At 44.4% G+C, this 254,944-nt stretch overlaps 25 protein-coding genes and 2 long non-coding RNA genes across 44 annotated transcripts in view; 19 read left to right on the forward strand and 8 right to left on the reverse strand.

Moving 5' to 3' along the window:
* Positions 1-3,090, reverse strand: part of ccdc66 (coiled-coil domain containing 66) — a 10,080-nt gene extending 6,990 nt beyond the window's left edge. Inside the window, exons 1-9 of one of the 2 annotated variants that reach the window (XM_086041385.1) lie at positions 2,524-3,090; positions 2,319-2,377; positions 2,219-2,241; positions 1,567-1,797; positions 1,208-1,394; positions 998-1,100; positions 541-635; positions 351-421; positions 23-115 (exon numbers count right to left, since the gene is read on the reverse strand). In XM_086041385.1, coding sequence (XP_085897511.1) covers positions 23-115; positions 351-421; positions 541-635; positions 998-1,100; positions 1,208-1,394; positions 1,567-1,797; positions 2,219-2,241; positions 2,319-2,377; positions 2,524-2,534 — 873 coding nt within the window. In that variant the 5' untranslated portion in view covers positions 2,535-3,090. The remainder of the gene's footprint in view (positions 1-22; positions 116-350; positions 422-540; positions 636-997; positions 1,101-1,207; positions 1,395-1,566; positions 1,798-2,218; positions 2,242-2,318; positions 2,378-2,523) is intronic. The other variant, XM_086041384.1, reaches the window with a different exon arrangement.
* Positions 33-18,344, forward strand: ip6k1 (inositol hexakisphosphate kinase 1). 4 transcript variants are annotated; one of them, XM_086041394.1, is made up of 11 exons: positions 33-242; positions 327-1,770; positions 8,115-8,222; positions 10,017-10,211; positions 10,280-10,425; positions 11,211-11,337; positions 13,304-13,529; positions 14,185-14,369; positions 15,180-15,355; positions 15,494-15,727; positions 15,831-18,344. In XM_086041394.1, exons 5-11 carry the CDS (start codon positions 10,309-10,311, stop codon positions 16,173-16,175), a joined length of 1,410 nt encoding a protein of 469 aa, XP_085897520.1. In that variant the 5' UTR covers positions 33-242; positions 327-1,770; positions 8,115-8,222; positions 10,017-10,211; positions 10,280-10,308; the 3' UTR covers positions 16,176-18,344. The 4 variants fall into 4 exon arrangements, with proteins under 4 accessions (XP_085897520.1, XP_085897521.1, XP_085897517.1 ...); XM_086041395.1 differs by having other exon boundaries at positions 33-210; XM_086041393.1 differs by lacking the exons at positions 33-242; positions 327-1,770 and adding an exon at positions 3,253-3,417.
* On the reverse strand, positions 18,214-25,054 carry asb14a (ankyrin repeat and SOCS box containing 14a). 5 transcript variants are annotated; one of them, XM_086041389.1, is made up of 12 exons: positions 24,217-25,054; positions 23,445-23,580; positions 23,319-23,365; positions 22,966-23,100; positions 22,749-22,907; positions 22,439-22,684; positions 21,243-21,414; positions 20,809-21,172; positions 20,283-20,411; positions 20,075-20,203; positions 19,820-19,973; positions 18,214-19,619 (listed from the first exon to the last, which is right to left on the reverse strand). In XM_086041389.1, exons 2-12 carry the CDS (start codon positions 23,561-23,563, stop codon positions 19,447-19,449), a joined length of 1,827 nt encoding a protein of 608 aa, XP_085897515.1. In that variant the 5' UTR covers positions 23,564-23,580; positions 24,217-25,054; the 3' UTR covers positions 18,214-19,446. The 5 variants fall into 5 exon arrangements, with proteins under 5 accessions (XP_085897515.1, XP_085897514.1, XP_085897516.1 ...); XM_086041388.1 differs by having other exon boundaries at positions 23,445-23,585; XM_086041390.1 differs by having other exon boundaries at positions 20,809-20,988; positions 21,067-21,172; positions 23,445-25,054.
* A 158-nt stretch (positions 25,055-25,212) lies between these two features.
* On the reverse strand, positions 25,213-27,104 carry rps23 (ribosomal protein S23). The gene is made up of 4 exons (XM_086041396.1): positions 26,996-27,104; positions 25,716-25,875; positions 25,478-25,598; positions 25,213-25,394 (listed from the first exon to the last, which is right to left on the reverse strand). Exons 1-4 carry the CDS (start codon positions 26,997-26,999, stop codon positions 25,248-25,250), a joined length of 432 nt encoding a protein of 143 aa, XP_085897522.1. The 5' UTR covers positions 27,000-27,104; the 3' UTR covers positions 25,213-25,247.
* A 695-nt stretch (positions 27,105-27,799) lies between these two features.
* On the forward strand, positions 27,800-32,290 carry atp6ap1la (ATPase H+ transporting accessory protein 1 like a). The gene is made up of 7 exons (XM_086041095.1): positions 27,800-28,059; positions 29,704-29,726; positions 30,047-30,180; positions 30,816-30,970; positions 31,109-31,159; positions 31,605-31,842; positions 31,932-32,290. The coding sequence occupies exons 1-7, from the start codon at positions 27,929-27,931 to the stop codon at positions 32,187-32,189; spliced, it is 990 nt and encodes a 329-aa protein (XP_085897221.1). The 5' UTR covers positions 27,800-27,928; the 3' UTR covers positions 32,190-32,290.
* Positions 32,291-32,913: 623 nt separating this feature from the next.
* pde12 (phosphodiesterase 12) lies at positions 32,914-39,420 on the forward strand. The gene is made up of 7 exons (XM_086041093.1): positions 32,914-33,785; positions 36,281-36,711; positions 37,284-37,389; positions 37,572-37,716; positions 37,791-37,869; positions 38,344-38,466; positions 38,887-39,420. The coding sequence occupies exons 1-7, from the start codon at positions 33,205-33,207 to the stop codon at positions 39,228-39,230; spliced, it is 1,809 nt and encodes a 602-aa protein (XP_085897219.1). The 5' UTR covers positions 32,914-33,204; the 3' UTR covers positions 39,231-39,420.
* Positions 39,421-40,010: 590 nt separating this feature from the next.
* gmppb (GDP-mannose pyrophosphorylase B) lies at positions 40,011-47,539 on the forward strand. 2 transcript variants are annotated; one of them, XM_086041131.1, is made up of 11 exons: positions 40,011-40,188; positions 40,387-40,509; positions 41,614-41,844; positions 42,284-42,364; positions 43,464-43,512; positions 43,852-43,994; positions 44,224-44,382; positions 44,459-44,537; positions 45,656-45,783; positions 45,860-46,042; positions 46,151-47,539. In XM_086041131.1, the coding sequence occupies exons 3-11, from the start codon at positions 41,716-41,718 to the stop codon at positions 46,280-46,282; spliced, it is 1,083 nt and encodes a 360-aa protein (XP_085897257.1). In that variant the 5' UTR covers positions 40,011-40,188; positions 40,387-40,509; positions 41,614-41,715; the 3' UTR covers positions 46,283-47,539. The 2 variants fall into 2 exon arrangements, with proteins under 2 accessions (XP_085897257.1, XP_085897258.1); XM_086041132.1 differs by lacking the exon at positions 40,011-40,188 and having other exon boundaries at positions 40,372-40,509.
* Positions 47,540-48,135: 596 nt separating this feature from the next.
* On the forward strand, positions 48,136-59,755 carry lmcd1 (LIM and cysteine-rich domains 1). 2 transcript variants are annotated; one of them, XM_086041133.1, is made up of 9 exons: positions 48,136-48,634; positions 48,749-48,795; positions 48,909-49,062; positions 53,565-53,650; positions 54,805-55,060; positions 56,269-56,418; positions 57,707-57,910; positions 58,056-58,274; positions 58,854-59,755. In XM_086041133.1, exons 3-9 carry the CDS (start codon positions 49,045-49,047, stop codon positions 58,962-58,964), a joined length of 1,044 nt encoding a protein of 347 aa, XP_085897259.1. In that variant the 5' UTR covers positions 48,136-48,634; positions 48,749-48,795; positions 48,909-49,044; the 3' UTR covers positions 58,965-59,755. The 2 variants fall into 2 exon arrangements, with proteins under 2 accessions (XP_085897259.1, XP_085897260.1); XM_086041134.1 differs by lacking the exons at positions 48,136-48,634; positions 48,749-48,795 and having other exon boundaries at positions 49,013-49,062; positions 54,783-55,060.
* A 1,216-nt stretch (positions 59,756-60,971) lies between these two features.
* Positions 60,972-66,720, forward strand: LOC147142709 (monoacylglycerol lipase abhd6-B-like). The gene is made up of 9 exons (XM_086040705.1): positions 60,972-61,229; positions 62,383-62,508; positions 64,080-64,239; positions 64,732-64,845; positions 65,189-65,321; positions 65,538-65,695; positions 65,763-65,817; positions 65,934-66,034; positions 66,154-66,720. Exons 2-9 carry the CDS (start codon positions 62,390-62,392, stop codon positions 66,334-66,336), a joined length of 1,023 nt encoding a protein of 340 aa, XP_085896831.1. The 5' UTR covers positions 60,972-61,229; positions 62,383-62,389; the 3' UTR covers positions 66,337-66,720.
* A 63-nt stretch (positions 66,721-66,783) lies between these two features.
* On the forward strand, positions 66,784-69,021 carry rpp14 (ribonuclease P/MRP 14 subunit). 2 transcript variants are annotated; one of them, XM_086040788.1, is made up of 6 exons: positions 66,784-66,920; positions 67,603-67,715; positions 67,786-67,870; positions 68,235-68,311; positions 68,390-68,468; positions 68,872-69,021. In XM_086040788.1, the coding sequence occupies exons 2-6, from the start codon at positions 67,627-67,629 to the stop codon at positions 68,926-68,928; spliced, it is 387 nt and encodes a 128-aa protein (XP_085896914.1). In that variant the 5' UTR covers positions 66,784-66,920; positions 67,603-67,626; the 3' UTR covers positions 68,929-69,021. The 2 variants fall into 2 exon arrangements, with proteins under 2 accessions (XP_085896914.1, XP_085896915.1); XM_086040789.1 differs by lacking the exon at positions 66,784-66,920 and adding an exon at positions 66,938-67,090.
* LOC147142711 (hydroxyacyl-thioester dehydratase type 2, mitochondrial-like) lies at positions 68,953-69,537 on the forward strand. The gene has a single exon (XM_086040787.1). The coding sequence runs from the start codon at positions 68,953-68,955 to the stop codon at positions 69,409-69,411; it is 459 nt and encodes a 152-aa protein (XP_085896913.1). The 3' UTR covers positions 69,412-69,537.
* A 608-nt stretch (positions 69,538-70,145) lies between these two features.
* pxk (PX domain containing serine/threonine kinase) lies at positions 70,146-83,522 on the forward strand. Of its 2 annotated transcripts, XM_086039552.1 has the most exons (19): positions 70,146-70,406; positions 71,937-71,987; positions 72,137-72,184; positions 73,073-73,259; positions 73,738-73,815; positions 73,896-73,969; positions 74,682-74,756; positions 74,846-74,950; positions 75,036-75,137; positions 75,217-75,378; positions 76,098-76,215; positions 76,293-76,371; positions 77,030-77,078; positions 77,162-77,239; positions 77,435-77,521; positions 77,615-77,678; positions 78,394-78,453; positions 79,811-79,840; positions 81,927-82,076. In XM_086039552.1, exons 1-18 carry the CDS (start codon positions 70,305-70,307, stop codon positions 79,825-79,827), a joined length of 1,536 nt encoding a protein of 511 aa, XP_085895678.1. In that variant the 5' UTR covers positions 70,146-70,304; the 3' UTR covers positions 79,828-79,840; positions 81,927-82,076. The 2 variants fall into 2 exon arrangements, with proteins under 2 accessions (XP_085895678.1, XP_085895677.1); XM_086039551.1 differs by lacking the exon at positions 79,811-79,840 and having other exon boundaries at positions 81,927-83,522.
* Positions 83,523-84,055: 533 nt separating this feature from the next.
* Positions 84,056-90,626, forward strand: pdhb (pyruvate dehydrogenase E1 subunit beta). The gene is made up of 11 exons (XM_086039554.1): positions 84,056-84,175; positions 84,256-84,315; positions 85,924-86,031; positions 86,966-87,028; positions 87,124-87,159; positions 87,275-87,465; positions 87,734-87,828; positions 87,919-88,029; positions 88,916-89,007; positions 89,130-89,271; positions 90,109-90,626. Exons 1-11 carry the CDS (start codon positions 84,137-84,139, stop codon positions 90,252-90,254), a joined length of 1,083 nt encoding a protein of 360 aa, XP_085895680.1. The 5' UTR covers positions 84,056-84,136; the 3' UTR covers positions 90,255-90,626.
* Positions 90,627-94,352: 3,726 nt separating this feature from the next.
* On the reverse strand, positions 94,353-99,148 carry LOC147142714 (uncharacterized). Its single transcript, XM_086039553.1, has 5 exons — positions 98,571-99,148; positions 97,767-97,978; positions 97,079-97,422; positions 96,308-96,569; positions 94,353-95,091 (listed from the first exon to the last, which is right to left on the reverse strand). Exons 1-5 carry the CDS (start codon positions 98,848-98,850, stop codon positions 94,732-94,734), a joined length of 1,458 nt encoding a protein of 485 aa, XP_085895679.1. The 5' UTR covers positions 98,851-99,148; the 3' UTR covers positions 94,353-94,731.
* Positions 98,593-104,127, forward strand: kctd6a (potassium channel tetramerization domain containing 6a). Of its 3 annotated transcripts, none has more exons than XM_086039556.1 (6): positions 98,596-99,586; positions 100,261-100,333; positions 100,421-100,590; positions 101,498-101,780; positions 101,957-102,115; positions 102,666-104,120. In XM_086039556.1, the coding sequence occupies exons 2-6, from the start codon at positions 100,331-100,333 to the stop codon at positions 102,777-102,779; spliced, it is 729 nt and encodes a 242-aa protein (XP_085895682.1). In that variant the 5' UTR covers positions 98,596-99,586; positions 100,261-100,330; the 3' UTR covers positions 102,780-104,120. The 3 variants fall into 3 exon arrangements, with proteins under 3 accessions (XP_085895684.1, XP_085895682.1, XP_085895683.1); XM_086039557.1 differs by lacking the exon at positions 98,596-99,586 and adding an exon at positions 99,609-100,155 and having other exon boundaries at positions 102,666-104,123; XM_086039558.1 differs by lacking the exon at positions 100,261-100,333 and having other exon boundaries at positions 98,593-99,586; positions 102,666-104,127.
* A 2,601-nt stretch (positions 104,128-106,728) lies between these two features.
* Positions 106,729-114,202, forward strand: ccdc71 (coiled-coil domain containing 71). The gene is made up of 2 exons (XM_086041895.1): positions 106,729-106,893; positions 112,172-114,202. The coding sequence occupies exon 2, from the start codon at positions 112,182-112,184 to the stop codon at positions 113,250-113,252; it is 1,071 nt and encodes a 356-aa protein (XP_085898021.1). The 5' UTR covers positions 106,729-106,893; positions 112,172-112,181; the 3' UTR covers positions 113,253-114,202.
* Positions 114,203-126,118: 11,916 nt separating this feature from the next.
* Positions 126,119-162,027, reverse strand: stab1 (stabilin 1). 3 transcript variants are annotated; one of them, XM_086041892.1, is made up of 69 exons: positions 161,694-162,020; positions 160,257-160,500; positions 159,977-160,062; positions 159,263-159,332; positions 159,037-159,132; positions 157,910-158,023; positions 157,396-157,583; positions 157,190-157,326; positions 156,917-157,044; positions 156,345-156,421; positions 156,123-156,242; positions 155,530-155,682; positions 155,385-155,456; positions 154,358-154,471; positions 154,186-154,239; positions 153,714-153,794; positions 153,479-153,637; positions 153,197-153,259; positions 153,036-153,128; positions 152,825-152,911; positions 151,849-151,960; positions 151,578-151,764; positions 150,865-150,958; positions 150,441-150,599; positions 149,804-149,899; positions 149,325-149,420; positions 148,861-148,908; positions 148,631-148,764; positions 148,413-148,524; positions 148,206-148,283; positions 147,950-148,051; positions 147,459-147,563; positions 147,235-147,369; positions 147,022-147,150; positions 146,187-146,240; positions 145,890-146,003; positions 145,290-145,485; positions 144,842-144,937; positions 144,709-144,754; positions 143,929-144,008; positions 143,193-143,318; positions 142,992-143,065; positions 142,191-142,262; positions 141,944-142,063; positions 141,814-141,861; positions 141,633-141,713; positions 140,776-140,922; positions 139,684-139,812; positions 139,054-139,113; positions 138,605-138,781; positions 138,409-138,498; positions 138,056-138,202; positions 137,901-137,957; positions 137,649-137,826; positions 137,045-137,194; positions 135,944-136,048; positions 135,678-135,794; positions 135,155-135,287; positions 134,587-134,647; positions 133,888-134,032; positions 132,616-132,749; positions 131,754-131,919; positions 131,040-131,146; positions 130,827-130,946; positions 130,060-130,194; positions 129,860-129,964; positions 128,689-128,838; positions 127,311-127,415; positions 126,119-126,318 (listed from the first exon to the last, which is right to left on the reverse strand). In XM_086041892.1, the coding sequence occupies exons 1-69, from the start codon at positions 161,748-161,750 to the stop codon at positions 126,250-126,252; spliced, it is 7,674 nt and encodes a 2,557-aa protein (XP_085898018.1). In that variant the 5' UTR covers positions 161,751-162,020; the 3' UTR covers positions 126,119-126,249. The 3 variants fall into 3 exon arrangements, with proteins under 3 accessions (XP_085898018.1, XP_085898019.1, XP_085898020.1); XM_086041893.1 differs by lacking the exons at positions 126,119-126,318; positions 127,311-127,415; positions 128,689-128,838; ... (6 more) ...; positions 133,888-134,032; positions 134,587-134,647 and having other exon boundaries at positions 135,254-135,431; positions 161,694-162,027; XM_086041894.1 differs by lacking the exons at positions 126,119-126,318; positions 127,311-127,415; positions 128,689-128,838; ... (6 more) ...; positions 133,888-134,032; positions 134,587-134,647 and having other exon boundaries at positions 135,286-135,577; positions 161,694-162,027.
* Positions 137,233-141,241, forward strand: LOC147142718 (uncharacterized). Its single transcript, XR_015088239.1, has 3 exons — positions 137,233-137,540; positions 140,431-140,546; positions 140,685-141,241. It is a non-coding gene; the product is annotated as an uncharacterized LOC147142718 (long non-coding RNA).
* A 4,303-nt stretch (positions 162,028-166,330) lies between the features above and the next one.
* Positions 166,331-183,609, reverse strand: nisch (nischarin). Of its 2 annotated transcripts, none has more exons than XM_086041157.1 (26): positions 183,388-183,609; positions 181,897-181,980; positions 181,422-181,604; positions 179,780-179,828; positions 178,951-179,114; positions 178,782-178,877; positions 178,205-178,300; positions 177,507-177,659; positions 177,357-177,425; positions 177,037-177,222; positions 176,763-176,891; positions 176,564-176,677; positions 175,863-176,046; positions 174,715-174,809; positions 174,543-174,607; positions 173,903-174,465; positions 172,505-173,129; positions 172,068-172,252; positions 171,443-171,509; positions 170,725-170,857; positions 170,210-170,360; positions 169,766-169,885; positions 169,094-169,255; positions 168,679-168,875; positions 168,429-168,574; positions 166,331-168,358 (listed from the first exon to the last, which is right to left on the reverse strand). In XM_086041157.1, exons 1-26 carry the CDS (start codon positions 183,466-183,468, stop codon positions 168,034-168,036), a joined length of 4,422 nt encoding a protein of 1,473 aa, XP_085897283.1. In that variant the 5' UTR covers positions 183,469-183,609; the 3' UTR covers positions 166,331-168,033. The 2 variants fall into 2 exon arrangements, with proteins under 2 accessions (XP_085897283.1, XP_085897284.1); XM_086041158.1 differs by having other exon boundaries at positions 173,903-174,426; positions 183,388-183,608.
* Positions 183,610-185,133: 1,524 nt separating this feature from the next.
* On the forward strand, positions 185,134-186,593 carry LOC147142720 (uncharacterized). The gene has a single exon (XM_086040876.1). It carries the CDS (start codon positions 185,884-185,886, stop codon positions 186,472-186,474), a length of 591 nt encoding a protein of 196 aa, XP_085897002.1. The 5' UTR covers positions 185,134-185,883; the 3' UTR covers positions 186,475-186,593.
* Positions 186,594-188,932: 2,339 nt separating this feature from the next.
* Positions 188,933-199,564, reverse strand: hgh1 (HGH1 cochaperone). The gene is made up of 10 exons (XM_086040874.1): positions 199,394-199,564; positions 198,677-198,786; positions 198,423-198,561; positions 197,935-198,072; positions 197,280-197,431; positions 196,960-197,060; positions 196,752-196,850; positions 196,597-196,688; positions 196,290-196,412; positions 188,933-195,385 (listed from the first exon to the last, which is right to left on the reverse strand). The coding sequence occupies exons 2-10, from the start codon at positions 198,784-198,786 to the stop codon at positions 195,206-195,208; spliced, it is 1,134 nt and encodes a 377-aa protein (XP_085897000.1). The 5' UTR covers positions 199,394-199,564; the 3' UTR covers positions 188,933-195,205.
* LOC147142722 (uncharacterized) lies at positions 193,531-198,570 on the forward strand. The gene is made up of 5 exons (XR_015088137.1): positions 193,531-194,016; positions 195,275-195,411; positions 196,383-196,427; positions 196,666-197,347; positions 198,393-198,570. It is a non-coding gene; the product is annotated as an uncharacterized LOC147142722 (long non-coding RNA).
* Positions 199,565-200,090: 526 nt separating the features above from the next.
* rbm12 (RNA binding motif protein 12) lies at positions 200,091-209,973 on the forward strand. The gene is made up of 2 exons (XM_086041703.1): positions 200,091-200,268; positions 205,031-209,973. Exon 2 carries the CDS (start codon positions 205,059-205,061, stop codon positions 207,768-207,770), a length of 2,712 nt encoding a protein of 903 aa, XP_085897829.1. The 5' UTR covers positions 200,091-200,268; positions 205,031-205,058; the 3' UTR covers positions 207,771-209,973.
* A 1,632-nt stretch (positions 209,974-211,605) lies between these two features.
* cpne1 (copine I) lies at positions 211,606-219,499 on the forward strand. The gene is made up of 16 exons (XM_086041704.1): positions 211,606-211,757; positions 212,403-212,531; positions 213,547-213,726; positions 213,838-213,912; positions 213,989-214,060; positions 214,409-214,492; positions 214,624-214,713; positions 214,797-214,895; positions 214,982-215,065; positions 215,316-215,375; positions 215,448-215,581; positions 215,806-215,860; positions 215,968-216,022; positions 216,598-216,731; positions 216,803-217,039; positions 217,450-219,499. Exons 1-16 carry the CDS (start codon positions 211,740-211,742, stop codon positions 217,570-217,572), a joined length of 1,629 nt encoding a protein of 542 aa, XP_085897830.1. The 5' UTR covers positions 211,606-211,739; the 3' UTR covers positions 217,573-219,499.
* Positions 219,500-221,022: 1,523 nt separating this feature from the next.
* Positions 221,023-239,157, forward strand: rims4 (regulating synaptic membrane exocytosis 4). The gene is made up of 7 exons (XM_086041706.1): positions 221,023-221,157; positions 224,853-225,684; positions 228,427-228,571; positions 232,624-232,736; positions 233,698-233,799; positions 234,923-235,062; positions 236,051-239,157. The coding sequence occupies exons 2-7, from the start codon at positions 225,588-225,590 to the stop codon at positions 236,267-236,269; spliced, it is 816 nt and encodes a 271-aa protein (XP_085897832.1). The 5' UTR covers positions 221,023-221,157; positions 224,853-225,587; the 3' UTR covers positions 236,270-239,157.
* A 108-nt stretch (positions 239,158-239,265) lies between these two features.
* Positions 239,266-242,862, reverse strand: abraa (actin binding Rho activating protein a). Its single transcript, XM_086041705.1, has 2 exons — positions 242,106-242,862; positions 239,266-240,419 (listed from the first exon to the last, which is right to left on the reverse strand). The coding sequence occupies exons 1-2, from the start codon at positions 242,706-242,708 to the stop codon at positions 239,982-239,984; spliced, it is 1,041 nt and encodes a 346-aa protein (XP_085897831.1). The 5' UTR covers positions 242,709-242,862; the 3' UTR covers positions 239,266-239,981.
* Positions 242,863-247,798: 4,936 nt separating this feature from the next.
* lsm3 (LSM3 homolog, U6 small nuclear RNA and mRNA degradation associated) lies at positions 247,799-249,961 on the forward strand. Its single transcript, XM_086040765.1, has 4 exons — positions 247,799-247,878; positions 248,500-248,610; positions 249,158-249,253; positions 249,643-249,961. The coding sequence occupies exons 1-4, from the start codon at positions 247,858-247,860 to the stop codon at positions 249,721-249,723; spliced, it is 309 nt and encodes a 102-aa protein (XP_085896891.1). The 5' UTR covers positions 247,799-247,857; the 3' UTR covers positions 249,724-249,961.
* Positions 249,962-254,944: the final 4,983 nt, after the last annotated feature.

Here is a 254,944-nt window from a genome sequence, read left to right on the forward strand (position 1 = left end):
GTGATATTTTAGTTTTGTTTACCCCGAGCCTGAGGCTGGACCTGATGGCCGCCGGCTGCTCTCTGCGGCAGCCCGTCGGCTGACCTGAACGCACACTTGCTGCTTCCTCCTCTGCCTACGTCAACGCAATCAAGGCGGGAAACGTTGGATGCAAGCAGACCGGGGGCGGCCCTGCTATTTCCCTGAGGAACTCAAGATTCAAACCAAAAGGTAGTGGGACGCGCTGACTCAGCGAATGAGAGGTGCGACTCAAATTTAGAGTTTGCGTGTCCCTTTGTGGGATATTTTTGGACATTAGTATTTTTTTTTTTTTTTTTTTTCCCCAGATTGGTGTGAAGAGCTTGGCCTACCTGTCGTCTGAGTGACGTTGAACAACGTTGCTGCTGCTGCTGCTGCTGCTGCTTCAGGGCCACCTGCTGGTCTGCAACGCGCATTCACAGCAAGGGGAGTACATTGTGTGTGCGTTTGTGTTGGACTGTGTGTCACATGGAAAAGATAAATCATTCAAAGTCAATGTAGCAAATAGAGAAGGAAACGTACTGAGTTGCTGCCTCCACTGCGCCTTCTTGGCCTCCACGGATGCTGTGGCGTCGACGTGGCGCTGCTCCAGCCAGCCCAACAGGCCGCCGCCACACCTACGCCGCCGACATCGTTAGCGCCGTTAGCATCATTTTTGCCGCCTTAGCCCCATCGCAAGCATGTCCCGTTTGTACTTTTTTGTCTTTTGGCGAACGCAGTCGTTGCGTGAGGCCCAGCCCTGAACGCAAATACCAAAACTATGCAAGTCAACTGACGCCGTCTAACCCCCCCCCCCCCCACAAAAGATTTTCAATTGTCTATAGGTCTATGGCGGCAAAGCACTCCTTTTGCCAAGACGGAGCTCCTCAACTCACTTCAACAAGAGTTGGTGACACTGCACGGCAGTTATCTATTGATTGGCGTAACATGAACTCCTTCCCATGGTAAAAAAGTGAGAAGGAAGACAGAAAGACGTTACCTGTTGTCTTTCAGTGGGGTGATTTCACTTGTTGCTGTTGTTTTATCACATCCTACTCTGTCCTCCTCCATCTCTCCTCCTCCGACGACGACGACTTCTTCCTCTACCGCGTGACGTAGTGAAAGTGAATTTCGCGAGCAACAAAATGGCTCCTCCAAGTGTCATCAATGTGATTTTTTATTTTTTTCGGTCACCGGCGTCATGGCTCACCGCGCTGCTGACCGGACACTCCGGAGGCCTGCACGTCGCTCAAACACGCCGCCGCGTCCGTCGGCCCTTCGTCGCCGAGCGAGTCCTTCGGTCTGGACTTTGCATCCGACGCCTCAGCCCATCTTTCGGACGGTGCGGGTGCGCCTTTGGCTGAGGCGGCGCTGCTTTTCCGGCACTCGGACTTCACCTGGATGCATGTCACTTGTTGCTAGGCAGAACTCGTCGTCAAATACAAATAGATTTCAAGGCAGAGGGCTAGGGCTAAGTGCACGCTAAAGCATTGCCTGTGAAGGTCTCCCTCTCTCTCTCTCTTGTGATGTCACTTGTCGCTAGGCGGAACGTTGAAAAGCTGGACTCACCTTGGGTGCGGCTTCAGTACGACGCCGGCGTGTTTCGGAGGCCGTCTGACTGCCTCGCACTCTGTCCGCCGACCTGCCGGACCCAAAGGAGGCTCCGCTCTCTGCCGCCGGTGTATTGGCACCTCTGGTAGCCGCCGGGCGCCGCCCCGCCGGACGCGGTGCCCGCACATCCGCCGCACGGGACGGCTGCCCCGAGTTCAGAACGTAAGTTGGGCGAGGCCTGAGGGAATTCTGCACAAAAAAAGATTGCACATCAAGCCATTCCTATTGCCTTTCCAATACATCCTTGTCAAGCACCAACAAAGGGTGACAAGTTTGACTTAAAGTGGATGACTTATTTTTACACTTGACAGTTGTTTAAAAGTTAAGTGGCTCTGCGTTCCATCGTTGGCGGTTCCACTGTGTTTAAAAATCTGACAATCACAACATATAGCTATGCTCATAACACCAGGCTCCTTAGTGTCTGTGAGATGTATAAATATATATGATCACCTAGCGACCTTTCTCTTTCTCATTTCTTTACTGTAGGTTTTTTGTTCTAACACTACAGAAGGTTAAAAAAATATATATGATAAGCTTTGTTCAGCCGTCCTTGCAGCTCAGTACAAAATGGTTCAAGCGACAAGTGATCAAATGCTATGGGGGTCCCGACCTTGACAAGATTCCTCTCGACACCTGTGGTGGACAAAAGAAGAAAATGTTAAAGTTGGTCCAAAAGAAAATAGAGGATTGGGGAGAATGCGCTTGCTTACCGTGGTTGAGCACAATTAACTTGGGTTTTCCATTTTGAAGTTCAAAGAGCAGCCCGTCTCTGTTCACAAAGATACAGTATTAGCAAATATCGCTTTTTGCCATAAATGATTTTGTTATGAGGCAGTAATAAATTCCCTGTGCGCATTCCACCGCGACATGCATTTAACGCGATAGCCGAGCAAGCTAATCTCAAAATAGACTTACCCGAGATACATGGCAACATACGATGATCACGACAAAAGTTATTTGATGACAAAAAAAAATAATAGGGGGGTGTTCCGTTAACATGAACAAATAAAATAGTAATAGATGTTTGCTTTCGCCTTCAAGTTGCTTTTGGCCGTGCTTCCTGGTTGCTGACAACGACCAGAACCGTGCTTGCTGATTGGCTGATTTGCTCATCGTCGTTTAAATAAACAGCCAATCACGCATATTTGCGTCGGGAGGTTTAGCCGTTAATGCGAGGTTGCCTTTGAGGAAAACTCGGAATTTTGTCAAATCCAATACGTTTGATGGAATAACCGCATGTCCTCGGCAAAATAAAAAGTATAAAACGAGGCTGCTCCAGTAGCCATACCCGATATATTTTTGTTTTTAAAATAAAGATGTATTAATTAAATGGACAACACTTCCGTCTAAAGTGGGTGAAAAAAAAAATCCCGTGCATATGCTGGCTTTTATAACACGGTCCGTGAAGGTATCCGTTGATATGTAAAACACCCCAAGGAGAACTAGAAATGCGAAACGATCGCGAACCAATTTAAAATAAAACGTACATGTGTACATTAAAACGCGTATTCTACACAATTACATGTAATGGACAAAGAATCATGACTTAATGGGTGAATAGAAGCCGCCGAGAGAGCGTTTCGACATGTCACTACCAAAACGAGCAGTAGGTGGCGCCAAATCCCCACACGAATGCATAACAAGTGTAAAAAGCCAAACAAGTCTGCGTTAGCTTGGCTGTCATGACGTTAGCCTGATGCTGGATGTTTTTCAACCCAGCCGCATCGCTCTCGGAGCTTGAGCGAGGCAACATCCGGCTGACACGTCTTCCCCAGTCCGCCGAGCACCTTCGCCGCTCACGGTTGTCGGGTGAGTTGAATGTTGCTGTCGCTGCTGTCGCTGCTGTCGGCTCGACCGGCGGAGGCGAACGTTAACCGTTTAACGGTTTGACGTGAGCGTTGTGCCTCCTCCGGTTGAGCGGTTAGCCACCTAGCCTGGCGTTAGCACGGCGCGGGCTCCGTTGAAAGCAAGTCAACCCAAACCGAAATAACGTCACCCCGTCGGATGTGCAGAGTTGAGTCATCACCGCGCGGATTAGAAGGAGTGAACGCCAATTACCTTTATTTTATTTTTTTTTAAACAATGTGATTTGATTTTAAATAACGGAACACATCCGACACGGCTAGCTGGCTAATTAACCAGCTAAGCTAGTACGTTGCCAGGCTAAGGTCAACAAGCTTGGCCGGTCTTGACAGAGAACTTAATGTAACACGCTAACCCGAGGAAAGTGTCGTCTGGTGGACGTGGACATTTGGGGTTTTGTGTCCAAAGAGAAGTTTGGGAAGCAAAACGGGGACATTGTAAGGTGAGGATGTTGAAAACTTTGCAGGGGACAGCACGGCGGAACACAAGTGCATCAACACTCCACCATCGATTTTTGTGAGTGTTGGGACACAAATAGAGAGAAAAAACAACAGTTTTTGCAATTTGACCAGATTTCTCACAAATTAGTGTTTGTTAATAATGTGGGGCCTGATAGGAATGCTCACTTCAATCTGAGACAAAGCAACAACAATTTTGGAAATCCAAATTCCAAAAGAGAGGAAAAAAAGCCCTTTTGGGTATTGCTTTTGTGTGATGTTTCTTATTCAAAAATACCACAGTATAGCTTCTTTATTTCTCAATTTAAATCCTCAACCCTTTCGTTTGGCAATTACTTGGGGAATCACTTCTCCGATTGACTGACAAATGTCAGTTAAAATGATCCATCCATAAACTCGTTCAGGCCAAAATTCAGAGTGCAACATTGATATGGAGCATAATTCGTGTGAAAAGCAAGAGTAGAATAACTCATTTACAGAATTCATCAGTTTTGCAATTTTATTTGTGATGGTAAGGTGTTTGAAGTGCTCATTTCATGTTTATTTTTCTCTATTCTCTATTATTTTTGAATGTATTTTTTGCTTTGAGTTTTGATTGAAAACCCAAGATGCGGACCTTTCAGGACAAGATAAAACACATCAGGAACAGGAACTAATTGAGTAGCAAAATAATCGTCAGCTATCCATTAATCGTCTCGAGTCGTCCTCTGCTTTCCTTTCAGCCTCTGAATGTAAATATTCACTGATGTCTGTAGTCCTCCATTAAAGCAGACCGACTATCTTTGCGTTGAATCAAAAGACATTTGCAAACATCAGCTTTTACTTGGCAACGCAGCGATCAACATTTGTTGCCTTTTTTCTGACATGTTAAAGAGCAAAGCAGTAACTGAATCATCATCAGTTTATTTGTGTATATTATGCACTGTCAATTGGAGCTGGCTTGTTTTTTTTTTTTTAAATAAGGGATGGACATTTAAAAAACTTCTGTCAAATTCAGATTAATTGAACTCATTCAGTAGCAGGCATTTTCAGACCCTCTTTCCCCCTAATGTTTGGAAAAAAAAAATATATATATATATAAAAATACATTGCAATTTTTTATTTGTGAAAAACAGGGGGGCTGGAATGCGATAATGGCATTTCAAGTGGGAATTTGAAAGATGAGAATTGTATCTGCTGTAGTGTACTGTGTGATTGCCCAAATTCTCCGTTTGTTGAAAACAAACCATTTCGAGGAGCACATGGAGAGGAGCGAGCGCGTCCCTAATGAAGTGTCCGGCCCGGCGAGCGTGCGACCGGGCTAACCTTGTCAAATAAACAAGATTGCAACGGAGATTGCTCGTCTGTTTTCGCAGCTGTGAGCGGGCGCCAGCGGGGGTCCGCCCCGTTGCCACGTTCAATATTTCGTCCGCATTTCAGCCGGCGTCAAGGGATCAAGTGCAATTTCTTTGCCTGCTCACGTTGTGTGAAAGGAAGTTCTTCAAATCTGAATATTTTTAGAATTGATTATTGCACCACTTATACCATCGGTTAAGTTGATCGAGAAATCGTTTGGTTTTAATGAACCAGATTAGGGTTTATGAAGTGATTATTGTTGTTTGTTTGGTATTGAGTACTTTTCAAACAAAACTAAATGGTCAATAGTGAGGCTACTTCCGGGCCAATTACGCGTTATTCAGACGACAGCTGCAAATAACGATGACCTCTCTTACCGGTTAAACTGACTTATTGCATAAACTGATTATAAATCAGGAACTGCTTCGGTCCAAACATGGCTCCCACCCTTCGAAACAATTGTAACCCTTAATACATGTAACTTTTCAAATTCAAAGCATGACAGAAATCAGAGAATACTTTTGAGAGGCGGAAATTGTAGGATTTGGGCAATTGGAAAGTAAACAGTGGCCGCAAACGATTAATCGGTCGTCAAAATAGTTGTGGATTTATTTGACAATCGATGATTTGTCAAATAAGTGAATTGTCTGTACTTGTTCAGGAAATGGGTAGCCAGGTAGCCAGCCTTCCAAGAAACGATGAGTCATCACAATTTGGATGTCATATTTTTTTTCCTTCCTGACACCTTCAAGACGTTTTTTTTTTTTTTTCCCCTGCTGCGTCCGGTGGCAGGCCCGTTCCAGACGCGGACTGCGCATCGTCGCCGCCTCGGTTCGGGTCACTCGAAGGAAGGCGTCCTTCATGTTCATGTTCGCTCTGGATGTTTTCAAAGACGACAGGATATTATCCAGAGGCCGCAGTGACGAACGAGAGCTGAGGCCAGCCAGGAAGTCCCCCCCAAGCCAAATGTCCCCCCCCCCCCCCGCCCCTCCCATTCTCTCTCATTTAATGCTTTCACATAATTAGAACGGGAACACGACTGGCACTTCTCAGATGAATGTCTCGTTATGAGAGCTTTTCCGTCCGCGTACGTAGCGCAATCGGTGAGAATCGAGCCGCCGTCCGAAACGTAACAACAAGAAAAGTTTTTGTATGGCAGATAAACAACTTTTTGTCTTGTCAACTTTATGCCAAGAATATTACAATTTGACAAATGAGGATTTTTTTTTTTTTTTTTTTTTTTTTTTACATCACCTTTCGTGTTTACTCGTCATGAGACTTTTCCGATTCCAATTAATTGACAACATTATCCTAGTCGTTGCAATTTATCTTGTCACTTTTCCGACTTTATTTGCGGTAAATGACACCTCTCTGTGCTTTCTGGCCTCTCTTGAGTAAGCTTGTCAAATTCCGAGCTTCATTGGCCTAATTCCAACTCGATTCTTTCATGTCTGTCTTTGCGCTTCGTCGTTAATCGTTGCTTGGCGCGCTCGTCACTCGTTCCTTCGTTTCACGTGCACATCCTGAACGGCCGATCAGCTGCGCCCCCCGCCCCCTTTCCCCCCACCTCAATGACATGCAAATTGCGGTTGCCATGGTGACCCCCGTTTTGTGGCGAGATGACAGACGGCTGTTTTGACTGACCTGAAGTGTCTCTGCGACAATGTTACTGATTGCACCGCGTGTGAGCAGCTGTTGTGGTGTCTCAGGGGATGTGTGGAACAGCTGTTTATATATATATATATATATATATATATATATATATATATATATATATATATTTTTTTTTTGTGTCCCTCGGGGGGGGGGGTTCATGAGAACAAGGCTGAGCTGCTCTTGTCCACCGCGCCAGCCGTCGCCCGGGCAGCTTCTGTCCAAACGTCCGACTCGATGATGTTCCCATCGAGCTTGATAACGCGCCGCCGTCGCCCTCAGCAATCACGCGAGACGTGACCGTGATGACGAATGTCGCATCCCTGAAGCCGATTTGGGCTTGCTTTTGTTCAATTCCAATTTCTTGAGGCAAATGGTTCAAATTGAAGCATTTTGTTGAGTGAAAAACATGGCAACACTCATAAATATGTCATTGCTCTGCCATTTTTTCCAATTTCAAACAATATTAATTCCATTTTTTCCTTTTGTTACAATTGCCAGATGGGATTAACTCTCACTCACCACAGTTGCATATCGTATGTTTAAACAACATGAAGTAAATAGAAATCAATTATTTTTGTATAAATTATTATGATATACCAGTAATAGCAATAATACCTAGTGTAATAATAGTATCATAATTTATTTTTTCAATTGTCCAATAATGAATTAAATTGTAAAGTAAAATTATGGAACTTTATGTATTTTTATTTTGTTTGTAGCCAATTTTTTAAAAAAGCATGATGAAAATATCAACCAAATGTTTATAATGAATGTATAAAAATGTCCAATAATGAAATCATTTGTGAAACTAATTTTGTGACCTTTTTATGGATTGTATATTAATTTCATTATAAGACAACTTAAAAAAGTGAAGCATTGCTCATGTGATGAGAATCTTGATAATGATTTATTGTATTGTGTAATAGTAGTATTTTTTTTTTTTTATTATTGTCTAAAATGGGTCTCTAATCTGAACGGATCAATCTAATTGGTTGCATTTGCAGTTCAACCAATCACGTCATGGATCCTGACAGGCATCAATTTTCCCGGCGCTTTGCAGTGTGCCGCAGCCTCATTAAAGAAATGCAAAAGTCAATCAATAATAAAAAAAGAAAAGTAAATTGATGTTTGAATAGAATCGGAAGCCAGGCTGGCTGATCAATAGCCAATCAGCGTCTTTCCTTTGCCAACTAGATGCAAGCGCGCACGTCCTGACCGATGAGGCGGGGCGAGAGGAGAGAACGCCTCGGCCGACGTGACTCCGCCGCACCTGCGAGCGGCGCGGCGCGGCGCGCCGCCCATGTAAGTCCGGCTGACAGCTTCCGGGCGCCGCCTCAAAGCAATCGCACCGATTGATCGCTCCCGTTCCGTGTCGTTCAGTCGGATAATTGCGCAAGCGCGTTGAGGGAGGTTGCCGGGCGCCGAAAAGTTGAGACGCAGTCCAATCGCCGTGACAGGTGGAGCTGAAGAAATTCCATTTTCCTTCAAGTCGGGGTTCTGAATTCGACTTTCAAACCGGGGTTAAGGCTTCAAATGATGCTTTCAAGCCTGCATTGGGGGTTTTAAGACACATTAAGATTACAAGTCAGGGTTACGGTCTCAAGCTAAGGTTGTAAAACGGAGTTAGGTGTCCAAGCTGGGGTTAGGGTTTCAAATCAAGGTTAGGGCTTTCAAGCCATGGTAAACTTTGAAGGCAAAGTTTAGAGGTTTCAAGCAAGTGGTAAGGTTTCAAAAGCTCTGTTGGGGTTTTAAACAAGAGCGAGGGTTTCAAGTACAGGCTTGGGTGTTTAAAAGTAGGGTTTCAATTCAGGATTAAGGTTTTTGCTTAGGTTCAAATTCAATTGCTGTTGTTGCAATTTCAAGTCAGGGTTAGGGTTGTAAATTAGGATTTCAAGTTTGGGTTCGCGTTTTTCACAAGGGTTAGGCTTTCAAATGAGGTTTCCAGACAGGGTTAGGGTCTCAAATCACGGTCAGGGCTTCAAGTAAGTGCTGGCCTTTCAGATTAGGGTTTCAAGACGGACGCTGTCGGCAACGTTCACTTCCTGTTCAACTTTGACACGCGAGCCTGAGGCGGCAAACAAGCGGAAGGCCAATAAATTGCGGCGGCGGCGGCGGCGCCTAATCGGCTCCGTGTCGGCTTACTGGAGTCCCGAATAGACACTTAAGCGGGCGCGCGCCAAAGCTGATTGGCTGCCGCCTTGCTCCGTTCACATCACGCACACACCGGCGGAGAAGAGGTTGAGCAAGCGCAAAGGGCGTCCCGACCACGCCAGCCGCCGTTGGGCTCGCGACTCTCCGTCAGGTCTTCCAATCGCCTTTCAAGGCCTGCTTGGGTTTTTTTTTTCTTGGCTTGCTTGCTGTCGTTTGTGAATCAGCACCCAAGTGGCTGGCTCCAACTTCAACAAGGACAACAAAAGCGGCCTTTTCCTGTCATTAGTGGCAGTAAAACCGAACTCATTGAATGACTCGCCGTCTTTTTCCACGCTCATCAGCACATTTGGGCAAAAGTGCGCATTGGCGTGCGTTGATTTTTTTCAACTTCAATTCAACTCACCAGTCGCATTTATTTTAAGATATTTTTGAATGAAGTTGCTAGAGTGCTCAGAAAAGTTGCTTGATATATTGCTTCATTGAGATGTTCCAGAAACGGTGCCCCCCCCCCCCCTCGCCCCCCACTGACAATCCGCCTACAATTGACACACACTTTGTAAATGCTTTGATTTTATTTTTGAAGCCCCCAAAATCTTGAAAAATGCTCTTTAACCTCCAATAACATTTCTTCACAAAAGAAGCTTCGCGCTGTTCATTGTCAATCCGAGTTGAATTTTACTGTTTAAAAAAGACATAAAACAAAGAGAATGACAGTGTTTTGAAATGGTCTTTTGCTAAAGTCTGCCTAGCTTCGCGTCTTGACCAGAAGGTGCAGCAGGAAATTGAAGCAAAACTTGTGGCACAAGCTCATTTTCACAGTACAATATTTTAGCGTGCGGTTTGACTTAAATGTGTCTTTTTTTTTTGTTTTGTTTGTTTTTCTTGGTTTCTTTTTCCGTTTGCGCAAAACCGAACCCAAGTTAGCGCGCTTTCCTTTGCGGGCAGGAAGCGCCGCTGACCCCCGCGCAGTCCTGAGCGGGGCCACCTGTGCCGAGCGGGCGGCGGAGCGGATCGGCGGACTCGCCAGGTGGTTTTTCGGTCTGGCGCCGCCTCCCCCCGGGGCCGGCGTGCGCTCCCAGCAGCCCGTGGTGCCCTGCGCCCCGCCCTCGCCGTCACTGCCCGCCAGAGTCCATGTGCCGGGTAAGCCCGGCGCCCGCTCCCAAGTCTTGTTCTGCGGCCGCCTCCTCAAAAAGCCCGTCCGTCCGCAGGAGGAGGCGCGGTTCGTCCGCCAGGAGCCATGTGCCTCCCGCACACCAACAGCATGGACGGCAAGCTGCAGGGGGCGGGGCCAGGGGGCGGCACACCACTTCGAGCCCGAGGAGGAGGCGTTCCGCTGGAGCCTTTTATGCACCAGGTGAGGGGGTGGGGGGGGGCAGAAAGAGTTTGCTTCCAGAGGGCAACTTCATCTGTTGGCCTTGCCAATAGAAAAAAATACATACATAAATACATTTTAAAAAAGTCCGACAGCGATGCAGTGGCTTTGTGGAATACAAAGAACACCCGTTGGCTGTGGGGGAGACATTTCAGACCCACCCACTGTAAGATACAATATGGTAACCTTTTATTAGTCCCACAGTGAGGAGGTTAAAATCCCCCAAAAAGTGTTTGCTAGGTTGACCCCCCCCCACTCAACATTTTGAAGACACAGAGTCAAAAGTCGTATAAAAGACAGTTTGTAGATATTTGTATCACTCAGTATACAAATTCACATTAGTCAAAATACATGATTTGGACACGTTTGTCTCAACCAGAAACGTCAAGCGGAGCGCTTGCGTGCCTTTTTCACTTGACGCGTTATTCAAAAACAGAACATGAGTTCCAATGGAACGCCACGGACGTTTCAACACAAAAGGTGCAGCAACACACTTAGACAATTTAGCAATTGCCACATGCATACGTTCTCGATCCTCTGCAAAAAAAAAAAAACGACAGCTGGCCGAGTGGCTTTGTTGTGCAACTCCTCTTTGTTTGTGTCTGTACTAGACTGCTCCCCAGTGGCCAAGGCGTGCACAATCCTGGAAAATTGCCAGGGAAAGACTGAAATGTTGCTGGCGTCTGATTTTTTTGGAAAAACTGAAATGTTGCTGGCGTCTGATTTCCCCCCCCCCCCCCCATGGGGGTGTGTGTGCGCGTTTTTAGGTGGGGGGTCACACCAGCATGATGCGCTACGACGACCACACGGTGTGCAAGCCTCTGATCAGCAGGGAGCAGCGCTTCTATGAATCTCTGCCTCCCGAGATGAAGGAGTTCACCCCCGAGTACAAAGGTAGACGCCCGCCCGCCCGCCCGACGCACACCCTCGCTGATGACTTTTTGTTTTTCAGACACGGCAACCAACCATTTGTCGTTAATGATCCAATTGGCTTTTCTTTAAACTAACATTTGTAGCCGTCGGACAAAAAGAAGTTTTCTACTTTGACTGCAAGTCAATCTGTGACAATGGCGGACAGACAGCAACAGGAAGGTCTTTGCTAAGCCATACCGCCATCTAGTGGACTTTTGCTTATTTGCTGGAAGTGGCGCGTGGAGTCAAAGTTCTTCCTGGCGGTGAACGCAGCTCAGCACTTTTGGCATCGTTAAAAATGCTTACAAAAAAAAGAAGCTTCGAGCTTTTTCAATGCAGACAATGACGCATGTAGTCGACCAAATAGCTTTGCCTTCAAGTCCGCCCACTTGATTTAAAAAAAAATGTGAATGCATCAAATCGCTCCACTTAAAAAATTGTTCTTTTTTTTTTTTAAATGTCAAGCTACATCTCAAAACATCTTTTATTGGAGAGATGCATTTATGAAGGAAATGACACATTTGCAGTAACCAACCGCATGGAAGGAACAGAGCCACTTTAAAACAAAACTCTTCTTGAATCAATTCGTCTTCGTGGCAATGTTTTAACTGAGTCGCAATCAATTAATCAGGATGCACAATCTGGCCGTGCAATTCATCGAAATCCAATTACGATTATTACACTTCACTATTACAAAATCGGCGTAATTGTAAAAAATGATATACGAAGCTACATGTTTGTTTGCACAAGGAAATCATACTTAGTTGTACAATTGCACTTTTAAAAACGTTTTTTTTTTACAATTTTAATAACTAATTTTATTAATTTCCTCTGGTCGAAAAGGAGCATACTCACATTTGTCTTTATATTTTTTTGCGTTGAAACATTTTCTTGTTTTGTACCAAAAAATAAATAATTATTACCAAAATAATCATGATTATTTTTTTCATACTGGAACAACCCTAATGCACAAGCTGTTTAAGTCTTTCCATTCTGTTCAATTCTGTTCTTACTTTGTTTTTATAAAGTGCAATATTATGGAGTGCTGTTTTTCCTTTAAAAAAAAAAAAAAAAAAAAAGCAAAACAATTTGTAGTGTGGCGGCAATAAATAAATGGCATTTGCGTTCATGTCATTATGTCACGTGGAATCGTTCTCCAAAAAGTGTCCGCTTGTCCTGGCGGCGTAAGAAGGGGCTCCCACAGCAGCGCCTAGCTTACGGCACGGTGGTCCCGCGGGTGCCATGACAACAGCGGGCCTTCAAGTGTCTATATTTAGCCGCTTGAAGACGTCTGACAAAATAGCAGCAGACAGGCCGGCGCTTCCACCGCATCGTTGCGCGTCCTTTCACCTTTGCTTGCGGATGCTGATCGAGTCCAGCGCGCCGGCGCAGACACGAGCAGCTACAGTTCGCCATTTCGTCAAATTAGCTCCAATGGTCCAATTTGTTTCATTTTAGTGAGCAATTCTTTAAAAAAAAAAAAAATAAAATCAAGCTCTACAGTGCCGCTCACAGGTGAATTACACTAATTACAACAACCACGTAGCTTTGCCTCGGTCGAGTCTGTTGATCGTAATGCCGGCCAACCACCGTTGACGGACTCACAAATGCGTGGCGGCGGGAAAAAACCCTCCAAATCGTGGAAAGTTGAACGCAGTGGTGGAGCAACACTTGTAGACTGATAATCGAACAGCCCTCACAGGCGTGCGTTCTTCATCCTCTGCAAAGAGTCGCTCATTTACTGCAGCTTACTGAGGCGTGACCATGTTTCTTGATGTGTGGATTTGTGTTATACCGCCCTCAGGTGGCCAAGATGTCCTCACCGGAACAAGCCGCACCATGCGCTTTGAATTGAAGCGAGAAATCGGCCAAGCGCCGTTGAACTTCATGATGTCATTGCGGCGCGTTTTTTCGAAATGACGAGAAAAAGTTTTGTTTTGCCCGCCAGGCGTGGTGCTGGTGTGCTTCGAGGGCGACTCTGACGGCTACATCAACCTGGTGGCGTACCCGTACGGCGAGAGCCACAACGCCGAGGCGGGGGCCGGCGAGCACGAGGAGCGCGAGCCGGCCGAGCGCGAGCAGCCGCGGCGCAAGCACTCGCGCCGCAGCCTCCGCCGCTCGTCCTCGTCCTCCGAGCGCCGCGAGGCGCCGCGCGACGCCGATCCCGCTGACAGGTACGCACGAAGTGGGGAATGTGGATGATTACAGTTGTAGCTGCCTTTGGGCAATGTTCGGGGGGGAAAAAAAAAAAAAATCCCCTTCGGCTTTTGCTTCCCTCGTGACGTTTGTGAATGACAAGTTGTTGATTGGCTGTCTCTTGTCACGTGACAGCAAACGCACTCAAACGCCTCGTTATGGGCACAGCGGGCAGCTGCGCGTTTGCAACAGTATTGCCTTTTCGGAGTTGGAAATACACAAAAAAAGATACTACAAGTACGGAATAGTCCTACCCTCACAGTAAAAAATGTTACTCAAGTTGATTAGTCTTTTATTATATATGTACATCGCCTTTGTGTCGTCTTGCTAACACTCGCGTATTCAAATGTGAAAAAGGTAAACGGTTGAGAGCATGTCTTCAAAGTCAATGAACTCCTTCGCTGCCAGACCTTTTTCCACCCTCTTTTCGGGCAGTGTTTGAAAAAAATGTGAAATCGGTTGCTGGGATCGAATGGCCGTGCTGTGAAAAGACAACGAAACACGTCGATGGCAGCGAATGAGTTCAAGTCATCCGAGCGAACGGGTTGTTTTGCCGACATTGTCCGCAAGCGAAGTGCGGCCGATGCGTCTTTTGAAAGTCACGCGCCCCGCTTTGCACTCGATCCACGTCAGCAACCCGGCCGAGCTGAAGAGTCCGCGCTTGGAGCCCAAGATCCACCTGGACCGGCCCTTCCAGATGCTGGACTGGAACAGCGACCTGAGCTCGGAGAAGATCGGCCACAACCCCTGGAGCCTCCGCTGCCACAAGCAGCAGCTCAGCCGCATGCGCTCCGAGTCCAAAGACCGCAAGCTCTTCAGTATCCTCCTCCGCAAATCTTGTTTCCGCTGACAATCGGGCGGGGGCGGGAGGGGGGGCGAGCGGGGGCGTCGCCGCTCCCCGGGAAACCGGAGCACTTTTGGGCTCGTTTCGGAAGAAACTCGTCCTATAAGCGGATGGACTTTGATTTTCTTGTGAGGATTTTTTGTTGTTGTTGTTGTCGTTTCGACGCGGGGGCGGAGCCGAGCTGCCAATTTTGTCGTGAGCACTTTGGCTCGAGCAGCATTTTAGAGTCAAAGTAATGATATCCCATTCGTTTGGTGGCAGACCCACCAAAACGTCTCGCGACGCCATGCCTGAAGAGTCTGCCATTTTGGTTTCGAGCCGTCATTTAGGCCCTCTTGAAATGGTTTCCAGACCCACAAAAATGTCACGGCTCACCCGACAACGAGTGCGCCGTTTTGGTTGACCCGCAGTTGGGCAATTTCGGTGGGTCTCTGAGTAAGAAGCTTCTCTGAATCATTTTGTTCAACTGCCACCAAAATTGAAGCCAACGCTGGATCGGCACGTTGTTTTCTCACCTGATGCCCGTGTGACGCAACAATGCTGAGCAGGCGCGGGATGTGAATGTGGGCGGGCGGGACTTGGCGAAACGGAGGCGGGGTTATGGGCTCGCTTTTTGATCTCCAGCTTCAAAGAGCTTGCCGTTGCTCTCGGCCGACGCGCGACACGTGGCTCCAAAAAGACGGACGGCAGCAAGACGCTCGAGGCACGAATGACATCAAATGAGCGCGCGCTTTGTTTTCAGCCCTTTTCCGTCGTAGCTCCTTAACGGCGGCGTCCCACCCAGAGTTCCTGTTGCTGGAGAACGTGGTCCACCACTTCTCGTACCCGTGCATCCTGGACCTGAAGATGGGCACCCGGCAGCACGGCGACGACGCCTCCGAGGAGAAGGCGGCCAGGCAGATGAAGAAGTGCGAGCAGAGCACCTCGGCGACGCTGGGGGTGCGCCTGTGCGGCATGCAGGTAAGACGCGCGTCCCTTGCGTCAACTCACCTTTCCCGCCCAGTTGTCATTGCCAGACATTTCTTGTTTTGTTTTTTCTTTTAAGCAAATATCACTGAACAACTTTTTTTTTTTTTTTTTTTCTCCCCCCCCCGGCAGGTGTACCAGCTGAACACGGGCCACTACCTCTGCAGGAACAAGTACTACGGGCGCGGGCTGTCCGCCGAGGGCTTCGGCCAGGCCCTGCAGCAGTACATGCACAATGGGCGGGGCCTGAGGCGGGACCTCTTTGAGCCCGTCCTCCGCAAGCTGCGCAGCCTCAAGGCGGTGCTGGAGCGCCAGGCGTCCTACCGCTTCTACTCGTCCTCGCTGCTCATCATCTACGAGGGCGAGGTGAGTGCCCGAGCGCCGCGGGAGCGTTGACCTTTGTCGGCCAAATGTCGATTATCGTTTCGGCGGATGAATCACGCGCGCCCTTTGTTGCGTTGACTCGCAGAAGCCCGAAGCCGCCGCGGCGGGTTTCAACTCCGGCCAGCTGCTCAGCTCGGCCGGCGACGCCCCCCACGCCGGGGACCCTCCGTCCCATCCGGACTCGTCTACCTGCCCTGCGCCCGCCTTCACCCCCCTCCCGTCGCCCCCCTCGGCCCCTTCGCCCCAGCAGCAGCAGCAGCAGCAGCGCCCCCCCTTGGTGGACGTTCGCATGATCGACTTTGCCCACTCCACCTTCAAAGGTTTCCGCGGCGACACGGCCGTCCACGACGGCCCCGACCGAGGTTACGTGCTGGGCCTGGAGAGCCTGATCCGGATCCTGGAGGATCTGCGGGCCGAAAGCCACCAGTGAACGCTCCAGTGTAAATACGCAAGTTCAAGTATTCCCTCACACATTCCCTCCCTTTGCAGTGTCGCCACGGCGACGCCCGCTCTCCAGCAAAAGAGCCCGGAGGCGGGACACAAACTGTTGAGGCTCAACGCACATTCATAGACGCTCGAGCCTGTAAAAGCAGACCCAAGCGATTCTGTTCTGTATTAAAAAAAACAACAACAACAAAAAAAAACAACCTCGGTTGGGAATTTTCCGCTTTTGGGGAAAGCATCGGAGGCGCCCGTGGAAAAGGGAATGTCGGAAAGAGAAGTTTCACACCCGACTCGCTCGCGGCCGAGGTCCCGCTTGGCCAATTTCTGCGCACGCCGACGTCGTGGATCTCCGATGCGACACTTTTGTGGCGCGTCAGCGTGAAAGGACACAACATTTTTCTGCATGTTTTGCTAAAAAAAACCAAACAAAAACAAAAACGGTACCAGCCTGGCAATTTTCCGCCTTCAGGGTTAGTAGCAAATCTGCGTAAACGGGAAGGAAGTGTCAAGTTTAACAAGCGACATATTTTCCCGAGAGGCCCTGTTTTGCTTTTGAGTGCGGATACATTCGGGATGGTCGGTTGTTGGCTCGGCCGTTTCTGCGTGAAAAAGGCGACTCGGCAATTTCCTGTCGTTCACCGTCGTACCAGAGGCAAAAGGGCAGCTATGTGGGAGCGACTAGCAGAAACGCCACAACGGGCCTGTCAAATGTGACTCTAATCATCTGATTACGGGTCACCGTTTCATGCCGTCACGTTCATCCCACTTTGGAATTTTGAAGGGCGGCCATTTTGTTGGCACCTTTTTCTCGCCGACCCACTCGGATGGGCCAAGCGGACACAGAATATGGCGACCCGCAAATGTTCCGTCTTTCGGGGTTGTACCAAAGGTAGAGCTGCCAATTCGTGTACTTCGCGTCACGACAATATCTCACCTTGGCTGAGTTCTGTGTGAAAGCCGCACGCAGATACGGTGTTGAATATTTTCTTGCCACCTCGAAACATTGCGGAGGCATCTTTTCAAGCAATAGACTTTTTTTTTGTGTGTGTGTGTGTTTTTGTCTCCTTGCTTTTCCCCCAGCAGGGAAGGAGGGCAACGTCGCCCCCTGTGGACAACAATGCGCAGGTGCACCGACCTCATGGGCAGTTTCTGTGCTTTGAGCGCAATTTCACCTCTGAATAATGTCACTAGTTTGTCTCCTTGAGAAACATTATGCTCACAATTCTTCCTCCGGTCCCCTTTTCCATCTCGCATGGACGAAAGTGCACTAGTGTCGTGTTCCCTTCTGCCGGATGTCATTTCATTGACAGTGCAGCGATTGACCTTTGCCATTTGCTCCTTTTGCAAGCCTCTTTAAAATGCCACCCAAATATGTCACGTTATCGTTAGCCGCTCTTGTCTGACGTTTCGGTTGTCTCGGTCACGTTAGCCCCCCGCTTGAAACGACGCACTTCCTGGTCTCGTGACATCACCACGTACTGGTCTGCGGGACCAATCAGATGTGAGCGTTTGAGGCCGTACAAGCACTTGGTGGTCGGCAAAAAGAGAGAGAGAGACGGGTAATGTTTTATTTTTGGGGGGTTTAATGAGGTGATAATTTATTTTTTTATTGTACCTTTTACCTGCCCGGGTAAATGTCTTTTATGTGTCTCTCCCAGAGTGTAAAAAAAAAAATATATATATATATATATATAAATGCTCACAGAGTGACATTTCAGGGGAATATAAAGCAGTATTACTTTTGTTAGTAATCGTCTGACACTCCAGCCAAACGCTGACTGTGTGAGTGTTTTGTAGTCTCGCATCTCCTTTTTCACGCAGGGGTGGGCAACCTGTGGTCCGCCGCAGCATTTGATGCACTTGTAAAAAAGAAATTTAAAAAAAAAAAAAAAAAAAGCAAAGTACATATGTGTATTTTAGCCCTCAGAGGACCTTTTGAAAGGAACAAGGTTCCCCACCCCTGCTTTCAGGCATCGCATGCACACAGTCCGACATGATAGACCCCCCCTTCACCACCGCCCCCCCCCCCCCCCCCCAACTTTACTCACACAAACGTTATGAGTCATGACTATTACTTGCATTTATTTTCTACAGCCGTCACAATCCCAAACTGTTTGGTAGAACAGTGACAGTGAGATTAAAACGTTCCAGATGGTTTTGGTGTTGCTTTTTTTTTTTTTTTGAGAGTAAAAAGACATGTTTGTGTCAAGATGTCAATTGTGCATCATATATGACATATTGCGGGGCGGGGGGGGGGGGTTCTTCCCCAATGAGTCAGTTTGAGGAAAAAAACGTTTGCGTCATTAGTGCATCATATGGAAATATTGACAACAAACTAGCAGCAATGGAAAGCTTTCATCCTGGCATTTCACGTAAGGTCTCACTCGATGTGTTTTGTTGCAAATTGTTGTTGAGCCCCACTACGGCTCAAATTTGACACCAAAAGCCTTTTTCCCTTCTCTCATCAGGGTATACTGTATTGACAACATATTTTATAGTTCTGCAAAGCTCTTAAGAACCTTTAAAGTACAACTGTTGATGCAAAATAATTATAACTGTTTTACCTGTCAAATTTGGCACCAAAATACGTGGTAATGTGGAGCCCCCATTAGACCTTTCATTTGAGCTATCATTCTCCACTTTATTGCAAATACTTTTTTTTTGACCTGCTACCAGTCAGATTTGCCACAAACAAAACTTTTGGGGGGTCAGTAATGGCACTTTGACAAAATATAGAAGTATAGATCTTGAAAACCCCGACTATGATTTTCCATTTTGAGTTGTCACTTTCTGTAGCCGTAAATTGTTTTTTCACCTGTTTGCTCAACAGATTTGACGCAAAAACGGTTTTTTGCCATTATGTTACGGTATCAGGACATATTGGCCAAATAGTTAGAGATCTGGAAAGCCCCCACTATGACCTTTCATTTGAGATATCACTCGCTGTGCTGATATTTGACCTGGTTACTAGTCAAAACTAGACGCAAAAACAGATTTGTGCTCATTACTTGATCGCATGAGGGGGGTTATTGACAAAATATCTGGAAAGGCCTTTAACTCATTCACTGCCAGATATTTTCAGACCCTCTTTTACCTTAGCGTTTGAAAAAAAAAAAAAAAAAAAAAAACAAAGTTTAAGTTCCTGGGATTGAATGTCTGGACTGCGAAAAGACTAATAAATTCGTCAATGGCAGAGAATGAGTGAAATCGACACGTGACTCAATGTGGTTTAGTGCAAATGGATGAATCACGCGTGTTCATTGTTGATTGTTGAGTTGGCCGTGCAGGTCGTACTCGCGATACAGGACGTAGTCCTTGAGTGGCGGCGGCAGTGGCAGGAAGCTCATGAAGACGGGCGAGCGCAGGCGCAGGCGGCCCAGGCAGCTGCGGATGCGCAGGCGGCACAAATGCTGCAGGCGGCGAGCGTTCTCTGAGGGAGGAGCACACGCTTGACCACTTTGGTAGGTACACCTGTGCACTCTTACCACACCCAATATGCACAAAGATGACCAGTTAAAGAAAAAAAAAAAATCACCCCATGCTTCCAGAAAATTAGCCATCCTGCATTATCTTGTATGAAACTACAAAAAGTGATCCTGTGTGTATGTGCATGTCAATGTTGTAGTTCACCTTGCAGCCTGCAGATGTCGCCCCACTGCTGCTGCTCCATGACGGCCGCCTTCAGTTTGCTGCACAGGGTCACGTGGTCCACGTAGTCCAGCAGAACCCGGACCAAGTGACCAGACAGGTGCTTCAGCCACGACACCGTGATCACTTCGCAGAACTGACGAGCGCGCACGCGTTTTTATCTGCGTATGCCAATGCGCTGTGTGGGTGTGTGTGCGCGCGTGAGTGTGTTAGTCGGGTGGTCACCTAGCAACCCACCATGGTGTCTTTGATGACGGTGTTGGTCCAGCCCTCGTAGTCCTCGGGGACGTGCGACCCGTTGCCATAGGGACAGTCGAAGCAACGCTCCACGTGGTAACCGTAGTTACACAGCATCCTGACGACCACCTGACTCACACGCAGACGCGCGTACGTCACAATCTCAGCCCGCCGCCGCCGAAGAAGCAAAGACGCGGCGAGTCCAAACCTCGTCGTTGAGCGCGTACTGCAGGGCCGAGGGGAAGTGCGTGGTGTTGATTCTGGAGTAAAAGTTGACGTTGGCGCCGTACCGCAGCAGCATTTTGATCAACTCGTAGTTGCCAAGACGCAGAGCCACCTAAACGCAGAAGAGACATAACGATTGATTTTTTTTTTTTTAATTTTTTTTCCCCCATAGGAAATGACTCACAAAAGACATTTCTTGCTCATTGGTCGATCAGATGAAGTGATACTGACAAAATAATTCTAGATCTGGAAAGTGCTCATCGTGGCCTTTAAATTGAGGTATCGTTCCATGTGCTTCACTGCAAACCAATTTGTTAACCTCATTACTATGACACAAGACAACCGTTTTTGGTCTCGACTTTATCACATGAGGGTTATAGCCACAAAAAAATAAGAGATGCGGAAAGGTCTTATCGCGGCCTTTCATTTGAGGTCTCACTCCGTGTACTTTGCTGCACATTGGCGGTCCCGCCCCCGAAGCTACTTCCTTTCCACCCGCCCCGGGGTACCTGCAGACACTTGACGGGGTCCTGGTTGGTCATGGCGCCGGCCTCCAGAAGGAGGCGCGCTGACGGGACGTCGTTATTGGACACGGCGAAGAAAAGTGCCGACTTCCTCTCGTCGTCGTAGCCGCGACGCACGCACGGATGCAACATGAAGTTGGGGTCGAAACCGGCGTCCAGCAGGGCCTGGTGGGAGGCGCGGTCAGCAGGTAGGTGCGCGCGCGCACAAAAAAAACTCTCACAGGCATCCTCGCACACTCGCACCTTGATGCAGTGTGCATGTCCCCCAGCAGCTGCACAGTGTAGCGGACTCATTCCACTGTTGTGAATATCCTCCATGGACGTGACTGGAATCAGCAGCATCAGCGCCCTGCGCAACGCACACGCGCACATCCCCGGTGTGACGATACAATGACACTCCGCCCGGCGTTTTGTCTTACTGCAGGTGTCCCCTGTGCGCGGCGCGGTGCACGGGCAGGTGGCCGCTCTGCTTGGCCACGTTGGCGTCGGCGCCGTATTCCAGCAGCAGCGCCAGCACCGCCGCGTCGCCGCTGGCGCACGCCTCGTACAGCACCGACGCCTCGTCCTGAGCCTGAGCCAGCGCGTCTGCTCCTGGGACAACAACAACAACAACAACAACAACAACAGTGAGTAGCGCCTGCAGTCGTAGCAATAGTCATGCTAGTGACAGTGATGATGATCGTGTTTCGTATTGGTAGTTGTCAATATTAATAACAGCAGTAGTAGAAACAGTTACTAGTGTTAGTAGTTCTTAGTTAGTGGTAGTAATAGTATTTGTTGCAACAACAGAGAACCGATGAAGTGGTCGGAGTAATTAATAGTGGTAGTGGTCGTAATAATTCAAAAAGTAGTATTGATGGTGGTAGCATTACAAACAACTGATGTAATGGCAGTCGTAATTAATAGTGTGGTAATAGTTATTATTAGTCGTAGTAGTTATACTTAAGAATGGTGGTAGTAGTCATACTTAGTAGTAGTGGTAGTTAGTAGTAGTAGTAGTTCTTTGTAGTGTTAATAGTATTATTTGTTATTCATTGTGGTAGTTATTAGCAGTAGATATTATTAGTAGTAGCAATTGTTAGAAGTATTAGTGGTATTAGTACTGTAGTAGTAATAGTAGCAGCCATTAGGTACCATTGTAATAGTTGTTCATAGAAGTAGTAATAGATGATTAGTAGTGGTGGTAGTAGTCGTCATTATTATTGCTAGTAGTGGTAGTTATAACTTATAAATATGAAGTAGTTCTAGATTAGTATCTAATCTATTATTTTTGTTAGTAGTAGTGGTAGCTATTACTATTAGTAGTTAATAATGGTCATAGCATTCATTATTAGTTGTAGTGTACTATAAATCACCGAATGGTTTAGGTCCTGAATACATGAAAGAAAAGCTAATGGGATATAAACCGGGTCAGGCTCTGAGGTCCGCAGACTCGGATTAGTGGAGCCCAGCTTTCGAAGCAAACATGGTGAAGCAGCATTTAGCTGTTACGCTGCACACAAATGCAATAAGCTGCCGACAGAAATCCAGTTAGCCCCATAAATGCTTTGTTTTTTTTACCCCATGCCTATGGTTGAGGGCCAGTTTGATGCACGGCCAGTTTCTTTGTTGTCACCTTTCCTGAGGAGGAGCTCCAGCACCTGCAGGTGTCCCGCCTGAGCCGCCAGGGCCAGCGGCGTCAGCCCGAAGCGGCTGCGCGCGTCGGGCGCCGCCCCGGACTCCAGCAGCAGGCCGGCCATCTCCGCCTCGCCCAGCCGCGAGGCCTCGTGGAGGGGGCGCCGGTCGCGCCCGCCCGCCTGGTTGACGGCCGCGCCGCCGCGCAGAAGCAGCCGGCCCAGCCGCACGCAACCCGAGCGCGCCGCTGCATCGACGTCACTTCGGATCAGAGACGGGACCAGAAAAACGGAGCTTGGGGTCGGGCCTACCTACGAGCAGCGGCGTGTCCTGGTCCTGGTTCTGCGTGTCGGGCCGGGCCCCGCGTCCTAGGAGGAAGCGGGCGTTGTCCGCGAGGCCTCGCTCCACGGCCAGGAAGAGCGGCGTCTCGCCACGCGCTGTCCGGTGATTCACCGCGTCGTCAGCTGAAGCTGGAGAAAGCTTCGGGTTGGACGAAAAAGGGCCCGGTTGTAATTTGTGACGGCGGACCTGCGTAAGTGAGCTCCAGGATGGTCTGGTTGCTCTGAACAGAAGCCTCGTGGAGGGCCGTCCATCCTCGGCTGTCCGTCTGCAGGAAAACCTCTTTGTGGCGGACGCTCAGATCCTCCACCAGCTTCTCGCGGCCTGAGTGGTAACACGGCAAATATCCAAACCGTATCGCTTTATCGGTTGATTGATACTTAATAATCCTGCCGGATAAATCAATACAACTCAATGAAATATCAATATTGTTGCCGATTTTTTGGGGGGTCTTTCTCGCTCGCAGTCATCCTCTACTCTAATATCGATGATCGTGCAAAGCTGTATCGTGATACAGCTAACATTTGTTGATATCGCCTCACCTTGCCTTATTGCAGTGAATATGGAGAGGCCGTCTGCACCCTTAGAGCTGCAAAATAAGGAGATTTAACAACGATTAGAATAACGGCGCTAACCGTCGGTATGCTAACGTGTAGCGTTGTAGCAACCTGTGTGTTGTTGCGGGACTTGTGCCGACTTGCTTGCATTTGTTGGCGTCCTGCAGACTTTGTTGGATCACATACTGCATGGCCGCGTCGTCTTCATCCTCATCCTCCTGATCCTTCATCGCGAACAATTTCAAGTCTACGCTAACAGACGCAAAGTACATGAAGAGCGACCGCGCACAATTGCGCGCTTGTATGGAGCGTGCACTTTTGGCGCGATTCCAGCGTAGTGGCGCAAACTGCAACCTTCTGTGGAGTTTGTTTTTAAAATTTACATTTGCAAAAATCTGACGAAAAATCACTCGTTTTATTATGTCAATTTTATGTTTTTAATAATAGTACTAATACTGGGGGACAAAAACACAAATACTATATAACTCCAAATTCAGCCACTTATTTTATTTTTTCAGATAAAAACAGTGATTCGGATTTTTTAAAAAAAGAACAAACTAGTACGTAGTATCTGTACTTTATCTGATTAAAAAAATGTGCTTGCTTTGGATGAAATAAAGCAAGTATCTCCATGTTTTTCCTAATTTCTGTGTATCACCAGTTTGTTTTTTTTTTAACCAAAACGCATACAAATACACTGTATGTGTATATTTTAAGTCTTCAATACAAACGTAGCTCGCCATTTTTATTTTTTGTCGTTGACATTGAAAATCTGCTTTGATTGTTACAGCTGGCTTGGCAAATTCATTTTCTGGTTTCAGTGTAAATCTAAATGCTCGTTTACCACAAACAATTGAGCTGAATAATTATACTGTATTATTACCTTTTGTTGCCTCTTGTCGTCTGCTTGTGTCCGTTTGCAGATGAAAGTAGCTGAGATGTTTTTGCGAGCGACCTGGCTCGTCCTAGTATTGCTCTGTACTCTTTTCGATATAAAAATATATGCCAGTAAAATCCCTTTAAAGGTTCAGCGCGGCCATGTTGGCGCCTTGTTGTTGTGTTGAGATGAGCGTGCGCGCGCGCGCGCTGTTACTATTTTTAAGTGAGCAGTGACTGGTCACATTACTCAAAGTACAACCAGGTCAACTCCACTTGAATTTATTTTGGGTGGAAAAAAAGAACAACAACCTCATGCAGCATCTTATTTGCTTCATTTTATACACCTTGACGCTTGCAAGAATTCCAACCTTTTAATTACCCAGTTTATCTCATATAGCTTCTTTAGAAAACTTGCAGTAAAGTTTGAAAAAATTGGAAAATATAACTTCCTGGGTTTGTATGGCTGGACTGTGAAAAATGTCAATTCGCCAAAGGCAGTGAATGAGTTAAAGTATGCATCGAGTTTTAAATTGTATCCATAGCCAAAAAGAGATTTGTACGGGACTTTTTTTTTTTTAATCTCCAAATTGAGTTGTTTCATTCACAGGAAAAAAAAAAAAATGTTTCAGATAGAGAATGCATCTCCAAATTTTGGTATTTAGATCCCAAAACAGTGATACATCTAATTACATGTACCGGTAGTTGCATAGATTGATCTGCAAACATAGGCTTTTCATGTGTTTAACTGAGAAACATGTTTCAGATAAAGAATGCATCCTTTGTCAAAAATCCCCAAAGTAAAATTGCATAATTTGTTGGCTATGGACCGCAGTAAGCAGAATGAAAAGGCTGTATGCAACTTCAGCCATTATCTCGCTTGCGTTCAATTTCAATGTCTCGTTTTAAATTTTGTCAAAGACATTACAATGTGTTTTCTCAGTTTTTCAATATGGAAAAGTCCTCAAAAGTAAAAAAAAAAACAGAACATCAAACGTGCAAATATGAACTGAAAATCTTTATTTGCATGTCTCACTTTTATGACCTTGGTCTCTCCTTCTTGCCTTTGTAGAGCGCCAGCAGAGACACGTTGGCCACTTTGACCACCTTGAAGCGAACTCCGGGGATATCTCCCACAGCGTGCCCCTTACGACCAAAACCCGCCACCAGGACTTCGTCGTTCTCCTGCGGGGATGACCGCACCGGGGAAATTAGGGGCCGAGACTTCAAAACAAAAAAGGGGACCAATTGCCTTGACGACGGGTCACCTCGATGAAGTTGAGGCAGCCGTCGTTGGGGACGAAGGCGGTGATCTTCTTGCCGTTCTTGATGAGCTGCACCCTCACGCACTTCCTGATGGCCGAGTTGGGCTGCTTAGCCTCCACACCGCTGCACACAAATCAGTAAGGACACACTTCAAAACTCCAAAAGAACATGTTCTTTTAATATACCGTACATGACCGATGTTCACCAACTGCGGGTGGATTTGTCTATTTTGGGACGTACACTTTCTCCAGCACGATGCCTTTGGCGTGAGAAGCCCCTCCGAAGGGGTTGGCCTTGAGGGCGGTGCCCAGGTGGGCCTTCTTGTACTGCTTGTCGTGCCATTTCTGCTCGCGGCGGTGATTGCGGAGCTTCCTGGCTGTGCGCAGACCACGACACTTTCCTGCAAGAGGTAACAGGAGACGCAAGGCCAAGTCAGATCATCGCAACATCAAATTCATCCTCGGGTGCCTTGAGAAATGCTACAGCAATTCTAATTAGTATTACTCCGAAGGTTTTTTTCCCCTTGAATTATGCATATTAAAATGTGTCAACAATAAAGAAAACAAAAATCGATGCAATACATGCTTTTAATTGGATATTACAGATGCATTTAAGTGGTGTTAAGCTTTTTTAGACAAAAATTTTGTGATTTATTTTTAGTTTGCTAAAATAATTTGCAATTTGGATAAAGACATTTTTCTGATGAAAAAATGTATAGATAAAAATAAACAATTGGAGCATGCCCCTCTCCCACAAAAATAGTTATAACTGAAAACTAATTAAGGCGTGCATGTAGAATGTGGATTTGGCAATTTTATTTTTGTGCAGTCGTGATTTCTCACTTGCAAAATGCAAACATTCATACATAGCCTACTGTAGGAAATATATACGTCTGACTAAAAATCATACAATTATACTTTCCCCAAAAATACAAATATGGGACATTTGTATTATTTACGATTTTCATTTATATACTGTATATGGTCCACTACTACACATTGACAACGGATCATTCTAAGGAATAATTTGCACCGTGGTTTTGGTAAAATCTATCAGAATAAACCAACAAGTCATATGAGACAAATATCCAGTAGACATACAATTATTCTGCACGTTTAATTACACAGACTTAATGTCAGTTAGAAACCCGACTGTCGCGACGTCATCATTGGCAAACAACAACACCGCGTGTACATCAAGCTAAGACGCCACCAAGAAGACTTTTTGTGAAGGTTTAAACATCTCAATTTTGTCTCATTTGTTACATTGAACGCTCCTTATTTGAGCCGGCCGTGCTAAGCTACATGGTGCTAACGAGCCGAGCGGCCGCGTCATGGCCGCCCCACGTTGCGGAGCCGCAAGACGAGGAAAATGTTCCGTTTTCAGGCCACGTTAAGACATTTGTTTCCCGTTAAAATAACCAAAAGGTCGACATAAGTCGATGAGGTAGAGCGTGGTGCCGGTAAACGGACAAAGTGGCGAGGATTTGCGGGTGAAAAAAGGAAAAGTTCGCGGCGTACCCATGATTGCAGATGCGAGTCTGGGATGGAAAGGAAAGACCCAGCCTGCACCGCGGCAAAATGTCCACTCTGAGGACCCCGGAACAGGCGTCCGCGCAGAACGCCTGATTCAAATGATTACATCTACGGTGCGGTACTTTTTTTGTCTTTACTTATTTAAAATCGTGTTATTCCAGGCAGTTTAAGTCTGTGTGTAGTTGTTTGATACGTATAAATCAATCATACGTTATCGTTTTTTTAACGTCCTACCTAGTTGAGTACATATTTAAAATTTAAGACTCGATGTGATGACTACATTTTTATATTTTATTATATTTATTTTATGTAAAGAAATGTGCTTTTCCCCCCCTGAACTTTCTCATACTGAAAAATATTAAATGAATTTACATTTTCAATCCAAACACATTATCATGTCTTCTGGTAAACTAGAATACAATTGTAAATGAATATAGTTTTTAGAGCTTTACTCATAAAAAATTTCGGGGTTTTTTTTCATGATAACTGTATTCATTTGATTTAATGTGTTATATTTTACTGCCTATATTTCCTCGGGGGGAAATTCAATTTAAACTCTGCTCTATATTAGGCTGCACGCAGGACCCCATTAACGCACATGTATTTACAAAGACACATATATACATAGGCAACATGTTAATATTAAGTATTGTGCATTCTTTGTTTGCGTTACAGTCTACATGCAGCAACTAATTCTGTGAGCCAATGCAATGGAGATGCTGCTGTCTTGACATCTGTTTTCCGATTGGCCGCTTCCTTAGTCTTTGGGGGGGGGGGGGTAACCGGAGTGGGCTGATTAAAGTAGATTAGTGGTGGGGGGAGAGAAGCTCGAGAGGGAATGTGCGCGTTGGCATCACAGCACAGCACAGCGCCACAGCACAGCACAGCACAGCACAGCACAGCACGTACAGAACAGCGATGGCTCCCAAATCTCCAGAAGCCTCCTGCACCAGCATCCTCCTCCTCCTCCTCCTCCCCCTGCTCGTCGCTGTTCTCCATTTTCAGCCGTCATCGTCGTCTTCCTGCCGTGACCCACATCCATCTGACAGGTAGGCGACAACACGCAACACGTAGACTGACACTAATCTAATCTTTGAGCTTTGACACAGCAAGGAGCAAGCGGCATGGTCCTTCTGCTTTGTGCATCTTTAGGATAGCTTGCAGCTTCTTCTTTAACGGTGGAAGTGCATCTGCTAACTGATTACGTTCCAAAAGGCTTCAAATGCAGGAAAGAAGATTGCAATTGTCATCGTTTTGTTTCAAATAGCCCCCAAAACACACATTAGTCTTGAGAGTCAGTCTTGACATTTCGCTAGATTCGTTGTATTTTCCCAATAATATATGCATTTATTTATTTATTACAGCACTTTAGTTTCACAAATGCATTTACACTTATAGTTAATATTTTTGATGGGGTCTCAGTTCTAATGAATATTTGGCATCTACAACCGTAAAATGGCAATGAATGAGTTAAAAATCATTGTCCTCCATAAATTATATTCATAAAAATAAAACATATTACACTTTTACACTGTGTGTGTGTGTGTTCACATTTTGAGTTTTTCCATGCAGTACTGAAGATCTCAATTACTGTATTCAATATTTCATTTTCTACATTATTTTGATTAAATATTTTCTTTATTATCTGTATTGGAAATTGCCTTATAAACCCTATGTGTATTGTTCATTTCTATACACATGTTTTGGGTCCAAAACATTTGATTGATCAATTGATTCTTCGACTTTTTTATTTAAAATATGCTGTACAAAAAACCCCCAAAGAAATTAAAAATGTACAAGATAAATATCACTGTGTATTGTCAGTCTGAAAAGACATTAAAAGGTATTAAGACGTCTTTACTACAAATGACACGTATTTGTTCATCTATCTATGCCTGTGATGTATAGTGACATACAGAACAATAACATTTTCTTCCACTCGATGACAGAAGGTACAATTCATTTGTGTATCAGGCAAAGATTTCAGACTAAGTCGATTAGTAACTCAATTGAGACAAGATCCTTATTATTTCAGTTTCTATACTTTTTGTAAAATTTTTCTTTGGTGGTGTGCCATGAGATTTTTTTTATATGTCAAATATGTGGTAATAACACTACATTAGAGCACCATTATTTGAGTGAATAGGGCATTTATATCAGAATCCAGTTTAGTGGCTGTGCAGAAGGTAGTGAGTCAAAGCAATACATTAGATTTGATTGCAGGAGATCATTTTAATGTGGCATCTTGTGCATTACCATGATTGTTTTGTCCACAAAAACAGATTAATTGATTCAGTGTTGTGACAAACAAATGCTGACATTGTGGACTGGCTGGCGTTCACCTTACGGAGCAGTCAGCGGAAGATGATACAAAATCTCCTCTTGCCTCAGAGCCTCCAGCCTGTGTCTGTTTGTATGATTATGTAATCCCCCCCCCCCCCCCAATCCACAGTGAATTGACCCATTACTCCACAGGAGTCCGATTTGGTTTTTTTTGCAGAGAGATTGAATCAGGCAGAATTTCACCACAATCAATTGCTACTTGCATGCGTGAAAAAAAACACATCGATTAATACTGTACACGGATGCATTGTGGGTGATGAACTAAATAGCACAGTTCCTGTGGTGTATTTTTTCTTTCAAGGGCATTCATTGTTGAAAATGTTTTAAAATGCTTTTACTTCTTTTTACAGTGCTGCTGCGTCTCCAGTCCATGGTGAGTATAAGCGGTTGGTTACAAAGCATCCAAGGTACTGATAAAGAAGCAGAAGCAGGGATGGCTTCCGACTATGCTTTAGTCTGTCCATTTAAAAATTTTACCCGTCATTCGTCAAGCGTCAGCAAAACGGGCGACCGTCATAGGCGGGTAGACGGACCGGTCCGTCACATAGACGGAATGCCCACCTCTGGTAGTATTTCACTTTGAAGTGCATTACATTTGCATTTGACCTTTTAGAAATATATGTTTTCAAACATTTCAGTTGGTCCATTTTCTATTCTGTGTAAAAAATGTTGATGACACCATTACTTGGGTAGGTGCAGATGAAGTGGCGATGGTGGAAGTGGATGGACGAATGAGGACAGAAGAGAGTTTAACTCTACATGATGTCACAAAAGGAAGGAAGTTACTGCAGACGCCAGGAGCCGCACTTCCTTTCCCTCCCGTCAAGGTGGCGCACACACAAATGAACACGTGAATAATTACCTTCATTAAGATAGAGCACCTTTGAGTCTTTGCTTGCTAGTAGTGTTAGCAGTAACTTCATGCAGATCCAGATAAAGGAATTGATTTCCGCCTTTAGCCGAAACAGTCCGCTTGCATCGGGGCCCAGTGGGGCAGTGAGTGAACCACATTGGTTGTAAATTGCATTAGCACCACCTACTGGCCTGGAGTGGAACAGTATTTGCAACAGCAACATCACCATCCCCTTCCATATGAAGTTTAGCCTTGGTGGAAGGCTCGCATCTATAATTACACATCATGTAGTCCAATTTGGCATGAACATCGACTTAAAATGACATGTAAACCTATCCTTCCTTTAATTAATCATTGCCTTAACATGGTAATTTAAACTTTAAGTGAAGCATCCTGTCATGTAATTTAGCTTTCAAATACCATGCATGCGCTTTGCATCCTACCTTAGCATTTACGTTGCTAAAGTGTTTTACGTAACGTAGCTTAGCATTAACATGTAAACATATCTTAAGTGTAGCATGATGCAACGGTTCTTGACGCAGGGCTCAACAACGTGGTGCCTCAATGTACCTTCAGTACGCTTCCTGAGCTGTCCAATGTGTCTATCAGGTGTTTTCCAACGGGAGGCCGTGCGTGATGTTCCAGGCCAGGAGGTTGTATCTGCGTTACGAGAGGCAGAAGCAAGTGGATCTGACCGAGCGAGCCTTCTCCCCACTCAAGTCTGTGGACACCAGCCAGTCGGTGTGCCGCCAGGACAGAGCCACGTACGTACTGTCCTTCGCATTACATTGCACGTCATCTGTTTTGATACGCCCGTGGATTATTGTCCACTACTCACAAAAAAAAAATGAAAGATATTGGGTGTGCAATCAGTTGATTAACTAATTATTTGTCCTCACCAGGCTAGTGATGAGGTTTGGAGATGTGGACGATTTGAGAGGCCTCTCCATCAGGTAACAAGTTATCTGTCAATCTTGCGCTAATATGTTAACTATGTCATAACGCAACGTAGCTTACCATTAAACACGTAAACACACATTGTGCCATATGATATAGCACATAAACACACCGTAAAGTCCCTGTAAAGTGAAAATCAATGTCTCATAAATTGGACACAGCACAGAGAAGAGCGTTGTTAACAACCTTGAATGATGCAAAACTAATGGCAAGTATATGAAATGAGGCTTTGAAAACCAAAAAAACTTGATGCTAAAAAAAAAATATGCTATTTTGTCTAGTACCTTTCTTATGCTTAGCTACATCTTTGACAGACTTTAGGGCGGAAAAAAAGTCTGTGTGATGTGTTTTCAGGGTGTAGGCTTAGCTAGCTAGTTAACCACACGCTGCAGTTGATGGATAGCACCGTAACCGCGAGCACTTTCTTCTTCTTCCCTGCAGGCTGCAGCTGTCCAACACCTTCTACGAGGCTTCGAACCAGTGGTGGTTCTCTTTGGACAGCGTCTCGGTGGTCTACAACACGTCGCAGGAAGCCGTGTTTAATGCCAGCGACGTGTACGCGCCGTCCTCGCTCTCGTACCACTGCTCGCACGTCAGCAGCCTGGAACGCCACAGCGCCCTCCTGAGGCCTGGCAGCGACAACGCTCGGCGCTGGACGCTCACCTTCACAGACTTCCAGGTGATCACTCAACTATTACATTTCTGTCAGGTACAACAGTGGTCCCCAACCAAAATGGTGAAAACGATCCCCATTGCGGCCCTCGTCAGATCCAGGCCTTCAACGTGACGTCAGGCAGGTTTTCGCCAGTGAGCGACTGCACCACCTTCCTGACGCCGGCCATCCTGATGGGTCTGGTGACGTCGCTTATCCTGCTGCTGGTCCTGGCCTACGCGCTGCACCTGCTCGTCCACCTCAACCGCATCGAGAACGACTGCGAGCGCAAGGCACATGGTGACTTCCTCCGCAACCCAGAACAAATGGAACGATGCTGTGCCGAAAATGTAGCGGATAAAGATGTTCCCTAACGCTATACGGACTTTTAATGGAAACAAGTTTTGCCGTTGTATTATTTGATAGGAATCAATTTGTCTTTATAACAAATGTAATAAAAATATTTTTACCTACACTGGAGCAGCATTTGTTTTCCCCCACATAACTTTTATTAGGTTTATGAACGCAGTTGTTTTTAATTGCACCATTTCTCTGGAAGAATGAAGCTTTTTTGTTGGCAAATATTTTTTTAAAATTTAACTTGTTTTAGTGCACAATAAGCGGTACAAATAATGGATGGATGGATGCATTTTAACTTTTTTTTCTTGAAAAATTACATTTTTTAAATACAAATTTCATTGTGGCATATTTGGACTTTTTTTCACAATATTATTACTGTTTTCTGTACTACAAACTGTACTTGTAATTTTTAAAAAATGTGGAGCTTTTTCTTTAAAATTACACTTTTTTAATTTAAAACGAAATCAATTTAGTGTGAAAGACAACACATTTCTTGAAAATTTAGAACTTGGAGAAAAAGATTGTGACTTTTTTTTTTAAATAAAATGTTTACTGCGGCATATTTTGAAATTCTTGAAAAATCATGTCTTGTCTTGAAAAAGTAAACCACTTTGTTTCCACAAATTTGCTGTTTATGTCACAGGAGGAGGAAAACACCTAGATACCTTTGAGGCATTTGTGTAGTTTTCCCCCCGACCAGTAGAGGGCAATGCAGATGTTTTAAGAGCTGGTCACGTTACAGAATCCGTAGAAGAGTACAAGCGTTATAACAACTTTGACGATCGCGTAACGGCAATTTATGTGATTTCGCTACGTTAACTGGTTATACTTGTCACTTTAAACAGTAGTTGTAAAGTGAGTATATCACTTTCAATGTTGTGTTAAATCGCTGCAAAACAACCGAAATCCGCACTTTCGCTTAATGGTGACACCAGGAAGTAGACACCCCCCATTGCAGTCGTCTCTAGCTAGTTCCGGGGCGTTTGAGTCGTGTTTAGCCCGACCTCGGAAGTCACCACGTCTGGCTTCATGTTCAACAAGCTCGCCTGTGCCCTCCTTCCATTTCACCGTCGCCTCCTCTCCGCCTCGTCGCCTGCGCCTTTGACCCGGGCGCGCCGCCTCTTCGGCAGCATGGAGCCGGCCGCGGTGAGATGCGTCGCCGGGGAGTCCAAGATGACCATCTCGTTCCGCGTGGACGGCAGCCAGAAGCACATGCAGCGGGAGCAGGACGAGCCGCTGGGGAAGCTCCTGTCCCGCATCGCCTGTACCCTCGCGAAGGGGGGCAAAACAAAGGCGAAGAAGGCGAAAAGGAACGCGGGGCAGCAGTCGGCGGCGGGGGACACTCCGGAGCCCGTCGTGGTGAAGCTATACGTGGACGGCGGCGAGGTGCCGGAGACCGTGCTCAACGCGGAGGCGTGGCGGGACGGGGCCGTGCTGCAGGTGGGCGACGTCCGGTACTCTGTCCGCCGGAACGAGCCGACCTTCACCACCGCCGAGCTGCCGGCCTCGCTGCTGGCCGGCTTCCCCGTTTGTCCCAAGCTGGAAATGGAATTCGGAGAGCTGGACCACTGCGACTTTACGTGGTACAAGGAAAAAAGGCCAAACTCGAGGTAACTGACGCAGAATTCGACCGAGGCCAAACCATTTCAGTTTCGATAAGAACCCAAAGATCCCAGAAGAGAAAATTGTATTGCACGTAAAAGTTAAACAAAGTTGGACATGAATATTTTTTAAAAATGCAAATGTATTGTACAAAAGTTAAATACAACCGAACTACACTTAAAAAAGAACTGAAGTAATGGCAAAGTAAAAAAAAAAAAATCCGGTGAGTGTTTTTTGCAGTCTTTGATAAGAATGAAAAATACACATTTTGCATAATTGCATGAGTAGTCACTCCACCTAACTTTTTCCATATTATGGTTGGCTGCAGCCAAGGAAGTTCCTTGAAAACTTGAATTTTGCCCAAATGTAAAAAAATATAGTAATACTATTCTGTACATAATGCCTTATAATTTCATTTTTTTAAAGGTTTATACAAATAAAAAAACCTCAAACTTAAAACATAAGCATATCTACTCATCCTGTCTAACCTTTTTCACATTGTGTTATGCTGAAGCTGTATTTCCTAAATTGAGAAAAATATTTTTAAAATCCCATAAAATTCTGCACATAATTACAATGTGAAATACATTTTAGGGCAATTGTGCAAATGTATTCAAAATCAAAACAAATTTTCACATAATCTTGAGTATTCATCCCTCTTCACCGTTTGCGTATATGTTGTCGCTACAGCTGTACTGCCAAAATTGATCACAGTATAAAAAGAAATTCCATAAAATTTTTGACACAATATCCCAAGACACTTTTTCAATGTTTTGCTAATGTATTCACAACTAGCCGAACTTGAAGCGATGTGCACTTCATTTTATCCGTCATTGCAACCACTCCCTAAAAAACATGACATGCTTCAGGGGCAAACCTTTTTTGCGATGATGTCACATAGAATAAAGCCAAAAGGTCTGAGATGGTGCTCTCAAGACACTTGGCCAACATGAGCTTGTAAAGCAAGGAAACAAAAAACACAATCTTAAGAAGATGTTTACGAAGGATCAAAGGTACTACTCTCACTTTTGTACTTGTATTTGTGTTCACCGTTTCTTCATGAGTCTTTGAGTGTGAGCTACAAAAAGAAGAAACAAAGGCAAGATCTCCAATCTTATAAAAGACGCAGTTGTATGCTTTCTTTAATCTGGGTTCCATTGTACTTAGGTTTCACATTGATGACTGCGCATTACAACTGCCATTAAAGTTCTGAGAACGTCTCACCTGTTGATTTGGCTGAGGGGCAGCGAAGTGACTTACTAAGCTGTTGTAATATTTTAGTAATGTTTAGTATTTTTAAGCATTGACTGTTTACATGTATTGCTGCACTGTTTGACCTATCCGTTGTTTAAAGGATTATAACAGCTCAATCTCGTTTCATCAGCGCTTCTATGGCATTTTGCATCGTGTGTTAGCACTAAGCTAGCGGACTTAGCGTTATGTGTTTTGGTTGAATACAACATTTGTAATTTATATACAAACTTAAAATTTCAAATGGCAATTTACAGCTTAAAGTGGACACTTGGCCTTTTTTTTTTTTTTTTTTTTTTAAGAATTGCTCTTAGTCTAATTGCTTGTGAGGTTCATATAGTGCTTTGACCTCAAATTTTGGCTCGCATTGAAATTGAATTGGATCAGTATAGTATTTTCAGGGCCGAGACTGATTATTAGTCGTCAGAAGGTAGAACTATTTGTTTTCCATAAAAGGGAAAATCTTGGCGTCAAAAAAAAAAAAATACAAGCCACAACTCTTTCAACTTTGTTAAAATGTCTTTGGTCATGTTTATTGGAACAGCTATACAGATTTGCAAAATGTAGAAGTTACTTTTTAAAAAATCTTAAGACAATAAACAGCTTTGCTTTAAAGACCTCCCGCTAAATGATAAGCAACACATTTTTATTCTTTGGCTTTCAACTCAGCATGAGATTCGTTGTTGTTTTATTGTGTCTGCTGTTTCTTTTTTGGTATTAATTTATTGTTTTAACTTTTTTCATGTCTGATTTTTACTCAATGTACAGCACTTTGTAGGCACTCTCTCTTATACTCTATAAATAAAGTCGAGTTGATTCAAAAATCTAACAAAAAGTTCAGGAAGCACCCAAGGTCATGAGCTTTTCCAAAAACTTAAATGAACGTTTATACAAGAAAATACCTCCCTACAGTTTGTATTTTGTACTGTAAATAATTTTCAAAAATTTCAAAACAACTGAAATGTTAAACGTTCTTTCAATGTCAAAAAGAAGCAAATGATGCAAATACTTTCCAGCGTCAGCGCCATTGCTTATAAAATGACCTGAATATCTCTTATCTGCCGTCAGATATATATTTTTTAAGTCCAATGCTAATACGCTTCAAAATGCCAAATACCGGCACTGATAACCTGTCTATTTCTCGAGGGGAAAAAAATCCGCTGAGTCATAGTTTGTCTCCAGACAAAAAAAATTGTTACATTTGAAAGCCAAATGACTCGTGTCTTTCATCTCATCTTTGTTGCAATCCCAGCGCAAACGCCGCCGGCAAAGCGAGCGCCGAGGACGTGGCCTGGACCGAAGCGGGCCGCACCCGAGTCTACGTCCCGTCCAATCAGGACATCGGCTGCCGGCTCAAACTGCGCTGCGCGCCCAAAGACGGCGGCGGGCGCCACGGGCGACCCGGCGAGCTGCTTTCCGCCGGCGCCGTGGAGGCGGGGCCGGGCGCGTGCACCTTCGACGAGCGCCACGCGTACACGGCCAAGGAGGCGGCGTGGCCGTCGCTGCGCGTGGTCTCCTACAACATCCTGGCCGACGTCTACGCGCAGACGGAGCTGTCCAAGACGGTGCTGTACCCCTACTGCGCCCCGTACGCCCTGCAGCTGGATTACAGGCAGAACCTGATCAAGAAGGAGCTGGCGGGGTACCGCGCCGATGTCGTCTGTCTGCAGGAGGTGGACAAAGGTGATGAACCTCATTTCAGAATTGCGGCTTATTAATCGTGTCACCGCTATGTCACAGATTTTGAAGTGATTGTTTTTTCATTCTTTTTTTTTGTAGTAGTAGTCATCCCTCGCTATATTGCCGTTCACTTATTGCAGGTTCATTGCATTGCAGATTTTTTTTTTTGTTGTATAATATAGTTTCTCAACTGCAAGTTTGTGTTAAATAGACATTGTTAGCCAAGTTGCTACCAGCCTCAGTTTGACCAATTTGTAATCCATAACCGGCGGTCTAGAGGCAAGATGGAAACAGGCGCTGGTGCTCTTTCAATGACTTTTTTGAACAAACGGTGACACAGTAGAGTCATCTAGGCACACTCAAATGTGACCTACATGTTCTCGTTTTGCTCATGTTTTCATTTCTCTCTCAGTGGCTGCTTTTGGGAGACTTTTTGCTTCTTTTCACTTTTAGACAGATGTTTTTAGGTATGCTTTGCTTTTCGTGTCGGCGAATCTTTGACTATGTAAATTCTTGTCCATTCAGTGGTTTTTTTTTTTCTTCTCCTCCCCGTTTTTTTTTCTTGACATTTTCAGGGGTGTTTTCGGACAGTCTGACTCCAGCTCTCGATGCCTTTGGCCTGGACGGCGTTTTTAAGATTAAAGAAAAGCAACACGAAGGATTGGCGACCTTTTACCGCAGGTGTGTTTTATCGGACATGAAATTTAAAAAAAAGCTTCTGGCTTCAGCTTTCCTGTGTGGAGTTTGTCTGTTTTCTCCGCTTGCATGGATAGAAACATTCACGTTAGCCGCATTTAAGTGGGGCACCAGTGACCCTCATGAGGTCAAGCGCGATAGAATTTATTTATTTTTTTCTCCTTTAGGACAAGATTCAAGCTGCTGAGTTGCCACGACATCACGCTGAGCGAGGCGCTGACGTCGGACCCGGCCCACGCCGAGCTGCTGGAGAGGGTCTCGGCCGACGACGCCCTGAGAGACAAGATCGTCAAGCGCTCCACCGCCTTGCAGGTATGGAACCGGCACCCGCCACGTCTTCTGGACACGCTCCCCTCGCTCTCTTTGACGCTGTCTTGTCTCCGCAGGTCAGCGTGCTGGAGGACCTCCACCAAGCGGGCAGGAAAGTGTGCGTGGCCAACACACACCTGTACTGGCACCCTCAAGGTACAGTTGCTGACCAAAACAGCAGCACATATTGACACACGTAAACAGATTCATCCACTTCCCTTGAACCATGATGAAAACCAAAGTGGCAACTGTAAATCTCACTTAGATGCTCTTTTTTACACAAAGCATGCGACGTGTCATTTGAGCACCAAAACAGCAGCACTCAGCGAGGCAGTCAAACGGTTTCTAAGATGCCTCCCTTAAACCTTCAAGGGGGGGAAACGGGTATAAAGTGGAACTCTTTTTCAGTTCATGAACACTTTTGTTCACACGTGGACATTTAACAGTGAAGCCCATTTCAACTCTGTTGCTAACCAAAACAGCAGCAACGACAGAGGCCCGTAAAGTGTCTTACAGGCAAAAATGGGTAGTAAGTGTAAGTCATTTTCTGTTTGGACGTTCAACTGATGTGCCCATTTGAACTTTGTTGCATAACAAAACAGCGGCGACCGCCGTCTTTTTCTTTTGAAGGCGGTAACGTCCGCTTGGTCCAGATGGCCGTGGCTCTGCGGCACCTGAGCCACGTGATCAGCGAGGTGGCCCCGGGATCTCCGTTGGTCTTCTGCGGCGACTTCAACTCCTCACCGAGCTCAGGTCACTCCCACGCCAACACGGGTATCAGGGGTGGCTGTCAGTCTGCTAGCTTCATGCTAACACATGAAGCGAAACGCCATAAATGGGCTAATGGAAATTAGCATGGACGTTAAGCATAAACCTTCAAAAAACTTTAACACACATGAGCTGCAACACACAGACACAGCATACAACAATGCTCACTATTACTGGAGCTTAGTTGGGGACCTTTTCTGCCTCTTCTTCTTGCTGTTGATTGCACTGCATAGACATCGGTGCTTTTACAGTTAAGTGTGAAAGGGGCTACTCAAAATAACCCAGTTTGTGTGCAGCCAAATGAGCTGTTCTTCCCAAACAAGCCGACGGAACCGGTTGAGCATTAAACTTCCCGCTCAAGTCGCCGTGTTCTGAGTGCCACCGCTTCTTCGTGTCCCGTCTCAGGCGTTCTCCAGCTGCTCACCGAGGCCCTGCTTTCCCGGCAGCACGCCGACTGGAGCGGCTGGAGTCCCCAGGAGGAGGATTCGCCGTCGTCTTTGTTGGCAATGGACTTGGTGTCCCCGTTCCCGCCCCTGCTGAGCGCCTGCGGCCCGCTGGCCTACACCAACTACGTGGGCGGTTTCCAAGGCTGCCTGGACTACATCTTCATCCAGCCGCACAGGATGCGCGTGGAGCAGGTCATCCCCATGCCGGCACATCACCTGGTCACCACCTACACGGCGCTGCCCAGCGTGGCCCACCCGTCGGACCACATCGCGCTGGTCTGTGACCTGCGCTGGGACCCCTGAATGCAAGAGACAGTTCTTAAAATTACAATGACTGGAATGTCTGGTTTTATTTAAAGTCAAGTTATTTTAATCGCTGCTATTCAGTTTTTGGCTGCTTGGGTTATGGAGCCATAAAGTATTGCTCCTTTTTTTTTTTTTTCAAGAAAAAATACTTGAATAGAACTGAAAATAAATATCACAGTTTGTTTCATCCATGCGTTTCGTTTTATTTTTAAATACTTTTAATTAATCTTTTTTTTTTTTTTTTTTCAAAAAACTGTTTTTAAAAAATGACTAAAAAATAAATACTAACATACCAGTAGTTATCGATTATTATGTGTATACAAATGGAGCATCGCATCCCTGCCGATGAACCCGTTTTCCTGTTTTTTTAATCAATATTTTTTGTGGGTAGGGCGGTGGCTTTCCGTTTTTCGAGTGCTTATTGGTGGTTCATCCTCCCATTCCCCACGCAAGAATTTTGTATATTGGTAAAATGCTCCGGTAGTAATTTCCACATAGTTGTATCACATAAATTAGATACAATTCAAATCTCTCAAAGACAAGAATATTATAAATACATTTTTATTGTGTTGTGTTGCATTTTTGACAGCGGTATCCCGAGGCGTGAAGTAGTCACGTGGTTACTATCGGCTATTCGTCGCCACGCTGTTTTGATCCCATTGGTCGAAAGTGGTGAAGGGGCGGGGTCATTTTACCATTGGCTCATTGAGAGGGTGAGTGGTGAAAAGGTTTTTTAAATCACAACTCATGCTCTCCGTGTGGTAGTTTTGACTCTTCAATTATATTTTAGTCCACGCAAATATATAGTATCGATCAATGTCTTTTGTCTGGGTAATTAACGAGCAAAGGTGGCCGATTCCTGCCATCCCACACGACACACCCCCAAGTCAATGACTCCATCTCCAGTGCATTGTTACATCTGACATGGTTACCGGAAGCTGAGTAAAAACTCTCTGTAAGATAAAAAAGAACCTCGTGAATGCCTAAACGATGAATAAGTACAGAATTATGTGTAGTTGTTTTTCTTTGAGGTTAAGTTTTTTTTAACATTCTTTCGATTTCTGCTCGTAATTTGAGTTAAGTGTCAAGTTTATGAACATTTTTATTTTACTTTGAAATCAAAAACAGAATAAACCAGTTCTGATATTCCCAGACTTGACGTCGAGTGGACATTCCGGAAGGCAAACAACGAGCTGGGATTTGAACACTCTTACGTGTCACTCCGGAGTTCAAGCCGCTGTGGAAGTCTCCCTAAAGAAGCCGTGGACCTGAAAGCGTGAGTTTCTAGTACCTCTTTGCATGTCACCCCACGAACTGTAGCAGCGTGAGGGCGACTATAATCACTCGGCCACAACGAGAAAAGCGTGTTAGTTAGCCACCGTAGCTAACATCGGCTGCCTTCAATCACTGGGGGGCTTCTTTAAATGGACCGTATGAGCAACTGGAGTCCGCATTTAAACTTGTTTTATTTATAGTTGTCTTAGAGAAACAACATACACAATATAATGATCGTTAACCTTTTGTGCCGCTTCTTTGTTTTGTTTCTCGCTGGTAATAAAGGAAGTAATACAGTTCGGGAGTCAAAACTGTTGTATTAAATCCCAAAGGAGGGACATGACATGATGGATTCTTGTAATGCCCTCGTATGTGGTCAAGGATGACACAGTCCCTGATGCACTTCACTCGCTTTATTGCCACAAGCAGTAAGAGAATTCGCATGAATTCCAGAGATGTTATCAGCTACAACTTGACTGGCGCAGTCCATGTGGAAAACAAGTGAGCGCCCAAGAAGACATCCATAATGATAGCATTTGTTTGTTTGTTTGTTATTACTTTTACATTCATAAACATTAAAGCGGAAGTCAACCCAAACCTATTTTTTTTTCAAGGATATGTTCCCAGCACGCCCACTCGTTGAAACACTGCATTCTGATTAATTTTGAGTTTGTGGAATATAAGTTAAGCAGCAAAATGCACTCGTTTTTAGCCATCTGTGGGGGCGGCCACTTTGTCTTCTGTCGACTGAAAATGACATCGCAACTGCTCACGACGACCAATCACGGCTGACCTGTTTTCTGAATCTGAACAGCGATTGGTCGTCGTGAGCAGTTGCGATGTCATTTTCAGTCGACAGAAGCCAAAATGGCCGCCCCCACAGATGGCTAAAAACGAGTGCATTTTGCTGCTCAACTTATATTGACTTTTGCTTTAAGTGAAACTGCTGCATTATAGCTAACTAAGTAACCTAAAAAAACGCAAAACTGCTCACCCAACCGTGATTCAAACTCAGTCAGTAAAAATGGATCTTGGGCGTCTGCAGTCGTCGATTACAGTGTTTGAGTGTTAAGGAAGTGGATTTTTATTATTTTTTTTTTTGTAGAAAAACACAAAGAAAACGCGAGACGTGGTACAAGTCGCTGCGACAGTTGTGGTTGATGAGCCCCGGTTGCCGCGGTAACGGTCGCTGAAGACGACGGCGAGGATGAAGGCTTTGATCCTAGTGGGCGGCTACGGCACCCGCTTACGACCGCTCACTTTGAGCGTGCCCAAGCCGCTGGTGGAGTTTTGCAACAAGCCCATCCTCATGCACCAGGTGGAGGCCTTGGTCAAGGTAGGATGCAATGCTGGCTTCATTTAACCAGCAGGGGGAGCCAGCGAGCCTTCATGTTTTGAGCGTGTGTGTGTGCGTGTGAATGTTGGTCTATGTGTGCGTATGTATCTGTCTGTTCGTGTGCGTGTCTTGTTTTTTTCTTGTCTGTGTGCGTGTGTTGGTCTGTGTCGTTTAGTGTCTGTGTGTGCGTGCCCTTTGTGGTCTAAATATGTTCATCAGTGTGTTTGTGTCTATGTGTTTAAAACACATTTTGATTCGATTCTATGTGACTCTGCATTGTTTTCATGTTTTATGGTGTTAGCCGAATTTGTGCTCCTTGTGGTTTCTCTCTTTGTTACTGTATGACTACTTTTTCCTCCACGAACAGCAGTTTGTATGCCGCGATGGTTGTTTTAAAGTGCTCCATAAATAAAGTTGAGTTGAATTTGTGTGCGTCCAGGCCGGGGTGAAGCACGTGGTCTTGGCGGTGAGCTACATGTCTGAGCTGCTGGAGCGAGAAATGAGGGTCCAGGAGCAGAGAGTAGGTCCCAACACATTATTACCACACACTAATATTAAACAGCGCCAGCAATAAAGCCCAATTAATGAGTGGAGCTTAAAACAAATGAAATTGATTATTATGGGAAAATGCAGCAAAATATCAGATAACGAAGACCTGATAAGAAACGTAACCATGAAAAGTGACCACGTCTACTGGACTGTATTTGCTAATCGTCGCTAAATACGGCGTCTTTATTCTTGCGTATGCTGAGACTCAATGTATTGTGTGTGAGACTGTTTAAATGCTTAGGTGCTGCTGTTTTGGTTAGCTATGAAAAAGTGAATTCTTGTTTCTGGAGCCAAAATGACATATTGTCTGGTCAATATGTACAACCTTTGAGTCTTCAACTTTCTCCTTGTTGTGTTTGCTTACCCTCTTTCAGCAAATAGTGGCAGTGGGTGTCTATTTACTCTTTTGCTGCCACTACTTTACTCCACCTGCTTCCCATTCACTCCTGAGACTTTGTAACACTAACGAGTCACTTGACACCTGGGACCAAAAATGGCTACCTGTGCCCAATTTGGACAGTTTCATGTCGGGGTGTACTCACTTTTGTTACCGGCGTTTTGTTTTTTTTGTGTGGTTTTTTTTCAGGACACAGTAAAATTACATTGTAATTCGAAGTATGGTCCCATGAAAAGAAGCAAAAGAATATCTACAATGTTGTAAATGGCAAGAAATGAGGTAAAAACATGGATGCTGAGAACATTTGTGAAGTCGATTGGAAGGCTAAGCACGCCGACGTCACATTTAATATTTGCTCACAACATGGAATAAAGCCCCACACTAAAATGCATCTGCGAGATTATACGCATGCTTTGGTAGGTACCGCTGCTTTTGGTTAGCAATGTAAAAAGTCAAGTCTTGTTTCTGGCTACAATAATGCCAAATGATCTTTTCCAACAAGTACAAACTTTGAGCTCTTTAGCGTTCTCAGATACAGATTTATTTGCCTATTTCCGCAAATAGTGGCAGAGGGCCTTTATTTACTTCGAACTCAGATGGGTGACACGTCTATTAAGCCACCTATTTCTGATCCTAAGACGAACATTTGTTTTGTTCTTCTTCTCCTCCTCAGCTTGGAATTCGTATCTCGCTCTCACATGAGAAGGAGCCTCTTGGAACGGGTGAGTGTTCACAAGGAGGCTTTGAGAAAAACAACACTTATCATATAATTTGGGGACATTTCTTTAATAGAAAATAGGAGAAATTATCCATTTGTCAAATTTTTTCCTATAGTGTTTATGGGTTTTTCTCGTTGTTGTTAAATATTTTATGCAGTGTTAGTGTAAGTCTAAACAAAAAGGGGTATGGAATTGAGCCTAGAGGAACTCCACCATCCTTTGAGAGTTGACGGCCCAAAGTATTTTGACACCTGCTGATAATATCTAGTATTCTTTTGTCCAACCTGCGATCCGTTTCTTGATTAAAATCAAATGTAACGCATTCTTCCCCTGGCCAATTAGCCGGTCCACTGGCGCTGGCCCGCAAGCTGCTGGACGTGGACAACGAGCCCTTCTTTGTCCTCAACTCGGACGTCATCTGTGACTTTCCCTTCCAAGATATGCTGAAATTCCACTGCGACCACGGCAAGGAGGGCACCATTGTGGTGAGAGGGAGTCATTTCATGTTATGTTATTCCGTGTTCTCCCGCTAGATCCCGTTTCGCCTGCAGCGGCCCGCTACATCGTACATTTTTGGGGGGTGGAACCTATCTACTTGTCCGTCAAGAAAATGTGCGATTGTTTTTATTGGATTAGGACAGTACAGTGAATCCCCGAATATTAGCGGTTTGGCATTTGATTTTAAGATGGATGCTGACAGACGTTTGTGTGAAGGTGACCCGCGTGGAGGAGCCGTCCAAGTACGGCGTGGTGGTGTTTGAGGCGGAAAGCGGCAGGATTCATCGCTTCGTGGAGAAGCCGCAGGTGTTTGTGTCCAACAAGATCAACGCCGGCATGTACATCTTTAATGCCAGCATGCTTGGCAGAATCCAGGTCGGGAAAACCGTGCGCCAACGTTAATGTGGATCTCTTGTTCCGTAAAGTGTAACGGACGGCCTTTTGTGTGCAGCTGAGACCGACCTCCATAGAGAAAGAGATTTTTCCTGTCATGGCTGAAGAGGGACAGCTGTATGCCATGGAGCTGCAGGGTAACTACGACTAGCCTAGCCTAGCCTAGCCTAGCCTAGCTTCGCCCGCCTACTGTTCAGCGTCTTGTTGGAGAAGAGCAAGTTGTGCAAGCAGTAGTGAAACATTGAAGAGTTGGTTTCGCATTCAAAAGTTCAGAGAACATTTAGGTTCATCCTGAAATTTCACTCAAAAGACCACATCCAAACCTTTTTGTGAGTACTGTATTTCTCTTGTATTGATGGTCTCTCTGGTCTCCTCAGCTCACAGCGCCACCAGACGTAAGTTTGTGTTTCTAAAATCCCACCCGAAGCCAGTGACGCAAACCGCTGGTATCAGAAAATAAAAGCAGAGGTTTGCACTGGATCGGAACCGGGGTTTTCTGTGCTACTCTAGATCACGGCCACCCCTCTTCTAGTTTGAACTAGAACCTTCTTGTAGTTTGCCATCCCTAGCCAAAGACCTACAGAATCACACTTTTCCCTCGAGTTGAAGAACCGGACAAAGTTCTGACATCTGCACCAGAGTCAGAGACTTAAATAGGAGTAATAGACTTTTATCAGAGACTTAGACCAGAGGCTAAGATTCTGACCAGATTCACACATCTGGACCAGAGTCAAAGACTGAGATTGTCGAAAAAGACCTAGACCAGAGACTGATACTTGCGCTGGAGTCAAAGTCCTGGTCCAAGTTCATAAACCGGGTCCTGTGTAAAAGAGTCAGAGATCGGGTATTTGACTTGGGCCCGGGTCTTTCACTCCAGTCTAAATATCTGACCCAGGTTCAGGCAAGTCCTTGACTTTATTTGACTTGACTGCAGACTTTGTCAAAGTCTTTGACTTGGAAGAGTCCAAGTGTCTAACTCTTGTTCCTTACACACAGCAAATAAGCCAAATTCCAGAATCAGGTTTCTGACTCTTGTGTATGTCTTTGGAGCAAACCCTGGCTTCTGTGCAGGTCTTGGAGCGCTGCCCATGTCTCCGATTGTAGTGATTCAGTGATTGCCTTAAAATCATTGATTGACTGTCTAACACAGTCCAGTCAGGCCATCCCGATGATCACATGACCCTGAGGTTCCAAAGGTTTGACATCTCGTCTCTCTTGTTCCGCGGCAACCCTTGTGCATGGCGCTTGGGCGCAGGTTTCTGGATGGACATCGGCCAGCCCAAAGACTTCCTCACGGGAATGTGCATGTACCTGCAGTCGCTACGGCAACACGCCCCCGAGAGGCTGCGCACCGGGCCCGGTTTCCTTGGCAACGTTCTGGTGGTGAGACTGTTGTCTGTCGTGATCCCGAATTGAGCCGCGTGTGATCCCGACGGCTGCTGGCTTTCCGCCCCCGCAGGACCCGACGGCTCAGATCGGCGAGAACTGCACCATCGGGCCCAACGTGACCATCGGCGCCGGCGTGGTGGTGGAGGACGGCGTGCGAGTCAAGCGCTGCACGGTTCTGAAGGGGGCCCGGGTCCGCTCGCACTCCTGGCTGGAGAGCTGCATCGTGGGCTGGAGCTCCTCGGTGGGCCAGTGGGTGAGTCGAGCCTTTTTGTTTTTTTTTGTTTTTTTTCCTTGAATAAATTTGGCTTTATCACATTCGTGTCAAAACCCAAATCCCGTGCTCCGCGTCCTCTCCCTGCAGGTCCGCATGGAGAACGTGACAGTTCTGGGCGAGGACGTGCTTGTCAACGACGAGCTCTACCTGAACGGCGCCAACGTCCTGCCGCACAAGTCCATCAGCGAGTCGGTTCCGGAACCGCGTATCATCATGTAGCCCCCCCCCAAAACCCCATCGACCGAACTGCCAAACTGTACCACAAAGTCCAAAGTCGGCGGTAGCGCCGAGTAACAACCAGACTAACCTTCCCTTTTGTAATTTTTTGTTTTGGACTTTAGCTCTGCTTGACTGCACCTTCACTGATCGGCTAAGGCCGATGTCATGTGGCGGAGGTGGCAGGAAGGAGCTGGAAGGACTGCACTTCATCGCCACGCACTGAGAACGGTTCAGATTGACCACTAGGGGGCAGCGGCGCAACCGCTACGCAGGAACCTCTGAAGTCCAACGCGCTGATCTAGCATTTGTTCAACTTTCAAAGCAATTACGGAAATGGAGATCACATTTCATAAAATGCTGCGTTTTCTGGGTAACATTTTGCAGACAAGTGTACAAAGGAAGTCCACCATCGTTTCTAGTCCAAGAGTCAAGTTTAACTTTGAGAACAAGCGTTTGGTGATTCTGGAGTCTTCCTGCTTCGATAGCCTGCGTGTCGTCGTCTTCTCTCATGATGTCACTGTGACCGCTTGTGTATCCTTTGCCTTTACTGCTTTTCATGTAATTTATTGTGTGTCATCTTGATTACTGCTTTGACATCACGTGACTTCCCGTGCATCTTTGCTACGTTGATGTTGACGAAAAACCCCGGAAAAAAGACAAGGGATTAATTCTTTGATGCTCGCTGAATTGAGGTGCTGTGTGACATCATAGCAAGTTTGAATGCTTCGTTTTTCTCCTGAAAACTTCTGAATTGTTCGATTTTTGTGGATGTTGGACTTAAGAGGTTTCTTTGTAGTTGGGTTGTTGGGAAAAAAAAAAGGTGCAAATTAGCATAGTGAATCATGTCTAACGCAAATTGATGGTTTCATGAATTGCCTTTTGGGATTAAGCACGCTTAATTCCACATTGCTCATGCTCAAACTCATCAAGTGCAGTGGCCACTGGCCAGACAGCAAGGTCCCAAGTGAAGCGCTTTTAAATGTGACCAGAAGGTGGTGCTCGAGTCAAAGGAGCCCCTTTTTCTGTTGCGTTAAACAAGTGTTTATCATGTTTATGAAATATGATCAGGTTAACACTCGATTTGATTTGTGACGTCTTTTATTACTTTTTTTTTTTTTAACAAACAGAAAACCAAAAGAAATGTATTAGTTGAAGAAGCAAAAAATATTTTCGCTATTACTGTATTATATGAGGAAGATTTGATGAAGTTGATGTAGAGGGCTGTTTGTGTCGAGATTAAATGTATATAAAAGCCTATTCAATGAATGAAGTGGAATAGAAAATTAATTGAACTGCCCAGTCATTGAAATGTGAAAATATTTTAATTTCTAATTAAACTCCCTGATTAAAAAAAAATCAAGAGCTTTTTAAAAATGTTATCTGAAAATATTACGTTTTAACGGAACTATATGTTTACTGACATTTGTATTTCTTTGGTGGCAGCTTTATTGACTGTTCGCTATGTGACGAGCGCAGTAAAAATACCTGGAATTTCATTAAATAAGTAACAATGCCATTAGTACATAAAAATAGCATTAGTTCTAAAGATCATGAAATGAATCAACAGCAAATTATTAAAAAGTCCAAATGGTAACGAAATACTGAAGATTAATTCAAATCCATCCATGCATTTTCTGAATCGCTTATCTTAAGTTGTTAATATGATTGTTCTCCACTGATATTGATCTAGTTAATTGCTTTTATGATTGTTTCACTTGGAAGACACACGCGAAAACATCCTCAATACTCTGCAGGTCACGCTGTTGCATTGAATTCACCTTAACAGGAAGTGACATCATAACCTCACCCAACAACGCTCCGACAGTCGTTTCTAAACAAAAACAAAAAACTACAGTCGTTGCTCTCATTTCCTAGGGTACCGTAGTGAGCAGTTGTTGGTCTTTTTCCTCCGTGTGTCTGTGTGCACGCGCTTGTGCACGCGTGTCCGTGCGTGTTTGTCTATTTGTTTGCGCGTGCGGGTCCGCGTGCAACTGTGCGAGTGTGTGTCTGTGACTACCTATGCGAGTGAGTGTGTTAGTGTCTTCGTTTGCCCTTTTCCATGTAAGTGTGTGTGTCCACCCACGTGGGTCTTTAGTGCAGCGCGGTGAACCGCACGCACGTCATATTATTGGTCAGGCTTGTTTGTGCTGAGCAAGCCATTCCACCTCGAGTCTCGAAGTTTCTCTTTTGGCATACAATCGACTTTTTTTTTTTTTTTCTGCTTCCTGCGCTTATATTCTCGTGCACACAAATTATTGTCCAATTTGCATCCATGTCTATAGTGCAGGTGTGCCTAATGTTGTGGCCAATGGTGAGCTCACTTAAGTTCAGCACACAAACTGAGAGAAGAAGGTGAGTAAGCAGACAATTGCTATTACCTCCACCAAGGAGGAGGAGGGCGATTTTTGCAACATTTTCATTGGCGAACTGTTTTTATTCCCCCCCACTCACACCGCCGAGCGGCAGCCAACTTTTTTTGTGCGGAGCAACACGTTGGAAGGCCAGCGTCCATTGTGAGTTGCTAGGAAACGCATTCCTGCAGCACCAGGCGGGCTGGGACACAGTCAGGAGGTGAGGAGACCTGCCCACTGGTGTTGGGTTTTTTTTAGTTTTTTTTTTGGGGAAGGGTGGGCAGAGGAGGAGGACGGAGAGGGAAGCAAGAGTGACGGTGGGCGGGGTGGACAGGAAGCGTGCCTGACAAGCGAGGAATTTCAAGTCTCAGTGTGGGTCGGGAGACGAGACGAGACGAGACGGACGCCAGCATGGACGCCGCGGCCAAGGTAGGACTTTTTTTTTCTTCCTTAAATAATAATAGAGTACAAGTGGAAAATGTACAAGCTCGGGCAATGAGAGCAGTGTGAGGCAACTCCACATGAATAATGCAGCGCTCCCAAAAAGTTTGGGGTGAAAATTCCAGATGAAGCTAAAATGTAGGGCCTGACTGATGTGATTTTTTTTTTTTAGGCTGATATCAATCTCGATATTTGTCCGAAAAAAAAAATCGATGGCCGATCTTAAAAATGTATGACTAAAATACTTGAACTTGTTCTTTGGCCCTAAAGCTCAAAACAAACATGAATTGCAGGAAGAACAGTTGATGGTTTTACCAGACGTTGTTCTTTAGTGTTGAACTTTACAATTTCGATTTAAATCGTTAGATTTCGGCCAGAAATGTATGCAGTAAAGCAACACTGGCATATCGTGATTCATGCATGATGTCCTCTAACATGAAATCACATTTCTTCCACACCGTTATTTTTCTTTGCCACCAAGTGATGACTTCATAATAAAAACCTTTCCCACACGTCAAAACATCTTTGACGGGATTTTTTTCTTATTCGTTTTGAACAAGTTTCCCAGATTCCATAAATTCATGACCATTTGATGTGTAAGCCTTTCTGTGATGCTTCCAGTCTCTGTGTTGCTCCGACAACACCGTCCTGTTTGAAGCTTTGCGGCTGCACAAAAATTGACACAAGGTCAAATTAGGTTGACGCCGAAAGGGGTCAAAGTGCATTTTAGGTTCATCCTGAATTTCTTCCCAAAGCCCGGCAATCTTGATGCGACAAAATGCCGCACGGCTCCCGTGCAGTGAGGAAGAGGCAGAGTTTTACCACACTGGTCAAACAGTTCAAGTGTCTGAGAGACTTTGTTAATTTCAATATTAATAATGCGTAAAAATAACAAAAAAAGAACACTGACTACATTTTTTCCTCAGCGATGCAAGTAAACTTTTCAAGATGATTTTTTTTTTGCGCTGATTACAAATCTGCCCTCGTTTTTTTTCTGTAGCACATCAGGTTTTCATAATAATGATCATCATCATCATCATAAGAATAATACAATATGTCATATATTTCATAATATTTCCGATTTACGGGTGAGGTTCAGCAACAGGTGTATTTTGTTTTTCCCGAAACGTCTTGAAAATTCTAAAAACCGGATGTGCTTGAAAAAGTCAATAATATTTCTTTTTTAAATCAGCATCCAAAATACACGTAAAGCAGTCTCAGATGAACATTTTCTCTTGACCAGTGCCAGTGCCAACTAGAAATACTGTCAATCATACCTAAACAATACTTTACTTTGAGTATCACATTTACAGATGTGAATGTGAACAAAAGCAGCAAGAATACTTAGCAGCGGTGTACTGTGTATCGTCGGGAAAAAAAACCGCATCCTTTTTAAGCAGTTGAGAATGAAGGAAACTGGCAGCAATGGAGTACTGACTGACAACTGTACACAAATGGTGACGTTCATCTGTGATCACCTGAGGGATCAGTATCACCTGTCAGGGGCTTAAACTACTCCCCCTTTGTATCCAAGAGACTCACAACACACACACACACACACGTACATACACAGACGCAGGTTTGTTGCGGGGAGCCGAGACGTAACAATGACAAATTTAGCCTCCACTGAGCCAGATGTGCTTTTCATATTGCCGGCTATTTTTATAGCTCCACAAATATGAGGTGACACTTTCAGTCGAGCTCACGAGTGGCCTAACATTCTTGTTGTCGAGACCGTTTCAAGTCTTGGGGAAAGGGTGGAAGATAAACTCGTTTTTTTTTGTTGTTTGTTTTTTTTAGTCCAAAATTACAGCAAGCCGGCATGTGACCCGGTGACCTTGGACTTCTTCTTATCTCATTAGCATTTCCTGCTCGTTTCCGTCACATAGTCGGCGTGCTTGGAATGAGTTGGCCAAGCCAAACTTTTCTTATCGCACTTTCTAAATATAGACGTCGTTCCCTCGTCGCCTTTCTGAATTAGATGAAATTGGCGGCCGATCCTCCTCGTTCTTGGCGGCTTGAAATAACTCAGGAGTGGTTCAAAGGTGACCAGAGAGGCAAGGTAATTATAGTTAACGGAAGCCAACAAAATAACTTAAACTAAAATGGAAAAAAACAATTTTCTCGAACGAAATAAAATACAAAGGAAAATGCTTTTTGAAAAATTAACTAACTGAAACTACATATTAGGTTTATGAAGCTAACTACAATTATAATGAAAATGTCCTTTGCCAATTTGTATTTTTTTATGAGCTTTTCGGGATTCGTTGATGTTTTTTTGGATTGGTCAATATGTCTGTGCGTCCGTACAGAAAATGGAAGGTCAGTTGTTTGAGAATCGTAGCACTTTTATTAAACAACACGTGACCTTATTTTTGTCTTGAAGTCAAAAAACTAAAACTAATAAAAAAAAAACAAGCTAAAACCAAATATTTAAAAAACTAGTAAAAACCAACAAACCTACTCGGAAAACGATTTAAAACTAAATGAATTAAAAAAAAAGTCAAAACAAAATAAAAACATACTAAAATGAAAAATCCGAAACTGTTATAACCCTGCATGGAGGATCTCAAAGGCAATTTCCAGTTATCATTGGCTCAAATGTACCAAACCTCAAAGACAATTTCAAGTCCTTAAGATCATTTCCAGTCTTCACTGAACTTTACATCAAAGAAGAGTTAGTCTTGACATACTTGTTTTCATCAACATCAATTAGACTCATCAACAACCCGCACAGACTTGTTTTGTAAACATTCAAGACCATTTCAAGTCTTCAGCAGACCAGCATTTTTTTTAAACATCAAAGGCAATTTGAAGTCTCCAAAAAACCCAAAACAATTTAAGAATCTTTATCAAACCCAACTTGTTTTCAAAGAAAACTTTGAATCAAACGTTTCCTAGCGTCAAAGACAATGTCAAGTCTTCAAGAGACTGTTTTTTTTTGGAAACATCAAAGATGATCTAAGAACCTCCAACAGTCCTTAATGTACTGCTTTTTACAAATACATGTACAGTATACCTGTTTTGAGTCTTCAATGCACACGGCATCCATGTTTTTTCAAATATCAAATGACAATTTTTGCCTTCAGTGAATACTTGCTTTGATGAAACATCAAAGACCATTTCAAGTCTTCCGAGGACCTGAGGTGCATTTTTTTTTTTTTTTGGTCAACATCAACGACAATTTCAAGAAAATGCTGCCCGCGTACGAGGTCGTGGTCAGACAGAATTTTAAGTACCGGGTGTGACGCGAGCGACTCCGGTGTTCTTCAAACGTTACACAATCAAATCTTTTGGAGTTTTTATCCGCTTTAAGTTCCTATTCCTGAGTCAACATGACACTGGCCCTGAGCCCTGACCTAAAGCCCGTCAGCCTCCCCTGGGATCGACCCAAGCGCCAGTCTACTTGCTAATACCCGGTGACAGACAAGCAGGCGGCCGGACGCGCTGTCCAATGTCACAACTTCAGCCAAAAGGTTTCAATCAAGCAATGTCCGACAAGGCCCATTTTTTTTTTTTATCAGCCTGCAACATACTCTAAAAGTAAAATTAAACATCAGCGTCAACTCGCCCTGCCCTTGGGACTTGAAAAGGAAAAAGCAATGCGGGCATTTCTGCACAGCAATCTCACCAGATGCAATTCGATTTCAAGAGTCCGTTTTGTAAACATCAAATAGAGGTTAAAGCATTCAACCAACCTAAAATGGTTTACGCAAACATCAAAGACCATTTCAAGTCTTCCAAGGACCTAACATTGTTTTCGCCAATATCAAAGACCATTTGGCCTTGAACAAACCTACCATAAGACAATTAAATGATGTGTCTTACACACATCTCAAAAACAATTTAAAACTTGAAAAACTAAACATCAAAGACCATTTAGGGTCTTCATTGAAAGGTTTTTGCTCATATCAAAGGCAATTCGTCTTCCAAAAAAATGCTCATTGTTTTTGCATATTTCAAAGGGCACGGTCGTGAACGAACCTCGCATATCGGTTTTCGCAAACAACAAAGACAGTTTCGAGTCCGGAACAAAACGAATGCACCAATTTTCATTAACGTCAAAGACCATTTAGTATCAAATGAACCAAACATACTTGTTTTCGGACAAACACGAAAAACAATTTACTCCTAACTGCACCTGTTGTTTTGTAGAATCAAAGACACTTTGCAAAAACATAACAGCCAAACAATCTTGTATCAAAGACACTTTACCGTCTTCAATGAAAGTGCGCTGTACTTGTTTTCAAAAAGACAATTGGGATGTCAATGGACTTGACATGAATCATCAAAGCCACTTAAAGTCTTCAACAGAGCCGACCAAACAGCCTGCCTAGCAACAGGTGACATCACGCCAATTGCGTCCGTCCAGCTAGCTGATAAGTGGCGCTGCTGTTTTTGTGTAGCGACGTCGTTGCAATGTGCTCATTGACAACATTGAGAAGTGAGCAGCACGAGTGATTTATTTTTGTGTTTTCTTCTCCCCTCAGATGTCAGGAGAGGCGAGCGCATCAAATCCAGCTGTGTGTCTCGTTTGTAAGGACGGCTGCTCTGGTTTGCGGCCACATTCTTGGAGGTGACGTCACGCTTTTGTTCACAGTCAACTCTGCTTTATCGTGTTTTATACTGCGAGTGGTGAAAATCCACAATAGGGAGAGACCAAATAAAAACACATTCTTGCAACTAGCTTCAGCCCTGGTTTAAAGGCACATTTTGAAGTATTCATTAGCGGCGCGCCTGTTCTCCTTCTCGCGCTGTCAAGAAATGGGAGACTATCAACGTGACTTGTGCGTGCTACTTTCAGCCCACTGTAAAACTGGCACATAAAACAAAAGAGAAAGAAACATTGCCTTTGAGCACCAATGAGTTCAGCCAAACCATCCAATTTTGTCTGGCGAAATTCCGATAGCTTAATGCTAACATACAATGTGAAACGCTATAGATGGGTTCACAGAAATGAGCATCAAAGCTGCAGTAATTCTAGCTGCTACTTGAACACACACACACACAGAATAACAACACCTTTGGAGTAATGAACATAGAAAATGTTCTAATCACCAAACTATAGATGATGTTTCATCTAACGAACGTTGGCTAGCTTAATGCTAGCATATAATGCAAAACACCATAGTCAGGCAAAGGGAGATAAGCAGAGATGTTTTGGTACTGCAACTTCAACATCCGAACAGCAACACGTTCAAACTTCTTCTTCTTCTTCTTATTTGTTTTCTTATTTGCTGCGGGTCTGCCACCAGAGCTCAGTGCTGCCTGGCATGTTGTGGTGCAAATTGGTACTACACTGAAGTGCGCTACTCCATAGTCAATCAATCAATCAATCACATTTTATTTATATAGCACTTTTCATACACAAAAATGCAACTCAAAGTGCTTTAAAACATTCAAAGCAAAACATAGAATTATCTTCAATCAAAAGAAAAGATAAATTATTTAAAAGTTGTTGAAAGCCAAACTAAAAAGGTGTGTCTTGAGCTTCCCCTTAAAAACATCAACAGCCAGATGTATGGAAGTATTAAAAAAAAAAAAAAGTATGTTCATACAGTAGGCGAGTGCCTGTAGACTCTAACCCCGCCCCCCCAAAAACATAATTGCTTTAGATGCCGCAAAATAGCAGGGGGCGCTAATAACGGCCTTCGATATATCGAGGCAACACTGCAATGAGCATGGAACGTGTCACTGAGCCCAATCAGGGCTTTGATGTTTCTTTGTCAGGAAAGCGTGCGTGGCGTGCGGCTGCAGCACGCTGGACCACGCCCCCGGCAACCACGCCGACGACGACCGGCGAATGGGCCGCCTCCTGGCCGACTCGCCCTGCGCCCACCTGACGGCCAAGGTGAAAGGGGGCGGCGGCCTTCGCCTATACAAGAGGAACCGCATGATCGTGACCAATCCGGTGGTGTCGCGCAAGGACCCCACGTTCAGCACCACCACCTACGATTGGGCGCCCGCCGGCCTCAACCAGAAACTGGTGAGGAAACCAGACCCATTTTGTATTTTTAGGACGCATTGTTTGCTGACATGTCCTTAAATGACCACGTTAAGTTTGACATTGAAGGGTTTATTGACAAGGAAGTAAACATCAAAGACAATGTCAAGTCTTCATTGAGCGTATATTTCTCATCACAAACCTCAAAGACAATTTAGAGTCTCCCACGAAGCTGACGGGCGTGCTTGTTAACATACAAGACAATTTCAAGTCTTCGATGGATCCAACGTAACGTTATTCACACACATCAACGACAACTTTGAGCCCCATAAACATCAAAAATCGTTTAAAGACTTCAACAGAGTTATACTTGTTTTCGCAAATGTCAGACTATTTACTAACACATTTTTATTTGTAGGTGTTTTCAAAAACATCAAAGGCGGTTTTGTGACAAACTCATTTTTTGTAAACCTCAGAGGCAATTTTGAGTCGTCAATACGTTTTGTGAACTTTGACGTCAATTTTCAGTCTTTGGGGAACCTGGCATACACAAACATCAAAGACAGTTTGGAATCCTCAACGAACTGAACACGTCTTTGGAAAGGTCAAAGAGAGACGTCGGATGTAAATGCGATGTAAAAAAAAAAAAGGAAGCTACAAGTGTAAGCTTGACGCAGTAACTTAGCAGCGCTGCATGATTTTAGCGTCTGCTTCCCATTAAAAAGCCGCACGTCTGTTTCGGGTTTCACAGGCTGCGACTGCAATGGTGAACGTGATTGTCGGAGAAGGAGGGGCCGGGGTCCGCCTTTTGAGGCGGTGGGGGCCCAGCATCGTTGCGGTGCAACATGTCCAGTCAAATGTGTTACTCGTTGAAAAATTAAAACGCCTTCCAAGTGCAACTTTGGACTATTAGTCACGACTGCGCCGCTGTCATCCGATAACCTCATAGATCGCGAAGGGAGTCAGACTGTGGGTGGACACAGCGAATGGGGGCGAAGGAAATGAGCACTACGTATAGTTATGAATATCTATAAAGCACTCTGACCACGAGTCTTTCGAAGAGCAAGTATTTCACAGTAACGCTCAAATAACACTTGATCAACAACAGATCCCTGTGGAACGCCAAGTCATGGCTACCAAAGGACATCAAATCTGTCTTGACACAAATGGATTCAGGCAAAATGAGTCCCTGTTGAGTTTGTAGATTTGAAAGAACTGAGCAGAATGGTAGCGAGTTTGACAATTGACAGGCCAAGAAGTACATGGAGCTGATCCCGGAGAGCCAGCGTCCCGTCTCGGGGACCGGGGGGGCCGTGCTGCGTCGCAGGCTTCTCCTCAGCCAGCTCCCCGCCTACGACCAGGACCCCATGGCCTGTCAGAGCCTGGCCAGCGACAATGAGGTGAGCTGACAAACAGTCGCAAGCCTTCCCCAAGGTACAAAGCACTCCAATTACAACGAAATCCGCATCTTAACCCGATAGCGCTAAAGACATATCCTCAACCCTAAACCGAGCACGAACCTTAATTCCTAACCGCTATCCCCCTAAACCTAAACCCCAACACCATCCCCTAACCCAGTGGTCCCCAAACCTTTTTTTTTTTTTTTTTTGCCAGGGACCGGTTCACGGTAGGACAGATATTTATTGATGTATGTATAAATATACCTGTGTGGCCCGGTACTAAAATGGCCCGTCGTGGTTAGTGGTCCAAACATTATTCACTAACCTAAACCTTAACCTATCCCTAGACCTAATTCCTGAACCCTCACCCCAATCACTAATTCTTACTCTATGTCCTATCCTACCGGTAAATCCTAAAGCATGAACCCAACTCTTTACCTCAAACCTTTAACACCCTGCGACTCAATACCCAATCCCAAAAGCCTGATTTCCTACTCAAACTCCAAGCTCTGCACCCTAACCCCAACTTCAAACCTGCACCCTTCTTCAACTACAGCCATATCCCAAACTGAGCACCAAAACGGATCCCTGAGCCCAAGCTTTAAGCATAACTCCCAAGACCAACACCTAAATCCTAAACGGAACTGCTAAGCATAAACTCCAATCGTAGCGATAACCCAATCCAACTTTTAGTTCTGCACTAGAGATGGACCGATATGCTTTTTTCAGGGCCGATACCGATTATGAGTAGTCAGGGAGGCCGAAAACCGATATTTGGAGCCGATATTCATTTTCAGTAAAAAGGAAAAGATTGGCGGCAACTCTTTTTACTTGGGTTGAAAAGTCTTTAAGCATATGTTTATTGAACGTTTTTTCAGATTTACATAATGTTAATTTCTTAAATTATTATAACAAGAAATTTTCGACAATATACAATACATTTTTGTTATAAAATTCAAACAAAAAGTTCAGGGCGCTAGCTCCATGTAGTTTTCTACAGTAAATTAAGTTCTTTAAAATTTGACAAATGTTAAACCTTCGCGTACCTTTGTTTTGATTTCAACTTAGTTTTAAATTGATTTATATCGGCCATCAGATTAAAAATAAATAAATAAATACAAATTTAAATTAAAAAAAGGGCAGATGCCAATATTCATCAAAACGCCAAATATGGGTGCTGATAATCGGCCAACCCCTAACCCCCCCCAAAAAAACAACCCCTGATGTCTAAACCCGCCCCTTAAACCTCAACCCCAGGCTTCCAAGTGATATGCCTTCACTGTTGCAGGTTTCCGCCATGTTGCTTTTTGTGAAGCGCTACAAAATGGAGGTGCTGGGCGTGGGCGAGGTGGCACTGCCCGGTGACGGTCAAGCCCTGAGGGAAGCCAAGGAGCAAAACCACGCTGACAAGGATGCTGCAGACCATCACCGGGATCACAGCACCGTCGCCCCCCAAGAGCCCAGCAACGGCACAGAGAACAACACGCAATGCGTAAGATGCCCGTCCGTTAGAGAAATACGACTGAGATTCGCCGCCGCTTGCGTGGAATAAAAAAAAAAAAAAAAAAAAAGACAAATCAAAGTATCATTGTATTTTTTATTTTTTTTTTAATATCGTCACCCCTCTGTGTTTTCAGCGTTGCTCCGGCTGCGGCAGCGACATCGCATCGGACAGCCCGGCGGTTTTTGCAGAGCGCGCCGGTTACCGTGCCGCCCCGTGGCATCCCGCCTGCTTCACGTGCGCCGAGTGCGGCCAGGGATTAGCGGACCTGGTCTACTTCTGGTCCGACGGGAGCCTGCTGTGCGGACGACATTACTGCCAGAGCGTCAGGCCGCGCTGCTCCGGCTGCGACGAGGTGACGAATCGGCAATCCGGACGCAAACACGCATAGCAAACAAATCAATTGGAGTCCCCGCGAAAATGCAACGAAGTCCAACAATGACTGGGATTAAGCAAGTCAGAAGTCGGACAATCTTGCTCAGTCGCAGCTAATCGATTGATGTGATTCAATATATAGTTTTAATAAGCGCTGTTACTTTATTTTATTTGAATGCCTTGTTAAAAATATTTTGCTTATATTGTTTCAATAAGTTATTTATATAATATATAATAATATATAATATAATATTATATTATTTATACTATTATACTGTTATTTAAAAGGAAATAATCAAAATGTTTGATATAATTTAACACCATTTGTTTCAATTTACATAGCTTTTTTGTAAATGATGCATTATCTATCTTTATTTGCGTTCATTTTGATTTTTGGTGTTTATTCAATTTATATATTTGTATTGTTAATATGTTATGAATGCATTTTTAACCTTAAGTTTTTATTTATGATATTTAGATAAGCATGTGTTTTATTTTCATGACCTATTTTTTATTTTTTTCCAGCCAACCTTGTATTTTTCTATTGTTATTTCTTCAGCTGATCTTTGGCGAGTCTTTCCACGTGGCACAAGATGGCCGCGCGTGGCATCATCATCATTACTGCTGCTGGAGGTGCGGACAAAGCCTGGATATGCCCTGCCACCACTGACACACACACACACACTTGCAGAGTACAGCGGTACCTTGACTTGCATGACACTTTATGAAACCAATTTATTTCTTTACGTTCTCTTCTATGATGTTGTTCTACATGGCAGTGCTGTTTTTTTCTGGATCAAGCTGCACTGGTTTAAAAATGCCTTTCAGTTCATTTCCAGGAGAAAAGTTGATTTGGTCAGTCAAGGTACCACAGAACAGAGTACACACACTTGAAGCATGTTGCTGAGCACGAGTGGACTCTTTCAAGTGTCCAAGAGTGTCGTTTGGAGCGCTTAACAGGACTTTTATTGCGGAGTGGACACGTTGGGCTTATTTATCGACTCGTAAATTGCCGGCCGAGTGACGTGATCCAGATGTGAACGCTCGCTTGCGAGGCCTTTGGAGATTGTTTAAATGAGCTCATATTTGACATTCAGGCTTGCCGGACTGGACAGGCTTATACATATACATATATACATACATATGACAACTGCGCTTTAAATAATGTCAAAATAGCAAATTTCCCCAAACCGTGGCTCGCAACACACACTAACTGCATAGCAGACGTGCCATCTGTAAAGCTGACGTTTACAAAGTTAGAACATGAAAGCATTTTATTTTCATCTGTTTTTGTTGATGCTTAACTATTACATTTTAATCAACAAATCTAAATATAGTTATGTTGTGAAAGTATTTTAATAAATTATTGCGCTAATTGGCTCCAAATTCCTTACCGCAAAACACTGCTTGCATCTTTTCCCGTTTTGCTGTTTTCGTCAAAATAAAAAGACTTGAAATGTTTGTTGTTCTCATGATTCAATCCAAATGCTGTCAAATCTCTCTTTTCAAAGGAGCAAGTGCGCATTTAAAATGTGGGCAAAGAGGTGAGGTACTCCATCATGTCTTTAAAAACAATCATTAAAAAAAAAAAAAAAAAAAGTGTGTTAGAATGACATACTCCCGGCAGGAATGTCAGCTTTTCACGGCGTTTCTGGGCAGTTACGTCACCAGCCAAAGAAAGCACTATTTAAGGATATTTTTAGCTCCTAAATGAAACGTTGACTTGTATTTTCACGCACTGGCATCCGAGAATGCTCGCTGAGGTCATGCACTTCACTTGACTGAATCTGTCAAGTCAGTCAACACTAATTCTGAGGTTGGTGGCGCCATCGGGTGGAGGAAAGCGGTTTTTTGTGTGTTTGTGTCAGTGTGTTTTTAAAAAGTCACTGAATGGAACACGCCTTGTTTGTCATTCTTTCTAAGAAGTGTTGATTTAAAGTCCTTTCTAAATGTATAGCTCTCAGTGATCTCTTAATACCAACATTTTCCGCAGCCATTGTCCGTCGTATTTATGGATACTGTATATTTGTCATCGACAACATTTGCCGTTGTCATTGAATGCAGCACGCTCTGTTCAATGCGCTAAATTCCAATGAACGCCTCCGTCACCAAAACTCCCGTCGTCCTTGAATGCAGCACAGCCAGTCCAAAGTCCGTCAGGAAAAGCCTTCTGGCGTAACCTATTTCTTTTTGTAACATGTTATTTTGAAAAAAATCTTGTGTTGTTTTAGAAGAGCGCAATTTTTTGTTTTGTTGGGGAAAAAAATGAGAGAACATCAGATGTATATTTTATTAATTCACTTGTAATAATGTCTAAATTCCGTTTACACAAATGTAAGTTTATGGGGAGGACTCCATGCTTTGTTTTTCGCAATTCACGGTTCAAAACACATTTTTCCAATCAGGCATTCTTAGAAACAGAAAGTCAAAGCGCTTTATAAATACAGTTGAGTTGAGGTGAGAAAGCAATTAAAACAATTTCTGCTTATGTTGAGTCCTATACTCCAATGTTTTTAAATAAATGTATTTTTAATGTATATAATATTTGTTTTCAGCCCCATGGCGTTATGTTCTTTGGATTTGTTAAATAAAGCTTTAAAGTAAAAATGGCATGAATGCAGACGGAAGATTTGCTTTCAGTATTTCCGGTATTCCATGAACGCAACACTGTCTGCAAAGGGTCGTACTGTACTTGCCCTTTTCATGTTGTCTCTAACATTTCCTCTGGCCCATGAACGGAGCGCGCTTTGTCCATTGTACTTGCCCTTTAAATGCGGTCTGATGAAAGGCGATTGAGTAATTTGGCGAAAGAGGAAGAGGCTGAAACGGAGGAAGAGGAGGAGAGATAGCCGACCGAATGGAGGAGGAAGAGGAGATCATTTCCATTCCTGTTGACATTTACCGGTGACTCGGTCGTCCAAGCGGACTCGGCCAGGTTAGCGCCTTACGTAACATTGGCATGTCATATTTACATTTAAACGCGTCAAACAACGGATAGTTTGCAAATATTTGACGGCCTACAATCACTTGTTCTATCTGTGTAATGTTTACGTATCAAAGTGACAGGAAGCATATTCTTCATTTTTCTGTCAGTTGCTATTACACGCCTTTTATTGGATTGCATCGTAAATGTAAAACAATCTTTTCATGCTAATTTCGCATTTCATAACATAATTTCCCACAAGTTTTACGCATCTGATGACGTAAGCACGTCGTAGCACCTTTGTCCTGGTAACGAAAACGTTCAGGAGACCCGCGGCCACGTACATGCATGAGGCCAGAGTATAAAGGAAAAAACATGACCAAACTGATAAATAATTAACATCAAAAACAATTGCAAAATACGAAACTAAGTGAAGTAAAAAAACGAATACTTGGGTGGAGTACAAGACTGACAATATACAAGATAGTCCCTAAAATAAACAAAGTTTTGAAGTGTCAATTTTGAGCACTTTCCAGGGGTTTCATTTTTATGGACTCTTTGGGGAATGATTGGATTAGTAGCAAATGTAATTACACCTTAGTAGACCGATGGAGGATGTTGAATTTTAAAGCTTTTGCGTAAACGTGGGGGAGTCGGCGGGCGACGTTTGAAGTTATCTAAGATGCAAGTTCCTAAAATATATATTTGTGGAGTACGTTTTTTGGTCAGCTAGACGTTGAAGAGGGTCTTGTCCAGTTTGTCTGTTGAAATGAAAGTTTCGAAACCACTGTAATGACCAACGGATCCCTGTAGATGGCGGCATTGCATCGCTTCGGATTTGAGAGCTGCACAGCTTTTGAGTAGAAGATAAAAATTAGGCAGTGAATCTTGGCTTGTCATGTGTATTACGAGGGAGAGAAATGGCAAGGCGTTGGAAGTCGGACAAGTTTTGCCAGCAAATGAGTTAATGGACACTCCTTAAGGGAATGATCCAATCAGGACCAAATTTGATAGCAGTGTAGTAGACAAGTGATTTTGTGTTCATAAATTTGTGTTGAATAAGGCATACAATTTTGATGAATTGGTTTACCCCAGTTTGTGCACATTCCTGCTAGGCAACAGAAACCACTGTTTGATAATAGTAACGCGTTGATTATTTTTGCAGGGCAGCAATGGATGAGAGCGTCGCCGTGACGATGGCGCTTGTCGGGACCGTTGTGGCGCTTCCCGTTTTGGCTTTCTTCTCGACCATGTGGCTCTGGCCCGGCATGATCATCCAAGCTTATAACTGGTGAGCACGTGAAGAACTAACTTACTTAAGGTCCATTTTGAGCAGAAAATATGCAATTAGTTGCAAAATATTTCTAACCTTTCATATGACACGCTGTCATAAAATAGGCTCTTATTGAAAGGGAGCCTTAAATTGCCCTGAAAAGTGGACTTGGCCCCCAGCCCCACCCCCACACAGTGCCAAGTCACTGTCCCGTAATAGCCTGGAGGGATGAATACCGTGTTGTTGATTTAAAAACCGTAGAGAACAAAATAAGTAATGTTATGAATTGTCATTGACTTCTCAGGGCATTGATCAATCGCAACTGGACTGTTGGTGTTGTTGACATTTCCACTCTCAAGTGTCAAAAAGGCTTAGGAGAGTACTATAGCCTTAGTTGGGGTGGGAAAAAAACACAACAAATTATTTATGCCCCGTGTTGGAGGCACGTCCCAACCACAAGTGCTATCATTCTTTTGGAATGCAAAACGACAGCGCTCAAAGGGGGAAATCAACCCAAAGCCATTTTTCTCAAGACTATGTTCCCAGCAGGCCCACCACTTGAAACAGGGCATTCTGATAAATATTGCGTTTGTGGAATAAGAGCTAATCCACCCGTGGTTTTTATCCATCTCAGGGGGCGGCCATTTTCTCACTTCTGTCGACTGAAAATGACATCACAACTGCTCAGGGCTCAGCTAACGACCAATCTCGGCTGACCTGTTTTCTGAAGCCGAGCCGTGATTGGTCATTGCCTGAGCAGTTGTGATGTCATTTTCAGTCGACACAAGTGACAAAATGGCCGCCCCCTGAGCTGGCTAAAAATGAGTGGATTTTGCTGCTTAATTCATATTCCACGAACGCAATATTCATCAGAATCAGAATGTCGTGTTTCAACTAGTGGGCCTGCTGGGAACATATTCTTGAAAAAAATGTGTTTGGGTTGGTTTCCGCTTTAAGATGCCTCGCGGAGACACCTGTGTTCGTCAGCAAGAGTCGTCGGGTGGAAACTGCCTCATTACGATTCCGATCAGTTGTAAAACCGGAGCCGCCTCAAAGAGCCAAAAGAGGCCGTGATTTTTGTTATTTGTTTGTTTGATCGCTGGTGTCGTAAGCCCCCTCCTCTGTTTGGAGTTGGTCTTTCCACCTTCACGTAGATATCAAGACGATGGACTTAGCTCGTCTGTGTTGCGCCATGCGCCTGCTCAGCGCTCGCTTGCTTGCTTGGTTTCACCGATAAACGTATCTGTCCTTTTGACCGCAGACACCGGATTGCTTTTCTGGGTGTGCAGTCTTTGGGGTGCAGCAGCCTTGGTCTCAGGCAATTCCTCCCTGTTTGAGGTCCCTGCCCCTCATTGTAGAAAGCACTGAACATCAAGATTTAAGTTGGCGGTGCTCAAAATTGTTTTTGCCTGAGGGGCACCATCTTGTAGAGCACAAAAAAACACGAGTGGTTGAGTTTTTCAGCAAATATCTGGGAATAAGTTCTGCCTCCAAAAATAATCACAGATACATTTGTAAATGGTAAAGGCCAAATATTGGAATTCGGAACTAAGATGAGTGTAAGTGACAATGTGGTCCATATTCTGCAGGTTCATGCGTCTCAAACTAGGCCTGGTGGTCCGCTACTCGTACAGCGGCAGCTACCGCTTCTGCTATTTCAGCCGCGGGACGCCAGGGGGCGCCACGCCGTCTTTACTGCTCCTGCATGGCTTCTCCGCCTCCAAAGACATGTGGTTGCCCTTCGTCAAGGTAACACAGACCATTAACTCAGTGGTTTGCTTTTAAAGAAAAAAAAAAAAACACATTTCAGATGTATACATGCAAATGAGCGCCTCGTTGTCGGCTATGAGTGCTCGCATGCCACTCAGAGAAACGTGTATATGCGTGATGATTTTTTTTAATCATTCAAATTTGCCAGGGTCGTAAAGAACACTCCTCGAGGTGTCGAATTTACAAAATATATTTAGTTTGACTTTACGAGGACTTCAAGAAATGCTGATATCCTCTGCTGTAGAAAGACTATCCCATTATAGGGGGGGGGAAAGTGGCATGGAGAATATATACAAATTTCATTACTGAGGTTCATTTACAACCTACGCTTTGTGCAACCAAACTGTAATTTGAAGGGATGGAACAAATTCAAATGAATTGATGTTTTATACTAACGACAAGAAGTGATGTATGTACGTATGTTTGTACGAGCTGAAAATGTTTGATGGTGCGTTTGTTTTCTTCAACCAGTACGTCCCCGTAGAGCAGCACATTCTGTGCGTGGACATGCCGGGACATGAGGGGACCAGCCGCACCGGGTCCGAGGACTACAGCATTCAGGGTCAGGTTGCCCGAATCCATCAGGTACGTGCGCGTGTGTGAGATTGCGTGCAATACTACAATTCTCAAGAAGCTGACCTTCCTTCTTCTGTAGCTCGATTTACAACAATACCCAAATAAATACATTTGAAAGTAACCCCTGGAAAGCGCATGTATGATATTAATTCAAGACGAAAACAAAGGACATTTTTGGTGTAATTATAGTTTGTTTTTTAGTTTGTTTTGTAAACGTACGATTTCAGTTGGTTTTGTTTTTTTAAAAAAAAGCACTTTCATTTTTATTTCGGCACCGGAAATGTATTTGTACTGTTCAGATCGCCTCTAATGCAAAGTTTGAACGTAAAATTGTGTCTGTCTCTGTGTTCAGTTTGTGCAGAGCGTTGGTCTGGACAAAAGACCCTTTCACCTGCTGGGAACATCCATGGGGGGCAACGTAGCGGGGGTGTACGCCGCCGTCTACCCAACGTACCTGTCTGGCGTGACCTTGATGTGCCCCTCAGGTAAAACGGCCACGAGGCACACCATCCTTCCGACTAGTCAATGAATAAACTCGTTTTACAGGCTCGGAAACACTACACCGCGGCTTTCATACTCTGATTCTGCCTCAGAATACTCAGATACTACCGCGGAAGTGTGTGAAAAACAATTGGCGGTGTAACGTTTGACAGTGTTTGACATGTCAGCGATGATGAAGATGACGGTTCTTCCTCCTCTAGGTTTGGTGTATCCCACCGAGTCCAACTTCATCACCCGTCTGAGGGAGATGGAGAAGAACCCCGAGGGTTCCTCCATCCCTCTGATTCCGTCCAGTCCGCAGGAGCTGGAGGACATGTTGCGCCTCTGTTGCCATAAGCCCATCAAGATGCCGCGGCAGGTAAAGGACTACAAACATGGTCGCCGGCAAACATGCCTAGTGACCCTGGCTGGGTTTTTGTTACAAGGTGCTGCGCGGCCTCCTGGACAACAGGATCCACCACAACCACTTTTACCGAGAACGTGCGTCTACCGGCACGTCTGCGACCTTCACATGCTTGTAGATGCTACGCTGCTAACTGCTAACTGTGTGTGTTTTTTGTGTTTATGTGCCTTTGTGTGCGCGCGTCTTTTTAAAGTGTTCATGGAGCTGGTTGAAGAGAAATCTCGCCACTCTCTGCAAGAAAATCTACATTTGATAACTTCACCCCTGCAAGTGCTTTGGGGGAAGCATGACCAGGTAATAACACTGACGGGGCGCATCATCTTTAGTGACAATTCAGTAGGTTCTGTCATATAGTCGCCGTGGCACGTTCCTTTTTTGTGACTTGACATTTGTTGGTGGTGGTGTTGTTGCAGGTTCTGGATATTTCCGGGGCGTCTGCGCTGCAGGCGGCGGTGCCCCACAGTCAGCTGTTTCTTTTGGACGACTGCGGCCACACCATAGCGCTGGAGAGGCCCAAGAAGGCGGCACAGCTTGTCATGGACTTCCTGTCTGTGCAGGAAGTCCACAACAAAGACGCAGAGAAAAAAGTTTCCTGAATTGGAGATTGATTACTGTAAAATACAAATTATATAACTGATATAATTTGTTATAGATATGTGATTGTAATGAAATAATTGTTTACGTGCATGATACTCGACAAATGTATTAGGAATATTCATTATGTTTTAACATTTTGGTGGTTTTAATGCATTTCTTGCTGTGTTTGTTGCAATTTTTGAGTTTAGTTTCTGGATGCGGAAGCAGACTTTTAAACCTCAACAAAGAATTTAGGATGATCAAGCTATATTTGTGTCACTGTACTGTTTGGTTTAAATGCAGCTATTGAAGTAGTGTAATGAATTTTACAACAGTGTCTCTTAACATCAAATACATGTCACGAGTTTATGATTGCATTAAAGGACTATAATTTCAATTCTTTACCCTGTGGCGCATGTCGACTTTTTTCTTTTTTAGTTTGTCACTCGGCACAAGTCACTGTTATTTGAGACCAGGCACGATAGAGGGCAGTGGTTAACGCTTCTAACCACAATTAGATTACACAAAGAAGAACGGGGTCGCGCAGGCGCAGGTTGAAACCAAATATGAAAATCTGAAGTGTTTTGTAAACTACCAAAACTAGGTAGGTTTCTCCAAATAAAACACATTTTATTAGCCAGAAATTGCCATACCCGGATCCTCGGGGTTTTGTTTTAGGTTAACTTTCGCGTTCACCCTCCGTTTGACCTCGCTGTTAGCTTGCTCTTGCTTGTTTGCGAAAAAATGTGTCACTTCTCAGCTTTACTCATTCAGGTAGTTATTTCTCTTATCTATCGTTCAAATAGTTGCAGGAAGAGAGTGCACGAAGGAATCACAGAACAGTCACGGTGCAACGTTTCATGCTCGAGTTTTTAACCGCAAATGCTTTTAGGCAATGGACGCTAAACTGCACTTTCGTATGCTAAATGAAGGTACTCGTGGCTGCTCGTAAAACACAGAAGAGCACAAGCAATCGAATGTATATTAATATTTTGCAATTACTGTATGTAGGCGATGCGAACAATATAAAGGTTATAATACATATTTTTTCCCAGTGGGGTACTGGTGTAAAACAGTGACGAATCTACGTAGCAAATCGTCAATCTGCTAGACGTCCTGAGCTCAACTCTTTCATTTATGATAATAATAATAATAATGATAATAATAATAATAATAATAATAATAATAATAATAATAATACATCTTGGGTTATGTGGTATTTATGATTTGTGTCGATTTTGTATTGAAGCATTTTTAAAAATCCATATATTTAATGCTTGTTTTAGCTCAGCCGCTGAGGCTCGAATAGGATGAATCCCGAGAGCAAGGACGAACCTGTTGTTTACCAAAACATCGTGTTGAAGAACGCCGCACCATATCAGTACATGAAAGTCTGCCTGTAAGTCACAACGCTCTTGTGTCTGAATGTGACTACTTCATGATGACTACATTTCGTGCCATTCTTCAAGTGTGCTGCAGGACAAGTCGACCAAAGTGAGTGCGGTTGACCTGAAGCAGTTCATCATCACTGGCTTGAAGAGTCTACATGGAGAGGTAATAAGTGCTGTTAACTTTGCTGCAATGGAAAAACGGCGAGAGTTTTGATGTTCCACATTCAATATATTGGGTATTCGTTTTTTATTGAACCGCAAAGACATGCTGTGATTGTCAAGAAACAATCGGATTGACACAAGTAATTGGCGAGAATAAGGAGAGACTGTGAATATTTTGAGAGGCCGTTGGGGGGGGTCATCGATCGCCCCATTCACTGATTGCACTCTGGCGTTTCGACGACGGAGACTCCCCTCCTTTGCTTTCTTGAAAAGACCTAAGAGGAACAACAAGACAACATGAGTAATAAAAGGGCCGATTGTACACTGCAAAATCAGCTGCGTTGATGTGCATTTCTGTGCTACAGGTGGGTGCTGCGTTAAACTTTGATGTGCTGAAGTACGACGAAGACACCCTCACTGCTTTCCTGCGCGTAGCCAAAAGGTGCAGGAGTTAAAGTGGAAAAAGGTCAAAGTGGAAAGAATGTGTGTTTTGTTGACTTATATTTCGTTTTTTTTTTAGTGGTTTGGTGAAGCTGTGGAGCTCGTTGACACTGCTGGGCTTCTACAACAAGCAGAGCTGCGCCTTTCGAGTGCTGCAAGTACGTCAACTGCTTTCTTGCTTTTCTTGCTCTGTTTGTATGTGTTGTTGCTCCTCCTGTGTTTCAGTAGCAGTTGTTGAACATTGGTGACATTTCTGTGAACCTGTCTAGAGTGTTTTGCATCATAGCGTCAAGCTGGTTGACTTTTGTTAGACAATTTGAATTGAAATATTAAAATGCTTTTGTCGTATGCGCGTTGCTACCCCTTTTGTGTTCTTGTAGCAGTTGTTTCAAGGTTTATAATTACCCTAGCACCTATGCTCATTTGTTAGCCCGTCTATGACGTTCCGCATTGTATGTTAGCATCAAGCTAGCAGACTTTTGTCAAGACAAACTGCTTTGGTTTGGTTGAATGTTTTGGTGTTTGCATATAGAATGTTGACTTCTCTTCTGTTTGTCTCAGGTGTCACCGTTCCTGCTGTCTCTGTTGGGAAACAGTCGCGAGCTGGAGCTGGATTGAAGCCTCAGACGACGCACGAGGACAATGTGGAGTCAAGTCAGAACTTTGCTGTCCTCCTCCGTCTTGACGGCGGCGACGGCGCGGCTCCACGTGGGCCAGCGCGCCTCCCTCACCAAAGTCTTCTCGGCCCGCCACGTGGAGCTGTTCGCCGAGCTGACGGGCGACACCAACCCGCTCCACCTGGACGCCGCCTACGCCGCCTCCACCGCCTTCGAGGCCCCCGTGGTCCACGGCGTCCTCATCAACGGGCTGATCTCAGCCGTGTTGGGTACAAGGATGCCGGGCCCCGGCTGCGTCTTCCTCTACCAGGAGATCCGCTTCCCGGCGCCGCTCTTCATCGGCGAGGAAGTGCTGGCCGAAGCCGAAGTGCGCAAGATCAAGATGTCGTTCGCATTCATCGGCGTGATGTGTTCGGTCAAGGACAAGGTGGTGATGGAAGGGGAGGTGATGGTTATGATGCCGGAGGAGCAGCAAGTAAAGTGATGCTTTTTAGGCACGTTTATTTCTGTTAAAATGTACCTTTTTGTTGTTGATTTTTTTTTTTTAAAGTTGGCCTTTTGCATCGTCTTATGTTGCCCACTTAGGTGAATAAAGCGTGTCTCATTCGTGTTTCTTGCTGTATGGATTTGTTTTTTTCATCTTTGTGGGAAATCTCTACAGAAATTGCAATTTCACATTTTTTCCACAAACAACAATTTTGGTTGGTCCATGTGTATGTGTCACTGTTTTTTTAAACAGATGATTGACCGATCAAAAGTGTTGATAATGGCTTTCTCTCTTTGCCAATGTAAACCACTCAGCAAACATGCCTTTTTTTTGGGGGGGGGGTCTCCTGAAAAGTGATGATTTTGTCACAATGAGGATTCCGCCTGGTGCCAGCGGTACTTTAGCATTTAACTGTTGCTTTTCTATTTTCACCAGCTAATGGAATACATGTAACTCCAAATTTTGTGATTTTTGACAGATGATGTACTTTAATACAGTGCATTTATTAAATGTACAAATGATGACTGTGTACACGAATTATAGTTTTTATTTGTACGAAGTACACATGTTTTAAAATTGAATTCAATTCAACGTTTTTTAAGTCATTTAATGTCCACCATGTGCCTGCTTATTTTGATTTGTTTTGTTCCCCTTCTCGCTTTAAAATGGATTCTGCCTCCCTCCTACAGGTGGCGGTAGAGCGTCCGTCCTACGATTGCTCAACCTCTGGCCAGGTCTCATTTCAGCCGACGAAGCAGCGTTGATTTTTCATTACGCTGAAGCGAAACTACTCGGTCCAGACTCCAGCGTCTTCCTTTCGGCCACGACACGTTGACAGCCGCGGGCTCTAGATCGGACTTTCGCCGGTTACCTTCCTCCTGAGGTCCGGGATGTCTTTCTTGGCGAAGCCGAGCCCCGGTCGGTTACTCCTGGACGACACCGTCCCGCTGACGGCGGCGATCGAAACCAGCCAGAACCTCCAGTCCCACACGGTGAGCGTTCACTTTTTTTTTACCGGTGCGAGAGTCAGTCGAGTGTCCGTATCTTGTGCAACACAACTGGGCGATTGGCTCTGGCGAACGTCCGGGGACCAAACAGTTTGTCCGCTAGTCACCGGTTTCATTATCGGACAGGTTCGTGGTTCAGGTACCGCGGAAAGCGACGTTGTTTGGCGTGATACCTGGTTCTGTTATTGGACACGTTGTTCTTATGCAGTACTGTGAAATGTCCCTGGTTGACCTGGTTCCATTACCGGACACGTTCGTCGTCTTTAATGCCGTGAAAAGTGGCGTTATTCCAGTTGGACAATCTTATATTAGCTGAAAAAATAACGTTAACCACTGCATGAGGAATTTTTTTTTGTGTTTGTTTTGCGGTTGAAATACTGCCACCGCGATGAAGCAATTTCCTGGAAGCTTCTGTAGCAATGTGAAAAGAAGTGGTTTGCTGACTGTGACTCAGGGCCCATTGATTTTTATTGCTGCAATGCCTCGAGTTTTCCTCGATTACGTAGCACATATCAAACGAGCCGCGCTATTAAAAAGAAAACATCTATTGCGTTAATTCGCAACGGGTTAGTTCCCGTGTCCGATAATGGACGCACACGCTGGCTGCTTGTTGTTGACGAGATTCCGGCTGGGATCAGCTGAGGCTGACAGTTAGCTTAGCATGCTAACGCCAAATGCCAACCAAACCTCGCACTGGTGGCCGATGTTTGTTTTTCTCATCTGAACGTGCAGCGGATGGCTTTCACCAACGTTTTCATGGTCACCAACACGTGAGGAAGGCAAAACAGCTGCTGCTTATTGATACGGTGGTGACGTGTTCCGATGATTTTTTGGGGGGGTAAACGCCGGAAGGCCACTTCATTAGGTACACCAACTAATGGCAGCCAATAGGAACACTGCGTGGAAGGGCTACGCGAGATGGAAAAAAAATCAATTGTCACACACACAGTTCGTTAAAACATAAGGAAAATTACAGGAAGTTAATTCAACGCAAGTTTTGCTTCGTTATTTTCTGTTCTGGGATTTGCTTTATTACTCCTCATACTAAACAACTTCAGAAACATTTTTCCCCCTGCAAGTTTGTTTTCCCCAGCATTAACGTCCACAGAAATAATAGAACTATTTTGTTTTAACAGATTGTCAATCTTTTAATCTTATTACCCTCAGTCAAATTTTCTCCAAGAGACAAATAAAGTAATGTTGTGCAGAGCTGGTTGCTCTGCCTAAGTGAAAGTTTAGTCGGAATCGCCGAGGACCGGCGGTCTATATTAAATTATATACCCAGCTCTGCTGTTGTGTTTGTCCCTTTGAACACATCCATAACGCAAAATATTCCACACCATATGTTACAAAAGACTAGCAAAATGATAACTCACAATGCAAAATGCCATCGAGGGGCTAACAAAACTAGCATCAATTGTTGCAGTGTTATACGTATAGAGTAACGTATGTCTGTCATGTGAAAACAAGCCTCTCCTCTTTGACAATGTCCCTTTTTGCTTTGCGTGCAAATAGGAATATATCATTCGAGTCCAGAGGGGAGTGTCTTCGGAGAACAGCTGGCAGGTAAGACCATCCATCAAAAACGACAGAAAATTGTGTTTTCCATTCATTTGGAGGAAACGAACCAATCACAGCCCCTCTTCCACTTCCACTAAGTGCGTGTGTGTGTGTGGGTGTGTGTGTGGGTGTGTTTGTTTGTTTTTGTGTCGCAGGTCATCCGGCGCTACAGTGATTTTGATGTTCTCAACAACAGCCTGTTGGTGAGTTTTTCTATGCTTTGTGAGTCACAGTTTGATGACTTGTTTTTGTGCTGTGTACTGGTCATAACATTAGGTACACTTACTTTCACAGTGTCTGAAGCGATTGGGGAGAAAAGCTCTGCTTATTTTATTTTATTTTGCTTGTAATATAGAAATACTATTTCTAGTACAACAAAATAAAATATGCGTAAACAATTATGCTAAATAAATACACAATATAAACTGAAAACATTGTTTTTTTTCTAATGAATAAATACTTGTAATGTTTAATGTGCCATGTAATGTTTACTTTTTAAAAAAAAATATATGCAACAATGAAGCTAAGTAGATATTTAGGCCTAGTTGTTTTTTTATGTTTAAGTATTTTTCAACTATTCAATATTGTGTAATATTGAACAAATGCATTCAAATAAACAATCAAGCAAAATTTATTTTTTTCATTTTATTTTAATGTTCATAAATTCATATTAAAAATTGTGCTGAATTTGGATTATTTAATCAATACGCAAAAATAATGCACATAAACATATGAAGCTGAATAGGTTTTTATGCTTCCCGTGAGGGAAATTTGGTGTCACTCTGTACATACACAGATAATATTTTGTACATATTCTGTACATTATTATTTTTTCCATGAATCAGCTGCAAGAGAGAAAAAAAAAACATGTCAAGGCAGTAGTAAATCTGATGAGCATGGGAACTGGACGAGCCTTTCTAAAGAGGTCGTACCTTTGACCTTAGCAGTGATCTCATAACAGGATACCACGAGGTTTTCTGCTGAGGTTTTTCCCACCCACTTCCCGTTTCTCGTGGAAATGCTGCCAATAGCACGATTTAAAAAAAAAAAAAAGAAAAAAAAAACCCTGAGAATGTGCTTGCGCCCCTCAGGTGTGCGGCATCAGCCTTCCTCTCCCGCCCAAGAAGCTGATCGGCAACATGGACCGCGAGTTCATCGCCGAGCGGCAGCGCGGCCTGCAGGCCTATCTGGACGCCGTTACCCAGCATCCTTTGCTGTGCGCCACCCTGCCCGTCAAGAAATTCCTGGACCCCAACAACTATGCTGCCAACTACACAGGTGCGTCCCTGCCAATTTTTCCTTTTCATTTCATTTTCCCAGAGAAAGTACAGGGGCACCATGACTTAGCTTAAGGCTAATGCACAATGCAAAATGCCATAGGCGGGCTAACGAAACTAGCATCAATGTTGCAGCCGTTGTAACTGCTGAAGCAATGGATCTTTGAACACAAATGGTGGAGCAACACGTGTACACAGACGAATGTAACAACTCACTGGCATATATCATTAGCCTAATATAATTGTTTCCCAAGTTATATTTAAAAGATTTTGGAGGAAAAAACAAAACAAAACACCCAATCCAACAAACAAGAAAAATCCAGTTAGATGGATTGAGACATGACTTCGATGACTGACAATTGCTAGTTTAAGTGCAATTTTTCGGATTAAAAAAAACCAAAAAACACACACACTGTCAAAATGTAAAAGCACACAAAAAAGTCACATCCAATGTTGTTTTGTGTGTGTTTGTCTTTCAGAGATCGCCCTGCAGCAAGTGTCCATGTTCTTCCGCTCAGACCCCAAGTGGGTGGTGATGGAGCCCCTCCGAGATGTCGGTATGCCGCTGCCATAGTCGCAAAGTGCTCGCCAAGCTGGGTAGAAGCACTCCGATAACACAATCTTCTCTTTTTTGCAGGCTGGAGGATCAGGAAGAAGTATTTCCTGGTCAAAAACAAAGAAGAAGCCAAGGAGAGGTACCTGCTCAGCTGGGTGAGTGCCACGCCACAACTACACACTTTTGTTCATTTGAAAGATGATGTGCAGTATCATATATGAATACAGTGGTGCCTCGAGATACAAGTTGAATTCGTTCCTGACCACACTTATAACCCAAATCACACACATCTCAATTCATCTTTTGCCATTGAAATCAATGTAAATGCCATTAATCCGCCCCCCCAATTGTAGTCATTCTGTTTTTTGTTAACACTACAATATTGTATTTTATAAAAACATAGACTAATGAGATATGATGTAAAAATGACACCATTTTGCCGCTTTTTAAAACAATTTTTTTTTTACTACAATTCAATAGTGTGCTGCTCCTTCTGGTGAGCTCCTTGGCCACCTGGGGGCAGTGTAATACATGGAGACGGTCAAATACAATACGATACAATTTTCTTTACTGTATATCGCGCATAGAGCTGTAACAAAGCACTTTACAAACAGTAGACAATAAATAAAGATAAAATAAAAGGCCGTAATACGCGAGTATGAATAAATATAGATATAAATAATGTATCAGATGTAAATAAAAAATATAAACAAATAAAGCCAATGAATTAACATAAAACACAATTGAGACCTGGAGAAGAGCCGACAATTTCAGGTCTTAGCAGCCACTATTCTGTCAGTCGGCTGAACTTCAGCTCAGAATTTGTCAAACTGGAAAAGAATGAAACAAGTTTGAATGCGCGCGTAGGTGGACTTGGGCCCCGACAAGTTCCTGTCCGACAAAGACTTGCAGTCGACCATGAAGCTCCTCACCAGCCTCTCGGTACGTCCGCCTCATATTATGGGATGCCGGCAGTCCCCCGCCTGGGCCGGCTTGCGCGCCAACGTGAACGCCTCGCGCCTTCTTTGCAGAGTCCCTACGTGTGCCCGCTGTTGTTCTCCAGCACCGGCGAGTCCTCGGCGCTTCTCATCCGACCTTTCGGCGAGGCCGGCTCCCTGCGAGACCACCTGTGCAAGGTAAGAAGCTTCACGATTCCCACGTCACCCGAAGGCAGCATAACCTAGCGTGTTTGTCACGTATTTGCCAATGTTTGTGTGCCAGGTGAAGCCCAGGGAGAACTACCTGAAGAAGTACGGCAACCCCAAGAAGAGTCAGCCTCTCGAACTGGCGCACATCAAACTCTACGGCCGACAGATACTGGAGGTGCGCGTGCGTGCGCACCTCCAGTATCTGTCGACACTGACTTGTAAAAAAAAAACCCCCGATTTGCCTGTGCGCTCAGGGCCTCCGGCTCCTCCACGAGGGCGGGCTTTTTTTCGGCCACCTGCACGCCTCCAACGTGATGCTGGAGCAGGGCGTGTGTCGCCTGACGGACGTGGAGAACGGCATGCTGGGAGTTGCCGCGGCCCTGCGACCCGCCGTCGCCCACCTCAGGAAGATTAACGTACGTATTTGCAGGGCGGCCATTTTTTAATACTACTGACAAACATGGACTGTGGGCACATCTGAGACGACGGAATATGTTCCTTCCACGTGAGTTGGAATTTTTGTCTTTGGTCATCTCCTGCAAGTGTGAACTCAGAGTTGTGCGAAGACAAATGCGGTGTAATGAGAGGGGGGGTTAAAGTAGCAGCTGTCTTGACAGTTCGTATCATCTCGGCTCATTTCATTAGCCCGTCTGTGGCATTTTGCAACCAAGACTTTGCTTAGACATCATCATCTGGCCGGTTGAACATTTTGGTGCTTGAATGTGCAATGTTTAATTGTCTTTTGTTTTTACTTGTCAGCTTTACGGAAACATTCAAGAGTGACAAATGAACAGCTTGAAAGCAGACAGCTGGGCCTCTTTTTTTGGGCCAAACTATTGGTCGACGCTCGACAGCCTCCGTCCGATTTTGGAAACGATGGCTGCAATATGTAACTTGCGAGACAGTCAGAACAGGTGTTAAGGCATAGCAAAAATAGTTTTGTTTGTGTTTTAATAGGTTTACAGTAAACGTATTCAAGGTGCGTGGGAGCCAGGTGTACCACTATAATTGAAAACGTTTTCTTTTTGTGGTCGTCATCTCAAATTTTCACCCATCACGGGATGAATCGTTCACTGCGCAGATGTATGCAGCGTACGGAAACATTTGCGAAGTGGAAATGTGTGTTTTTGCGCAGACGATCGAAAGCATGGACGTCTTCTGCTTTGGACATTTACTCTACGAGATCACTTACGGCCGACCGCCTGACAACGTCCCCGTGGACAATTATCCCGACATCCCCTACACCGCTGTGGGTGAGTGCACGCACACGCGCATATTTTGAATTTGTCCCCGCTCTGATGTGTGTGTGTGTGTGTGTGTGTGTGTGTAGTGTCGGTGCTGCAGTCCATCTTGTCGACCGAGGCCTGCAAGTCAGGCATGCCAAGCGTGTCGCAGCTCATTCAGACGCCGTAAGTTTTCTTTTTCTTTTTGTCTTGAATGTAACGCGTTTAGAACCCGATGTTTTTGTCTACAATGTTCTGTTCTACGTACAGCCTGTAACATTTTTCAAGTAGAAGTGCTTTTTCCCGTCTCCTGTATCACGTACACAACACACACAACACCTTTGGTCATGTGTTTCGTGTACTGTATGCAGCATGTTTACGTAGAGTATTCGATATGAATCAGATGCCGATTTGGTCCGTGACTTGCCCGAAAATAGGCAAACATTAATCAATGTTTTCCAAAGCGTGCGCAGATGTTTGCAAATGTGAATTTTCAGCTTTCTTGGGGAACTGCAGAAAATTGGACAATATTTACTGTTGAGTGGCTGAAATTCGGAGGATTTGGACAATAAAGTTAGTCAAAGAAAGTCTCTAAATAATTTAATCACTTTGGAAAAAAAAAAAAAGAGTCGGCGATTAGTTTGATATGGACTAGTTGTCGATTTTAATTGATGAACTTTTGCACCTCTAGTACAGTATGCGACAAATGTGCGGTGTCTAACCTGCCCCTGTACAGCGTGGTGCTCATTTCATTTCCGGAACGTAGCTAGCTTATGTCGCGTCTATAACAATGTTGTCGTTAACGTATATCAGAGAGCGTAAGGTTTTTCCCTGTTTGCTGCAGGCTCTTCAGTGACGTTCCACTAGCGCACTCGGAGAAAGCGCAGATCCGGGTAAAAGACTTTTGGACTGTATATTAAATTGAATAATTCCCTTCATCTTTGCGTACGATGTTGCATCTCATGCTTCCATCCAGGTGCCGAGCAGGCTGAAGGAAGCTTTGAGGGCGGCCAAAGAGCGTGTGGAGAAACGTCTGCAGGAGGAGCAGAAAGTGGTGAGTTGATCTTCAAATGGAAGCAAAAATCCATCTCGCCGCCTCCCACAACCTTTTCACCCTGGTGACGTCCGCGGGTCGTTATCCCCAGCTCAATCCCCCCCCCCCCCCCCCCGCTCGGACGCATTTGAGCGGCAAGATTGGTACGAATCAAGTGGTTTGACGTCTTTGTTTGTTTGTTTGTTTTGCTGACAGCTGCACCAGCACAAGAGGCTGAGCAGAGCGCGATCCCATCACGGCTCCGAGGAGGAGAGGAAGAGGAGGAAGATTCTGGCCAGGAAGGTACGGCCGCCGTCATTGCGCCTTACTTGAAGCAACGCGACGGCAACATGGCCGCTCGCTGGTTACGCAACCTCGCGGCTCCCTCCTTTGCAGAAGTGCAGGCAGCCCACGTGTGAAAACGACGACGACGTCTCTGTCCGAAACAACAATAACTCTGGTGGGTAACTCTTCTTTTTGGCTGAGGAGAAATAATTAACATTTCAAATAACTACATTTCAATTTCTTGTCATTTTAAATGTTTTCCCCTGCCAGGATTCTATTAGTTAGTTATTCTTAGGAATTATAATTAGGTTAAAATAGGTCATTGAAATCATTTAAATTCATTTTTTTTAAGTCAATAAAATTATAGCTAAATATCATTAGTTATAGAACATAAATCAAAATAAGTTATTTGAAATAGTCAATTTTCATAACTAACAAACCTGCAATTGAGTTCTGCCCAACTGATTTTCATAAAAATTATTTTTATTCAAAGGCAAATGTAAGAATTTTTTTTTTTTAAATAAATTAAATTAATAAAATAGATCAAGTAATACAATGAAACATTTTTTAGCTGCTGTAGCTAAATATTTTTGCTCTTTCAAACATCTAAATGGTCACATTTTTACAGAGTGCATTTGTGTGTGGCAAAATATTTTTAGAAAGGCTGTAAAAATCATTACAATTAATGTAATTATAAATGAATACAATTGCGATTTTTGTGCCCAAATTAATCTAATCAAAATACAGAATGAAATCAATCACAAATTTTAATTCAATAAGGATTTATGAAATGGTCCACAAATGATTTAGAATGTGAACTAAAATCTGCAAAAAGTGCATTGAATAAACCTTTTTTTTTTATCTTATTTTTTTTATTGTTGTGTCTTCAGGGTCGGGCGCCAGTTCCCCTCCCACGTGTCCCTCGTCGCCCACGCCGCCGCCCACCACAGGTCGGTTCGTTCGTCCACCTTGTCCCGCCGTCTGACTTGTTGTCCGTCCTCTTCCTCCTTTTATCAAGTATTTTTGTCCTTCATGAGTGAGCAGACGCCGAATACGTCTGACACTTTGAATTTCATCTCGGCCTCTCTCGAAAAGTCCACTTGAAGTCTTTAGCAGCTGAGTCCTTTTTTTATCATCCCTAGCTGTCATATAAGTGCAAAGATAGTTCATAAGTAAAAAAAAACTAACAAAAAAAAGTGTACATATACAGTGGTGCCTTGATTTCAGTTTAATTCATTTTGTGACTACACTCGCTGCGTTACCCCTGAAATGAATTGAAATGGCATGAATCCATTTCAGTCCCCCAAAAAACACCAACAAAATTTTATGCAATGTGTTTTGATAAAAAACACTCTAAAGATTTGTACAATAAAATACAGTAATAACAAATCCATTGTGCGGCTCTTTCTGGTGTGCATGCCTTGGCCACCAGGGGGTAGTATAATACAGACATGCAGTACACAAAGACGTTTTTCGTAATGACTCTGTAAACTGCAGAAATATTCCACATTTTTCTCAGAGGATAATGAATATATGCTTGTTAATATTGTTACATTGTCTGTCTGCATGTGTTGCTGCACTATTTATGTTCAAAATAGTTTTTTTTTTTTTTTTTTTTTTTTTTTATGCCGCAACGTTGATGCTAGTTTTGTTAGCCCGCCTGTACCGTTTTGCATTGTGTTAGCATTGAGCTGGCACACTTGAGCAAATTATGTGGTTTGATTAACTCCACATTGTTTTACGCTTAATATTCAAATCGCAATAGCAATAAACGGCTTGAAGCAAGCAAGTAGTCTCTTTTTTCTTTTATTTTTTTTAAACATATGTCCACTACCTGCTGCATGTTGTGAAGCACTCGCAGTTTAAATTCGACCCAAAAAAGAAAACCGCCGAGCGATAGCTTGTGTTGCAAAAAGACTCAGACATCAGGCCCGCTTGTAAATTAAGGTGCCACTGTATGTATTTTCAAACTAAACTAAAGTAAAACGACTCACCCTGACAGACACGTAATAGGAAAAAGCCAAAGAAAAATCAAAACACCTGCCGATTGAATCCTTTTTGTCTGAGTGAACTAAGGTCTTGTGAAGTCAGCTTTGTGACATCATCCAAGATGACGGTCCAGTTTTTTTTTTTTTTAATGTCTCCCACTGCCCAAAAAAACCCATAAAAAAATGCCAAAGAACAAGCAAAATGTACCTAGCAGTTGATCTTGTCATGGTGTCTCCTGTCTTCCTCTTGTTGCTGTCTCAATGCCGATTGGTCGTTTAATTGTGGTCTCTCTCTCTATCCCGTGCGTCTCCACCGTAGAGCATGCTCCATTCTGACCGTGTCGTTGGGGTAAAGTACACGTTTTTTTCCCACACCTTGATGATGATGATGATGATGATGATGATGATGGCGGCGGTGGGGGGTTTCACTGGTGGCTTTTAAAAAAAAAAAAAAAAAAAAGCTGTCGTACTTGCGAGCTTCCCAGCAAGAGCTGTTAGCACAAATGAAGCTAAAGGATGCTAATGAGAACTCGGTGGCTGCGTTCGGAGGGGCCTGTAAAGTGCGGTCGCCATTTTGTAGCGCTGCTTGAATGCGTACCGAGTAAAGTTACTTTATGTTGGACTGAAATGATCAGTCGAGTAACTTCTTCGCAGAGTGCGCACCGCTCTGTGAAGAAAGAAGGTGACGCAATGGTGGTGAGGAAACAGTCCATCAAAGACAGAATATCCAAAGTTTGGGATTATTTCACACGACCGAAGTGCAATTAGCTAATTGCTACCACTTAGCCAACCATTGTAATACAATCAATTGCTTTATTGAACAAGCTCCAACTCACAAAACAAAGCATATTCATACATGAGCGACTGTGTCACAGCACTCAGCTAGTCACACAACAGACAACACAAAAGGTGCTATGCTATGTTTCCTACTCCCTAATCACGATGTAGCGATTTGTAGTGTCCGTTTTGGTTGACTGGGCTGTGGACTACACGCGCCATAAATTTCACAGTATCGTCATTGAGAAGTAGGGAATGAATGAATGAATGAATCCCAACGCAGCCAATGAGAGCTGGAAAAAATCTTTGGATGAGAGTGCGAGAGCAGCTTGCTCGGAAGCCGCCGCCGTATGCACACCTTTTGTCGAAAAGACTCACAATCTGCAATGAAGCAACACGACGTCACACAAAGCCATTCTTGTCATTGGAGATTGTGACCTACAATGTCTTGTCTGTCTGCTTGGGCTCTTGGCATGCTGCCTTCTTCCCCTCGTTATTATTATTATTATTATTATGTATTTATTTTTTTCATGCTCTTTTGTGGCGTGAGCTTTTGCCGCCACATTAGTGAACAATCAGTGGATTGTTCCACAAAAAGGTAAATGATGTCGAATGTGTTTCACCTTTTCAATTCAAAAGACAATTTATAGCGCAAAAACGTCAAAGGTTAGTCTAAATCAGCTTTCTTTTTGCTCCACGGAGGTAAAGAATAGCAACAGTTAAACCCAAAAGTTTACATGTACTATTTTTTTTCCCTCTCCGTCTGAAAGGAAATCAGACTAAACGTTTGTGTTTTCGGTTATCGGACTACCAAAATGATTTCTATTTAGTGCCAGAAAATGTGAGGATTTTTTTTTTTTTTTTTTTAAATATGATTTTTCATGACTTTCTTCAAAGTCGTAAGTTTACATACACTGCCTGTAAACAATGTGTGGAAGAAACAGATGATCATGTCTGTCTTTGGAAGCGGCCGAGAAGTTTATTGGCAACATTTGCAGTATGGTGTGGCTGAAATACACCGCTTCTTTCTTTCACATCATGGGAAAGTCAAACGAACTCAGCCAAGATGCCAGGAAGACAATTGTGGACTTGCGCAAGTCTGGTGCAATTTGCAGACGTCTGAAGGTGCCGCGATCGGCCGTTCGAGCAATTGTACACAAGTATAAGCACTATGGCAATGTCCGGCCATCGTAACACGCAGGAAGGCCGCCGCCGATTGTGTGTCCCAGAGATGAACGCTCTTTGCTCCCAAATGTGCATATCATCCCAAGAACAAAGCAAAAGATCTTGTGAAGATGTTGCCAAGAGTGCGTCGATTTCAAAGGCAAATGCTAACAAAATGCGAGTAAACGTCGGACTTGAAAGAAAGTCTGGACAAACTGTCTTCTCGTTATCCTGGCTTTTAGCAATTAGAAATAATTGTGCTCATCCTAGTTGACAGACAACAGGGAAAGTTGAGCCTGATTTCATGTCAGTGAAAACAACTTTTGGTTTCAAGTGGACAATGGAGCTAAATGTTGACGGATGGTGTGAAAGGAGCTGATGCTGATGTTTGGGTCCATCTTTGTGCAATCGCCTCTTGCACAAAGTCAACATTCTTGGCACGGTTGTTCATTTCTCTTATCTGCCCGTCTTTTGGTTGTCTCCTTTGGGTCCAGGTGGTCCTCCTCCGCCTCCGCCCCCTCCCCCGCTGGACTCCTCCTCCTCCCCCTCCTCGTCCTCGTCCTCCTGCTCCTCCTCCATGGCCGCCCCCCTTCCCGGAGGTCGCGCCGCCTTGCTGAGCTCCATCCAGGCCTTCAGCAAAGGCTGCCTGAAGAAGGCCCAGACCGAAGACCGCAGCCGGCCCGTCTTCTGACCGCCGCCGTCCTCCAACGCTCCCTGACATGTGAAGACAAATCCCGTACAAAACAATCGACGTGTTTAGTTTAACATCCCTGCCCGGGTTTGTTTTGTTTTTTGACATTGGGAACGGAGCTCAAAGGAGCTCCCACCCGACCAATGCTGGAAATGTGAATGTTGACCTTGTGTGGTGAAGATAACATCCAGCTGCTTTCTTGTTCTGGATCCAAACGTGTGTTGTTATGGCGCCTTCCCCATTCCCAGCCTGCAACTAGAACATCATCTTCCCTCTGACCCACACGTGTCATCCAGAGGAATCGTTTCCCAAAGTTCGATATGTTTGTATGCTTGAAAATACTATTTTCGGAAGAAAAAAAAAATATTTGGGGTTTCGAGAGGGGAAATGACAAAAACACACACGTTGATTTGGCCATTAAGATATTTTTTCCAAGTAAATTGAGGACAGAATTACAATTGTCCTTTTATATACTTTGCAATTCTCCATTCAAAAAAATAACACTTTGCTTTGGAAAGTGTCCAATGAGAGCATGTATCTCCGATTTCAGTTTTTCAACCAAAATAAAAGGAAAAACAGCTTTTCTTGAGATTTTATTTTTTAAAATCCCACAAATTTGGAGATGCATGTTTTTGTTGGCGTTTCCTCGCAACATTTCCAAAAACAAAGGAGAGAATATTGCCCTAAAAAGGAGTGAAAAGAATTTACATTTTATTTATTTGTACAATGCAGTAATATCCAGTTGAAAACATTTATCACCATATTTTTAAACCGGAAAAAAACAAATTTTAGGCTAAAAAGAAAAAGATTTGGGGAGATTGTTGGCAAAAATAATAATTTGGGGGAAAAACATTTTCGCCGTATATTTTGGTGAGGTTTTGTATCTTCTTTTTGTTTGAACTGCAAAACAAGCACAAAAAGTTGTTTTGGCTACAAAGAGTATATTTGTTGAACCCATTAAAGAGCGCATAAAGACGAATTGAACTAAACCACATCAACTGTTTGCTCGCTCATAATGTCAATTGCAAGACTTCCAATGCCTTCCCTGTGCAAGTTTTTTTTTTTTTTTAATTATTATTATTACAATGTCATGTGAATAAGTTGCACCTCCAGAGCTTCTATTATTCTTTTATTGTGCCATATATGTATGATATGATCCTTGTGCCTATAGAAGAATGTATGAATGTGTATGGGATTACAGATTGGATTTGGGAGGGCATTTTTGTGCAAAACGTCGGCGATTGTTTGAATGTTTGTGGCTTTGTTTTTACGCCCTGTTGCATTCCACTTGAATTGTGGCCGAATGTTCCTCTGCAGCACTTTACCCTTTAAAAGCAAATTTGTGACATCAATATAAACAATAAAGTCCCAGATAGTGTTTGATGCTTTGATCATATAACACACTGTCTTTGCATTTTTTTTCACCCCCGCATTTTGAAATCTAGTAAGAAAATATCATCTTAATTTTGATGTGCACTTTTCAGTGTTTTGGCAAACCTTTGTTCTCAATGGCCACATTCGAGTTTTCAAACAAACCGGTGGGCTGGTAGGTGAGGTTTATAAAAGATAATATATGTAGTTAAATTGATATAAAAATGTGTATGTAAACTATATAAAATAAGTATTTTATTCATGCACATTTTTCGTGTATAATTTCTAATTGTAATTAGTTACATCAATCAAATGTTTAAGTGACGTATGAATGAATAGTCGGACATTTCTAAAAATGGAGTAAATGCATTTTGATGAATAAAACGTTAAACGAATGCGTCAAATGGTACAGGCCTCTGACACCAGTGCGCTTGCGCATGCGCACTCTGGCTGCGGCGTTGACGTGCCCTTGGATCCTGTGAATAACACCGCGCCCCCGTTTAATATTTACGCCGCTGTGATTGGCTCTCTCGGACCCGACTCGCTTGTCACCGCAGGAAAAGCCTATCTTGGATTGGTGGAAATCTCATCTCCCTGCTCCTGGCCCCGCCCTCCGATCGGCAAAAGAAGGACAGGTTCAAGATGGCGCTGTCCGTGAAGTCCGTTCTCCGCTCCGGAAGGGTACGAAAACATCTAAAACACGTCAGATGTGTCATTATGTTGACGTTTAAGGTGAATAGCGTCTCTCTGACGTCCCACAGAATGCCGTGTCGGTGCTGCGGCGACGGGCCTTTCACAGGAGCGTCCCGAGCGCGGTTCAGGTCAGTGGTAGCGACTGTCAGGCGGACTTCACCGCGGCTCAACTAACATCTGGCTCGAGCTAATGGCACATTTGCATCACTTTTCACGTCCAGTGTGGTTTGAAATCCTTGGCGTATGCCGCCTCTCCACTGACGCGTTGCTGTTGGCCTTTCTGTAATATTGTAGAGTTTTTTTCCCCTTGCCCTGCTGGAGGTTAATATTTGGGGAGGCCGTAAATATTTGTGAACTGTCGACACTCAACCCCTGAAACATTTCTGTGATTAAGGCCTATATAGATAAATCGGACTTGACTGGACTTTACTTGATTTGACTTGACTTAAAAGGGTCTGTTTCCAGCTACAGTATTTTAAGCTTTTCACAGTCAACTATATGCATTATTCATTCACTCCAGGTTAATATTACCATCGTCATACAGAGGCGAGACAGGTGAAAGCACGACAGACAGATTAGCAATTGTGACACCCAAATTAGCAAATTTGACACACCCAAAGAGAGAAAAAATATAGAATTTTGATTTGATTTGATTTTTATATGGAGAGTATTACAGAAAGCAATTGGCACTGCTTTGCTGGAATGATACATATAATATAAATATATATAACAACATATATATATATATTCATTCATTCATTCATTCATCCATTATCCATACCGCTTCTCCTCACAAGGGTCGCGGGCGTGCTGGAGCCTATCCCAGCTGTCTTTGGGCAGTAGGCGGGGGACATCCTGACCTCTGAACTGTGAGGCGGACGTGCTAACCAGTATCGGCAGATACTTAAAACCAAACACCCGGACTCGGGTGCCAAAAAAGCATGATCGGGACATCCCTAAGAAATAAAGATACTGTATATTGTGGAGCCTTATGTTTACGAACCAGTCAAGAGGCAATCTTTATATAGCAGTGATATATTATTCATCAATAATCATGGTAATGTATGCAACAAGTTTTTTTTGTTTTTTTTAATACAACTAACTATATCTGACATATCATGCTTGACAACAAAGCTAACGTTAGCGCATTAATGCTAATTGCTAATATTACGTCATCATTTAGCCAGCCATTTGTTTTGCTTACAGTACTGGCCTCTTGATTGTTGTAATTGCGCCAGTTGTAAAGTTTAATCTCCGCAACCAATCCACTTTTGGACTGGCCAAGGTTCACCAGGCAGTCCTCTGACAAATGCCGATCACAGCTGCTGGATGGTCTGTCGCCGGGGAGGCCGGCACCTCGGCCGAGGTGACCGCTCACAGTGCCTCTTTCCCGGATGCGCCGGCTGCTTGAGAAAGTGGCCGTGTGTCTAGTCTGCACGGGTGCTACCTCACTTTGTGTCGTCGAAAAGTGAGGGCCCAGTGGTTTATTTAGATTGGGAGGGGCTGCTGCTTAGAGAGCAGCAATGCTCCGGGATTCGTGAGCGGAGGAGTAAAATCCCACTTTACTGTGTGGGGGGGTTGATGAAGAGTTATCATTTCAACCAGGCTCAAAGCTCCTAAAAGTTGCATGGTTTGGCCTCCTTGTATTGTTTCTTTTCCAAACCTTTTACCTTTTTAGTCACATGTCTGTTTTATTTTGAAATTCTCTGGTGTAAGATGGCTTGTGGTGTCGTTAGGTGACGGTGCGAGACGCCTTGAACCAGGCCTTGGACGAAGAGCTGGAGAGGGATGAGCGCGTCTTCCTGCTGGGCGAGGAAGTGGCCCAGTATGACGGCGCCTACAAGGTGTGCAAACGTCCTCTTCCAAAGCCTCATCTTCAAGAGACGGGGGGGGGGGGAAGGCTCATTCTCAAGAAAAAAGATGTGTTTTCAAGAATAGTCTGTTTTTTTTAGGGGGTTGGAGGGCGGGGATTACTAAACTCTCCCAGTCCCCAAAATCAAACATTTTTTAGAAAAAAAATTGTAAATAAATATTTTTGAGGAAAATGTCAACATAAAATGATAATTGTACTTTTGAGATTAAGAATTGCAATCATACGAGAATTCAGTTTTGAAGGAAACAACTTTCAAGAAAAGTTGTCTATTTTTGAGGAGGGCAAAGCTAATATTTGCAAGAAGGTGGACATTTACGACAAAAAAGAATGTTAGTGTCAAGAAAAGAAAAGATACATTTTAAAATCATTTCTGAGAAAAAGAATCATTTTACAAAAAAAAAAATCATACCTTGTTTTTGTTTAATATTGTTGCCACTTTTCCCAAAATATTTTGTAAATGCGTATTTTTCTTCTTTTTTTTAAAACTTTAAACTTTTAAAATATTTTAACATTTTGTTCTGTTTCTGTATTCTTAAAAATTTTTGGTCATGTAATATTTTTGCATTTTTTTACAAAGGTTTTGCAATATTTTTTACATGTTTTTTTAATTGGTTATTTTTTATCTTTCTTTCAGTTTCATATTTTGGTATTTTTCTAATATTTGAGTTTTTTTTTTTTTTTGTCTTGCATTTTTATTTATTCCATAGTTTTCCAGTTTTCTTTCATTTTTGCCTGGTTTGTATTTGCCGTCTAATATCCGCCCCCATTATGTCTGTGTAGCTATTGGAGGAAAATTGTAGTATTTTATATCTACTATTTTTGCATACAGCAGCGGTGCCGTTATACGTTGAGTGGTTGTCACGTATCGATGGGACTGAACGCTTGTTTGTGTGCGTCGTCGGTAGGTGAGTCGCGGCCTGTGGAAGAAATACGGCGACAAGCGTATCATCGACACTCCCATTTCTGAGGTAAGCCGCCCAAACCAACAGCACATTCAATTGACTGTCATAGAATTACATTTGGAATTCAAGGATAGATTTGAGAATTTTGTGGTCCGTTCCAGATGGGATTCACCGGCATCGCGGTGGGAGCGGCCATGGTGAGCGTCTCTCCGTGCCCGATGACTTTCCCTCCAAGTAAAGGATTCAGCTCAAAGAGAAAGTCAAAGTGGTTTTTCCATTAGATTTTTTGTTGTTGTTTTTTTTCCCTTCCAGGCTGGCCTGAGGCCCATCTGCGAGTTCATGACCTTCAACTTCTCCATGCAAGCCATCGACCAGGTCATCAACTCTGCGGCCAAGACGTACTACATGTCGGCGGGGCTGCAGTCGGTGCCCATCGTCTTCCGCGGGCCCAACGGCGCCTCGGCCGGCGTGGCCGCGCAGCACTCGCAGTGCTTCGCCGCCTGGTGCGTTGATACTTCCCGTCCGCCCGCCCGCCGCATTTGACACGCGGGATGAAGCGACAAAGGCTTCGCTCATCGCTTGCCGAGGACCGGAGGTTTACTCGCGCTACTATTCGATCCGAGGAGCCCTTTTCTGAATGGCTGAAAAACAAAAGTGGTTTTTTTTTTTTTTTTCCTGGTGTTAAAAATATTTTCTAAAAAAAACAAACGAAATATTCCTCTTAAAAGACTCAAGTGGAGAATGATTGTGTTGCGTTTGTGGCGTCCTCAGGTACGCTCACTGTCCGGGTCTGAAAGTGGTGAGTCCGTGGAACTCTGAGGACGCCAAAGGCCTCCTCAAGTCGGCCATCAGGGACGACAACCCAGGCGAGTCCCGCAGTCAACAAAGAATTCTTTTTTTTTTTTTTTTTTTTTTTTAAATCCTGTTAATGATGAAACGTCCGGCGGCCGGCGCAGTGGTGTTCCTGGAGAACGAGCTGATGTACGGCGTCCCCTTCGAGATGTCCGACGAGGCCCAGTCCAAAGACTTCACCGTGCCCATCGGCAAGGCCAAGGTGGAGCGGCAAGGTGAGACTCGGCCGGTCGCGGCGTCATGTCGTAGCCGCGCTGCTCAGGCGACACTTTTTGCAAAATGCTGACGTGGAGCCGTCAAAAAGGCGCACGCTTCGTCCGACTGTTCCAACGCTTGATTTCGCAGCGCTCTGAAAAGTTTTCGTCTTTGGGCGGCTGCTTCTCGGCAAAGTGTCGGACTCGTATCGTTTTCCTCACAGTGCACATACTTGCCTAAGTCAAATTTCAACTTTTTCAAAATAATAAAAAAAAAAACAATGATTTTTTTTTTTTTTTTTTTTTGGGGGTGGGGTTGGATTTTTGTCAAATTTGAGCAATTTAATTTTTGTTAGATTTTTTTTGTTTGTTTGTGCATTGTTTTTTTTTGTTTACTTTTCAACTTTGTAGTAGTTTGTTTACATTTAAGTTTTGTAACTGCAGTTTTCCTGAAATTTGATTTTTTTTTTTAAATTCAAATTTATACATTTTTCTACAAAGATGTCTTTGAGATTGGTGCACTTTTAAAATTATTTTTAATCCTATTTCTTTATTTCTCCTCTACTTAGATTATTTTCAGCTTTATATATTTTTAAAATGTTTTTATTAAAAATTGTACATTTTGTTGATATTCAAGTTTGTATATTTTTATAATAGATTTGTCTGCTTAAAATATTCAAATTGTATATGTATTTTTCATCTTTGTCATATCTTTGTACAATGTTTTTCTGATGTTTTGAACCCATATTTTTATTTTCAGATTTTTTTTGTAATTATCTAATTTAGTGTTTGTATCTATTATTTTAGCTTTGTTCCCTTTTTTATTTTTTTACTAATATTCTTAATTACCCTTTGACATCGAAGGTCCTTCACGCTGATCCTGATGCGGTTTTGTGGTGTCGTTCAGGTTCTCACGTGACTTTGGTGTCGCACTCTCGCTACGTCAGCCATTGCCTCGACGCCGCCGCTGTCCTCGCCAAGGAGGGAATCGAGTGTGAGGTACGGAAGCAAACGCGTCTTGCTTGCAGCACTCGCTCTCTCTCTCTCTCTTTTTTTTTTTTTTTTTTTTAAATGCTCTTTTTTGGAAAAACGTAATATTTGTTGGGTGTGCAATGAACAAGGTGATCAACCTGCGAACCATCCGGCCCATGGACGTGGAGAGCATCGAGGCCAGCGTGATGAAGACCAACCACTTGGTGACGGTGGAAGGCGGCTGGCCGCAATTTGGCGTCGGAGCCGAGATCTGCGCCAGGATCATGGAGGGTGCGTAATGTCGAAAAAAATATATATTATAAAAAAATGAATGAAATAAAGACCTGTCGCAAAAGACAAGTAAAAATTACCCATCAAAAACAAAAGTTAGTTATCACGACACAAAGTAAAGGTCACCTTTAAAACCCCCCAAAAAAAGAATTATTTCTCAATAAATAAAACAAATGAAAGATCCCCAGAAAAAAACAAAATTGAACAAACGTGATTAGGGAAATGTTTTTGTCAGGATTTTGTTCACTTAGTCTTTTAAGGATTTAATTTATCTTGTGTTTATTTATTTTACAAGAAAAGCTATGTAGGAAAAAAATCGTATTTTTTAGAAGTTATTTTTATTTTAGTTATTTTATTCTACGACTCATTTCAAGAAAAAAGGTTTTTGAGGATCATTGTGGCTATTCCTAAATTTTTACAAAAAAAAAAACAATTCTTCACTGAATAAGTCCAATAAAACCTTTGAATTTAATTTTTAATGAGTATTTTTTTTTTCTGAGAAAAAAATATTTTTTAGAAGAGTAGCGGTAAGTTCTTTTTGATGAGGTTGTTTATAGTTCATTTTTTTCACTCCCCCGCCCCCAAAAATGTAGGCTTTTGAAAGAGGGGAAATAAGTAAAAAGTCAAAATCCTTCCAGAATAAGAATAATAGTATAAATCCTAATTTTCAAGTGTAAAAGTCGCATTGACATCCTTACCAGTTGTGCAATTTAAGAACGGAGTTCCTCAAGTAAATGTTTAAGGTCCCTGCAGTTTTTGTGAAAGGAAAAACCATCGCTCTTTCTGTTTGAGTGATGTGTTTTGTGGTTTTTGTTTTTCTTTTTTGTCTGTGTTCAGGGCCGGCCTTCAACTACCTGGACGCCCCGGCCACCAGGGTGACGGGCGTGGACATCCCCATGCCGTATGCCAAGATCCTGGAGGACAACAGTGTGCCGCAGATCAAAGACATCATCTTCTCCATCAAAAAGACCCTCAACGTGTGAAGCCAAGGAAACGTGTTTTTAAAAGGAAAAAAAAGAATCACGTTGTAAATAGAGTCCCAATTTTTTTGGAACCTACGACTTCCGCTACAGTCGTCACCTCCTTCTTCCTCCAATTCAAAATAAAATCAATAATCCCACTTTGGAGCTGTCTTGTTGGTATAGCAAAGGAATTATCTATGTACTGTATTTATTCGGTAACAAACAGTTTGGACCGCCCCGCCCCCCACCCCCCCCCCCCTCCCTGAAAAAATGTTTGGCTGAGGCAGTGGGAGGTGAAGTTGTTAAGCGGGCCAGACTATTTTCTGGCGCTCCGTATATGTCACTGTAAATGACTGTTACAACAATTAAACAAAAAAACACTTCCATCCGTTATTTGTGTTTCCAGTGGAATTTTTTGAAGTTGGAGTCCTTGTTAACATGGAGGAATGCATGAAAATGAGCAACAAAGACGCTGCCCGTGGTCAAGTCGTAACAATCAGGTACCCGTTCAAAAGATTCCACAAAAACAAGGAAACTGTTTTGAAAACTTTTTATTACCCTTAACAATTATGCATTTGGAGGGTTCAATCTAAAAATGTTCTCCAAAAGTAGCTTTTGAACTGAATTGAGGGGCGTCACAGCTCAGTGGTAGCGTGGTCGTCTCTAACCCAAAGGTTGTGGGTTCGATCCCCTGCCATTGAGACCATGTCAACGTATCCTTGAGCAAGATGGGTTTGGCTTTCCAACTAGGGTAAGGGTTTCCAATTATGCTTACAAACTAGTGTTAGGGTTTCAAAGTACGGTTTCGAACCTGTGTTTTCAACTAGGGTTAGGGTTTAAATCTTAGGTTAGAGTTTCAATGTAAGTATATATTATATAATATATAAAAAAATGCCTTACTATACGTGGTTGTTAAAAAAAACGCTTTAGTGTACATGGATGTTAAAATAAAAGCCTTACATGGTCATTTAAAAAAAAAAAAACGTCTTACTATACGTAGTCGTTTAAGATCACTTGGTAGCGCCGCTTGGCCCTCGGGTTAAAGCCTTTGTGTTTGGTGGGTCAAAGTCCGACCGCATATTCCTTTTATGTACACGAACAAGGATCTAAATATTGAAAGTTTGACCACTATGACAAAATCTAATTCCGTCTCACTTCCTTCTGATGCTTTCCACAATTGGAAGTCAGATGATGCGAACACTTTGTTTCTGCTCTGAGATTGAGACAGCAATAAGTTAACCGTAGTTGAGTGGTGAGAGCAGAGGACTGCAACATGTGAGACTGGGGTTCGATTCCAGCCTCAGACAGCGCCTTATTGAACTTTTTGTTCATCTCGTATTATTCGGTTGCATTTAGGAATGGATCATGTTTCCACATAATATGATAATGATTTATTATGTCATATCATTGGACTGCACAACATAGTTTTCAATACCATTAGCCTTTTTTTCGGAGTTCGAGTGTTCAAGTGGAACTTCAGCTCACTTGATAGACAGTTGCGCAATATGTGGAAGACTCAGGTTGGAGACAGACCTGGGACTTCTTTTTTTCTATCCAACTTCTATTTCATTGAATATTGTACTTTGAAACCCTAACCCTAAATGGAAACCCTAACTCTAGTTTGAAACCCTAACCCTAGTTTGAAACCCTAAATGGAAACCCTAACCCTAGTTTGAGACCCTAATTGGAAACCCTAACTCTAGTTTGAAACCCTACTTTGAAACCCTAACTCTAGTTTGAAACCCTACTTTGAAACCCTAACCCTGGTTTGAAACCCTAACTCGTTTGAAACCCTAACCCTAGTTTGAAACCCTAATTGGAAACCCTAACTCTAGTTTGAAACCCTAAATGGAAACCCTAACCCTAGTTTGAAACCCCAATTGGAAACCCTAACTCTAGTTTGAAACCCTACTTTGAAACCCTAACCCTGGTTTGAAACCCCAACTTGTTTGAAACCCTACTTTGAAACCCTAACCCTAGTTTTAAACCCTAAATGGAAACCCTAACCCCAGTTTGAAACCCTAATTGGAAACCCTAACTCTAGTTTGAAACCCTAAATGGAAACCCTAACCCTAGTTTGAAACCCCAATTGGAAACCCTAACTCTAGTTTGAAACCCTACTTTGAAACCCTAACCCTGGTTTGAAACCCTAACTCGTTTGAAACCCTAACCCTAGTTTTGAACCCTACTTTGAAACCCTAACCCTAGTTTGAGACCCTAATTGGAAACCCTAACTCTAGTTTGAAACCCTACTTTGAAACCCTAACCCTAGTTTGAAACCCTAAATGGAAACCCTAACCCTAGTTTGAAACCCTACTTTGTAACCCTAACCCTGGTTTGAAACCCTAACCCTAGTTTGAAACCCTAAATGGAAACCCTAACCCTAGTTTGAGACCCTAATTGGAAACCCTAACTCTAGTTTGAAACCCTACTTTGAAACCCTAACCATGGTTTGAAACCCTAACTTGTTTGAAACCCTACTTTGAAACCCTAACCCTAGTATTAAACCCTAAATGGAAACCCTAACCCTAGTTTGAAACCCTAATTGGAAACCCTAACTCTAGTTTGAAACCCTAAACGGAAACCCTAACCCTAGTTTGAAACCCCAATTGGAAACCCTAACTCTAGTTTGAAACCCTACTTTGAAACCCTAACCCTGGTTTGAAACCCTAACTCGTTTGAAACCCTAACCCTAGTTTTGAACCCTACTTTGAAACCCTAACCCTAGTTTGAGACCCTAATTGGAAACCCTAACTCTAGTTTGAAACCCTACTTTGAAACCCTAACCCTAGTTTGAAACCCTAAATGGAAACCCTAACCCTAGTTTGAAACCCTAAATGGAAACCCTAACCCTAGTTTGAAACCCTAATTGGAAACCCTAACTCTAGTTTGAAACCCTACTTTGAAACCCTAACCCTGGTTTGAAACCCTAACTCGTTTGAAACCCTACTTTGAAACCCTAACCCGAGTTTGAAACCCTACTTTGAAACCCTAACCCGAGTTTGAAACCCTAAATGGAAACCCTAACCCTAGTTTGAGACCCTAATTGGAAACCCTAACTCTAGTTTGAAACCCTACTTTGAAACCCTAACCCTAGTTTGAAACCCTAAATGGAAACCCTAACCCTAGTTTGAGACCCTAATTGGAAACCCTAACTCTAGTTTGAAACCCTACTTTGAAACCCTAACCCTAGTTTTAAACCCTAAATGGAAACCCTAACCCTATTTGAGACCCTAATTGGAAACCCTTACTCTAGTTTGAAACCCTACTTTGAAACCCTAACCCTAGTTTTAAACTCTAACCCTAGTTTTAAACCCTAATTGGAAACCCTAACTCTAGTTTGAAACCCTGCTTTGAAACCCTAACCCTGGTTTGAAACCCTAACTCGTTTGAAACCCTACTTTGAAACCCTAACCCTAGTTTGAGACCCTAATTGGAAACCCTAACTCTAGCTTGAAACCCTACTTTGAAACCCTAACCCTAGTTTGAAACCCTAAATGGAAACCCTAACCCTAGTTTGAAACCCTAATTGGAAACCCTAACTATAGTTTGAAACCCTAACTCGTTTTAAACCCTACTTTGAAAGCCTAACCCTAATTTTAAACCCTAAATGGAAACCCTGACCCTACTTTAAAACCCTAACCCTAGTTTGTGACATAATTAGAAACCCTAACCCTACTTTGAAACCCCAGTTTTAAACCCTAAATGGAAATCTTAACCCTCTTCTGTGCCCCGACTCTCCTATGCGTGCAACACTCAATAGCGTCCATGTGAAAACTCGCCTATTCGCGCGTGAAGATGCCGCAAAATGCGCTTGGGTCTGACTGGGTTTCGATGTGGAGGACGACAATTCAAATTTCACGTTACACAAATTGCAGAGTAGAAATTAAAGCAAACTTTTAAAGGGTTTGCACGAAATGATTTGAGAAAACGTTTTGCCGATATGCAGATTGGGGTGTGGAAAATTTAACATGCAAAATTAAACTACGGGTATATAAAAAAGATATGAAAGCAACATCTTAAAAAAGATCAAGGAAATGAGGCATGTTCAAATTAAACTGGACTAGCAGTAAATGTAAAATTGTGATTTATGTGAAAAGAAATCAAATCTCAATCAAATGCAGGAATTGTGTTGTGTTTATTCGGTCAAAACAAAAATGTGTGCATTAGTGTGGAAATGTCAGCCAACTAAACAAGCATTGAAACTTCTTGTTGACGTCAGCAAGCACTTCAAGTCAGCCGCCGTTCAAATTGGCTTTTATTGTTGCTATTTACAAGCTTGTGTGTCCTGAAATCGTGTTTTTTTTTTTTCCTTATCTTGGGAAGAAAGTCAAAGTTCCTCATCTCAGTTTTAACTTTTACCGGTTGAACGTGACACTTCTGCATTGTGTCAAAACGCATGAGAGGCTTTGAAATTCCACTCCTGGTGTTGGTGTGTGCTTCCTGGGATCACATCACCCCCCCCCCCCCCCCCCCACACACACACACAACCGAACGTTCAAGGGGCCGACAGGTCGGCCCGCCCCACCTCCGAGTGTCCCTTGAGCAGGCCCAGACGCACCACCACCACCTTCCTCTTCCTCTCCTCCTCCTCTTCTTCTTCTTCTTCCTCCTCCTCGTCGTCGTCGTCATCCTCCTTCTCCTCCTCTTCCTGGCGCTCCCGCTTCCTCTTCTTCTTCCTCCTCCTCCTCTTCTCCAACTCCTCTCGCACCCGCTCACGCTCTTCCTCCTCCTCCTCCTCCTCCTCTTCTTCTTCTTCCTCATCCTCCTCCTCCTCGTCATCTTCTACCTCTTCCTCGTCATCCTCCACGTCGTCTTCCTCCATGTCGATCATGTGATCTTGACTCCCTCCTCCGTTCTGGCCGGAAAAAAAAAAAGCAAATGGGTCTTGGTCATTGTCAAAAGTTACGGTTTATCTGCACAAATGTGTTGGGCGTGAAAAAGTAATCATAGATGCTCTGTTGCAGCTTTTGACTGTGACAAATTCACTTGTGCGATGATGAATCAATTTCAATTTCATTCTTTACATGTTTTCATCCATCTGCATTTTTTTAAATCATTTTTCTGATGAGTCACCCACTTTTCTATTTAAAATATTTGAAACCTGACTATGTGACGGTTTCTCATTTTGTTTGAAAAATATTTTACATTTCATGTCACAAAATCTTTACTTATTTTTACATTTCGTAAACTTATATATCACTTATATAACTTATAAACTTATATAAGCATACAGCAGTTATGTTTTAAAACAAATTATTTGACTTAAAAAAAAAAAATTTGCTTCTATTGTAAATCTTTGATTTTTGAAAAAAAATATGAATTTTTTTTTTTATATCAAACAGTATTATTTGACTTTGTTTCACCAAAAAGCAGAATTCAACGTTTTAAAATGTATTTTTTTTAATTCTCAAGTTTTTTTTATGTAAATCAGAATTATGTGATGATTTACTTTGTTGATATTTATATAAAACAAAGTAGTAAACATAGTTGTTTTTTTTTTTTTTTTTTGGTAAAGCAGATTTATGTGGCACGTTTGTTTTTAAAATGTCTTGAAAGCAGGATCTCATAACTCCTGTCAACACCAAATTTTAATCAGGGATGGCTTGATGTGTAAATGCATATTGACGCCAATTTAAGAAATGTCTTTACTTTTTTTTTTTTCCCCAACCACATCAAGTTTTTGAGATATTTTCATCTTGGGGTTTTAAGTTTGACCCGTAAAAGCATGCTCAATACAGATTCCACCAAAAATTCCACCTATTGCTGAACCTAACCCTTAAGTCATGACTATTACTAAATAGATTACTACATTTTACATATTACATTATTGTTATGAAAATCTGATGTGCTAGAGAAAAATTGGAGTCAGATTCGGAATGAGCGCAAAAACTAATGATAACCCCCATTTGTTTTTTGTAGTACGTATGGCAGAATGATTTTTTCCATAAAGCAGAATTATGTGCAATTTCTGTAAAAGGTGCAGCAGGCAAGTCAAGCCATAGAGGTCCGATGCAGGAATTTGCCGGAATGAGAGCGGCCCCCACTTTGCCTCTGGAAATGTGGCGACTCACCGCCTTGTTGTTGTGGCTGGCGGCGGGGGCGGCGCCGCCCAGCCGATGCAGGCGCAGGCGCACCGTGTCCTTGTTCTGGCACAGGCCCAGGCTGTTGAGGGTGTCCAGGGCGGGTCCGGAGCAGCCCTGCAGACGCAGCTTGGCCCCCAGCGCCGCCTGCAGGAAGTTGTTGGTCCAGATGTTCCTGGTGAACAGCGGCACGGCCAGCGTCAGCACGCTGCGGCGCTGCACCTGAAGCTCCGCCTCCGACGCTGACAGCTGACTAAGCGCGTGCACACACAACAACTCGTTAGTTTGGCGTCTGGTTGTTTTCCATATTTTTTTTTTTTTTTTTTTTTACATAAATCAGAATTATGTGACTGCTTTTTGGGGGGTTTACATAAAACAGATTTTGTGACTTGTTTTCAGAAAGCAGAATTTGGGTTGATTTCTGATTTGGAATTTTGGGTTAAATAAAGGATGAGATCATTTTTATCGACATATTTTAGGTCACACAGAATGATTTGATAATTTGAGCTTGTCTTTTTTTTTATATTCAACAACTGCGCGAGAATGTATGATTTTAATAACAAAGCAGAATGATATGACATTTCATTCATAAAGACGAGTTAATGTGATTTTTGTGTCACATTCAATAGGATTTTTTTTTTTTTAAATGTATATTTTGTTAAATAAAAGGAACGAGCTTTGCGACGGCAACAGACAGGATTTTTCTTTTTGCCACTCCCTCCTCGCTGGGCTTGAATTTGCGGCGGCCGCGAGCGCACTTACTGCCTGCTCTTGACGAGGGCGTTGACGGTGGGGAAGAGCGAGCGCAGGCAGGTGGTGACGAGCGGCGCGTGCTCCTGCGCCCAGCTGAGGCAGCGCGCCCACGGGAAGAAAGAGAGCAGCTTCTTGCTGGACACCTTCTGGTGGAAGGGGCTGTCGGCGTGACGCGATAGCGTCTTCATCTCCTCGCGCAGCTCGCGGCTCAGGAAGTCCATCATGGGCTTGCGAGCGCCCTTGGCCGACCAGAGCGTGCGGAAGGCCGAGCGGTAGCACGACTTGCTCACCAACAGCGCCGCGCGGCTCTTCTTGCCCATGCGCTGGCCCTTCGTCCTGTGGCGGCCGCTCGCCTGCGCCCACAAATGACAATTCTTCAAAGGGAATTCATGGCAAAAAAAAAAAAAAAGGACTCAAAACAATCATCTTTGCAATAATATGTTCCGTATGTACCGGTAAGTGATGTCAAAGGCTCGCATCGTGAACGTCACGTGACCAAAACCGGAAAAGAGGCGTGACATTCGCAATGCGAGCCCGAGGGCACTTTGACGTCATTTTCAGTTGACGGCAGGACAAAATGGCTTTTTGCACCCTGATATTCAACACCAATTGCAAAGCACATGAACTCATCCATTGTCCGTTTTTTTTTTTTGTTTGAGTTGGGAGGGGGGCGTTGTCATGCTTATTCTTGCCTCACCGGTTTGGCCGCGGCAGGTTTTAGCCACAAGACCCTCTTCCCGTTGTTCTTGCGCCAGCATTTTGTCCTGATGACCTGCGCGCACGTTTCGCACACAAACGACTTTTTGCCGATGGCGCCGGCGCCGGGGAAGACCCACTGGGCGGCCTCCGGCGTGGTGAAGGTGAACACGGCCCTCCGGTTGAAGCCTCGGCCCTGACGCTCAAACTGACCTGTCGAGGGGTACGAAAAGGACTCATGATTACGAGAAGACTCGGAAGAAATCTCTGACGAAAAACTAACAAACACAAACTAACTTGGGGAGTTCATTATCTAGACATTGTGAGATCTCTCCCCTGAAGAAGAGCGGCCACGTCACACAGAAGTAGGGTCGTTCCATATGCCAAATCACCCAGTGGGTTTATCCAAGCAGATTTAGATTTTAATGAAAGTTGGTGGACTTGTTGATAGTGATGGAACAACACAAAATCTTAGGTTTTAGGCCAATCGGAGCAGGGGTTTGGTAACTGCAGCCTGCCAAATGTTCCTATTTTGGCTCCCTTTGAACCCTTATATCTCAGGAACTACAAGGTCAATCTTGACAAAATAGGTTTAGTTGGAAAGGGAATCCAACTTGTGCCACACCTAAATTGGTCAAAACAAAGAAAAAGAATTGGGATGAACACACCGGCCGACGTATGTCTAGTCAGACATACTGGAAATTGTTCTCCTGTGATTTAAATGGCTCAAGTGCTACATTGCAAGACCCAAGAATACAGTGAAATAAGCTAAGACTACAAAAGTCGAACATTTTCCATGACACACCCTTGCAGCAGCAGCATGTCTTGTCCTCCTGGGCCTTGGCCCGCCGACGGCCACGATGCACGGCCGCTTTCGGGCGCTCGTCCACCTCCTCCTCTTGGTCATCCTCCTCATCAGCCCCGGCGCACGCTGCAAGTTCGGCGACGTTGTTGGTGTCGGCGAAGTCGGTGTCGGCATAATCGTGCTCGTTGGACTCGGACGGAGGAGCGGAGACGGCGTCATCGTCGTCGTCGTCGTCGTCTTCGTTGAGCGCCGCCGCGCTCTTGACTTCCTCGCTCGTCATCTCGACCCGACTCGGAACTTGTCAGCGAGTTTGCAAGAAAACTATCTCGGCGGCCATCACTCGGCTCACGCTAGCCGCGAGCTAACACGTCAAGACCGACGCGGCGGCCGCGCAAACGCCCCGAGGCGTCGCTCGTGCCCTCCAACTCTATGACCGCGTTCAGAATATGATAAAAGCAATAATTAGCTCAAGAAAACGTTTCCCAAGAGTCAAGTAGCACAGGACAGTTTGAAAACAGTACAAATGTGGCAAACCGGAAGTGGCTTCAGACCAACAATTTAACTTCCGCGTTTGCGTGCGCCTCAAACTGGTTTTAGCGCCCCTACATGGAGGGAGGTGGTACTGCAACTTCTTTCAATTTACTGTACAGTATTTCTATTGTCAATTGTGTCAGGCGGTTATTCATGAATAACTGGCAACATGACTCATGTATTGTTTTTTAAACGGAATAGTTTCCCTTTTCATCTAAAAAAATGAAAATATGTCTACCCACTGATTTTATTTATATTTCTTCCCCTTTCTTTTTCACGGAAATATTTGTTGATGCGCTTACTGTCTTGATTCAAATCATTGTAACTTCACAAGGTCATCATAGCGTCTTATTTTGAAGCGTCTTGCCGGAAGTGGGTCGCTAGAAGGCGCTGGGTGATAATAAAAAGACGCAACCACTGACAGCCGCAAATGCATTTTTGCCTGTTAAGCGGCTCATGGCGTCGTTACCGGAAGAGGCGCATTGGTAATGTTTGTCAACATTTTCCAACCCTCTTTAACGTGCTAACTTGTTAACGTAGTAGAGAATCACAGATGCTGTCTACCCTCGGTTGTTACGGAGGGCTTTAATTCCGCGTGCGTATTTCCTCGCAGCATTTTCGACACAACACATTTCATTTAAGGGTGACGGACAAATCACTTGTAATGTACACGCCACTGGTAGGGCTTCAAAGTAGAGTTTCAAACCAGGGTTAGCGTTCTAAATACAATACAATAGAATACAATATAATATAATACAACACAATACAAAAAAATTAGGGGTTGAAATAAGAGATACGGTTTCAAGTCCAGCTGTCAAGACAGGCTTAGTGTTTCAAAGTAGGGTTTCAGGCCAAGGTTATGGTTTTTAAAAAGCAGTATGGTTTCAAATTGTATGAAATGTTGCGGGGATCGCTTGTGGCAGCACAGCTAGCGACGACTAGCGAAAGGGAAATGGCAACAGCGAACTGAGCAGCAGTGTTGTTGTCTGCGAGAGAGCCCAATATGGCCGCTGAACTCTGTGATGGGTCATCGCGGTAAAGGAGAAAAATACAAGTGTGTGTCATCTCCCACGCTCGCAAGTCAACTGCACAAAAATTTGGTGGGGTGGTGCTGTCGGTCTCCATGGCAACCCCGTGACAAGCTGCCCCCCTTGCCCAGGTTGCAGGTGGTGATGCAAGTGATTGGAACAGCTTGACTGCTACGCAGGGACAACTCACACCCGGGACACATGGTGTGTGTGTTTGTGTGTGTAGGCGTGTGTGCATGGGTGTGTGTGTGTGTGTGCGTGCGTTTTTTAAACTGTGTCTCTCGTGTGTAGATGGGCGAGCAGGTGACCCTGAACGTGGGCGGCTGCCTGTACAGCACGTCGTTGACCACACTAAGGCGCTACCCGGACTCCATGCTGGGGGCCATGTTTCGAGGGGACGTGCCTTCCCTGAGGGACGCCGGCGGGAACTACTTCATAGACCGCGACGGGACGCTCTTTCAGTACGCAGTTGGTCAAGCCAGGGTCAGGGTTTCAAAGCAGGGTTTCCAGCTAGAGTTAGGGTTTCAAAACAGAATTAGGGTTTAAAACTAGGGTTAGTGTTTCAAAGTAGGGTTTCCGGCTATGGTATCAAACCAGAATTAGGGTTTAATTAGAGTTAGTGTTTCAAAGTAGGGTTTCAAATTATGATTTTAAACTGGGGTTAGGGTTTAAACGTAGGGTTTCCAGCTAGGGTATCAAACCAGAATTAGGGTTTAATTAGGGTTAGTGTTTCAAAGAAGGGTTTCAAATTATGGTTTTAAACTGGGGTGAGGGTTTAAAAGTAGGGTTTCCAGCTAGGTTTTGGGGTTACAAACCAGAGTTAGGATTTCTGATTAAGGTCTCAAACTAGGGTTGGGTCACAATTTTTAACAGGGTTAGGGTCTGAATTATGGATGATGAAGGCAGCTGTCAGAATGTGTGACCTCAGGTTTCAAAGTAGGGTTCATGTTTCAAAGTAGGGTTTCTAGCTAGGGTAAAGGTTTCAAACTTGGGTTAGGCTTTCAAGTAGGGTTTCCAACTAGGGTTTGGGTTTCAAAGTAGGGATTGCAGCTAGGGCTATGGTTTCAAAGTAGGGTTTCCAGCGAGGTTTAGGGTTTCAAACTAGGGTTTTAAACTAGAGTTAGTGTTTCAAAGTAGGGATAGGCTTTCAAATGAGGGTTTCAAACTAGGGTTAGGGCTTCAAAATAGAGTTAGGCTTTGAAATTAAGGTTAGGGTTTCAAAGCAGGGTTTAAAAGTAGAATTCGGGTTTTTGAGTAGTACTGTATTTCAAATCAGGGCTGGGGTAGATGATTAAGATTGGGTTTGGATTTCAAGGTAGTGTTTCAAGCCAGCGTTAGTCTCAAGTTAGGGTGTTGATTTGTCTGCAGGTACATCCTGAACTTCCTGCGCTCGTCTGAGCTGAGGCTGCCGTGCGACTTCAAGGAGGTGGAGCTTCTGCGCAAGGAGGCGGACTTCTACCAGCTGGAGCCCCTGCTGCTGCGGTTGGGAGGCCCCAGGGCGCCGTTGCCGCGGCCACCGCCGCCGTGGCAGCGGCCGCCGCCTTCACCCTGCTCGCACCAGCAGCTGCTGGAGCTGTGCAGCACCAGGAAGCTCTCCAAGTACTCCAACCCGGTGGCCGTCATCATCACGCAGCTCACCGTCACCACCAAGGCGCGCCCTCGCCCTATCCTGCCTTCACACCCTAACTTGTAACCCTACTTTGAGACCTAATCCATAGCTTCACACCCGAACTTGAAATCCTATCCCTGACTTGACATCCGGAGCACAACCCCTTGCTTGAAACCTTAGCGCTGGCTTTCAACCCTACTTTGTGTACGTGTGCGTAGGTCCACAGCGTGTTGTCGTCCATCTCGCGCAGCTTCAGCAAGTGGGCCAAGCACATGATGAACGCTGGCGACTACCAGGTGTCCTTCACCTTCGGCCCTTGTGACCACCAACAGGAAGTCAGCCTACGCGTACACTTGCTGGACTTCATCGCCAAAGCGGTATGCACCGACGCACGCCCGCCTCCCTTACTCACCGCAAGCCGTATTCGCTCCCCGTTCCATTCTATGGTTATCGTCAAACCCTAACCCTGACTTGAAATCGTCATTCGAAACCCTAATCCTGGCTTCAAACCCGACTTTAAATCCCAAACCCTTCCTTAAATCCCTACTTTGAAACAACCCCGACCCTGTCTAAAAACCGTACTTCTAAACCCTAATCCTCTTTTGCAACTCCACTTTAAAACCGTAACCCTCCCTTCTATGAAACCCTAACCTTAGCTTAAACCTGGAATGTGAAACCCGAGACCCTCCTCTAAATCTCAAAACATTCCTTCAATCCCAATTTCGAAACCCTAACCCTAGCGTCAATCCCTAATTTGAAACCCCAATTCAAAACCCCAACCCTTTCTTGGAACCCTATTCCTTTTTTAAAACCCTACTTTGAAACACTAGCCCTGAGCCTATGTTTGCCGACAGCTTTGAACATTTCATTGCATTCCACTGTATTTTTTTTAAACGTGTGCCGTGTTTTACTTGTATTTTTTTTCAGGGTTTCAGCATGCGCAACACGCGCGTTCACCACATGAGCGAGCGGTCCAACGAAAACACGGTGGAGCACCACTGGACCTTCTGCAGACGCGTAGGCAAAGCTGACGCCTGCTGACGCCTTTCAAACTAACAACAAAACATTCCACGTCTATTCGTGGCTCCACCGACACCATCGCCGACGCCCAGCCACCAAAACACTCAACTCAAAGAAATAAAGCCCGTCAAAAAAAAAAAAAAACAACAACACTGTTTTGTATCTCAAGCCTCATTCCAAAAATAAGATCAAGAAAAAAACACACTTAACACACCTAATCAGGTTAATCCTCACAGAGCTGAAATGCTACCTTGAAGCCCAAACCCTGATTTAAAACCCTACTTTGGAACTCTTAACACTGGCTTGAAACCCTGCTTTGAAAAGCCTGCACAAAAATGACTTAAAACCCTACATTGAATTCCAATCTCTATCTCTGATTCCTTACCCAAACTTAAAACCCAACTTTGAAGCCTTATCTATGACTTAAAACCCTACATTGAATTCCAATCTCCATCTCTGAACCCTTACCAAAACTTAAAACCCAACTTTGAACCCTCATCTATGGCTTGAAACCCTACTTTGAAACCCGAACACTGGCTTGAAACCCTCCATGAAGCCTCACCCTGACATGACACTGACTTGAAATGCTCCTTTGAAAAGCCCAACCCTGGCTTTTATCCAAACCACAAGCTTAGCTTGAAGCCCAACCTCAGGAAGCTGGACTTGGGTTGGAACCCTCAGTGCATTGTGAGGCGCTTTCTGGTCTCAATGTCTTCCAGTGGCCATGGTATGACGCCAGCAGGCTAAGTGATGACTGGCACACTGGCGTACGTATTAAAGGCGCCTGAATCTTATTCTTGCTATTCGTCTGGCTCTTCCAGATCCGTCTCCCCCCCCCCCCTTTGGATATTTGGCTGCGGCTGCCCTTCGAGTTACCATTTGCCTTTTGGGGTTCTTTGTAGCTGTCGTGCACATCTGTTATGTTGCCGGCAGATAGTTGAGTCCCCCTCGCTTGTGATCGTTGTCCCTCGTCCAGATATCATTAGCCCAACTATGGAGTCCGCACGACACTCCAAAGTCGTTGCTGTCTGCCCTTGTGAGGTGAACGAGGTCGACGATGTGACGCTTGTGGCTGATGGTTGTTGCGCTTGTGAACCGATACACGAAGCCACTCTTGGCTATGATCAGACTGAAGGGGTTCAGGTCTATGCAGCCTTGGAATAGGCCACATTTGATGGTGTCCTGTGCACGTGGCTTTGAGTCAGCCTCCACAGTTGTTACAGCTGTAGCTGTTATGAAATGCGCTATATAAATAGTTGTATTGTATTGTATTGTATGTGCCTTCACAAGTCTTCATGGCGTTCTGATTGTTATTGCCTTTGTGGAATATGAGTTAAGAAGCAAAATCCACTCGTTTTTAGACATCTCAGGCGGCGGCCATTTTGTCACTCCTGTCGCCTGAAAATGACATCACAACTACCTCCACATCTTGGCCGCCTGAGGACAGGACGCTGCTAAAGAACAGCTAAATGCTAAGTGACCCTTGGCATCATGGGACATTTAAGGACACTTCAGGTAACGACCAATCACGGCTGACCTGTTTTCTCAAGCTGAGCCGTGATTGGTCGTTATCTGAGCCCTGAGCAGTTGTGATGTCATTTTCAGTCGACAGAAGTGACAAAATGGCCGCCCCCCGAGATGGCTAAAAACGTGGATTTTGCTGCTTAACTCATATTCCACAAATGTGTTATTAATCCGAATGCCATGTTCAGACTAGTGAAGGCACATTTTTGGGTGTTTGGCTTCCTGTTTAAACAGCACAACAGTATCTGGCATGAGTTGGCCCCTCACACATTAGATAAAAACTGAGCGCCTTTGTTCGCATCGGTGGCTATCCGGCGCAATTGCGAGTTATTGGGTTAGAATTACTTGGTCCATTTCTATTAATCCAGTGCGGTTAGCTGGCTCGCTATCTATGCCGACATCCAAAATGCATCCTTCCTGCATCCAACCTGGAAATTTATAGAACAGCTCGGTGTCACTACGTACATTCACAACTCTTAGTTATTGTTACTCCTATTGCGGACCAAGGTTTTTCTTTCTTTCTTTCACGTTGAAATTAATCTAAATGCATTTCATGATTCATTCCAGCCCAAGAACAAAGTTATTGTTACTATATTTTTAACAGTGTTTGTGGTTTAAAATAAATACTGTATTACGTACAAATAATAATAAGAAATAACACGGTGTGTTCGCAAATCACTGTTTTCACATACAGATTGGGAACACCGATGCAATATGGGATACGGTGGCCATTTTGGGCCATCGGTATCCATGGTGAATGTAAACAAAGTTGTGTTGTTGCGCAGGGAAATCTTTTTACATTCTGTGGAAAAAGTCAAGGTAAGGTGGAACCGAGGGCAGACACTTGCTGGTTTGGACCGACGCCACCATGAGCTTTCTTGCTAGCATCCCTAGCTGAGTTCGGAGCCAACATGCTTACGCGGCATGAGAAAAAGCAGCACAACTGAGCCTTCTGCAGCCACTGTTTGTTCACCAAAAATTGTGTTTGAACCAATGTCATTTTTTCGTTGAAGATTCAGTTTGTAAAATGATTATTTGTAAGCCGGGTCATTCGGAAACCGAAGTTCCACTGCTGCGTTAACATGACAAAATACTCTAACAGTAGCTGTGAGGCTTGTTTTCAGGTCTTCTGGCTACAAATATAAAAGTAACCTAAGCCCACGCCCAGTGCACAAGATGTCACTGCTCAATCTTGGTGTCATACATCCTAATTTTTTTTTTAATGTGTTTACGCACACTATGGTTTTGCCAGCAGAGTTTCGTTGTATTATTGTAGGTGATTATTTTGCGTCATCCCGCAAATTTGGTCGGCTCGTTTCCCACCCCCAAAATAAATCCCAAGAATTCTCACTTCCATTGTAAGATAAACCTTTCTGTAAAAGTTCAAGATTCAAGAGGAGGGCGTGGGTGTAATGTTGCAAATGTTAACAAAGGTACAGGAAACGAAGAAGTCTTTTACATATGACACCAATTTTACGAAAGAGATATGAAAATGAAAATAACTCATGTCCTGCCACTGCACATGACATCATGGCTCAACCTTGGTGTCATATTTCGAGACTCTGGGCAGTTTTGCCGGTGCAGAAGAGATTATTTTGGTGTATATCAGCCACATTTGGTCAGGTCATTTCCCCAGCCTCACTATGGCTTTGTGCGTTCTGCCCCACAAAATCTACAAAAACAAGCTCCATTGACTGGGTGTGGCGGGGCACTGCCCGAGCAGCCCGGCTTCCCCCAACAAGTATGGACATTTTTATTGAGTTATTTATTTTTAGTGTGAAAATACTTGGTGATTTCTTTTCCTTCTTGCTTTCTTGCTTTCTTTCTTTCTAACTATCTGCTATGTAAAAGGAATCTAAAAGGAAACGTCGTCTACTTGATGTGGTGGGGCACTGCCTGATTTGCCCAAAAGCGCATTTTTTTTCTTTTTTGTTTAAAAAATGCCCTTTGATTTAAAAAACAACTATCCATTGTATTAAAATAACAGATAATGGATGAATGGATAGATGGATGGATGGATGGTTGATAGAATATTGATGATAAAACTAGCTGTGATTTTTGTTCATAAGCTTGGATGTGGTGGGGCACTGCCCCAACTTGATCCAAGAAGTATGAACATTTTCTTTCTTTTTTCTGATAAGTTGTAGACTTCCATCATGAGAACACGTCTCTCTTTCTGCTATGTTAAAATGATAAAATATTACTGCTGAAAGTAGAGGTGAAGCTTGTTTTCAAGGCTTTCGGCTACAAATACGAAAATACCTTAAGCCCCGCCCTCTGATTATGACGCCAAGCCTCAACCTTGGTGTCAAATTTCTAGACTTTTTTTTTTTTTTTTTTTTTTTTTTAACTTTTACGTGTTTGTGTACACTATTGTTTCGTCAAGGCCGTCACTGTGTTTGGTCGTATTATCAGAGGGGATTATTTTGGAGAAATTACCCACATTTGTCGGGCCGGTTCCCCACCCCCACCCTTCTTTGGCCTCGTGTCCCGCCCCCTCTTCTTTCTCCCCGGCTGCCTCCGTCAGCCGCTGCGCTCTCGTCGCAGCCATTTTACGGTGGAGCGTCAGCGCGGCGGCGACCGGAGGATGCCGAGACAGCGCGGTTGAGAGGTAATTCCGACTCGGGCCCTCTCTTTTGACCGTCGTTTGGTCGACCTTCATACGTCCCGCTAGCTACGTCGGCCGTAGCGAGCGGAAGGCCGGGGCTGAGCTGACCGGGCTGGTGAGGCTGTCTGGCCGGCCGGAGCCACACCACCGCCGCGGCCGCGGAAGCTTGACGCCCGCAAGTCCGTAAAAAAAAAAGAAAAGAAAAGCGACGCCCCTCGCCCAAGCCGTCAAAGTTGTTTGCGAGGCTTCCCGCGTGGAGCGCGTGAGCCTAAAGCGAACACTTTTGTTAAAAATAATAATGGAGTCTGGTTTTGCCGGCGCCATTCCGATAGGGGGCCCCCGAGAGCAAGCTTACCCGACGAAGCGACGGCTAGCTAGTTTCTTGAAGTTTTACGCTTAGAGACAAGCATTATTCACAGTAAGGGTTTTCTGAGATGAAAACTGAATGTAAATTAATGGCATTGTGCCTTAAAGTGTTTTAGACCTTACTATAGCTGTCTATTACGTAGAACAGCCGCGTTGTCGCTAACCTAAATAGCAGAACAAAATGGCTACCTGTGGTGCGTCTGTGTTGGGTTTTTATTTTCCGCAACACTTGTGTCCATTTTTTTTTATTTAAAAAAATGTTTTTACATTAACTCATTCACTGCCAGACATTTTCAGACCCTCATTTTCCCAAACATTTAAAAAATAAAATTTTATATATATATATATATATATATATATATATATATATATATATATATAAAAATTCCTGGGATTGAATGGCTGGACTGTGAAAAGACAAATAAATTCGTCAATGGCAAATGAGTTAAAGAGGGAATTCAACCCAAACATATTTTTTTCAAGAATATGCTCTATGCAGGCCCACTGGTAATATGATTAATAGGGGTGTAACGGTACGCTAAATCACATTTCGGTTCGGTTTCTTGGAAACTTCGGTTCGGTATATCCATCCAATATCGATACCGCTTATACTCTCAAGGGTCGCGGGCGTGCTGGAGCCTATCCCAGCTGTCATCGGGCAGTAGGCAGGGGACACCCTTAATTGGTTGCCAGCCAATCACAGGGCACACAGAGACAAACATCCGCACTCACAATCACACCTAGGGGCAATTTAGACAGTCCAATCAACTTACCGTGCATGCTTTTGGAATGTGGGAGGAAACCGGAATACCCGGAGAAAACCCACGCAGGCACGGGGACAACATGCAAACTCCACACAGGGAGGCCGGAGCCGGGATCGAACCCACCACCTCTGAACTGTGAGGCGGACGCGCTAACCAGTTGACTACCGTGCCGCCCCTGGTTCGGTATATTTTCGGTAAAAAAAAAAAAAAAAGATTTGAAAAAAATAGATATGTTTATTTTGAAAAGATGACAAGTAAACGGTATGTTCTTTAGAAAAAATAAAATAAAAGTGAACTATTCGGGTGATATTATAAGAAATGACACCAGAATAAAAAATACACTAACAATAAAGACCTCTCAATTTTGTAAATTATTAAGACACTGAAATCTTTAAACACTCAGCAGCAACAGCCTATTACTATGACACATCTAAGTATTCAGGTTAAAGACACGTTGTCATTACAGTACATATATACACTTTTTGTGATGAAAAAAATACAGTAACAGTTACAATTATTGCTAACTATATTAAAACTCTTTTTATAATGAAATATAGTAACTTTAAAGTCTTTATGAAATCATTTACACTTTTTAGGCATTCAAATCTTTGAATGTGCAACAGCATATTGTAACGAATTGGCTTATCTGTGTTGTGGTCGGATTTGTGTTTTGCTGAGTTGTGATGTTTCCGAGGTTCATGAATGCATCGTACGGCTAGTGAGAGGAGCAGCGGAGAACGAAGGAGAGTGCTGTTGTACTTTGTTTTTGGCTTGAAAGACTGCTTGCTTCCCCGTCTAAGAAACATTCGAAGTCGGATGATGTTGTTTTAAGTGTTATGTTAGACGTGCTACCCACAGCATAGCCGCCGATCTCATGGAGCAATGTTGGCACACAACTTGGGGCTTATACACGTACCTTTCCCCATCTGCGATTTTAACAGGACAGCCAGAATGTTCCCAAACAGGAGACCGCAGTGTACGGGGGGACCTTCGAGCTCTGGCTTGTTTGCGTATTCGTTTGCTCCTCTTTAATGCCGCCGCCCTCCTCTCCCGTGTGCAACTGTCAATAGCGCCCGTGCGTAATCTCGCGCTAATAAGTGCACCGAACCGAACGTGCCATACCGAAACGTATTAATACACACACGTGTACCGTTACAGCCCTAATGATTAATATAAAATATGAGTTAAGCAGCAAAATGCACCTCTTTTTAGCCATCTCAGGGGGCGGCCAATTTGTCACTTCTGTCGACTGAAAATGACGTCACAGACCCTCCGGGACCAACCACGGCTCACCTGTTTTCTGAAGCTGAGCTATGATTGGTCGTTCTCCGAGCCCTGAGGGTGTGTGATGTCATTTTCAGTCGACAGAAGTGACAAAATGGCCACCCCCAGAAATGGCTAAAAAAATATATGTTTGGGTTGGGCGGCACGGTGGTCGACAGGTTAGCACGTCTGCCTCACAGTTCAGAGCTAGTAGACGCTAACACTGGCAACGCCATATGTCAATGTCAACGTAGTTAAGTTTTTTTTTTTTTTTTTCAAGCCTCCTTAATTAGAGATTGAATATGATTACAGGATGATGTGTTGATATTGGTGGCAACAGTTTGTGACAACAATATGAACCGTCTCCAACCATAGTCGGGAAGACAAGTCAAGACCGACGTTACGCTACCACATGCTGCCGGGAACAACTTCAAAATAAAAGCCTACAAGGGCGTTGATGTCCATATATTCTTTGGAAAGCTAAGGTTTATTTTGAAGTTGGCCATCTCAACACACGCTGCAGTCATGTGTTGCTGCGGCTGGTCTTCCTGATCGTGCACACCAAATAAAGGAGTACTCAAGGCAGAAAAATGTTCCTCGAGCATTTTTATTATTTATTTATTTATTTTTAAATAGATGTACTTGAATTACTCGAGGACTCGTTTCACCCCTGGACTGAATGCTAAAACGGTTCAGATGTTTTTTGTTGTTTTTTTTAACTGATATTGTATGCATTTTTATTTGATAAACCAATTTTAAATGCTAGAACAAACGCGAGTGGTAGTTTGTCGAAGTTGGTAGTCGAAAACGCTAATGGCAGCCCGTTTAAAATGTTAGGCGGACCGGCCTAAAAGGCGATTATTACTTTTTTCGGCCGGACAAAAAGGCGGATAGACGGACGGCGGAAGGGTACCCCGGTGATAAATGGCCCGCAAATTTTTAGTAAAATGCCCAGCTCTGGTAATAGTGCTTCTCTTGCACTGACGCTTTATTTGTACTTTTCATTTTTGATTGCAACAGTAAATATCAAACTCAGGCCTTTGTGAAAGCCACGTCTAAGCTCTTTTGGAATTTTGTTTCGATCAGCTACAGGTGCTGAGGTATCAATTATTTTGTAGGTGTTGAATTTCTGGGAAAATGTAATTTTAGAGGGTGATTCTGAAGTCGCCGAGAGGTTTTAGAGTAAACGTTCTCCCGGCTTTAAGGGTAGAAAGACGCAACAGCGCTCTCTGCTTTAATGGTAGAAACGCGGTTATGTGCTCTCGTCCTTAATGGGTTAAAGGCATACACACTCAACGGTCGGATTATACAGTGTAGAATGCGTTGATGGTGACCGCAAGTGGACATGAATAAGACCTGCACCTCACATGCACATTTTGTTGTTGAGTAATGCAAAGTCAAATTTGAATCAGATTAGTCAATGGGGAAATCCATCCATCAATCCATTATCCAGACTACTTAATAATCGATGGTAAAAATATTCAGTAGTTGTAGCCCTACCTCTGATTCTACAGATTCACGGGTCAACTTCAACCATCCACTATCTGCTATTGCTCCAAGGTGGTTTTGGAGCTAGAGACAACATTAGCTTCCAGGTGTTATGCATGAAGCGCTCTAGTCACATGCTTCTTTTTTGCTAATAGATACTTGGAGAAACTGAAGTTTCATTAGTTTACCTCTGCTTTGGTATCATTTGACTCTCTTCAATATCCTCAGTTTTAGATGATCTTTTTGGAGGACAATGCTATCAAGTCGATGCCGACTAATTTGAGGTTCATTGGATCATCTGTGGCCAGGTGGTTGTCTGCTTGGGAAGAAAGAGCAAGCTATCCTTTTCAGGGCTACTTAGAAGATATCATGTCTGAATTTGGGCAAAAGGTAGGCCACACCTTGGACTAGTCAACAGTCTATCGCAGGGCAGCAATAAAGAAAAAGCGCTCGAATCTTCTTCGATAACTTCTAGCAAAAAGATTCAACTGTTTTGCTTGTTGGCATACTACAGTTGTAGGTCGACTGAACATAGACATTTTTACTTGAACAATCTGTGTAGTGTTGGTTTCAAGTGTAACTCAAATTCCCTTAACAAGAATTTGTCGTCTACGATCGTTTGATCCTGGACATTCGAGACCATGGCTGCCTTAGGAACCATATCGGACAGTACGTGTTGACCATGTGTTTCTTTATACGGCTAAGATTAGTTTTAAACCAGAAAGACATTCCAAAATGTTACGCGCCTATGCATCTATCATGTGTACTCTGTGTAAGTAAATGACAATCTTGTATCTGGTCTATGAGTACAGTAGCACCAGTATTTTGACAGAGCACCCCAGTAGACTGACAAAACCCACGAGTGAAATATGAACGCAGGTAATCTTTCGTTGTGTCTACGGTCAGGTTGTCAAATATCTGAACTGAACTGATAAAAATGCAGAAAGTACTATAGAAATGCTATATTTAAACACATGATTAGAAAACCCTACTTGGACCAAATCCCTTGGTTCAGTTCGTCTCAGTACACGTTGGCTTTTTTTCGTCAGAGTCATTTTGACACGGACCTCTGCATGTGGCTTTGGATTAGGGTTAGGGTTATACCGGTTTCTCCCTGATCTGGTCCAGCGGTTGTCGTCTTTGTCATAACTTGACACGTTTGTATAGTACCCACTTGTGCAAGCATGATACTTTCTCAAGCTGGGTAGACTGTTGTTCGTACAGGTCATGGTCAGGAGCTGTCAATCCGTGCTCACTTCCCCTCGACCTGTCTTTAAATTGGGCTCCTGGTTGACAGTATATTTTTGGAGTCGTGTCTTTGGGTGACCGACGGAGTCAATCTATGCAGGAAGGTCATTTGTGTTGTGTTGAGTGATTTTTGTTTTCCTTTTCTTGGCTAGGATTGCTAACATGGCTGATGCAGTGCGAGGTCCCGCGGTCGGCCGGCCGTTGGAATTTACCAACGAGGAGCAGCGGGCAGTTCACTCCTGGTGCAGAATTGGGTCAGCCGGCCACAGTGTCCTCCTGGAAGCGGTAAAGATCCTTAGCCCCATGTCCCGGGATCTCTCCAGCACAGAAGAGCTGGTCACCTTCTTGCAGGAGCTGAGCGAGGAGGGCCACAAGCCCACCGTGCTGCGTAGCAAGGACGTCTATGGCTACCGCTCATCTACAAACCAGCCCCTGACTGTGGACATGATCAAGCCGCCCAGCCGGAATGTCAGGCCGACGGTCAAGAAGCGGCGAAGGGTTCGAGTTAAGAAAAGGGAGGTGCACCCTTCCTGGAATGTCTTTGGAAGGGGAAACCCCAGAATCCAGGGGGTTCGACCTTCGGAGCAACTGATGGACCAACACACTATTGTCTACAATAAGGCCCCCGTTCGGACTCCAGAGATCTCAGAGGCGCCCCCGGTGCAGTCGTGCCTCAGACTGACTAATATCAAAGGTTTGTCTGGTTGCCACACGGCCAGACTCCAGATCCAAACCACGTGGGACGTCCCCTGTAAGACGCCCCCACCTGTCTTCTTGCAGAAGAAGCCCCCTCCAGCACTTTCAGGAATACCGTTGCAGCCTTCCCAGAATGGTGGTGGGGCATCCACCAGAGCCGTGGCCTTGTTTAGCCAGAAGAGCCTGTCTTGCCCCATCCGACTGGATGGCGCCCTCATCGGCGACTCTGCACCGGTATTCTACGCCAACGGCCGAGCTTTCCCACAGACTGACACGGAGCTTACCAGCAATGGCTGGGGCGGCAACATCCTCTGCCAGAATGGACTGAGCCCAAAAGGACTGACACATCCGACACAGCAGAGAAACCGCTGGCGAGACAAGAAGCGCTTGCGGTCGAAGGTCGTGAAGGTGGACGACTCTCGCTCGGTGGACGAAGCCAGATTTAAAGCCCAGAAAATTCTGCAGGTCAACCTGTCTCCCGTGATCCAAATCCGCCCGCTCAACCACGTTCTGAGAGACTTCCGATATCAGAACTGAAACGGACAGTCCCTCCGAGCTTACGCATTGTTTTGTTAGTTCTTGTCTTTACACATCTGTCAGTTTCAACCTGAATACCCATTTGCAGCAAAATTCTGTCATGGTTTTCGTTTTTGGTATTTGAGGTGTGGCAGGTCGGGTCTGAAAGTTGGGATTCCTTGAAAGGTCTTAGAAGTAGGGAGTTGCTTTTCCTAGCAGGCTGGGAAGTTACTTTCCGCTGAATGCTGGTACATTTTCACCCTCCGCGCTATTCTGTATTTCCAAGGGAGTTTTCACTTTGCCATTTCTCTTGGTCTTGGTCTGAATATTTTTCAAGCGCCGTTATTTGGAAAGTATTCCCATACCGAGTTGAAGAATACCACCGTTTGGTTTAAGGATGGAAGTCAACACTGTGCTTCCGTAAAGACTTGAGAACAAAGAGGAAGTGGCGGGCCTCCAATAAAATGTGAGTTGGTCTTCCTTTTTTGTAGAGTTGTTGCTGGGCGGTAAAGGAAGGCATTGGGATCCACTTGAGCGTCAGTTTGCCTCCTGATCGGGTCCAAGTGTCTGTGTTCCTTCACAAAGTGTTCCTTTTTAGTTCCACACGGAAACGTACACTGTAGGTAGTGTTTTGGACTGTATGAGGCGCAAAATCTCTAAAAATGTTTGCAAAATCCGGAGATACCGTTTTTGTAAAAAATCATAAAATCTGTATGCTATAATTGATCAGAGATAGTTTCCTCTTGTCCAAACTAATATGATGACAGCATTTCCCCCTTTTTTTGCCATCAAAGTTGGCAGAGTCTTGTGCTTAAGAGTCTGCTTTCCGCTGCCCACCCAAAATTTGATTTTACATTTTTTTATATATATATATAATTCTTTGTTCATCCTGTTTGTGAGACATGTGTAAAACAAATTTCCTACGTGAGCTTTCAACAAGTTTTTGTTCAATAAAACTGTTCTTAAAACCAGTCAGACATTTTTTTAATTGGGGATGAGCCCCTTCTTATGCTATGTTCCAGTATTGGAACATCGGAAATATCGTGGTGTCCCTCAGGGTTCAGTCCTAGACACATTGTTCTTTTTTTTCTGGACATGAAAACTACTTATGTTATCTTTGCAAGTTTATTCCATTACTGATTACATTGTAGTTTTGCTTCTGACACAAATTGAGATTAAGTTTGCAGGATTACAATTTCCACATGGAAAGAGAGATTCCCATGGCCCATTTTTTTTTTAAATTGAACCCTCAGCGCAAAATGTGGATAAATTGTCACAATTGTGGTGGAGGGCCGCCTGACTACACTCATGCGGTCGTTGTGGGCAAAGGGGGTTGGTTGACTGTCAAGTGGAGGCGGCGGAACCTGCTGTGATGTGTCCTCCAAACGTGGCCAATTTAAAATATCGAGCTACAGTACATACCAAATCGTCTCTTATTGGAGAGAGTTATCTTAGAAGGAAATGGCACATTTACAGTTCTGACAAGTTCATTCAAATGTGTGTAAAATGACCAAAAAAATGTCCTTTCAAACTGAACCGTACCATCATATCCGTAAATATCTCGAATCGTCTTTAGTGGAGAGATGCACAGCCCTAGTAATTAGTAGTAGTCGTATCGGATTACATTTTAAAAGTAAATCAAACCTGACCATATGTAAATGTGGATTCAAGAAGTTTAACTAGTTTTTCTGTTCAGGAGTGATCAAGAAATAATTTGCTTCTCAATTTTGTCATGTCTTTTAGTTTTTTGTAAAATGTTGACGAAAACACGATTGAAAGTTTGTCAAAAGACGGGGCCTGGAATTTGCTCAAAATGGCTGACTTCCTATTCAGACTGTGGTGGGCTCTTGAGGCTTTCGTGCGTCCTGCTTTGATAGGCGTATTCACCTCATTTTGTGTCAAGTGGTAAAACTGGTGTCGGGGCTGATTGGTTTGGTTTGGTTTCCAATTGTGCTAAAGCACGGACGGCACTGAACAACCAGCGCAGTGTAAGTGCGTCGTGCTATAATTGGCTCCCATGTCGCATAAGCGACGGAACAAGTTTGTATGTAAATGGCAAAGGAAAACGTTTTGTGGAGCTGACATGGTTTGCTTTGAAGCCATTTTTTTTTTTTTTTTTGCTTTGGTTTTTGCCATTTTCCACTTGTTCTAACCAGATCGATGGATCGATGGATACCTGCTTCTGATTGGGGCTCATTTGGGTGAATTTTCCTAGAAGAGGTTTGTCAATTACAAGCCCAAAATGGCCGCTTCAAACCAAGCCGGTTGGCTTCCTGTTCAATTTCGAGCATAGGTTCTTGAGACTTTTTCTTGCATCCTGTAACCATAGAGACACTGACCCGATTTTGAATTGAATAATGGAGCTGATTTTTTTTCTGGTGGAGTCCACGTCTTCGAGAAGTCGTGTTTATCATTGGATTTTTGTCAAAGCCAAAATGGATGACTTCCTGTTGAATTTGGGGCATGGGTCCACGAGACTTTTGCACATGTTCTGTAGTGAAACTGGTGGTGTCAGGGGCTCTTTTTGATGGAGAGGTTTGATTTGAAACGTCGTGTTGATTGTTGGATTTTGGCCAAAACCAAAATGGCAGACTTAATTTCGGGCATAGGTTCTGGAGAATTTTTGCTGCATCCTCTCAAGAATGATATTGACCCAATGTTGAATCCGTCGGTAAAACTGGAAACGGGCTCAGTCCAACAATTTTGCTTTGAGAAAAAGTCATGCAGTATTGGATTTTTTCCAAAACCAAAATGGCTGACTTCTCATTCAGCTTGGGGCATGGGTCTTGGAAACGTTTTCATTGCGCTCTCCTCCAGAGATGGGCATTCCGTCCCAGGGACGGAACGGTCCGTGATGGAAGGACGCCCATTTTGGGGATGGAGGATGATTCGTTTTCAAAGGACCGACTAAGCATGGACGGGAGTGGGTTTTCGTCCATCCCTGTAATTGTCCCTAAATGGGTCGAGTACTGACTGACGCGTTGTGTTGGGTTCTTTTAAAAAGAAAGACCGCTGTTCCGTTCTGCGATACCACACTCACAGGCATAGTCATTTTGCTTTGTTAACTAACTGTTAACGTTTAACCTTTACACGTAAAGTATGTCCTTGTCTGGGACATCCCTTGAGCAGAAAAATCTCTCCAAACTGTCATTCACGCTCATGCCGGCGCTGCCGTCTACGTAAAGACCCAAGTGTGAAGTAAACTTGGCCAACCGTCTTTTGAGTATTACGCACGGCTCAAACTATTTTAAGCATACTTTCATTAGTTGTTATGACGCAACCCACCCAGATTCATAATTCGACCCATAGCAACGTGCTTAACAAGGAAAATGCAAATGTTCGTCAATCTCCGCTGATGTTCGGCCAGTGACGTCATTTGAAGAGATCGAGTTGTGCCGCGTTGTTGATTGTCCCGTTAACTACTCGTTGTTTGCCGTTGACGGCGCATTTTTCCGCCAAACGCTTCGGCGCTGTGTGGCGATGCATCGTTCACATTCGGGCCGACAGTTGTTTGAGTGGCCAAAAGATAAGAACGGGGTACGTGCATGGACCGGTTTGTGTTACAGTTCAACTACCTTCCAGGATGCCAGTCCAAGTCATTTTGTTTTCCCTGTTTGCAGATTCGTCACAAGCAACATCAAAACTGTTCAATTGCGGAGCTGGGCATTTGACTAAAAATTGAGCCACGGTAGCCTTCCGTCGTCCGTCATCCCCTCATTTTTCCCAGGGTGGAAAAAAAAAAAAATAGTATCCATCTATAGGCCGGTCCGCTTCTATTTTTAAACGGCCGTCCGTCGGCGAGTCGGACTAAACTTTCACTCGCGACCCCCCCCCCCCCCCGGGCTTCTGTCAGTGTTTCTAAACTAGAAAAAAAAAACACACACACACTGCACACTGATTGGATGGCGCAGTCAGACGAGCGGAGCGGTCATTGAAGACGCACTACAACGGGTGACGAGGGACACCCTTTTCTTGTGTTGGGGGGGCGAGTGGACTGTGAAAATACAAATAAATTCATCAATGGCAGTGAATGAGTTCAAAAGATGAGGACGGACGGGGTCGGAGGACGATTATTTTTATGAATCAAAAGTAACCAGAGCTGGGCATTTGACTGAAAATTGAGCGTCCGTTATTTGTCATCCGTCTGCAGCGTGGTCGTCTGTCATTCGCTGTTTTTTCTGGGGGGTGGGGGGTTGTACCCGCCTATAGGCTGGCCTGTCTCTGATTTTCAACGCAACGGGCTTCCATCAGCGATTCCAACTGCAAACTTCAATAGAGAGAGATGCTAACAGCAGAGATGCTAATGGCAGAGGTTTACTTAAAGCTCATTAGCTGACTAATTTACTATTCAAACCCGCCGTGGACACGCTTCAAACTCACCACTAGTAGTTACGACCACTGCGCAAACTTAATTCCGTTGGGAGCCACGACGGTTGTGCACTGCACACGTTCGGTCTGCACGAAGGGGAGCGTCGGCCACTTGATTGCGACGCCGAAACCTTTTTTGTTTGGGTTTGTTTTGCCAGTCGTCGTTTCCTACCAAGCAAAAGCTCTCCCTCGCCAATGTGCGCCAACGAAGCGGCTGCGGCATTCAGGTTTCAAATTTCCAATGACCCCTTCTTCATCTCATTCTTCTTCCTTTTCTTCTCCCCTCCGCCGGGGCTCCCAATGCAAGTGTAACATATGATTAGGTTGCCAATTGATATTTTCATGATTGTATATTCATTCTGGGATTGCATATTATTTTTCTAACATGCTGCAATATTGTGTCGTGAGTATAGATTTCTTTTTATCCTGCTTAAGTATTTGTCCCTGTCCTGCCGCGTCGGTTGTTTTAGTAGGGAAGACGCCAAAAGAAGTGCATGAACCCTCTCCTCCGTGGCAAGAAATTGCCGGGCCGAGCCGAGGGAAACCGTACGTCATCGCAACTAACGGACCGATCACGAGAGAAAATGCATTGCGCGGCGTCGTATACCCGGCAACAATTTCTGACGTGTGCGCAAGCATGTGTTGCCAACATGTCTCACAGCGCATGCGTCGGTCACGTGATGCAATGCGGCAGACGGCGCCGGCGCGGGACTAAAAAAGAAGCCTTCCGCCGAGTTGGCGAATGAACTCTGGCCGCCTCGCGACTACGTCACACGCACGAGGGCCGATTAGTGGGCCGGACTTAAATCAAAAATGGCGTCCGTCCGGGACGGACCATTCCGCCCCCGGGACGGACTGCCCAGCTCTGCCGATGTCTATGCTTAAATAACGGCCGCCGTTTTAAACGGTATCGTTTCAAGATTGCCGCGTCCGTGGTGTCCAATCTACGGCGTTATTGGCTTCTCTATGAAACGCGGAACCGACACTGACCAGCGATTGGTGAGCTAAACTGTCGCGCTAACCTAGCTAGCTTAGGCTCACGGCAACAGAAGGGTGCCCAGGTCGCGGACGGAGGACAGAGGACGGACCGGCAAAATAGGGTAAAGTGCCCATCTCTGGACACCTCCACCCACTATCACGTCCATCAGTGAAACTGGTGTCCGGATCAGATTTTTTTTTTCTTATGGAGTCCAGAAAGATTACTTTGAAAAGTCGTGTTTATGGTAGGATTTTTGCCTAAAGCAAAATGGTGGACTTCCTGTTCGGTTTGGGTTCTTGGGGCCTTTTTTGCACATCTTGTCAACGGTACGTCCACCCAATTTTGTGTCCATTGGCCAAACTGTTGTCCTGGACCGATTTATTTCGAACGGTGTTCAAATGTGAATGGCAAAGGAAACTCCACAAGGTTTGCGCTGCAAAGTCATGTGTATCATCTCATTTCTTTCCAAAATCAAAATGGCTGACTTCTATTTCAATTTCGGGAACCTTCTTGAGGCTTTTTCCTGCGTCACGCCATGACAGACACATCGACCCGATTTCATAACGATCAGGAAATTTGCTAATGGGCCCGATTTTTTTCAAAAAGTCATGTTTATCATTTTTTCAGTTTTGACTTTCAAGCAGCTCGCCGCCGCGCGGTAGAAGAGGTCAGTCAACGTCTTTCGTCTTCACTTCCTTCCTTCCCGTTTCCTCCCCCCCCTGCCGCCGCCGCCAACGCCACAGCGTCACTTCTCAGGCAAAACCAATTGCAGTCGTTTGTGCAGGCGCTCGCTCTTTGTGTGGTGGGGGAAGGGAGGCCGGCGGGCGGGAGGAGCGCCGAGCGGCGGCGGCGGCGACAGGCGCACTCAGATGAAAACACACCACCACTACGCTGCTTTGATGTTTTCCCGCTCAACTGCTTCCTCTCCCTCTCCACTACATAGCGAGGTCGTCATTTTGTAGGGCTGTTGGGACATCGCCCTCATTTAACCCACAATGCGTTTTGCAAAGCGAGCAACCGACGGTCACTAGAAAATCGACAGAGGCCGTGATGCCATTTTTGCATCAATTTAGAAAAAGAATTTTCAGTTTCTTGGGTACAAAGGCTTTGGTGGGAATTATTCACTGGTTCGCTAATTCGCCAGGGCTGTGCACGAATCGGTGCAACGTGACTCGAATATAGAAGCAAATGGGGCATTAATAACGAATCTCAAATCAAGTTTTAAGATTCAAAGCAGAACGGGCCAAGGAAAAACAATAACGCTAACCAGTGCGTAGCTTGCAGTGTCACTTCTCCCGCTTTGAGCTTTTCAGTATAATCGAGTGTATAAAAATCCCTATTTAGCGATGAGGGATTCAGGGAATGAGCGAATGAGTCCCTACACAACCTTGGTTTTAGCCTCCAGCGTTGAGGGAGGGGGAAAGGGTGGAAGCCACTTTACAAGAAAGAAAAAATAAACATTAGCAAGGTGAAAAAGAGGAAGGGGAAACCATGGGTCGTAAACGACATGGCTGCTCTGCTCGCGCGTGACGATTGCCGCCAACCTTCTCCCCCCCCCACACACGCAACAAAAGCAACAAAGGGGCTAGCGGTTAGCAGCAAGCAGCTAGCTTCCCGCCTTTCATCTAGCGCTACGCTGAGATAATGTTTTGTCGCATTACGTGTTCTCTGTTTTCAGAACTTGCCAGGCTGTCCATTCAAATACGTACTTAACATGTTAGCGTTTTGAGGCTCAAAGCTGCCGTTGTGTTGGATCAGATAACATGTTAGTGGTCTCCACAGTTTCATGTTTGTACACTTTGAAGCGTTCACTCACAAATGCTAACATTGATGTTAGCATTTTCAGACTTCCAGCTGTTTGTCATGTCCTCTTTTAGTCTATGCACACATGCTAACTACGTTAGCATTTTCAGACTTTAAAATGCCGTTGTCGTCTACATTTTCTCTGTTGTCAAAGACAAACGTTTACAGTGTTAAAATGCTAACCATGTCAACGTTAACAATGTTAAAGCGCCTGTGGTTTGTTTGTTGTCAGGATGGAAACCACTGACATCTTATTCCGATTCCGCAAAATGGCAGAGCTGGGCATTCAGTCTATGTGACGGACCGCTCCGTCCGTCCACTGACACGGGCGAGGCTGTTTGCGTATAAAGAGACAAGGCAGTAGTGTGCGTTCAAGCGCGCCTGTATTTCCTCATTCTGACTTCACGTACGGCGCCGCTCCCTCCTACAGCTGGGGCATTACCATTTCAAGAGGGGGAGGGCAATACAGTACCACAATCCCTATAACAGAGGCTTCCGTTTTCCCTTGGCCGACACCGAGGCTTGCAGCTTCAGGGTCCTAAAAGGAGACGCGTTCAGTCCGGCCGGACGTGGCGCACGGCGGCTTCCAATGCCACCCTGCAGTGATCATTTTTGTCGTGGTGAGTCTTTCGCCTCGTTTCGTTTCAAACGTCGCTCAGCCGGGCGCTAGCCGACAGACGGCCGTTTAAAATTAGAGGCGACAATTTTTTCCCCCCTGGAAAAAAAGGCCAATGACGGAAGTGGACCCACGCCGCAGACGGACGACGAATAACGGCCCTGTCGCACGCTACTGCCCCCAACTTTGCCCATTTGTTCCACGCCTAAAATGGCTTCTGGGGATTTTGAGTTCTGACCCTGGATCTATTTATTTTGGATCAGGCCACCGACCGTGCTCGTGTGCGCACGTCTGCATCATGTTTGCATGTTTGTGCGGACATGTCGTTGTGTCACGCACGTCCGTTAAACGGCGGTCGCTCTTTAGTGACGAGCTCAGCACATTTGCAGTGCTGACATTCGACGCCATCAATGATTCATGACACGGCGCAACACGCACACACACAACCGCCTTGCACGTGTTTGCGTATGTGTGTCTTGTGTTTGATCTGGTGTGTGTGTCTTTGTGTTGTTGTGGTTTTTTTTTTGCGTGTGCGTGTATTTTTTTTGATTTCGTGTGAGATTGCGTGTGTATATGAGGCTTTCCGTTTTTTTGTGTTTGTTTGAATTCATGTTGATTGAAGCCACCCACTTTTCAAGTGAGCAAAAGTATTGGAACGTGACTGCTGGGTGTTTCTAGTTGCTGAGGTGCGTTGCCTTTTCGACTGATTGCTTAAACATTAGATAGTGCTTGTTTTTGGCCTCGGGTTTCACTTGTGAAAACTGCATTTGCTGTTAACCCATTTCGGCGTCTTTCTACCTTTACAGCCAGGAGAGCGTTTTCGTCATGTTCTTTTTCAAAATCCAAATCTCGGTGCAAATGCATCAGAATATACACGTGACGGCCTCCCGAGCCCTCGGAGGATGTCCCGTAATTTTTTCGGGCAATAATGGTGGACGCAGACGATCGCGGGTGCTCTGAAATAAGTGACGGCAGTGACATAGACGACGCGCTTGTGAAGCAGTGCAAGCGGTCGAACGTGATACGATATGACGATATGGACGGCTTTGTAACAGAATCGGGGATGGTAATGAATTGCCACTCGATTTTTCTTCTCTTGCACCGACACTTTATTTTTACAACTTTGATTGAAACAGTAAATAATAATAAACCGGCGGCGGTGTGAAAGCCACACGTCTAAGCTCTCAAATTCCTTTGGAATGATGTTTCTATCTGCTACAGGGGCCGAGGTATCCATTCTTGTGGACGTGTTGAATTTCCGGGCAACGCTCAGCTCGTCGAGGGCGATTCTAAAGGCGCCCTTTCAAATCGTTTTCGAGAGATGTTGAGCCAGGCGCTTTGGGCCTTCGCGGGTTAAGCAAAACGTGAAGACCAGAGAGAAACGAAAAGCATTCGGACGCCGAGAGAAGCGGGAAAAACATTCCACGGACATCGGGCATGGTCATAACAACAATTTGGAATGTCCCGAAGACAAAAGAAAGTCCTGAGGGAAAAGACGGGTCGGCCAAGGGTGTCGACAGCAGAAACATTGCGACGAATAAGACAAAAGGACAAACGGTCAGTGACGTCACGGCCGACCTCCGCCGGCCAGTGCCGAAGGCATCGCAATTTCACTCTTCGCAGAAGACTTGGACAGAAGAAACATACAGGCCGCACCGTGCGCAAGATTCAAACCACTCGTCAGCGACAAGACTTGCACGGCCGGATTGGATTTCGAAAAGAGTCAGCCACAAATGTTTTCGGGAGCGATGAGAGCGAGACCGAGCGCTCCCAACGTGACCAAAGAAGGGATGAAAGAAAGGATGGGCTTAGGATGATCCAAAAGCCGCTAGCTCATGCGCGAAGCATCGTGCTCCGTGGAGCTCAGGCCATGGCTTGGACTTCAGAAAAGTGCGTCCAAACTCGTTGTCAGAAGCGTCTTCGCGCAACAGGTCAATCACCCAAAACACACAACAAAGGACTTCATCGGGGCGGAAAAGGTCTTTTTCCAAGGTCAAGTCAATCACCGGACTGGAACCCAGTAGAGCAAGACTGAAGGGGGGAACCCCCCGGAAACAAAAAAGAACGGAAAGATGCAAGGAAGCCCGATGCCAACAAATGTCGTTCGCTTGAAGGTCATCCAATGAAGCCCGTTCCGATACTTTTGCTCAGCGGACGAGTGGGTGGCTGGGATTTGCCTTGCACACAAATGGAAAAAAAGCCGCCCAACGGACGTCGAGTCAGCCCCGAGCGAAAAGCATTTTCAAAATCAATTTTGACAAAATCTTGTCTTTGCGCTCTACGTTCTTTTGGGAAGTTTAAAGCGCAAATCAACCCAAAGATTTGGGGATTTTTTTCCAAGAATATGTTCCCCGCAGGCCCACTCGTTGAAACACGGCATTCGGATTAATATTGTGTTTGTGGAATAGGAGTTAAGAAGCAAAATCCAGCCCTTTTTCGCCATCTGTGGGGGCGGCCATTTTGTCTTGTGTCGACTGCCAATGACATCACAACTGCTCACAACGACCAATCGCGGCTGACCTGCTTTCTGAATCTGAGCCATGATTGGTCGTTGTGAGCAGTTGTGATGTCATTTTCAGTCGACAAGACACAATGGCCGCCCCTGGAGATGGCTAAAAACGAGTGGATTAGCACTTATTCCACAAACGAAAATGTGTTTGCGTTGACTTAACTTTTTATTTCTTGCCTTTGCTTTTAAATGTCAAAGTCTTTAGTTTTAAAAATGCTTTTCAATGTGGTATTTTTAATTATATAGAGCACACTGAGTTGCTTATTTGCATGGGTTTGTTTCATTTAGTGTCTGCGTGATCTTGTTTGCGTGTGTTTGAATTTTGTGTGTGTGTGTGTGTTGAGAACAATAACAAAACAACTAGGGGCCTATTTTCACACGCGTAAAGTTGCACAGGTTCCATTTTGGCACCGTTTTCACACACACGCTATGACACATCATTCAAGCAGCCGTTTGAAATGCCAGCAGACTTCTTACTAGTTGGAGAGGAAAGCATAGCGTGTGTGCATGTGTGTGTGTGTGTGTGCGTGCGTGCGTGGGCATGTGTGTGTGCCAAAAAGGAAACAATCAGGAGGGCTTTTAAGTTGTGAGGTCAAACCAGTCGCACGCACGCCGCCCATTTTGTCACTCTTGTTGTATGCGCAAACATGTACGACGCACGCACGCACGCACGCACACTAGCACGCCAATTGTTCCAGTTGTCCTGACTTTCTGGGCGTGGCTAAAACGGCGCAGCGTGACACACTTTGGAGTCCGGCCTGAGTCACCCTTCCCCCACTCTGACCACTTGAGCGTCTTTGTTTGCTTCAGCAACTGCCGAGCGCGTGAAGCTAGCTAGCTAGCTTTGCCGACGCCTCGGAAATGCATCTCGACTTCGTCCGGTTCGAGTGGCCGCTTTAGAGCGCCTCATTGTCAACCGCGAGAAAGACGGAAGACTGAGGATTCCAAAGACTTTTCTTTCTTCCATCTTGTCTCGTCAAACCGTTATCCCGGACGTGGGTGCCCATAAGGTAAACGGATTTGAATAGTAAATTAGCAGGCTAATCAGCTTTAGATCCACCTCTGCCGTTAGCATCTCTCCTGCGGCGTCATGCACGGACGCTTGTTTTTTTCCCTGCTGGGTGGGGACGGACGTAAGGACGGAAGCGCTTTAAAAGGACGAGGACGGACGAGGTCGGAGGACGATCATTTTTATGAATAAGTACAGAGGGACAGGGAAGGAAGCGTACCCGGGTCGCGGACGGAGGACCCAGTGGCAAAAAAAGGCTCAAGTGGCCAGCTCTGATTGTGTGTGTGATGACCATGTCATGTCGTCACATAACTGCGTAACCCGATGACTGTCAGAACAACATATGGCTAACATATTGATTTTTGGTTAACATATTGGCTAGTATAAAGTCATCCATATCCTTCACCACAGCGAATAGACAATGGCTTGACTTTCCACAAGTTTCAAGCCTCATTTGATGTGTTTTTCATCATTCACACATGGAAAGGTTGCCACAAACTCACAAGACATTTTTACTTGACAGGGATCTGAAAGGTGTGCGCGTGTTGACAACAGTGAGGAAACAACCAGGAGACATTTTCACAGAGAATTTGTTAGCCGCACACACACATCCGCACGTACCAGGAAGTGATCCACATTCAGCACCTTATGTGGAAATACCCGCTTTGCTTATAAGGGGTTTGCGCAGGGCATTTTTTGCAAGTGCAAAACAAAATTTGAAGTGATGGAATGGGAAGTGTTAGTTGAAGACAAACATAGTACTGAGTTAAGAAAATATCTAAAAAAAAATAAAATCTACCATCCCGCATATAAATTGCATTAAAAACTTCTGTGGGAGAGGCCAGCATCAATTTTCGCAGTGCACAAAAATAACCCGAGTTGGGAGGATTTTTTGGGAGTGTCATTCTCCATATGGCACGACTCCTTCTTGTGACTGGTGCAGATGTCAATCAATCCTTAGATTATTCAGAAGCTCCAAAATGACATTGCGGAATAGACCATAACGTCGCAATATTTGTTTCTGGCATTTCAAAATTTTTTTTACATGAGTGGATAACGAACTGTGGCAATTGTTGATGTACTCAAAGGTTAAAGTTTTGCATGTTGTTTCCTTTTCCGAGTAACACAGCACTTCTGCAAATACGCAAAATGTCTCTGTAGTTCCCAGCGTAGTTGTACGGCCTTTTTTTTTTTTGGTGTTATTTTGCAATGTGGTCGTGCTGCTATCAAGATGTGGATTAGGTCATTTAAGACCAGGTTGGCAACTCACCGCCCGCCATTCGTTTACATTTTCATTCAGTTTGGCCATCGAACCCGACTCTAATGGAATACAAGACTACGTGTAAACCAGGCTAATGTTTTGCAACAAGATTTTTTGATCTTCAACAGCCAATCCCCAGTGGGTTTTTTTTTTTTTTTTTGGGCGTGTTTGTTTCCTTTGTTAAGTCAAGTGTTTCCCCAAAATACGCATACAGACAACATCAAGACTCAACACTTCAGTTGAGCTATTCATCATCAGTAGTTGCTGTTTTGGTTAGCAAACGGGTTGAAAAGGGGTTAGCGAAGTGAGATGATTAGCGACAAAGTGTCATGTGACGCGTGGTTGGTAGAAAACGATTAGTGCAAAACTTTATTGACAATCACTTTGTCTTCCTGTTGCGCGACAGCTTTGATTTTGGGATACACGAAAAACAGCCCGTTAAGAAAAGTCAACCGGCGAGCATACAAGCACTTTTACTGGTCCAGGTCCAGGATCTTTGGAGGTTCCTCAGGTTCTGCCGGCTCCGCCCCCTGACTGGTCTCCTGCCATATGGAGGGAAAGTCACCGTCAAGAGGAAGGAGTCACGTGACCGACCGATCATTGGTGATGCGAGTCATGATCAGAGCTGGGCATCCCGCCTAGCCGAGGAACCGGACGCCCATTTTGCCGGCGACGAACGGGATATTTTTGAAAAAAGACGGATTAAGCATAAGCGCTACGGGAAATTTGGGGAAAAAGACGGATCAAGCATAAGCGGAAGTGGATTTTGGCCCTTCTATGGAATCGTCTATAACCTGACATTGATTATTATCGTTTGGTTGGATGCAGGTACGTTTGCTGCCTGATTCGTGTATTTGACATCAGGCATGTTTTTGCTCGGCTAACAGCGTGCCGCCAGGGTCACGCCGTAGACTCTTGGCAATAATGGCAGACGCTTGCGTTCTGCCCGATCATCTCAGAAGGAAAAAGATGGCGAGTAAACACTGCTGCTAGCTTGCAGAAATAACTCCAGACGCTACGACCGTCCACATATCAAGGATGTCTTCTTTATTTGTTTGCCGAAGCCAAAAGCTCAGAGAGAAATGTCAACGATGGGTCAACCTTTTACCTTCATGTCGTCAACATTTGGTTGGGGGCTGTTACAGATGACAATCCGTTTTCTGTGCATGTGAGGCTTTGTCAAGCTCTTTGGGCAGAATGAGGTAGATACGCAAACTAACCGCGTAATTGTGCACTATCTGTTTGAATATGAGGTGGGATTTTTTTTTCAGGGGGGATTAGCCGGATAGACGGATCAAAATTTAGCGGCAGTTGGTCGCAGTTTGTAGTCGGAAATGCTAACGGTAGCCTGTTTAAAATCATAGGCAGGTACTCTTTTTTTCCGGGCCGGAAAAAAATGTCGGATAAACGGACGGCGGAAGGGCGCTCCGGCTGTAGGTGGTAAACCGACCGCACATGTTGAGTACAATGCCCAGCTCTGGTAATGATTGACACGGGCCGGCTAATGCCGGTGCGGCGCGTCGAGCCGACTCACCCCAAAAGGCTCGGCGAAGGCTCTGGAGCCGCTGTACAAAGGATTGGGGATGGAGACCAGGGCGGGTTTGGACGGGCCGCCTGCCGGATTGTCCTCGTCGTCATTCTGATACGCAAGAGGACCGGTCGTTAGCTGTTAGCGGCGCTGGGCGCTCAACGACCTCCTTGTACAAGTTCAATTTGAATACTTCTTCCGTGAAGTTGTATTCCTTGATTCGCAAGAGTCCAAAGAAGGAGGTGCGGTCAGCACGTGACGAATATGACTCCTTTGGGAAAGAATGAACTAACAATTTCTTACAAGTATCGTTCTCACCAAGGGGTAACGAGGAGTCATCGGAGAGGCCGTGCTAATTGCTAAGCTAACCTAATGTCAACGTGAAACAGCGGAATGAAGTTTCTTGGGTGACGGAGGACACGTTTCACAGAAGTCTGGCTGGAACCGCGTAAAAGCGGAGCGTTTTCAGCTATGGACAGCAAAATAGCAGGCAATTTTTGGAAGTGTCTGCTGAAATGGATTCATTTACTGAGTACATCAGCAGGGAGGAGTGGCCAAGAGGATTAAAAGTATACTAAGAAGGTATATTGAATATCACAAATGTGATTTGTTTCCACAATACAGTCCTGGTTTTCATTGTGACCTTTGAGACGATGTTCTCAAAATGACATTACAGTTGATTTTTTTTTGGATCAATATCTGTCTGAAACTTTATTATGCCTCTTATTTGGGTATCTATATTTTTGCAAAAATATGCAGGTGCCTCTCCTGTTTACATTTGATCATTTGACATAGCAGCACTGGATGGATTTCTCATTTGAGACGGATCTGTTTAATGTCACTTCTAAATAAAGTGAGAACAGGAAAGCAGTCACAGTGTCATATTTTTTTAAGAACTCATTTTAGAATAAAAATTGTGGTATATCATTATCATGATATAAAATGGCCTATAGCGTGACAGATTTTCTTTTTCTCCACGTCACCCAGCTCTACACCATTTCTATTGGTTGGATTTTTTTGCTCTAATCCGATTTTAGTCTCAGTGTTGCCATTTCAATGTAATCTGCCCTCAAACCTCAGAGTCAGCAATGCCGGCCCATGTAAAGTGATCTTTTGCGTAGTGCGGGAGGCTGGTCCGCCCTGACATCCACTTGGCCCGACTCTGACCCCAAGCACAGCACAAATGATAAAATCAGACACAAATCCACACGACTGCTAAGTTTCCTTCATTACAATTACGCTGCTCAAATGCTAATGAGTAAATCCTTACTGACGGGTTAGCCACCAAATGCCTGCCACAGGCCGTTAGCCGCCATTAGCATCCGAGCTCCCCACCGCCCCTCCCCCTTGTGTGTGTGTGTGTGTGGGTGTGCGTGTGCCTCACTTTGAAGTACTGAAATCTGAAGGCGTCCGTCTTGTGTTTGAAGACGTAGTATCCGATCCCTGCCGCCACGCCGGTCAGCAGCAGCGACACCAAGATGGCCGACACGGTGCCGCTGGAGTGGGCGTGGCCGCGCGAAGAGTAATGGGGGACCTGTTATGGCCGCCGGACAAAAATGCGCGCACAACATCAATCAACCGGATAACGGCGCTTCTGCAAAATGAGCTGGTAACCATGACGACCATGAGGGACGGACTGGAATGATTGCAAGCAGTGGTTCAACGGATCCCAAAAATACCATTATGACCAACAAAAACAAAACAACGATTTATTCCCCAAATATATATTTACGATTATTCTAAGCCGCTTTAAAAATTTCCACATGTGCTTGAATATAAACACACGTGAATTCATAACGATTCGATTAAAATGCATTGCGCATAAGTTACAATTGTACCTAAATAAAGGTTTAAAAACAAATTTGAAGAAAAAACATGTAAATGCATTGAACTTAAAGGTTAAATATGACTGAACTGTAGTGAGGCAGTGCCTTGAGTTGTACATTTCCTTCGTTCGAATCATCTTTCCGCAATGAAATGATTGGAAAGGCCATTATTCAGTTTGAGCCTCTCAAAGAAAGTTTGCAATGTGTTTATTTAATAAGAACTTTGTAATGTTTGCTCCACTATTTGCTTCAATAGAAAAATGGACATTCTGCTGCTCCTTCGCAAACACAGAGTTCCACAACTGACGCCATAAGATGCAGTAATGCTAATTGTTCTTTGCAGAGGATAAATAATATATGCCCGTGAAGACATATTGGCTATGTACGTGTTCAAATTTCCGCTGGGCAATGCAATACGCCACCGCTACTCTAGATGCTATTCATTAGCCTCTCGATGGCGTTTTGCATTGTTTGTTAGCCTTAAGCTAGAATGACTTTAAGGCAAAGCTATGAGGTTGTTTTCAAGGCACAATGTGTATTTCTCTTTGTTTTGTTTTAACAGTAAACTTCAACTGGGAGTGGCCATAAACAAAGCTGACTCGTATGTCAAGGCAGCACAGTATCTTAGCATTGTGTTTCATGTTTATATAGCTCTAAAGTATATTATTGAGTGTCCGAACACCTGAAATGTAGCATGTTTCCATCCTAATGAATATATATGCAGCTCACTTGAGGCGGTGGAGCCGTGAGCGGAGCCTCGATAACGTGAACGATGCCGTTGACCGCCGGGATGTCCCAGGCCAGCAGGAGGCGCTGGTTCACCAGTTTACGACTCTGAGGGGAAAAGTGGTCAAAAAAAAAAAAAAAGACGGAAAATGAAATCGCGTTGTGCTTAGCGGTGCGTGCGCGTGCGCTTCAATGGGTCCAACCTCGTTGTTGCCGTGGGTAACAGACAGGTCCAAGCCAAGCCTGGACGGGATGACTTCCTGGTGTCGCAGCTCCTTAAATGGTCGTCTGACGTGATTGGTGGAGATGTGATACTCCACATCTCGACCCGAGAGCACCTGACACGGGCGGCGAAACAACACAAGGACTTCAAATCATACAGAGAGGAGAAATTACTCACGCCGATCACCACCGTGCACAAAAGAAATAAACAGAACGACTAGAAATAATCCATTGTCAAAATTGTCGACCATCGCCACCGCGCGCAATAGAAAGACATGAAAAATTCATCCACAGATGAAAAAAATATTTTGGATCATTGCTACCATGCGCGATACAAAAAAACAGAAATAATCCACGGAATAAAACTTCATGCACGATCGCCATCCATCGCTGTGCACAAGAGAATTGAACAGGAAGACTAAACCGGGGCGTAAAAATGATCACAATCACGCCACATTGCACGACAGCAATAAACACGACTGCAAATAATTCAAGGGGTAAAAAGTACTCATGACCAACACCTTCTTGCACAACACAAATATGACTAGAAATAATCTAGAGACTCAAAATGATTCATGATCTAAATTGAGTAGAAATAAACAGGACTAGAATAAAAATGATTCACGATCGATACCGTCCTGCACAATAGAAATGAATCCACGGAGGTGATTCAAAATCAGCGCCGCTGTGCACAATCCAAGTGAACATGGCCCCAAGCGGAGTCAGAAAAGGTGGCGGGTGGGCTCACTTGGCCGGGACTGAATCCGTCATCGTGGGGGACAAACAGCGTCACCTCCGACTGCCGCTGAGACAAAAAGTCGACCAGACGCTGGCCCTCCGCGGACAAACCGCCGTAGTCCAACAAGGACTGAAATGGAAGAAGAAGAAAAAAAAAAAAAAGAAAAGAAAATTGAGATTGGACGAAGGCGCTTTCAGGATTGAAGCGTGTCCGGCGCTTGACCTTGTAAAAGAGGGTGAAGTTGCTGTAGGACGCCAGGACGTTAATCAGGACGCCGTTGCAGAAGATGCCGTCCCCATCGAAGCCGTCCACGCACTTGCATTCAACGTCTGCGGTTTCAGTTTCAAAACGCTCAATTTGTGACATATGTCTACTTTAAATCAGATTGAAGTCCAAATTTCGGAACCTAATCAAACCATTCCGACTTGAATTTTTGTATTTTTAAGGGAGTATTTTCTTAAAATTCCTTCATTTTTCAGCATTTGACAATCTCCATCACAGAAATTCTCCAATTTGACAACTTTCATCTTTTCACATTTGTCCACCGATTCAAAGCACTCCAACCTTGAAATGTGGGCTCATTTGTGACATTTGAAAACAAACCATAATCAACCCTTTCATGCAAAGTGGTCACAACAGCGGACAGCTATTTAAAAGTTGCTAATGACACTAAAAAAAATATATTTAGATTTGAAATAATAACATGAAATCATAATTAACGCACGAAAGGGTTACAAATATTTTTTTTTAATTTAGATGAATTAACATTGGCGAAAGCCACTTTTAAATAGCTGTCCACTGTGGTGGGCACAAAAGGGTTCCGAAATATTTTCCCGTTGTCCAAATGTGCCCATTTTTCAGTATTTGACATTTTTCCATGGCAGAAGTCTAAAACGAATGGAGAGATTTTGGAACTTTTGTCAAGATGAGCGGCACCTGAGAGTCTGTAGCAGTAGGCGTCGTACGTGCTTTTCTGGTCCACGGGATCCTTGTAGAGGACCACGCCCACGTGGTTTTCCCCGCAATTCATGCTGGGGTATTGCGTGGGGTAGCCCACCGCGCCGCCCTCCATCCAGCCGGCCACGCACAGATGCATCCCCAGCTGCAAGCGCAAGTGGCTACGTCAACAAACGCAAGCGCTGGACACGACAGCGAGAAGAGGCTTGTGGAGAAATTGTTCCGTGGAAGGAACGCAACGCTTTGACTGCTTCCTTCCATACTCCTCTTTCACTAATTCACACATTTTTAGCAAGACAAACTTTTTCAACCGCAAAAAAATCGTCAAAAAGGGCTGATAAACGTTCACTATGCATTTACCACGACAAATGGGAGGGAGGAAAAAAACATTTGAAAAAAAAAAATCTCGAAGATTGCAAATCCGCAGGTGCCCGAGTGCGTCCGTTATACACGAATTTCAATGTGATTTCATCATTCAAATAATTCCCACTTGACACTGATCACTCGGAACATTTATTTTTCACATTGGCCCGATTGCCCCCATTTTTGTCCGTGACAAACAAATGAATGCAGGTATTTGATATTTGTCTTGACCTGCTTCATTTCTCGAGTGGTTTACATCTTCCCATAATCAAACTCTAAATAAAAACATCTGTTTGTATTTGCTGTCAAGGTAAATTGCTCACCAAAGCTAAAGTAATGAAAATAAAAATGTCAAGTTGGAACTAAATCGTAAATGTAATCGGAGAGCGACCGATTAATTAAGCCGCAACGAAGACCGTGTTGACGCACGTGAGGTCTCCATGGAAACCACCCATGCAATATGTGTGTATGCGTGTACCTGTTGCGCGTCGCCCAGCTGCTTGAGGTTGGCCAGCGCGGCCCCCTCGGCTTGGCACGCGGCGTCCGCCTGACTGAAATTCATCTTGTACTTGCCTTCCGGCGAGCGCAGGTGGAACACTCCCGCAGTATTGGCTGGGAACACAAGCGCCGCGTTGGAGACCGGCCTAAGTGCGCTAACGTAACCGCGTCTCCACGCCGTCGGTTACCATGGCAACCCTGTGACCGCTAAGGCGCCAGTAACCGACCGCAACCAACCCCCCCCCCCCCCCCACCCCGCACCCTCTTTATTCTCACGGCTTTCCCTTGTTACAATGTTGCCATGGTAACTACACTCATTCGGGTTATGCGCGAGTCCGAGTTACTAGGGTAACAGAATATGCCCGTGGATGTGTTACCATGGAAACAAGTGACCACGTTACTGGTGTGGGATGGTAAAAACGCATGCATGTGCTGTACTGTTACCGTGGTAACACATCCATGGGGATATTCTGTTACAGTAGTAACAGCGGGTGCCGGACCGTATTAGATAAGCAGTTCGCGGGTAACAAAAGTCATCAGATGTCTGTTACCATGGTAACAGAAAGGTTTGACCTTTTCCTGAATAAGCCTGCTGGGTGTCTTTTACGATGGTAGTAATGTGTTAAATAATTCAAATGTAGCCCACTGGTTGAACAGGTTGAAAAAAAAAAAACATGACAAGATGTTTGCTACGTGGTAACATTTTCGAATGAAACGTTACCACGGTAACCGGAGAATGTGTCAAATAATTCAAATGAACCCCGCAGCTTTGATAACCGCTGGCAAAAATGACTACTGCGACTCTGGTAACAAAATGACCATGGTAACACAGGGCAATTTGTAGGTAACAAGTCAAAACAGAGACGATGAGAGATAAAAGGGTCACAGAACTACTGTCACCATGGTAACAGATATCGAGGTTAGGAGGATAACATTTCCGTTTGCGCGGTAACAGATTCCGTGTTACGGCGTTAAAAGCGGGTGTCAAGTCATTCATATGTAGCGCAGGTTTTCGCCGCTATGTTGCCATGGTAACAGACGCCTTGTGAAAAGGTTACCAGCGTGAGAGATTTGTCGCCATGGTGACAGACATCTCGTGAAGACGGTAACGGGCTCCAGGTTGCAATGGAGGCTCTTAAAGTTATTCAAGTCATCGCGCCCAAAGATCGCGAGTTGTCTGTTGCCATGGTAACGGAGAGAGAGGTGTCACATGGAAGAGGTCCGTTTCCGTCGTACGCAATGTCGCCGTTACCGTGGTAATGCAAGTCCTTGCAGGAGGCCAGGGGACTGCAGCCGCCGTTGTCCTCCAGGCAGCGGTCAACAGGGGGCAGCACTTTCTCCAGGCACTGAACGCCGTTGCCCACGTAGCCCGCCAAGCACTCGCACTCGCGCTCGTTCTGGAGGCGAGACCATGAGCAATGCGAGTAGTGAAGTGCAGTAAAGCCGGATAATGACGCCGAGGCTGGTGTGTGGCGCTGATCTTCGTTAGAGGGAATGTTGGGTACCAACTTCAAAAGCTAATGTCATTAGCCGCTCCGCATTTGATTTTAAACGGGCTTCCGTCAGCGATTCCGATGGCAAACTTCTTTCGTAAGTACCCGCCGTTCCGTCAGCGTTTCGAAACTATTGAAAATAAATAAATAACCCCCCACTGAAAGCTAATATCGAAACTAACTTTGGAAGCTAATATCGGAGCTAACGTCAGAAGCTAACAAGATAGGAAAAGTTGGAGCTAACAGTCTATGTCATGCCGTTATATGTTGGACGTTAACTTGGGAATCTAATATCGGAAGCCGCCGACATTGGAAGTTAACGTTGCAATGTCTTTAAAAAAAAACGTTTTTTTTTTTCCCCAGTCGAAAGCATGCGGAGGGCTATTTGCAAGGCTCAAAAGTGCAAACAAACCCCCAAAAGTGAATAGTGAGGGTTAACTGTGTACATTTGCACCCACCGGGCCCGTGAACTTGCAGGATGCAAAGTCGCTGCAGCCGCCGTTTGTCTCTTCCACACACCTGGAAAACACATTCATCATTTTGTATTTTTTTTTTTTTACTAGTGGCTGGCCTAAACACGATCAGAATCACTGACCCGGCCTAAGTTGGAATATTTTTGCCATGAAACTATCAATGTATTTGTAATCACTTACTGTACTCTCTTCGTTTGACTTGGCTGCACTGCTTCAACAATATTTCCTCTCTTCGACCAATCACATGTCAACCTCATGAGTCTAGGGCCTTTGCAATCAGCTGCGCTGGCCCGTGTTCAACAACGTTAGCGACGCAATGTTTCTTTCACCAATCGCATTTCAGCTCGCTCAGCATTTTCCGTCCTCTGACTGGTTGTTCGGAACTAAACTTGTTAAGCCCAAAAGTCTGGAGCCATCTGTGCACATGAGTGCATCTCTGCTGAGTACAGCTTGATCTAACTTCTTTCATCTGATTGCCAACAGATTTCTAGCGACAGGGGACCAAATACGTACCGCAAAACATAGCATCAAAACATCCTTTTCCCCCGTTCACCTGTTAATGGCGTCGCAGGTGTGGCCGTCACCCCGGTAACCGCTGCCACAGGTGCAGTTGACCCGCAGTCCCGTCTGGCTGCAGTTGGCGTCCTGGTGACAGCCGCCGTTGTACTCGGCGCACAGATCCGGAGCTGCCAGGCGTTTGGAAGCGGTCAAATGAGCAGCCGTAGCAGCGTTAGCCTGCCTATTTGCCGCTAAGAGCTCCTTTGTGAAGGCGACGGAGGGCAGCGGCGTGGCTTGGATTTGTTGTCAAGTGTAATGCTGGTCATTGGTTGCTAGGCAGAATGTGGGAAGCCGTTTGAGTTTGAACGTATATCCGCTGTCCTGGATATCCGGCGTAGTCGACACTCTTTGGCCCCGCGACTTACAATCGCTCGTCATCACGCAACTGGGACTTAGACACGTTGCTAGTGAGTCAAATCTGTGCAATAATCGACATGCGCCTGTGACAAAGTGCCACTAGTGAAGGCGGAGTCGAATTGCATCGCAGTACATGGAGCTTAACTAACGGTGACACTCACGTGGCTCGGGAGCACAGAAAGTGCCGTTGCCCTGAAAACCGGATTTGCACTGGCAGCCCACCACTGGCAAACAATCGGCCTGAGCGTGACACGGATGGCACTCCTCGGGGATGGAACCTACACACGCACAAATACAAAGAATAATATGTGCCCACATCTACAAATTTGGCTCTGGCCAACAACATTGACAACCAAACGCTTGCTCTGTATTGAATCTAAAATGGAGGAAAGCGTCAATCAGAGCACCACCTGGTGGCGTCACTCACCCAAGTCGATCTGGCAGCGGTCGCCCTTCCAGCCGGGCCTACACACGCACTGGCCCGATCCGTCCGAGCCCTCGTCGCACCTTCCCTGCTTGCCGCACTCGCACGCTGGCACGCACACGACACAAAGACGCGTACGCAACACAAAGGCAGACATGCGCACACGCGTTTTGAACAGATGCAAAAACATACGCAAACAAGTACACCCCGACACACACGCACAATTACTAAGCGAACTACGCATTTTGCCGTTTATTGTCCGCGCAGCCAATCAACTTTGCGTTTGCGAAGTCATTGCATCGTATAGTCTGGCATTGCGCAACGTCGCGCTCGACTTGACTTCCAACGCAATTCCCTCCAGTGGCTACGGTGGAAACCAACGATCGATTCAATTGTTCCTGTCCTTCTTCGGACAGCAAACGATGGCGCCTCATATGCTTTGCACTCAACTATTCAATTCACACAATCAATCTAGCGGAAAAAAACAATTAAGAGTAATCCCACCCCGCCCCATGCACAACGCTATCAATACTCCAAACCAGCAGGGGGCAGTATATTACTGGCTTAGCCTCATTCAGCCCTTAAAACTAAATAAAACATTGAAAAGAAATCATTTTAAAATACAACAATTATCGCAGGGTCTTATTTTACTCCCCATAAATTAACCTCGAGTTAAATAAATGTGCTACCGTGACAGTATTATTAAATTTAATATTATTGTTATTTTACCAGCAGATAATTATTTTATATACACACACACTGTGTTTTTTTTTTTTGTAACTGTGTTTTATTGCGCTTTTTTATTTGAAATAAAATCTCAAATAAATGGTCCTTTATTTAATAATAATTGTGCTTTTATTTCTTATTAGAATTTTTTCTATCTCTCCATCTATTTATCCATCACAAATCAATTCAATAACCTGAACTTAAATATGATCGAATAAATTACATTTAAAATAAAGTAAAACAGACACAAATGCAATATAAGAGAAGGGATTCATTTGGCCCCCGACTCACCCACCCCAACGCCTGCCAAAAAAGTAACTTTTTGCAAAAAATGGAGACGCTCGAAATGCACGGCGGCGTGCGGCGCGAAATTCAAACCTGTGCAGTTGTTGCCGTAATGTTCGGGCGCGCACGTCTCGCACGCGTCGCCTTGGAAGCCGACGGGACAGTTGCACTTTCCCGTCCCGCGCAAGCCGTCGTTGCACTGGCCGTGGCCGCCGCACGGTGACTCCACGCCGCCTGGACACACTGCGCGGACAGAGATGGAGACAAATACGTCATTTCAAAACTTTGACCTCCATTAATGTGCCCGATAACCGCATCGATTCACTTGCAAAACGTATTTTTGGAGCGGGGAAGTAAGAATAAAATGTGGTTTCACAAGTGTGCATCCCCTCTTCTCACCAGGGTTGTGGCTGCGTTCGGACTAAACCGATGGGAGTCAGCACACAGATTAAACCCACGTGAAGTTCAGGTGGTCAAGTAGGCTTTCTAGCACAAGCCAGCCGAAGCACTTTAAAAACAACCGCAACCGCAGCCGCAGGCCAACAGAAACTTTGGAGGAGACGAAGGGATTTCTGGCAAGTACCGGCTGGTAAGTTAGTACGGGTGACAGCATCTTCGCATGTCCGTCCTGATTCGGTAGTCGGAGGCACTTGAAATGGTGGCAGCTGTCGAGTCGGTATGTTGAGTGGCGGCTCACCCTGACAGTCTCTGCCGTAGTGGTTTTTGCAGCACTTCTGGATCCAGCCCGGGTAGAGGCACACTCGCTTGCAGCCGAAGCTCCTGAGCGGGCTGAGCGGGCTGTCCAAGTCGGCCGACCAGCGCATGTAGCCCAGCGAGTACTTGCTGCGGCTTCGGAAGCAGCTCTCCACGCGGCCCTGAAAGGCCACGCGCTTGACGTCCTCCATTTTGGGCGTGGGCGCTTTCAACGGAGAAAGGGGCGGGGCCTTACCGTGTCCCGGTGACGGATGGGGCAGGGCGGAGGGAAGAGACAGCGGCCACAGCGGCCCTGTACGGACGCACGCAATTCACAATTGACATTCCGCCAGCCGTGATCATGCAAGCCAAGCAATCCCGTGACGGCGCCGATGCGTTTGCAATACTGACAAAGGTGGTTCTGTTCTCGAGGCTGTCGCAGTGCGCCCCCAAGCCGGGGGGCTCCAGGAGTCGGTCGATGCCGTAGGCCACGCCCCCGTCGAAGCTCATGTAGCGCTCCACCACCCTGGCCGCGTTTTCGTTGATCAATATGTCGCCCTGCGTCGGCACAAGCGCGCAACGATGCCATAACGCCACGCCGGCCCCGTTTTTGCCAAATTTCTGTTGGTCTAATTATGGCTCCAAACATAGTGAGGGCAGATTGCCACGATAAGGCTCCTCGTGCAAAATACCATCACCATGGCAATGCCAGACAACAATCATTACCATAGCAACAGTGTGTGTGTGTGTGTGTGTGTCCTCACCACCAGGGTTTTGTCACAGCTATACTTGATTCTTGATCCGTGCATGGTGCGGAAGGACGAGTATTTACTCGGCTGACTGACACCCAGAACCTACGCACACACGCACGCACGCATGCACAAATGTGTTGTGGCGCCCAAGGCGGCCATTTTAGCGGAAAAGCAGTGGAGCCATTTTAGCGGAAAAGCAGCGTTTTACCCTGGCGCTGCGTATGATGTGCGCCTTGACGGTGGCGGCCAGCTCCTCCTGGTGGTCGGGACTGGAGAGCCAGCGCTGCCTTTCGGGGGGCAGCGAGCTGAGCGCCCGCTCGCTGGGCCAGAACATCGTGAACGGACGGTGGATGGGCGACTGCAGCACCGGGAGCAGGCCGGCCCGCTGCACCCACAAAAAAAAAAAAAAAAAAAAGACATCAATGCCAACAAACGCGCGAGGGGTGGGGGGAGGGTTGAAGTAAGGGAGGATCAGAAGTAGAAAGACAAGTAGGGACGCGAGATGGTTGGATGACAGATGGATGGAAAAATGAACAAGCTCGCATGATAAACGTGTAGGCGGAGGAATGAATGATTGAAAGGATGCATGATGGATAATGGTTGGATGGATGGATGGCATCGAGCTGATACGAAAGGGTGATGTCGTCACAGCTTTACCTCCACTAACTGGTAGAAACTGCTGTAGCCGTAGAATTGAGCAGCCGCCGTGAAGTTCATCTGAAAAAGGGGAAGAAAGAAAAAAAGGAAAGAAGGTAGGAAAGAAAAAAAAAAAAAAAAGGTCAGGCTTCTTGCGCTACTTGATATTGGTATCGAAAGCCGCTTGAGCATTTATTCCATTTCCATCTTCAGGTCCATGTACTAGTACACTCTTTGTCTTCACAAGTAAAACATTGTAACGCAATAGTAGAAAAACGATCCCCCCCCCCACCTCCGTACGACATTTCTGCACACTTCAGGACAACTTTGGCTTACTAGTAAGACTGTACTTGTTACTGCACCTGTACTTGTTACTAGTGAGGCACACAAAAAAATAAAATAAAAATCAACTAGTATGCTTTGTATCCTCACTCGTAAGCACACATGCCCGCTAGTCGCACAACACAGCCGTTTACTAGCCGGGTGAAACAAAAGTGGCACTCGTGGAGAAAGATAAACATGGCGACGAGTAAGACACGCTGGCTCCAGCGGTGTGCTAAATCGGACAAAGGGCATACTAGCAGGTGGACTTGAAGCCGCTACGGAAGGAAGGCACGCCGGGCTTTCGTTAGCGGCGTTGAGTAGCGCCACCTTGTCGACGCGCCGTTTGCTGCTCAGCTGGTAGGGAGCGAGCATGGCGCTCAGGTGGTGGATGACGCCGTTGGATGTGGTGTAGTCGCTCTTGACGATCCGAGAGGCGTTGTTGACCCACACCGAGCCCTGACGCACACACACGCACGCACAATAAGTCCACGCCGTTAGCTGGGCGCTCACTAAGGCTAGTTTGGAATCAGCGGCCCGCCGCTTCCTCCTCTGCTGAACGACAGAGCCAAAAGAACGTGTGTGCGCGCTGGTGTGATTGTCAATGTCGCGGTGCCTCTTTTTATTTCTCGGAATCGCTTACCCGAGCTCTAAAGCGGTCACTCTGGCTGCATGCTAAAACTGGGCTGAGCTGAGCGCTACGGCTAAAAGCGGACACGCTGGGAATATCGGGACGTCATGATCGACGGGCACTCAGGGGCCCCAATGTCGTTCTGCCAGGGGCCTTGATGTTATTATGCTAGGAAATGCCTTTGGACTTTGGAGACGCAGGCCGTCGTGCAGCCTAAAGTCGAGGCCGCTGCATTTCTGCAGAAACAAAGTCGGCGCCAAATGACATGTTCAAACCCAATGCCAAAAGGGAACCATTCTCATGACGTGATGACATCGCACGGCTCTTGAAATGGGAACCGAGACAGCAGTAGCGTTTCGCTTTAGCCACAGTCTTAGCACAAACACCGGCCACCTGACCCACGAGCGATGTTCATACATGATTTCCTTTATTTTTTTCTCTGTCAGAGGAGAAGGACGACGGAAGCAACCTTCCCTTCTCTGCTGTTGCCCGGCACACATGAAGCGGCTACGTTCACCATTTGTGTCAAAGCGGCAACAAACTCAAGCACGGGGGACAACAGGTTCATATTCAGGCTGATAAAATGGCATTTGTGCGTCACACGAAACGAACAAATGGTGATCTTAGTTTTGACCAACCAGAGGAAGGGGTTTGACTAGACTACTCAGACTCAGCTTGCCTGCCTTCTGTCTTCCAAAAGGTCTTCCGAGACTTTGCGCATCCTTCCAAGCTACAATGTGCGTTTATGGAAGTGTGAGGTGCGTGCGCGTGTGTGCTCGTCGGACAGAGACCTGCCGCAGACTGAATTTCAGCGTGTAGCCGGACGTGGAGACGGCCTGTTGGGTGCTTTGGAGGTCGTTCAAAGTCAACTTCTCACAGGAAACGACGTGGTAACACACCAGATCGTTCAGACGCCCGTACAGCTTCCACTCATTAACCTGCGCGCGCGCGCACACGCACACACAAACACACACATGAATCCAAACACAATAACAGTCGGACCAAAAAAGACACAGAGAAAATACACACACACACACAAATATACACACACACACGCGCGCACCAAACATTGAAGAATAATCATTTGGATTTGAAGTCCAAATGAAAGTGGTGCCTTCAAGTTTCAGTGCCTTAAAGGGTGTCAAATTGGAACTTAAAGTGGAAGTCAATTCAAAAATGTTCTTGACAGTGTTCCATGCAGGCTCACTAGTTGAAACGCGGCACTCTGATCAATATTGTGTTTGTGGAACAAGAGTTAATCCGCCTGTTTGAAGCCATCCCGGGGGGCGGCCATTTTGTGGCGTCTCTCGACTGAAAATGACATCACGGTTGCTCTGGGCTCAGATAACGACCAATCGTGACCCAGCTTCAGAAAACGGGTGAGCCGTGATTGGTCGTTACCTGAGCCCTGCGCAGTTGTGATGTCATTTTCAGTCGACAGAAGTGACAAAATGGCCGCCCCCGGAGATGGGCTAAAAACGGGCGCATTTAACTCTTATTCCACAAACGCAAGATTGATCAGAATGCCGCGTGTAGACTAGTGGGCCTGCGTAGCACATATTCATCTTCTCTTAGCCGCGGACGACCGCAGACCTCGGAGGGAACCACGAGAAAGGACAGAGTAAAGATGGCGGCCGCTATTACACACAGTGGAATACGAATGGTTGTCGTCGACGGGGACGAAGACGGTGAAGGGCCCGTCGCCGTAAAGGCTCCGAGCGTCTGACTTCTAGACAAAACAACGACAAAAACAAAAGATGTTGGTCAACTTGTGTGTGTAGGTAGCGCAGAATCTGTTGACGTATTTATTTTTTTCGTATCCAACTCACTGAGAGCATGTAACGGAACAAAGCGTTCTCTGGGTTTCGGAACACCTCCTGTGCGACGACAAGAACGACAAGCAAATGTTGTGATGGCGGCGGTGTCGGCTTGGGCGGCGTTGCGGGTCTTGTGACTCACAGCGTTGGTGCTGCCGCGGCAATCGATGCCGTCGCCCACGTGGTCCCGCAGGCACGAGCAGTTCCTCTGGCCCAGACCCAAATACTCACAGCGGGCGTATTTGCTGCAGCCGCCGTTATTCTGCACGCACGCAAACAAGACACACGCGGCAATGATTTAAAAAAAAAAAAAAAAAAAAAAAAAAAAAAGACACGCACACACAAAGAAGTGTGGCGGTAGCATGAAGGTTAAGCGACGGCAGACGTACGGTTCTGCAGGGGTTGCTGGGGAAACAGAACCTGCCGTTGCCTTGGAAGCCCACCTGACACCTGCACGCCACCTGGGGAAGCCCAGCCCACAATGCCAATCGTGTCAAGTCAGGCTGACCCAGATTTTGAAGTCGACATCCGACGACATCCTTCAACTCTACACTTGTTGTCACACGTTGCGCTGCTCCTTTCTCATTTGCACACCTTGGCCACCTGGGGGCAGTGTAAGACGGGCATGCGGACATCGCGGACTCTCAGCCCCTTTCTCGGCTTCTCAGTACGCCAGTGAGATGAGTCGTTCTCCGCAGAGGATAAAGAATATGCCTGCGGATGTTGTTATATGATCTATCTACCTTTGTGTTCTGCTATTCATTGCTTAAAGGGTAACGACACTGCCGCAGGGATGCTAATTGTTAGCCCGTGTGCCTGTGGGGTTTCCTATTAGCATTAAGCTAGCGGTGGCTATGTGCTTGTTTGCCACTAACCTTCAGCCTCTTTATTTCACAACATCTTTTAATTATACTGATTAACAGCCGCTTGTTGTGAGTTGAGCTTGCGCTCCAAATTGAAGCTCATAAGCCCAAGCCAAAAAATCGGCCGGAAAAAAAAATTCATAGGTCGGGTCACTCATATTTCATTGTGCCACTGTAAACGTTTTTGGAAGCATCAAGTCGGACAAGTTAGTCTGGAAAGGTCAAGCGTGCCTCCCCGCCGCAGTCCAGCCTGCGATGGGCCGATTCATCGATCGGCAAACGAGCCCCGCCAAGACATGACATCGTGAAAACGAGCCGCGGCCTTACGGTGTCGGGTCCCGTTCGGATGCAGTCGGCCGACTTGTGGCAGCCGCCGTTGTTGACCAGGCAGCCGTCCAACTCTGAAAAAGGTCAAGCAGAGTTGACCCGTAAAGATTAGGGAGCATTTGAGGTTCACCCGAAAAAAACGTTTTGTGAGCGGCGTAGGTGTAGCGAGCGTGTATGTTTAACAACGGCGGCGTGGCCTACCCAGGCACACCACGCCGTCGCCCGTGTAGCCTATGTTGCAGGTGCAGGTGCGCACGCCCGCCGACACTTTGGCACAGGCGGCGAACGGCGAGCAGCCGCCGTTGGACAGGCTGCACAGCTCCACCTCTGAGGGACGCGCACGCTCGTCAGTAGGAGGAGGGAAAAAGTACAAGGAGAAGCCGTAGACGTAGAAATAAGAGCAGAAGCACAAGTTGAAGAAGGAGTCAAAAAACAAGTACGTACAATAGAAGTGTAATCAACATAATCAATAGAAGTAGTGGAAGTAGAGGAAGTAAAGCGGAAATTGACGCAGGAGAAGAAAAAGTCAATGGAGTACAAGTAGTAGAAAAAGAAATAGCAAAGTAGAGGAAGTGGTACATGAAGTAGTACAAGTTAAAAAAAAAAAAAAAAAAGTAGAAGTTGTAGTATGGGTAAAAGAAGTAGAAGTATCAATAAAAGTAGTAGGTATAGTAGTACGTGCAAAAGTAGAGGAAGTAAAAGTATTGTTAGTAGTAGAAGTAGGAGTAAAAGAAGTAGAATTAGCAATAGAAGTACATGAGGTAGAGCAAGTAAGACGTACTAGGAGTAGTCGACGATGAAAAAGCAGAAGTACAAGGTAGTAGAAGCGCAAGTAGCAGACGTCAACAAATGAAGTACAAGTATGACGTAAAAGAGTAGAAGTACAAGTAGCGCAACAAGTTGCGGGAGTGCAAGTGGGCCAAGAAGATTTTGTGACCTTTGCAGACGCTGCCGTTGCCTTTGTAGCCGGCCACGCACACGCAGGCGGCCGCGCTCCCCTGCGGCCCCGTGATGCAGCTGCAACGACGGGCGGCGCACAGTCATCGTCATCATCGTCATCATCATCATCATCATCGTCATCATCGTCATCATTGTCATCATCATCATCATCCTCGTCATCATCGTCATCATCATCCTCGTCATCGTCGTCGTCATCATCATCATCCTCGTCATCATCGTCATCATCCTCGTCATCATCATCATCATCGTGATCATTGTCATCGTCGTCGTCATCATCATTGTCGTCGTCGTCGTCGTCATCATCATCATCGTCGTCATCATCGTCATCGTCATCATCGTCGTCATCATCATCATCATCGTCGTCATCATCATCATCATCGTCGTCATCATCGTCATCCTCGTCATCCCTCCATTCTCAGCCAATCACAGGGCACCTGTGCATGGCTTTTGTGCCGTTCCTGTGGCCCACATGGCAACTCCACACAAGGAGGCCTCAGGCCACATTTGAACCCCGACCTCAGAAGTGTGAGGCGGACGGGCCAACCACTCAACCACCGTGCCGCTGCTTTTTAAAATCAATTCGACTTACTGATGCATTTGACCGCCCGTAAGACGCGTGTCCAACTTATGACTTTGCTACCAGTCGGCACTTGCTTGTTTAGTGTTTTTCCCCCCCCCCAAAAAACTCTGATGCCAGATCACTGAGACTATTGACCGGAAATATCCCAGGCGGCGCACACACATCAATAGAACCTACTTGGCGTTTTCGTCACACATTCCTCCGCAGGCGTCGTCCTTGATCTCTGCCACACACACACGCAGGCACACAAATGGATGATGGGCGGGTACACGCATTTGAGTCGTCGTGTGCGCGCGTACGCGCAACTCACCGATGGCGCACGAGGCTCCCTTCCAGCCTTTGTGACACTCACACTTGCCGCTTCCTGACAAACCGTCGTCGCACTTCCCGTGGTCGCACGCGCACTCTGGGATGCACACAAACAAGTAGTGACACACGTGCACGGAACACACGCAAAGGTACGCGCCAGGAAAGACCGACGCATACGCACACAAACGCCAATATGCGCGCGCACACACTGAAACGACACAAAGGCAGACATTCATTTCACCTTGTGACAGTGCTTCACTTATTTTTACACTTGCGTGAGAGTTGTTAAAGTCTGTGCGTTTCTATGAGTGTGTTTGCAGGGTCAAGTACACGCGTAAGAGCACTCGCCTTGCCTACGCGTCTCGATGTGTGCGCATGAGGCGCGCGTTTGCCACTATACAAGTGTGTGTGTGTGTGTGTGTGTTTGTGTTGATGTCCGCGTGTCTCACTGGAAGTGCAGTTGAGGCCGTAACGTCCCGGCTCGCAGTCCTCGCAAGCGGTGCCATGGAAACCCTCGTAGCAGCGGCACTCCCCGTTGCCAGGGAGGCCGTCCTGACACTGGCCGTGATTGGAGCACCAGCTGCCCACGTCTCCCGGGCATTTGAAGCACTCGTGGCCGTAGTAACCGGGGCAACATGACTGATGCTGCGGGGGGGGGGGGGGGGGGGGCACACGTCACCAGGCTTCAGCGTCACAAGCGCTAGGCTGTGACGGCAAAGCCTTAGCCAGCGAATGTTAACGTGTTAGCATTCCGTCAGTTGTCATTTAAAACGAAATGGCGTACAAACCTTCGGGTTTCCTCAGCGCTTACCCGGGTTGCTATCTCGCTACGTGTTAGCGTTTGAACCATTCTCATGTGAAATATGAGCCAACTCGGGGGCATGATGCGAAATTTGGTTGTTTTCAGGTTGCTATCTTAGCATCCCATCTGATAGCACGTTAGCATGTGCCTCATCCCACAAAGGCACCAGAAGCTCCGGAGTTGACGCGAGAGATGCAGCTCAGGCGGTTAGCATGCTAGCTGCTAGCATTGAGAAAGGGGGGGCTACCTTGGCAATCTGCAGACATTTTATCACGCAGCCCATCACGGACTTCCTGCGGGATCCCACGCGCTTTCTGTAACGACAGTTGGGCTTCATGTTCTCCGGGAACTGCATTACGGTCTGGGGCAGAACAAAGACGCACAAGAATTACAATCGGAATTTCAAACAGGCACGCTTGTTGAAAGTTGACTTTGGAACAAAGAAGATTTCCGCTATTGTGCTCTTATGCTCTTAATCTTATCCCGACAGGGCCAGTGGGTTGATTCAGATTGTGATTCTGATCCACATGAGTGACAGACTCACCGGCTGGTATCTGTTTTGGCAGCGGGGGGATCCGTCGCAGGCGGTACATCGGCCCTAATGAAGTGCAACCACACAGAGAGAAAGCGCCGTGACAAGACAAAACCGGAAGAGCGACACAGAGATAGCTTGAAAATCCGCTTGGCATTTCGTCCACTGTCACGCGAAATCGTTTAACCCGGGGACGAAGGCAAATGGCTAACTAAAAATCCTGGAAGAATCCAAAATATGAAAAAAAGAAAATTGGTGAATATATGCAGGACTCATGTGTAGTTGTAAGTTGCAATATCGTCATCCACCACCAGATGGCAGACATGTTTTAGTTGCGCTTACACTGGGTCTTATACTGGCCTATACTTCAATGTGAGTAGGCCAATTTTTTTTCCAGATTTGGAATGATGTACAAGGCAAACATAGTACCTGAATAATAATTCACATTTTGAGTGAGTTGATTTTTGCGAAAAATGTACAAAACGAGTTCTTGCACTGAATTTTGCTTTCTAGTTCAGTAGTTTTGTGCCGCCCTTGAATGGTCACTTTTAGGCAAGAGAGCCCTTTGCAACTTGGGAAAAAAAACCCATTTCATTTTGTTGTTGGCTTCGAATTTTGAAAAATGAGATAAGAAAGAAAAACGAAATACATGAACAGCACACATTTTGTCTGAATTTGCAACAGCCTTTTTGTCATCCATCTGTTTCGGTTAATGCTTGCCCCCCCCCGCCCCCTCACCCGGTGGCACAGATGAAAAACGGCGCCCCCCCCCCCATCTCCCGCCTTGAAGTGGCCCACCCCTGATTGAGGCCGACTCTGGGCCAAATATTTGCAGACTGGCGCTTACGTTGACTTGCACCATGATCTCCTGGCTGCATCTGTTGCGGCGCACGGTGAGGACGCGCGGCAGGATCATGATGACGCCGTACTGCGTCTCGGTGAAGGTGCCGTCCAGCGGCACGTCGTTCACCCACGTCTGGAGGGGCAACCAAAGTGCCAATCAGAGTCAGCGCCGCAGGAAAGAACAAGGAACTCACTGGTGATTATTTGGAGTGGTTACCCGGTTGTCGGAGTCCAGGTGGAACTGGACCTGGTAGTCGTTGCCCAGCACGGTGCTCTTGAGCAAACCGTCATACAGGCGCTCGGGGAAGAGCAGCTGGTGGCGAATCACGTGGTACTTGAACGCGTCGGCGTCCTGCGGATGCTAGCGCGTTAGCGGCCGTCCTCGCACTGTAGCGTTTGCGCAAGGTGCCGCGGGCGTGGCGGGCGTGGCGGGCGACCTACCAGCCGGGTGGAGTTGCTGTCGCTGAGGTACTGGCGGATGGCGTCGTCGGTGGGCAGCAGAAGGGTGAACTCCGTCTGCTTGACTTCCTTCGACAGGTTGTACGTCTGACGACGACCGCGTACGCCGAGGATGCCCACGCATGCAAATCACGCACACGCACGGTCACACGCAAACACGTACATGAGACATAAGCACAAATTTGCGCGACAGAACAATTCAACACTCAGCCGCAACGCACACAACAGACAAAAATGCACACACAGTACACACGTTCCTCAAACAAACAACATCACCACGCACATAAACAACACACACACACAAATGCATGACAGGACATCCATGCGCACACACGAAATGCACACAACACACATGCGCTCACCAGCTAACACACGGCATGTACATGCAGACAATCATGCAACATACAAAGACGATCCACACAAAGACAGAACACACAAAGACACACACGGCGCGTGCGCATTGCGTCACCCACTAAAGCGTATTGACGAAACAGACTGAAGTTTGGCGCCGACTCCAGGAAGGCCGTCAGGGTGGGCGGCTCGGGCGGGAGGTCCGAACGGGACGGGAACAAAACCTGAAGGCGCACACACGCGCATGCCAATGGAGTGCGCCACCGCGGTTTTTCCCCGCTCGGGCCGCAATCTGGCTTTCGCATACTCTCCGGTTGCCGGTTAGCACGTTAGCATCGGAATCCGCTTTCAAGCGCGGGATCGGCCGGGTCCTCTCACCTTGTCGATGACGTGGAAGTAGCCGTTGATGGCCGGCTGGTTCCGGGTGACGACGGCGGCGCCGCCGATGAGAATTCCCTGCAATCGCACCACAGCAGACTCCAGCACGCCGCAAACAGGGCAGGCGCAGACTTTCAACCGGGAGGCGCCCGTGCCGACCGGCCAGCGTTCCGACCATAACGACAACTACGAAGGCTAGCGTGCTACCTTGCTGCTGTTGGTGAGCTCCCATTGGGTGGCCGCGTTCATGGAGGCCAGCTTGCGGCCAATCATGCCCTCCATGTCTTCCACGGAGTAAATGCCTGGCAGGAAATGAGCCCTGGAAGCCACACGGGAAGTGAGCCAGCTGCGCGCGCCTGCGCGAGCGCGAGCGAGCGTTTAAGATTGTGCGTTCTCGTGTTGAGAACGAGCGCGAGCTGGCCCACCGCAGGATGTGCGGGAGGTGGTGTCTCATGTTCCAGAATGTGAAGTCGTCGTCACTCATGTTCCGCAGGACCGCTCTGGTGGGGACCAGCACGGTCAGGTTAGCGCTCAGGTCCTCGGCGGCCTGAGGGTACTTCTGGAAGTTGCACAAGCACACACACACACCGACGTCTGACTAATCCTGAGGTCAAATGCCAGCATGGTGTCATTTGAAGATTGCGTTTTTACGCACATGCATCATGAAGTACAGGCTGCCCAGCAACGGGTTCATGTCCAGCTCCTACGCAGAGAAACACATGCACACACACACACACACACACCATTTCCAGGCATTGTTTCACAGGTTACATTTTTAATCTCGGTCTGAACGCTTGTGCAAGTTTAAAAAAAAAAAAAAAAAAAAGGCCAATGACTCACATTTGATGGCGTAATGGTCACGCAAGTGTCAAATGAAGTCAACCACCCGTTTAATAAACTAAATTAAAGTCAAACGGCTGCTCGGCAGTTTGCTGACATAACGGTCCGGCGTGAAACCAAGTCGACTCCGGTATAATAAAAGCAAATACGGTAAAACGACAACGGATACGATGGGTTAGTAAGTGCTAGGGTAGATACTGTACGAGAGTGGGCGGGCGGGCGGGATGACTCGTTGGCTGGCCGGACGGATGAATAAAATCGGAATGGGCAAGTTCTCACCTCCATTAAGGTTCCATAGCAGACGCTTCCGTCTCCCTCGTAGCCGTCAGGACACGTGCATGTGCGGTTGCCGTCCTCCGTCTGCTCACACCGAGCCTGAACGGCAATTTTCAACAAAAGTCAGAGGTCGTATCAGAGGACTCGGTGAGGGCTTTTCACAAGCGCTGATGCGCTGCCAATACCCCTTCACACGGCCCCCAAAACATGCTTTTGATCAAAATCCATGGAGTCAAATGGATGTTTAAAAAAAAAAAAAAAAAAAGCCTCGGTGAGGGCATTCCAGATATGCCACTACGTTGTCAATATATCGTCATTTTGATGAGGTAACGGCCCCAAAACATCTTTTTAATCTTGCAGGAGATGCGAAAAATCCGTTTGCAACAAACCACACCGAGTCTCACGTCCGATGAAAGGCCTATTCCAGAAACGTACGTCGACAAAATCAGCGTGCAAAATGCGGCGCATGTGTGCGTGATTACCAGGTCATGGCAGCCTCCGTTTTTGCTGAAGCAGGGATTCACGACGTCGCAATCCACGCCGTTCCCCATGTAACCTGCTTTACACACGCACTCACTCTGCACGGGCGCGCGCACACACCCAACGCGCAGGTTCAGATAACAGAGATATTCACTTTTTCATATAGAAAATTCCTAAAATATCATTTGGAGCTTGAGGTTGTTGAAGATTTGTATCGGGAGTACAGCCTTTGTGTCAAAAGTTGGGGGGCAAAAAAGTTTTGAAAAAATGTAGGCGGGGAAAAATATGACAAACAATTCATTTTGAAAAACAAAAAGGGCTTTTGTAGTTTTTTCTAGTCAGTGAGGAGGGACATTTTTATGCAAAAAAATGCAACAAAAAAAAGGGATAATGTATATATATTTCTTTATATGTTTTATATACATTTTGTACATGCAATAAAATACAAAATTGTGTAAATATAAAAATGCATTATTATTTTATTATAATATAGAAAACATTTATATATGATATACTGTGCATTTATATTCTCTACGGTATATATTTTCAATTAGTGAGAATAGACATGTTGCCTGTATGGGGAAAAAAAACCAACAAAAAAAACGGATGGACAAAAACCACAATATATTAAGCTCTAACCTGTCCGGGTCCGATGTGGTTGCAGTCTGCATTTGGGCTGCAGCCTCCTCGCGCGTCCGTCTGGCAGTTGTTGACCTCCACACACACGCGCCCGTCGCCCGTCCAACCTTCCACGCACACGCACGACACGTTGCCCGGAGACAGGTACACGCACTCGGCCTAGCGGCAGCACAACCGGCAACAAACGGCAGAAATTCAAAAATGGCAACAGTACATATGGAGTCATACGGCAAAACCGACACCAAAAGTATTATAGAAATTCAATACAAAGTTTACAAAGCTGTGGTTTGGAAGAATAATTGCTCAAGTTAAGTACAGGAACTTCAAAAATCGACTTTAGTGCAGTAACGCCAAATCTGTACTTTGTGACTCCCTGCCACTGCATGTTATTGACTTGCTGTGGAAGGTTGTGGCGAAATCTTACACTGGCGTGGCAGCCTCCTCTGTTGCTCTTCAGACAGCGGTTGATGGCAGCGCACGAGTGGCCGTCGCCCTCGTAGCCGTACCGACAAACACACCTGGTGCCAAAGGCAAAAGCACTTGGGTAAGGACTCAAGCAAAAAGGTGGCACACTTTTACAAAACAAGTCAGATGTGAAATCATGAGGGGGGGGGGGGGGGGGGGGGGGCGGAATCTTAGGAAGTATAAAATAGTTTTGAGAACTATTTTACTAAACATACATATTCTTCTCACAAATAAAAAAAAAACAGTAAAAAATGATGTACAAAATGAGACGATTCTCAGCAGATTTTGAATTCTCCAAAATATCAAACTTTTTATCCCTCAATTATTGACAATTTTGGGGACTTTCTGGAAACTTTAATAAGGTATAATATAAAGGAAAAAGTTGTCTCCAAGTAAAAAAAAAGTTGTGTATTTTCCAGAGGTATTTTTGGAGGGAAAAAAGGATCATTAAAAGTAATCTTACGAATTAAGGTTAAAAAAGCAAATTCACTTATATTTTCTGATAAATTCTCAAAAAGCCGCAAGTTTGATACTTTGACAAAATATGAGGAACCCTAAAAAATAGGGTGACGCCCCCCCCCGGGGTCCGCTGTAGCCTGGAGCTCAACACTGCTCCGTGTGGTTTCCGCTGGTAGCGGAGCATTTGGTGCACTCGGGCCGAGTGAGCCTTACGTGCTTTGCAGGCCGTTGTGCGTGCAGTACGCGTTGATGTGGCAGTGTTCCATCAGGCCGTCGGCGTTGCACGGCGTGGCCGCTTTATCGCAACGCTCCCCGGAGAAACCCTCCAGACAGGAGCCGGGCCGACACACGCCGGCGCTGCCCGGTCGGTTGTCGCACACGCCGTGGACGCAGTGACACTCTGTCAGCGCACACACGCGAGCGACACGCTGAAAAGGAGCGTCCGAGGCAGACGGCCGCCCTCGACCGGCGGGGCGCGCGTCACCTTTGTCGCAGTCCTCTCCGTGTTTGGCCGGGTCGGAGCAGATGTGGCAGGCCATGCCTTCAAAGGGCGATTGACAGCTGCAAGAGCCGTTGCCGCGGATACCGTCGAAGCACTGTAGGAAATGAAAATAATCGTGACCAAAGAAACTATGTCATGGATAGTAACCGATAATGCAAAAACAATACTCATGAATAAAATAAAAATAAATAACCAGTGTAAAATTATTTGGCAACAATCTTAAAAAAGTCATGCAAAAATATGGATAAAAAAAAAAATGCTACAAAAAAAAAAAATAGAAAATACAAAAATAGTCAATCAAAATCCCAAAAGGAAAACAACGGTAAGTCTCAAAAATACCAAAATGACGCTAAAATGACGGCCGTCACTATGAAATCTATTTAAAATCAATTGCTCTATCCATTATTCCATCAAATAATGGAGTAAATGGGATGGATTTCAAGTGACTTATCGCATCGCTTGCCTGCATCAACTTTCCACCAATAGCGAAACAGCAATGTGGATGCAATGACGAAACGACCACATTACAAATCTGCTGGAAATGTAAAACGGTGTTGGCCAAGCTACGGGGCAAAAAGTTTGTGTTGACCAATTTTTGTGGTCGACCTCCCCCAGCCCTAATTAAAATGAATGAAAAAAATACTACAAATCAAATGACTCATTTCAAAACCTACAAAATGACTTGAAAACAAATGAAATGATCAAAAATATACAAAACGCAAACTATCATCAGAAAAAATACAAAATCAATAATGCAGAAAATGAAAAAAAAAAAAAAAAAAATCCACAAAAAGGTGGATCTTGGAAAGAATTGAAGACTAAATTGAAAAAAAACCCCAAAATCAGCCCAGCACAAAATAACACAAGCAAACAAAAACCAAAAACTCAAAGAAGATGACATTGTAAGTGATAGATAACAACACTGATGGTGATGCGAGTTACTGTTGTTGTTGCTGACCGTTCCTTTGTCGTAACAAGGATGCTGGAAGCCACCGATGCACGGCTTGCAGTCGGGCCCGAAGAAACCTTTGCAGCACTCGGCCGTCTGATGGGGAACACAACAAAACGTATGCTTCCTCCTTCTCGCATCCGCTTCGAGAGCCGACTTTGACTCGCATGTTGCCTTTCGAGTATTTTTGAAGGATTCAAACGTGCGACTACGCTCTGACCCGCGTGGTGACGTTGCAGTGCTTGGCGCAGCCTTTGCTCCCCGACCGATGCAGAGGGGACGGCGCGTAGTCGCAGCCGATCAGGTGGCTCTCCTGAAGCACACGCCATTTAGTCGGTCGGTCGGTCGGTCCGACGGACGGACGGACGCGTGCGTTTTTACCAGCTCGGTGCTGCCGACCGGACAAGACGTCTCGTACAGGTAACTGCAGTGAACGCACGGACCCTGAAAGAACACAAAGAAGCGATGCCTTTTTCGACGCAAATCAAGCTGGCTATGTTGATGGCAGTGAGTGCGTTTGCATGTCTTTGCAAAGCATAAGGGGAGGGAGAGAGAGAGAAAGAGAGAGAAAGAGAACACGAGAGAGAAAGAGAGAGCGTTTGTGGCTATGTGAGTGTGTTTCTGTTGCGTGCGTTTCGTTTTTGTGTGCGGCGCCTGACTGACTTGTATGATTTTGCTTGCGACGTCGTCGCATCTGTGCGGCATGATGGGCAGGATGGTGGGCGGGTAGAGGAGGCCGTCAATCAAGTGGATGATGCCGTTGAGCACTCGGTTGTTGGGCGACACCACGCGCACGCCCTTGTCGCCCAGCACGATGTCACCCTGAGAGAGGCGGGCGGCGCGTCAGCGCGGGCTCCGACCCACTCAACGGAAGGCGGCCAATCAAAGAGCGGCTTACCTCCGCGGAGGCGGAGATGGTCAGCAGCTGATTGGCCGTCGTCTCGACGTGAGGAAGGGACGTCAGGTCGTCCGACGTCAGCTAAGGACGCGCAAAACATCTCAGAAAGTGCATTTTGAAAAATGAAATGAAGACTCAAATGTGTGTGTTTTTATTTGTGTGTCATCTTCAAAACCAAACGACACCAAAATAGAAATGGACTGTACGGTACTTTGAGGTATTTTATATTTGAAATGGGGAAAAAATCATTTCATAGATCGATATTGTATTTTAACATAAAAAAAAAAAGAAAAAAAAAAATGCTGACACTTTGTTTTGTTAAATACAATTTAAAATTAAGCTGAAGAAAAGGTGCGTAGTAATTACATGAATATATATTCATGTAATTCTTTTTTTCTTTGTGTTTCAGTTTAAAAATATGACATTTTGTGCAAGCGTGCGTGTGTGTGTGTGTGCGCGCATGCGTCCTTACGCTGCCCTTGGTATAAATGTGGTTCCGGAGAAGTTCTTGAAGTTTGGGTCTGGCCTGAGGACAAAAAGAAAGATCGGTTGGTACTCGGTTGACTGATGACTGAGCGAAGTTAAAGTTGTTGTTGTTTTTTTTTTTTTTTTTGTTGCCGTTTGTTTGTTTTTCGGGCGCGTACGTGGTTGAGCATGTAGAGGATGCTGCCGTCTCTGGCGTTGTCCACGGCCTGGTTGCTGGGGATGAAGACGGTCAGAGGGCCCGGCCCGTTCAGCGGCAGCACCGCGCCGCAATTCTGCACAAACACACATACAGTCAAGCTCAAAACAAGTCTTGCGATGGCTTCCGAATCTTCCAACGTACCGAGATGTTGTTTTCAAAAACAACATTTTTACCAATGCTTGACCGACAGTTGAAATTGCGAATCATTGTTTTAAACGGCATGCAGTGGAGCCCACCCGGCCAGCCTGCGAATGGTGAAACGCTGCCAATAACTGACACGCATTATGAATGCATTGACAAAAAAGAAAAAAACACCTTTCAAAGATTGAAAAAACATTCCATTGTGCAGGTGTTGCAGCAAGGGTTTCGCTTTGTATGCAAAAACCGTCCCAAATATTATATTTAGAACAAAAACGATTCATGTTCTGTGTAACAATTTTGAAAATGAAAATGGTCTTTTCAAGCAGCAAAAAACGTTGTCTTCAAACGGCCTTGGCTTTCAACTCCGCATGAGACTCAGCATTGTTTTCGTGTTTTATTGTGTTTACCGTTTTTACGATATGCATTTTCTCGTGTCAGATTTTTACTTTACGCACCACACGTTGTGTGCAGCTGTGTGTGTGTTTTTTAAGTGCTCTACAAATAATTGAGAGTTAGGTTGGATAGTATAGAAAAAAAAAACTTCCAAAATGCGGCGCCCACCTTATTATCCAGCAATCTTGCTTTTTGACAACAAAAACATTATTCTTCATGTCAGATAAGATAAAACACGACTACAATTTGCACCTCAAAAAAAGCAATGAAAATATCAAATCAAAACATACAAAACAAAGCCTATTTGTATTTTTTTCTAAACAACTAAAATATTTTTCCTTTCTCTTTGACAATAAAAATAGCATTTATTTATTTTTTTTTAATTAGAACATGAAAATCGAAAAAAATAAAATGAAATCAGCATGTGATATTTTGAAATCAAATGGACTCACATCGACAAGTGACAGGAAGCGGTTGAAGGCGGGCTCTTTTCTCACAACCTCCCCGACGTTCATTGCTGCAGACTGGAGCCCCAAAAATATCAAGATGATGTTTCATATTTCTATTGTCATCGTGGATGGTACACACTGTACTGACTTCTGCAGAAATAGGAAGAGGAGCAGGAGCGGGCGTGTCGTCAGGGGGTCCCGTGATTGGCCGGTCGATGATGTGGATGACGCCGTTGGCCGCTGGCAGGTCGGCCTGGACGACGACGTACGTCCGCGTGGGGTCGTGCAGCATGATGAAACGCTAGCGCAAAAAATCCAACCACGTCAACGATCGGCAGAGTCGGTCTGTTATCGCGCTTCTTTCGCTTACGCCATTCATTTCAATTCTCTTCCTGAGCAAATCGTACAACAGTTTGGAGTGATTCAAATCAAAAAAAAAAAAAAGGGGGGTACAATATTTTGAGCATTTCATCATCTCTTGAGGAACTACATCAAAACAAAATTTGTATTGTTTCAGGGGATGTTTTGTACTCACAATATGTGATGATGTACTTTTCATTTTTTATTTCAAAAAGATACCAATTTGGAGATATTCTATTTAGACGAACATAACATATCCCACCGAGGAAATCTCTGAATGATTTTCCCAGAGTGTCGGAAATAATGTCAGAGGAACTCAATAGCTGGAAGTTTTCCAAGGGTGGCGTATTTGCGCCATTTTGTTTGCTGCCCCGTCGGTACCTTGTTGTCCTTGCACCTCATTTTGGCGCCTCCGTACATGTTGAAGTGTCGGCCGTCCGTCATGTCCCGCAGGATGTGCTGACCCAGGATCAGGTGGTCGCGACAAAACATGTTCGCGGACTGCAAGAGCAAAGCAGAAACGGCGTTTCATGTCTCGGCAGCGGTAACCTCATAGTATTGATTTTTTGGGGGGGGGCGCTAAGAAGAGCCCGATCCTCGTACGGTCGCAGACGTTTGGAGCTGCGGCACGAAAGCCGTGAACGGTCCGTTGTGAATCATCAGCGATAAACAACCTTTGGCTGAAACACAAAACGGAAATACAATTGCAATAACGTACAATCATCACCAGTCACACGCTGCAGTAAGCACAGTATTGATGTATATCCTTACGTACTCTATATATGCATACATCACATATTAATCATGTTATTATTAGTACTATTCATTTTTTGGTGTAATGAAAATATTCAGTCTGGATGCATTCTCATTATTATTGTCATTATGTGCTCTACATTTACAGTATATCAGGGGTGTAACAAAAATATTTGGGGGATTTAACCGAACTGAATGGAAACAATTGAAAATGCACCGCCTTTAAATCATATCGCACCCCATATACCAAGATACGTGTCCAATGTATATCCAAGTTCCAAAGTGTGAAGTTGTTGTTGTTTTTAAAAGTATGGCAAAGAAGCAGAGCAACAGTCGTGATGTTTATCCATTTCGACTCGGTAGCTTGATATCCATTTTGCATAAAACAGGTGTGTGTAGTGTACGGAGCATAAAGTTGATACCGAACAAGTTGAGGGCCCCCCTGAGTTTGTCTTTCTGGACTCCGTTTCGGTTCAGGTCCTGCAGACGCGAAATCAGGTTGCCGTAGCAACGCCGCCCGTCGCCGATCTCGCCCAGCATACACACACACCTGACCAAAAAAAAAAAAAAAAAAAAAAAAAAAGCACACACAACACTTTAAGCTTGTAATCCTTCACAGAAAAATCTCAGGCTTTTTTCCTTCTTTGACTCTGCATGACGCGTTGGACTCAGTTCGTTTCCTGTCATTTTCTGACCTGGCTTTTCCATCCAGTCCCGTTTGACAGACGGCCGACGAGTGGCAGGTGTCCGCCGAGCAGTCCGAAAGCAGCCGGCAGCCCGACTCGGCGCCGCCCCCCGCCGGAGTCATGCCGGACATGCACTCGCAGGCCGCCTGGGAGACAAAATCAGACGTCACGCTCGTTCGTCATCAACTTGGACGGGCGGCGCTCATCGACCGCACCTTGTTGGGCCCCTTGAAGACGCAGACGGTGGTGTTGAGGGGGCAGCCGCCGTTGTTGACCGTGCAAGGGTTTCTGGGTACGCACACCTGGCCGTTGCCCTCAAAGTCAGCCTTGCAGGCGCAGCTGACCTTTGACCCCTGCGTGGAGCACTGAGCGTTGACGTCGCAGCTGCTCGACACGCACACGCCTAAAAAAAAAAAGTGGAACACAATTGGGTTGCGTTGGGTTACCATGCACAATTTTTAGCCCTTGAGTTGCTTCGCTTCTTTTAAAACATTTTTTTAAAGAATTTAGCAGGGTTGATTTTTGGTGTCCACTTTTGGCCAATTGAAACGCATGAAAATGACATTTTGTAATTCTTTGTTCCTTCTTTTCCTACAGTTTAGGTAAAATGGTGAGCAATTTTGAGTGACCACATGAACATTCGATTTTTGGACGTTTTCATCAATTATCCATTTTTGGACAAGAGAGCAGCAATTTGATGTCAACGAAAGCGTCGGGCGCCATGTTTACTTGCGCATTTGTTCTTCGGCGACTTCCTGTATCCTGGCAAACATTGGCACGTGGCGGCGTCTCCTTCTCCTGAGCAGTACGAATACGCGGCGCATGTGCTGCACCGGGTGCTCACTGAATACACAAAAGAACACACACACACACACACACACACACAATAAGCACACGGGATGACTGTGTGAGACGTTTGCAAGCATGTGGAGTCAGATGAGGACGCAGTTGTGTGCTTATGCTAAAAACTGCAAAGATGGCCACGCTAGCTTGACCTTGCTCATGGATGGCCTCTTGTGGTGACATGAAAAATGACAAGCGCTGGAATTATTTGGTCAACTTTATCAGAACATTTCATTGTATTTCCACATTTTTGATGACATCATTATTTTATATTAGAATGACCTTTATATATGTTAATGATATATTTTATTAGATTTCAATGTTTAAAGCATAATGGTCATCATTTACGTTTTATTAAATTTGAATAACTACATTATGTATATATTTTCCTTATTGTTGTATTTAGTCGACGATGCTTTATTCTTATGTTAGTGTATTTGTTCATTTTAATCACATTCAGTGAAATTATTCATACTAGAATTATTAGGATGTTATTCTATTTTTTTTTAGAATATTTGTACTTTTTATGAAGCGGTTGTTTTCATTTCTATTTTACTAAATTAACATATATATATACATATATATATATATATACATATATATATATATATATAGATATATATATATATATATAGATATATATAGATATATATATAGATATATATATATATATATAGATATATAGATATATATATAGATATATATAGATATTAGTTTTAACAGTAACGTGATTTTTCAATCAATGTCTAGTCCAAGCATAATTGTAATTATTGTGCTGAAATGACATGTATGTATTTTGTTAATTTTTTTTAATCATACCACTGTTGTGTAATTACTGTCCATGCAAATGTTCTTTGACGTGGAAATGAATTATGACGTGCTATCTTAAATGGGCTTGATTTTGAATGAGGTTCTAAAAATAATGATCTTGCCTGCAAGCCGCAAGATGTATTTTTTTTTTTTTTTTTACTGTACGTCATGAGTGAAGCGAATGAGCGAGTGCGGCGTGTCACCTTGGTCACATCGCTTCCCCGCGTACGGCGGCTGACAGAAGCACTGGCCGCTGCCCTCGGGGCCTTCGTCGCACGCGCCGTGCTCGCAGTCGCACCCTAGCACGCAACATGCGACAACACAACACAACACGTGTAGCAATGCATACATGTCAGGTAGACACACAGGATAACGCTGCATAATCTCCTGTCATTTCTCATGTAGACCAGTGCATATGTGACCTCTGACCTTTGTCACAGTTGCTGCCAAAAGTGTTCTCCTTGCTGCACTTCTGGCACGCAAACCCGCTGAAGCCTTCCTGGAAACGCGAGGCGGCAGGAGCAGGCATTACACAACAGTAGGAAAAGGCACGGGAAATGGCGGTGCTCGGGGCAGCAGGAACAGGTAGTCGTAACAGCGGCGGCAGAAACATGATGATGTAGCGGGATGAGTGAAATAAACTGTAACAGGGTCAGTGGGAGCAGCTGGAACAGGCAGCAGAAGCAACAGAGTCAAAGCGGCAGGAACAGGCAGTGAAGCAGGAGCGGGAGCTGGAACGAAGGAGCAACAGGAACAGACTTGAGAAGCAGCATCAACAGGCTTTAGAAGCAACAGGAGTAGGCAAAAGCAGCAGGAGGAGGCAGAAGAAGTAGCATGAATCGGTGTGGGGGTCAGCAGGAACAGGAATAAAAAGCAACAAGAAGAGGCATAAAAAGCAGTAGTAACAGGCTTTAGGAGCAGGAACAGACACAAGTAGCAGCATGAACAGGCATGCGAAGCAGCAGGAACAGGAATCAAAAGCAGCAAGAACGGGCATAAGTAGCAGGAATCGGCACGAAAAGCAGCAGGAACAGGAATAAGAAGTTGCACAAACGGGCAGTAGAGGCAGCAGGAACGGGCAGTAGTGGCAGCAGGAACAGGCATGAGAAGCTGTTGCGACAGGCGGGCAGGAACGGCACTGACGTCACAGCTGCAGGTCCCATTGCCGAGGTCTCCGTCCATGCAAGTTCCGTGGAAGTTGCAAGTCTTTCCCGACCAGCTGGGACAGGCTGCAGGCCACATCAGCAACATTGGGGTTACCTTCAGCCATTTTGCCCTTCAGGCCGACATTTGTTTACTTCAAACTTTGGCCACTAATTAATTACCCGAGTCTTCCAATTTTATTTGTTTTTTTTAAATTAAAAAAATTAATAAATTGGACCATAAATCTGGGTGGCAATCACTTGTTTTGCCAGTGACTCACGGAGACAAAGCGGCCCCCAGAACTGCGGGCAACATCGCGGCTGCATGAAGTTCTTAACGCAAAGACGGTGGCATCCATCCAGCGAGACATCCTTGGCGCCGATCTGGACCACGTAGCTGCAGTTGCTGACGCCGCTGTTGGTGAAGCCGCGCGGGCACAGGCTGCTGGTCACCGCCGCGCAGGACGTGCACGCCGTGTACATGTCCAGCCTCTGCGGGATGTCGCAGCGCCCGGGCAGCGGCGCCTATTGCAGGAACAGGGTCGAAATCAACAAGAGCGTTCGCGGGGTCAGCAGAAGGCATTAGGAGAAAGAGTAACGGGAGCTGGATCAGGCAATAGGGGGAGCAGGAACAGGATAAGGGACATGCTTAGAAGAGGCAGCAATGCTAGTAGCAAGCAGGAAGGCACAGGATCAGCAGAATCAACTGAGACAGGCAGGAGAAGTAGTTGTAACAAGTTCAGAGGGAGAAAGTACTAACAGACATTAAAATGTAACAGCGACAGCTCAGAAGACGTAACAATACCATTAGGCAGCAGGAAGACTAACACTGTAGCTACAGCAAGCAAGAACAAGCTCAGTAGAAGCAACAGTAACAGGCAGGACATGTCGCAGTAACAGGCTGGTTAAGACCAAAATACAATTAAAAAAAAACCAGACTTCTTTTAATACAATTTTTATGTATAAAACAAACAGATTTAACCAACCGTAACAGCATTATTCTTTTGATATCACGTTTTGTAGAAACAAAACAAACCAAAAAAAACATTCTATTATCCTCAAATTTCAGTCCTTGAGAATTTGAACTAATCTTCTGGTTATCTAATATAGTACTCATTTTAATCTATGCAAAAAAATCCAATCTCATAATAGTATGACTTCATTTTTGTAATATCAAATCAATACCATTTTTGTAACATTTTCTCAAAACTATATTTATATTAATAATTTTAATTACTCAGTTCTTGAAAAATATGATATACAAGATATTTTTAATAGAATTTTAAAAATCCAATATGAATCTGTCAATCAATATGGGAGGACTCTGATATTAGAAGATTCTCTAAAAGGGCAAAATATTTTTTAAATATATTCAGTCATAATATTTTGAATTTTTCCTTCATTTAGAGAAACATTCTAAAATAATTTCATGGAAAAATACTGTACATACATAGAACAACTAAACGTAATAGAACTTTATCTATAAAAAAAACAACTTTACTTTTAATATTTTATTTTTGTATTATTTTTCCTCTAAAGATGACTTTGTCATTCTTTTTCTTTTGAATACACTAAAATGTTATTCAGAATTTTGTGCAATTCTTGACTAGATATTGTAATGATGACCTTTTTATCTCTCAAAAATACAACTTTAAACTCATGTTATCACAGTATTTTTCTTTTAGAAAATTAGATGATTAAAAATGTGTGTGTGTCACCTGTTGTTGTAGTGAAGTTTGTGGTTGTAGTATTTGTAGTAGCAGCAGTAGCAGCATGGTTGAGTGTCCCGATTAAAAAAAAAAAAAAAAAAGGCAAACCAATGATCCTGACAGAGTCCAAAAAAAAAAATCATACACCACAATGAGGCACAAGTTGAGGCACAAGTTTAAAAAAAAAAAAAAAAAGTCTGCTGTGGGATCTCTAGAAGTTTTCCGATAAAAGTGACAAAGTGAGCACAAGAGACGAGAGAGAAGCCGCGGCCGTCATGTCGTGTCGACCGTGTCGTCCCTCCCTCTCCTTTCTAATCAAGGAAGAGGCGGGAGGGCAAACGAAAAAGCACAACACAACCCAGTGACACATTTCCTCCTGCCTGCTACTGTACTCTGTTTATGGACCACTTTCATAGGAGGTGATCAAGAATGCTAAAAGACAGCCCGACCAATTTCATTTTTGGACAATCAATTCATTTGACTGTTGTCAGTTTTTAATTTATTGGCAGGTGCAATCATTCCAAAGCTAATGATTGTTTCCCCCCAAAAAAGTGAGAAAGTGAGATTTAAAAAAATATATATTTTAAATATGCCAAAGTGTTTTTATGATTTGAATCATGTTTCTTGAAGATGCTAATTAAATTTGGGGGTAGAAGTAGTTCAAATAGAATCATTCTTTTGTCTCATGAAGTACTGTGTTGCTTTATTGTAAATATTAAAACAAAAATTTTGCACATTCGCATTTATCATAATTCGTAAAAATTAAATAAAAATGACGACATTTGTTGTGTTCATTTAGATGATCTTCCCTAAGATGTGTTCATTAAGATATATTTACATTCATTTATGGTTTATGAAACGAGAAAAAGTGTCTAACAACTTTTTGCATATTTTTTTTATTGCCTTAAGAAATTGGTCCAAATTAAGTACATTAATAGCAAATTTGAAAAACGGAAAGTAGCCATGAATGACTTTATGAAACAATCCTAAAATAAATCATGGTCAATAACTTTTTTTTTTTTTTTTTCACAAATCAAATCAAATCAAGTTATCACTGTTAAATAAAAAGAAATCACATTTAAATGCATTTTTTTGGAGCCACTCTTGGCCCATCTGTCCATTAAGACATAAAAAAAAAAAAAGTAATACAAAATTGTCCCTTGCGCTAATCCTGCCATGCATGACCTGCTTAAACTTCCTTTTCCACCATTCCTTTTTTTTTTTTCTGTAACATTTGGAGCGTTTTCAGCTACTTTGTGAAGTCAAGTGAGCAGAGAAGGTGGCGGGCCTCCGTTATGTCGATTGCAAGGAATCCTTCTTTCCTGACAGGAAGTTTAGGGCGGATTTCCCTTCCCTCGGCAGTGGCTGCGGTCCCCGAGGGCCGCCGCGATTGGGACGGATTTCCTCATACGAGCTGACACCACGGCTGCGCAAAAAGAAAGAAAGGAACGCGAAAGCACTTTCTTTCCTGGCTTTAACGCCGACGTCGGGAACAAGCGGGCAAGAGGTCAAAGTTCACGCAGCCAGGAACAATAGTAGGAAGTGCACGGACGCTCCAATGCTGACAATTTAAATAGTTTTCCCACCTACTAGAATGCAAGACAGCAAGCCAAATCATCACTTTTGGACTTTTATGACGAGTCATCAAACTTAGCGCCGCCCAAAATTACAAAAACTCTAATCTTTCCGCATTTACTGTCATCCATCTGACAAGTTAGTATATGTGATTTAGATTTGGTAGCATTTGGGCAAAATCTCGTGGGAAAGTTTGTCTATGAAGGATACCTGGAAGCAGCCAACATGATTTGAAAATGTCTGCCTCTAAGCCCAGTGAAAGACTTCCTCTGACTTTTCAGATATGACTTCTTGAGACTTTTTTGTGGCTCTATTCGATGTTAGACATATCTACCAAATTCAATTATGCTATGTGGACCTGGTGTTAGGGGCTTTCATTTTTTTTTTTTTAAATGGATGGATCACTGGAAATGAGGAAAATGACTCCAAAATCGCAGCCTTAGAGCAAAATGAACTTCCTGTGTCTTTTCAGACATGGCTTCCTGAGACTTTTTTGTGGCTCTAAAATGTCATAGTGCCAAGTGACACCGGTGTTGTTGGCAGAATTTTCAAAAAGAAAAAAAAAAAAAGGATCCAAAATGAGTGTCTTCAAACCAAAATGGCAGCCTTCCTGCATCTTTTCAGGAATGCCTTCTTGCAACTTTTTTTGTGGGTCTGCTAATGATAGACATGTTCATTTTTCTACGTGAAACTGGTTTCAGGGGCAGAATTTTCCTTAAGTCTGGCGAACCACCGGAAATGGTGAAAATGAGCACCCCCACCAAAAAACACTAAAATTGTAAATGCAAAAAAAAAAAAAAAAAAGAAACCCCAACCCCTGTATGAAATATTGAAAATTAATTAAAAAAATTTCTAAAAAGTGGTTCAACTCATTTCTGTGGCTTTCACAACCATTTCTAATAGTTCCTTGATGCAATCTCCCAGCTGTGCTTCAGACCCACAAAAAGTCTGTCAGGCGCCTTCAAGCAAGGCAGCAAGGACAGTAAAGGCAACCGCGCACCAATTTTCTTCTCGTAAGAACATCTGAGGGTCAAAAGGTGAACGACAAGCAGCAGATTAGGGGAGCCAAACGCGGGGACATGCTGACATTTCCTTATAGCGGACGCCTTAAAGCTGCCTGCTGCCTTCTGGGTTGAAAGTTAAGATGGCAAGACGGACTTGGGACAGATTGGAGGCTTTGATTCCAGGCCAACCTTGGTATAAGCGTGTCTTTTCCACTTATCTGACCCGGCGCTGCTGCGGCAGCCTGATAAAGTTCATCGGCTTTGCCTCGAGGTTGCCCCATCTGCCGCGAGAAACCACACGCACACGACGGGACGGACGCCTCGATAAGGTTGCCGCGGGCCTGTTGTGTAAGAGCACGCGCATGGGCGCGCGAGCCACGATAAAGTTATGAAAACACGAGGTGTGAGAGGCAGGGGGATCCGAGCGAGAGTCTTAACCTTGCAAACGTCTCCATCAGCTAATAAACGGCTGACGTGCACAATAACAAGACGGTGAAAAGCGACAAGACTATTTACAAGCGTGGCCGCAAGCCGCCGAAAAGCGCACGTCATCAAACTCAGCAGATTCCTACAGTAGAGCACGAGACCTCTGCCGAGGCCCAACTAACTGGTTTAAAAAAAAAAAAAAAAAACTAAAAGTGATCCCGGGTCATGGAGGACAATGAACAGACGGGCAGTACCATTTATGATCGAAAGGAGGCAGACGCTTCAATGGATTTCAAACTGTGGAAACAAACAGTCAGATTTCGTTTGAGGAAAAAAAGGCAGAAACATTTGGTATAATTTATGGATTTTAGTCTTAAAAAAAAAAAAGTTTCAACATTGACAAGATTATAGGGACACTTTACTCATTTTGAGCAGTCAAAAGTTAATATTTTGTCTATAAAGAATTTGATACCGTCATTATTTTTCATGTACAATGAACACCTTTAAAAATGTGTTCGCATGTGTTGAGGGCACAGCTGGCAACCAATCTTAGCGTGTTAATTGTATATGAAAAATAATGAAGGTGCCAAAACCATTGCAGACAAAATATTAACTTTTGTCTGCTGAAATCGCAAAATTTGGTGTGCCTTTAAAGTCCAAATTTAACAGGAAAATTTGATGATTTATTATTCTGTGCGAGCTACAACTTGAATCCGGTAATATTCCAAATTTCCATCTAAAAAAAAGATAAATCTGTGAAAAAAAAAATGATGGGGACGGATCAAAATTTTGCAGTAGTTGGTCGCAGTTTGTAGTCAGAAAAGCTAATGGGAGCCCATTTACAGACGCGTACTATTTTTTCCAGCCGGGCAAAATGGCGGATAAATGGACGGCGGAAGGGTACCCCGACTGTAGGCGGAAGGAAGGCGATAAACGGACGGTGAATTTTTAGTAAAATGCCCAGCTCTGCTGATTTCTGATTGGCCGCTTGCGCTGGTCGATAAGCAGACGGTTTGACTTTTGCTGAGCGGACACTTCCCGTACAGTACAGCGAGTGTCCCTCAGAGCGGAAACAGACCAAGCGCTTCACGGCTGGACCGAAAGGAAGCGAGAAAAAGTGGACAGGGTAGAAAGGCGGCAACGCTGCACAGTCATCAAGATCGCGGCGGCGAGGGCAACTTTTGGGGGGTTTTTTTCGGATGTTTTTGTCTCAGGACAAAGACAAGACAAGTCAGCATTTTAGCAACAGACACGTCCTCTGACAACAACATATTGACAAGGTTTTATTGAATTGGTTTGAATAAAGAGTCTTCAAACCGAAGGATGGGTGTGGGATAGCAGACTGAAAAATGACTTTTTAATGAAATCTGCTTCATATACATTTTTTTTCTCAAAGTGCTATGATGTTAAACTCCTAATATAAACATTTATTTTTGAAAAAAAACAAAACTTTTTTTGCCTGCAAATTCTACCATTTCAACCTTCAAGTCTGAATTTTCCGAATTTAATTTTGATTTTTCCAAAATCAACGCAAGAACAACTTTTCAGATGATATACTATACGACATGATGTACTTTTTTTTTTCCATGAGTAAATTTGCCTGTCAACTAACAGTAAATATGATGACAATCACCACGAAGATCTGATGGTATTTTACTTTAATTCATTTGCATTCTCCTTGAACAAGGAACACAAGTTCCAACCGGTTAAACGTAAAACATAAAAATAATACATAATAACCACAACAAATAAGATTTTTTTAAAAACGCTTAATGATAATACACAATATATGTTCATGTAGTAAATAATACTTACACCCACTGGACATTTCATTAGGTACACAGTCTAAGGTGATCCAACAGAAAAAAAAAATCTGCCTTAGGGTAATGAATAAAAGCAGGCCTTTTTTTTTTGTAAAGGTAGATTTTTTTTTGGTGCGGGTGAATAACTCAGTGTCAGTGTACCTAATAATGTGGCCTGTACCTGTACCAGTTACACCAATAAAAAGCTTCTCTACTTTGTTCGGCAAATCTCGGAAAGTGCAAAAAACTAAAATGCTTGGTGAGTGTTTTTGTGTTTGTGCATATACTGGCTGTAGATGTAAATATTCAGCAGTGTAAAAGGTTTTTTTTTTTTTTTTTGGTTGAAACTTACTTAATATGTAAACTGTTCAGCTTTTTGCAAACTGTCCATTTTCTGTCTGAACAACAGCATTCCATACAAATGAGATGTTCTTAATGATAAACAGTTAAAAATCAAGCAATGTGGGGCCCCCTGCTGAAAAAGTCTGCCTGGCTGACTTAAGGAACACATGTCCATACAATTATACATTAGTCACAAAATGTTTGTGACATTGTGAAAAGTGTATCTCAGCGCACTAAATTGTGCTTGTCTGGGAGTCCTTCACTCACCGAATGGTAGGAATGGAGGAAGCAAGATCGTAAAAAGTGACAGCGCACCTTTTTTTTTTCTCCTGCGTTGTCCATTGATGGCTTGTGCAACATTTCCCTTCTAGAGCTCTCTCCCTCTCACTGAAAGACAAAGCAGGAAGTGAGAGGTAGCAAACAGGATGTGGATGACAAAGGAAAAAGGTAGAAACCACAAGGTGCAACTCTTAATAGTGCATGCATGTGCTGCTTGATGTAAAGCTAAGACCTTTACAAACTTGGCAGTGCATTTTCACAAGCCGAAATGTCCGTCACTCCTTTTGTCACATCATCTCCACCGGCCAAAAGGGCTGCGCTAATTTGGCCTTTTCATCTTTCAGTAGTGTGACAAAAACGTCCCGTGTCCAAATGGCCACTCTTCTTTTGCACTTTCAGCTATATCATGAGTGGGATGAAACATTGCGCGCCAAAATGCCCACACTTTTCTTGCGTCATCACCATTGCCCAAAATGGCCGCCCGCCCTGCTTATGCCTTCCATCTCCATTAGCTGTGGGACAAATGGTAATGAGCCAAAATGGCTGCCCTCATTTCAGCTCTTCATCTCCGTTAGGGGTGGGACAAAACATCAGATGCCAAAATGGTCATTTCCTTTTCGCCATCTTCATGATCATTAGGGGCTGGACATACGATGTGATGAGCCCAAATTTCCGCTCTCTTCTTAGGGATAAAAAAAATATATACATCACTGAGTTTGGAGATGAATGCTTTCTATACATCGCAAAAGTGCCCATTTTCTCTGAAGGCAGTAGTGCGAAAGGGGCTACAAAATCCCAGAACTTATCTTCCCGGCGACAGGCTCCTCTCTGCACAATGCGCAGCGATTGGCTCATTTGTAAGCCTGCAAGCCTGCCTCCAGGAGGCGCCGTTCCCATTGCGGTCATTTCTTTGTACTCCAATCAGCCAGTGAGCTCCACGGGAAGCTCCCTGCTGCACAGCGCCTCCCACTGGCGAGCCAGCAGGGAGATGAGTCTCTCACGGCTGTCGGCTCCCGGCACAAAGACGCACCACTGCACCTCGCCCTCGGCGCCCCCGCACGGAGGCGGGGGCGGCGGGGCCTCCTCGCCCTCCACGCCAAAGTGGTCCATGGTGAGGTGGCACAGCAGGTCCGGGCCCGGCACGTCATCGAACACCAGCGTCAGGGCCTGAGGATACGTCTGGTAGCCGAGCAGAACCCGGTCCAGGTCGCGGATGCGCCGGGCTTCCCGCAGTTGGTAACGTTCCCTGCGGGGGAGCGGAGACCAGTCTATTGCAGACAGAAGCAGGGCAACGCAGCGGGGAACAGGAAGCTCACCTGGACGGCGGCTCTTTGGCAAAGTCCGGAAGAGGATAGCTGACGTAGTCTTCGTCCAACAGGAAGACATCCGTGCCGGTCAGAATCAGCGTGCGGGGCTGCAGGACGGCAGATCCGTCGGACGCCTGGCCGTTCTCAAGCTGAACCTGGTATTCGGGAAATCCGATTGAGACTTCATCTCTACGGGGATCTAAAACGCGGGCGTCCAAACGTTTCGCCGATGGCCGCACGGAGAAAAACAAGTCGAGACCTGAAACACCAGCAGGTAGAGCAGCACGTTGAAGGAACGCGAGGACGAGGAGGACAAAGACGAGGAAGACGAGGGTGCTGCGCTGGCGGGGGTCTTCCTTTCAGCCACGATGAAGGTGAGGTCGCCCATCTCCTCCTCGCTGGGGTAGATGAACTTCACCCTGCTGCTGTGGACCAGCTCGTAGTTGTGCATCTTGCCTGCGGGGGGTGCGGAAAATCACCGTTGACAAATTCGCATCGCGTCTGCTTGAATTTGTTTAGAACGGACCTCACAATCATATCATTTTATTCCCTGGAATCGGAAGCAATATGAGATCTGGATGAAACTTCCAATTCAGCGACTAAATCCGAAACGTTTACACCTCGACCCCAGAGTGAAGCCGAAATACTGATCGGCCATCAGAATCGAGTGTCACCTGAGCTGGTGCTGGTAAACTGCGAGTAGAAGTCCTGCTCCGAGGGCTCCGGCGCGGGAAGCTTCTGCTGCAGACTGAGCGCGGACATCAGCTCTTGCAGGAAGACGCCAGTGCCGTAACTGTCCCTGCTCAGGCAGCAAACGATGTGCTCGGCCGAGCGGCCTGCGGGGCCAAAATGGGCACCAAGAAAAAAAAAAAGAAAAGATGAACAAGCAAAATGCAAGAAATATTTTGCAAAAAACAACTTGATTGCTCACGCAAAGAGAGAGAAAAGCTGATCAACTACATGGGTGCAACCAGCATTGCGTCTGCCAAAATTGAATTGAACGTTCAAAATGCTCGGGAGTACATACAAATAGATGAATTCAGCACAGGTGATATGACTTATCAAACCTCTGACGAACTACAATGGCTGATTTTGTGAAAGTGGGGGACAGGCAGAATGAGCAAGGAGAATGGATCTTTTCCTCTGGAAGAAACATTTTTGAAATGCCAGAAACAAAAATGATCTCGACATCCTACATTTTCCATTGTGAAAAGCATCAGCGCAACCTGAATTGCATTTTTTCCAAATACAACTGTCTCACCACTTTTGCACCCGTTAGCGCCTGCTTTTTTAGGATCAAAGTAAATCAGACCCTAAGCACATTTACCAGGACGCCCAAGACTGACCTACAAGCCTGAAGTACTGATCGAACAATCCCACATTGACAGAGAGCAGACGGACGAGTCGGATAGTCAGGCAGCAGCAAAGGCACACATTTGGGTCCGGAGAAGTGCTCACGTCCATTTCTGACAGACGACAAACACATACAAGATGTTCATGACAACGGCACTCAAGAGTATTTTCCCAATTAGAGATTGGGGACGAGTCTTCCGACATCCAACTACAGTATTTTGAAGCCATCCTTTTGACGTTTAACACCGTAGGATACAGGTGCATCTCAATTAAACAATTGGGGAGAACAATTTACTTCAGTGGATCAATGAAGTTCTTCACTTCCCACAGCGCACCCGATGATCTCTCGCGCCATATTGGTTGAGCAATCACCGTTTCTAGATGGGGTGCTTTTTTTTGTGCTTGACATGGATGTTGATGTTGAGCCGCATTGTTACCTGCAACATCGGGCCGAGCGGCGGCAGAGTCTTCCAACAGGAAGTAGATGGCGTCGGTGGAGAGCAAGAGGCAGCAGGCCAGTTCGGCTTCGGGCGCAGTATAGAGGACCACAGACAGCCACAAGACTTGGCGCAACTCGTCCTCCTCAGACTTGGAAAAAAATGAAAGGACTGGACTTGAGTCATCTTCCTTGATGTACAGTCATCCCCTGCTACTCATAAATGCCCTAGTTAATCATACGTTAAACCGTAAATACCCCAGAAAGCACAATCCCAAAAACAGTTCATATCACTTCACGCTTTTATAGCATTCTGCCTAAAAATAAATGGCTTATTGATTTGACTTTTTTTTTTTTTTTTAATGCACCCCGAAGTACGTTAATACGTGCAGCAAATCTCTCGTGAATTCTTACGTTAACAACCCAGGCTAAAAGTAGTTCTTCCTGGCCATGAAAAGTTTGTGTCGGGGTCAAGATGGATCATTTCCAAACGCAGCCCAAAGTGAGCGTCCTCACCAGAGCGATATGTCTGTGGAAGTATGTCAGCAGCTGCTCCCCATCAAGCCCAGCCAGGAGCTTCAGCCCTGGGGTGAGACCCGGGGTGAGGTGGGGGGACGGCTGGTTCTCTTCCAGCCGGAGACGAGAGGAGCTGCCAGAAGAGACAGATGAGAAGGAGACGCATGCTTTTTATAAAGACAGATAGCGCTGAAGAAATAAACTTGTTTTGTGAAGCCAAATCAACTGAAAGTATGGTACTCAAGTCAATGTGTGCCACTAAGGGGTGTGGCCTACTGAGTGGTGTCAACAGCTGGAGTCATTTGGGTGGGTTGTTTACCCCTCCATGCTCCTTGTGAGTGTTTTCATGTCGTATTTGTGTTCAATAATATAAGTAGGGCTGTCAGGAGATTAAAAAAATGTGAGATTAATTGATTCTGATCTGTAATTAATTTATCTAATTCATCTGTTTTTTTAATCTTACTTAAAAATTGCTGAGAAAAACTCCAGAGCCCCTCATTGTCTGTATATCTTTTTTTTTTCAATTACCCAGTCACTTGCCACCTTGAGGAACTGTTCTTCGCATTTATCAGCCAAGTCCCTGGTTTCTTGGACACCCCTAAATAAAATATCTTAATAAACTCGACCAAGCGACAGCTTGTAACCGGAAGTTGCGCCATTCAGACATCAAGGTACCACTGTAAGGGTAAATGATGCAGAAGTGGCTGTAGCGGCTTACCTGCTGGTGCTGCGTGCGCTTCTGCTACTGCTAAAGCAGCACTGGTCAACAGCATTTCTTTTGTGACCTGAGAAACCAAAGCGGGTGTCAATCTGAAGCATGGGTGGGTACATTTTTGTGAAGGAGGGTCTCATTAGATTTAGAAAATAGCAACAATTTCCTATACCGCGCATCCTGGTTAAGATCGTAAGGAGCTGGAGCTTTTCACAGCACACCTTGGGCAGTGACTGGTTGCCAGTCACTCACAGGGCAAATATTAAGACTGACAACCATTCACACTGCCACAGAGTGGAACACACACGTTGCCTACACCCAAGTCAGGCAAGTGTAACATACACCGTCAGTGATGAGTCTTACAATGTCTATTTAAAACAGTTCATTTTAATAATCAATTTTAATTCATTAACATCCTGATTATTTATTTTTTCAAATAATTCGATTCAAATTCATTAAGTACAATACAACATTTTAATTATTTTAACAATATTTTCATTGAATCAAAAAAAAAAAGAATGATCTAATAAAATGGATTTGAATGAACCGATTTCAGAAGACCGCGGCTAAGGACAAGCACTCCAAAAAGTACCCAATGACTGTTCTCAGTCTGACGGAAGGTTTTCCTCACCTTGTGTGGCTTCATCTTGGTGCGGCCAGCATCTACATGGGAGAGGCAGCGCCACCATCTTCAGCCCTTGCAGAGCCACTCTCCGCCGGCTCAGCTCCCCCAAGAAGGAGCTCTTGTCCTGGGCCAGCGGGAAGAGCAGCAGCAGGCTCCCACCGGCCAGCAGCAGCTCCGCCGTGTGGCTCAACCTGGACACGACAGCACGGGCTCAAATAATGTACAGCGAACCCTTGTATATTCGCTAGAAAATACGACTGATCATCATGAAGGTGCTTTATTCGTGCTGAATAAATGAACTAGTGAATACAGTTGTTTATGTACCATGGGTTCATGATTGCATACACGCTGAGATGCAGGGTGCTGATGCTTTATGATCCAATCAGCTTTAAATGCCCGGCCACCATTTCGTGGCATCTAGTCGTAATTAGAGCCCCTTTTACCTGCGGTGGTGTTGAGGGTGCCGGCAGGACTTTCCGCCGGTCGTCTTCCCAGCCTGAGGAGCTCTCTGGTCGGGGTGAAGCACCACCGAGCCGAGGGGTACGCGGACCAGCCTGCACGAGGCTTCGTGAAGGCCGGTGGTGTTCCTCTCTCTCTCTGCCATCTCTCTGACGTCCATCTTCAGCACCCAAAGGTGTCGGTAGGTGAGGAAGAGGAGAGACGGGAGCTCCGCCGTGTTGGGTAAAACGTCCGACAGGAGTTGGTGTGAGGTGGAAGAGGGAGAGGGAGGGGGAGGGGGAGAGTAGGGCAGGAGGAGGCTTAGGTAGCCTCCCTGAGCTCCCTGACTTTCCTCCACTTCCCAGGAGTTCAGGAGGGAGCTGGGTAGGATCTGAGGAGTCTCCGCTACATCTGTGACCTGTGTCAGTCTTTTCAGCTGCGCCCGGGTTCTCTGGAGCTCCTTGACGTCGGAGAAGAGGTAATAGCGAGCTGCGCCGCTCTGGAGCCCAAAGGCCAGACAGGAGGCGGGAAGCTCGGCGTGCGAGAAGAGCAGCAGCTGAGAGAAAGGCAGCAGAAGGGCCACCTCGAGGCTGGACACAACAGCCTCTGGGGATGGACTCTGGTCTTCGTCTGGAAACACAAACAACACAGTGCATGGAAGGGTTCAACTATGGATACCAAAGTTGTCGATGCCTGCCAGGGGAGCGACAATCCGTTAATCGAAAACACCCAAGTTGGCAGAGCGCTAACATCACACTATTAACCAATGGCAATATATTTTGACGCACAAATGTCACAAGCCGGAGGAACCTCTCTCCATTAACCAATGGTATCAAAATGATTGACATGCTAATTCACCTGCCAGGTGAACCCCACAACTCACCAGCGGTCCCAAATTTATTGACACACTCACTTTGCCACCTTGTGGAACCTCACTCCAATAACCATCCGTACCAAAGTTATTGACATGTTCATTTGGCTAGCCAAAGTAGCCTCACACCACTAATTAACCAAGTGACGGTACCAAATTATTGACAGGCTGAGAGTCGCCGAATGGTAACCGTCTCTGAACGAATGGTACCAAAAGTTATTGTAACTCATTCCATTGACCAATGGTATTGGCCTACTGATTTCACATGCTTGGGGAAATTCACCGTTAACCAAAAGTACTAAACTTTTGAAGCGCTCATGTCTGACATGCTAACTTCCCCTGCCAAGCTAACTTGACCAGGCTCAGGTACCTAATTTCATCAACCAATGGTACCAAAATTTGGACATGCCGATGTCACAAGCCTGGAGAAACTCATTCCATTAGCCAATGGTACCAAAGTTATTAACATGCTAACTTGACCTGAAAAAGCAAACTCACTTCACTAAACAATGAAAAATGTTCCTTTATTTACCTGCATCCAGGTTGGTCCCTTTGCCGTCATGTGATAAGCGCAGCAAGCACAAAAGATTGTCCGTCAACACCACGCACACAAGGCTCTGCTCCACCTCCTTCGTATCCTCCTTTTCCACTTTAAGACAATAGCACCAAAGTACACTGTTGACATTTTCTTCCTGCCGCTCCTCATCACACGGGTCCGAGGGAGGAGCACCGGGCCCAGTGGGAAGAGGAGCGAGCGACGAGTCTTGAACAGAATCATCCAGGCCCATCTCAAAGTAGCCGTCGCCGGAAAGCGGAGAGCCCACTTGTGTGCCCTCCACATGGGATGGAACCTCTCGGGATGGGCACACTTCCTCCTCCACCTCCTCCTCCTCCTCAGCTTCCACCTTCCTCTCGTCTTGCTCCTTCAGGGCGGCGTGGAGGCGCTTGGAGAGGAGGCCCGTGAAGAGCTGGTTGGTGAAGGTAAGGGAGAGGAGGTGAGAGGAGAGAAGAGGACACCAGGCGGCGCTGCAGCTGGGGCAGGTCACTTCAGGCAGGCTAGAGGAGGAGGAGGAGGAGGGGGAGGGGGACGGGCAACTGTAAGAGGAACACATTTGACAATTTGTTTTTCTAAGAAAGGGGGGAAAGGGACTTGATCAGATTTAGCTGCTGACCAGTGAGTTGCGTTGACAGAAGTGTCGTGTAGACATTCAGACAGATGCACGGCAGGGTCTCGAACCTGCACACAAACATTCACACAATAATAATCTCCATTTACATATGTCCATAGAAGCACTGTTACATTCCAGATGCTTGACCGCCATGTCGTTTTCAGGGGTGTCTGACCTGGATGGTGTCAGCAGGCGAGAGGCGGCCATTAGAGGAAGTTGCAGGAGGGAGGATGATAGGCGGAACAGCGGCTTCTTCTCGGCTGGTCATAACTTCAAACAAGACACACGAGAACGTCAGTAGACTTACGTGCCTCAAGTCACTTTTAATGTGAAGGGCTCAGCAGGGAAGGGGCTTTACTACAGGTACGCGCAATGACACAAAGTTGGTTAACAGTTTAGCGGAATTTGGTAGACTGAGCAAAATCTCGATGAGGAATCACATTTTGACTAAAAAAGAGCCACTTCCAGCAGAAATGGCAGACTCCCTGTGTCTTTTTAGGGGTGGCTTCTTGAGTCTTTTTGTGGGTCTACATTTTTATGCCAATCAAATTTCATCAAACTGACTTTAGGAGCTGCATATTAATTCATGAATGTGACGTATGGATACAGTTTGAAGAAAATGTTTCATTATTTTTTAAAGATCCTGAAAATATATATATTTTTTTTAACTCCACTTTCAACCAAAATGGCAGACTTCCTGCATGTGTTCGGTATGGTTTACTGACTCCTGTTTTGTGGGTTTACTCATGATTGACATGTCCAACAAATTTTAGGTTGCTAAGTGAAAATGGCTGTAGGGGCTGAATTAAATAAATGGATAGGTTTGCTTGAAGAATGACCTTGGACCTGTTCAAAATGACGCCAGAATGGCTGCTTTAATCCAAAATGGCAGAATTGCTGTGTGCTGTAGGGCGTGGCTTCTAGAGAGGGTGAGTAAAATTATGATTATCAAGCTTAGCAAAACTCATCTTTCCAACTTAGTTAAACAGGCTTCAAGGAGGATAATTTCTTTTTAACTCTAAAAGGACAAGTTTGTATTTTAAGAACCCGTCTGAATGTCCAAAATGACCATAAAACGGCTGCTTTAAACCAAAATGCCAGACTTCCTGTGTGTGTTTCACAACACGGCATCCTGAGACTTTTTTTGTGGGTCAACTCAAGATGGACATGTCCACAAAATGTCATGCTGCTTGGTGAAATTGGCTTCAGGGGCTGAATTTTCCAATGGATTTTGCGTGCCGATAATAACAACCAGGAAAGGGAGCAATTTCAAGTAGACGCCACCATCAGCTCAGCCATGCACAGCCTGACACACGACAGTACCTTGGCTGGTGCAGGAAGCCTGCCGGGCCGGACAGGAAGAGGCGGCCGCGGGAAAGGCGAGAGAATGAGGGGCGACAACAGAGGTGTGGCAAGAGGAAGAGGAGGAGGTAGAGCAAGAGGAGGAGGGAGGAGGCGGAGAGAGGCAAGGAGGTGCAGCAGTAGACAGCCTGGTCTCCTCACTGATCTGACAAGAGGACAGAGAGGAGGAAGCCTTCAGAGAGCAGCCTCCATCCAAATCATCAACCAGAAAGGCATTTTCTTCTTGCGCACAAAAAACCTGCACAATCGCTGCCTCAGTAGAATCCCAGGCAGTGTAAACCAGGCTACGAGATACTATTATTCTCAAAACGCAAGGGTAAAAATGGCTTCTGCTTCAGTATAGTAGGCCTACTGTATAGGGAAATGTGGATTTGGAGTTGTGTGCCTTCGGTGCAGTACCACGTTGTGCCACAGCATACCTGGCAGCACTGAGCTTTAATGGAAGTCATTGTGTGGAATAGCTTTGCCTGTCACTGTATGTTGCCAGGTTAGACAGATGAACAAAGACGCATTATTTGTTGTGGAAAAAAAATAATAATAATAAAAATTCTGACCCATTATGTGAAATCATATCATTTCCTACCGTCCCTCAACATAACGCTCGGGAATCACGGATCTAGATGATTACTTGATTTGCTCTGATTGTTGTACATTTAGATTACCTTCTTGTCGCTGCTGCTCATGCGGTCTTTGACTTCTTTGGCTTTCTGAATGGCTTTCAACACTTCCACTGTGTCCAACTCCTTCTCTGTGGTCACTTGACCATCCAGACACACCTGACAGACAGATGCCAGACTGACTCAGAGCGCACACACAAACGCAGCATTGCGATTGCGGCGGCGGCGGCGGCGGTTGCCGTACCTCTGCCGCTCGGTCTCCAAACTGGGCCAGGACTTTGGTTCTGTAGTCGGGGATGATGCAAATTGGGTTGGAGGACAGGTTGAGCTTCTCCAGGCACGGCAGCGAGCCGATGTTCTTGATTTCCTCCAACTGCAAACGCACAAACACCCTTCTTCACAAACCAAATTGCCGAGCAACTCGTGATGCTGCTCCTTCCTGGTGTGCGCGCCTTGGCCAGCAGTTGTGAATGCGTAACGCTTACTTGGGCCAGCAGTTGTGAATGCGTAACGCTTACTTGGGCCAGCTGGTTGTGGCTGAGGTCCAGGTGGACCAGGGAGTAGAGCTTGCTGAGGCCCGTGAGCCGCTCCAGCTGGTTGCCGGCCAGGCTGAGCGTCTTGATGTTGCCCAGCCGCGTGTGAGCCGCCTCCAGGACGCACAACTTGTTGTAGGACAAATCCAGGTGCACCAGATTGTACAGGTGCTGCAAAAAAAAAAAAAAAACACAGGTCGTGTGGAACGGGTCGGTTGACCCCAAGTCTTAGGGGTTTTCTATCGGCTTGTACGTATGAGTCCAGTTTTTTGGGGGGGTTTTCCCAGTGATGAGCTGATGCGTACCTGAAGGTTTTCCACCGAGGAAAGCTGGTTATGGCTCAGATCGAGAAACTCCACCTCACGAATCAGTTTCTGCATGCGGTGGCGACACATCGAAGAACATCAGAGAAAAGAAAAGCCACGCAGATACGGCAGACGGCGGACGCGTCTCACCACTGAGCCGTCGATGGCGCCGATGGCGTTGTGGCTCATGTCCAACGTGGTCAGGTTTCGCCAGAGCGGCACCACGGCGGTCACCGGACGGCCGGGGTCCGAGCCCTCGGCTTCCCACTGAGGGAACTCGCCGGCTTCCGGCACAAGGACAAGCTGGGGGATCAGCCCGTGGATTGTTAGCACATAACGCGCATTTTGAATTTCGGATCATATGAAATGAAGCTGAACTTGGGATTTGTTGCATTCATTTCATGTTTTGCCCCCGTAGAAAATCAGTTGATTACATTTTTTAAGCATAATTTATATCATTAAACAATTGTCTGGTTTGTTGTAAATAAGCAAATAAAAAAAAGACTTTTTTCAGAAAAAGCATGAAATATTTCCTAAAATTGGTTAATAAAATTGTATTTAATAATTTTTATTTGCTATTCATTTCTCATTGGATAATTTATTTAGGGTAAAGATAATAATCTAGTAGTCAAATAAACAATTTCATAAGACATTCAATTAAGTAACTTCTTGATTGACATAAATTTCAAAACACATTTTAAAAATAAGAGAATGACCTTTTGTACTATTAAAATCAACCATTCCCTACATTTTTTTATGTCGTCTATAAACGACAGGTCCATTTGAAAAATCAAAGGTTTCTGTTGAGCACAAAGGTTTGCCGATCCGAGCCCTGATCTAAAGCGCACCATCATGCTGTCGGTGGAGCGGCGGATGTTCAGCGTGACCAGGCTGGACCTCAGAGACGACAAACCTCCAATTTGCTGAGCTGCGCACTCGCTGATCTGAGGACAGCCAAAGACAGACAGGCAGACCTTACATTTCAAGCCACATTTTCAAATCTCTGCCAAGGCTTATTAAACAGTTGTCACCCAACTGTGACAACACAAATATGACTTTACATGAGTCATTTATTCATTTGCATCATAAGCACCCGCCACATTGAGTTTCGCCACCAGTCATGTCAAAGACAAAAGGTAAGCAGAGCTGCATTGAGTTGTGTTGGATGGTCAGATTAGCTTTTGCTTAGAGGGAAACATGCTTGATGACAAGGTGGCGGTTGGGCATCTATTTGTGTTTGACGCGTCCGCGGCATACGCAACATGAACAGATATGCACACTTCTTCATGTAGGATGATGTGCTGCCTCCACCAGTGAAATTTAAAAAAAAACATACATATATGTTAAGTGAGCTGGGAATCGTTTTAAATTGCGGAAAAAAAAATGCATAATGTTTGTGTGCAATTGTACAGTGAAAGCATTTACCTCAATCTGAAGCAGGCACTTGAAAAAAGACAGATCAAAGGGCAGATTCCTCTCCAGGATGTTACTGCTTCCTACCGGACCACTGGTGCCACAGATCTGAAGTGTGATTGGTGACATTTCAAAAACCAAAACACCAGCAAAGTGGACTGGCGTAGTGCTGGCGGCTGACCTTGAGGTAGCGCAGCCTGCAGGTGAAGTCCAAGATGTGACCCAGGTCAGTCTTGGCGTCGCCGTTGCAACACGTGGGCTTGGCCAGACGCAGCTGCTGCGAGACGGCGTGCAGCTGCAGGGGCCGCAGGGAGAAGACCTCGCCGGCGGCTAGCAACTCTTCACCTACCAGCAAACGTCACTTGGCTTTTCCTTTCATGACAAGTTCGTCTCAATATTGCTTCCGTCCTGCCCGTTTTCAACTGTCCATCAAAAAGGGACTCATTCTTTTGTTTAATCATATTTAATTGCTAGTGTGATCCGCACCAATTCGCTCACGCTAACTCATTCCCCGTCATGGGGGTTCATATGACGCCAATTGCAATTTGGAATCCAACCGCATATAGTCGGCAAGCACATTTTTTAGAAGGTGAGTGTGGTAGGCCCAGCTTCGTCCGTGAAAACTCACGTCGGTAAACCACCGGAATGACTAACAGATCTCTGTAGATGGCGGCGGCCTGGATTTGAGATCAGCGTGGCTTTTGAGTAGACGAGAAAGATTAGGTGGTGAATCTTGGCTCGTCGTGTTTATTATAAGGAAGAGAAATGCCAACACGTTGGAAGTCGGACAAATTCAGGCACATCACGCTCAACCAGAGTACAGTAGGTATATGTATCGTATAAACAGAGTATGTCGCAATCACGAGAAATGCACTTCTGCCCAAAGACGGGGATAGGCTCCAGCTCACCCGCGGGCCTAATGAGGCCAAGCACTATGGGACATGGATGGAATATAGCAACAGTCGGACTGATGTAAGCTGAAGGGAAGAGTAGAAAGGCAGGAAGCAAACCTTTATGAAACAACTCCTCGGCTAACGCAGCCGTGATGCCGTTGATTTCCTGAAAGGGGAAAAACAATGACTAATGTCATGAACTCTTAAAAAGCTTTTCAAGTACAAAAACAAAGTACAGTGGAACCAAGTTCTGATATGCCCTAGTTTTCAAATGATTCCTTTTGTAATGTTTTTTGGACCCGTTTTTTCATACATGCACTCATATATATATATATATTTTTTTTTTAAACTGCCACTCAGCCAATCGTTTCCTGGCCAGTCACACTCAATAAACGAGCACAAAACAGTTTGAAAATGTTATAATGGCATGCTTTAACTTTGAAGACCTGATTTCTGACACGATGTATTGACACTGACATTACCCAAACCTTTTCAGAGTGTTGCCGGGCACGCAGGAAGGCTGGTTATTTATTACGTAATAGCTTGCATTGTGGAATAGGCCTTGCCATCTGTTCAACCCGTTTTACACGACACGACAGAAAGTTGCGAGTCTGAGAAGGTGACAAACATGATAGAAGATAAGGAAGAACCTGAAAAAGGCATCCACTATCTCCCTTTCCAGTTGGACACGTCATCAGTCTTCAATAATGGCAATTAAAGAGATCTTTTATGCTCGTTGATCCATTTCAAAGTCATTAATATTTATTTAACACTGTTTGTAAATGTAAATATATATAGAGTTTTTCTCTATAAAATCTGGAACAGATTACTTTCTGGAACGGATTAACCACGACAAGTGAGGTTGCACTCTATTTGTATCGCTTGACTTCCCAGTACAAACAAATGACAACGCTGCTTGAACGACTGGCAGTATAGTTGTTTTGGTATTGCAGCAGTCATCGGTTTCCACACTTCAATGGCCCGCGGTGGTGTTCACGTGTTGATCAGCATGGCTCACATGGCGATGCTTTTGGCAACGATGGAACAAGTGGCCTACAGTTAAACTTTCGCGGTCACGAGATAAACCGACGACATCGCCACTGGTTCAGATTAGACACGGCTAAAAGGAATGTTGACAAGATTTACTACATGTTGGAAAATAGTAAGGTCAAGTGAATTCATTTGTTCTGGATGATGACATTTAAAAAAAGAAATAAAACTACTGCACAGGCAGTGACTCAAGTCACTTTTGTATCATTCTTAAAGTTCAGATAAATGTAAAAAAAAAAAGGAACTGCTTCATAATCTTACTCAACCTGAGAGACGCATAAGTGAGACAGAAAGTGAGTCACCTGTTTTCTAGTTATGCCACAGAGAGAGAATAAGGTGGATACCTGCTGTTTGTATGTGTTGCTGTTGTCTATGTGTTCAAGGTGTTTTAATTTCCATTAGCACATTGAACTTATTTCCCATTATACGTTAGCATTAAGCTAGTGGACATTTAATAGATGAAACCATATGGTTTGCTTGAACATTTAGGTGCTTGAATAGACAGTGTTCAACCCTCTTTTGCCATGTGCACGTTTGTAAGCACATACACATGCTGCTCTCTGTTGTTTGAATAACCAACAACTAATCTACTATCCAATTAATCAACTATTTTGTGAAATGATTAATCGTAGGGACATGTTTTAGTTTGAATTCGTCAAAATGTTCAGAATTTCAGCCCTCTCAATGGTAAATATTGTCCGAAACTCACGTAGATGTTGAAGTGAAGGAATGCGGCGAGGGGAGTGGGCGTGGCCCCCGGGAACTGCCGGAGCAGCGTCTGCAGGTAGAGCTCCAGCTCCTTCTGCCGACGCTCCACCAGGCTCTTGGAGTTCTTGCCCAGCATCTTCTTTGGCGGGAGCAGATGCCGGTCCACTTTGTTCTCCGCTGCCAACTGGGCAGAAGAAAACACAAGTCATTAGCCCCTTTCAGACCAAACGGGCAAATATCAACAGGATAACGCTCGCAGGGAGCTGCTGAAGGCCACGACATGTAGCCACACACTGACACACAGATTAACCGACTCCATCTTATGACGTCAAGTCATGAATCCAACACAGAAATACAACACTGTGGGAAATACTTGACGCAGGTATAGCGGCCAAGTCCTAACTTTGCTATTGTGACAAACTAATATTTTGCTATTGTGACAACAAATATGTTGGAGGTCTAATTTCCATGTTTACCTTCTCATGGAGGTCGTGAAAGTCGCTGTAGCGATGCTTCACCGTCCACTTGTGCTCTCCGTCCAACACTTCGATGATGTACACCTGAAAGGGCAAACAACTCGCTTTGTTGTTGGGCTGCGGCTATCAAATATTTTAAGGATCATGTATTTTAATGTTTATCAAACAATAACAGTAGTAAATGTGCATGTGAGGTGCAGATATTTTTGTCCGCGTAGGGTTGCCATCCTCACATGCTACATTATTAATATCTGTGACTTTGAATGGGTATGGCTTGAAAAAACACAATCTTGCCTGGTGAGTGACGTATGCGTCAGCGAATGAGGGTTTAGTTGTTGCTGTTAGCTCACGTTAGCCAGTCTGTGCATTGAGTACCTTGTATATGAATATATTGCGAGTAAAGGCGCAACAATTAAACGACAACCAATCAATTATCAACATAATTTACGTTGTTTCTATGATGTTAATGATGCATACTTGTTAGACAGAACCATGGCAACCCATTTAAATAGATCTTTATTTAGGATATTGAAGACTCGACTAACTAATGACTTGTGCACAGATGATTTTGGGATGCTGCAAGGTAGCGAGCTGGTAGCCCAGCATTGAATTTTCAGAAAATGCTTATAGGTGTGGACATAGCCTGTGAAAAAAAATGTTGGGGAGATTAAGATGGCCGAATGATTTATCCAGTGATTGATGGGGTGATTTTGGCAATAACATGTCACAAGGACATAGCCAGAATGTGGAACACAACACTATCGTATGTACGATATTTTGGAGGTTACTTCAACACAGCTTATCCTACACACTGTCTGGTTTAATGTACTGCTCATTAATTGTGTGAGCTGCTGAACTGCCTTTTTGCCTGTTGGTTTTGGTAAGGGGGTTTGCTTGTATTTGTTGTTGATGATGAAGTGTTTGTTATGCTTTTGAAAACTCAAAAACTTTGAAATACATTAGAAAAACCTATGCCTATTCGTTTAATGTAAATTTGATTTTATTTGATACTGCGATGGCCACTGTTATTTTTCTTTTTGCTCAATTGTCGATTTCCAGGTAAACTATTCATCAGTGCGGATTCCTAAAAATGTGGTCTGCGTCCAGCTTCAAATTCGCGAGGGATTGCTGTACTTAAGTACTATAAGTTTGTCAACATGTACGTCCTAAATGTATATTTTATTATAAGTTATATATATTTTTTGCTATAAGACTACAGTGAGTGCGACTGCCAGCGACAAGTTCCTTGTGTTTGAGCATAATTGGCCAGAGATGATTCTGATTCTGACATCTTGCTATTTAGAGCTTAGCTCGCGCAGTCCTGTCCGGCTTGTAGAGTCAAAACGACGGTCAGGTGAAAACTCAACGCAAGGACGAGGCAATTCTAACAACTCAACGATTCAAACACGAGCTGTTTTACTGATCATTTCTCACCGACGTACGACACCAGGATAGCCGCAAGCTAAGCTAAGAGGCGGAAGCCAATCTTACCGTGTAGTTTTCCACCAGCTCCGAGCCGACAACACACACTTTTCTTTCCGAGAGCTCGTCTGTGAACGGGACGGGTTCCATGGCCGTATCGGGGTAAGACTGCGCTCTGTCAGAGGGTAAACAGTGTCATTTGAAACGACTTTTTGCGGCGTAGCTTGAGTCTCTCCGCTCGCCGTCGGCAGCCATTTAATTTGTTGTCACGCCAATGACAGGGTGACTTCTTCTTTAACTTGAATGTGATAGGCTGGATGCAACTGTGACCTATTGCTTCCCCCTTCAGCTCATTCCTTGTATTGCAGTTCCTTTTTATGTTCAAGTGAGGAGGAGACTGCAAAATCTTTTTATATTTATCCGCTCTCTTTGACAGTAAGATAGTAAGGCAGTAAGACGTAGTTAACATCCATGAGCTACTCGTACTACTACTGAAGCGCAGGAAGGTAAGGGGAGATCGAAGGATGAAGGAATGAGGAAAGAAGGAAGAACGGAAGTGGTTGCTTGAGACTGCGTCACAGTTAATCTCTAGTTAAATAAAAGCTGTAATAAATATGTTCAAATGCGTATACTGTACCCAGTTTTGGCCCACACTGTTCTGTATAGTGTGTATATAAGAACAATTTTACAGATTTTACTCAAATATGTAATACGGATTTAAGCCACATGAGGTCGCTTGACACCTTTGGTATTTGATTTGCAGTTTCCGGAAAAGAAAGTCCAATTGTGGGCGACGTTTAATGGCGTTCGCACTTATGACATAATCATGTAGGGCATATACTGTAGTGATGTTGTATTGCACTGCACAATGCCCTTTTATAATGTCCCAGATTGGTTGTTAAAAATATGTATACTGTATAAAGTCAATTGCGTGTGATTGAATGATGGTGATGAAGGTATGATGAAAATAAAATGTATAGTGGATAACGTTTTATAATTTCTGTAAAAAGTGAGGTACTCTTAGTTTTACTTGCTTTGCCCCGAAAAATCTCAAATTGCAGGTTTCTACCCTAAGAAAATACGATGACAACATGTTTGACACATCACACAGCCACTCACTGGCCAAAACATCCGTTACACATTTATTCTAGATTTTTGTCCAAATGCTAACAAGGATACAATAGGAAGTTATGAAGCATTAATCCAACAATGTTTTTTTATTTTCTTTTCATTAATTTTACAGTGGTTGTAGTTTGCCCTTAGTCAGCAGTTTCACTTTGTTTCATGAAAAATGTTATTTCAACTGTGTCATTTTCTTAATTTCATAGCGTTTCTCAGGACTGTACAGTGCACGTGTTTTTTCGTCCAATCAGACTTCAGCCTGCAGTGGTGTCATGTTAATCTAATCCGCCCATGTCAATCTAATCTGCTCAGGGCCTTCACGATCAGTAGGACTGGCTAATTCTCCCATGGGACGTAAACTACAACAATGGCACTGTTTATTCATCCAGTAATATTTCAAATACACCCATTTTCCGTGTGTGATTTGGTGGTTAGAATAAATCCCGTTACATGACGCTAGTAAAACACGTCTGAACATATGTTCGGATAATGGTACATGTTTTGTGTTCGGTAAAGTCTCATGTGGTAATGGGGAAATGCATTTTTTAATTTTAGTTTAAGACTCAAAAGATCCATTCCATAAGTTTTAAACACATTTAAACCCATTAAAACATACTTTGTAAAAAAAAAAAAAAAAGTTTATTGTGGAACCCAAGTGTACCTAATGTTGTGTCCAGTGACTGCTGCTGGTGTCAATCATCGGTTGGTGGGCGGGGCTCCAATGACAGAAAAATTGGATCAAGTTTCATCTGCGGGCAGAAGTGGATTGAACCATTTGTGTTAATGGAGGAGGGGGCAACACGATCACCATCATAAACGCTAGCACGCGAACAAACGTGTACATACGTGCTAATTCTTCATAGTATGACGTTGGTGTAGCGTAACGTTACTACATATATGAAAAGGTGGTAGTAGTTGGGAGTAAAAAAAAAAAAGGTAGGAGAGGGAGGCAGAGGCTCTACACCCCCGTTTGGAATCTCCGACTGGATCGTTCTACCCCTTTATTTGTCCTCTTGAGTCGGTCAGAGACACAGTTCAGTTGAGTGTTTAGCGAAGGCGGGAGTGTTACACCACGAAGCCCAAAACTTAGAAAAAAAACAGCAAAAACAACAACAAAAAAGCAAACAACCTCGACAATATTAAAACTTCGCATAGTCATTCGCTCTAAAACACCCCACGCGACGCTGCGCGCAACTCCCGTGAGGTGAAAAAGACGAGCGTCGCGAGGGCCGAGGAGGGCGTGACGCGCAGCCCGAGAAGGCTCGCGGGCAAGCGGGCATTCGAGGCGACGACGAGCGGGCTATGCGCCGGTCCAAGCCAGACGTCAAGAAGAAAAGCCACAAAATTGTCAAAAGGTAGACCGGTGGGGGGCGACGGCAACACACTGAAAAGTCCTCTTTGTTGAGGATGTGAACAAGGGAAGCAGCTTCACTCTCAAAGAAGATGCTCTCAAGGGAGATGTGCGGGCGAGAAGCCCGGCGGGGTGGCACGCAGGCCCGCAGCGAGAAGCGCAAGGCAGCCGGTGGCTGCTTGAGAGGACGCAGGAAGCACCAGCATCAGCATCCTCATCCTCATCCTCACGGAAGACTACAGAGGCCCACCAGCAGCAGCAACAGCAGCAGCAGCAGCAGCACTACTTTGCTGCGCCTCCGGCCCATCAACGTCCAAGGCAACCGAGCTCGGGGCATGCGCGCCCCCAAGAACACCAACCAGTTCCTCATGCACGAGAAGTACCAGATGATGCACATGCGCTCCGATTCCGTGGGCAGCGACACCGGGGGGAGCTGCTCCGATAGCGAATCGGAGCTCACCGACATGGACTCGTACTTGGGCGCCCTGGAGAATGCCAGGGGAGCCCTGCCGGACGGCCTGGAACCAGAATCAGACCCCAAACCGCCAACGGGGACACGCCAAGACCAGGTGGTCCAGCATGAGGACAGCATGCAGTACTTCCCCTCTGAGGACGACCTCCTGCAGAGTCACAACTTCATGCAGCGGGACTTTGCGCAGTTCTGTGACTTTCTGACATCATAAACGGACAGGTTTGGGCTGACGTCATCAGGAGGTGTCAACAAAAAGTGTCTTTCTTTGTACAGGGCATTGAATTTGGTCTTGGAACGACTATGACAATAATAAATTCAGTTTGGAAAAACTGCGGTTTGGCATTTTTTGTTGGAACTGATCCACCATTGTTTGCAGAAAGACTCACCTATTTGCTGTTTTGGCGCTCAGGCTAAAGCAATCGCAGTGTCGGTTTCCTGGTATCTTGGTGCCGAGGTGAGTTGAGCAGCTTCATTTTGTGCACTTGTTACTTTGTGATATCAAACGGGAGCATTTGTGGCAGGTTTATGCTGTCAACAAAAATGTTCTTTGTACGGTACAGTGAAACACTGCATAATGTGATTTGACATTATTTTGGTGGTGGCATCTTGCTGCTTAAGCTTGTTGAGGAATTCATTTAAACAAAAGTAGTAACTTGCATTATAAACAGGCAACATTTTTGTCAGGTTTGTGCTGACGTCATTAAAAATGTCAAACAAAAAAATCCTTTACAAGCGCTGTTTGATTTTTTGGGGTGGGACTTCATTGAAAAACTCAACTACTCGCTCATGCCAAAGTAACAGCATTGACATTGAGGAATCTTGGTGCTGAACATTTTTTAATAAGTTTAAGCCTTAAACTACAAACTCAATAACCGAGAAATTTGCAATTTAGCCAGGGACTGCTGTACCGTCACCCGCCCACAGAACTGCAGTTTTTCCTAAATGATCATGCAACAAATGGAAAAACACATTATCTGTAATTTAGCAGGTTGCACACTCCAGTCGTATACATGAAAGATACATGTAACTAATAAAAAAAAAAAAATGAGAGGCCGTTTGGTTTACTGCTGCTCTCCCACACACACAAAGGACGGTGGGAGTGAGCCCGAGCGGCCAATCACCATCAGGCTGGCTGCACATGACTGGCCGATGCTGCCTGTTATCATGAGGAGAAAAACATTTGTAATAAATGAAAGTAATTCTGTGTTGATTGTTTTTGTGGTAGTGCGACCTCTCTCTTGAAATGAGATAACGCAAATGACTGACGTTAATCAAATTGCTTTCAACACAAAATTGTAAAGGTGCATGTATCTATGGATGTTGGGGTGGGTGTTTAAAAAAAAAAAAATCTGACCCCGACACCACTAGTACTGATCAACACAAAATTGGATAGACACGTCAATCATGGCAGGATGCACAAAAAGGCTCAAGGACCCATAACCCAAATTGAACAGCAAGTCAGCCATTTTAGTTTGAAGCCGCCTTTTGGGGAAAATTCACTCAGTGTTGCATTGAAGGTTAGAAAGAAAAAAAAAAAAAAAAGGTGAAAAAAGAAACACCAGTTTCACAGAACAACACAAAAGTGGATGGACATGTCTATCATAACTGGAAGCATTAAAAAGTCTCTAGGACGCATGTCTAAAATTGAATAGCAAGTCAGCCATTTTGGTTTGAAGCAACCAATTTGGGCAAATTCATAGAAAAATCATCCCCCGGCACAAGTTTTACCAGCCGACAAGAAATTGGGTGAACATGTCTGTCACGACAGGACCCATAAAACAGTCAAGGACCCAAGGCCCAAGTTGAACAGGAAGTCGGCCATTTTGGTTTGAATTTGTTATTTTGGTCACATTGCAGAACTCCGACTTGGAAAATTTGCCAATCCGTTGAGTCAAATTTGCTTTGTGTCCATCCAGAAGGTCTGAAACAGTTGTTGCCCGATCGCAAGACTTCACCCAGTCAGGGACAATCCAGGGAAGGTATTAAGCCTCTTTAGTGTGTCATAAACCAATCACGGCCGCGCTGGGTCAAAGTGTGAGCGCCGCAAAACAGCGTTGCACGTTCCACTTGCAGCGTTTTATATGGCAAGGAAGCATATTTGCTTATTTGAGGGCCGGATTTTTCAATATTATTCATTTAAAACCGACTTTTAGTTGCACAGTCCAGCTGTCGATGAAGGAGAAAAAGGTTGTAGTATTGACATGCTGAGGAGAAAAACGCGAACATATTTTGAGGAAAACTTGGACTTGTCGTTTTTACAAGAGAAAAGACATAACGTTGCGAGAATAAAGTTGGCCATTTTTTAAAATGAATATTTTTCAAGAAAAAAGTGAAACGGTGTCACAGAACAGTGAAAGAAAAGTTGTAAAACTGGATTACACCAATGACATTTTTAATATCTATTTAATATATGTTATAAATACTGTGCATAATGGATTTTTCTTAACCTTATGTTATTGGTCATAAACTTGAGTTTTCAAGTTGAATTATTTTGAAGAACTGGCCTTAGAGATCATTTTTGTTTTTTATGACTTAAATGTTTTTAATCCATTATCGTAATTCATTATTCACTGTAATGAAATCACGGTAGAAAGGTAGCTGCAGCATTTACTCATTTCAGTCTTGCAAGACAAAGTTATTTATTACTAAAATAATGAGACCATAAAGTAATAAATGTAAATATTTATTGGTGCATCTTTTTGATTCGTCCAGTGTAAGTGTACATACTTTGTGTGTGTTTTTTAAATCTACATATTACTTGTAAATTTTGAGTGTAAAATTGCAGGTCTGCTCCGTTGGGAATGCAGTGAAATTCCTCTTGAGCTTGAATGGCTAATACACACGCACGCACACGCACACACACAATGTCACACTAACCTGCAGCATATGCTGTTTGCACAGTTTTAGTGTTTCCAATGTGTGTCTGTGTGCTGGTCATTCGGGTCCTGTTGGCTCCACGGGTCCTGCTTCAGGTTCACACACGCACACACGTCAGATTACATCTGAGATTTATTGGTTTTAAACTCCACTTTCACTAACACGCAACTACCAGTGATTACCATCGTTCAAAAAGTGCACGAGAAAAAGTGAACAACTAAACGTCCGTTTTTGTTTAGCCTGAGAGGAACTTGTTGAAGTTGTTTTGTTGTTCAAGTCAGGTTTAGTTGTTGTCAAGGAGTCGCTGGGCTCAGCTCAGGTTTCCACCACAAGTCCACCTTGTGTGTGTGTGTGTGTGTGTGTGTGTGTGGGGTGCTCCCCCACTCACTCCCGGCCGGCTCCTTACCATCCACAGAGGGTCCAACCTCCTCCCCCTCCCCCTCCTTCTTCTTCTTCTTGAGAGGGTCCCAGGCCTTCCAAAAACCTATTTTCAACCTCGCACTGCTCCAAATACTACCCTCGATAATTTTCACACACACACACTGACTAAAGAAAATCTAGTCTAAAATCAGGAGTGGTCTAAGGAGCATCAAAGTCTAAGGTCTGGTCTAGTCTAAAGTCACATTTGGTCTAAATTCTAGTCTATTCTAGTTTTAAATCTGGTTTGGTCAAAAGTCTGGTCTTGTTTAGGTCTGATGTAGCGGAGTCCAAAGTCTGAACAAATGAAAACGCTAGTCGAAAGTCAAATCTAGTCCCAAAGTCTGGTGTCTTCTAATCTCAAGTCTGGTCTAGCCTTAAATCAGCTCTAGTGTAAAGTCTTGTCTCATCAAAACTGGTTCTAAATCCAATCTAGTTTTTGGACTTATCTGCTCTAAAATATATCATAATAATAATGCATATTGGTGGTTGCCACAAGTTTATTAGAACTTCATGTTTACGTCACCTGACACTCATCCCGGTCTACCCACTACTACGACCATTCAACTACTAAACCGACTCACAGCGAGACTGAGGGTTGTCATGAAGTGGAGACCCTGAATAAGCGGTCGAAAACGGATGGACGGAGATCAGATGCCGCTGAAATGACATCAAAGAGATGTGCTGGGGCGTGAGGAAAATCAAGAGGCCTCAGGGCAATCCGGGAGGGGCTGTCTTATCAGTTGAATTGCTTTTCTCAACACAATCAGCTGCGTACCCACTTCCATCCCTCCTCACCTTACCTAACTTTGACCCCCAGCCCAGTCTCTACAGCAACCACCACAGCACCCGCGAGCGACACCAGGGAAGACCCTACAACTGGCAGGCCCTCAATTAGGACAGTGACAGCTGACCAGGTGAGAAGACGGCTGGAGTCAATATACCGAAACAAAGTTACGTGACCCGGTGACACGAGTGCGAGCTTCCCGAAGGGTCGTTCCCACCGGCTGTCTGGCATCCTGCGCAAAAAGATGCCTGTTCAATCAAAAAGATCCATAATTCAACTCTGGAGCACGCCACCTGCGGAAGCTCTCGGATGATTCGTTAGTGTTCGGCAACCGAACAGCTGGTGGGCAACTATGTGGAGCAGGAATCATCAGGTCCTCGAAATCAGCAAAAGTAGGGAACTCGTTGTGGGCCTGAGGGAAGATCAGGACCACGGCTCAGCCAATTACAAGCATGGGAGAGGACGTTTAGGAGGAGTACACCTCAAGGAGTGCAATGGAGCCCCGAGACGGAGAATGACTGAGTGGACCCTTTCCTGACGATCGTTCAACATGTGCAGCAAGAGGGTGGAGACGTTCTACCAGTCTGTGGTAGCAAGTGGCATCGATTTGCTGTCGTCTGCTGGGGGAGCAGCACCAGTGCCGGCGACGCAAAAAAAGAATCAATAAATGTATTAAAAAGGCCGGTGACTGACGATTGCGTCAGTGAGGGACCGGAGATCACTGAGCAATTTGCTCGCCAAGAAGAGCAATACGAGAGATGAGGCTGAAAGTTAGTTGTGGTCAAGGAGCGTCTGGGCTTGCGTGGAAGAAAATGTTAAACATAACCAACTACGACGCTGTGTTTCAAATGCATTTGAGAACATCTTAGCGTTATGGTACAAAGGCGTAGCAAATACCAATACTGTACCATTACTACTTCAAAGTACAGGCGCTCCTTGACGGAGTTCACCTTCAATTGTAGCATAGCCCCAATTCATTCTCACGTGCGAACACATTTCTATTCGATGGCTTTTGATCTGACCCGAGACTGACTATTTTTGGGCTGTTTTTCCGGTGTCTATTGTATATAGTGTTTAGTGGTAAATTATTGATTTCACTTGTTGCATTACAGCTATTTTGTTGTTCTATGTAAAGTGCTTTGTTACAGCTGTAGCTGTTGTAAAATGCGCTATATAAATAAAATTGTATTGTATCAATGAATGCGCATGAATGACAACAATCAAATGAAAATGAGCATATATTCTTACACCAACCAGCTAAACTAGTGCACAATCTGTCTTTTTTTTTTTTTACTGGCTGTCCACAACCTACCAGTTAAGAATCATTGTTTTAGATCATCTTTAAAACAATTTTTATATATGGATAACAATTCCCAACTATCTATCATCTCAAAGTTGATTTCATGACACAAAAGTAAATAAATGTGCAAATATGGGTTGAATTTTGTTCAGCCACCAATCAGAGAAGCAGCTCAGTGTGTTGCCAGGAGGAAGAGGAGGAAGAGAAGAAGTGGACTGGAGATACTTTTTCACTTTGGAGTGGAAAAGTACAGCAATCCCCTCGGGGGGTGGAGCCTTCTGGGCACAGCCAATCCAAGCACAGACAAACAAATGGATTGACAGCAATGGCATGCAACTGAGAAGAAGTCTTGTTTTTTTCTCCCCTCTGTGAGTGTGTCAACTTGAAGATTGCGTAATTCAGGAGAGGCATCTACTCTTACTGTATTATAAGTGAGGTAGCCTACTTTTCAATTATTTTAAAAGGATCGAGCAAAGTAATCACAAAAAAGAGGAAGTAGAAGAGGATTCGTTTTTGAGTAATTGGAGTTTTCACTGTGACGCTGACAACAATACACTGAAACTAAGTTACAGTTGGTTCCCTAAAAGGAATGAAAAGACGAGAAATAATCCACAACGAACAACAACAAAAAAAGTCTGCGGCAATCATGGGCACATTCACACGCAACGTACCGGACGTCTCATATACTGCAACAAATGCAAACAGTCCTCTCGTCTGTGTTTTAGAATAACTATTAACTACCAATACTCACTAGTGAAAATTACATTGACCGGAAATCAGCATAAATAAACGTAATCCTCATAAAATATACACAACTGAAAATACATAATCTAAAATATATATATAAACAACTTTTACCACAAATATAAAAAACATTACAAATACAGATTCTTTTCAGAAAATAAATGCCTTTCCCAATGAAAATATACAACTTTCTTTTTCTACAAAATAATTAATTTTATACTCAATATATTTTTTTAAAGTCTCTTTTTAAAAAATGTAGTTTTTGTAGAATTTTGAGACTATTTCCCCTTTGAAATAGTTTTATTCCTCTCAAAAATAAATGCCTTGAATTCTTATTTTTTCATTCATTTAAAGTAAATGATCCCCCATTATCACAGAAACATAATAAAAAAAATTACATACAACTTTTTGATTAAAAAACCTTTGCTTCAGACCAGTTTTTTTTAAACGCTCATCGTCGGCTAGTCACACCCTAACGAGATTCTACTACGTGTTTTTTTAACGTGTTGGTCCACGTACAAACAGTAGCACTTGTGATGCCTCTCTACTCCCTCCTTCACTCACTCGGCAGGGTAACAATACACCATTGTTTATGTGCAAAATATGCTTTATAATTATTGACGATATGCACCTTGCTTCATGTTTGCGCCACTAGGCTGCAAAGGGAGAGAGGTGGGCCGTTCCTGGTGAAACTAACGTTGACGTCATTCAAACAGGAGCAATAGTAAAAGCATTAAAAAATGCATAACTTAATTAAATCAAACGGGTGTTGACAACAAAGAGCCACGGTAGAGTCGCATCGGACAAGTCTGGCACGTCCCAGACGCGTGCGTGTGCTACCAAACAGGCAAGTGAAGCTGGAAACCAAAGCGTCTCATTGCCTGCAGTGTGACATTTTAATATCCTTCTCTACTTTGCTTTATGTTTAAATCGGTCTAATCAAGTATAGATATAATTGATTCATAAACATTAACCCTTAGTCAGCATATGTGGCTCCGCTGCCCTTCCTCGATCGCCGTGAGAAAAAAAAAAAATCGATCAAATGGCCGCCATGTTTGGAGTTCGGGCAACGACCTGATTTTCAAACTAAAGTCAATTGTTTCTGATACATTAATAAAACGTGTTATTTAGACAGGTACTCACATTTTGTTAGTTGGTCAATATATTTGAGACCTTTTATATATTTTTTCCACCGATCCCTATTGACATTTGATGGCTTTTTAGCTTTGCCGCTCTTATTTTAGAACCTAAGTGACCCATATAGGGACCAGTTTATTAGGTTTTTTTTAAACGTCCAACAAAGCATCGCTTTCAGTGGCTCGGGTTATGAGATCACACAAACACACAAATGACGGAGGTGAAACGTCTTCCGGGAGTTTGGAGCCAAGAACACGTGAGGAACTTTAGGGACTTTTAAAACCCGGAAATGTGGCCTAAAACAAAACAAAACATTAACTGGTGGAGCGCAATGGGTGAAACCTTGGCGTCATCTGCTGGCCAAACTTGATGCACGTCCAAGCCCTGGCTGTGGAGCGCAGTTCTATATTGCCCTTCTTTTTTTTTTTATATAACTTTATTTTGAAATAGAACTTATGCAAAAAACAACAGCCAAGGGGGAGACAAACAAGGTAACCAAGATAACTACACTGTGCAAAAATTATAACGAGCACACATATGCAGTCTTCTGTCCTTTTATATTTGTGGTTATATTTGTGGATTGTTCAATAGATTTAATATATTGTTTGACTTTATTTACAAACATATGATAATTTGGTTTCTGGTGATTATATTTATATTTATGTGTATGCCATTTAGCCAACAGTATGCTAAGATTAATAATGTAAAATATTTCTTTTTTCTTAGGTCATTATTGAAGCCAAACAATATATTTTCAAAACAAGAGAAAGACTTGCTTCTAAAATAGCGAAAATAGAATTATAAACATCTTTCTAAAATTTAACAGAAAATGGACAATCCCAAAACAAATGAAACACATCTTCAGGAGATTCTTCACAGAAAGAGCAACGAGTGTCGATGTCTTTGTTAAATCGCTGTAAAAAAAAAAAACTTGCATGGATAACATCTGTGGATTATTTTGAATGTTACTTCTTTTATCTTGTTAATTATTTAGCAAATAATTCCCCTTTTTTGTCCACTATTTCCTCGGCAGCTTTAATGATGCGCCCTCTTATGACGTCACGCTTTGCCAACACTTTACACAGGCTGACCGAAACCCAAACACAAACCTCAACTATACAGGGAGTGCGCCCTTTGCTGGGGATATATGGTACTGCACCCATCCCACTCATTTCTGCGGACGTCTTTTGAACACAACTTTGGAACCCAACCCCAGACACTCAGAACCAACGTCGTCTTTCCCATTTTCAGGGCCCCTGAACAAGCTGGACGAGCTTCCATGGCTCTACAACTCTCTGTTCACCCAGAACGGACGTCTAAATGGATGTTTTGACCACTTCAAACAGTTCAGATAACAATCCAAACCAAAACAAACAACATAGGCTGAATGAAGACTCTAAATTGTCCTTGCATGTGTGTGAATGGTTGGTTGTCTATGTAGCCTGAGACTGGCATCCGGCCTGACTTCTTTCACTAAAAATCAGCTGGTATAGACTCCAGCTCACCAGAGACTCGCATGAGGAATCCACCGGTATATAGAATGAGTGATTACCGCTTTAATTTGTTTTAATTGTCCATTGTCGGGCACGGATTTATCTATAAAGTAGAGTTAGATGTGCAGTTTCCAGTTCATACGCTGCAATAAAATAACGTGCTTATGAAAATGTTTGATAATTGGCATTATTCCTGCCTGATGTTCGTCTGCTCCTCCCCTTGTTGTTTTCGTGTCCTCTCCTCTTCGGCCTCCAGCTGCTGCTGCTCCTTGGCGTCAGCCTCCTTCAGTTTCTCCTGCACGTCCTCCGGAATGTTGACTTCCAGCAGGTTCTCCATGCCCTGCTCCGGCTCGTCCCCGATCAGCACCTGCAGATGGACGACGGCCAAATTGGGTCAGAGCGGAAGTGACGTCGCATTTGCACTTGCTGCCTGCTGCTCATTAATTGTTTTGTTTTAAACGTTTTTTAATTTTATTTCATTCTTAGTATAAATGCGTTGTAGTTTGGTGTAATTTTCACCAATCACTAACAGTAAAGATGTTCTACAGAATTTAATTTTGAAAACCAATTCATTTTACTGAAATGAGTGTTTGAATTAATGCCAAAATTTCTTGACCATTATGTGGCCCAAATGAAATTTCATGATTTGCAACATGTTTCAACAAGAAGCTAATTACAGTTTTGGATACATTGGATTTTTCTCCTACTGCTTAATAATATGCCTTTTCCATGAAAACTAACCCAAATTCATTTTATTATCTTAAGGTGCTTTTTTGGGGGGTTCTTTTCACTCAAGCTGTCTTCACCATTAATGCCACTGGAGGGAGCCTCATGACGGTGTTGCAATACACCAGAGGGATGTGTGAGCTTAAGTGCCGGCATGTGGCAGCCATTCTGCGTTCACACAATGGCAGACAGCCAAATAGATGGTGTTATTTCTGCGCTCCTTATGCAATTGTTCTAACACTTTCACAAATGCCTTGTCCTTACCATTATGATGAATGTATAAAACAAGAGTTTTTATGAGTAGTTAGGATCATTCATGCACTAGAATCTGCAGAATTTGAAGAGAATTTGTGTAAATTGTGCAGCTCATACAGTTTCTTTGAAGCTTTTTAACGTTATGCAAGAAATGTGTATCACTTTTCATACAGATTACTCGATGGGATAATCGGTAGAATTCTCGGTTGTAAAATCATTCAATAGCTGCAGTTGGAGTCTCAAGTCAGGTCTGGTCTAAGGTCTGGCCCTCGAGCTCAGATTGGTCGTACCTCGACCAGTTTTTCACATGCGGTGGTGACTTTGGGGTCCTTCTCCCATCGGTGGAACTCCCTCATGATGACGTACACGTTCTTGTCTTTCAGAGTCCGTCGGCCATCTTTAGTCGCCGTCAGCTAGGCGACATCGAAGTGAGTGAGAAGAACATGAGAGCAACATGCTCAGAACCAGTGGTGCTAAGTTACTTTTACTCAAATAAAAGGAGTTGAATCGGGACTTCAACTTTCTTTGACACAAGTATCTATTCTATATCTATTAAGTGTGAGTACTTTAGCCACCTCTGCTATGTTTGTTTGTTACCAGCATGAGCGTTTCCAGGAGCATCTTCCTGATGTCGGGGTCCTCTTCTCTCTTCTTGTCCTCCGGCAGGTACTGAAGGTCCACGGGCAGACCTACACCACCAATGCATCTTCATCATCATCATCATCTTACATGTAACCCGTCAGAACTCAAACCTTCATTGTCCTCCTCGCTCAGTTCTTCCGGACCGGCCAGCGGAAGCAGCAGGAAGGGCAGGATGTCCACTTGCTCGCTTAGGAGCCATTCGTGATTGGCTGCACGAGAGTGCTCATGTGACGACAACTTCGAAACTTGAGATTTATTTCCCCATCTCTCACAGCGAGTTTTATAAAACGCCGCCATGCTGGATCCGCGGCTTCTCACCGTAGTCAAAGCAGCAGTTTCGCAGAATGCCGATGACACCGCCGCGTCGCACCGCCGACGCCTGAAACTGCGTGAAGGGCAACAAGCGTTGGACCACACACCTGCAACACACACAAATCAAATTGAAATGACATGTATTATTGTTTTCAATTAGTAGCAAAGTGCATTTCAGAGTCTGTACTTTTTAACAAGTGAAAGAGATGATTCCGTATTTATTTTAGTACTTGTAACTAAGTACAGAATGTAAGCGCTTTTGCCACCCATGCATAGGAGTAGTTTTTGTCTTGTGTGCGTGCGTGCGTGTTGGCAACACAACAGACCTGTCTTTGTCCATCAGGAAGCGTCTGGCGTCGGTCAGCTGCGTGAGATTGGAGAGCAGAGGAGCCAGGTAGTGCATTTTGGCATGGGGGTTGAAAGCCTCCGTACACAACATGTCCACCAGCTGAGCCAGGCCAACCTCCTCCTGGAGCACCTGGAAAACAAAAACAGAACATATCATTACTTTTTTAACTTTTGTCAGACAAAAAAAATAACACTTGGGTCAAAATTAACCCAATTTGAATCAGAAAAGGACCGTTCGACTACTTGATTCAATTCGACCCAACTTTCTGGGTAGTTTAGCACAAAACAGCACCCCAAAAATTGGGTTGATTTTGTATAAAACTACCCCAAAATTAGGTTGTTTTGTACAAAATGGTGACAAAGTCATGCTTTTTGGTCCACTCTAAAGTCTAATCTTGTCTGGTCTGGTCTCAAGTTTAAAGTGCGGTCAGGTTTAAGGTCCGGTCTAGTCTGCTTTAATCTAGCCCAAAGTCAGTTTTTTTCTATTTTCTAAAGTCAAATATCAAGTCTGGTGTGGCCTGAAATGTAAAGTCTGACCTTGTCTCAAGTTCTGGTCAGAAGTCTGATTCAGTCCAAAGTTTAAAGTATGGTTTCGTCCAAAGTTGTAAATCGCCCAGTGGGGTCCCAGCGTACCTTGAAGAGTGTCTTGCATGTCTTCTCGTGGCGCGTCAGGTTGGACAGGATGGTGCAGATCTGGTCGGAAAATGGGTACTGTGGATCCTTGAGGTTCTTGAGCAGTGAGGGAACCACGCCAATGTCTCTCAACAACACCTGATCGGGAATACACAAGACTTTTTTTTTGCCATCTGTTTTTTAAAGAAAAATTGCATTGGATATGTTGCAATTTGAAAGATTTGTCCTATGACTTTTGCTCCCTTAAAAAGTGGGATGCACATATACAAACTGTTGTCATTCAACATCGTTTACCTGATTAGGAGGTAAATATCCTCAAATGTTAGCTGAAAGTGTGCAGTTAAAGCACACGTGTGTTTTTCATTTCACATCCATTGTGATGCTATTCAGAGCCAAAAAGATGAGAATTACGTCGACTTGGTGTCCCAATATTTACGGAGCTGACTGTATATTTGCAGGACGTAGCAGTGTCGACTGCCGCTTGTTACCTGGTGCAAAGTCTCGTCGGCCGACAGGTTGATCAGGATGTGGTAGCAGTCCTTTGCGATGGCAATGGATGGGTCGGACGTCAGAGCAAAAAGGGCTGCTATGAAGTCTGGTTTGGTACGGAGGAAGCGGCAGCCATCTCTGTAACAAAAAAATAAATAAAATACAGCACTATGTGATTGTGGTGCTTCGTTCTCCTCATCATCATAAGATATGCAGCAAAACCTTCACCATTCTACACCGTAATGCTGCCCACCTGTTTCCTGACAAGCCTAGGATGTAGCTGGTGGTGTGGCCTTTGATGTCGGGCCGCGTCGCAGGCGTCAGGAAGGAGAGCAGCTCGGCGGCCTCAGAATCGCTCAGCATCTTCAAGCACAAACAGAATAGTCAAACGTTCATTCCTGATTGTCAGTGAACAGATCATAAAGCGTACATTCGGTACTGGCAATGGTAAATTTGAAACATGTTTACCTTTTTTTTTTTTTTTTTCTTTCTTGAAACAGATTTTGTGGGGGCAACACCAAGGACATACGAGTTACTGTAGAATGCAATGATAACCAAACGGTGTGGCTAAGTTAATTAGCCCTCTTGTTACATCACAGTGGGGTCGAAGCGCAGAATGGCTCGCTCACAGTAATTTTCAGAAATAGGCAGCAAATAAAGATTTACTTACAAATTTTATTTGACACTTGATGGGTAGACAACTGTCTGTATGCACACATAAACGTCAATTTTGAAGCATTCCTGTGAGATAAAACGTGATACGTAGTGATGTCGTTTACCTTACATTTTATCTGTTGGAAGTCAATAACTGTTAGCTACGAGACTACTCTCATATTAGTATAACTAGGAAGAAGAAATGTTGTGTATGCTAAGTTGGCTTCGCGCTAATTTACAGCGCGCAAGAAGCGACAAATGTCACTTTTCACCAGTGGATGGCGATGGTCGAACGTGTAGTTTCAAATTGACCTACCTTTAACTTGCTAAACGCCCGTTTGTCTCATTCCACGCTTCACTCGTTAATTTATAACGCCAAATGTCAGGCGTGTTTCAAACCCTCACGTGTAGAAGACGCCGTGGCTGGCTAATGCGTACCCAGCAACCATATCTGCACCGGAAACCTCTACGGTAAGGCCACTTGGACAAACTAATATCATGGGATGACGATATTACTTCTGCCGTAGCAAAATAATGTCTATTTTCTGGCTAATTGAAGTATTGTTTTTAACTGACATTTTACGAATCATTAACGTTTCCTTTGTCAGTATAAAAACGAATGAGAACAAAAACAAAAATATATAGCCTACAAGCAATCAGACATTCCAGTTCAATTAAATCATAAACAAAGATTATCCACTCACCTAACATTTAAGGAAATCTATAGAAAAACGGTTGACAGACTTGGAGTATATGTCAAAAATCTTTTGCCGTTCACGTTATCTGCAAATTTGAGGTACTCAATGTAACAATTAAAATCTTTTTTTTTTTAAAACCCATAAAAAATGGAGTAAAAAAACATCGGCTTTGTGAATAGGAAAATTTCCCTAACAAAATAAAAAGACCAACAGTACAGTATTGAAATTTTCTGTATATTTGAATACAAAAGAAGTGTTCCCCTCAATCTTTTCAAGTTACCCATATTCGCCGGTAGATGGGGACATTGCGTTGACGCCCGTTTCTCGCGATACGTGTAAGATATCGCGGGATTTCCACCGACATTTCGTGTGCATCCTCCGCGGTCTCTGCCTGCTTGCTTTTCCAAAACCATTTTTTTGCAGGGACGGACGTGAGCAACCAAGACGTCCGTGCATGAGTCAAACCTGAGTGTGTTAGTTGACAGATTCCTCGGTAAGAATTCACAGAAGAGACGATCTGCTTAAAATGCAAAAAGATTTATAACACAATCGCCGAAAAATGGCGACTCTGTGGTCCGCTACCACACTCACACACACACACACGCACACACACACAAAGCAGGTTTGGCTAACAGCTAAGTGGCTAATGGGGCGTAGCATGTCCGTTTACGTTGATGCGCTTCTATCAGAACTAGCACATAATATTGTTTATATTAGTATTACATAGTCCAAATGGTGTCTTGTCGTCTAAAATGATGCTTATTTTAGTAAAATTCCGTGTTTGATTGGTCATTCAGGAGGGTATGTTACTAGTCACCGAGCTCAAATTAATACCTAGCACGTCGTTATTTTTGTGTTCTTGTTATTGTTTTAATTAGTTTACGGTAGTGTCGTTTTGTGCAAACTAAAGTGATGGAAGGAGTTTGTGTGAAGGTGTTTTTTTGAGCTTCTGGCAATAGCACTAGGCTGGTGACGTCACATCGCCATCTAAAGAAGGCTGGTGATGAGATGAGCCTCATTTCTTCAAACTGTGTTTTGAGAAAATGCTCGAAAAAACGTTCCATGTTGGGTTCGTGTTTTAGTGGGCGAAATGTGTGTATGGAATGAGTTGGATCAAGTAAATATTTCCCCATTGTGTCTGTTTTCACATAAATTGCCAACATTTTTGGGGGCGTTTTTGCTGCGTTTAGGCTGCTCTCATCAGTTTGGTTGCTGGCTGTGCTCCCAATGATCTGCTGTGTCTTATGAATGTGCTTTTTCTGGCCATTAAAAGGATCATGTCTGTCTTCTATTTGCTGATTTCTGTGCAGTTTACAATGGAAGCTTTTCTCTTCACTACACTGGTTGTTTCCCCGTGTCTTTTTTTTCTTAGACTTGACGTGCTTGTTGGTTGATGTACTTTGGTCTGGTGCCCACTCAAAGGATGTTTAGATTTGCTCCTGAAGAGTTGTTGGTGAAAATTCTTCATTTAAGCCGCGCTTAAATCAATAGATCCAGGCCACTTCAGCACACGAGCGCACCTAATGATTTAGGTTGCCAGTGTGGACTGGGTAGTAAATAGTTGTATTGATAAATTGGCTCTACTTGCTATTGACTTTTCCACTGGTGGTACCCGCGGCCAGAAAAAGTACCTGGAGATTTGAACCATTACCAAAAGGGAACTGGTTGTTTTTGTTTGCATAGGTGTGTTTGGTTGCAAATAGAGTTGCACTATTCTTGCCTACCTTTAGGTACCCTCACTGCTCTTGCTACCACGATGGAAGGATGCTGAGATGTGGTATGGCTACTTTCCACTTCGGAAATTGACCTTTGCAGCTCGTTGGAATGTGGCAGTGAAGCTGTGCTTTGGCTTTACAGAAATCCCCCTTCTGTTTGCAAATTCATCTATTTGTATTTTGGGAGTGAGCATATTCTCTGCTGGAAACTCACCAAATGTTGTGCTCTTTCTACAATATGCTCTGAAATAGTGGCATAGACTTGTGCAAATAGGAATTGGTCTCAAGGAAGTATGTTGACGTGATAGATCCCAACTGGGGGGTGAGCTTTGTGTCAGGGAGGAGCCGAGTTTGGCCTGGATTGTTAGTGGAACTTAGGAGAGTCTTTGCCACATGCATGTTCATGTGCACTTCAAGCGCGTTTAAAAGCAAAAACTAACTCAGTGGTAACCTGACTTAAAGTTTAATGTCTTGCGTATTCCCCCATAGAAATGAATTTAAATGACAATTTGTTCCATTTGTCTAAAGCACCAATTTAAAAAAAAAAAAAAAAAAAGTTTTTTAATGAATAAAATTGCACTGTATTATATTAAAAACAAACAAATAAAATATTAAGGAAAAAACTGTTTTTACAAAGTTTAATTACTGTATGTATTGCAGTATTTGTGTGTTGGATGTGTGCTTTTAAGGGGCCTGTCCTAATGAGTGAAGTCAGGAGCTGGAGTCGGATTGGCCGGCGGTAAGTCTGGCGTGTGAACTTCTGGGTGTGAATGGTGGCCTACAGCAGCTCCTTTTGAGCATTGACGTTTTGTTTTGTCCCATTTCAACAAAAAAAAAAAACTATGTGCAATAGCCACTGTGGATCTCATTGCCCACAAGCTAGGGCATTATAGTAACTTGCTCCATTTTTTCACTTCACTTGCTCAGAGGTGCATCTGAAGCTTTCTCGTGAATTCGATTTAGATTCTTTAGGATCCGTTTCAATTTGACTTTTAGGTTGTGATTTGGTTTAAATGCATAGATGTTAATAAATAAAAAACCAGAAAAAACACATGACTTATGTACAAACATTGCTATGGTAAAGCACATGGAAATTTACATATTTATTTTGTTTTGGAAATTTTGATGAATTCAAAATTTATCCGGCACAGCTTACTAAAGACCTTTTACATTTTTTTCCCCTTATGTTGTTGTTTTTGGTTGACTAGAGCCCTCATCCATACAATGCAAATCACACATAAAGCACCCCCCACTAGCTAGCAGGGGAATAGATTTAGAGAATTTGCTGAATCTTTATTTAATTTAAAAGGTCGGTATTTCCATGCATCGTTGAATCAATATTTTTACCCAACGTTACTGGTAAGTTAAGGTACCACTGTTTTAATATAGGCAATTGTAAACATTTGACTCATTTTCTTATATTAGCGGTAGGGCTTGGTCACTATCCTTTGCGAGTAGTCACAATTACTGTCTTGATGGCGTGGTTTGTAATGACATTGGCTTTGGCAAGAAATGAAGAAAGCTTGAGATGTAACGTATAGCTTTTGCAGGTTGATGGCGCTCTTGAGCTGCGTTCTGTATGTTTCTGTATGACGGTTCTGCTCAACATGTTTTCATAGCGTTGCTGTGTGCTTCGAGATTTTCCAATGAGCTGCTGGTATTTTGCTGGGTGGTTGTTTGCTCATGCTAATGTAACGCTAATGTGTCGCTTTGGTTAATGTGCTCTGATGTGTTTAATTTTTTTTTCTGCATTGCAGTGGTAGTTCTATGCTCTTGTGGAATTATGATCATTATGCGTTGCTGACTTTTTTTTTTTTTTTTTTTATCTGGTGGCTGTCTGTTAAGAATAAGTAAATGTTTGTCACGCATTTCTAGTTTTTGAGGCAAGAGTGTGTGTTTTTTGTTGTTTTTGTTGTTGTTTTTGTCCGGCAGAACGACCATATCTTGAAATATCCTGAAACAATGTGGCCAGTTGAGTAGCATAGCAATTGTTCTCATTTCACAATTGGACAAATGGTTTATTTCAGCGCTTTATCTGTTTTTAAGGAAGTTAATGTCTCACTACTTCTCTTTGACAAATAAGCTATTGTCAATTGGATTTCTATTTATTTTTTTACATTTTACGGAAACAGAAAATATCGAGGGAGGCGGTGGTTGCCTTATTTCTGCGGTCAAAGTCATTAGACCTGGTTTTGCTAAATAGTTTGGAGGGGAAAAAAAAGGAGCTCAAGGTGGGCCGCGCATGCTGACAGAGGCCCTTACAAACTCTGGTTCTCTTTTTGTATGCCAACACATTTTTGCAGCCAGACTTGTATGAAAAGTGTCCGAGGTCACCCAATCACTAATTCTGGTGTTTCACAATTACATGTCAATCTTAGGTTCGCTTAGCCATTAGCATGGCTTCTCTATCTTCTGTTAATTACTCCTCGTCATTCCTTCGTGAGAATGATACTTGTCAGAAGTGTATCTTATTCACTGACACGGAGGCGATGATTACTGACAGAGCGACTCCACAGCGTGTTTAGCCGCACTATGTAGCCAGCCGAAGCTCCTTGTTAGCAAACTGGTGCGGCGTGTGTAGCACTGGGCTTGCCTCAACCTCTTACTTCTTGAGCGTAGGTGACGTAAGCACGTTGCGCCACGTTACCAGACGTGTGTCCAGCACAGCAAAGCTTTTTTTGGGGGGGACTGTCTTTGTGGTTCAATTGTCGGAAAAAGACCAAAAAAAATCTGTGATTCTCAGGTTTGCTATTCAATGTGTTTTAATGAGGCAAACTGCGACGCAGCCTTGAGTTCAATGGTGGCATCGTAAGATTATCACGACGCCACTGTATTGCTTAAAAAATGGTTCCTGTTTGTTTTCTTTCCCTTGCGCTTTTACGTTCCTTCTGTTAGCCGATCAAATGACAGGATTGCATCAAGCTTTTCCCTACATGTCAAACCATACTGTACTACTGCGAAGGTTTCTCGATAGTGGGCCAGTATGGTTCGGGTATTTCTAACCCTGTGCAATGGAAACACAGGAAAATGCGTACTGAGCAAGACTATACTGATAGGTTGAAACAAGGTTTATACATTTTGAATTGACAAAAATATGTCACACACATTGGGAGGAGATATGTTTGGTCAGTGTTTTGGAGATCTTTTCCCCTGAAGGTCTTACAGGTCTTGATGCTCTGTTGATTGTGTCCTGGTACATTAATTCTATGATATCATTTCTGTATACAAATTTAAACCGTCACTGCCTGATGTTATTTCTGTTTTGGAAGCTCATTACTCTCCAAGTAGCAGTCTAAATTCAAGTGTTAAAGACGGGCTCAGAGTTTAGCTTTTTTTCTTCTTCTTCTGCTGCATATGTTTCGCACCTTAACCCCTAATTTCCTCGCTAAAGAACCACTGGTTTCCAAATGTTTGGTTAGGATGCCCCAAAAAATTCCATATTTTGGAGTGAAATGTCATACCATGTGTGCTGTACATCTGGAAACCACGGGTCTGGTCTTCTTTGCTCTTGATCTGACGGCAGTGTTGCTCTCTCCCCAGGTTGTAGGCCTGTTGATTAGCTGTCAGTATGGCGGTAGTCATCAGACTGCAAGGTCTGCCCATAGTGGCCGGCACCATGGACATCAGGCACTTCTTCTCTGGCCTCACCATCCCTGATGGGGGCGTGCACATCGTGGGTGGCGAGCATGGCGAGGCCTTCATTGTCTTTGCCACCGACGAGGATGCTCGGCTGGGGATGATGCGCACAGGTGGGTCCATTAAGGGCTCCAAAGTGTCGTTGTTGCTCAGCAGCAAGACGGAAATGCAGAACATGATTGAGTTGAGCAGGCGGAGGTTTGAGGGTGGCACGGGTGCGGCTGAGACCGCCGCCCCCACGGCGGCTAATCGCCAAACTTCCGCGGCAGCCATACCCGCGATACAGTCGGCCGCAGCGGGGAGAAGTGGTGGCCATGGAAACCCCAGTTTCACTAATACTCCTGCGGTGGTGACTGTAAGCTCTTCACAGGAGACGCCGATTCACAAGGCCGCGGCTAGCTTGGCGAGTATGGTGCCCAACTTTCCTCATGGCTACAACGCCGCCCCCGCCATTACAACGGCCCTGACGTCTCTCAATCCAGGCCCACCGCTCATCGCACCCATGCCCACCATGCCCTCCATGCCAGCGATGCCCACGTTGGCCACGGTTCCCCCTCCCGTGTCGTCCTTACCCCCTGTTCCTACTGTCAGCCAACTTTCCCATGGACCTCCTGTACCGCCAATGTCCCACCTGTCACATATGCCTTCCCTGCCGCCTTTCAACCCCACCATGCCCCCACCCGGAGGACTTGCCACAGGCCTCCCCCTCAGTACCCCTAACCCGATGCTATTCAACCCCCTCACTCCTCTTGCGTCTCTGGGCCTCCAGGCTCACATGAAGGCAGCTGCAGCCACAGCCACTGCAATTGGTGTGTCCAATCCAGATGAGTTGTTCGTCCTCTTGCAGAACCTCTCATTCTCCTGTTCAGAGATGGAGATCAGGGAATTTTTCCGGGGTCTGGGTGTGGATGGCGTGCGCTTGTTGAGAGACGGGCAAGGTCGTCCGACCGGCCGAGCCATGGTCAAATTCTTCTTGCCCCAAGATAGCTTTGAAGCCATGAAGCGGGGTGGTGGCATGATGGGTCAAAGGTTCGTTGAGGTCACCCCGGGCTCTGAGAGGCAGTGGGCCAGCCTCAATCACAACACGATGGGCCTGCCTTCTCAAAATATCGCAAAACCAAACATTCACTCACAAGACCAGCACCAACGTCGTAGTCAAGCCGGCGACATTGGCCGGGATCAGCGAGGGAGGTCAAGATCTCCACATCGTCAAGAGTTGTGTGTTTACCTGAAGGGTCTCCCTTACGAGGCTGACAAAAAACAGATCAAGGAATTCTTCAAGAACCTGTCCGTGGTGGAGGACACTATGTACATCGCCTACGGCCCCAATGGGCGAGCCACAGGAGAAGGCTTTCTGGAGTTCAAAACGGAGCAGGATTACAAGACTGCACTGGGTTCTCACATGCAGTACATGGGCTCCCGCTTCATCCAAGTACACCCCATCAGCTACAAGGGAATGCTGGAAAAGATTGACTCCATTCGGAAGCGTGAAGCAACACAAAATGACGGCAAGAACCAGGATGGCCTCAAAACACCAAGGAACTGCGCACATATCACCAACATCCCTTACAATATCTCCAAGAAGGACGTGCGTGCCTTCCTGGAGGGCATCGGGCTTTACGAGGACACGCTAAAGGTCCTGACTGATAGTCACGGTAATGGTTTAGGGCAGGCGGTCTTCCAGCTTCAGACTGAGGAAGACGCCAGAAAAACAGAAAGACTTCACCGCCAGAAGCTCAATGGCCGTGATGCATTCGTTCACCTTGTGACCTTTGAGCAAATGAAGGAAATTGAGAGGAACCCCCCACCTCAAAACAAGAGAGGCCAAAGAAATCAACACCAGACCCAGCCGAGCCAGAAGCAGAATCAGGGCCAGCATCTGCAGGCCCAGGCGGTTCCGCAGCAGCCCCAGATGAATCCCTTTACAGGGATTGGTGGTGAGGACTTTAACTTCCTAAGAAGCACTATGGGAAACCTCAACAGTTCCCCATTTGTCACTCAATTCTCCACTCCTGGAAACGGTGTAGCGGGTCCCCCTCCCATCCCTCCGTTGGCAGTAGGACTTGGCGACGTCAATCTCGCTGTCGCTCCGCCGCTCATTGCAGGTCTTCCTGGAGCTCCGCTTCTGGAGCCGCCGGGTTTTCGACCGGGCGCGGCAGGGGCCCCTACGTTTGGTCAGGATGCGCTGAGAGGCTTGGTGCCCTTTGACAACAGCAACAGGAAACCAAGTGGAGGAGTACAGAACAGAGGCGGCCCTGGACCTAACAACAACAACATCCAAGGGCGTCAAGGGGGACCGCCTCCCGGCGGACCCCCAGGTTTCAACCCGGGCGCCGAGGGTCTCTCCGCCGCCCCCGGGCCACCCAACAACTCTAACAGTCAGCGCTCTGCCACCTCTGCCGCCCCCCCAACAATAGTCAAGCTGCAGAACATGCCCTTCACTGTCACCGCGGACGAGCTCATGGACTTCTTCTATGGCTACGAGGTGCTTCCTGGATCTGTCTGCTTGCAGTTCAGTGACAAAGGCCTGCCCACCGGCGAGGCAATGGTGGCCTTCCAGAACCCACAAGAGGCCGCCGCCGCCGTCATGGAGCTAAACGACCGGCCCATTGGCGCACGGAAAGTCAAAATTAGTCTGGGATAAGGAACCCCCTCGCCCCAAGACCCCAACTGAAGCAAACTGACTCTAAACGTACCCCTTTCAGGCTGAGCTGGTGCCGGTTTGGGTACTCGTGACTTGCTGGCTTCTTTTTGACCGGTTGGTAGCGGCGACTCCTGCCTTTTTGCCTCTTGGTCTCTGTAATTGTGATGTGTTCACAAAAATTCAATATAATAGCACACAACTCGCGTCATCTGGAGCAGTTCAGAGTCAACGGTTATATATAACAAGAGAAAAACAAATAACCAAATAAATGCAATACATCAAACTCACCGAAGACGCTGATTAGTGAATGAAAATGTGTGGAGGTAGCTACAGACGTGCTTTGCTTGTGGAAGTTGGCTGTAACAAGTTTTTCTGACCAACCAAAAGTGCTGACATCACTGAGGGGGCAGCACTCTGGAGGACTATACAAAGTTAAAAGAGTCAATCCCATTGCTAGTGTCGTAGAAGTTACATGGGCCAGCAATACTAATGGTGAAGGTCATTAGTGGCATTGCAACACATAGAGTTTGACTAGAACTAACGCTCCAATGAACAGAATAGACTGTACGGAAAAAGGCCTTGACTGTCTGCCAATGGAAGATGCTGCAATTTTTGGCCCGATTTTTTGTTTGTTTGTTTTTTGTGCTTTTACGGTTAAAATAACAAAAACTCCAAGGATCCGGTACTAATTTTTGTCACTAATTCCGAACCAGCTCTTACCATCTCAGTGCGAAAGGGGTCTTACTGTAAATATATGCTATCCCTGCCCTCAACACATCTTTTTTTTTTTTGGAAAGCATAGCGCAACCACTTGAAGACTTGTATGTTCCATTGGTAAGCCCCTTTTGAAGTCACTTGCCTGGGAAAAATGCTGAATTGTGTTCTGTCGCTCTGGTAAAACTCATGTTGCTGCCTCGATGTGTACGTCATGTGCCCCAGCTGAGGTTGTTTCGCATTTGCGGTTGCTATGCTAATGTCGCTCCATGCTGTGTTGCTATGCTAATATCTTTACATGTTGTTGTTGTTGTTGTTGCTGTTGTGGTAAAATGCGTTACCATTTGTTCCCTTGCTGTCAAACTCAATGAACTCTGCTCTTGTGCTTTTTCCACATTAAATGTCTGCTCTTTTGTTTCTGTGCTCCTGTGTCGCATTGATGATGATGATGATGATGATGATGACGGAAAGCAACTATATTGTCACTGCAGCTGCAAAGAGGTGGAAAATGTTTGTCAAGTTTCCAGAAAATTTCCATGCAAAGGTAACCTGGGGAATTTTTTGTTTGGTATCTGTCCTTCAGAATGAGAGGGATTCATGGGAATTGAAGGTAATATAATAATAGCAACGCATAAATATTCAAGAAAAAATGTAACATGGTGCCTTGAGATGCCAGTGACCCATCTTACGCGTTTTTGGAGATAGGATGGTTTGTTTTAGTCAGGATTATTCGGCAAATTTTGGCAGATTTTTCTCTGTAGTAAAGTTGAACAAATTAAAATTGGAATGTACTGTAAAACAGTCAAACGTTTTGCCTCTAATTGAAGTCTTTATTGTTGTAAGCGTTAAGTGAACGAAAAAGTTATTTTATTCATTATATATATTTTCATATTTTGTATTAATTGACCAATTAATCGGTTATTGGAATTTCATTCTGCCAAATAATGGCATCGGCCTCAAAAAAAAAAATCCTTATCGATCAGACCCTTTGAAGAGCCAACTTTCAATTTTTAACTTTGTGGGTCATTCCCTTTAATTCCCATGGAACGTTTCCAACTTTTGAAAACTCCTTGAAATTTTTGCAAGCCAAACAGTCACATGCCCCCCTTTTTAGGGGTGTGGGTATAGACATGTCATGAACATACGAAGGTCATCGTGTTGCTGTGAAGTGGGACGGACAATTCAGTCTCTTCTTTTTATGTCAGACATGTCTGATTGGTCGATGAGTTATTTCTATTTAGTTATTTTTTGTATGATTATGTTGCTGTGTTTGGATATCCAAACATACATGATGATGACGACATATACAAAGTGGGCGTGCAGACTGTAGAGTCTGCAGTGTTTTTATTTTAGTAGCGTTTTTGTTGTACGCATATAGATTTGGGATGTTTTCACGTGTCTGTATGATGCCACACAACATGCTCTGAACATGCTCGTGTGTTTTGGCTAATAAAAAGAAGATGTACAGGACGCTGTCCTTGTCCGCCGGCCGGCCGCTCTCTCGTCTCCTTCTTTGCATGATTCACGAACGTTTGCTGCTTTCTGGATGCCACGTGCTCCAATCTTTTTGGAATTACTTGTTGAAGTTGAAGCTGTCAACAACCTGAAGGAGTCTAGAGTCCGCACTGGAGTGACATGGGGACAAATGTCTTCAAGGAACAAAAATGAATTGCCAATAGATTTTTTAAAAGTTATTTTTCACATATGTCTGACAACCAACCACCCCCTCCCTTCCCTCCAAGTACGTTTTGTCCGAATTTGACCATGTCTAAAATAAAGGTTTAGGATCATATATTCTCCCTCTTCCCTTTGGTGTCGCTCCATTATCCCTGCTGCACATCGTTTCGAAGGCGGACTTCAAAAAATAAATTAAAAAAAAGTCGCCTGAGCGATTTGTCAACAGGCTTGATGGCGTCAAGACCTGCATGTTACTAAACGATTAAGAGTAGCCACGAGGCTGAATGCCAGTGGGATTGCTTCATTAACCTCGCGGTCTTGCTGCTCTCACTTTTTTTTAATGGAATTTTTTCACATTTGTCTTGATGCATGTATTGTCTTGATTATTGTCGTGTTTGCACCAAGTCATAATGTGGTATGCACAAAACAAAGACCGCAAAGTCTAAATTAAAACGACCTCATTTGCTTTGGTGCTGTGGAGATCTGAATTAAAACCATGCATTATATCTGCGACATGTAAGATGACTTTTTCAATATCTGTGCAGTTAAGACAATTTAAAAAAGGACCTCGAATAAAGAGCTGGTGCTCGTGCTCAGGAGGAAGTGGGTGTTTTTCCTGGATGCTGCTTTTTCTATGGACCACGGAGCATTTGTTTAATTGAATGAGAAATTAATTACTGTTTATTTCTCTGTTTTCCTCTTCTCTCGTCTGTGATGTCATAAAATGAAAGAAAGATAGCTGCGATATGCGGAAGTTGGCTCTACGCGCTGCATCCGGCTCAAGTGTGTGCCCTTCAACATAATGGCGTAGAACACATTACAGGTGTCTTTTTGCCTGGTTTTCTTGAACGCTTTGATTTTTTTGTGGTCATTTTAGCACTAAGTAAAAATACAGCGCCGTTGTTTTCACGTGGTTCTGGTGAGATAACGCCTCAAATAAAATGCAAAGGATGTTGAACTACGAGATTACGTTGACGGCGTGAGACGGAGGATTTGATTTGATTGGTTTACATAATTCCAGTCGTCCATTTTGTGAGTTTAATAGGATTATTTTATTTTCTTCTGCTCGAAAGTAGCAGTGTCCTGCTAAAACGGGTGCCCAAGTCCGGTCCTCAAGAGCCCATATCCAGCCTGTTTTAGATGTAACTGTATCCCTATTCCAACACACCTGATTCAAATGATCAGCTCATCAGCAAGGTTTGCAAAAGCCTGAAAACGACCCCGACGATTTGAATCAGGCGTGATGCCGTAAGGAAATCTAAAACAGGATGGCTAGGGGATCTCGGAAGACCGGATTTGGGCACCCCTGTGCTAAAGGTTCGGTTGAGCTGTGGAGTTGCTTTTATTCTGACCGGCTGAGCCTGGAAGTCGTGTTCCGAGCTGCGCGGGTGCAGGTGACTGACAGTCGTTTCTGACCAATCATGAGGACGCTTCTTTTGCACTGCTGCCCAATCAAAGCGAGAAGTCGCTAGCTGACTGGACTACCGCTTCCTGTGTGAGTTGTTGGGCTGACCGGCAGTAACGTCTTCACTTTTGGCCGAACTTGTCCATTTTTTCGAGTAAAATACATCCAGACCGATGTTAAAGTCAAACCAGGTAACAGTGTGTTTGCTGCGCGTATAGACGTTTTGTGGAGATGGTTTTCTTTTTCTGCGTTCCCGGTAGGTGCTTTACGCCCTTGTTACGGGACTCGGTCTAAAGAAATGATGATCTTTGGTTTTGCCAGTTTTATGACTGAATTATTGTCACCTGTTAAATTAAAAGTGCATGTAAGAGTTCGCCTCTACGCCGCTATTGTGGCACGTTGTATCATTTCCTGATATGTATTTTAAAAAGTAGAAAATGCCCGTTCCCTTGCGAAATATATTGGGGCGTGTACTGTAAAATGTACCTTACAGCAGAATTTCGCCTTTTTCGTGTATATTTCACATTTCCCCCCTTCTATTGACACGTTTTTTTTTCATTGCAAATGTTTTTCTTGCTATTCTCTAACAATAATGTTTTTTATGTGGAGAGCCACATCATTTTTCTATATTCACCCCCTCTCCACCCCACGTAAAAATCAACTACTTTTCCCAGTACTCATCTTCACTAAGTAAAAAAAAAAAAAAAGACTACATCCCCGTTTAAAAAAAATTGACCAGAACACTGTTTTATTACGTGATCACATCATATCATCTGGCAAATGGGTATGGCTTGAACAATCTATACACATTTCTTAAATTGTTATTTTTTTCGCAGATGGCGGACTGTGTGTCTAAGGTGGAGCTGACCGTCTCCTGTTCAGACCTGCTGGACAAAGATGTGGGATCAAAGTCGGATCCTCTATGTGTGCTGCTGCAGCGCTCTGGAAAAGACAGCTGGACTGAGGTGATAAAAGGAGTCATTTATCGATAGTCATACAGTACCGGTCAAAAGTTTGGAAACTCCATCCAATTCACATGGTCACAATCTCATTAAGAGGGCAAGAAAGTCAAGCTATGAAGTCTTGACAATGCACAGCTGTGACCTGAAAGTCATTCCAGGTCATAAAGCATCGTCCACATCATAAATGTGATTGAGAAAATACCTAAATATGCACAGCTGTCAACTGGGCAAAAGTAGTTTACTTTGAAGAATTGAAATGAAAAATTGTTTTAACTATTTTTTTCTTCACCAAATGTATTTCTTCATAAGGTCGATGACTTAAGTATTAATCTACAATTCAATACATTTTCGAATAATGAAAAAACATATTAGAGGGCGTTTCCAAACTTTTGAATGGTACTGTGACTCATAACTTTGAATGAAAATGAAATGCTGAAGAAATTAGCTTCACTGTTAGGGGGCGTATTATAAACCTTTAAAAAAGAAACATTCAAACAAATGTCGTGGTATTAGAAAGATAATATAATCATACTCACAGTTGGCCTTTCGTCATTCACTTAAAATAGGCGGCTTGTTTAGTGATGTCTGCAAGCAGCCATCCGTACTGTAACGCGACGTGGCCTGCTGAGAGTCCACTCAAAAACGAAAAAGAAAAAAGTTCATCACTGGTGATGGGCAGTTTTAACAGTTGTGGAAACCTTGACTTTTTAAAACGACGGTTATTTGGCCCATGCCGCCTCACAGTCATGTCTGATTCTGCAACAAACAAGTTATTTTAACAACTGACGAAACAACACAGCGATGAGTTCAACTTGTTTACGAAATGTAAATTTAATGTAAGTAATTATAATATCCACAGTAAGTGTTTTGATCAATATTTGATTGAAATAAGGTTGGCACTTGGTATCGGCAAGTACTCAAATCCAAAGTACTTGTACACGTTGTGATATGCGTGCATGGCTGGCCGCCTGTGTCTTCCTACGATTGATAGACTCTTGCATGCATTGTTTGCCGTTAGGTGGGCCGCACCGAGCGTATTGAGAACACCTCCAGCCCGTCCTTCAGTCAGCGCCTCCGTCTGGACTACAACTTTGAGACGGTGCAGAACCTCAAACTGGGCGTCTACGACATCGACAACACGTCCCAGAACCTGGGCGACGATGACTACCTGGGAGGCGTGGAACTCACCCTGGGACAGGTGAATGCACATGAAACCCGCATAGGATTTTTGAACCCTGAGCCTGGTCCGGCTACGACATTCAAACTGAGGATCACGTGATTTGCGAGTCCGCATGTGTGTGTGTTCCAGATCGTCTCCAGTAAAACTCTGACCAGACCACTGCAGCTAAAGAAAGGAAAACCTGCCGGCAAAGGAAGCATTACGGTATGTCGTCTGTTTATTCTGTAATAGAATATTATTATTATAATTGAATTGAGCAGTGTTTCATGTTAATGTTTAGATTACCGCAGAAGAGATAAAGGACAACAGATCCATTCAGTTGGAGCTGGAGGCTAAGAATCTGGACAAGAAGGTACCTTGTACAGCTGTAAAAAAAAAAGTATTTGCCCCCTTCCTAATTTGTGATTTTTTAATTATATATTCATATTCATCACACGTACATCAAACCAGTCGTCAAACCAGTTTGACTGTCTCACAAAGACAACTCAAGTAAATATAAAAAGCAGGCAGAATTTTCTGGTAGACAACAGAATTAATTGGTATAATTAACCACAGCAAGTAGTCCAGGTTCTGACGTATCAAAGCAGCCCCAGCCCATCACGCGGCCACAACAGCCTTTGACCGTTGGCACACTCTTCAGTTTCACGCCAACAACAACGGACTTGTGAAATCATCTCCATGTCTGAACTTGTTTGTTCAGGACACCTTTGGCAAGTCGGACCCCTTCTTGGAGTTCTTCAAAAAAGGAGATGATGGAAAATGGCAGCTGGTGCACAGAACAGAGGTGCACAAATGCTCACACTGATGATGAGGATGAGGATATCATCGCCCAAAATCTGTTGACAAATGGCTGTGTTTGTGTCTTGTGTTTCTGTCCATATGTGTCTGACATTGTGTGTGTGCGCACGCGTGTAGGTGGTGAAGAACAACCTGAGTCCCAGCTGGAAGAAGTTTTCGGTCCCCCTGCAGACGTTCTGCAGCAGCGACCTGGAAAGGCCTCTCAAGGTTCCCAGCAGTCAGAATGCAGATCTTGGCAGAAGGCGCCGTTCACTTTTCATCAGGCCTGACGCGCTCTCTGTCGCCCTCAGGTGGATTGTTCCGACCACGACAGCGACGGCTCGCACGACCTCATCGGCTCTTTCACCACCAAAGTGTCGGAGCTGCAGAAAGCCGCCTCCGGCTCGCCGGTCAGCTCGCCGGTTTCGACGGCGAACCTCAAGAGTTCTTCTTCTTTGTCTTCCAATTTGTGTCTTGATCCCGCTCGGTCCTACAGGTGGCGTTTGATTGCATCCATCCGGACAAGCAGAAGAAGAAGAGCTACAAAAACTCCGGGCTGGTCTCTGTGAAGAGCTGCAAGGTACGATGTTTGAGCTTATGCGATTCACTTGAATTGCCATCAGATTCACTTCAATTGCAATAAGACTCAATGCAATTGCGAGTCAATTCCCGGAAATCATGATGCGATTCTGTCCAGTTCCGATGCGATTCCCTTCTAGTATGTCACGATTCAGTCTATTTACGAAAAAATGATTCACTTTAATTTTAAGATTGAACGTCTCCCTTGATTGGCTGTCCCATGACATGACTTTGTGTTTGCGATGTTACAGTTAGCCACGCAGCACAGCTTCCTGGACTACGTGATGGGCGGCTGCCAGATCAACTTCACTGTGAGGGCCCTTGTTCTAACACACACATATGGTGTTTTAGTACTTAAACTCACAGGAGTTGTGCGCGCTCAGGTGGGCATCGACTTCACGGGCTCCAATGGGGACCCCCGCTCGCCCAATTCTCTCCACTACTTGAGTCCAGACGGGCTGAACCAGTACCTGTCTGCACTCTGGTCCGTGGGCCAGGTCATCCAAGACTACGACACGTCAGTACGACTTTCCGCATGCGACGATTGTTTACTGTATTTACCCAACTGCAAACGGGGCAGGCCCTTTTAACAAAACAACTCCATTATATATGAATCACGATGTATTCATCCGGCAGACTGTTTATGTGTTTGCCTGAGTGCTGCAGCAAAATAGCTACATCAGTTTGAGTGTGTGTGTATTGGCTAACTGTGATTATTATTATTTTTTTTCTTGTTTTCAGTGACAAACTCTTCCCCGCGTTTGGTTTTGGAGCCAAACTGCCCCCTGACTACCAGGTGCTTATGAACTAGAGAGTGCAAGTCCTTCATTAAATTGGAAGAATTGATAGGTGCAACAGTCCACCGATAACAAATCAATTATTATTGTGTTGTGCATCCCGCAGGCCGCACATCACGAGTTTGCCCTCAACTTTAACCCCACCAACCCCTACTGCCAAGGTACGAAATATTCTTTCATTTAGTAGAAATGCCGACACTCACGAGTTGCGGAAAGAAGTCCGAAATCCGATAGATCCTTCTGACCTTCTCTCAAAAATGAACCCTTGCATTATGACATTGTTTTCTCCAACAACAAGACATTTTTTCTTAGAGTTCAACAAGCTTATATCTGGAAGAAAGTACCACATTGTATGTAAAACATATCAGACTTTTTTTCTGAAAAGTATGCAATATTGTTTTTCTTGAAAAAAGAAAAGACTGAAATCAAGCTTTAATTTCCACATATATATTTTTCCACCTTAGATTTTTTTTTTTTTTTTTAAATATCAAACAACTTAGTTTCCACCTTGAAATGAGAAGCCATCCCTTCATTCAAATTATCCAGCTTTTTTCTTGAAATGATATCTTTTACATTCTAAAAACAGCAGTTTTTTGCAATATTAGACTTTTTTTAAGGCAATATTTATCAGAATGCCTTGTTTCAACTAGTGCTGGGAACATATTCTGGAAAAAAATATGTCTGGGTTGACTTGCGCTTGAAATGATTGTGAAGTGCGCGTGTTCCACTACGGCAGGCATTCAGGGCATCGTGGAGGCCTACAGGATGGTTCTCCCTCAGCTTCGACTCTCCGGCCCGACTAACTTCTCCCCCATCATCAACCACGTGGCTTCCATCGCCTCCGGCGCCGCCCAGAGCAACAGCGCCTCTGTGAGGACAAAAACGCACGCGGCGCCCACGCCCGCCGAGTCCATTGGATTGATGGCGTCTCTTGTCCGCAGCAATACTTTGTCCTCCTCATCCTCACCGACGGCGAGATCACCGACCTGGACCAGACCCGGGACGCCATCGTGCGCGCTTCCCGCCTGCCGCTGTCCATCATCATCGTGGGGGTGGGGCCGGCCGACTTTAAGGCCATGGAGCTGCTGGACGGAGACGACGGCGTGCTGAGGTCCACGGTGGGAGAGGCCGTCGCCAGGGACATCGTCCAGTTTGTTCCCTTCCTCAAGTTCAAAGACGTGAGTGTTCAACTATGCTGGGGCAGTACGGTGACCCAATAGTGAAAATCCATAAATACTTGACGAGCATCCTAAAAGGAGTTTGTAATTGCCTGTCGATGCCACATGATGGCGGCAAAGCACATCAGAGAGGATCTTCCACGTTTGTTTTTTTTTTTTGTTTTTTGTTTTTTTTTACTTTTCCTCGACTTCCCAAATATCACTTTTTTCAAACGGTTCACTTTTTCACTTTTGAGACATTTTTTCACTTTGTTCAACTTTCCAATTAGACAGAACTTTGTCACCAAGTGACAGCTGTAGTAGACTGATGAAATAAAGACATCGATGGTAGCAAATAAATCATACATTTTTTGACCAATGAAGTGCAATTTTGTAATTAAGCGCCGGCATGTGGTCTGCTTTCTCACCAGGCCCCCCTTGCGACTTTGGCCAAGTCGGTGCTGTCCGAGGTGCCGACCCAGGTGGTGTCCTACTTCAAAATGAGAGGCCTGCAGCCCGCCAAGGCGCCCGCAAAGGCGCCCGCCAAAGCATAAAAGCCACACGGGCCACATTCCCGCCTTCTTGAAACAAACCCACCGCACCTATCCATTCGCAAGGGACCAATCAGCTGCACTTAACTGGCGGCCAATCACAAGGCCAGGAGCAACTTTGCCTTTTTGTCTACAGTATTTTTTTATAAAAAGAAATGATTGCTTGTAAATACAAAGGACTATTTGGACTACGGTACATTGAAATTCACAAATAATTTTCCTCATAACTGCCACGAAAAAAAGGAGTCTTGGCAGGGTATCGGGTAAAAAAAAAAAAAGTTAAGTCAATAAGCGTGAGGTTCGCAAAAAAACAAGAGTATAGCTTCCCCCTTAAATGCCGAAATATATGAATTCATGAATGCCAAACCATGAATATGCCATACCACTTTTACAGTCGTAAGATTAGCGAATGTTTGTTTACGAAAAGTATACGGCTTAATTCTCATACAATTGTTTTTTTCTCAAAATAATTCAACTTTATTTGTTTACAAATTACTGCTTTTCTTGAAAATATACAGCATGTTCCTCATAAAATATTACTTCCGTAAGTAAGATTACATTATTGCCGCATGATTGGGGCCCTAAAATAACATTTAAAAATATGGACTTTATTACCCCCAAATTCAACTTTTTCTTACAAATACGATCTAATTTTAAACTAAAATGTCTGAAATTTCTTCTCAACTTCATTATCCTACGATGTGATTAATTTCTCAAATATACATAATTATTAGAGGGAAAAAAAACCTAACGTTTTTGTGTTGAGCAAAATGTCCCAACTTTTTTTTTTTTTCGCTTGAGCAAAACGACTTTTATTCTCAGAAAATTGCTACTTAATTTTGGCTGTGTAATTCATTTTCATTCTATTCAGTGTGGCCCTTGTACTCCTTCGTATCTTTAGCTACTCTTGGATCACTGCTTATTTCTAATTTTGTATTTTACTTGCAAAAGAACAATCACATCGCAACGCTCTACTCGCAACCAATCACAAGCACTGGAGCAACTTTACTTTTTTAGTAGTAGTAGTTTTTTTTATTCACTTCTTTTCTCCTGACTAACTATGCAGCTCATGTTAAAACACACCTATTGACGTTATCTCTTGTTTCCATGGCAACATGGGACCTGAAGGTCAATCTATAGACATGACTAGTCCTTGATTGTAGCAGGATCTAATGGGCCATTAGTAGAAGTGCAGGACCAAATGTTTAACTACGTAACCACTGTGACCAGTTTAGGGGTCTGCATGTCTTGTCAGTTACTTTTATTGACCAGGAATTGATTACTTTGCACTTTGCTTGATATCCTCTCTCGATGCTGGAATTCCTGTTAGCAAAATATATGTAAAACTTTATCATGGCTTTCCAACTCGCGCTGCCTTATTCCAAATGCCTTATAATAGAGGTTTAGTAGCTTTTAATAGTACTTATACAACATGAAAGCAATAATGGTTCCCAGCAGAGGAGCCAAAAACGATAACACAAACATTTCGGATGTCGTTTTGTGACAATTGAGTGTCACAAACGCACAGGAAAGGATATTACATGAACAAGACGTGGAAGAGAAAATCTGAGAACTGCCTTTGTCAAAGTGCTTAAGTTGAACACTTATACACACACACATCAAACAGTGCCAATGTAAAAAAAAAAAAAAGGAAATTTGCTGCTTCTTGATGACAGTAGAATACAAAAGATGGTTTATCCCATCTTTAGTGTTCAAATTTTGTGTAAGTAGGAAAATAATTCAAATGTAATTTCACAATGACTTGCTACAAGTTTGCAAAAGGCCAAAGTGACAAACTAGTCAGCCGAAAGACTACACCTCCCACAATGCTTTGCGATACAGCTCACTTCAGACCAGTAAGAAGGCACCATCTTGTATTAAAAATGCTTCAAAAATGAACCCAATAAAGCAATTATGCTGGAGAAATAAATGACAAGCATGTTTGGACTTTTTATTTTTGGCACAAAACATCTCTCAAAAGTGGTGAAGTACAAACCTCAAATGTCAGAGTTGATTCCTGCCTCTCGGGAAGACAGAACTATAAAATAAAACTTGATTCTGCTTGTAGGATATTCTTGCAAAAACTTTTTGCTTGTAAAAAATTACCTCATTCAAGTACATTTTTTTTCTAAAATATTTTTCTTTTTTTCCACTTTTTTTTTATCCTCATCTAAATACGATATATATATTTTTAAAATTCCTTGAAAATGTGTTTACTTTTTTTTAATAAAAAAAATCCTCACTAAAATATGCATTTAAAAAAAAAAACCAAAATCACGTGACGTGCTTGTTTCCATGGTGACAGTCTCCAAGAGGCGGTTGCTGTCAGATGTGAGTTCATCCTGGTGTCAGCTGACAGATTTTGGGATGTAAACAAACTACACTAGAAGCACCCACTCATGCGCAAATATGTCCTTAGAAGTCAGGTTTCAAGGCAGGGTTAGACAGCGTTTCAAAAAATGGACTTAGGGTTTCAAAGTAGGGCTTCTAGCAAGGCTTAGGGTTTCTAAAGTAGGGCTAAATTCAAATTAGGAATTCAAGGCAGTCTTAAGATTTCAAGTTAGGGTATCAATCCTGGGTTAGGGTTGTAGTTAAGGTTTCCACTGATGGTTTTAAACCAGGGTTACGATTTCAGAGAGGGTCAAACAAAACTTAGTTAGGGTTTCAAGTTGGACTTGAAATGATAGTTTCAAGCCAACTACCGATCCACCTCCGTAACTTCCTTCCTATTGCGCAAATTACGCAATATGGTGTTAGCTATTTTTGACACGTCGTATGTGTGTTGCAGCTGACCTTGCCGGCCACTAGGTGTCAGTAAAGACCGCGATTTTCCGGCCAAGCGCTTCTTCAGACACTGTTTGCAATATGTCGCTTTGTTTTGGTTGTTAGGCGAAGTACAGAAAGATATGGAAAGCTCTCGTCAAGACCTCCGATTTGAGGTGTAACTCGATAGGGTTTGCGTCAATTACGCTTTTGACTTGGCTACTGGTTAAGCAAGAAAAGCGTTTTGTGGTCATCGCGTCATCATATGAATAACATAATACCGCATTGGTGGAAGGCCCTGGTCCAGACCTTTAATTTGATACATGTCTCAATGTGCTTTGTTGTGAAAACATTTTGAACATTTTAACCTGGTCACTGGTAAACTTTGTTCCCTAAAATTCAAGGTCAATCGCCACTGGAAGAGAATCAGATCAATGGATATACCTACCTGCTACATATTTACCAAGTTTGGAGGTAATCGGAAAAAAATAGAGGAATTTTCTTTTTGCGTGTGTGCGTTTTACATATATGCTTTGATGTACGACAATGTCCAAAATGATAGAATTAAAGTGGTGATTGGCGTATGTCGAGTGTTTCCAAGCAGTGGCAAGGGTCTAGGATGTACCGCTGCGATCGGTCGGCACGGCGTCTTCAATCACGGCGGCGGCCGCCAGCGTTGTGATCGATACGTTGTGAAGCGTCATAACTCACAGCTGGCTGTGGGGGCCCTCCAGCTCCTGAAAATCAATCCAGTCGCTCTTTGCGCTCACAACAAACCGAGCGCTTGCGGCGCTCCGGCTGCTGAGCTACGTCACAGGATGACAGGTATCTTTTTTTTTTTTTTTTTTTTTTTTTAATCATCTGCAATTTGACCCCTCTCACGCACTTTAAACACATTTAAACATGTTAAAATGCAATCTTAGTAAGTGAAAGTGAAGTGGCGAGTGAAAGTCGGGCGGACGTTTAAAATTAGCGGCAGACCGGGTACAATTCAAAGTAGTGTTTCACCGTCATCTTGTGGCGTCTCAGGGCCAAGGAACCATGTTAAAGTGAGTCGAGGAGCTCAATAAGTAACCAACTCATTGACTACTAACCGACTGACTGATTAAGACGAAAACTCCCTGACTGACAAGCTGACTCGGTGACTCATGGCTGCTTGACCAAGTCCCTGACTAACTGAATAAATAAGAATGTTGTCAGTGTTTGTGTCGAATGACATGACCACACCACATGCGACTGTCTATAATTCCAACGATTTAGTGGACAAATGCTTGCCTTGCACTTGCCACTTTAACGAGGAAATCCATTGACGGCATGCAGCAATGCATGCTGGGAACGCTGCCGCAGATTGCCTCTCCATCACATGTCAGGGGACGGATCCCTGGGGAGCGCCGTCACCAGTCACACAGGCTGCAAAGAGACGGATGATGGACATGAGGAACTACTGAACCTTATTTATTTATTTATAGAGCTCTGGAGCAGGGCACGAATGTCGTTTGCCGTCATGATCAATAAATAACTTCAAGGACACAACTGACTGAAAAACTAGTCGAGGACTTACCCACTGACTGACTTCACTGACTAACCAACCAAACGACCGGCTGACCCACTAAGATAATGACTTCTTGACCACCGACTAACTCACTGACTAATCACCTAACACACTAACTGAGTTAGTAGTGACCGACTGATTGACTAACGAACCGGCTGAGTGACTTTCTGACAGTCTAACCTCGCCGACTCAACGATATGATGACGTAATAAACATGATCCCACGATTCTAATTCAACCAAATGTTAACGTACGTTCGTACATCCTCTTTCTATTAACTAACCAACCAATGGATCGTTGTTTTCAACGCCAAAGGGATGCTTGATTTACGGAAAGGCGATCAATAATCAATCAAGGGTGGAAAGCTCCTCCTTCCTCGATAATTGCTGTTCCCAGAGGAAATCATATCAAGTCAAAAACAATAACAACTGCAAGACTTGTCCCCACTAATCCCGTCAGTACGCAAGTCTCAGGTGATTTGCCACTGAGAGAACACTGAGCTAAGATAAACTGAGTACGCCTGCAGTTGTTCTCCAGGGATTGTTGAAAAGGGCGAAGGAGAAAGCGATGAAGATCTGATAATTGGGAGTCGCCGCTCTACTTTCAGAATAAATTGAGTCTGAGGCCTCGGCCCACTTTCACCCAAAAAAAAACGAAAGAAAGAAAAGAAAAAAAACTAGGCTGAAGTGTCCAAAAAAGAAGCGACCCATTTCCTTTTTTTAAATTATTGACATTTTGGCTTGTTAGCTAGTTAGCTGGATGTCTTGTTAGCTGCTTAGTTTGATAGCTTTTGTGTGTCTTTTTAGCTTGTAGGCTACTTATCCAGTTGAGATGTTGACTGCTTAGCTTGTTAGGTTAGCTAGTTGATTGGTTAGCTAACTTGTGGTTGCCAGGTCAGTTGACTGTTTTATTGACTGGTTAGCGAGTTTTATTACTGCTTATTTTGTTAGCCAGTTAGCTGCTGAGTTTGTTATGTAGTCATGTAGCAGGTTAAGTGTTTAGCGTGTTAACTGCTTGACCAATTTGCCACTAAGCTTGTTATAGGCTATTTTAACAGTTTACTGGTTAGCTTATTAGCTTGTAGGTTGGTGGTGTTTTTACAAATGTTAGTTGGTTATTTTACTGAATGATAACTAACCGGTTTGCGAGTAGGTAATCTTTCTGTGTTCGTTGGTTATTTATCTGGTTGACTATTATCTCCTTTGTATGTTGGCTTTAGCTTGGTGGCTGATTAACTGGTTAGCGGGTTGACTGCCTAGGGTTGGGTAGTTTGTAAATTTGAAGCTTAACTGACTGGTTGGTTTGTTGGCTGGATGTCTGGATCGCTGGTTATTTTGTAAGTTGTTAGCTACTTAGCTCATTTGTTGGATACCTTTTAGTAGCAATGTGACAGACAAGTGGCCGCCATCTTTGTGGAATTTTCTAAGAATCATGAGCACTTGAAATGCATCAAATTTCTTCCACAACAAATACATTTGGGGGAAAAAAAAAGCTGACTAAAGTCCATCAGCTATTCTGGCCGCACTGCTCTTTTCAGTAATTCTTCTAACGCTCTCAGAACGTTTTGGGAACCAAAAACTGTAGGGAATGTTCAGTTGCGCTATTGACATTGAGCTTTTAGGGCAAGTGACGCCGTTTTGAAACATCATGCTCGTCCCCGCCGAACCACTCATAATTTACGCCCAATGAACTGATTTTTAACTGACTTGTCAGCCAATCGGAGAAGGGCCTCCCAGAGTAGCAGTTGTAACGAAATATCGAAAAATGTTTTTCTCTAAATCGAGGGTGTTTTTGTTTTCAAACCAGATTTTCTATAGGCAATATCACACAAAAACGGTTAACCCTGCACACAAAAATAACTCACTTTCTCCGGAACCCATCGTCCGATTTTCTCCATTCTTGGTGTGTTGTTCTAAGGTTACAGTGGCCGTTCCAAACTGACTTAACATTTTGACGGCCTATCGTTTGGTGCCGTTTGGGATGCTAGCTGGGATGGTTATGGATTTGATTGTCTAATGATCTGGTTAGCTCATTTCGTGGTCGCCTTTTTTAGCTGGAATGCTGCCTCAGTTGCAACACACACACGCTCACACACTCTCCAGCACCTGGTAATCCATCATGACAGCCTTAGTTACATAACATTTTCTATCTGCACGGGGACACCAAAATGAGCTTAACTTCTGGGTTCCTTCATCTCGAACGAGACAAAACACACGCACACACGCGCACACACACACACACACGGGGTGTGCGTGTGCTCATAATGTGTGGCGGATGTCTTCCAGAGACGTTCTGTGACGTCAGCGTGACTGCAAACAGTTGACAAAAATAATGTAAACATTTTTTTTTTAGCATGAAAACGAACGTGTTTTCTTTTTTATGAGCCAGAAGGGAAAGCGGCGTTGCTTCTCTGAACGTTGCACATGTTTATTCGTTGGCTGACGTGCTGACATTTGCGTGAGGACAGAGAAAACGTCTGCATGCTTGAAATAGAAAAATGAGCACCTGCTTCCGTCCGTCCTGTCGTCAGCTGATTGTGACACGTTGCCGTGGTTACCTTGGCGACGCCTTCTTTTCTTGGGCGATATTTCATTGTTTCTAATGGTAATATATTGGTTTTTGTGGGGGAGCAAATGCAACATATATTTGTAGCATTATTGTATCATTCTCCTATAGAAATGTATGCGACCGTACGATCGGATCAAAACTGACTTTGGATTCATACTAAATCATTCATACCTTCTTGTTTTGAAAAACTACGCGATAACAACATTTTAATGTGAATATTGAACTTTTTTTTTCTTGTGTAGCAGCGCTTGCTTTGACATCTCTAAAAATACAAATAAATCTTAAAAAGAAAAATCCCCAAATTCTCGAAAACATGCAAATGTCAAGCACAAAACAAAAGCACGTTATTCTTGTATGTAAGTCATGTATCTTATTTCTCTTTGCCATGATTGTGCCTCCAGCCAGCCGCGCCCCTCTGCCCTTCCTCTGCCTGTGATTGGCTGGCACCTCTCCTCTCCCTGCTCTCCTTCATCCCCGCCAGACTCTCCTCATCCTCTCAAGTGAGCTAACGGATCCCGGACGAGCATCCGAGCCCGGGAGGCGAGCGTCGCCGCCGTCGCCGCCGCCGCCGCCGCCGCAGCCGCAGCCGCCGCCGCCGCCGCCACCGCCATCGCCATCGCCATCGCCTCCTTGCAAAATTGCGCGTTTTGCCCGGCGCGAAGATGCGCAGCGGAGCGCCATCAGCACAGCCGCAGAAGCTCTCTTCCTAGGACGGCGTCAAATCCCACTTTGGGGAGCTGCGAGCAAGGAACAAAGCATCCTCTATGAGAGCTCTTATTCCTGCCCCTCCTCCTCCTCCTCCTCCTCCTCCTCCTCTTCTTCTTCTTCTTCTTCTTCTTCGTCGTCGTCGGTCTCCTCGTCGTCGTCGTCGTCGCGCCACCACCACCACCACCGCCGCCGCCGCCGCCGCACGCCGCCAGCATCTTGCCGGCTTGTGACTCGCCTTTCCCGGCTGGCTTGGGGGGTCTGCCGCCGCGGGGGGCAGCCGACGACCGCCGTGCAAGACGCCGCGCGCCGTACTCCGCGTGAAGAATGCCCAGCAGCCGCGCTTGGCCAAGCCGGCCGACCCGGGCCCGGGCCCGGGCGGGGGGACCACCGGGGGGGGCGGCGTCGGCGGCGGCGGCGGCGGCCTCTACATGGAGCGCTCGCAGAGCCGCATCAGCCTGTCGGCGTCCTTCGAGGCGCTCGCCATCTACTTCCCCTGCATGAACTCCTTCGACGAGGACGACGGAGGTACGTGCACCCGTGTACCCGCGTGCGTCAGCCTACGTCGCGGCTGACCATTTTCCATATCATTCCTTTGAGAACGGAAAGAAAGACCCGTGCAAAAAATGTTTCTTCCAACTCTGCCATTTGTCTAAAATGCCGCCATGGTTATCTTGTTTGTATAAACGACTCTCACACTGAACAGCCGAGCTTGAGGTCCTATCCACAAAAAGTTGATGGTTGAAAATTTGAGGCCAGATAACGGTTAAGACAAGTAACACACGCAATATTTTTTGCCAGTCCAATGCAAATCGGAACAAGACGTCGTCAACATGTAAGGGAAAAATCATAAATAATGGTAACGACTTCAATTTCGTTGCTATACACCTCGTTGGCCTAGCAAATGGTGGCGACTCAAATACGTTTCTTGCATATAACGAAAGACAAAAGTGTGTAACGGCACAGACGCAAACCGCTTCGTAGCAACCAAGTAAGTGGCACAATTTCCAAGTTTTGACCTTCAAACTTGGGCACGAGTGCATCAGTGTGCTGAAACACTCATTAAAACCATTACACTTGCGTTTTTTGACATTCATAATAACATAATTAAAAAAAAAAAAGAGATCCGTTCACGGGTCCAATCAATTTAAAAAAAACTTCTTTATACAGTAGAGTCCTCCACTGCTATTTGTGGCCCAGCCAACGTTCACATAGAATTGATGCCCATTTAAATGCATTGGGAAAAAATTATAATTAAACCTTCAACATTTGTCGGGGGGGTTGGCGGGTTGCTACCTGCCATCCTCGCTCACACTAACTGGCAACCAGTTAGAGCCTGTCTCTTTGTCACCAAAACGAAGAAGCCGAGGAAAAAGCGAAAAAAACGTGCCGAGTGATCCTTTGATGTTCATCGAACACGCCCACGCAAGCGCACACGCGCGCACGCAACGCATGATGATGTCATGTATTTGGACGGCGTCCGCCATCGTTGGAGGTCATCGAATGGACGCCGTGTGCTTTCTCTCTTCCGGCCACAGGAAAACGTCTCACGCGCAACGCCTTGTCGTGTATTTTGATTCGGCGCCGGCGTACGTCCGGCGAGCAAGACTGGATTCATGCTGATGGAAATGAACGTCTCTGACGCAGCCATTTTGCTTCGGTCCCGATTTTGTTCCGCTCGCATGCTGATGTCCCAAAAATGCCACGCGCCTCTTATAGGGAGCGGTATGAATATTCAAACGATCTTATTCCAGATGCATTGGTTACACCCGGAACACCTTAGCCTTTTGTTCTCCTTTCAAAACCTTGACGGGGGGGAGCAGCAAAGTCAAGGGAATGATCTGATGACAACACGAGAAGAGATTTACAGTAGTCATTTGAATATCTGCTAGCTAACGAGTCTTTGTGAGACCTTCGCTTTGAAGATTCAACACATCCCCGGGCCCTGCCGGAGCCTTCGGGCATTACAATCTGATCCTACTCCCTTCATAGTTAAGTGAAGAGAACTATAATTCAAATATACTTTAGGATCAAAGCATGTGGTCACTTTTAGCATTTAGCGTGTGTGTGTCTCTCTTTCTCTCTGTCTGTCTATCTGTGGCTTCAAAGTTAATGTCCATGTGTCCAGAGGAGTACAAACCATCAGGGAACTCATTAGCGGCACATGCTAATTGTCCACACTTTGATTTGATCTGCAAGACAGTTTGTTTTGCTGCTGTTTTGGTTAGCAGCAGCAGCAGCAGCGTTCCATTGTGGCTTGGTCCTTACCTGGCCAATGGGAGGACTAATTGTGGCTGAAGTTGCTGTCGCGGGCGGGGAACTTGTTGTATCAAACATGCGCACAGTTTGAACTGGCGTGACACACTGTTTATTACCGGCCATCTTGTTTCAAAAGTGTCCTTTTGAGAGGACGCACCTGGTCCAGCCCAACGTGCTTCATCATCCCTTCTCCTCTTCCTCCTCTTCCTCCTCCCAGTGGAGCAGACCTCCTTTCCTGGCACGCCATTTTTCACTTCTGACTGTTTTGGGTCACCAACCCCCCCCCCCCCCCCCCCACCTCCCCCCCACACACACACTTCCATCCCTGCTGCTAAGTCACAAACTGAACATGGGACCCCATTTCTTTTTTTTGTTGCAATATCTGCTGTATGTGCCTCCACAATCTGCACATGCAACTCAATGTGCTACAATTCATTTTGTTCAAGTGTGCTTGTTTGCGCGCGTGTGTGTTCGTGTGTGTGTGTTGGAGTGTGCATGTGAGTCAGTGTGAGCTGAGTATGCCCGAGTTTGAGTGCGTTTTAAGACACACAGAAAGTGTGTGTCAAAGTCAGAGTGAGTGTGACTTTGTTTGAGTCAGACTCTGCGTGTCCCATTTTTTCATGTGTCCGAGCCATAAGAAGGAGAGACTGGTGTCCTAAAAACAAGGTCACATACACTTCTTCACAGCCAGACTACACACACACACACACACACGTGTGTACGCACACAGGACATTTTGCTTGCTCCCCTAATGTTGTTGTGTTTTGATTTTTGGCGGTGTCTACAAGATGAAATGTTGCCGCGTTATCATGTTTTAGTGCGTTTCCTGTTTGTGCGTGTTTTGCTTTTTCATCCGTTTTGGGTCAACTTTGACTGGAAATATGATGAAAAAAAAAAAATAATAAAGAATGTTTTTCAAGGGCAGCCGCTCAAACAAGATTTTAAAACCCTCGAATATTCCGTGTGTGTGTGTGTGCGTGTGCTTGCGCTTGTGCTGGTGCGTGCCTGTAGTGGACACCGATGGCCGTAAGCTGAAGGGCGCCATCCAGAGGAGCACGGAAACGGGTCTGGCGGTGGAGATGCCGAGCCGGCCGCCGCGCCAGGCCAGCCACGAGTCCATCGAGGACAGCATGAACAGTTACGGCTCGGAGGGCAAGTGAGTACGCCGCCTTTGCGGCAATTTTGGGCGGCGCACGCCTGGTAACGTGGCAAAGAAGTGACTTTCATAAGGGCTCACGGAGAATGCTCCGCCCTCTCCGTGCTGATACCTATAAGCTCCGCCCCTGGCGTTCACAATGTTGAGTTGAAAGCAATTGTTGCATGCGGATACGTCGCCGGTCTTATTTGGGGATTTTGTTGTTTTTTTTTGTTTTGTTTTTTTTCGCATTGACTCTGAAACCATTTGTATTTTTTCAATCAACACCTGTCTCCGTCAGCGTTTTGTGTGCGAGCATTTGTCCATTTTGCGGGACAGGTAGGTGGCGTCCCGCTCCTGTTCCGGCTTTGAGGTCATGAAAATGAACATCCGTATCATTCTGTTTTGCGTGAGAAATTCTCCGTGCCCTTCTACAATATCACTGGATCTTTTTTTTGTAAAATAACGTCCCACCATGCACATGTTATGATCGGTGTCATGAAATTGAACACCCGTATGGTTCAGTGTTGTGTGCGGATACATTTCAAGTCTTTTATGATGACTGCAATTTGTCCGTTTTGCTGGACTTCTTTTGGATAAGATTCTACACAGGCTTACGTTACGGCTCCAATAGTTCAGCCTCACTTTTTTGGCACTGATTACAAATGTACCATCATCATCATCATCATCTTCATCATCCTCCCAATCTCTAGAGAGGTAGTGTTCACCGGAGGCTTATGACGTCATGGGCAAGTACACAAATGTAGTACTACACACACACGCACACACACACGCACATGCGGGTTCTTGCCAACCTGGCTATGAAATCCTGCAGTTATATAAGGGGGGGGGGGCTTTAAAATCTCACTTGGGGGAGGGGGTGGTTTGTGTGCAAAATCAGCAGAGGATGATTGCATCGCACGCACACACGCTCAGTTTGTGTTTCTATTTATGACTAAGGCGGTTTTGGCTCCAAAAGTGCAGCAAAATATCAAAGGGCCACAGGAGACACAGGTGGGCGGCACCCAAGGGAAGGCTGGCAGCTGATTGGCTAATGGGGGATGCCAAGAGCCCGCGACAGGCAATGCCGTTGGAAGCAATTGCAACCCGACCAAGTGACTTTCCCGCGTGGGAGAAGTCGGGATCCATTTTGCGACACTTGCTTGCTGTCAAACGATGTCAAAAAGTAGCAATTGCAATGAAAATGTTCACTCTTTAAACACATTTTGTCTTCACGTGACTTTTTCCCCCAAAGAAACCTTTCAAATATTTCTTCAACAGAAACACATCATTAGTTCTTGGGGCAAAAATATTCTTGTGCGTTTATAACTTCGTTTTTAACCCAAAAATTTACTTTTACTTTTTTTTTTTTTTACATTTTGTTGTTTGTAATGTAGGGTATGTAATATTCTTTTTTAAAAAATAAAAAATATTGTTGTTATTGCGGTATGAATTCTCAAAATAACATCTCTTTTTCTAGAAAAAAAATGTTGTATGACTTTTTCAGAAACGTAACTTTTTTCCCCCCTCAAAGAAACATTCCATAAGATTTTTTTTGGTTCAAAGAAACAGGCCTCCCGTGAAAAACACGGGAGTATTATTTTCTCCAGAAATATTGATATTCCGTCAAAGTAACACATATTTTCCCACAAATCAAATATTAACATTCTCTCAAAGAAATGATTTTTTTTCCCCCGATTAAAAAAATATAACTATAGAGGAATACAAACATTTTTATCATCCCCGTGTCTTGCAAATGTTTGCCATTTGCCTCTTTGGAAGGCCTGCTAATAGTGAGAGTTGATTGGCTACTGACATTGGCATCGACTGCCTTTTTGTTGTCGGAGCGCACTTTGCCGATTGCACAAACTGCTGCCGGGCCGCGCAGACTGAAATGTGACGCTTGCCGATGCATTTTCATCACTTTTGTCATCACTTGGCAAAGGTTTCTTGTGTGCTGTACGTCAATCCGACGTTAAACGCAATCCAAGAGCACAATTGCTCCGCTTTTGTCATCCTGGAACGATGCTGTGGCGCAGGATGCCGCGGCGCGAGCACCACCGGGGCACGTCTCTTTGTTTCTTTGTTTGCCGCTCGACTTTTGGCGAGCGTGTGGGCGTTGCGTGACGGCCATCTTGGCCACGCCGTCTTTCACTGACCATTTTAGGCTCATGTCGGCCATTTCAAGGGTCCTTAACTATGACGCCGCTTTGACTTCGCAACATGACATTTTGGTCGGCATGCCTATCAGGAGTAGCCCCATAAAAAGTCTCCAGAAACTATGCTTGAAAAGACGGGAAGTGGAGCATTTTGTTTAGAAGTTGGCATTTTAGGCTCTCGCCGGTAGTTTCCAGGGATCCTTCAATTTATTATGACTTTTAATTCAGCCCCTGAAGCCAGTTTGTGTTAGCGACATGACATTTGATCAACATGCCACTCGTGAGTAGATCCCCAAAAAAGCCTCATAAAATCAAGCCTGACCAGGCCATATTCCGAATTGATCAATTTTGTCTAATTGTTAGCAAATTTGAAGCATGTACTAGATGGGCGACAATAAAGAGCACTAGAGTAGATTTTGGTGGGGAATAAGAATGAGTAGCAGATTACTGTGTGTGACAATACAATTCTCAATACATTTGTCCTGTTTCCAAGTCCACGACGGTGTGCACGGTTTGTTTGTTCTGCACATCTCCATTAAGCCAAGCTGATAGCTGGATATGTCACATACCATCAAATTAGCAAAAAACAAATATGCAAAGTGGATCAAGTATGACCTTGGATATGCGTGATATTGTCAGTTTTTTATTTATTTATTTATTTATTTTTTGTGTCATTTTTCTAGCATAATCCCCCGCAGCAGCGTTGTAATCTTTGTAATCTAAAACTGTATCACCCACTCACTCACTCACTCACTGGGCTAATGTTGACGGATTTATGGATTTATTGCATTATTAATATTCATCATACACACTAGAGGTAAGATCTTAAGCCCAAGACCAAGCCCTTAAAATGTCAATCATTACGTTCAGGTCGGGCCGGGCTTCTCTCTCGCTGACTTTTAAAAAATGTTTGTAAAAATGTATACTAAAGCAATGTGTGGATACTAAACTGAGGAAACTAATGTCCGCAAAACAACAGAGGTGGCCTCGTCACAACACGTGCCGTACTAAACTCTTCAAAGAACTCCTTCCTGTCCCTGTCTCTTATCCACCCGTCATTGTTCTTCTTTGTCTCTCTGCCTCTCTCTCGCTCTCTTAAAGTGCCGCGCTAGATTCTTAAGGAACTACTGCTGCTGCTGTGGTTTATGGCCCAATTTCCAACCCGTCAAAATGACGGACGGCCTTCAATTTTTCCCGTCAACTCTTGAAAAAATCTGTCAAGGATGGAAAATTGTCGGTTCATGTAACCTCTGCAGACACAGAAATGTAAAAGATGTAAATGTTTATACAGTCTTGTTTAACTTAGATTTCGTTACAAAAGACAGGCTTTAATTTGTCATCATAAATCACCCCTCCTCCTCCCGAGTCCTCACAAATAAAATATGAAATTTTGGGTTTGCTTCGGGCTCGGGCCCGCAAATCAAGTTAATTGGTCGGGCTCGGGCTGGGTCGGGCTTTAATACCCGCGCTCCTGGGTCGGGTCGGCCTGGATTTTATAGGCCAGATCTTACCTCTAATACACACCCACACATACAGTATATATAGATATAGATATATAAATATGGATATAGATATACAGGTGGCTATAGATATAGATACGTACACACACTGTATGATGTGATTCGAGCTGACTGGTGTTTTTCTACTAAACGAGCGCACTCGACAAATGTAAAATGTTAAAAGCATAGCGTAAACGACTAATCTTGGCTAAGTGATTTTGTTGCACAGACTGTAAATTATTCACTAACGACTGCCAAGATGCTCGGCACTTAATTAAAACGTCTGCCCAATTGCCGCTTCTTCCTTTTCCCCCGCCAGAATCTTCTCGTAAATATCCTGAAAACATTTGCCGACGTCGTGCGGCCGAACGTCCAGAAATATCTGACTTTGTGTTTTTTTTTTTGGTTTCGGTAGCCTCAACTACAGCGGCATGTGCCTGGCCTCCGATGCCCAGTTCAGCGACTTCCTGGACGGGATGGGACCAGCCCAGTTTGTCGGCCGGCAGACCTTGGCCATGACATCTATGGGTGAGCGGGACCATTAGCATGTAGCATGTTAGCGTTTTGTCTGGCAACAGAGCAGCCGGTGGGCTCATTCATTTGCATTAACGAATGCGAACCGCAACCCAGAGACGCTCCGCAATGCTGTTGCCGTGTACGGTAATGTTGCGGAGCCCAAGCCCCGATCCTAATCCTGAGCCGCCGATCCGAACCTTAAGCCCCGCCCGTCACTCCTGCAATCGCCAATCGGGGGCGTCGGTCCCATCCACACGCTCTCACGTTAGTCATCCAGCGTGAGGACGTCCTGTAAGTGGGTCACTTTCCCCCCCTGGCAAAGACTTGGCGTCATCCTTGGCTGAGCAACACCGACAGAACCAGGTCCAGTCCAATTTGATGTAACCGCCACATGGCCCAGAATAGCCAGCCTGGTGTGTGTCTGAAAGCGTAAATAGAGCACAGGAGGCAATAGTGCCCATATTCTCGCCTTAAGATACTCACTCACCGGTGTGAAAAAAAGACTCTGGTCAAAGTAGAAGCACAGTGTTAGGGACCCTCACCAACAACCTCGACAATCTTTACACTTTCCATATTACACTTGAAACCTTATTCCCTCACTTGAACCCACTAATACTAACGCCCACTAAAGTCAATACGAATCCTTAAGGGCCACACACACCCAAACAAATCTTTTGTGTTAAAAGTCAGCCAGGCCACATGTGAGAATGTGAAAGAAAAATACAAACGGAAATAAAATGTCCATTTTTGACATGAATGCAAATAAATACTTCACTAAAACATTTCTATTTCAATATAAAAAAGAGAACGAGAAAGAAAGAACCATATTAAAGGAGGACATATATGTTGGGGCTTCACTCGTGTAAACACTCCGAACTCTGAAGTGGTCCCATGTGACGATCCGCCATGTACCAACATGCTCTTGCCACTGCGTCAACGCACTGACTGACCGATTGTGACGGATTGCATGCAGGTGATGTGGAGATCGGCCTAATGGAGAGGAACGGTGGTCTGGAGGTGGAGGTGGTCCAGGCCAGAGGACTCACCATGAAAATGGGCTCCAAGGGGCCTCCCGGTAATTCCCTGGCCACAACACAGACAACCAGAGTGGACGCAGGTTGAATTGTGTAACAAGAAACGACTAAATCTGTGCGCTTGCGTAATGCGGAATGCTGCGGTGTTGCATAAGAACAAAGCAGACCAGGCCACAAAGGATGAACGCCAACAAAAAAATCAAAAGGCAAAAGGCCAAAAAAAAAAAAAAAAAAAAAACAGGAGACAAAGCCACTTTCACTTTCCTGTCAGTTTTCTTGCCGGATTTGAAGGATGTCTGTGTGAAAATAACAGCAGGCAAAACTGCTGTTAGCATTAATAGTAGGCTAATCTGCTAGCGCCACCTGTGGTTGTGTAAGATAAAAAAAAAAAAAAAGTACAGCATATACATTCATACACAGATACATACACAATGACAACTATAACATACAATATCAATTTAAAATTAAAAAAAAAAAATCTGTCAAAAACATGAGAGCATAGGTGTTCCATTGACAGATTTATACATCCAAATAATACGGGGGTGTCCAAACGTCTTGCAAAGAGAGCCAGATTTGGTGAGGTGAAAATGTGGGCGGCCCACCATTCAGATTTCAGTTGCTTTCATTTTTCCTCGGAATTCGTTACCAGTCACCTTTTCGTAGTTTGCATGTTTCGTCTGTCAGTGACTCTTGATATTGAATTCCGCGATAACACTCACAGTCTCTTAGCAAACTAGGCAGAGACAATTTTATTTCAGTGAAATAAAAAACGCTGACACCAAACATGAATTTGAGAGTTGTGTTTTTGGAGAGGCAGGGCGAATATAAATATTTTTGTACATGTGTATTTTCTACTGTGGTCAACAGTAGCGACTGGCCACGCATGATTCATTTTATGCCAGAGGGTGCGGGCTGGTGGAAATGTGAACACGGGCCCCGGGACGGACTTTGGACATGTCTGAAATAAATAAAAAAAAAAATCTATAATAGATAAAAACAAAACTTTTTTTTTTCTTTTTTCTTAAATGACTTATCCCTTAATGGTTATCTGTTGTTGTTGTTGTCGTCACATATTGCGGTTAAAGGTTTACATTTTTTTTTTTTTTTTGGTCAAATGAAGCCCTAATGACGTGATGCTGTGTTGCTCTCCGTCGGTTCGTCTAGCGGCCTACATCAAAGTCTACCTGCTGGAGAACGGCGCCTGTGTGGCCAAGAAGAAAACCAAGTCCGCCAGGAAGTCTCTGGACCCTCTTTACAACCAAGTGCTGGTCTTCTCTGAGAGCCCTCAGGGGAAGGTGGTTCAGGTACGCCAAACACAAAGTTCACGCGCTTACTTCACCAACGTCGTATATCGAAGTGCTCGGATGTGTTGCGATTCATTCATTTCCTGTTGTGTTCAACTTTGCTGCCAAGCTCCGCCCCCACACAATGATGACCAATCTAACCTTTTGCAATTTGGCGTCATCCATCCGTCTAATCTAAGGGTGTCAAAGTAACAATCTCCAAAAAGTGTGTCTTTCAAGAAAATGTCTCAAATCTGCCCAAATGTTTGCTTAAAACCAAAATGGATGACTTCCGGATGTTTTGTTTTCTTCTTCTTAACACTTTTTTGTGGCTCTATTAGTGAGAAAAATGTCTTCCCAATTTCAAGTTTCCAAATATAACTGGCTTCAAGGGTTGAAGTGTTCCCCCCTCCCCCCAAAAGGTTCCTCTTCAAAAGGCCAATGTAATCCCAAATGTCCGCTTAGAGCCAAAGTGGCAGGCTTCATGTGTCTTTTCAGGCATTGGCTGCTTGAGACTTTTTTGTGGGTCTACTCGTGATAAATTTCCGATTTTTGTCAAATTAAATGGACTTCAGAGGCTGAATTTTCCCCAAATTTTGAGGACGCTTGGAAACTGTTAGCAAGAGCCTAAAATGTCTGCTTCAAACCACGATGGCATCTTTTCAAGCACTATTTTGTAGGTCTACTCGTGATTTGGCACGTCTACCAAATTGGCAAAGTTAAACTGGCTTCAGGGGCTGGATTTTCAAAAGAAAATTGAAGAAGCTCTGGCAACTGCCAACAAGAGCCTAAAATGTCCGCTTCGAACCAAAATGGCAGACTTCCTTCAGGCCTGGCTTCAAGAGACATTTTTGTGGGTCTACGTATGATAAACGTGTCTGCCAAATTTCATATTGACAAGATACACTGGCTTCAGGGGCTGGATTTTGAAAAACGAATGAAGACCGGACAACAAGAGACAACAACACTTTCATTTCATTTTTGTTGTGGTTCTTGTGGCTCCGTGCAGCTGATCGTTTGGGGCAACTACGGGCGCATGGAGCGCAAGTGCTTCATGGGGGTGGCCCGCATCCTATTGGAGGAACTGGACCTGAGCAGCATGGTGATTGGCTGGTACAAGCTGTTCCCTACCTCGTCCATGGTGGAGCCCACCAGCGCGCCCCTCATGCGCCACTCGTCACAGATGTCACTGGAGAGCGCCGTGGGGCCCTGCTGCGAGCGCCCCTGAGACCTCTGCGGTCTCATACATTCGGGACAGGGGCCGTCAGAACCAGACTTTGGACTCTCCGCGGGTTCCCGTCCTCTCTTTTGGGACCACTCCGATGAGGATGCTGCCTCCTGTTTGGACCAACTCGACGCTGCAGGCTCAGCATCCGTCAAGCGCTCTCTCACATCGTCTCCTTCTTCCGCAGTGTCGTCTTCGTCTTTCTCTGTTAGCTCCAGCGTTCTCAAACATTTTGGGTCCAGGGGAGAACATTTTCCAAGGACCTTCATTAACATCCAACCAGTTAAATGTAACTACCACACGCAGCCCTAAATGCAGTAGGAATCCAAAAGTTGGCCATTTTCAAGAAATAAGTTGTAACGGTACAATAACAAATTATCATTCGCTGAAGCAAAAAGCTAATTCACACACAGAATACAATTTGTAAAACAAAACAAACAAAAAAAAAAATCATGAGCCAAAAATGATAAAACTGTTAAATGCTATTGAAATTTTGCCGGTGTTAAGGAAAAACTCTTACTGTTATGATTTTTCTTTTAAAAAAGTTGTAATCTTTCCAAGAACAAAGACATATCTTGTTGGGATAAACACTTGAAATCGTATAAATATAAAGTCGTGTTGTTCCAAAATGAAGTTGTAATATTAAACAGCTTCAAGGTTAATTGAGGGAAAGTTGTACTTTAACACGTGAATTTAAAAAATGCAACTTAATTTATGTAATTTTACACCATCTGGAAAGAACGCCTGTATTCTCTAAAAGTATAGGACTATAATCTAAAAAAAAAATGTGCCTTTTGTTTAACAAAAAGTGACTTCATTCCTGTAAAAATGCGCCTTCTGTTCTAGAAAACAACAACAACTTTACGAATGCAGGGATGTCACATGTATGTGAAGATATTTCACAATCATATCAGCGCTTTGAATTGGCCCAAAGTTGTGAAAATTCCGAAAATGCCACGGACCCCAGTTTGAAAACCTCGTTTGCTTTTTATTCATGGGAGCCGCTTGTTACCCGCATTTTAACATGATCACCGCGAGCGACGACATTTTGGACTGTTTTTCGTTTACCCCGTCGCTATACAAACCAGGAAATATTTGAACATACACTTTACATTGACAATGTAGCAGAGCGCGAGCAACAGCAATGTAAAACTAGCCACAGGAATATTACACTTGAAGAGAAGATGTAGTAGCTAAAAGCAAAAAATAGACATATTTTACATTAGGAAGAAAAAGTCACAAAACTACACAAATTCATTTACAAAAAGCAAAAAAATTGCCAAAACAGGAAATAATAAAAGTAAATAAACACATTTAAGAAACAACATTTTAAAAAGCTATTTGAAAAATTTACTCATATTTTGAAAAACAAAATGAAAAGGAACTAAAAAAGAAGTAAAAGACAAAAGAAAATTAAAATTATTTGATTAAAAAAATTACAAAATGCAAAACAGATGACTAAAAACAAAGTGTACAAAAGTACACATAAAGGCATTCAAAACTCGATCTAGGGACGTGTCCGGCAAAATTAGATGTAAAAATGAATGTATATAAAGCAAAATGGTTTACAAATGTAAAATGAAAATTTACCAAAGCAATATCAAAGTTAAAAAAAAATCAAAAATAATTTAACTAAGAAAAATCCATTCATGAAATGCAGTTAATTTAAACAGGAAATAATACTAAACTAAATAAACACATTTGCAAAAGTCAAAACAAAACTAAAAAACAACTTTCAATCAAGTTTATAAAAGTCAAAGCAAAACGAACTAACAATTAAAAAATTTAAAAAAAACTTTACAAAAGTAATAAATTACAAAATTAAAAACAAACAAAAACAAGTGCGCAAAAGTATAAAACAAATTTACAAAGGTGAATTAAGTGCAAAGCAAACTTTCAGAAGTAAAAATGAATGTAAAAAAGAAAGCAAAAAACTAAATGACATCAGTAGCTAACGTTAGCTGTGCTTGTGGTATCGACGGCGTGAAATGTGCCCCCGAATATTCTTTTCATTCGTGTGTTTTGTTTTGTTTCTTGTCTGAAAGTCTTGTAGCGTAATCGTACACGTCATCATCTTGTTTTTATTTTGGCTGATCGCTAACCGTCGCTAACGTGCCAATTTTGACCAGCAAGTGTCTTTCTTCACTTCATCGCAAGGTAGCGTCACGTAAAAAGCCGCTGCGACGGCGTGGAACATTTCGTCAGTTAGCCGTTAGCTTCACATTAGCTTCACACTAGCGTAATGAGAGGAAGCGGGGTTGGGGAGGGGTTAATTTTGGGCACTTTACGATTCTTCACGTGGTGTAAATAATTACAATTGTGAGCCAAAGGATTTAGCCAGAGGACACAGGAATGCTAGCTCGTAGCGTTAGCCGCTAGCATCTGCATGCAGTCTAATGCGCAGTTAGCACGGCGAGGCTAAGCTAAGTGACAAAACACGATGTAGCATATTTGTTAGCAACATTTTTTTCCCCTTTATGATTCAAACAAGCAAAAGTTTGTAATCCCTCCAAGGATTTGATTTTAGGATTTTTTTCAAATTAAGTTTTGGCCTCAGGTTTTCCAGTAGCAGCACTGCAGGGAAATTATTATTATTATTCTTTTTTTATTATTATTATTACATTTGTACACGAAAAATCATAAGCTACATTGTGAGAAGCAATAAAATCCCAAAGCTGCTGTCATCAAGGCAGTTTTTGGAAGTGATTCGACGTCCATCCCCATGCTAACAAGCTAGCCTGTAGCCTGGCTTATCATCGTGCTATTAGCATATGGAATCACAGCTTTTTTTTTAACAATGCAAAAAAAAAAAGTTAAAAGAAATACAAAATAGAAGAGATGTAGATGTTATTATATAAATATTTAATATATTTAATAAAATATCTAAGGAATTTTTGTGGGTTTTTTTGTGCCAAAACATTTTCTGAGAATCCCGTTTACAGACGATTTAATATACTTTGTAATTATTATTATTATTAATCCAAAGTCACCCAATGCACGTTGTTTAGCTCTTAGTGGCTAGTGTAGCAACAACAACAGAAAAAAACATGTTTTGAAGTCATAACAAGAAAAACATTTCATGACAATAATCGTAATGGTTACCTTGGCCAAGCATAATGGAGCACGTCAACTTCCCGTTTTGATGATGTCTTCTTCTTTGATTCATTTATATTTTCCTAAAAGGGCAAAACCTTGAAAAGTTCACGCGAATGTCAAAGTCGAGGCCTTGGAGGAGGCCTGCTCTGCCGCGTTTGATTTTAGCGCTTACACGCACGGCGAACATAAGGACTAACATCAACGAAAAGGTGAAAAAACATTGAAGCATTACATTTATTGAATACACAAACCAACGATTCCTAACAAAAGTCATTTTCTTTGGACTTGTTTATGATTGTTTGGATGCACATGACCACATTTTGTGACTTGGATTGAATAAAGTACAATGGATAAAAAAATTTTAAAAAAGATCACGAAAAATGTGTTTATTCCAATGAACTGTACAATCCGCATCCTTCTCCGAGCTCGATAAATGTCCATACTGGGACTTTTGGGGTTGCAGAGGTCGGAGGTTGAATCAACCGTTAAACAAAAGCTCACGCAGGGATGAATTTCTTCAAATTCTATCCCAGCACAAAGATGTGCTTTCCGACGGCGCGGTGTCATGGTGTCCGGTGCCCCCACCGCGTGGCTCCCAGTCCGATGTCGGGCCTTTGTCTCAGTCCGTCACGGTGATGACCACGTGGTCGTCTTGCCCTTGCCACAACATCTCGCCCTCAAAGTCGAGCATCTTGTGCTTGCGGCAGCGCAGCAGGATGCCCACCACCTTGTCCGAGATCTTCACGTAGCGGTCGAAGAGGCGGCCGAAGGTGACGGCGCAGCGGCCCCGGCTGTCCTGGAAGCCCATGTCCCGGATGATCCACACCATCTCCTCCATCTCCCTGTGGATATGCCTGTGCGCACGGTCGCCCCGCTCCGCAGTCCTGGAGCCCTCTTTGGGGCGACCGTAGCCGCTGTCGCCCTTGCGCAGGCGCAGGCTCATAGCGTAGTCGTGGTCAAAGTCCTCGCTGAAGGGATTGAGTTTCTGGCCCTCCGTGTGCTCCTCGGACCACTGCTGCCAGCGATTCTTAATGTCCCCCATGCTGGCGATCTTAATCTAAAGGCGGGAAAACATGATCGGCATCATACAGCAAGATGAGGTGTCCAATCCGGGTGCGCAAAGTAAAAACCTTGCCGCAGTTTGGCTTTGGCCACAGGTGCTTCGACTCAAACGACAGGTAAGCTTATTTAAACTCCCGGTTGAGAAGAAGCTAAAGTGTGGCTAAATACCTACTGTGGCAGGGAATTTACTTTTTTTGTTTTTTTACTTTCCGCACCCGGATTCGACACCTCTGACAACAAGCTAGGCAAAACACCAAGTAGGGACAGATTTGACTTTCATCCCAACATTTGTAGGGTGAGCTATGCAATGCTACACCCACGTTGTTTTACGTCATCGGGAATTGTGTGAACCGAGATTTTCACAATTTCACAGTTTGCGGACAAAAGTCTTGAACGGAAGGTGATACAGAGTTCAATTTAACTTGTAACTCCACATTCTTAGGGGTGAGCTTTCCAAGAGTGCCACACACATTTTTGCCGTTAGTGATGTCGTAATTGGAAGTGACCGTTTTTCGGTTGTGTGTCATGTCTTTTTTTTAAGGTCCTCTTTCAAGCAGATGTCAGCGGTCACTCAAACTTGTCCACACCCTCAGCCTGTTTTTACCTCCCGCTGCACCTGAAGGTCACGCTCGAGAACACGTCGTCCTCCAGCTTTATTTACATTTGACTGTTCCAGCTCGTGTGTGTGTGTGTGTGTGTGTTTTTTTTTTTTTTTTAATGGCTGGTGGAGGCTGTGGGGGCCAGCCGGCAGCTTGGTTTGCCTTTGAAAGGACAACATGACTCGCCTGCCTGCTTGGAGTCGAGTTTCTCCAAGAGACGTCAGAGCGGCGGTGGCGTTTTGTGCAGGAATGTTTACACCCTTTCGAAGAAACTCGACATCTTTTAATACACGTGGGGAAATACGAACAAATCAATTGTGACGTTATGTTGTTGTTTTACGGTGGCGAGTTACGATGTCACCCTAGTGAAACCTTAGTCGGAATCGCCGACAGACGGCCGTTTGAAATTAGAGGCGTACCGGCCTATAGTATATACCATTTTTTAACCCCGGACAAAAAGGTGAATGACGAAAGACGGAAGGGTCCCCACGCTGGAGACGGATGATGAATAACAGATGCTCAATTTGTAGTCAAACGCCCAGCTCTGAACGTAACCACTTGGATGTAACCGCTACAACGTCATGCTAGGTTGTGCCACGATGTCGGGCTGCGATGTCAGCCAGCGACGTTACGTTAGGACGCGCGGCGACACTGAAGACTCGCAAAACCTTGACGCCATGCAACACTCTGAAATAAAGCTACGCTACAACATAATGATACGTTGTAACGTTGTAATGATACAATTTAACAGTGCGACATCATGCTACGATATCATGCTACGTTGTGCCACGACGTCAGGCTACAATGGCACCCTACTTCACGCTACGACATTGAACGTTTACGAGGCCTTGCTAATGCTGCAATGTAACATTGCAACGAAACGCTACAACATAGCGATACGACGTAATGCTACGATGTGACGCTATGACGCAACGCTACGACATAACTCTACGAGGTAATGCTACGACGTATCGTTACGACCTATCGTTGCGTCGTATCGTTGCGACGTATCGTTGCGACGTATCGTTGCGACGTATCGCTACAACACAACGCCACAAAGTATCTGATCATCTTGGCAGTACCTTGGGCCCGCCGCTGACTTTTTTACACTTAACATCCGTGGTTTCCGTCTTGGTGTCTGCGCTTTCTCCGGGCGCCACCTCATCCCCCAAGCCGCTGTCCTCCGTGTCCAGGCTGCTGCTACTGGAGCTCAGCTTCCTGTCCTGCAGCATCAACTTCCTGTCGTGGATGATGCCACCGCCGCCTCCGCCGCTTCCGCGCAGCGCCCTCAAGTGTCGCCGCCGCGTGGGCGACTCGTTACCCAGGAAGGGCTTGCTTTCCTCGGGAGCCGACTCCATCTTCCCGCGGACGGCACTGACCAGATCCCCGCCGCACTCGCTGAGTTTGGGTTGAACGGTTTTGGAGATGGAAACGCTCCGAATGGAATTGACCTCACTAGAGTCTATTTCCCTGGGTTTTGCAACTTTGACCACATGGCGGCGCTGTGCTGTGTCCTTCTGGTCCACAGAGCAGGGCATCCACCCGGTGGGAGCGGCGTCCTGCTTGTCGGCGTGCTCGCTGGCCCAACCCTGCCAACTCTTGGCCAGGCTGGCCACCATGGCGGCGCATCGGATTTTCCTCACGGCGCGTTTAAAGGCGGGGGGCTCCGTTCGGGGGCCACTCATGGTTCCAGGAGGGACGCCGCCCCAGCCCACTTGGTCCCGATCTGAGAGACCAGGCGGAGGATGTCGCAAATCTGCAACTAAGGCCCGATGATCCTTTCGGGTCAGCTTCCAGATCTTACCGGGAATGGCGGCAAGCCTTCTGGATCGTCGCTTGCTCACTTGGTCAGTGGGTGAGACGCCTGCTCGGGGGCCCTTTAAATAGAAGCACGGGATGGGGGGGGGGGGGGGGTGGCGCATGTGAGACGTGAAATCTGGTCTCTGTACATTAGCACACACATATGCATAAGCACGTAACAAATACACACAACAAATACACACACGCACTACACACACACACACACGGGTCGGTGATGGAATTTGTCTCAGTGGGATCCAGTCGACAGGTGGGAGTCTATTTTAGATCATCTGTGAGCTCACACGCCAATACACAAATTGTGTGTGCGTGCGTGTGTGTGTGCATATGTTCTCTTGGGTGCGAGGATACTTGTGCAGTGTGTGTTGTGCGCCTTCGTGAGTATGCGTGTGAATGCAAGTGTGCGTGTGAGTATCTGTGTGTGCATTTGGTGATGTATGTTTTGCGTGTGTGTGCGCGTGTGAATTTTTCACTCGTTGGTCACACACGGTGTGTCTGTGACGTGTGCCTATCTATGAGTGTACGACTGTAACTATTAGTGTACGATGACGATATGAACGGTCAAGATTCACGCAATATATTTGGCTGAGTGAGAATATAGTGCGATGAGCTCATGTAAAATAATCACACGATCTTGCACCAAGTTTATTATAGTTACCGAGAACTAGTGATCTAACGACATTTAAATCTGAAAAAAACTGAAAAAAATATTTTTGTTGACGGAATAAAATAACAAAAATGCTTTCAGGAAAAGCAAATTAGATCTTATAAAGCTATAACTAAAAGTAACTCTAATTAAGATGAAAATGTCCTTTGTTTTCATCTTTGAATATCATACATGATCTTTCGGGGTTCATTTCAAATGTTTTTGTTTCGGTATTGCCACACGTCCGCAGCTACAAAAGAAGGAAGGTCAAATAGTTGTTTGAGAATTATAGACTACTTTAGTACATGACCTTTGTCGCTTAGTGAACTTTTTTTTTATTTTATGGTCGACAAATAATCCATGTAAAAAAAAAAACACCTAAAACTAGTATAGAAACTAAACCAAAATGAAGCATTTTAACAAAAAAAGAAGAAAACTAACAACAACTGACCAACTTGACGTTTGTACTATTCAAAAACAACTGAATTAAAAAACAAAAACAAAATAAGAACTAATGAAAAATCTCCAAACGATTCCAACTCTGCCTTGCACATGCACGTCAGTAAGCGACTACAGAATTGATACAAAATTGAAGATGCATTGTCTTAACTCATTTACAGCAAAAACACATTTGTCTTTTCACAGCCCAGCCATTCAATGTCAGGAATTTATGTCTGTTTTTTTTTTTCAAAAATCTTCAAACGTTAGGGGAAAGGAGGGTCCGAAAATGTCTGGCAGTGGATAATCATAAATTGCGGTTTTGGGGTGACTCTGAAAATGACCATTTTCTTAAATGTCAACTCTTATAGCTATATACTCACTAAGCTATTTGATCTCATCTCATATTTTCATTTCTCTGCAAAATGCAAATGTATTTTATGAACTGATTCTCCTAAGAGTGAGACTTTGTTGTTGCTGTTGTATAATCATGTTGGATCGTGTGTGCGTGTGTGTGCGCGTGTGTGTGTGTGCGTGTGCGTGTTCAAGCTTCAAACGCCGCTTCCTCTTAATTTGTGCAGCGATTCAAATATCCAACTGGGCCGAAGCCAGCTCCTCTTTCCATCATATGCTTGTGTGTGTGCGTGTGTGTTCACGCACGCACGCACGCATGTGTGTGTGCTGGTTCCCTGTCTGATGCCAGACTGCTTTGCACATTCTCGCCCCCCCCCCCCGCCCCCAGCTCAGCGTGTACCCCAAAATAGACACCAACACGAAGTGCTTGTGTGCGTGTGTTCTTGTCTTTCTATCTTCGCGTGGAGTATACGTAGCGGGGACACAAAAGAACAGCAACGGTGTTTCTTTTTCAGGCTTTCACTGTAGCTCGACACTGTTATTATGATTTCTCACTGCTACTCTGTGCTTCTTTTTCGGGCATTTGTGTGCATCATGAGTGGACACTAAGTGCTTCTTTTACCGGTGTCTGTATAGAATACTGCTGTCTCACCTCCACTTTTGTCATGTTTATGATGCTTTTTATGATTTTTTTTTATAGGTTGTTGCAATTTGTATGACTGTGTGCTCACATATATCAGTCTGTGTTTTGTAGGCTCTTGTATTATTGTTGTCATGCTTGTGACTTCTATCACTTTATGCTTCTTTGGTGTAGCACACCACTGTTGTGCTCTCAGTTTCTTTTTAAAGCTTCTGTGTAGCACACCGCTATCTCAGTTTTCCCTCTCACTTTGGGCTTCTTTTTCAGTTTTTTTTGTGTGTGTGGCACACTGCTTTAACACTTTTAGCCAAACTGGTGCTGTGCCCCTTTGTGATTCTTTTTCTGGCTTTTGTGTAGCATGCTATGGCGTTTTTAGTTACCCTCAGTGTTTCTTTTTCAGACTACTTAATACTGTAACGCTAAGTCTTACCTTTTTATGGATTTTTGTGTCGCACACTACTGTCATTAGGTACTTCTTTTTCAGGCTTTGAGTTGTAGCACACTGTCTTCTTTTTCAGGCTTCTGTATGTGTAAAGCTGCTGTCCCTGCAATTACTGTGCTTCATTTACAGGCTTTTAGTATAGCACACTGCTGTCACAGGTTTTGGTGTAACTCTTAATCAGCCTGTCACTTCTCTCTGTGCTTCTTCGTTTTTCAGCTATACTCCACGTCCACACACATACGTACCACCGTACAGACAATCAAGTTTACATAGTCCCAATATTGTGTTCGGTCTGTGCATCCACTCCCATGCAACAATGTGACTTACTAGTGCATACAAGTGATGAAAACAGACTTTTCTTTTTTTTTTTTAATCAAGAGGAGCTTTATTATGAACAAAAATCGAGCTTTAGTATAAACAAAAATTCTACATTCAAGCATGGAGTCCTGCTTCTGATGCTATGGTGCCATCTAGTGGGCAAGGTCAGTCATGGCAGCTCCTGCAAAGTGTGACACACTGGTTAGCAACATTAGCATACACATTATTGGCGTTTTACCTTCTATAAACAAAACATTGCTTAACTTCCTTCCCACTTGTTTTATTGCTTTTAGTTTTGACTATTAGGACGTCAACTTCCTTTTATGCTCATTTTATTGACACCTTTGACGGTTAACACGAGTTAACTTGTACGCCTGTTTTGGTGTTTTTCACCTTTGAGATGGCGATGATCGGATTCTGGTGTGGCAGGGTTCTCTTCCAGCACAAAGCCAGGGTAGGGCTAAGTGTGGAATGGGTAACACCACTGCGAATCTGCTCTGCCTCCTGCACCACCAGAACCAGACCAGTATGGCAGACTGGACCGGACTGGAGGGGAGGCTTTCGCAATAATCACAACAACATATATTTAAGTCTACACACCCCTGTTACAATGCATGGTCATATTAATTGTGGACAAAGTTTTCAAATGCTTAATCTTGGCCTCATTTTTACACCACAAAACTTGAGTGTGTAGACCATTTATGTCCAATGCAGTTGTGCATTAATGAATGGATTTTTGCTGGGTGGATTAAAACTTATACTGTAACGCTATAATAGCACTTTCACAATTAAAAAGTGTTTAAGTTGCTTTTTGAGCACTCAAATGTATTTAAAAAAAAAAAAAAAAAAAAAAAAAAAAAAAAAGAGTGCTGGCTGGACCGGAAACAAACGCAGCACCACGCCACGTGCTCTCTTCATTTGCTTCAAGACGCTTTTTAAGCAACACCGTCACACGATCGATCAATTCTATCAGTCACTATGCCTATTCTGCAGAATAATGCATTTATGGACTGGATAGGATAGTCAGAATATTTCGTCCATTGCATTTCAAAGAAACCTAGTCGAGTGTTTGTCCTTTCATGCTTTACTCTCAACGCCGCCGTGGCACAACGCTTCCAAATCAACCTTTACATTGTTCAAACAACAAGTTGAGTGGCACTAGAAAGTAGAAAAGTCATCAAGTTGGACTTGAGAAGAGGTTTATGCTTACTCAATGGGAGACCGCACGTCGTCGCGGATGGCGGACAGCTCGGGAAGGGGGAGAAAAAGGGACAATGGGTTGCCAGGTTGGCGTTTACGCATGCGCACTGTTGCCAACTTGTTTCCGGACCCTTGCTTGGTGGAGGGAATATTTTGTTGCTAAAAGAACAGGTTTCATGACAAGTCCAGTTTATTTGCCCTTAAAAAAGCCCACATTTGACAAATATTAGCGACGTACCCTGATCCAAACAAAATAAATGAACAAATAAGGTGCATTTAAATCACAAAGTAAACTATGTATTAAATTAACACACAATGGAGCAGAGACATCCTGATATTTTTAATGCAAATGTATTTATTACTATTATTTCTTAGATATTAAGTTTTTTTATTTAGATGAGTTTCACATTTTAAAATGTGTAATACTGTGGTGATAAATATTATGGGTTTGTTTTATTTGACATGTATATAACTGAGGATTGTATATAACAAAGGGTAAAAGATAGTTTTTACTTTTGTACTTAAGTACATTTCAGAACCTGTATGTTTTTTTTTCATTTTGCTAAATTCGGGAGTTTAATCAGTACTTCTAAGATTACAAGAGTATTTTTTACTCAAGTTTAATTACTTTTACTTAAGTACAAAGTGTGAGTACTTGAGACACCCGAGGTAAAAGAAAATGACTGTGTTTTGATTTGATAGTGCTTTAAACATATTTAACTTGGTTAACATTTAGATTCCTCATGATTAGATTTTTAAAAAGCTTTTATTAGCAAATGACAAACAGATAAAGTTGTTCATACAGAGAAAAGAAGGAGAAAGAGAAACCAGTGGGGGATTTAAACAAAAACATTTTTATAAGCATGAAGCAGAGTTCTAATTTCTTTTGTTTTAGTTGAATTGAATTGCGCGTAATTTGATTTCACTGACCTGGCAGCCGCGGTGACGTCGCAGTGACGTAGACCTGACTCAAAAATCATGGCGGACGAAGTGGAGCAGGTTTGTGCATTCATTGGATTTTTTGTGTTGTTTTCATCTTATGGGGCGCCTTGTAGAAGCCTCACCACAAACACGACGTCTAAACGCCGTTGTCGCGGTGTCTTTTGCGTTATTTATGGCTACTTGTCCGTTTTGTGCTTGTTTAACGCGGCGACGGCCCAGTGAACATGCTAGCTAGCTTCGCTGCGCCGGCGTTACGTTAGAATGTCGAGCAGTGGTCACAATTTACAAGAATAACATTAGGGATGGATTTTCTCTCACAGTTTTCAGCACCGCGGAGATAATAATGAAATGAGTATGTCGCTTACAAGTTAGTCAACTAAAAGAAACACACTAGTGTGTGCTTAGTAAAGGGCAACAAGTGAGTCAATGTGCAATTGCATCCACTTGAACAGTGGGGACATGATTAATTTAGATCAGGGGTGCTCAATCCCGGTCCTCAAGAGCCCCTATCCAGCCCGTTTTCCATCTCTCCCTGCCTGCAACACATCTGATTCAAATGATCCGCTCATCACTACGCTCTGCACAAGCTTGATAATGATTATGACAGCATCTGTATCAGTCCAGTTCCAAGCTTTACTACTGATGCCAATGATATTTCGATATGTTTGTGCTGTTTAGCAACCGAGCACCAACACCGTAGAAGAGCCGCTCGACCTGATCAGACTCAGTCTGGACGAGAGGATCTACGTCAAGATGAGGAACGACCGAGAGCTGCGAGGACGGCTGCATGTAAGCTACTCCCACAAACACACTCTCGTGACACACACATGCATGCACACAACACACGCGTGCACAGAAAAACACAAATCAAAGACTCACGCCTTTTCATACATACACAGACTCACCATACATGCAACGTGTGTCACGTTATGCAAATGTCACCATACGATAATATAACGATATGAACCTCACGATACGATAATTATCACGTGGTCCTAATAATACATATAGTTCAAATAGTACAGTTAGCATTAACCTCAATGTATATAAATGACCTGCAATGACCGAACGGGCACTTACTGACTAATGCATGCACACACTGTGAATCGGCTCAATTTGTGGAGGAACTCAAATGTGTTATGTTGCCTTTCAGCGCTTAGCGTGGGTCTGCACTCATAAACTAACCACCAGAGGGTGCTGAAACTGCATAAATGGAAAACAACTTGTGCTTGTAAACAGATTTGCTGCTATTAATATCATGACATGAAGACAACAATATATCGCGGCAATTTTAGTAACACAATATTGCCGATATTGTTGTTTTGCTGCACATCAGGCGTACGATCAGCACCTGAACATGATTCTGGGAGACGTGGAGGAGACGGTGACCACGGTGGAGATTGACGAGGAGACGTATGAAGAACTATACAAGGTCTACACATCGCTCATACTTTGCTATTACTGGCCAATACATAGGCATGGCTAGCTAGAAGTAGCACTAATTAGGGATGGAAGTGCAGTAGTTTTGCAAAAAGGTGCGTTTGTAAGTAGGTAGGTATGTTGTTGGGACTTATTTAAGTAGGTAGGAAGGTTGGCAAGGAGGAAGGTTGGTAGGTAGGTGAGTAGCAAAGTAGCTCTACAGTGATGTGTACAGCTGTACACTATGCATGCTGTAGCAAGGTTGGTAGCCAGGAGCTACAGTATTTTGCAGTTGTCATAATTGTACATTATGCAGCGGATGTGAGAATGATCATGGTTTGAAGAGTATCATAAAGTGAGCCGATTGTCATTTTTGTGCGCATTTGTTCTTGTGTTTGACAGTCGACCAAGAGGAACATTCCCATGCTGTTCGTCAGAGGTGACGGCGTCGTCCTCGTAGCGCCGCCACTACGGGTGGGCTGAGCACAGGTGGCTTTAAAAAACAAAAAACACACATCTGTTTTAGAAAAATATGAGCTCTTTTGTTGCTTTCATGTCTTTCTTTTTTTTTCTTTTTGAGATTGTGCGATTAGAACATGTTTGCATTACTTTTACATTTTTGGTGATGTTAATAACACCAAACGCTTAACAAAATAGTAGTCGCCACTTTGAGTTGTTATGAGGTTGTGATCAAATAAATACGTCTTGATTACAAAAATGACTCGTGTGCACGTGATAAATAAGGAAACAGTAGTAGAAATATTAAGTGATGAGGCGGGCATGCTGGTCACGACACTACCGCTACTGTAGTGTTGTGCATGGACCACTAGGGGGTGACACATTCCCAGAGAAGTAACAGTGAAGTAGCAGCTGGGTACATAGCGAAGAAGGTGCTTGCTTGCTTGCTTGCTTGGTCGGGCTGTGTATGCCGCCCAGAAAGTTGGCAGCTCCACAAGAAGGTGTGAAAGGAGAAAGAGTAGTTAGCTAAATTAGATGGGTAGGTAGGAAGGAAGATCGGTACAGTAGGTAGCTGGCAAAGTAAAATGGAAATTTAGCAGGAGGTGAGGTAGGGAGGCGGCTAATGTAGCTGGCTTGGTGCGGTGTCTGAGAATAGGCATCGCTAGCTCAAGTTGGCACAGATGCTACCAAGTGACAACGAGGCCACGGCGCAGGGAATAAAGTAAAGCAAAGGCAGCAATGCGTCCTTGAATGAGAGCTCGTAAACACGTGCGTCATACACACACACACACACGCGCGCGTCAGGCCAGCTGTCACTCCACACATGAACTTGATTTCTTTCTAGGAACACGTTTTAGCGTTTGAGTGACATCACTGACAAACATGATTAAAATAAAAACAAAACACCTTTCTTGCATTAGCGTGTCGGCGTACACTCCGATATGTTTAAAAAAAACAATTCTTTTTTTAACTGAATATGAGGCTTGGTGAAGCGTGAAAACGTGATTTGGATAAAGTTCTATTTAAGTGCAACTCCATTTACCATCATTTTCATTTTTCATTCTTTGGACAATGGCATGTTTTTGGGCAAAAGTACAATTAGTAACCCATTGGAGTTGATCCGGGACTCGCTGTTTGATTAACTGGCAAAGGAATAGCAAACACGGCTTTTGGGTGCGAGTCTGAGCTCAAAACACTTCAGAATTCATCCTGCTGCTTTTGTCAGCACTCACATCATCCATCAATGAATTGATGGCAAAGCAGCAGTTCCTTTGGCGGCCGCACATGTCCACCGTGCAGGCCGTGGAAAAGCTGAGCTGCCAAGTGTCCCGTTCCTTTTGGTCCCTTCAAAAGTAGGACGGACCGGATGCCAACAGATTTGAACGTAAATAAATACCCTCAAATGAAAGCCAAAAGTCTGCATTTGAAGCACATCCATTGCGGTGGTGTTTAGAGGGAAAAAAGTGAGCGTAAATAAAAACGCCGGCGTATGAATGTCCCAATATTCATGGCCCTGATTGCAGATCATTGCCGTCACGGACTTTTTTAAACACGAGCAGCTCCTAATTGTTAGCTCATCTTGAGCGCTGCACTTGTCTTTTGAAGTGGCCCGCGGACTAAAGAAAAGCAGTTGGCCTCTTCCCCCCACTTCTTTGGCTGCTAAGCTTTAAGTCCCCGGCAATAGCGCTAACGCTAATGCTTTGTGCTCACTCACACTAATGAGGCTAAATTCCTCTCTGGACACCATGCGTTGTTGTCATCATGGTCGATCGTGCCACAACGTTTATGTTTTGCTTGTGTGAGTCTCATTTGGCCCGTGTCAAAGTCATCAAACAAAAGTGTGCCGCTCTTTTGGTTAGCCATTGTTTTATTGTTGCGTTGCGCTGTGACGTATTAACCAGCATTGTAACATCCAGCATTAAAATCTAACTGCCTTAGCGTAAATTTATCACTGAATGCGTTTGTGCTTGTAAGAGTGGTTGTTGGTAGTCAGGTTGGGAAATTCGTCAGTGGCTAAGTTGTTGGAAAATAAGTAGGACGATGGGAAGCTAGGTAGGTCGCTAGCTACGGTAGCTGGGTAGCTAGGTATGGAGGTCGGTTGGTCACTGGCTAGGTAGTTGTGAAAGCAAATAGGTAGGTAGGGTAATTAAAGGCCTGTTCACACCTGACTTGGTTTCCCTGCCGTTAACAGCGGGGCACGCCGCATGGAAAACGGCGCTCCGGTACAAGCTTGCCCATAAATGGAAGTGGTTGCTTCGAGTCCTACCAGGAAGTCCGGTGGACGAGAAGGATGATAGAAAGGTAGGTAGTAGCAGATGAGTAGGTCGAAAGAAAGGCAATGTAGCTAGGTTGCGACAGTAGCTTGGTGGCTAGCTACGCTAAAATGATAAAAGGCGGCCCCTCTGACAACAAACAGCAAGAAGTGACATGAAGAGAAAATACCTGTTAAATATTGACCAGAGGCAATAAAAACACAATGTTGGAGTCTTTTAATACGGTAAAGCGCATTCAAAACAATTCAAAGGTGATTACCGGTTAGCATGTCAACATCATAAACGTCACAGACTATATTCTCCAGGTCAATAACACAAACGTGCACGCAAATAAAACAATTCAAAGGTGATGAGCAGTTAGCACGACATTATTAAAGCGCTGACAAGAAGAAAAAGAAAAAAAAATCATATGACTGCATGTTAGACCACACTCAAGCGCAAAAATCAAATTAGCTTGGATGATGCCACTAGCTTAGCATGTGGACAACATGTTTCTGCCGTCCTCAGGAGTTAGCGTCACACTGCTGGCGCCCTCCTTTTGTGCCACAGTTGTTACGGGACAATGTGATTAGCGCACGCCACTGCACACCACTGCACACCACGCATTTCGTCATGAAAACACTCAACAGTTAACGTCAGACTTTCACAGACTTTTTTTTTGAACCACATACCCCCGACGGAGTCGGCGCACAACAAATAAAGGCCAAACCAAATATGAATATTTTCAGCCACGCACCCACTTCAATGTCCTCAAACTTGGCATACCCCATCCTCATACCAAACAAACACCTTAAAAATCCCAAAACAATTAAGGCTTTTGCCTTAACCAATATGTAAAATCTTTTCCTACACTTTTGAAGTCATGCACCCCGACAGTATCCGCACACCCTCTGCAACACCACACCTAAAAAAATCCCTAAAAAAGAAAAAGGCCAGAATACAGCACATCTAAATCATCTTTTCTATTTTAAAACATGCACCTCCTTTGATTTTCCCACAGAGTTAACATAAGCCCGCCCCCTTGCAAACACTGGAACAAAATTAAAGCAAATGTTAAAATTAACCAAATGAAGAGTTCAAAGGGGGCAGACAATCTCAATTTTTTTGTGAATTGAGGAAAATAAGATAAAGCTATGGCTGCAACTATTGATTATTCTAATAATCGAATAATCTGTTGAATTTTGGTGGGGTGATTCCTCTGAATCGGATAAAAAAAAAATCCAAGAAACAGGAAATTATTTCAAATTGACATTTCAGAAAATGCACAAATGTTTTCTTTGTACTGGTTTGGACCGAAATGTAAAAAAAAAAAAAAAAAAATCAGCAAAAATGTTGGTCATCATTTTCCCAAGTAAAGGCAGATGTTTGCAAAAGTGTTATTTTGAAGATAATTAGTCTGCTTTCATGAAGGATGACAGAAATGTGCGAATGTTTACTGTGGAGAGGCTGAAAGTCCCAGGTTTGAACAATTTTACTTCAAATGTTTTTACTTGTCTCTAAACGATTCATCGATTATCAAAATAATTGTTGGTTAAAATGATCATCGATTAGCTATCGAGTAATCGATTAATTGTTGCTCCTCTAGTTAAAGCACAATTTTCAATTGTGAGTATTCAAAGTTATCGTATTAAACAGTTGCTGTTTTTTGTCTTTCCAAATATTTTCCAATTAATATTTTTCATTTAATCGCAAAACCAGACAACTGTAAGAAAAGAATTTCGCTCAAAAACAGACAAGTCTCCAATTTTCACACAACTATAAAATGACACGGAAATGGTACATTGTGGAAAAAAAAACAGTTGAGTGCACTACAACTAGAATATCAAAGTCAGTTATCCTTTTTTTTTTTTTCTTTCAGCCATTTATAGCTAATAGATCCATCGTATATTGCTCACACGTTTCACACATAATTATTATAACAGACCACCCTTCGAATGTGGCGCACCGCCCGCGGCGCTCCAGTTTGGGAATCCGCAGTCTACGTGTCTGTTTAGGCACACAGTTGGACGCGCCTTCCCCGCTGGACTCTTTGTGGTCGTAACCCTCCTGCGGCGTTTAAGCAAATAACATGCAATATGGCGTGCTCGGCGGGGGTGCGCAGCGAGGAATGTTGCGAGATGTCCGTGGATTGACAGCCGGAAGATTGGCGTGGTGTGCAGATACAGACGTAACCCGAGCGGGCCTCCTCCACTTTCTCCTTTTGTTATGAATGCCGGATCACTTTCCCAGCATGCTCTGCCCTCGTGGGTAAGCAAACGCCTCATCTGACTGATGGCCCGCCTGACTACGGAACCTCCAAAAGTAAAATGAGTTTGTCCCCACTTAAAGCGGAAGTCAAAATCTTTGGGTTGATTCCCCCTTTAAAAGCTGCTTTTTGGCAGGGAAAAAAAAAAAAAGAAAAAAAGAGACAATTTTTTTGAGGTGATGGCATCATTTGCAGATGCAGTGTCACGAAATGCGTGGAGGAGGTCCCAAAAGCAGGAGGCGAAAAATTAAATGCAATATAATAGGGTATTGAATTAAAAGAAAACAAAAAGGCCACAAGGCACTGGAATGATAGCAAGGATGAAAAAGAAACTAAACAAACACTACAACAGGACTTGGGTTAACATAATAATAATAATAATAACCTTTGACAAACAACAACGAAGCAAGCAGGACTAAAAGAAAGCGGGGAACTAAATACAGACAAGTTGCCGATACAACGAGGGACACGTGGACAAGACGCAGAGGGTCGGTGGGAGCGGATTGGCTAACGCCAGGGACCGGCATGACAAGCACAGGCGGACTCAACCGAACGAAAGACAGACAAAGCAACGCAAGGAAAAGCATGAAACTAAAGTCAAAAAACAAACTCAAAGGACAGACTAGGACATGTAGTGACAATATAGTTACACATTTGGAAGGCTCTTATCAAGACTTTTACTTGTACATAAGACAAAATGTGCTTGGCTGAAATGTGATTTTGAAGT

This window comes from Filicampus tigris, chromosome 9, assembly GCF_054856515.1.
Source record: "Filicampus tigris isolate MCC_2025a chromosome 9, RoL_Ftig_1.0, whole genome shotgun sequence".
NCBI classification, from domain to species: domain Eukaryota; kingdom Metazoa; phylum Chordata; class Actinopteri; order Syngnathiformes; family Syngnathidae; genus Filicampus; species Filicampus tigris.

Coding starts and splice junctions, on each gene's coding strand:
- ip6k1 (XM_086041391.1), top strand. CDS start 3,312: ATGTTTTTCAACCCAGCCGCATCGCTCTCGGAGCTTGAGCGAGGCAAC. Junction 13,530..14,184: donor GACGCCGATCCCGCTGACAG/GTACGCACGAAG, acceptor GATCCACGTCAG/CAACCCGGCCGAGCTGAAGA. Junction 14,370..15,179: donor CAAAGACCGCAAGCTCTTCA/GTATCCTCCTCC, acceptor CGTCCCACCCAG/AGTTCCTGTTGCTGGAGAAC.
- asb14a (XM_086041386.1), bottom strand. CDS start 23,605: ATGTACTTTGCGTCTGTTAGCGTAGACTTGAAATTGTTCGCGATGAAG. Junction 23,366..23,444: donor AGTCCCGCAACAACACACAG/GTTGCTACAACG, acceptor CTTATTTTGCAG/CTCTAAGGGTGCAGACGGCC. Junction 22,908..22,965: donor CCTGGAGCTCACTTACGCAG/GTCCGCCGTCAC, acceptor AGCTTTCTCCAG/CTTCAGCTGACGACGCGGTG.
- rps23 (XM_086041396.1), bottom strand. Junction 25,599..25,715: donor GGCATCGTGCTGGAGAAAGT/GTACGTCCCAAA, acceptor ATTTGTGTGCAG/CGGTGTGGAGGCTAAGCAGC. Junction 25,395..25,477: donor GCTGCCTCAACTTCATCGAG/GTGACCCGTCGT, acceptor TCATCCCCGCAG/GAGAACGACGAAGTCCTGGT.
- atp6ap1la (XM_086041095.1), top strand. CDS start 27,929: ATGGCTCCCAAATCTCCAGAAGCCTCCTGCACCAGCATCCTCCTCCTC. Junction 28,060..29,703: donor GACCCACATCCATCTGACAG/GTAGGCGACAAC, acceptor TTCTTTTTACAG/TGCTGCTGCGTCTCCAGTCC. Junction 31,843..31,931: donor TCACCTTCACAGACTTCCAG/GTGATCACTCAA, acceptor GGCCCTCGTCAG/ATCCAGGCCTTCAACGTGAC.
- pde12 (XM_086041093.1), top strand. CDS start 33,205: ATGTTCAACAAGCTCGCCTGTGCCCTCCTTCCATTTCACCGTCGCCTC. Junction 33,786..36,280: donor GAAAAAAGGCCAAACTCGAG/GTAACTGACGCA, acceptor TTGCAATCCCAG/CGCAAACGCCGCCGGCAAAG. Junction 37,870..38,343: donor CCTGTACTGGCACCCTCAAG/GTACAGTTGCTG, acceptor TTTCTTTTGAAG/GCGGTAACGTCCGCTTGGTC.
- gmppb (XM_086041131.1), top strand. CDS start 41,716: ATGAAGGCTTTGATCCTAGTGGGCGGCTACGGCACCCGCTTACGACCG. Junction 41,845..42,283: donor AGGTGGAGGCCTTGGTCAAG/GTAGGATGCAAT, acceptor GTGTGCGTCCAG/GCCGGGGTGAAGCACGTGGT. Junction 44,383..44,458: donor GCATGCTTGGCAGAATCCAG/GTCGGGAAAACC, acceptor TTTTGTGTGCAG/CTGAGACCGACCTCCATAGA.
- lmcd1 (XM_086041133.1), top strand. Junction 56,419..57,706: donor GCCTGGCCAGCGACAATGAG/GTGAGCTGACAA, acceptor TCACTGTTGCAG/GTTTCCGCCATGTTGCTTTT. Junction 58,275..58,853: donor GCTGCTCCGGCTGCGACGAG/GTGACGAATCGG, acceptor TTATTTCTTCAG/CTGATCTTTGGCGAGTCTTT.
- LOC147142709 (XM_086040705.1), top strand. CDS start 62,390: ATGGATGAGAGCGTCGCCGTGACGATGGCGCTTGTCGGGACCGTTGTG. Junction 62,509..64,079: donor ATCATCCAAGCTTATAACTG/GTGAGCACGTGA, acceptor CATATTCTGCAG/GTTCATGCGTCTCAAACTAG. Junction 64,240..64,731: donor TGTGGTTGCCCTTCGTCAAG/GTAACACAGACC, acceptor TTCTTCAACCAG/TACGTCCCCGTAGAGCAGCA.
- rpp14 (XM_086040788.1), top strand. CDS start 67,627: ATGAATCCCGAGAGCAAGGACGAACCTGTTGTTTACCAAAACATCGTG. Junction 67,716..67,785: donor CAGTACATGAAAGTCTGCCT/GTAAGTCACAAC, acceptor CCATTCTTCAAG/TGTGCTGCAGGACAAGTCGA. Junction 67,871..68,234: donor TGAAGAGTCTACATGGAGAG/GTAATAAGTGCT, acceptor TCTGTGCTACAG/GTGGGTGCTGCGTTAAACTT.
- LOC147142711 (XM_086040787.1), top strand. CDS start 68,953: ATGTGGAGTCAAGTCAGAACTTTGCTGTCCTCCTCCGTCTTGACGGCG.
- pxk (XM_086039551.1), top strand. CDS start 70,305: ATGTCTTTCTTGGCGAAGCCGAGCCCCGGTCGGTTACTCCTGGACGAC. Junction 75,379..76,097: donor CCCACCTCAGGAAGATTAAC/GTACGTATTTGC, acceptor GTTTTTGCGCAG/ACGATCGAAAGCATGGACGT. Junction 76,216..76,292: donor CATCCCCTACACCGCTGTGG/GTGAGTGCACGC, acceptor GTGTGTGTGTAG/TGTCGGTGCTGCAGTCCATC.
- pdhb (XM_086039554.1), top strand. CDS start 84,137: ATGGCGCTGTCCGTGAAGTCCGTTCTCCGCTCCGGAAGG. Junction 84,316..85,923: donor GCGTCCCGAGCGCGGTTCAG/GTCAGTGGTAGC, acceptor TGGTGTCGTTAG/GTGACGGTGCGAGACGCCTT. Junction 86,032..86,965: donor AGTATGACGGCGCCTACAAG/GTGTGCAAACGT, acceptor CGTCGTCGGTAG/GTGAGTCGCGGCCTGTGGAA.
- LOC147142714 (XM_086039553.1), bottom strand. CDS start 98,850: ATGACGAGCGAGGAAGTCAAGAGCGCGGCGGCGCTCAACGAAGACGAC. Junction 96,570..97,078: donor GCCCTCGTCAAGAGCAGGCA/GTAAGTGCGCTC, acceptor GCACGCGCTTAG/TCAGCTGTCAGCGTCGGAGG. Junction 95,092..96,307: donor CCAGCCACAACAACAAGGCG/GTGAGTCGCCAC, acceptor TTTTCCGGCCAG/AACGGAGGAGGGAGTCAAGA.
- kctd6a (XM_086039556.1), top strand. Junction 100,591..101,497: donor CGCGACGGGACGCTCTTTCA/GTACGCAGTTGG, acceptor ATTTGTCTGCAG/GTACATCCTGAACTTCCTGC. Junction 101,781..101,956: donor AGCTCACCGTCACCACCAAG/GCGCGCCCTCGC, acceptor ACGTGTGCGTAG/GTCCACAGCGTGTTGTCGTC.
- ccdc71 (XM_086041895.1), top strand. CDS start 112,182: ATGGCTGATGCAGTGCGAGGTCCCGCGGTCGGCCGGCCGTTGGAATTT.
- stab1 (XM_086041892.1), bottom strand. CDS start 161,750: ATGCTGCTACTGCTGCTACTACAAATACTACAACCACAAACTTCACTA. Junction 157,584..157,909: donor GCCGAAGAACAAATGCGCAA/GTAAACATGGCG, acceptor TTTTTTTTTTAG/GCGTGTGCGTGTCGAGCAGC. Junction 132,750..133,887: donor CAAGGACTTGCATTACCACG/GTAACGGCGACA, acceptor TTGTGTTCCCAG/CCAATACTGCGGGAGTGTTC.
- nisch (XM_086041157.1), bottom strand. CDS start 183,468: ATGGAACCCGTCCCGTTCACAGACGAGCTCTCGGAAAGAAAAGTGTGT. Junction 179,829..181,421: donor TCCTTCACTTCAACATCTAC/GTGAGTTTCGGA, acceptor TTCCCCTTTCAG/GAAATCAACGGCATCACGGC. Junction 177,426..177,506: donor GCGCCATCGACGGCTCAGTG/GTGAGACGCGTC, acceptor CACCGCATGCAG/AAACTGATTCGTGAGGTGGA.
- LOC147142720 (XM_086040876.1), top strand. CDS start 185,884: ATGCTCTCAAGGGAGATGTGCGGGCGAGAAGCCCGGCGGGGTGGCACG.
- hgh1 (XM_086040874.1), bottom strand. CDS start 198,786: ATGCTGAGCGATTCTGAGGCCGCCGAGCTGCTCTCCTTCCTGACGCCT. Junction 196,851..196,959: donor AAACTGCTGCTTTGACTACG/GTGAGAAGCCGC, acceptor ACTCTCGTGCAG/CCAATCACGAATGGCTCCTA. Junction 195,386..196,289: donor CATGTGAAAAACTGGTCGAG/GTACGACCAATC, acceptor GTCCATCTGCAG/GTGCTGATCGGGGACGAGCC.
- rbm12 (XM_086041703.1), top strand. CDS start 205,059: ATGGCGGTAGTCATCAGACTGCAAGGTCTGCCCATAGTGGCCGGCACC.
- cpne1 (XM_086041704.1), top strand. Junction 213,913..213,988: donor CCGGCAAAGGAAGCATTACG/GTATGTCGTCTG, acceptor GTTAATGTTTAG/ATTACCGCAGAAGAGATAAA. Junction 214,896..214,981: donor AAGCCGCCTCCGGCTCGCCG/GTCAGCTCGCCG, acceptor TCGGTCCTACAG/GTGGCGTTTGATTGCATCCA.
- rims4 (XM_086041706.1), top strand. CDS start 225,588: ATGGAGCGCTCGCAGAGCCGCATCAGCCTGTCGGCGTCCTTCGAGGCG. Junction 233,800..234,922: donor GGGCTCCAAGGGGCCTCCCG/GTAATTCCCTGG, acceptor CGGTTCGTCTAG/CGGCCTACATCAAAGTCTAC. Junction 235,063..236,050: donor CTCAGGGGAAGGTGGTTCAG/GTACGCCAAACA, acceptor GGCTCCGTGCAG/CTGATCGTTTGGGGCAACTA.
- abraa (XM_086041705.1), bottom strand. CDS start 242,708: ATGAGTGGCCCCCGAACGGAGCCCCCCGCCTTTAAACGCGCCGTGAGG. Junction 240,420..242,105: donor AAGTCAGCGGCGGGCCCAAG/GTACTGCCAAGA, acceptor TCCCGCCTTTAG/ATTAAGATCGCCAGCATGGG.
- lsm3 (XM_086040765.1), top strand. CDS start 247,858: ATGGCGGACGAAGTGGAGCAG. Junction 247,879..248,499: donor TGGCGGACGAAGTGGAGCAG/GTTTGTGCATTC, acceptor TGTGCTGTTTAG/CAACCGAGCACCAACACCGT. Junction 248,611..249,157: donor AGCTGCGAGGACGGCTGCAT/GTAAGCTACTCC, acceptor GCTGCACATCAG/GCGTACGATCAGCACCTGAA.